This window comes from Lithobates pipiens, unplaced genomic scaffold (genome assembly GCF_037356315.1).
Source record: "Lithobates pipiens isolate NorthernLeopardFrog02 unplaced genomic scaffold, aLitPip1_a1.2 Scaffold_18, whole genome shotgun sequence".
In the NCBI taxonomy this organism is placed as follows: Eukaryota; Metazoa; Chordata; class Amphibia; order Anura; family Ranidae; genus Lithobates; species Lithobates pipiens.
In genome coordinates this window covers 366,144,431-366,388,223 of record NW_027507758.1, presented here as the reverse complement: position 1 = coordinate 366,388,223, position 243,793 = coordinate 366,144,431, and the positions used below count along the sequence as shown (strand labels likewise).

The following is a 243,793-nucleotide window of genomic DNA, read 5'->3' as shown; positions in this document are numbered from 1 at the left end:
TATGTATAGGAGAGAAGTGGGGAGAGTATGACACTGGGCACTATGTACAGGAGAGGAGGATGAAGTAATCTGGGAAGGAAAAATGTAAAGGTTTGTGGAAGGATGTTTAGGGACTGCATAGTGGTTAAGCGGGCCATACATGGATTGAAAATACACCAATTAAGCAGAGACCATCCATAGTCGATCTATGTATGGGCTAGCTGGTTTTACACAAGTCAACCTATTAACCGACTTGAGTACAACCAGCCTGTCAGGTTTTCCCCAAAAAAATCAGTGCTGCCAGCTATAGTTAGCAACACTAATCATTGTATTCACTGGCAGAACACAATAACACTGCGGGAGTGATTGCCCCATTCACAGGTCAGCGGGAGAGAGGGGGTGTGGGGACAGGCTGGGGAGAGAAACTAGTCAGTCCCTGGGTAGGCACTGGTTAGTATCAGAGCTAGATACACACAGGTTACATCAGCCACGATCGTTAAAGCGAGAGCAATAATTCTAGCACTAGACCTCCTCTGTAACTCTAAACATGTAACCTGTAAAAAAATGTAAAGCATCGCTTAGCACGATTTTTTGTTGTGTACTAACTTTAGTGTTTTTTTTATGAATGAAACAGTTTCTTTTCAAAAAAAGTTTGAAAAATTGCTGCACAAATATCGTGTAACATAAAAAGTTGCAAAGACCACCATTTTATTCCATAGGGCGTGTGCTAAAATAATATATAATGCTTGGGGGTTCTGAGTAATTTTCTAGCATTAAAAAAAATGATGATTTTTACATGTAGGAGAGAAGTCTCAGAATGGGCCTGGGTGGCAAGGGGTTAATTATCATAAATAATATACAAATAATTATTATAAGCACTGTGAGTTCATCCTCTCAGTCTGCTGCAGAGTGTTCCAGCTTGTATTTAAACTGGCCGCTCTGTATGTAGCTACTGACAGGCTGTGCAAGGAGCCCTGTATCTCCGGAACCAGAGATTATAGCGGCCCCATATTTTAACCAGTGCTGGAGTGGGTCTTTAGCTACCTACTCTCCAAATATGGGGTATCTGTGACTTCTGATTGCCGAGCTACAATCCTCCAAGTCAATTTTTTTTGTTTTGTTTTTTTGGGGCAAATGGGCCTATCTTGAGAAAGGGGCCTGGAGCTGCAGCTCCAATAGCCCCTATGTTAATCCAGCCCTGGGCAAAGGGGTCAGCTGTGGACGCTGGATACAGGGTGAGCTGTGGATGCAGGGTACAGGGGTGAGCTGTGGACACAGGGCACAGGGGTGAGCTGTGGACGCAGAGTACAGGGGTGAGCTGTGGACACAGGGAGCATTAGTGAGCTGTGGAAGCAGGGTGTATAGGCAAGCTGTGGATGCAGGGTACAGAGGTGTGCTTTGCTCTGCTCATTGTTATTAACAAGTTCTAGGAGCTTTCTGTATGTTGGTGGGTCCCAAGAATGTTTTTTCCCAGGGTCCAATCAATATTAAAGATGGCCCTGGGACCGTCAGTGAGCATTATGTGTGTCAGGGCAGTCTTTGAGCAGTATGTAGTGTCAAGGTAGTTCGTAAGTATTGATGCATTGATGTAATGTTCTCCTTTTATTTGTATAGATTATTTGTTTTTTGTTTTTTTATATAAGTAATTTTAGGTAGTGCTATATGTTGCAGCATATAATGTTTCTTTAGTATAATTTAGATATTTATACAGCAGCTTGGAGTGGAGACATTTTTATATTTGCTTTTTGTCACCAAGTCTATTCAAAAATTGGGGAATGGTCTTCATTATATGTAAATATGTAATATGTAGGGGAGATAAACCTTCACCTCCTGTCCTGCAGACAAGAAAAACTAATAGGAAATTTCTGAAAAGTGAGCATAAGGAATAGGGATGAGCTCAATATTTGGTCTGAACACATGTTTGGAGCAAAGTTTGGCAGTTTGGGTCTTTGTCTGAGGTTTAACTTTTTGATAGTTTGGTGGTAGCTGAGTGTCATATCTAGTAGCCATATTTCTACCACAACTATCTATGAGCTTTCTTCCTGTCAAAAGTTGTTAAGGAAGCAGGGGGTGCTACAACCCCATCCTTAGCAACCAGTGATATAACCAGGCCTCATTTATTTATTGACCAAGTATCCCTGACCATGTATACAAGGAGGTGGTGATAGAATTAGCATTATTGACAAAATAAGACCACATGGCATGGATCTGACCAGGAATGACAATGATCTCCATCACTGAATGACCCGATTGACAATGGATGAACATTGTGGGATATTTTTGGCAATTTTAAAACATTTTTAGTAATAATGGACGTATCAAGAAAGTATGTTGTCAATATTTTCTGTTTAGATTTTTTTTTTTGAATGATTAGGGATACTATGTACTGTTTACTCATCCAAATAGGTGGGGGATCTGGTGTCTGATGCTTATCTTAAAGTGGGGTTCTAAATTGTCCCTTGTACACAGACCCCCACAACCACCAGGTTGGGGATGTGGGAAAGAGGACCTTGTCCTCATCAACATGGGGACAAGGTGTTTTGCCAGGGAAGGTACTCCCATGTTGATGACATTAGCCTGGTATTCTTTGGGGGAGGTATGCGTGTCGGTTCTTCTGTAGTGCCCTATACGTACCATAAAGTTGGACAATGTGAACAATATATAAAAAACATAAATCAATAATGCACAAATCAATATATCTAAAAGCCCAACATAAATCAATAAAGATAAAGAATACAGTGAAAGTCTAAGGTGATTAATCAATACTTAGTGTGATTCCACCCTAATCGTGCTCAATAATCCAAAATGATTCTCTGAGTTGACTTCCCAGTGATTAACACTGCTCATGAACTTACCAGAGCTCCATGACACATATCTTTCTATAGGGGTCTAATAACGCTTATCGCCACAATCCTTCTATGTGTCACTGGTATATTGGATCCTTTACCAAGGTTCCTCATATGGAAAAATGTGAAGACCAAAGAACAATCATCATTGAGCAAGAAATGTATTAATATAGAAATCCCCTTAAAACTACCATGAATTAAACTCATATGTAATTGTGCCCTTTAGGCCCCTTTCACACTTGCGAACCATGTGTCTGTATTTCATCCATCTGTTTTTGGATGAAATACGGACATGCATGCATCCCTATGGGATAGTGCGTGCCAGCGGATGAACATCCGCTGACACCTGATATTGTCCGTCTCCGCTATGGTCCGATTCTGCAGACAGAGGAAAATCCTTTTTTTCTATCCGTCTGCAGAGCGGATCGGATGAACACGGACAGACGGTCCGTGTTCATCCGATCCCCCATAGAAGAGAGCGGAGATCTGACAGGGCGGTCCCCGCACAGTGTGCAGGGTCCACCCTATCATCTGCCAGTTCACTGGGGATAAATGGAGTGATCCCCGCTGAGCAAGCGGATGTTCACGGAGTGGACCATTATGGCTCTGTCCCGTGTGAAAGGGGCCTTATACTGGCACTTAGTATATCTAGCATCTGCTGAATGATTTGACGTCAGTACTGATCAATTTTCAAATATTTATACCATAGATTGTAGACTGTATAACTTTCATGCAGATTAAATAATATACACTGATTTGTGTTATTTTTGGCAAAGGAATGTAGCAGACTACATTTTGGCCTAAATGTATTAAGAAAGATTACTTGTTTGAAATTTTTTACAACAGAAACTAATAACATTTTCTTTTAAGATTTTCAGTAATTTTTACATAACAATAAATAAAAAGCAGAGTGGGGATTAAATACTACCATAAGTAAGTCCTATTTGTGTGAAAGAAATCATAAAAATTGGGTACAGTGTTGGATGACCGAGCAATTGCCAGTTAAATGTCAGGATTATAAAGGGGGTAAAACCTTCTGAAGGTTAAGTGGTTAAAATTTCTGCTCCCTGCCAACCTGACGTGTTTTTCCTTTGGTACGTGTTCCCCAGGGCACTGCCCTATGCTATTTGACAATCCCTTTCCTATTAGGACACAAAGTGGTGAAAAATTTCTTCAAAAGGGATACAGAAAAACAGAAAAACACAATTTTAGTAGGGTTGGAAAGGTTTACAATTGAGTCTTGTTATTACTATCTGTGTTGTCCTAGTCACAACTGCTACTTCCATTTCTTGCATAGACATCACAAGTACAGAAAGTGAGGGAAAAGCTTCCTAATGGAGTGACAGACAGAAATAAAAACCTGGCAGATATGTTAACTATTTCATCATCAGGGTTAAAACAAACCCTAAAGCCCAACCCCAATTGTGACATGTGTTAATATAACTGCACACATCATCACAACTACTTTGTGTATTCAGGTGAATTATACCTTGTTTTTTTTTCAAGACAGATTGGGCTTTTATTTGGTGGTAAATGTTAATGAACATATCCTGATTTTGTTTAATATCAAAAGAAAACTAGTCCAAAATACAAAAAAAATGTACCGCCACCAAAAAAAACCCTGCAAAATAAATTTTCCTATTCTTGATGATTGTGGGAATACCACATATGTGTATGTCATATGTTCTTTGTACTAGTAATAGGGCAAAGAAACAATAGTATGCATTTTGTTATTGTTTTTTGTTCTACCTAAACACACTGACACTAACATTCGCACTGACACTAAATATGAAACACATTTGTGTAGCACCCAGGGTTAAATACCCCTCCTGGATGCCGCATATATGTGTCATATAGGGGTTAAATCTTTTCCATTGTGTACAAAGCTAGGGAAAAAAAGATTGGCAGTTGTCAGATTGGCCTACAGTTAGGCTCTAAATTGTTAAATTGCTATCTGGTGAGCTGGACCAATCTTCAAAATAGTAGTTTCCAGCTTTAGTTTAGATGGGTACTATAGTGTGTTAAACTCCTCCTCTGCAAATAATAGATGAACAAGTAAAAAATAGGTTACGTCCATAAACCAACAAAGTAAAATGAAATCCTGAGAGGTTAAATTAATATTTTTTTATAAAAACTGTAAGGCATATAAATACGAAAAGCTACACCATCATCAATTTTGGTTCTAATCATTATCATATTAGAAGTTCAGGTGCATTGCATAACAGATGCTTTATTACATAGTTTGATACATTATTATACATTAGAGAATAAAAACAACTTAACAATCAAAGGCTATACAAGGCTGATACAAAAATATACTCTTCAGTCTTTCAACAGTATGCAAAGACAGGAACAGTGCATTATAGTATTGAGAAAAAACCCTAATCTTCAGATATTTTCAAGTTTGAAATCTAAATGGTTATTTTTCTAGTGCTGTAATATATTGTCAGGTCATCGTGTACAAACCATTTACATTTACACATAATATCAGCTTATTCCCATAAAACTACCCTTCATTATGGTACAATCTTGTGACAGATTTAGACCTTTTAGAGCATTTCTGTAAATGTGAGGGAGGTTGGTTGCTAATAGCTACCAATCAAGTTTCAATTAGGATTATATCATGTAGGTTTGAAAAGCAGAATCCATTTAGTTACCACTTCTCTGCATATTTAATCAAGGTAGAATAGGAGAATAGCTTATACTTGTAGTTTATCCTTTTTAGATTAGGGATTTCATCAATAACATAAAAACAATAGATAAGATCAGGCAGCATATTGTTCGTTTAGGGCAGAGTTATCATTTAATAAATAATTTTACATTTATTTAATACAGAAAACATTCAGCCTGTAATGATATAAGAATGCAATTACACAAAGATTTTATTACACTTTGTAATTATTAGACAGTCTGTTCTCTGGACATACCAGTTTTAGGTAACTGGTTAAAACATCAGCTTGAGTGTCAGCTTTCCCTGAGCTGTCTATTCATACAAGTTTAGGTTAGGTTTCATTTCAGGTCGCTTAATCTTGATCTAGGAAGAAGTAAAGAAAAAGAAATCAGAAATATGATATGTATTATATATTAATCAAATAAAAAATAAATTTTCTCTTGCCATATAGGGCATATTAGCTGGTTTGTTTTACTTCTGCTGCCTGAGCAGCATATATGCACATTTTAAACACTCCACCAATGCTCTGTACAGCTGCTGCGTCACAAGAAAATACCCGCTACTTCTACATAGTGGGAAGCTTTTGACTCAATATATGTGACAGTATTGATGGACCAATTACCAAGTACCAATTGTCAAATGGAGTGAGTTTACAGATCTGTGTGCAATATAATCTATGACTTGAATGACTCATTTGGGTTGATTTGCTAAAACTGAAGAGTGCACAACTTGGGCAGCTTCTAACTTCAACTTGTTTATTTAAGCTTTCAAAAAACACAAATTTATTGCACTGGGGCTAGTACAGAAATCCTACATACAGCAGCTAGCACAGTATTGTTGGAAAAAATAAAACAGTATTGTGTGGTAATGGTTCAGCGTGAACTTAATAAAGTCTGTGATAACGTAAAGAGTTCATAAGTAATCAAAGTGGTCTTCTATGCTGTATGACAATAGTGTATGGAAACCGTCACCAACACCCTATCACACTGACTCTTACCTTCAGGCAAAGACATATATGCATTAACTATTACCCAATGGCAATTAAAGATATCACCTCCACCAGGGCAAGATTTCACTAGCACTTATCAGCAGGTAATGGATGCCATACTATACCCCTGAATTGGCATCTATTACCTGCTGATCGATGCTAGCAAAATCTTGCCCTGGCGGAGGTGATATCTTTAAAGTGGAGGGTTGCCGATGTTGGCATTGGATGATGCTCAATGGCTAAGGTATACGTTTATCAAAAAGAGAAGAGCCAAGATCCTGATGATCACGGCTAATTAAGGATGAGCTGAACACGTTAAAGTCTATGGGTCACAAACATGAAAAATCAAAAGTGTTAATTTTAATTGCAAGTTATTGCCATAAAAAGTGTTTGGGGACCCGGGTCCTGCCCCAGGGGACATGTATAAATGCAAAAAAGTTTTAAAAACTGCATTTTTTTTCGGGAGCAGTGATTTTAATAATGCTTAAATTGAAACAATAAAAATTAAATATTCCTTTAAATATCATGCCTGGGGGGTGTCCTTAGTATGCCTGTAAGTGTTTAGAACAATACCACAGCAAAATGACAATTCTAAAGGAAAAAAAGTGGCTGTAATGAATTGTCGGGTCTCGGCAATACAGATAAAGCTCATTGTCCCCCCCCCCCCAGTCCATTACCAGGCCCTTTGGGTCTGGTATGAATATTAAGGGGAATCCCAAACCAAAAATGAAAAAAAGAATTGTGTGTGGGTCCCTCCAAAATCCATACCAGGCCCTTCAGGTCTGGTATGGAAATTAAGGAGAAACCTGTGCCAAATTTAAATGGTAGGGGTACAGTGTACCCTTTACCAATTCACATGGGTGTAGGCTGGGATCTGGGGGTCCCCTTGTTAAAGGGGGCTTCCAGATTCAGCTAAGACCCCACCCACAGACCCTCAAGACCATCAGGCAAGGGTTGTGGGGATGAGGCCCTTGTCTCCATTAACATGGGGGCAAGGTGCTTTGGGGGGCTACTCCAAAGCACCCTTTCCATATTGAGGGCATGTGGCCTGGTACGGTTCAGGAGGGGGGGTGCTCTCTCATCCCCCCTCTTTCCAGATCTGAAAGGCCTGTTATGGATTTTGGGGGGACCCCCACACAATTTTTTTTTAATTTTTGGTTCAGGGTTCATCTTAATATTCATACCAGACCCAAAGGGCCTGATAATGGACTGGAAGGGGAACCCATGCTGTTTTTGTCAGTGAGTTTTATCTATATTGCAGAGACCCAATCAATTCATTACAGCCACAAACACAGCATGTTTGCTGTTCAGCGAACATCAGATGTTCAAGTTAAACTTACGTTTGACTCAAACATTGGGCTCATCCCTATGGCTGATCGCTCAGGTGTGCCAGTTTATAAAGCTGAGATGAGGAGTGGAGAACATGTTCTTCACTTCTCATCACGGGACACACCCTTCTGTCATTTACTTTAACACAGATGACCAGTTTATGAAGGTGAAATCTGAAGATCTCATTGGCTATCTCTATAAAATATCTCCTCCCAGATTCTCCAGCTCAGAGGTGGAGAAAATGGGTGAGAAGCTGATGTGAGGAAGGAGGCTTCTTTCTTCCTAATATCAGCAATAGCAAGCTTAAAGATTGATATAAAAAATAACTATATATGTTTATGTGTGTATATATGTGTTTTTGCACAATTCTTGCCACAATTCCAAATTGCTGTAGAATTCTGTCAAAATGCGCAATGTGTTTTTGGGTGCCATTCTTTGTTAATGGCACCACAAATGCTGTTATCAGAAATGCATTTTGCCACATGTTTTGTCATGTGACAAATATACAACCAAATTGCCAAAATGTACATTGAAAAAATGCACAATGCTCCACGCCCCAAATATTTTTAAATTTGGCTTTTCGGGCTTTTTTGTGCACATTTTGGTACAGTTTTTGATGCACTTGTTGCTTTTTTCAACAAACATTTTAGCTTGTTGTTTGAAATGCATTTTAGCGCATTTTTATGTGCATTTTGGTGCTTTTTTTAAATGTATTTTGGCTCATTTTTTACTTACGTTTTGGTGTGCACTCCGTAAACACATGCAAAATGCATGATATGCTTGCGGTGCCATTAATTGTTAATTGGCACCCCAAAAGCGGCTAGCAAATGTGCTGTTTGCCAAAATATGCATAAAATGCAAATCAAAATGCACGTTAAAAAAGTGTCAAACTGCATGCTAAAAGAAGCGCCAAAGTGTGTGTTACAAGCCACACCAAAATGCGTGTTAAAATAACCTGTGCTAAAATGTACACTAAAGGACCAAAATGTGTGTTTAAAAAAGCGCCAAAATGCACAATAAAAAAAAACCCACGGCCAGATGCACGTTAAAAAAATATGGCCTGTTAAAAATCGACAAAATGCGCATAAATAATGCCAACATTTGCAATAAAAAAGGGCCATAACATACATTTAAAGAATGTGCCAAAATGTGTGTAAAAAAACTGAGTTAAAAAAAAGCGCCAGTGGTTAGTAGTTATTATTTTCATGTAATCACACGCTCTTTTTAACTTTGGTTTTACTTTTAAAACTCAGCTGCTCTGTAATCACACAGATGTATCAGAAGATCACAGGCAGCCCTCCTTCTTCTACTCAGATCTCAGGTGTTCAGGAAAGACTTCTCCTCTTATCTCCTTCTGAGAACAAATGTTATCCGCTTTATAAACAGGGTGCAAAAGGAGAAGATTTTTCTCTGAGAACTGAAATAAGATAAATTATCTGTTTGATAAACGTACACCTGTATGTCTTTGCCTGAGGGTAAGAGTCAGTGTGTTGGTGACAGTTTCCATACACTATTGTCATACAGCATAGAACACCACTTCAATTACCTATGAACTCTTTACTTTAATTAAGCATTGACAAAAAAACTTGAAAGCTAATTGGCTTCTATGCAGATCCACACCAGATTTTGCACTCTCTAGTTTTAGTAAATCAACCCCATAGTAGTTAAACAAGGTGGCTTTTCTGGCTTCCAGCAACCAAGTGAAATGTTGGGAGAATGAAGGAAAGATAAGTAAATAAATGAAGTCAAATCTTGAGATATTTTAAAAGATGTGAGGGCACCAAAATGTTGAAACATCTCAATCTATATGATCAAAATAGTTTTGGAATCTAATCAATTTTTTATTTGCTGGGTTATTAAATAATTGTAGGGCCTCTTGAGGGTTTGTCCCTATTGTATTTGTGCATTTGCCTGTAGTATAATTATACAGTATGCTTTGCTTCAAAAAGCAGTTCAGTCCAGAAATGATTAAATTCTATATAGCCTGCTGAGGTCACCACGCTGCATTGCAAAATGTTTTAATTGTAGAAATGAATGGAGTACACTTTACGAAGAAGACCTGGCTGGGTCTTGTTTGCAAAGGCTCTGTGGCAACTGGCAGAGTCAGACCATGCAGGTTTTACTAAATGGATGTATATCCCTTTCATGACTAAGCCTATTTCTGACATTTGGTGTTTACAAGTTACAATCTGTATTTTTTGCTAGAAAATTACTAAGGATCCCAAACATTATGTATATTTTTTTTGCAGAGAATCTAGAGAATAAAATGGAGATTGTTGCAATATTTTATTTCACATGGTATTTGTACGGCGGTCTTTTAAACACAACTTTTTTGCGAAAAATACACTTTCATGAATTTTAAAAAAACGAAACAGTAAAGTTAGCCCAAGTTTTTTTTATAATGTGAAAGATGATGTTACGCAGAGTATAGATACCAAACATGTAATGCTTTAAAATTGCGCACACTCTTGGAATGGCATCAAACTACGGTACCTAAAAATCTCCATAGGCGACGTTTAAAAAAAAATAAAAAGTTTACCAGGTTAGAATTACAGAGGAGGTCTAGTACTAGAATTATTGTTCTCGCTCTAACGATCGTGGTGATACCTCACATGTGTGATTTGAACACCATTTACATATGCGGGAGCATCTTCTGTGTTTGCGTTTTCTTTGCTGTGCTACCTCATAGTGACGGGGGCACTTTAAATTTTTGTTTTTGTTATTTAGTTCATTTTTATTTATTTTTTTACATTGTGTTTAAAAAAAAACACATCACAAACACAGTAATAGGTGGTGACAGGCACTTCAGAGTATTCAGTGATTCTGAATACTGTGTATTTTTTAAAAACCGGTGCCATTGAGTAAACCGGAAGTGACGTTGTGACGTCACTTATGTTTTTACAGGCAGAAGACTGGAACAAAGCCATTTCTGGCTTCGTGCCAGTCTGTCTATAGCCGACAGAAGTGGCGGATCATGGATCAGGTTACCAATAAGAGCGACAGAAGGCGGTGGGAGGGATGATGTCCCCTCCCGCTCCTCCGGGATAACAACTGAGCGGCTTTTAGTCACACCAGTTGTTATCCCTGGAAAGCCGAAGGCCCGCTGTAAAAAATGGTACTGCAGGCAGCTGCGGGCATTATCCCGGTATAACCGCCAAAATCAGAGGCCGCATATATGCGTATGCTTGGCGTGAAGGAGATATAGTAAGCACAAAACACAACATTATAGTGACTTTGATAATGAAAAAAGAAATCAGTACAAACATAATGATGAAGACTGGACTAGAAGTCAATAAATGTAAACTGTTACTAAACCCACAACAGTAAAATCAGTCTGTATATGCAGTAAAGCATGCCTGTTATACTCACTGTGGAACCTAAGGGGCTAATCTTGTGCATTGTTTAACCACTTGCCGCCCGCCCTATTACAAATTGATGGTGGCAAAGTGGTTTCATAATCCTGATCAGACGTCATATGACGTGATCAGGATTATGAGCCGCTGCGCGCCCCCGGGGGCGTGCATTGCGGCGATCGTTGTTGCGGGGTGTCAGTCTTACACCCGGCAACTACGATCTTGGTAAAGAGTCTCGGACGGAGACTCTTTACCACGTGATCAGCCGTGTCCAATCACGGCTGATCACAGTGTAAATAGGAAGAGCCGGTGATCGGCTTTTCCTCACTCGCGTCTGTCAGACGCGAGTAGAGGAGAGCCGATCTGCTGCTCCTCTGACAGGGGGGGTCTGTGCTGATCGATTATCAGCACAGCCCCCCCCCCCCCCCAGGATGCCCACACTGGACCACCAGGGACGCCACCAGACCACCAGGGATGCTAAGCAAAAGGTAATCCTCCCTAGACCACCAGGGATGCCAGTCAGCACAATGGATGCCAATCAGTGCCCATAATGGATGCCAATCAGTGCCCACAATGGGCATCACTGATTGGCATGCATTATTGTTTGGCACTGATTGGCATCCATTAGTACAGTATAACACCAACGCTGCCTATAAGTGCCCACCTGTGCCGCCTATCAGTGCCCACCTGTGCTGCCTATCAGTGCCCACCTGTGCCGCCTATCAGTGCCCACCTGTGCCGCCTATCAGTGCCCACCCATGCCCATCTATTCCGCCTATCCATGCCCATCTGTGCTGCCTATCCATGCCCATCTGTGCCGTCCATCCATGCCAATCCATGCCAGCTATCAGTGCCAATTTGTGCCACCTATCAGTGTCCACCCGTGTCGTCCATCCGTGTCGCCCATCCGTGTCGCCCATCAGTGCCGCCTGTCAGTGCCACCTATCAGTGTCTATCAATGCCACCTCATCAGTGCCACTTCACTGGTGCCACATCATTGGTGCCCATCAGTGCCGCCTTATCAGTGCCCATCAGTGTAGCCCCATCAGTGCCCATCAGTGAAGGAGAAAACGTACTTATTTACAAAGTTTTGAAACTGAAACAAAAAAAAAACTTTTTTTTTTTTACATTTTCGGTATTTTTTTATTTGTAGCGCAAAAAATAAAAACCGTAGGGGTGATCAAATACCACCAAAAGAAAGCTCTATTTGTGGGAAAAAAATGATAAAAATTTAATTTGGGTACAGTGTAGCATGACCGCGCAATTGTCATTCAAAGTGCGACAGCGCTGAAAGCTCAAAATTGGTCTGGGCAGGAAGATGTTTAAGTGCCTGGTATTGAAGTGGTTAACTTGGCTGTTTCATACTGTCTTCTCTGATCCTTCCCTTATTTTACTAACCCAAATCTATCTGCTGACAGTACAGAGCCTTAGGGGCACTCTGCACATGCTCAGTTTATTGTGTATGTCTAGAGAGTTTTTTTTGCCTTGGAAGGGTGCATATGATCAACACAGGGCCAATCAGCACTGTCCAGACAGAGCATCAGGGGTCCTGCAGTCTCATAGGACAGTCAGAGTAGAGTGAAAACTCCTCCTACAAACTTTAACCAGACACTGATAGGAGTCACAACACTAATACAGGCATACCCCACTTTTAAGTACGCAATGGGGTTTATTTACTAAGCTGGAAAAATCCGGCTCACTTCTACATAGAAACCAGCTTCCAGGTTTTGTGTACTGTGGGAGACCAGATATAATGAATGCAAGGTCCTGGGTTTAGTAATACTTTAAATAAAGTGATACATACCTCTGCTGTACTGTTTACTTTGTCTAAGTGTGGTTTCCAGGAAATCAAATCGGGTGATTTATCTGTGTTTAAAGATGGGATCTCCTTATCTCCCAGTCTTTGAAAAGCTAGAAGTTTAAAGGCAAAGAAATGTTACATTATTTTCTGAGCAATATATGTAGCTAGAAGCAAAACATGTTAAAATACAAATACATTGAATAATTAATAAAGATATACTCACATGGCAAGATTGGTGGTTTCCAGGTAAATCGTGTTTCGTACAACCTTAATGGAAAAAAATGCATATCATTCATATTATTGCTAGGACATGTATAAAGGCAGAAGGAATATAAATGCAATAATACTGTAACAATATAATGTAATATAGAAAACGCAGACTTTTACAGAGTATAAAAAAGGAAACAGTGATAAGGGAATACAAAGGTACATGCGGTTGGTTTGCTAAAGCAATATATAGAGCTGTGCAATCTTAAGGTGCCTCTTATTAGGGCCATCACATAGATACATTTAACCCTTTAGCATCTACAAAAACTAAAATATCTGGTTGGGTGGACTGACCCTTTAAATGCTATATTATAACAATTATTACATATGACATACACGGGCAGATTTGTTAAGTCTAATGTATGGAAATTACATGAAATAGATTTCCTATTAGAGTATTTAAATTATTATACACCTCCTGCATAATACTTGTCTCCTTACATGGGAATAACCAACACAGAGCATGGTTGGTGATTATTGTGTGCTTTTCACAACTACATATAACACAGTTTTATACTGCTAATTGTGGCAATAACCTTTTTTGTGAAACGTCATACATTGTATAATGCTTTCTTGAGCAATACTCCTTTTAATATTAGCAAAAACATGGCATCCAAGAACATATTAGTAGACACTAATAGATTTGTCACTTACTGGTCTGTATCGTCATTCCTGTTTTTCCTCTTTCTATAGAGGTAAATTCCCAACACTATGCCCATGATCAACAGGAAGAGGAACGCCAAAGTTCCAAATAATATTCCAAAGAATGCATTAAGGTTCATTGAGAGGTTTTCACATCGATCACCAGAAGTGACATAAATAGCGAACGGTTTACAACTGAAATAAAAAAGATAATACATTTTAAGTAACAGGACATAAACTGGCTGTTAAAGTGATACCAAAGTCTGTTTATTTTTTACAATTAAAAATAACAAACATGTTATACTTCCCTCCTCTGTGCAGTGGTTTTGCACAGAGCAGCCCGGATCCTCATCTTCTCGGGTCCCTCGCCTGCGCTACTGGCCCCTCCCTCCTGTCGAGTGCCCCCACAGCAAGCAGTTTGCTTTGGGGGCACCTGAGCCAAGCTGCTGCTCTGTGTGTTCATTCAGACAGAGAGCTGTAGCTCGGCCCTGTCCCCTTTATCTCCTCATTGGCTGGCTGACTTTGAATGACAGCAGCGGGAGCCAATGGCGCCCCACTGCTGTCTCAGCCAATGAGATGGGAGAGCTTCTCAGACAACTGAGACTCTCCTGCAACATTGCTGGAACAAGATAGGGCTCAGGTAAAGCTTAAAGTGGAAGTAAACTCCCCTATTGTTTTCAGCCAAGGAAGCTGCCATCTTTGCCTCTGTTTAATCTTCAACTGCTATGGTTATGCACATGTGATTCGTTATGACACCAGCCATTGGATGGTTTGATAGTTTGGCTGAGAGCACAACCAATGTCCAGTTAGTATTCCCGGCATGCCTTTTTTTTTTAACTGTTTAAATCGATGGGTTTCACTTTAAGGAGGCTGCTGCACACAGAAGTTTTTTTACACATGCATTCAATTTATTAAGATTAAAAAAAACTTTATGACTTTAAAGCTACTTTATTATAGTGATAATATTTAAATGCTAAAAATACAACCTCTTGTTAGGAAAATATAGACTGATTATACCAAATAATCGGTGAATAGTTTGTCTTTCTAATATGAACAAACAAAAATGAGTCCATGAGAAAAGAACCCAGGGTGGCAGTATTCTTTTCTATATGACTGCTTGTAAGTTTAATGTACTACTACTCCTACTGAATGTAGCATACATTCAAAAGTGTTAATGTAGTGCAGTAGCATTGGAATGGGAGTTTCCAAAGTGGGCGAAAGCTGCAGTTGTTTGCTGTCAACTTGCAGATACTCAATACAAGGCTCTATTAATTATTTTTAGCAGTCAGAACAAATATACTCACAGATTTTGATGCCCTTAGGGTAACAAATGTTTGTGCTATTAAGACTCTGTGACTTAAATAAACAAATAGAGTTGGGCCCCCGGTTCGGTTCCTGTCAGGACAAAGTTCAGACCCGAACCATGAACCTTATTTAAGTCTTTGGGGCTCGAACTTGAAAAATCAAAAGTCCCCATTTTTTCAGCTTTCATTAAAATTTTTAATGAAAATTGCGCGGTAATGCTACACTGTACTCAATTTTTAGCATTTTGTCCCACTAATAGAGCTTTCTTTTGATGGTATTTGATCACCTCTGCAGTTTTTTATTTTTTGCTAAACAAAAAAAAAAGTTTAGTAAAGGGGGCCCCCAGATCCCAGCCCCTATGTGAAAAAGTAGGGGTACATTGTACTCATTCACCAAAAAAAGTGTAAAAAAGAAATGAAAACACACACAGTTTTTTGGCCTGCTCTGCCATCTGACATTTAGGTGAGGGGTGGAGCCATCTGGTGATGTCACCTGGTGGCACCACCCCCTTGTGATGTCCCTGACCCGTGCATGCTGGGTTGGTGACCTCACAAGGGGGCAATGCCACCAGGTAATGTTGACAGGTGGCCCTGCTCCTTGCCTATTTAGGAACTGTCCGACAGCAGAGAACTCTGTCGGCGGGGAGCATTTGTCGCAAGTGGAGCCTTTTTTTCTGGTCCGGAGGTGCGGCTGACGTTGTGATTTGTCTACAACGGGGGACTTTTTTTTATTTTTAATACAGGAATTGTCAAAAACTGTGTGTTTTAATTTATTTGTTACACTTTTTTTGTGAATGGGTAGGGGTACAATATATCACTACTCATTCACATGGGGGGTGGAATCTTGGGGCCTCTTTGCTAGAGGGGGCTTCCAGATTCCAATAAGATCCCTACCCACAGACCCCCACAACCACCGCTCAAGAAGAGGCCCTTGTCCCCATAAACATACCCCAAGCACCACTCCCACATTGAGGGCATGTGGCCTGGTATGGTTCAAAAGGGGGGATGCTCGCTAGCCCCCCGTTCCTGGCTTTCCAGGCTGCATGCTTGTATAAGGGTCTGGTATAGATTTTGGGGGAACCCCACACTGCTTTTTTTGGCATAGGGTTTCCCTTAAAAACCCAAATGGCTTAGTAGGGATTGGGGGGAGTGGGCATTTTTTTGTTTCACATTTTTCTATTGCCGGCAATGCGTTTTTTTTTCATTCAGCTTGCAGCAGGGAAAGCCTGTTGACAGCTGATGATTCATTGTTAAAGACGTGGCAGCTGGCTCCTCAGCCCGGGCTTTAACAACTGGCAGCTATTCACTTTGCGCTCACTGGGCAATCCCGTTGAGCACGCTAAAAATTTGGTTGTTAGCCGAACACGCAAACAGATGATGTTCAGGCCGAATTTATGCTTGATCCGAGCTGCTCACTCAACACTATGGGAAAAGACATGTGCTATGTCAGGTAGGAATTATATTGCTGACTCTTGGGTATATGATGTGTGGATAAAACTGTTTGCAAGGTAGGAATTAAGGTGCTGGAGATTTATGGGTAAATGAGGTGTGGATAAAACTGTATGTGTAAGGTGGGGTTAATGGTGCTGGGGATTTTGGGGTATATGATGTATGGATAGGAAGATAAAACATCATAAGAGCATGTTTACTTACGTGCAGGTAGCGTTGCCTACAATCAGATTACAAGTTCCATCATTCATACAGTATGAATTACACTTAGAAATACATTGTAAAGTTGTAGGATCCAATATAAAGCCAGACACACATGTGAAATTCTGTGCCAGCTCACTTATGTTCACTAAGAAAAAAAGACAAGAATATACAATTATTATGATGGTTAAGCTGATTTGTGGTGCGTTCGTAACATACATTTAAAAAATAAAATCACAAAATTATTAACATTTATCTTGGATGAGTTGAATGTCAAAATATAATAAGTAAAACAACTAGAAAATTCACACAAAGTCAAGCTATTTAGAATAGTGCTGCATTTTGATAAAAAGGGGAATAAACCCTTGGTGAAGTGGATGGCTGTAATCAGGTGCATACAGACCTGCCTATAATTTTGGGTCAGTATTATAAGATGAACGATATTTTATGAGGCAGTGGTATGCTGAAAGGAGATTTTCACTAATTGGTGTGATGGTGATTTTATAGTAGGAATGATTTATGGGCTTTACGACACACTTAGGAGAGTTCAATAAAGCCCTTGGCACTGTTTTCTGGCAGTATAGATCCTTTAACCACTTCAGCCCCGGACCATTTTGCTGGTCAAAGACCAGATCACTTTTTGCGATTCGGCACTGCATCGCTTTAACTGACAATTGCCCAGTCATGCAACTGCAACGTGGCTCTCAAACAAAATTGCCGTCCTTTTTTTTCCCACAAATAGAGCTTTCTTTTGGTGGTATTTGATCACCTCTGCGGTTTTTATTTTTTGCGCTATAAACAAAAATAGAGCGACAATTTTGAAAAAAACACATTATTTTTTACTTTTTGTTATAATTAATATCCCCCAAAAGTATATAAAAAAACATTTTTTTCCCTCAGTTTAGGCCGATACATATTCTTCTACATATTTTTGGTAAAAAATCGCAATAAGCGATTATTGATTGGTTTGCGCAAAAGTTATAGCGTTTACAAAATAGGAGATAGCTTTATGGCATTTTTATTAATACTTTCTTTTTACTAGTAATGGTGGCGATCAGCAATTTTTATTGTGACTGCGACATTACGGCAGAGACATCGGACATTTTTGACACATTTTTGTGACCTTTGTCATATATACAGCAATCACTGCTATATAAATGCAGTGATTCCTGTGTAAATGACACTGGCAGTGAAGGAGTTAACCAGTGGCTGGCAGTGTAGGGGTTAAGTATTCCTAGGAGTGTGTTACTAACTGTGGGGGGCTGGGCTTTCATTTAGTGAACACTGATCTCTGCTCCAATCACATGGAGCAGAGATCAGCGTCACTAGTTGCTAGGCAGAACGGGGAAATGCTGTTTACAATGGCATTTCTCCGTTCAGCTGCCCCGTGAGAGGATCGCGGGTATGCGACCGGACTCACGGGGGTCCCGACTGGGCGGCATTATAGATTGGACATACCTGTATGTCAATATGCCTGCCCGTGCCATTCTGCCGACGTACATCGGCGTGCGCCGGTCAGGAACCGGTTAAAATGGCCCGCTCCAAATTCAAAAATCCCTGCTGCCCATTTCTGTAGCTTTACTGACACGTGTGGCAGAATCAATTAGTCCTTAATAGCTTTAATACTGCACCAAATTAAAAAATAATTGCCTCCACTTGATAATACTGAAGGTAAATAAGACCAACTCTAAGTTGGCGTACAGAGACAAGCACAGTGCCTGTCTGACTGTGTAGCAGGTTGTATGTTTGCTGTCGATAGCATCTCCCTCCCTAATTCTCACTGCTGTTAAGGACACTGTTAGCTTCACAGCCAACAGCCTCCTAACAACCACTGACACTGACAGTAAGATGAGCCTAATGGGAATTTACGGGCATTAGTTTTCCATCAGGTCTGCTGTCACCTTGTGATTGACAGCTGGCAGTGGGCAGATTCTGTAGCCAATAGCAGGCTGTCTACTGGCTATGGATCAACCCACTGCCTGCTGTCAATCACAAGGGGAGCAAACCTAATGTTGAACTAGTACCTGTCAATTCCCATCAGGCTATACTCACCCAGCTTTAAAACTTCTTGGTGCTGCGCTATCTGACAGCTGAAGCGCCAGGAAGAAGTTCAGTTGCGGTTTCAGTACTTTCCTGCATGCACTGCATGCTCCAGATTCATGTACCTGTTTACAGCAGGTACATGAATTTGTCACCTGCATTTACATTTCGTGCAGAAGCACATTATAAGTATCATTGATGTTTTTTTTTATCCCCCTGACTGTTTTACGGGAACTTTTTTGTTCAAGAGCACTGGATGTGTAGTGCTTAATCATTTTTTTTTTGTTTGTTTACATTTGTACATTATACCTTGTAAGTGAGCTACTTTTTTGAACATATTATTGGTATGATCTGTTTTTATTTACAAGCTTATCTTCAGTTAAATGTGCAGTGTTTTGATGTATTATATTTAACCTAAACAAGTGCTGCAATTAAAGAATAAATAAATGGACATCTAAACTATCTTCAAAGCAAATTAATTTAAATTGCCCAGTTTCCAGGTTTTATTACCAAAGCTTAACCTCCCTGGCGGTATGATTCAGTCTGGAATTAGGTGCTGAACGCGGTACAATTATTTTGCATGGAAATCTGGCTTTTATTTTGTAGTCCTGTAATTCTTAAGCCCCATACACACTATCAGATTTTCTGCTGACTTTTTCCTTCAGATTTACCAAAACCATATAATATGAGGTCAAACCTTAGGAGTTTCAATTTGTATGCAATCAGGCAGGCCCTTCTACTACATGGTTTTGGTAAATCTGAAGACAAAAATCAGCAGAAAATTTGATAGTGTGTATGGGGCTTTAGGAATAATGCTCTTAAATCTCTTCAAACCAGAGTCTAGCAGACATTCCGGGTATGATAAAGTTTATAATATAATAAAAAATAATAAACATTATTCAATAATGAAATCAAATCCTAAAACACTGAAAAAGGGACACTTTTTGGTTGCTATGGACAATCTCCAAATTCCAGGCAGAAAAAAATAGTATTTAAAAATATAAAAGTGCATGCAGGGCACTGCACAGACCACTAGGGACAAAGGGGGTGTGTATTTTTTAATACAGTACTGTAATCTGTAAGATTACAGTGCTGAGTGTGTTTTGTGTCTTTTTACTTTTTTGAATTTGCCACCGTTCTCCGCTCCCGTGCACCGTAACGTCGCAGGGAACGGAGCTCGGCGCATTCGGCACTGTGAATCGAGCGGAGGAAAGCTCGATCACACAGCGCGGCGGACATCGCTGGATCCAGGGGACAAGGTAAGTAAGTCTCCCTGTGTCCTCCCCTGCATCGAGCGAAGCGATCCCAAGTCTGGGTCGGGGTTACCGCTTCTATCAGTAAATTCCTAACCCGAGCCAGACTCGGGATTACCACTAGGGGGGTTAATTGAACAAGCCAAGGTTAGAAGCTCATTGGTTTCTATGCAGAAGTGAGCCTGATTTTGCACTTTCCAGCTTTAGTAAATAAACCCCATTGTGTACTTAAAGTGGGGTATGCCTTTATTTCTTATATAAATACATCAATGTAGTAATTCAATTAATCAGGGCATAAGATACGTAAAATATAACAGGCATTAGTACTTATTCAACTGTGTCAAAATGAATCCACCAGATACATTGTAAACCGTAAAGTCATGATATTTTAATAATTGCCTTCTTACTCAAACACTTTTTTGTATTGTAGTATATGATATAACTATCCAATTCAAATTCCCACAAAATAGAATTTGCAGTTTCTGAGTGTTGTGGATCTTTAACAAATAATTTTTTAAACAAAAAGTATTTTCCAGCTCAGGTATGACTCAAATGACTCTATATACTTATACACACTCTGTCCTTGGTTAATAGCACATATTCTATAAAGGGATATTTTTAGCAAATGAAAGGATACAGTAATGATTTGGTAAACAATAAAGGATGGTAAACACTTACCTATGTCACCACCTATAGTGTTAGTTATTATAAGTCCTGTTGAACGTGTATTACTTTGGCTACTGTTTTTAATATAATCCACCAATTTATCATTTAAGAATCCAATAACCGTGATATTTGCTATATATGTAAACCGTGCTGTGAATGTTGCAGTAAAACTATTACTATTATTCCTGAAAAGATGAGAAAAATACAAAAATAATAAAAATATAAACGTAATGAATAGAAATTAAATTCTAGCATTCACATTTAAATGTATATGTATAGAAACAGCCACACAGCAATTACTAGATTGTAGATAGTAGCAATATACTAGACATCTAATAATGAAGACACCAAATTACTTGAAGCTGCTGAACTGATTGAAACTGGTTAGCGCTTCTAGACACATTCCCAATGATAATGGTAGCTAAAAAAATGATTGCATTATAAGAAATGATAATTACATGTAGGAAAGGGATTTAAATGCAGTTCTCAGCAATGAGTTAAACCTCGTTCTAACAAATGATGAAACACCCAGGGGTGAACTCAGCTTAAGGCTGGCCATGCAAATGTTTTGTTCTGAAGACTTTTGTAATCTACTGTATAGCTTCCAATACAATTTGGTTGATTTAGTAACAGAGTAGAGACTGTTCACTTTGCAAAGTGATCTCAGTGCTTAAAATGGAAAGGAATGCACAAAATACAAAATTGTGAGCAGGCAGGCTCTTTATTGCTGACAAGACATGCAATTTCCCTTCTGCAATAAAATCAGCTTGCCTACCTTTTCACAATCCTCCCCAGAATGTAAACAGAGCTGCACATGCATTACATTTCCAGTGACATCATCCTACACCAGCCAATCAAGATGGCCCAAGATCAGTGCCAGAAAAAGCTGGGGAGAAGATGCCCTTGCCATTGTTGGACCATAGGTGAGTATCTGTGCCTTTAAAGTGAAGCAGTCTGTATTTTAATTAAATACTGTAAAGTGCACAGTCTACTCCTTTAGCAATTCAGCTACACAGAACTGAATGACAGTGTAAACTTACTGTATATAAAAATACTACTATTGGTAAAAATGATCATCCAACTTCAAAAATAATCATGCAGAGTATAAGGTAGTTACAGTCTACAAAACCTTTGCTGCTGTTTAAAGCACACAAAAAAAAAATCACAATTGTACTAGTCCCACAAATATCTAATTTATTAATTTAGACCATTCTTATCAACATTTTTAATTGATTTAATTTAAAGATTTAGAAAAATTTGCCTGTTTATGGTCAGATTTAGTTTTTTGTTTTCTGCAGTCGCACTTAGGATAATATCCTGCAGTTTTATTATTAGAAACAAGCAGCAAACCCATTTTGTGAAAGCTCCACGTTCCACTTCTGTACATGGTGAGAGTATATATGGCCCATGTCATGTTAACAGCATTCTGAGTGTATTGTATTGGCATCACTCTCACAACATATTTTTGCATTACTTAATTATACAACAGACCAATGAATATATTAGACCAGTCTCATGTAGCAAATATATGTATATATAATAAAATTGTGCTTTCAAAGTGATTCCTATGATACGCTTGTTGGTCATTTGAAGGTGTGTTGTGAGAATTCTGGTAATCCAATTCATACCCCATCCATTAACATCAAGTAATTTATATCTTACCAGTATCATTCTCAGATAGAGTTTCTATTTATTGCTTTATTATTACTTTTTATTATTATCTAAAAGTGTTGGATCGTTGATTGATTCAATGTTAATAGTCCTAGCAATAGGATTCAACAGCACATGCATTGTTATACTTTGAAGTACGCTGCATCAAAAAAAACCTGGATACATTTATCATATGTTGTATTTCTATTAAAACCAATGCTTATCTGTTGTTAAATTTTTAGTGATGATTTTGCCCAATAATGATCTTGTATTTCTCTATGACACTAGGGTGGATTTACTTAAATAGACTGTGCACTAATTTTCCCCAGAGCTTAAGGATAACTAAACTTTCATTTTTGTTTTGTTGCAAATAACAAACATGTCATACTTACCTCCTCTGTGCAGTTGGTTTTGCACAGAGTGGTCTGATCCTCCTCTTCTGGGGTCCTTCGGTGGTGCTCCTGGCTCCTCCTCTTCTCGAGTGCCCAGTTGGAGAAGTGCTTTCCCTCGGGGGGCACTCATGCGGGTGCGCTCCCGTGTCCTGCTGCTGCATCTATTGATACAGACAGCAGAATTCGCCCCCCCCCCAACTCCCACGTCAATGGATTTGATTGACAGCAGCAGGAGCCAATGGCTGCACTGCTATCAATCCATCCAATCAGGACCTGAGACACCAGCTGGAGCTGTGCTTGTTCTCTGTGCTGGAAAGACCGGGCTCAGGTGAGTAAAGGGTTGGGGTTCTGGGGGACTGCTGCACTATAGAAGGGTTTTCTCCTTAATGCATATAATGTATTAACCCCCCTGGCGGTATTCCCGAGTCTGGCTCGGGGTGGAATTTTTATACCAAAAGCGGTAACCCCGAGCCAGACTCGGGACCGCATTGCTGGATCCAGGAAGACGCTTACTTACCTTGTCCCTCGGATCCAGCGATGTCCCCCCGCTGTACGAGCGGCTCGCCCTCCGCTCGATTCATCACAGAGCTGATCTCTGTTCCCTGCGATCGGCGCCAAATTCAAAAAGTGAAACACACACATTACATACAGTATAATGTAATCTTACAGATTACATTGCTGTATGTAATTATTTCACATCCCCTTTGTCCCTAGTGGTCTGCTCAGTGTCCTGCATGCAATTTTATATTATAAAAACTGTTCTTTATGCCTGGAAACTGAAGATTGTCCATAGCAACCAAAACTGTCCCTTTACATCAAAAATTATTTTAGACCAGCTAGAAAACAGGGATAATAAATTTGAATCACTCGCAGAATTGAGCGATAGCGATTTGTGGGGAGATCCGTCATCAAATACTGAAAAGTAATGACAGCTACAATTCTGCAACTGAGCAAATTTCAGTGTTTTTGATTTGATTACATTATTGAATAATTTTTATTATTGTTATATTATTATTTGGTACAATTATTTATAATGATTTCTTATATTATAATTTATGATTTCATTTTTCAAACTTTATCATACCCGGGATGTCTGCTAGACTCTGGTTTGGACAGATTTAAGTGAGTTATTGCTAAGAATTACAGGGCTACAATATAAAACACCAAATTTTCATTCAAACTAATTGTACCGCTTTTAGCACCTAAAATCCGAAATAATCATACCGCCAGGGAGGTTAAGGTAAAAAACCATGACCTCCTTTAGTAAATATGGTAAAGCTTCATTTTGTAATGCATACCCAAACAGGTATAAGGAAAAAAACTGCACTTTTGCACATGATTGGATGGTGGAAATCAGGAGACCTTTACCACATTTACTAAGCTCTGGGGAAAATGAGTACAACTGCATTTGCAAAGTGTATAGTCTGTTTGCCTTTCATGAATTCACCCCTTTATGTTTACAGGGAATTTTAAGATTTTTAATCAGATAAATCAAAAGATAAATTAGATAGAAAGATAATTTAGACGTAGCTGTTCACTGCTGGCAGTTTTCATCTGACTTCTCAATAGAAATGGGAGAATGGGATCAAATTATATATTTTTTTACAGCATAGAAGTAAAGAATGGCATAAAACTGCATGGAACTTCTCATCCTATTGGCTCAATGAGGTTGATTTACTAAAGGCAAATAGACGGTGCACCCTGCAAGGGCACTTGTACTCATTTTCTTGGGGCTTAGAGAATGAGTTGAAGCTCATCATTTCCACCATCCAGTCATTTGCAAGCAAAAATGTTGTTTTTTCATTTTACTTGCACCTGATTGGATATCCTTTACAAAATGAAGCTTCCCCTTTACATTTAGAAAAATGAGTGCAACTGTGCTTGCAAAGTGCACAGTTTCTTTACCTTTAGTAAATCAACCTCAATGTAGCACATGTAAAATATTCAAGTACAATACTATATATCAGGGATATGCAATTAGCGGACCTCCAGCTGTTGCAAAACTACAAGTCCCATCATGCCTCTGCCTCTGGGTGTCATGCTTGTGTCTTGCTATGCCTCCTGGGACTTGTAGTTCTGCAACAGCTGGAGGTCCGCTAATTGCATATCCCTGCATATTAACCTGAGGAAAGGAAAGAATTTTTTTTTTTTTTTAAATGCAATTTTGTGTGTATTCTTTAAAAACGATAATCTTTAGTCCGAAACATAATAATTACATAAAATGACATGAAGAATATATGCACCAAACCTTACACATTCTCTTAAAGTGGTATTGAAGCCAAAACCAAAAATGTAATATATTATTGATATATTATATTTAATTTATATTTAATTTATATATTATATCATTAGATATTATTAGATTATATTAATTTATATATTATATTATATATATTATATCATTCGATATTATTAGAATGCATTCATTTTCTTTTTTGGGATCTTTTCTGGTGATCTGACCAGTAACACACCTGATATATAGGTATATAGAGTGCAGCATTGTATATAGATAGCATATAGATATATATAGATAGCAGCATTGTCAGTCTGGGGCAAGGGGATTGTTTTACTAGCAGATTTAGATACATTAACACATTGAAGCTGAACTCCAGCTAACACTTTCTAAACAGTTATAGCAACCGTTTTTTTTTCTTTTGGAATAAAGTTTTTACATTAATAAATAAAAGCTGATCATTGCAAGCAACAGTGTCAGCGGTAATTGATTTGTCTCATCCCTTTGACTGATACATTTGCAAGAGAGCTTGTTAAAACAGCAAACTTGCTGGAAACCTAAAAAAGAAAACAAATGCAGCCATCACATCTAAGCATTAGTAAGCTATGCTATAATAAATGTTTTCTTTTGGGTTTAATACGGCTTTAGATAATGTAACACGTGTATGACTAGTATCCTTAGCTAACTTGCTTTCTCTAAAACAACGAAAAGAGCCTGAGAAAGCATACAAGTATGAAAAAGTTCCTTTAATTGCACTTGTGTGTGTTTGAAGTAGTGAGCGCACCTACAGATGAGTAGGTGTCCTTTTAATGCCTGGAACATTGATATGTGAGCCATGAAACACTGGGGACTACTGTGAGATTAATAATCTGTTGTTATATAATTAAAATAATAGGCCTGTTTTCCTATTATACACAAAGTTATTATGTACCTGTGATCTGCAATTAAAACGTAAAACAAGGGGAACAAAAACATAAAAATACTTTTAAACAAAATAAAATAAGAAGCATAAGAGTTTGCACTTACATAGGGATTGTCATGGTACTGCTTGTATTATCAAACACAGAAACTGCATCAACTGGAGCATTTGTAAGAACTGTCTTAATCTGTATGGGAACATGAAGATGAGATAAGTGGTATTAGAATGTTTGATGAAGTGATAGAAACACTTAATTAAATCAAGCAGAAACTAAAGAGACATGCCATTAAGATGTACCTCTTCATCAATCCCATGATATTGTAGCATCATACACTTTTACAAGATCTTGTGTGTGAAAAAGCTTACAGCAGTAAGAACATGCTTATATATCCAACCTCCATGTTATGTCTTTAGATAGCTTTATATAAACCTGCTGCCAAGCTATGGGCATTCACGGGGATATATATTTACTATATGATTTACTAAAACTGGCGATTACAAAATCTGCTGCAGCTCTGTGTAGTATTCAATCAGTTTCTAGGCATTTATGTCAAAGATTAATTGAACAAGCTGAAGTTAGAAGCTGATTGGCTGCTATGCAGAGCTGCACCAGATTTTAGTAAATCAACCCCCTGAAACAGTTTCTACTTAAAGTTCACAGCTGAAGCAATTTACATCCGGTTAAAGTGATTGTAAAGGGTTGTTTTTTTGTTTATTTTTAAATAACAAACATATCATACTTACCTCCACTGTGCAGCTCGTTTTGCACAGAGTGGCCCCAAACATCCTCTTCTGGGGTCCCCCGACGACTCTCAAGGCTACTCCATCAGATAACCTAGGATAAGCACTCTCCCGAAGGGATTACCTTGCGAGCGCGCTCCGAGTCCAGAATTTGCATCCACAGACACGAATGCCGAACTCAGCCCTGGTGCCCATGTCATTGGATTTGATTGACAGCAGTGGAAGCCAATGGCTGCACTGCTATCCATCTATCCACTCAAGAGCCGGGACCCTGGGGAGAGAGGGACAGCATGTGCCCGCCGAGGAGATGAAGGGGCTCAGGTAAGTAAAACGGGGGACTGGGGGTAACTACCAGGTGTTTTTTCACCTTAATGCATAGGATGCATTAAGGTGAAAAAACACAAGGGTTTACAACTCCTTTAAGTGGGGTACACACTATAAGAAAATCAGGCGATCAGCTGAGAGAACAATTTGATATTACCTTATTGTTTGCAGCTACAGGACAGGGGGTATAGGACAGAGGAAGATTTGTTCTATTGTATTTCTATTTGGGTTTTCATAAGAAGTGACCAGAGAATTCAGAGTCAGTACAAAAGTACATCAAAATACATAAAGCGATGCACAGAAGAAATTGCAATGTCCACAAAAAATGCCTTTCTTGACAAAGTTAGGTGTAGAAAACAGACATTCTTCTTTGGATCATAACATAGTAAGAAAGCAAGAGAGACACAAGAGGTGGCAGAACAAGCCATTAAACATTGTGTGTCATATAGAAGGGTAGAGGTGGAACTAAGTCTGACCTCCACTTGTCTAGTGGCAATAGACAAGAGTGGCAACCAAATGGCAAAGGAAAATTGCTTTATGTCATACAAGTTGTAGACAAAATTTGGGAGTGTGATCAGAGAAGACAAGTGCACCGAAAGTAGATGGATCACAAAATGCCCGTAACATTATGAAATTGTTATAGGATATTCCTGGCTTTGGCTGTAGGATGTGACAGATAAATATTATAGCTTAAGAATCAACACAAGTCACAAGTTATACTAACTGCTTGTGCTGATTTTTATGTGTTTATTTTTAGCTAAACTTAGGCATAAAGGTGATACTATAGACTCCTATTTTTTTCCAAAAATAAAAAAGAGGTTTATACATATCTGCTCTGTGTAATAATATTGCAAAGAGCAATCCCCTTCCTCCTCTTCTGGAGTTTGGCGCTGTCTGCTCCTCATCTCCTGCATGTGCCCCCATAGCAAGCTGGGTCCTATGGGGGACAAATTCAGGTGCTCTCCCAAGCTGGGTTGTGTGTGTCCATGGACACCTCCACTCCTTTTTCACAGGATTTGACTGACAGCAGCGGGATCCTATGGCACCCACTGCTCTCAGTGTGTCCTGTGAGAAGAGAGACCAATGCTTTTGCAGACAAGCACAATGCTGGATTGAGAGAGGAATATTTTTCTGGGGGGGGGGGGGGCAGCAAGTGGAAGGTTTTTTGCCTTAATGCAGGTACTGCAATAGGGTAAAATACACCTTTTGACTTTAGAAATACTTTGCAGCTCTATTATAGTATAAGGTTTGATTAATAAAATTAAGCGATTTTATTATGAGGCATTACAGAACAACCTCCGTTTCTTAAAAGGCATGGTGTATCAGGGTGACTCCTGATCCTGAACCTTTACTGATCAACAAAATGACCAACCAGCATCACAGGAGAAATTTATTATAAGCTAAGCACATGCAATGCTTGTGGTGTCTTCTTACTATGCGAACGAACATAGCCAATCACTAAATATAATAGGAGGCTGAAAGGACTATTGGAAAACGAAAAATTATTTTAAAACTGTGGATTGGTGATTAAGTAAATATTATTATTCATAAAAATGCCAACAAGTAGCTCTTTCGTATCTCACTTCAACAAAAAACAATGTGTTTGTGCCCATTCTCTAAAGTGTACTATATCCTGAATTATACCATAGCAGAGTTGGGTAAGTTTGCATCGCATGTAAAGATCAGAGAGTTTTCTAGGCTTTTATAAAAGACAGCTCAGAAATAGCGCTAACTGTTAGACTGTCTCACTTCATACAGAGCTGTAGGGACTATGCACATGGAGAGCTGTATGTCCCTCCTCGGACTCTTTCAGTGTTCTAAACCAAGCTGTGTGTGTGTGTGTGTGTATATATATATATATATATATATATATATATATATATATATATATATATATATATATGTATATATATATATATATATATATATATATATATATATACACAGTATCTCACAAAAGTGAGTACACCCCTCATATTTTTGTAAATATTTTATTATATCTTTTCATGTGACAACACTGAACAAATGACCCTTTGCTACAATGTTATTGCTGTAATGTTATACAAGCTGTACAAGTAGTGAGTGTATAGCTTGTATAACAGTGTAAATTTGCTGTCCCCTCAAAATAACTCAACACACAGCCATTAATGTCTAAACCGCTGGCAACAAAAGTGAGTACACCCCTAAGGAAAAATATTCAAATTGGGCCCAATTAGCCAATTTCCCTTCCTGGTGTCATGTGACTCGTTAGTGTTACAAGGTCTCAGGTGTGAATGGGTAAAAGGTGTGTTAAATTTGGCATTATCGCTCTCACTCTCTCACACTGGTCACTGCAAGTTCAACGTGGCCCCTCGTAGCAAAGAACTCTGTAAGGATCTGAAAAAAAGAATTGTTGCTCTACATAAAGGTGACCTAGGCTATAAGAAGATTGCCAAGACCCTAAAACTGAGCTGTAGCACGGTGGCCAAGACCATACAGTGGTTTAAAAGGACAGTTTCCACTCAGAACAGGCCGCGCCATGATCGACCAAAGAAGTTGAGTGCACATGCTCAGCGTCATATCCAGAGGTTGTCTTTGGGAAATAGACGTATAAGTGCTGCCAGCATTGCTGCAGAGGTTGAAGGGGTGGGGGGGTCAGTTTGTCAGTGCTCAGACCATACGCCGCACACTGCATCCAATTGGTCTGCGTGGCTGTCGTCCCAGAAGGAAGCCTCTTCTAAAGATAATGCACAAGAAAGCACGCAAACAGTTTACTGAAGACTAGCAGACTAAAGACATGGATTACTGGAACCATGTCCTGTGGTCTGATGAGACCAAGATAAACTTATTTAGTTCAGATGGTGTCAAGCGTATGTGGCGGCAACCAGGGGAAGGGTACAAAGACGAGTGTGCCTTGCCTACAGTCAAGCGTGGTGGTGGCAGTGTCATGGTCTGGGGCTGCATGAGTGCTGCTGTCAATGGGGAGCTACAGTTCATTGAGGGAACCATGAATGCCAATATGTACTGTGATATACTGAAGCAGAACATGATCCCCTCCCTTTGGAGACTGGGCCGCAGGGCAATATTCCAACACAATAATGACCCCAAACACACCCCCAAGATGACCAATACCTTGCTAAAGAAGCTGAGGGTAAAGGTGATGGATTGGCCAAGCATGTCTCCAGACCTAAACCCTATTGAGCATCTGTGGGGCATCCTCAAACCAAAGGTGGAGGAGCGCAAGGTCTCTAACATCCACCAGCTTTGTGATGTTGTCATGGAGGAGTGGAAGAGGACTTCAGTGGCAACCTGTGAAGCTCTGGTGAACTCCAGGCCCCAAAGGGTTAAGGCAGTGCTGGAAAATAATGGTGGCCACACAAAATATTGACACCTTGGCCCAATTTGGACATTTTCACTTAGGGGTATACTCATTTTTGTTGCCATTGGTTTGGACATTAATGGCTGTGTGTTGAGTTATTTTGAGGGGACAGCAAATTTACACTGTTATACAAGTTGTACACTCACTACTTTACATTGTAGCAAAGTGTAATTTCTTCAGTGTTGTCACATGAAAAGATATAATAAAATATTTACAAAAATGTGAGTGGTGTACTCACTTTTGTGAGATACTGTATATATATATTTATGTATACTAAAAGTTATGTTATGCAGATGTTTTCGGTACTGCCTATTAGTTTAACTGTTGTTTGGAACATTCACAGAATTTATTTTTACCCTCATTAACCTATTAACCATACATAGGTAAATAGTTACATAGTTATTCAGGTTGAAGAAAGACACAAGTCTATCCAGTGCAACCACAAAAAAAAATAATAATAATAATAATATCATACAATCCCATATACCCAATTCTATACCCACAGTTCCCGATCCAGAGGAAGGCAAAAAAAAACAGCAGAGCATGACCCAATTTGCTAAAGCAGGGGGGAAAAATCCTTCCTGATCCCCTGAAAGGCAATCAGATTTTCCCCGGATCAACTTTACCTATAAAGGTTTAGTACCCAGTTATATTATGTACACTTAGGAAATAATCCAGACCATGCAATCAAGAATTTCATTTAGCAACTTTGTGCTTAATTATTTTTTACTACAATGTTTTTACTGAATGTTTTGCTGGTTTTCATCACGATCTATTTATATTTATTTTCATAGATGTGTTGTTATTATTACAAAATACTCATACCTTATTATAACCGTCTTCTTTCGAGAAGTTAACATTATTTGTAAAGGATACATACACAGATCTTTTTCTTGTATCTGTAAACAGGAAATCAGCAGTTAGATCATTAGCTTTACTTTGACAATAACAAAAATAACATGTAAGAATCTTTAAACTAAGGGACTAGTTGTGTATTTTGTAGGCCAGGTTCTAGTTTTTGAAAAGAATGCTAGAAAGCACATGAAAGAACTTTGCAGTTCTGCTGACCCCTACTTCTCAGAAGGTTTTCCTGGTTGTCATGCTGAGACACTTTTTATACAAGTATAGAAATAAAAAAATATATAATAATAAACAAAAGTCAACATATTTCTGACTCTTATTTACTTCATGCATGCTTCTAGCATGTAACCTAAATGTATTGAAGCAAAACACAGATAGGTAACTAGCACACTAGCAGAAGGAGGCCAGCAAAAGCAGCCTCTAACCAGCCCCTACGGTATTTCACGCCTGTTTTTAACCTGACCTCCAACCTGCACAGTGCTGCTTTACAGGAGCTTTGAGGTAAGTCTCTTTCCCAATACATAAGACGCCATCTCACTAGTATGTGAGATCTTCACAGGAACAGAGCTGTTCTCCTGGTTCAGACTTGCTTTGGACTATGATGAGGAGGACTTGCTATATAATGGAACAAAATTTTAAAGTTCTAAACTACGTTCAGATTACCCTACTGTGTGTATGGGGGTGGTATAGGCATTAGATGGTAAGTTTCTTTAGAGACAGAAATCAAAGAAATGGTACAATCCGTCCTGTTAACAACTACAGAAAAAGTGTCAGTGCTCAATAAATAAAACCTTTATGAGACCTGAGCAAAGCTGCCAAACATAGAAGCATTTAACAACACTCATCACCATTTTGATGTTTGCAGATATCATTATTATAATATTTTAAAGCCCAAGTCCAGCCAAAATGTTTTATTTCATTTTGAATTGAAAGGGAAAGGCATAGAGTGCCAGTCCGAATTTTAGCTGTCTGTATGCCTATAGAGGGAATTTTCCATCACTTCCTGTCAGAGCAAGGGTCACAAAGAGAAATAAAAACCTTACTAAATGTTCCACTCTTCCCTACTTTACCCAAACAAGAAAAAGGCTGGAGGTAGGCGCTACATTTTGCAGACTCGATCATTGATAGATGTCTGAACAAAAAAAACAAAATGACCCACCATATTTACTGAAAGCAACCACACCCTCTTTTCTAGTACAAGTGTCTCCGGGACAGGAAACAAAAAAATGTTTCCCTTGGGTGGTTACACAGAAATACAAACCTGACAAGTATCTAATAATTTTGTACCCTATCCAAACTGAATAAAAACTGGGCTGGAGTTACTGTAAGCTGTTAAGTCCAAGATTACAAATGTAAATCTAAGCCGTTTACCTGGATTCAGTTGTGCCGGGTATTTGTCCTTTGGTTCTGTGCATTTTTCACCAGTGTATGCATCAATGCACTGACATACAGGATTGCAGAATGGCAGGTTTCTTGTACATGTTCCACCATTGCTGCAATAATTGGATTCACATGCACTACAACACACGGTGCCATTCCCTGTAGATAAATAAACACAGCATTTTGGTTTAGTTTATTTTCATGCTAAACATACTGGAACTTATTAAGATGATATGGAGAAGCAGCATGATTCTACAGCTCTAGTGCAACAGGCCTGATGGGTAGCACTTCATAAACGTTGGGGCCACACCTATAAGATTTACATTTCAGTACAAGGTAAAACTGACATCTTAGTTGTGGGTGCATGTCTCTTTTCTTCTTAGAACAGAGACCCCCTTCGCCTGAGTATTTAACTCTGAGAGCTTGGAGCTATACTATTTACTATAGAAGTTTAGAATCTTCACTCAGTAAACTATACGAAGATTAACAGGCTCTGACCTGGCTGCCCGCGTGCTGGTTCTGATAATGGAGGAGCATTCATCTGACTGCAGATCACGTGACCAACAGGTGTGGCCTCTCTGAGCTGCAGAGGAAGGGAAGCTGAAGAATTTATACTCATTGAACGTGCGTGGGTGAGTAAATGGGCACTCCACTTAATCTCTGTAATATTTAGGCAACTTAAGCCATTTCCAATTGCAAAAATAGCCTAAGGGATCATGGCAACATACTGTATCACCAGACTTTTAAAGTCACAATGTCAACACATGGTTGTGTTCATCCATTTGGTTATTTTTCTTCAACCATAATAGAGAAACCAGTCTCTGGTGATTGTATATGGCTGGGTAGTCAGTCAATGGAAAGTAGACATGTTAAATACAATGCATGATGTCTTTGTTGCTGCTTTAGATGATTTGATCACTTTAGCACAAGTAATCTTTGATGGCAGAAATCCACTCCTTATAAAAAAAAGAGGGTGAAAAATACAAATCTTTCCATTCAAATGTTGAAAAATAAAGCAATCACCAGGCAAAAGATCAGCCATGAAATCAGGGAAAAGTTACCTGTTTTTAGTATTAACCCCTTCAAGCCGCCACCCCTTTATAAAAGAATCTAAAAGGCAAGCGGCGGAGATGGGCATTCCAATCATGTGACTGCTGTGATTGGTTGTCACATTGGTTACATGATCGCAGGCTCCCAATCACAAAAATGTATCAGGAACTTCCCACGACATTGTAGTTATTGTGCTGGGAGCGTGCAGTGAGCGCACAGCACAGAAAACCATTCCGTTTGGACACTTATATGCAGCCACTCAGCATTAAAGCCCACTTGCCCAGTGGCCGCATATATGCGTATGGCTGGTGGAAACAGGTTAATTTTTACATTTATTTCATTGAAATTAAAAAAAACCCTTTAAGGGTGCATTCACACTGGCACTTTGAACTGGTCCTGGGTATGGTTCAGCCCCTTTTTACCAGTTTGTTTGTGTAGTGTGAGTGCTCTGAACCACACCCAGGATTGGTTAAGTGTACCGTACCCAGGAACACTTGGAAGAGGTAGTCCTAGGCACGGTTCACTTGTGGTCTGGAAGGCTTACTGCAGTGTAAGTGCAAATCATGCCTGGCCACAGTTTTTGCATAAAAACTGTGTACAGAAGCAGGGATCATTGGTCTGGTTAGCAAGAGTGATGATGTAGTGTGTCTGGGACCAGCTGTCTAGTGTGAGATTAGACAAGTGGGGAGTAGGGAGGGGGAAAAAGTGAATGTGAGCATGGTTCACCTAAATCATTCCCAGGGTGAATGCATTCTAAGAGAATTGAAGAGGCAATTTAAAAACATAATTTTCCTACTTCCAGCTTTACTACCTTATTTTACCATTTTGGATCAAACTACGAGTTTTCACTAGAACTTTTGTACAGTGGATAAAATGTTATCCTAAAAAGATAACTTGGTATCTATACAGTATAATACAAGCAAGATTAATCCATCATTAAACATTCATACTTTATATTGTTTCCTGAACACAAGTTACTCACACCAACATAAGACCTGATTTATCTAAGTTACCTGTGAATCCAGCTTTGCAGGAGCAGCTGTAACTGCCAGGGGTGTTAGTACAGATGGCATTTGGTGAACAGGAACTGCTGCTCTGGCACTCATCAATATCAATGCATGTGGATCCATTGCCTTGTTAGACAAAAACATTTTCAATTAAAAACAAATACCATTTATTTGGTAAAAGGTTGTTTGTCTCCATGATAAAACACTGCTCAATCACATCTCTGCAGTGTACTTACATATAAAGGTTAGTGATAAAATGATTTTCTTTGTGTGTTTGCATTTTCAATATCTTTCTTTGAACTGAGAAAAGGTTTAATTGCAGTCCAGGGCCTGACAATAACCCTGATTTACTAAAGCATTGCATCACGTTCAATTGCACAATGAACGAGTGACTACCTTTCACTTTGAAAAGTACATTTTACCCAATCTTAGTAAATAAGGGGAAACTAAGTGAACATTTCCTTTGCACATGCACAATGATATACAAAGAAAATTAAACACACGCCTTTTACTTGTTTATGATTGGTTAATTGAAGTCAGCTCATTCACTAAGCAAAGTGAAAAACATCCGGAACATTCACTTAGATTAGTGAATGGGTTGACAGGCCTTTTTCTGACACTTGTTATTTACAGGTTTACATTAGTATTTTTGTGCTAGAAAATTTACTTTGAACCCCCATACATTATATAAAGTTTTTTTTTTAGCAGAAACCCTAGAGAATAAAATGGAGATCATTGCAATATTTTATGTCACACTGTATTTGCACAGCAGTGTTGCAAACGCAATTTTTGGAGAAAAATAAAATGTTTTCAATAATAAACTTTTATCAGATGCCGATTCGCCCGCTGCATAAAAAATAACAGGGTTGTGTCAGATAGCTGCTGCCATAAGCCTGATATTTAACATAAAAATAATGATGTATATATACAGTGGGCGGTCTGGAAGTGGTTCATTTTCCTTGCACATGTCTGGGTATTTTTGTGAAGTCAGTTTTCACTTTGCTTCCCCTTATATACTATTTTGCAAAATGAAAACTCACTTTGAAGGTGGACACATTATACTCTTTTAGTAACTTAATCTCAAGGAAAATACCACATTTTTGCCCTTAGATAAAGTTGGCAATCATAGGAAATTAACAAATTAGGAAAAATACAGTCAGAATTTCTGAAGACTGAATGAAAGCTTGTAACATTCGTCCAGAAAATTTCTTATAAATAAACCCCAATGTGTTTTCTGACCATTTACAGTGTGGGGCTTATTTACAAAAGGCAAATACACTTTACACTGCAAGGGCACTTAGAAGTGCAGTTGCTCTAAATCTAAGCGGTAGATATGAAATGAGGGGAAGCTCTTCTGATTTTATCATCCAACCATGTGAAAGCTAAAATGCTGTTTTTATTTTCCCCCGCATGTCCCCCTTGGATCTACAGCAACTTTACTTCCAAGTGCACGTTCAGTGCAAAGTGGATTTTCCTTTAGTTAATAACCCCCTATGTGTTTACATTGAAACATCAGACCTGTATGTTACTCAGCTAAGACTTTGCAGACATAGAAAGCAGAAGATCCCTTGCTATTTGAAGCAAATTATAATAAATATAACCTTATTGCATAGAAAAAAGCCTGTATATCTAGGAGTTTGGATGTACATGACCCATGATTTGTTTACCAACGTAATTTTATAGATTTGACAGTTTTATATGATATATTATTAAATCACATCATTAAATCATGCCATCTTATTGGCCTATCATATTATGATATTTAGAGAGAAATGTTTGTTAGCCTAAAAAAAAAAAAAAAAGATCCTTCTCCTTTAAAGCATGTTATACAGCACAGTGCTTGTGCTGTAAAATTTTGCAACCCATAACACCTGAAATACCTGGCTGCTGCTGCCTGGCTACACCCTCCCCCCCCCCCCGTAAACTGACCACGGTTTATCATGGCTGACACTGTGGACAGTTTACGTGCATCCATCATCCGCAGCTTTCCTGTCTTTCGTCTGTCCTATATCCCCCCCCCCCCCCCCCGCTTGTCAGCTCTGTGTCAGAGCCTGCCAACCCTCTCCCAACCCCCCCCTGCTGCTGTAATAACTTTGTAAAAATCATGCAATCCCCTAAATGTCATAATACTAAGTGTTCTGTATATGCACCTTATTAAAAAAAAAGCCGTCCTATACCTGATTTAATAGCGGTGCTCACGTGACCAGCCGGCTCTCTCATCTCCTACTCTCAACAAACATCAGCGGGGGAATCTCTGCCCCTTCCGCTGTACCTGTCAGAATCGGGAGAGAGGCGAGCCGGCTGGTCAAGTGAGCGCCGAGCGGTACTAATAAATAAGGTACAGAATGGCTTTTTTTGTATATATAAGGCACATGTATGCTTTTTACTAAGTGAGTTTACAACCACTTTCATGCATGCTAGGACACATAGAATGTAACTAATGGTAGTTGAAGATAGATTTATATTGTGCAAACTAGCTCTGATGAAGAGCATGCACCCAAGATCGGTTAAGTGTACCGTGTCCAGGACTACTTGGAGGAGGGGGTTCCAAGCACGGTTCATTTGTGGTCTGTAACTGTTTGCTACAGTGTATTTAGAACCCATGCCAGACCACATATCTCTCCATAAAATCTGTATACAGAAGCATGGATCACTGGTCTGGTTAGCAGGAGTGATGATATAAGTGTGTCCAGGACAACTTGTCTAGTGTGAGTATAGACAAGTGGAGGAGTAGGGATGGGGAACAAGTGAACTTGGTATGGTTCACCTAAACCATTCCCGGTGTGAGCGCATCCTAAGAGAAATTAAAAAGCAATTTAAAAACCTAATTTTCCTACTTCTAGCTTTTCCAGCTTCCCATCTACCTGACTTTAACCTTTTGAATCAAACTAAGAGTCTTTATATAGTTTTTTTTTTTTTTACAGTGGATAAAATTTAAAGTAAAATGATAAATAAGTATATAATACAAGCAAGATGAATCCATGATGAAACATTCATAATTGATATTGTTTTCTGAACACTGGTCATTCACACCAACATAAGACCTGATTTATCTAAGTTACCTGTGAATCCAGCTTTGCAGGAGCAGCTGTAACTGCCAGGGGTGTTAGTACAGGTGGCATTTGCTGAACAGGAATTGTTGCCCTGGCACTCATCAATATCCGTGCATGTGGATCCATTGCCTTGTTAGACAAAAACATTTACAATTAAAAACAAATACAGTTTATATGGTAAAAGTTTTTTTTCGTCCTGGGGGTGGGTGGGCGGAATTACACACTCATCAGTAATGTTATACTTTATGTACCTGTGTGAAGGAAAACATATACATTGTCTCCATGATAAAACATTGCTCAATTACACCTTTGCAGTGCACATCTACTGTATAAAAAGGTTAGTGACAAAATGCCTCTGTTTGTGTTTTTGCATTTTTAATGTCTTTAATTGAACCGGGGAATGTCTAAATTGTAGTCCAGCACCTGACAATGACCCGGATTTACTAAAACATTACATCATGTTTCATTTCAAAATTATTTTTCACTTTGAAAAGTAGATTTTATCCTACCTTAGTGAATAAGGTGAAATAAAGTGATAATGCCCTTGCACATGCCCAGTGATGCACAGGGAAAAAGTGAAAAAAATCTGTAAGATTCACTTAGATTAATAAATGGAGTGACATTCTTAATTTTCCTTGTTTGTGATTGGGGATTTTTGTGAAGTCAGTTTTCACTTTGCTCCCCCTCATGTATGAAAATTCACCTTGAAGGTGAACATGCTCTAGTCTTTTAGTAAATCCCAGTGTGCTTTTGACCAATTTCTGCAATGTCATGATTATTTACAGCACTGCTCATATTAAAAATGATTTCCTTGTTACCTAAATGTTTTAGTTCCAGCTTAAGCAGTGGCGTTGCTATGGGGGGGTGCAGGCTGTATCCAGGTGACACCCGCCAGAGGGGTGACACCAAGGCCAGGACAGGGGGGGGGGCGTGAAGAGATGAGTGCGGGCAGTGCCGGATAAACTGTGCCCCATGGCAGATGAACATTGGTACACAGCCACAGGTCACTGCTGAAGTCAGACCTTCGTACGCTGCACAGTGCCCTTGCAGAACTGTTGCGGGGTGCCGAGTGCTGGAACAATCCCTGCGCTCCTACACTCAGCACTAGTAGGCATCCATTACACTTCTCTGTCAGGAGGAATGAACTGCCCTCGACAAATCATTTTAATGATTGTGTAATGTTGCAGTGACTCTTTTCCATTGCACTGGACTGGTTAATGTCTTGGGAACTCTGGTGGGTTTTGTGATTGGGGGTTAATTAACTAACACTGCCATTAGCCAGTAATATGCAGCATGAAGGGGTTAATGTACTGACATTGGCCATTAATTCAGCACAAGGCATTAATAAACACTACCACTGATCTCTAATGCAGTAGTGGCCAGGGGCAGTGTTAATTAACCCATTCATGCTGCAATAGAAAGGTCTATTTAACACTGATACTGACCACTAATACAGCACAAGAGGGTTAATAAACACTGCCACTGGCCACCACTGCATTAGTGATCAATAGCAGTGTTAATTAACTCCTTGAGCTGAATTCGTGGCCAATGTCCGTGTTATTTAGATCCAGGGTTTTAAAATAGCATAATGCCACTGACCATCTATGCTGGGGATCATTGTAGAAACTGACACCAATGCTGGGAATCATTGTAGAAACTGGCACCAATGCTGGCGGTTATTATTGCGGAATCTGACACCAATGCTGTCATTGCAGAAACTGGCACCAATGCTGGGGATCATTGCAGAAACAGGCATCAATGCTGGCGGTTATTATTGCAGAAACTGACACCAATGTTGGCAGTTATTATTGCTGAAACTGGCAGTAATGCTGGGGATTGTTATTGCAGAAATTGGCACAGATCCTGGGGGGTTGTTATTTCCTGGGAAGTTCTATTTTTTTCATATCTTATTGTTATATAAATTGGCTAGTTGCTTTATAGTCGTTAATGGCACTGCTATTGCCGTTATATGCAGTGTTATTTGGAGAAAAAATTGGTGACACCATGTTTTATCACACCAGGTGACACCAAACCTAGTGAAGCCACTGAACTTTAGCAGCACTTAAATAATTGTGAAGAGAAATGGAAATATGCAGAAACAATGTCAGAAATCTTCACGGGGTCAATTTATACAAAAAATAAAACAACATCACTGGATAAATGACACAAACATTCGCCCAGTTGCATAGGTGTGGCTTCTATGAGCTGCAGAGGAAGGGAAGCTAAAGAATTTATACTCATTGAACGTGTGTGGGTGAGTAAATGGGCACTCCACTTCAATCTCACTTAATTTCTGTAATTTTTTAGGCAACTTAAACCACTTTCAATTGCAAACACAGCCTAAGGAATCATGGCAACATACTATCACACGTTAAAAGTCACAGTGTCAAAACAAGCTATTATAGAAGGTTGTGTTCATCCATTTGGTGATTTATTTTCAACCATAATAGAGAAACCAGTCCCTGGATGATATATTGTAGATGACTGGGTGGTCAGTCACTGGGAAGGGGACATTTGACCACTTTAGCACAAGGTTTAAATAATCTTTGTTGGCAGAAATCCACTCCTTATAAAAAAGAGGGTGGAAATAAAAAAATTTTCATTCAAATGTTGAAAAATAAAGCACCAGACTGAAGATCAGCCATGAAAAACAAATGAAGGTTGGGCATTCAGGGAAAAGTTACTTGTTTTTAGCATTAGCCCCTTCCAGCCGCCACCCCTTTAAAAAAGAATCTAAACGGCAGGCAGCAGGGGTCCAATGTGACTGCTGTGATTGGTTGTTACATTGGTCACATGATCGCAGGTTCCCAATCACAAAAATGCAGCAACTTCCCAGGACATTGTAGTTATAGTGCTGGGAGCGTGCAGTGAGCACACAGCACAGAAAGCCATTCCTTTTGGTCACTTATATGCAGCCACTCAAGATAAACCTCTTCAGCCCTGGAAGATTTTACACCCTTCCTGACCAGAGCACTTTTTGTGATTTGGCACTGTCTCAATTTAATTGACAATTGCCCGGCCGTTCAACATTGCAACAAAACAAAATTGATGTCCACAAATAGGGCTTTCTTTTGGTGGCATTTTATCGCCTCCGTGTTTTTTATTTTTTACACTATAAACAAAAAAAGAGTGACAAATTAGAAAATAAGCAATATTTTAAATTTTTTTCTATAATAAATATCCCCAATAAATATCTAAAAAAACATTTTTTTTCCTCAGTTTAGGCCAATATGTATTCTTCTACATATTTCTGGTAAAAACAAAACAAAAAAAAAAACGCAATTAGCATATATTGATTGGTTTGCACAATAGTTTTATGCCAGGGATATGCAATTAGCAGACCTCCAGCTGTTGCAAAACTACAAGTCCCATCATGCCTCTGCCTCTGGGTGTCACACTTGCGGCTGTTGAGTCTTGCTATGCCTCATGGGAATTGTAGTTCTGCAACAGCTGGAGGTCCGCTAATTGCATATCCTTGTTTTATGGCTTTCTTATTAATTTTTTTTTACTAGTAATGGTGGCGATCTGTGATTTTTATAAGGACTGCAGCATTATGTCGGACAGGTCAGTCAATTTTGACACATTTTTGGGACCACTGGCATTTTTACAGGGATCGATGCTATAAAATTGCATTGATTACTGTGAAAATGTCACTGGCAGTGAAGGGGTTAACCACTAGGGGACAGTGAAGGGGTTAAGTGTGTCCTAGTACATGTTCTAACTGAAGAGGGGAGGGGCTGTGCAGAGGAGATAACAGATCGTCTGGTCATACACTGTATGACCAGACGATCTGTCTGTTCTCCCCTCAGAGAGACGGTTCTCAGTTCTCAGTGTGCCCCGAGCGATCAAGGTCATGATGACCGCTGGGCTCTAGCATCGGCTCCGTGGGTGAACAGGGGGTGTGCCCCCTAGTGGGCATCTATGGTACCGACATACCATTCGCGCAGCCAAGCCATGTTGCCGCAGTATAAATGCAGCGGCTGGTCGGCATGCGGTTAAAGCCCACTTGCAGAATGTCCGCATATATGTGTAAGGCTGGTGGGAACAAGTACATTTTTCCATTTACTTCATAAAAATTTAAAAAACCCTTTAAGGGTGCATTCACACTGGCACTTTGAACTGGTCCCATGTATGGTTCAGCCCCTTTGGCCAGTTTGTTTGTGAAGTGTGAGTGCTCTGAACCACACCCAGGATCGGTTAAGTGTAGTGATGGACGAACTTCCGACGGGACGTTTCGCGAACGCGAAACGCGAACGGACACAAACGTTCGCGAAAACGACCGTTCGCCGCGGGCTCCATTGACTTCAATGGGAGGCGAATTTCGCAAACCTTTAGGTCGAATTTGCGGCCACGGGGTAATTATTAGGGGGTAGCACGTAGTCCCACCACCTGGACAATAGCATAATACATGTATGAGGTGAATTTGGGATCGATAACTACAAGCATTTTTTTTTTATTTGGGAAATTGTTCTGACAATTCAGGACTATGGAGCTAATGAAGGCAATGGAGGAGAGGGAAGGTCAGGGACCAGGGTAGGCAAACAAGAGGGTGCAGGAGATACAGAGCACTGACAGCAGCACCGTAATACAGAGCACTGACATCAGCACCGTGACATACAGCGCTGACAGCAGCTCCGTGACATACAGCGCTGACAGCAGCTCCGTGACATACAGCGCTGACAGCAGCTCCGTGACATACAGCGCTGACAGCAGCTCCGTGACATACAGCGCTGACAGCAGCTCCGTGACATACAGCGCTGACAGCAGCTCCGTGACATACAGCGCTGACAGCAGCACCGTGACATACAGCGCTGACAGCAGCTCCGTGACATACAGCGCTGACAGCAGCTCCGTGACATACAGCGCTGACAGCAGCTCCGTGACATACAGCGCTGACAGCAGCTCCGTGACATACAGCGCTGACAGCAGCTCCGTGACATACAGCGCTGACAGCAGCACCGTGACATACAGCGCTGACAGCAGCTCCGTGACATACAGCGCTGACAGCAGCTCCGTGACATACAGCGCTGACAGCAGCTCCGTGACATACAGCGCTGACAGCAGCTCCGTGACATACAGCGCTGACAGCAGCTCCGTGACATACAGCGCTGACAGCAGCTCCGTGACATACAGCGCTGACAGCAGCTCCGTGACATACAGCGCTGACAGCAGCTCCGTGACATACAGCGCTGACAGCAGCTCCGTGACATACAGCGCTGACAGCAGCTCCGTGACATACAGCGCTGACAGCAGCACCGTAAGCAGCCCCAGGAGGAAGTCAGCACAGCACAGGGATGGTGTGATCCCCTCATAATAAGAACCCCCAGGAGGAAGTCAGCACAGCACAGGGATGGTGGGAGCCCCTCATAATAAGAACACCCAGGAGGAAGTCAGCACAGCACAGGGATGGTGGGAACCCCTCATAATAAGCAGCCCCAGTAGAAATATGACACCGCTCAACCTCTTCAAAGAGGAGGGTAGGGGCATATAGTACGGTGTGCTTTTTTGGGTCAGGGAAGTGAGCCAAATGAATTAAGAAGGTCTGTGTGCTTGATTCCAAAAATTGTTTATAGACATATACATGGTCTACTGATCACATGTGTTGAATTCCTCCGAGATCCATGCCTCATTCATTTTTAGAAATGTGAGGTAGTTAACACTGTGGTGAGCTAGGCGAGTACGCTTATCGGTCACAATCCCCCCTGCTGCGCTGAACGTCCTTTCGGACAGGACACTGGATGAGGGGCAAGCCAACAGTTCGATTGCAAATTGGGCAAGCTCTGGCCAGAGGTCAAGCCTGCCCACCCAGTAGTCTAGGGGTTCATCACTCCTCAGAGCGTCCACATCGGCCGTTAACCCAATGTAGTCGGACACCTGACGGTCTAGGCGTTCCCTGATGCTGGATCCGGATGACACCTGTCGATGGGTCGGCTGAAAGAATGACCTCATATCCGAAGTCACCAACACATCTTCAAACCGGCCTCTTCTTGCAGGCGCTGTTGGATTGGTACCCGCAAATCCTTCTCTGGGAGTGGGAATTGCTCCTCTGCCAGCGCACGCAAAAGCAGAATGCAGCATTTCTCGAAGCAAGGCCTGGAAGTGCTGCATTCTGACAGCCCTCTGCGACGGCGGTAACATTTCCGCCATTTTGTGTTTGTACCGGGGGTCTAAGTACGTTGCCACCCAGTACTGGTCCTTGACCCTCATGCTTTTTATACGGGGGTCCCTATTAAAACACTGGAGCATGAAGGCCCCCATTTGCACTAAAGTGGAAGCGGTGTGGTGGCCTGGCTCCTGCTCATCATCCAGGATAATGTCGTCCTCTTCATTCTCCTCTCCCCATCCTCGCACAACAGGGATCCCAGAAAGGTTTAAAGCATGCTCTTCTTGCTCCTGCTCATCCGCCCCGGCACCATCCTCCTCTGACTCCTCATCAGACTCCTGTTGTTGACTTGTCTCAGATAGAGTAGCCCCCCCTGGGAATTCATCCAGCATTGCGACTTCCTCATCTTCCCGCTCCTGCTCCTCCACAGCCTGATCAATGACACGACGCAATGCACGCTCCAGAAAGAAGGCATAAGGTACCATGTCACTGATGGCGCCATGGCTGCGACTGACCAGTTTGGTGATCTCCTCAAATGGCCGCAGAAGTCTGCATGTGTCGCGCATGAGCAGCCACTGGCGCGGTGAAAAAAAACCCAGCTCCCCAGAACCGTTTCTTTCGCAGAGTTCATACAGGTAGACGTTAACTGCACGTTTCTGCTGGAGCAGCCTATCAAGCATATAGAAGGTTGAGTTCCATCGCGTCGGGCAATCGCAAATAAGACGTCTGACCGGCAGATGGTGTCGCCGCTGAATGTCAGCAAGGCGAGCCATGGCCGTGTAAGATCTTCTGAAATGGGCCGAGATTTTCCTTGCCTGCCGCAAGATGTCCTGGACCCCAGGGTATTTGACAAGGAATCGCTGCACGACCAAGTTTAAGACGTGTGCCATGCACGGCACGTGCGTGATTTTGCCCTGTTTCAATGCGCTAAGCAGATTGGCACCGTTGTCACACACCACTTTACCAACTGTCAAATTGAGCGGTGTTAGCCACTCATCTGCCTGTGAACGCAAAGCTGAAAGGAGTGCCGGGCCAGTGTGGCTCTTTGCTTCCAGGCACAACAGACGCAGCACGGCATGGCAACGTCTCACCTGGCATGTGGAATAGGTTCTGGGGAGCTTGGGCGGTGCAGTGGAAGAGACGCTAGCAGCGGAAAAGGAGGAGGCAGCTGAGGAGGAGAGGGAGGAGGATGGAGTAGGAGGAGGAGAAGAAGAGTCAGGCCTGCATGCAATCCGTGGCGGTAAAACCAAATCTACACGGGTGCCACGGGTTACATGCTTGACGGCCGTCAGAAGGTTCACCCAGTGGGCAGTAAAACTGATATACCTTCCCTGCCCGTGTTTGCTAGACCACGTGTCTGTGGTCAGATGTATCTTGGCACCGACACTGTGTGCCAGAGATACATTCACTTGCCGCTGAACATGGCCATATAGCTCTGGGATGCCCTTCTCTGAGAAATACTTCCTTCCTGGGACCTTCCATTGTGGTGTTCCAATGGCCACAAATTTGCGAAAGGCCTCCGAGTCCACCAGTTTATATGGCAGTAGTTGGCGGGCTATGAGTTCTGACAAGCCAGCCGCCAACCGTTGGGCAAGAGGGTTATCCGGCGTCATCATTTTTTTACGCTCAAACATTAGGCCCACGGAAGCCTGCCTTTTTGCAGAAAAATGTGAGCTTGGCGTGATGGAAGGTGGAGTGGAGGACAATTGTGAGGAGAGAGGAGAAGGAGAAGTAGAAGACGAGGCTGGACGGTGAGAGCCTGCAGTGTGGCTTTGTGTGTTCCGTTGCTCCCACTGGGCTCGGTGATGGCTGCTCATGTGCCTTCTTAAGGCGGTCGTCCCTAGGTGAGTATTGGGCTTACCGCGACTAACGCGTTGACTGCAAAGATTGCAGATGGCAACGCTATTGTCAGCAGCGGACACGTTAAAAAAAGCCCACACTGCGGAGCCATGTGCCGGTGTCCTGGGAGCGCCAGATGTGACCGTACATGGTCGATGACTCGCTCCTGATACATTTGCAGTCTGCTTTGTCCCTGCTGTGCAATGTAAGTCATTGCTGCTTCTCCTCCCTATCTGCTGGTCCATATCTCCCTCTGAACTCCCCTCCTCTTCCTCTCTTGTGGGCACCCACGTGACATCACTAGACACGTCATCATCAACGTCACCTTCCCCACCGCTATAAGTAGAGTAGGCAGCAACACCGGGGACCAACCTCCTCCTTGGGCTGATCTGGGTACTGGCGTCAGACTGCTGAGTAGCGCTTGTTGCTACCTCCTCTTCCTGATCCAATACCAAGAGTGGCTGCGCATCAGAAATGTCCTCTTGATATGGATCGGAAAATAATTCCAGTGACTCAAGCGGAAGGTATGTGGTGGTGGTGGTGGTGGTCGTGTTGTTGGTGGTAGTGTCTTTGGGGGTGCACATAGCAGAGAGTGAAGAAGAGGGTGCAGATCGAGAGGATGAGGAGGGTGCAGAAGAGTAAGGCTGAGCGAGCCACTCAACCAAGTCTGGTGCATCCTTTAAAGTAATTGAACGCACCTTCTGCAACTTCCCACTTTGGCTCAAGCCTGTTGCTCCTGCCCTACCCCTACCACCCCTGCGGAAGGGCCTGCCTCTTCCTCTGCATGTCATTTTTTAAATGACCCTGTGACAAAACTCTTAGTCCCTATACCGCTGAAGGACTGCTGCAGTATAGGTGAGCGGTCAGCAGTGGTGCACGTCAACCCTATCTATTGTGGACCTATAGCGGTCCTTACAGAACAGCAGACTGTACCGCACTCAAGCCTATGTACCGTAGCACCCTATACCAAGTTACCAGTCCTTATAAGAACTTTTGTGGACCAAGCAGGTTGTGTATTAGTGTTTAGCAGACTGTACGTCAGTCCCTATACCGCTGAAGGACTGCTGCAGTATAGGGCAGCGGTCAGCAGTGGTGCACGTCAACCCTATCTATTGTGGACCGATAGCGGTCCTTACAGAACAGCAGACTGTACCGCACTCAAGCCTATGTACCGTAGCACCCTATACCAAGTTACCAGTCCTTATAAGAACTTTTGTGGACCAAGCAGGTTGTGTATTAGTGTTTAGCAGACTGTACGTCAGTCCCTATACCGCTGAAGGACTGCTGCAGTATAGGGCAGCGGTCAGCAGTGGTGCACGTCAACCCTATCTATTGTGGACCGATAGCGGTCCTTACAGAACAGCAGACTGTACCGCACTCAAGCCTATGTACCGTAGCACCCTATACCAAGTTACCAGTCCTTATAAGAACTTTTGTGGAACAAGCAGGTTGTGTGTTAGTGATTAGCAGACTGTACGTCAGTCCCTATACCAATGAAGGACTGCTGCAGTATAGGGCAGCGGTCAGCAGTAGTGCACGGCAACCCTATGTATTGTGGACCGATAGCGGTCCTTACAGAACAGCAGACTGTACTGCACTCAGGCCTATGTACCGTAGCACCCTATACCAAGTTACCAGTCCTTATAAAAACTTTTGTGGACCAAGCAGGTTGTGTGTTAGTGTTTAGCAGACTGTGCGTCAGTCCCTATACCGCTGAAGGACTGCTGCAGTATAGGGCAGCGGTCAGCAGTAGTGCACGGCAACCCTATGTATTGTGGACCGATAGCGGTCCTTACAGAACAGCAGACTGTAACGCACTCAGGCCTATGTACCGTAGCACCCTATACCAAGTTACCAGTCCTTATAAGAACTTTTGTGGACCAAGCAGGTTGTGTGTTAGTGATTAGCAGACTGTACGTCAGTCCCTATACCAATGAAGGACTGCTGCAGTATAGGGCAGCGGTCAGCAGTAGTGCACGGCAACCCTATGTATTGTGGACTGATAGCGGTCCTTACAGAACAGCAGACTGTAACGCACTCAGGCCTATGTACCGTAGCACCCTATACCAAGTTACCAGTCCTTATAAAAACTTTTGTGGACCAAGCAGGTTGTGTGTTAGTGTTTAGCAGACTGTGCGTCAGTCCCTATACCGCTGAAGGACTGCTGCAGTATAGGGCAGCGGTCAGCAGTAGTGCACGGCAACCCTATGTATTGTGGACCGATAGCGGTCCTTACAGAACAGCAGACTGTAACGCACTCAGGCCTATGTACCGTAGCACCCTATACCAAGTTACCAGTCCTTATAAGAACTTTTGTGGACCAAGCAGGTTGTGTGTTAGTGATTAGCAGACTGTACGTCAGTCCCTATACCAATGAAGGACTGCTGCAGTATAGGGCAGCGGTCAGCAGTAGTGCACGGCAACCCTATGTATTGTGGACCGATAGCGGTCCTTACAGAACAGCAGACTGTAACGCACTCAGGCCTATGTACCGTAGCACCCTATACCAAGTTACCAGTCCTTATAAGAACTTTTGTGGAACAAGCAGGTTGTGTGTTAGTGATTAGCAGACTGTACGTCAGTCCCTATACCAATGAAGGACTGCTGCAGTATAGGGCAGCGGTCAGCAGTAGTGCACGGCAACCCTATGTATTGTGGACCGATAGCGGTCCTTACAGAACAGCAGACTGTAACGCACTCAGGCCTATGTACCGTAGCACCCTATACCAAGTTACCAGTCCTTATAAGAACTTTTGTGGACCAAGCAGGTTGTGTGTTAGTGATTAGCAGACTGTACGTCAGTCCCTATACCAATGAAGGACTGCTGCAGTATAGGGCAGCGGTCAGCAGTAGTGCACGGCAACCCTATGTATTGTGGACCGATAGCGGTCCTTACAGAACAGCAGACTGTAACGCACTCAGGCCTATGTACCGTAGCACCCTATACCAAGTTACCAGTCCTTATAAGAACTTTTGTGGAACAAGCAGGTTGTGTGTTAGTGATTAGCAGACTGTACGTCAGTCCCTATACCAATGAAGGACTGCTGCAGTATAGGGCAGCGGTCAGCAGTAGTGCACGGCAACCCTATGTATTGTGGACCGATAGCGGTCCTTACAGAACAGCAGACTGTAACGCACTCAGGCCTATGTACCGTAGCACCCTATACCAAGTTACCAGTCCTTATAAGAACTTTTGTGGACCAAGCAGGTTGTGTGTTAGTGATTAGCAGACTGTACGTCAGTCCCTATACCAATGAAGGACTGCTGCAGTATAGGGCAGCGGTCAGCAGTAGTGCACGGCAACCCTATGTATTGTGGACCGATAGCGGTCCTTACAGAACAGCAGACTGTACTGCACTCAGGCCTATGTACCGTAGCACCCTATACCAAGTTACCAGTCCTTATAAAAACTTTTGTGGACCAAGCAGGTTGTGTGTTAGTGTTTAGCAGACTGTGCGTCAGTCCCTATACCGCTGAAGGACTGCTGCAGTATAGGGCAGCGGTCAGCAGTAGTGCACGGCAACCCTATGTATTGTGGACCGATAGCGGTCCTTACAGAACAGCAGACTGTAACGCACTCAGGCCTATGTACCGTAGCACCCTATACCAAGTTACCAGTCCTTATAAGAACTTTTGTGGACCAAGCAGGTTGTGTGTTAGTGATTAGCAGACTGTACGTCAGTCCCTATACCAATGAAGGACTGCTGCAGTATAGGGCAGCGGTCAGCAGTAGTGCACGGCAACCCTATGTATTGTGGACCGATAGCGGTCCTTACAGAACAGCAGACTGTACCGCACCCAAGCCTATGTACCGTAGCACCCTAGACAGACCAAGTTACCAGTCCTGATAAAGAGCTTTGTGGAACAAGTGAGTTGTGAATGATTAGCAGACTGCAGCAGAAGGGCAGCAGTCAAGTATAATATTCTTTCTATATTTGGAAGAAAGAATATTATACGTGTACAAGCCTATTACCGTACCACTGATACCAGTCCTGAAAAGAACCTTTGTGGAACTAATAGTAACAGCAAGTCTTTAAAATTATCCTCACTGCCTGACACACTGCTTCCTGCCTGTCCCTATACAAATTGGCAAAAAAGAGTAGGCTGGAACGATTAGCTGGAACAGCTCTTTTGTGGACCTGATAGTAACAGCTAATGATGATGATGATGATGATGATGAAGAAAGACTAATCTGGCTGAGCTGTCCCTAAAATAGCAGCATACAGCGCTCTGTCCCTTTATCTAAACTGACAAAAGAAACTCAGGCTGCTGACCTAACACCTATACCAGTCCTGAAAAGAACTTTTGTGTACCAAATAGCTAGCGTTTTCTCTGTCCCTACTCCACACAGGATCCTTTCCCTACAGTGACAGAAGAAAGAATGTAAAATGGCCACCGGATCGGGTGTATTTATAGGTTAGGGGGAATGTCCAAGTGTCCATGAGCTGTCATGTCTCAATTGGTTGTCCTGTAACACATGATAAACGTGTCACGAAAGGTTAAAGTTCTTGTATACATTAAACACGTAAGTCCGCCGGGGCGAACGACGGAAAAAGGCGTTCGAACCCGCGGACGGCGAAAGTCGGAAATTCGCCGCGAAACGACCGCCGGGCGAACCGTTCGGCCATCACTAGTTAAGTGTACCGTGCCCAGGAACACTTGGAAGAGGTAGTCCTAGGCACGGTTCACTTGTGGCCTGGAAGGGTTTACTGCGGTGTAAGTGCAAATCATGCCAGACCACCGTTTTCTCCATAAAAACTGTGTACAGAAGCAGAGATCACTGGTCTGGTTAGCAAGAGTGATGATGTAGTGTGTCTGGGACCAGCTGTCTAGTGTGAGTGTAGACAAGTGGGGAGTACGGAGGGGGAACAAGTGAAAGTGAGCATGGTTCACCTAAACCATTCCCAGGGTGAGTGCATTCTAAGAGAATTAAAGAGACTATTTAAAAACATAATTTTCCTACTTCCAGCTTTACTACCTGATTTTACTGTTTTGGATCAAAACTACGAGTTTTCACTAGAATTTTTGTACAGTGGATAAAATGATATCCTAAAAAGATAACTTGGTATCTATACAGTATAATAGAAGCAAGATGAATCCATCATTAAACATTCATACTTTATATTGTTTCCTGAACACTGGTCACTCACACCAACATAAGACCTGATTTATCTAAGTTACCTGTGAATCCAGCTTTGCAGGAGCAGCTGTAACTGCCAAGGGTGTTAGTACAGTTGGCATTTGGTGAACAGGAACTGCTGCTCTGGCACTCATCAATATCATTGCATGTGAATCCATTGCCTTGTTAGACAAAAACATTTACAATTAAAAACAAATACAGTTTGTTCGGTAAACGTTGCTTTTTTTGGGGGGGGGGGAATACACACACATCAGTAATGTTACAATTTATGTACCCGTGTGAAGACAAATGTATACTTTGTCTCCATGATAAAACACTGCTCAATCACATCTTTGCACTTTTGCAGGGCACTTACATATAAAGGTTAATAATAAAATGATTTTCTTTGTGTGTTTGCATTTTCAATATCTTTCTTTGAACTGAGAAAAGGTTTAATTGCAGTCCAGGGCCTGACAATAACCCTGAGTGACTACCTTTCACTTTGAAAATTACATTTTACCCAATCATAGTAAATAAGTGGAAACAAAGTGAAAATTTCCATTGCACATGCACAATGATATACAAAGAAAATAAAAAACACATGCCTTTTACTTGTTTATGATTGGTTAATTGAAGTCAGCTCATTCACTAAGCAAAGTGAAGAACATCAGGAACATTCACTTAGATTAGTGAATGGGTTGACAGGCCTTTTTCTGACACTTGTTATTTACAGGTTTACATTAGTATTTTGTTGCTGAAAATTTTACTTTGAACCCCCAAACATTATATATAGTTTTTTTTTAGCAGAGACCCTAGAGAATAAAATGGAGATCATTGTAATATTTTATGTCACACTGTATTTGTGCAGCGGTCTTACAAATGCAATTTTTGGGGAAAAATACACTTCTTTGAATAACAAACCTTTATCAGATGCCACTGTACAAAAAATACCAGGGTTATGGCAGATAGCTGCTGCCATAAGCCTGATATTTAACATAAAAATAATGATGTATATATACAGTGGGCGGTCTGGAAGTGGTTCATTTTCCTTGCACGTGTCTGGGTATTTTTGTGAAGTCAGTTTTCACTTTGCTTCCCCTTATATACTACTTTGCAAAATGAAAACTCACTTTGAAGGTGGACACATTTTACTCTTTTAGTAAATCAATCCCAGTGTGCCTTTGACCAATTTCTCCACTATGTCATGATTATTGACAGCACTGCTCACATAAAAAAAAAAATCCTTGTTACCCAAATAATTTTTTTTTCCTGGTTCCAGCTTAAGCAGCACTTACATAGTTGGAAATACATTGGAACAAAAACCTCAGAAATCTCCATGTTGGTCTATTTATACAAAAAATAAAAAATCACTAGATAAATGATACAAGCATGTGCCTATTTGTCATGAATTCTGACCGTATATTGCTTAATGCAGTGATTTCCTATGCAACCTCTAGTGGCCACAATGCAGTATTTTCCTGATTGAAGTATTTCAGAGAAAATACCACATTTATGCTATTAGATAAAGTTGGCAATCATAGGAAATTAACAAATTAGGCAAAATACAGTCAGAATTTCTGAAGACTGAGTGAACACTTGTAACATTCGTCCAGAAAATTTCTTATAAATAAACCCCTTTGTGTTTTCTGACCATTTACAGTGTGGGGGTTATTTACAAAAGGCAAATACACTTTGCACTGCAAGTGCACTTAGAAGTGCAGTTGCTCTAAATCTAAGCGGTAGATATGAAATGAGGGGAAGCTCTTCTGATTTTATCATCCAATCATGTGAAAGCTAAAATGCTGTTTTTATTTTCCCCGCATGTCCCCCTTGGATCTATAGCGACTTTACTTCCAAGTGCACTTTCAGTGCAAAGTGGATTTTCTTTTAGTTAATAACCCCCTATGTGTTTACATTGAAACATCAGACCTGTATGTTACTCAGCTAAGACTTTGCAGACATAGAAAGCAGAAGACCCCTTGCTATTTGAAGCAAATTATAATAAACATAACCTTATTGTATAGAAAAAAGCCTAGGACTCCTTCAATCTCACTTAATGTCTGTGATTTTTTAGGCAACTTAAACCACTTTCAATTGCAAAAACAGCCTAAGGGATCATGGCAACATACTACCACACTTTTTTGTCACATTGTCAACACAAGTTATTATAGGAGGTTGCGTTCATCCATTTGGTGATTTATTTTCAACCATAATAGAGAAACCAGTCCCTGGATGATATATTGTAGATGGTTGGGTGGTCAGTCACTGGGAAGGGGACATTTGACCACTTTAGCACAAGGTTTAAATAATCTTTGTTGGTAGAAATCCACTCCTTATAAAAAAAAGAGGGTGAAAAATAAAAAATTTTCATTCAAATGTTGAAAAAAAAGCAATCACCAGGCTAAAGATCAGCCGTAAAATCAAAACAAATGAAGGTTGGGCATTCAGGGAAAAGTTACCTGTTTTTAGTATTAACCCCTTCCAGCCCTTTATAAAAGAATCTAAAAGGCAGGTGGCAGAGGTGGGCATTCCAATCATGGGACTGCTGTGATTGGTTGTCACATTGGTGACATGATCTCAGGAAATCACAAAAATGCATCAGGAGCTTCCCACGACATTGTAGTTATTGTGCTGGGAGCGAGCAGTGAGCGCACAGCACAGAAAACCATTCAGTTTGGACACTTATATGCAGCCACTCAGCATTAAAGCCCACTTACCCCAGTGGCCGCATATATGCGTATGGCTGGTGGGAACAGATACATTTTTCCATTTATTTCATGAAAATTTTAAAAAACCTTTTAAGGGCATTCACACTGGCACTTTGAACTGGTCCCGGGTATGGTTTAGTCCCTTGGGCCAGTTTGTTTGTGTAGTGTGACTTCTCTGAACCACACCCAGGATTGGTTAAGTGTATCATGCCAGGAACACTGGGAAGAGGTAGTCCTAGGCACGGTTCACTTGTGGTCTGGAAGGGTTACTGCAGTGTAAGTGCAAATCATGCCAGGCCACCGTTTTTCCATAAAAACTGTGTACAGAAGCAAAAATCACTGGTCTGGTTAGCAAGAGTGATGATGTAGTGTGTCTGGGACCAGCTGTCTAGTGTGAGTGTAGACAAGTGGGGAGTAGGGAGGGGGAACAAGTGAATGTGAGCATGGTTCACCTAAATCATTCCCAGGGTGAATGCATTCTAAGAGAATTAAAGAGACTATTTAAAAACATAATTTTCCTACTTCCAGCTTTACTACCTGATTTTACTGTTTTGGATCAAATCTACGAGTTTTCACTAGAATTTTTGTACAGTGGATAAAATGATATCCTAAAAAGATAACTTGGTATCTATACAGTATAATACAAGTAAGATGAATCCATCATTAAACATTCATACTTTATATTGTTTTCTGAACACTGGTCATTCACACCAACATAAGACCTAATTTATCTAAGTTACCTGTGAATCCAACTTTGCAGGAGCAGCTGTAACTGCCAGGTGTGTTAGTACAGTTGGCATTTGGTGAACAGGTATTGCTGCTCTGGCACTCATCAATATCCGTGCATGTGAATCCATTGCCTGTTAGACAAAAACGTTTACAATTAAAAACAAATACCGTTTATTCGGTAAACATTTTATTTTATTTTTTTGGGGTGGGGGGGGGGGGGGGGAAATTATACATAGATCAGTAATGTTACAATTTATGTACCCATGTGAAGAAAAATGTATACTTTGTCTCCATGATAAAACACTGCTCAATCAGATCTTTGCAGGGCACTTACATATAAAAAGTTAGTGTCAAAATGATTTTCTTTGTGTGTTTGCATTTTCAATATCTTTCTTTGAACTGAGAAAAGGTTTAACTGCAGTGCAGGGCCTGACAATAACCCTGATTTACTAAAGCATTGCATCACGTTCAATTGCACAATGAAAATAACATTTTACCCAATCTTAGTAAATAAGGGGAAAAATAATTCCTTTGCACATGCACAATGATATACAAAGAAAATAAAAAACACATGCCTTTTACTTGTTTATGATTGGTTAATTGAAGTCAGCTCATTCACTAAGCAAAGTGAAGAACATCAGGAACATTCACTTAGATTAGTGAATGGGTTGACAGGCCTTTTTCTGACACTTGTTATTTACAGGTTTACATTAGTATTTTTTTGCTAGAAAATTTACTTTGAACGCCCAAGCATTATATATATAGTTTTTTTTAGCAGAGACCTTAGAGAATAAAATGGAGATCGTTGCAATATTTTATGTCACACTGTATTTGCGCAGCGGTCTTGCAAACGCAATTTTTGAAGAAAAATACACTTTTTTGAATAACAAACTTTTATCAGACGCTGATTCGCCCGCTGAATAAAAAATACCAGGGTTGTGTCAGATAGACATGTGCAGAGTAAAATAATTCGTTTTGGAATTTCGTTTTCGTCAGTTCGAATTTCGTTTATTACGTTACTCCCGAAATTCGTTGCCCCCCTCTGACGCAAGAGAAAACCCGGGGTTCCCTGTGACGTATGGATGACCCCACCCCCCCTCTGATGCAAGAGAAAACCCGGGGTTCCCTGTGACGTATGGATGACCCCGCCCCCCTCTGATGTAACGGAAACCTGCCTGTGTTACATCAGAGGGGGCAGGGTCACCCATACGTCACAGGGAACCCCGGGTTTCCCCTTGCGTCAGAGGGGGGCAGGGTCAGTTGACGGGTGGCCCCGCCCTCCGTATATAAGAAACGTCAGGCCGCCGGAATGCCTGCAGTGTCTCCTCCGCGGAGACAGAAGAAGGATGGATTTGCTGCGCTGGATGAGATGAGCCATCGCTGGAGAGATGACCGTCCGTCGCTGGATAGCAAGAGTGGATTACCACCGCTGGAATCTTTTTTTTATTTTTTTTATTTTTAATAAAGGAATTTTTCAAAAGTGTGTTTGTCTTATTTAACTATATTTTACACTTTCTTTGTGAAATGGTAGGGGTACTTTTGTACCCCCTTACCATTTCAAACAGCGGGGGCGGGATCTGGGGGTCCCCTTAAAGGGGGCTTCCAGATTCTGATAAGCCCCCCGCCCGCAGACCTGCACAACCACTGGCCACGGTTGTGGGGATGAGGCCCTTGTCCTCATCAACATGGGGACAAGGTGCTTTGAGGGGTCACAGACCCCCAAAGCATCCTCCCGATGTTGAGGGCATGTGGCCTGGTACAGTTCAGGAGGGAGAGGGGGCCGCTCTCTCGTCCCCCCCCTCTTTTCCTGCGGCCTGCCAGGTTGCGTGCTCGGATAAAGGGTCTGGTATGAATTTTTAGGGGGACCCCAACGTCAATTTTTTCTTAAATTTGAGGCAGGGTTCCCCTTAATATCCATACCAGACCTGAAGGGCCTGGCAATTGAATTTGGGGGACCCCCACGCTTTTTTTTTTAATTTATTTTTTATTTTTTTATCAATGACTTTCAATGAGTGTTCTCTGTATTATGGAGCCGACAATTCATAATAGCTGCGAGTGATTTTAAAGGACTTTTTTTCCTGCATAAATGACACTTTGTGCAGGGACAGTTCTAAGCACCAGAAACATGAGCCCCTTCACAGGCATACTATAGACAACCCCCCCCCCCCCCCTACGAAATTTAAAGGAATATTACACTTTTATTGTTTCACTTTAATCATTATTAAAATCACTGCTCCCGAAAAAACGTCCGTTTTTAAAACTTTTTTTGCATTGATACATGTCCCCTGGGGCAGGACCCGGGTCCCCAAACACTTTTTAGGACAGTAACTTGCAGAATCTTTTCTCTCTGTCAAATCTTTTTTCTCTGTCGAATATTTTCTCTATATAATCTTGGACTAATAGAAGTAAGGTTAGGCACATTCGACCACAGGTTCTATAGACAGATTGTTATTGTCAGAGTCACGTCGAATCTCCTATTCTATATCGAACTGTTGTAACAAGGAAAACGAAAATAAAGCATTTATTTATGTCGGATCTTTCATTTTTCGGATTTTGTGCTTTCGTTATCGTTTGTCAAAACGAAAACGAAAATAGCTGAAATTCGGACGAAAATGCATTCGGACGAAAACGAATGCACATGTCTAGTGTCAGATAGCTGCTGCCATAAGCCTGATATTTAACATAAAAATAATGATGTATATATACAGTGGGCGGTCGGGAAGTGGTTCATTTTCCTTGCACATGTCTGGGTATTTTTGTGAAGTCAGTTTTCACTTTGCTTCCCCTTATATACTACTTTGCAAAATGAAAACTCACTTTGAAGGTGGACCCATTATAATCTTTTAGTAACTTAATCTCAGGGAAAATACCACATTTTTGCCCTTAGATAAAGTTGGCAATCATAGGAAATTAACAAATTAGGAAAAATACAGTCAGAATTTCTGAAGACTGAGTGAAAGCTTGTAACATTCGTCCAGAAAATTTCTTATAAATAAACCCCAATGTATTTTCTGACCATTTACAGTGTGGGGGTTATTTACAAAAGGCAAATACACTTTGCTCTGCAAGGGCACTTAGAAGTGCAGTTGCTCTAAATCTAAGCGGTAGATATGAAATGAGCGGAAGCTCTTCTGATTTTATCATCCAATCATGTGAAAGCTAAAAATGCTGTTTTTATTTTCCCCCGCATGTCCCCCTCGGATCTACAGCAACTTTACTTCCAAGTGCACTTTCAGTGCAAAGTGGATTTTCCTTTAGTAAATAACCCCCTATGTGTTTACTTTGAAACATCAGACCTGTATGTTACTCAGCTAAGACTTTGCAGACATAGAAAGCAGAAGATCCCTTGCTATTTGAAGCAAATTATAATAAACATAACCTTATTGCATAGAAAAAAAGCCTGTATATCTAGGAGTGTGGATGTACATGACCCATGATTTGTTTACCAACGTAATTTTATAGATTTGACAGTTTTATATGATATATTATTAAATCACATCATTAAATCATGTCATCTTATTGGCCTATCATATTATGATATTTAGAGAGGAATGTTTGTCAGCCTAAAAAAAAAAAAAAAAAAAAAAAGATCCTTCTCCTTTAAAGCATGTTATACAGCACAGTGCTTGTGCTGTAAAATTTTGCAACCCATAACACCTGGCTGATGCTTCCTGGCTACACCCTCCCCCCCTGTAAACTGACCACGGTTTATCATGGCTGACACTGTGAACAGTTTACGTGCATCCATCATCCGCAGCTTTCCTGTCTCTCGTCTGTCCTATATCCCCCCCCCACTTGTCAGCTCTGTGTCAGAGCCTGCCATCCCCCCCCCCCCCCCCCCCCGCTGCTGTAATAACTTAGTAAAAATCATGCAATCCCCTAAATGTCATAATACTAAGTGTTCTGTATATTCACCTTATTTAAAAAAAGCCGTCCTATACCTGATTTAATAGCCGCGCTCACGTGACCAGCCGGCTCTCTCATCTCCTACTCCCAACAAACATCAGCGGGGGAATCTCTGCCCCTTCCCCTGTACCTGTCAGAATCGGAAGAGAGGCGAGCCGGCTGGTCAAGTGAGCGCCGAGCGGTACTAATAAATAAGGTATAGAATGGCTTTTTTTTTTTATATAAGGCACATGTACAGGACACTTGGTATTATGAAAGCCAGGGAATTGCATGCATTTTACTAAGTGAGTTTACAACCACTTTCATGCATGCTAGGACACATAGAATGTAACTAACGGCAGTTGAAGATAGATTTATAGTGAGCAAACTAGCTCTGATGAAGAGCATGCACCCAAGATCGGTTAAGTATACCGTGCCCAGCACTACTTGGAGGAGGGGGTTCCAGGCAGAGTTCATTTGTGGTCTGTAACTGTTTGCTACAGTGTATGTAGAACCCATGCCAGACCACATAACTCTTCATAAAATCTGTATACAGAAGCATGGATCACTGGTCTGGATAGCAGGAGTGATGATATAAGTGTGTCCAGGACAACTTGTCTAGTGTGAGTGTAGACAAGTGGAGGAGTAGGGATGGGGAACAAGTGAACTTGGTATGGTTCACCTAAACCATTCCCGGTGTGAGCGCATCCTAAGAGAATTTAAGAGGCAATTTAAAAACATAATTTTCCTACTTCCAACTTTTCCAGCTTCCCATCTACCTGACTTTAACCTTTTGAATCAAACTAAGAGTCTTTATGTAGAATATTTTTTACAGTGGATAACATTTGATGTAAAACGATAAATAAGTATATAATACAAACAAGATGAATCCATAATGAAACATTCATAATTGATATTGTTTTCTGAACACTGGTCATTCACACCAACATAAGACCTAATTTATCTAAGTTACCTGTGAATCCAGCTTTGCAGGAGCAGCTGTAACTGCCAAGGGTGTTAGTACAGTTGGCATTTGCTGAACAGGAATTGTTGCCCTGGCACTCATCAATATCCGTGCATGTGGATCCATTGCCTTGTTAGACAAAAACATTTACAATTAAAAACAAATACAGTTTATTTGGTAAAAGTTTTTTTTTGTCTTGGGGGTGGGTGGGCGGAATTACACACTCATCAGTAATGTTATACTTTATGTACCTGTGTGAAGGAAAACATATACTTTGTCTCCATGATAAAACATTGCTCAATTACACCTTTGCAGTGCACATCTACTGTATAAAAAGGTTAGTGACAAAATGCCTCTGTTTGTATTTTTGCATTTTTAATGTCTTTAATTGAACTGGGGAATGTCTAAATTGTAGTCCAGCACCTGACAATGACCCGGATTTACTAAAACATTACATCATGTTTCATTTCAAAAGGGGGGGACGTGAAGAGATGAGTGCGGGCAGTGCCAGATAAACTGTGCCCCATGGTAGATGAACATTGGTACACAGCCACAGGTCACTGCTGAAGTCAGGCCTTCTGACCCTGCACAGTGCCCTTGCAGAGCTGCAGCGGGGTGCCGAGTGCGCTCCTACACTCAGCACTAGTAGGCATCCATTACACTTCTCTGTCAGGAGGAATAATCTGCCCCAACAGATCATTTATAGTCACAGCCTCTGGCATGATGTCATTCAGAGGCCGGGACAGGAAAAGAGAGAGGAACCGCGAGGGAGTGTGCATGTTGGTCAGATTAGGTAAGTAAATGACAGACAGAAGAGAACATATGTTACTTAACAGTGTAACGTTGCAGTGACTCTTTTCCGGTGCACTGGACTGCTTAATGTCTTGGGAACTCTGGTGGGTTTTGTGATTGGGGGTTAATTAACTAACACTGCCATTAGCCAGTAATAAGCAGCATGAAGGGGTTAATGTACTGACATCGGCCACTAATTCAGCATAAGGCATTAATAAACACTTCCACTGATCTCTAATGCAGTAGTGGCCAGGGGCAGTGTTAATTAACCCATTCATGCTGCAATACAAAGGGCTATTTAACACTGACACTGACCACTAATACAGCACAAGAGGGTTAATAAACACTGCCACTCGCCGCTACTGCATATTAGTGATCAATAGCAGTGTTAATTAACCCCTTGAGCTGAATTAGTGGCCAATGTCAGTGTTATTTAGATCCTTCATGTTGCAGAGTTTTAAAATAGCATAATGCCACTGACCATCTATACTGGGGATCATTGTAGAAACTGACACCAATGCTGGCAATTATTATTGCGGAATCTGACACCAATGCTGTCATTGCAGAAACTGGCACCAATGCTGGGGATCATTGCAGAAACAGGCATCAATGCTGGCGGTTATTATTGCGGAAACTGACACCAATGTTGGCAGTTATTATTGCTGAAACTGGCAGTAATGCTGGGGATTGTTATTGTAGAAATGGGCACAGATCCTGGGGGGTTGTTATTTCCTGGGAAGTTCTATTTTTTTCATATCATATTGTTATATAAATTGGCTAGTTGCTTTATAGTTGTTAATGGCACTGCTATTGCAGTTATATGCAGTGTTATTTGGAGAAAAAATTGGTGACACCATGTTTTATCACACCAGGTGACACCAAACCTAGTGACGCCAATGAACTTAAGAAGCACTTAAATAATTGTGAAGAGAAATGGAAATATGCAGGAACAATGTCAGAAATCTTCAGGGGGTCAATTTATAAAAAAATAAAATAACATGACTGGATAAATGACACAAGCATTCGCCCAGTTGCACAGGTGTGGCTTCTATGAGCTGCACAGGAAGGGAAGCTAAAGAATTTATACTCATTGAACGTGTGTGGGTGAGTAAATGGGCACTCCACTTTAATCTCACTTAATTTTTGTAATTTTTTAGGCAACTTAAACCACTTTCAATTGCAAACACAGCCTAAGTCAAATTGTCAACACAAGCTGTTATAGAAGGTTGTGTTCATCCATTTGGTGATTTATTTTCAACCATAATAGAGAAACCAGTCCCTGGATGATATATTGTAGATGGCTGGGTGGTCAGTCACTGGGAAGGGGACATTTGACCACTTTAGCACAAGTTTTAAATAATCTTTGTTGGCAGAAATCCACTCCTTATAAAAAAGAGGGTGAAAACTAAACATTTTTTCATTCAAATGTTGAAAGATAAAGCAATCACCAGGCTGAAGATCAGCCATGAAAAACAAATGAAGGTTGGGCATTCAGGGAAAAGTTACTTGTTTTTAGTATTAACCCCTTCCCTTAAAGCCCACTTGCAGAATGTCCGCATATATGTATAAGGCTGGTGGGAACAAGTTCATTTTTCCATTTATTTCATAAAAATTTTAAAAAATCCTTTAAGGGTGCATTCACACTGGCGCTTTGAACTGGTCCCGCGTATGGTTCAACCGCTTGGGCCAGTTTGTGTAGTGTAGTGTGAGTGCTCTGAACCACACCCAGGATTGGTTAAGTGTACCGTGCCAGGAACACTTGGAAGAGGTAGTCCTAGGCACGGTTCACTTGTGGTCTGGATGGGTTACTGCAGTGTAAGTGCAAATCATGCCAGGCCACCGTGTCTCCATAAAAACTGTGTACAGAAGCAGAGATCACTGGTCTGGTTAGCAAGAGTGATGATGTAGTGTGTCTGGGACCAGCTGTCTAGTGTGAGTGTAGACAAGTGGGGAGTAGGGAGGGGGAACAAGTGAATGTGAGCATGGTTCACCTAAACCATTCCCAGGGTGAGTGCATTCTAAGAGAATTAAAGAGACTATTTAAAAACATAATTTTCCTACTTCCAGCTTTACTACCTGATTTTACCGTTTTGGATCAAACTATGAGTTTTCACTAGAATTTTTGTACAGTGGATAAAATGATATCCTAAAAAGATAACTTGGTATCTTTACAGTATAATACAAGCAAGATAAATACTTCACTAAACATTCATACTTTATATTGTTTCCTGAACACTGGTCACTCACACCAACATAAGACCTGATTTATCTAAGTTACCTGTGAATCCAGCTTTGCAGGAGCAGCTGTAACTGCCAGGTGTGTTAGTACAGTTGGCATTTGGTGAACAGGTATTGCTGCTTTGGCACTCATCAATATCAATGCATGTGAATCCATTGCCTTGTTAGACAAAAACATTTACAATTAAAAACAAATACAGTTTATTCAGTAAACGTTGCTTTTTTTTGGGGGGGGGGGGGGGGGGATAACACACGCATCAGTAATGTTACAATTTATGTACCCGTGTGAAGAAAAATGTATACTTTGTCTCCATGATAAAACACTGCTCAATCACATCTTTGCACTTTTGCAGGGCACTTACATATAAAGGTTAATAATAAAATGATTTTCTTTGTGTGTTTGCATTTTCAATATCTTTCTTTGAACTGAGAAAAGGTTTAATTGCAGTGCAGGGCCTGACAATAACCCTCATTTACTAAAGCATTGCATCACGTTCAATTGCATAATGAACGAGTGACTACCTTTCACTTTGAACATTACATTTTACCCAATCTTAGTAAATAAGTGGAAACAAAGTGAAAATTTCCATTGCACATGCACGATGATATACAAAGAAAATAAAAAACACATGCCTTTTACTTGTTTATGATTGGTTAACTGAAGTCAGCTCATTCACTAAGCAAAGTGAAGAACATCAGGAACATTCACTTAGATTAGTGAATGGGTTGACAGGCCTTTTTCTGACACTTTTTATTTACAGGTTTACATTAGTATTGTTGCTAAAAAATTTACTTTGAACCCCCAAACATTATATATAGTTTTTTTTAGCAGAGACCCTAGAGAATAAAATGGAGATCATTGTAATATTTTATGTCACACTGTATTTGTGCAGCGGTCTTACAAATGCAATTTTTGGGAAAAAATACACTTCTTTGAATAACAAACCTTTATCAGATGCCACTGTACAAAAAATACCAGGGTTATGGCAGATAGCTGCTGCCATAAGCCTGATATTTAACAAAAAATAATGATGTATATATACAGTGGGCTGTCTGGAAGTGGTTCATTTTCCTTGCACGTGTCTGGGTATTTTTGTGAAGTCAGTTTTCACTTTGCTTCCCCGTATATACTACTTTGCAAAATGAAAACTCACTTTGAAGGTGGACACATTCTACTCTTTTAGTAAATCAATCCCAGTGTGCCTTTGACCAATTTCTCCACTATGTCATGATTATTGACAGCACTGCTCACATAAAAAAAAAAAATCCTTGTTACCTAAATTATTTTTTTTCCTGGTTCCAGCTTAAGCAGCACTTACATAGTTGGAAATACATTGGAACAAAAACCTCAGAAATCTCCATGTTGGTCTATTTATACAAAAAATAAAAAATCACTAGATAAATGATACAAGCATGTGCCTATTTGCCATGAATTCTGACCGTATATTGCTTAATGCAGTGATTTCCTATGCAACCTCTAGTGGCCACAATGCAGTATTATCCTGATTGAAGTATTTCAGAGAAAATACCACATTTATGCCATTAGATAAAGTTGGCAATCATAGGAAATTAACAAACTAGGCAAAATACAGTCAGAATTTCTGAAGACTTAGTGAAAGCTTGTAACATTCGTCCAGAAAATTCCTTATAAATAAACCCCAATGTGTTTTCTGACCATTTACAGTGTGTGTTTACATTGAAACATCACACCCGTATGTTACTCAGCTAGACAATTTGCAAACATTGAAAGCAGAAGACCCCTTGCTATTTGAAGCAAATTATAATAAACATAATCTTATTGTATAGAAAAAATCCTGTATATCTAGGAGTTTGGATGTATATGATTCATGATTTGTTTACCAACACAATTTTATAGATTTGACAGTTTTATACAGGATATTACTAAATCACGTCATTAAATCATTTCATCTTATTGGCCTGTCATATTATGGTATTTAGAGAGGAATGTTTGTTAACCTAAAAAACAAAACAAAAGGATCCTTCTCCATTAAAGCATGTTATACAGCACAGTGCTTGTGCTGTGTAATTTTGTCCCCCATAACACCTGAAATACATGGTTGATCCTGCCTGGGTATACCCTCCCCCCCGTAACCTGACCATGGTTTATCATGGCTGCTGAGCCCTGACACCATAGTCAGTTTACGTGCATCCATCATCCGCAGCTCTCCTGTCTCTCATCTGTCCTATACCCCCCCCCCCCCCGCTTGTCAGTTCTGTGTCAGGGCCCGCCGCCCCCCCCTCCTGCTGCTGTAATAACTTAGCAAAAATCATGCAATCCCCTAAATTTCATAATACTAAGTGTTCTGTATATGCACCTTATTAAAAAAAATGCCATCCTATACCTGATTTAATGTCAGCGCTCAGCGCTCACGTGACCAGCTGGCTCTCTCCTCTCCTACTCCCAACAAACATCAGCGGGGGAATCTCTGCCCCTTCTGATGCACCTGTCAGATCGGAAGAGAGGTGAGGTGGCTGGTCACGTGAGCACCGAGCGGCACTAATAAATAAGGTATAGAATGGCTTTTTTTTAATATAAGGCACATGTACAGGACACTTGGTATTATGAAAGACAGGGAATTGCATGCTTTTTACTAAGTGAGTTTACAACCACTTTCATGCATGCTAGGACACATAGAATGTAACTAATGGTAGTTGAAGATAGATTTATATTGTGCGAACTAGCTGTGATGAAGAGCATGCACCCAAGATTGGTTAAGTGTACCGTGTCCAGGACTACTTAGAGGAGGGGGTTCCAGGCATTTGTGGTCTGTAACTGTTTGCTACAGTGTATGTAGAACCCATGCCAGACCACATAACTCTCCATAAAATCTGTATACAGAAGAATGGATCACTGGTCTGGATAGCAGGAGTGATGATATAAGTGTGTCCAGGACAACTTGTCTAGTGTGAGTGTAGACAAGTGGAGGAGTAGGGACGGGGAACAAGTGAACTTGGTATGGTTCACCTAAACCATTCCCGGTGTGAGCGCATCCTAAGAGAATTTAAGAGGCAATTTAAAAACATAATTTTCCTATTTCCAGCTTTTCCAGCTTCCCATCTACCTGACTTTAACCTTTTGAATCAAACTAAGAGTCTTTATGTAGAATATTTTTTACAGTGGATAACATTTGATGTAAAACGATAAATAAGTATATAATACAAGCAAGATGAATCCATAATGAAACATTCATAATTGATATTGTTTTCTGAACACTGGTCACTCACACCAACATAAGACCTGATTTATCTAAGTTACCTGTGAATCCAGCTTTGCAGGAGCAGCTGTAACTGCCAAGGGTGTTAGTACAGTTGGCATTTGCTGAACAGGAATTGTTGCCCTGGCACTCATCAATATCCGTGCATGTGGATCCATTGCCTTGTTAGACAAAAAAATGTATAATTAAAAACAAATACAGTTTATTTGGTAAAAGTTTTTTTTGCCCTGGGGGAGGGTGGGCGGAATTACACACTCATCAGTAATGTTATACTTTATGTACCTGTGTGAAGGAAAACATATACTTTGTCTCCATGATAAAACATTGCTCAATTACACCTTTGCAGTGCACATCTACTGTATAAAAAGGTTAGTGACAAAATGCCTCTGTTTGTATTTTTGCATCTTTAATGTCTTTATTTGATCTGGGGAATGTCTAATTTGTAGTCCAGCAGCTGACAATGACCCGGATTTACTAAAACATTACATCATGTTTCATTTCAAAATTATTTTTCACTTTAAAAAGTAGATTTTATCCTACCTTAGTGAATAAGGTGAAATAAAGTGATAATGTCCTTTGCACATGCCCAGTGATGCACAGGGGAAACAAAAAAAACAGACTTTTTACTTGTTCGTGATTGGTTTATAGAAGCCAGATCATTCACTGTGCTAACTGAAAAAAATCTGTAAGATTCACTTAGATTAATAAATGGAGTGACATTCTTAATTTTCCTTGTTTGTGATTGGGGATTTTTGTGAAGTCAGTTTTCACTTTGCTCCCCCTCACGTATGTAAATTCACCTTGAAGGTGAACATGCTCTAGTCTTTTAGTAAATCCCAGTGTGCCTTTGACCAATTTCTCCACTATGTCATGATTATTTACAGCACTGCTCATATTATAAATGATTTCCTTGTTACCTATTTTTTTTTCCATAGTTCCAGCTTAAGCAGTGGCGTTGCTATGGGGGGGGGGGGGGGGTGCAGGCTGTATCCAGGTGACACCCGCCAGAGGGGTGACACCAAGGCCAGGACAAGGGGGGGCGTGAAGAGATGAGTGTGGGCAGTGCCGGATGGTAGATGAACATTGGTACACAGCCACAGGTCACTGCTGAAGTCAGACCTTCTGACCCTGCACAGTGCCCTTGCAGAGCTGTTGCGTGGTGCCAAGTGCTGGAACAATCCCTGCACTCCTACACTCAGCACTAGTAGGCATCCATTAAACTTCTCTGTCAGGAGGAATAAACTGCCCCCAACAGATTATTTCTAGTCTCCGCCTCTGGCATGATGTCATTCAGAGGCCGGGACAGGAAAAGAGAGAGGAACCGCGAGGGAGTGTGCATGTTGGTCAGATTAGGTAAGTAAATGACAGACAGAAGAGAACATATGTTACTTAACAGTGTAATGTTGCAGTGACTCTTTTCCAGTGCACTGGACTGGTTAATGTCTTGGGAACTCTGGTGGGTTTTGTGATTGGGGGTTAATTATCTAACACTGCCATTAGCCAGTAATATGCAGCATGAAGGGGTTAATGTATTGACATTGGCCACTAATTCAGCACAAGGCATTAATAAACACTACCACTGATCTCTAATGCAGTAGTGGCCAGGGGCAGTGTTAATTAACCCATTCATGCTGCAATAGAAAGGGCTATTTAACACTGACACTGACCACTAATACAGCACAAGAGGGTTAATAAACACTGCCACTGGCCACCACTAGTGATGGACGAACTTCCGACGGGACGTTTCGCGAACGCGAAATGCGAACGGACCCAAACGTTCGCGAAACCGAACGTTCGCCGCGGGCCCCATTGACTTCAATGGGAGGCGAACTTTGCAAACCTTCATGTCGAATTTGCGGCCACGTGGTAATTATTAGGGGGTAAAACGTAGTCCCACCATCTGGACAATGACATAATACATGTATGAGGTGAATTTGGGATCGATAACTACAAGCATTTTTATTTTATTTGGGAAATTGTTCTAACAATTCAGGACTATGGAGCTAATGAAGGCAATGGAGGAGAGGGAAGGTCAGGGACCAGGGTAGGCAAAGAAGAGGGTGCAGGAGATGATCACCAGCAGCGTGACATACCGGAATGACACATGCACCGTGATAGAGGCATCTGACAGCAGCACCGTAATACAGAGCACTGACAGCAGCACCGTGACATACAGCGCTGACAGCAGCACCGTGACATACAGCGCTGACAGCAGCACCGTGACATACAGCGCTGACAGCAGCACCGTGACATACAGCGCTGACAGCAGCACCGTGACATACAGCGCTGACAGCAGCACCGTGACATACAGCGCTGACAGCAGCACCGTGACATACAGCGCTGACAGCAGCACCGTGACATACAGCGCTGACAGCAGCACCGTAAGCAGCCCCAGGAGGAAGTCAGCACAGCACAGGGATGGTGTGATCCCCTCATAATAAGAACCCCCAGGAGGAAGTCAGCACAGCACAGGGATAGTGTGATCCCTTCATAATAAGAACCCCCAGGAGGAAGTCAGCACAGCACAGGGATATCATAAGCAGCCCCAGTAGAAATATGACACCGCTCAACCTCTTCAAAGAGGAGGGTAGGGGCATATAGTACGGTGTGCTTTTTTGGGTCAAGGAAGTGAGCCAAATGAATTAAGAAGGTCTGTGTGCTTGATTAAAAAAATAGTTTATAGACATATACATGGTCTACTGGTCACATGTGTTGAATTCCTCCGAGATCCATGCCTCATTCATTTTTAGAAATGTGAGGTAGTTAACACTGTGGTGAGCTAGGCGAGTACGCTTATCGGTCACAATCCCCCCTGCTGCGCTGAACGTCCTTTCGGACAGGACACTGGATGAGGGGCAAGCCAACAGTTCGATTGCAAATTGGGCAAGCTCTGGCCAGAGGTCAAGCCTGCCCACCCAGTAGTCTAGGGGTTCATCACTCCTCAGAGCGTCCACATCGGCCGTTAACCCAATGTAGTCGGACACCTGACGGTCTAGGCGTTCCCTGATGCTGGATCCGGATGACACCTGTCGATGGGTCGGCTGAAAGAATGACCTCATATCCGAAGTCACCAACACATCTTCAAACCGGCCTCTTCTTGCAGGCGCTGTTGGATTGGTACCCGCAAATCCTTCTCTGGGAGTGGGAATTGCTCCTCTGCCAGCGCACGCAAAAGCAGAATGCAGCATTTCTCGAAGCAAGGCCTGGAAGTGCTGCATTCTGACAGCCCTCTGCGACGGCGGTAACATTTCCGCCATTTTGTGTTTGTACCGGGGGTCTAAGTACGTTGCCACCCAGTACTGGTCCTTGACCCTCATGCTTTTTATACGGGGGTCCCTATTAAAACACTGGAGCATGAAGGCCCCCATTTGCACTAAAGTGGAAGCGGTGTGGTGGCCTGGCTCCTGCTCATCATCCAGGATAATGTCGTCCTCTTCATTCTCCTCTCCCCATCCTCGCACAACAGGGATCCCAGAAAGGTTTAAAGCATGCTCTTCTTGCTCCTGCTCATCCGCCCCGGCACCATCCTCCTCTGACTCCTCATCAGACTCCTGTTGTTGACTTGTCTCAGATAGAGTAGCCCCCCCTGGGAATTCATCCAGCATTGCGACTTCCTCATCTTCCCGCTCCTGCTCCTCCACAGCCTGATCAATGACACGACGCAATGCACGCTCCAGAAAGAAGGCATAAGGTACCATGTCACTGATGGCGCCATGGCTGCGACTGACCAGTTTGGTGATCTCCTCAAATGGCCGCAGAAGTCTGCATGTGTCGCGCATGAGCAGCCACTGGCGCGGTGAAAAAAAACCCAGCTCCCCAGAACCGTTTCTTTCGCAGAGTTCATACAGGTAGACGTTAACTGCACGTTTCTGCTGGAGCAGCCTATCAAGCATATAGAAGGTTGAGTTCCATCGCGTCGGGCAATCGCAAATAAGACGTCTGACCGGCAGATGGTGTCGCCGCTGAATGTCAGCAAGGCGAGCCATGGCCGTGTAAGATCTTCTGAAATGGGCCGAGATTTTCCTTGCCTGCCGCAAGATGTCCTGGACCCCAGGGTATTTGACAAGGAATCGCTGCACGACCAAGTTTAAGACGTGTGCCATGCACGGCACGTGCGTGATTTTGCCCTGTTTCAATGCGCTAAGCAGATTGGCACCGTTGTCACACACCACTTTACCAACTGTCAAATTGAGCGGTGTTAGCCACTCATCTGCCTGTGAACGCAAAGCTGAAAGGAGTGCCGGGCCAGTGTGGCTCTTTGCTTCCAGGCACAACAGACGCAGCACGGCATGGCAACGTCTCACCTGGCATGTGGAATAGGTTCTGGGGAGCTTGGGCGGTGCAGTGGAAGAGACGCTAGCAGCGGAAAAGGAGGAGGCAGCTGAGGAGGAGAGGGAGGAGGATGGAGTAGGAGGAGGAGAAGAAGAGTCAGGCCTGCATGCAATCCGTGGCGGTAAAACCAAATCTACACGGGTGCCACGGGTTACATGCTTGACGGCCGTCAGAAGGTTCACCCAGTGGGCAGTAAAACTGATATACCTTCCCTGCCCGTGTTTGCTAGACCACGTGTCTGTGGTCAGATGTATCTTGGCACCGACACTGTGTGCCAGAGATACATTCACTTGCCGCTGAACATGGCCATATAGCTCTGGGATGCCCTTCTCTGAGAAATACTTCCTTCCTGGGACCTTCCATTGTGGTGTTCCAATGGCCACAAATTTGCGAAAGGCCTCCGAGTCCACCAGTTTATATGGCAGTAGTTGGCGGGCTATGAGTTCTGACAAGCCAGCCGCCAACCGTTGGGCAAGAGGGTTATCCGGCGTCATCATTTTTTTACGCTCAAACATTAGGCCCACGGAAGCCTGCCTTTTTGCAGAAAAATGTGAGCTTGGCGTGATGGAAGGTGGAGTGGAGGACAATTGTGAGGAGAGAGGAGAAGGAGAAGTAGAAGACGAGGCTGGACGGTGAGAGCCTGCAGTGTGGCTTTGTGTGTTCCGTTGCTCCCACTGGGCTCGGTGATGGCTGCTCATGTGCCTTCTTAAGGCGGTCGTCCCTAGGTGAGTATTGGGCTTACCGCGACTAACGCGTTGACTGCAAAGATTGCAGATGGCAACGCTATTGTCAGCAGCGGACACGTTAAAAAAAGCCCACACTGCGGAGCCATGTGCCGGTGTCCTGGGAGCGCCAGATGTGACCGTACATGGTCGATGACTCGCTCCTGATACATTTGCAGTCTGCTTTGTCCCTGCTGTGCAATGTAAGTCATTGCTGCTTCTCCTCCCTATCTGCTGGTCCATATCTCCCTCTGAACTCCCCTCCTCTTCCTCTCTTGTGGGCACCCACGTGACATCACTAGACACGTCATCATCAACGTCACCTTCCCCACCGCTATAAGTAGAGATCTCGGAGTAGGCAGCAACACCTGGGGACCAACCTCCTCCTTGGGCTGATCTGGGTACTGGCGTCAGACTGCTGAGTAGCGCTTGTTGCTACCTCCTCTTCCTGATCCAATACCAAGAGTGGCTGCGCATCAGAAATGTCCTCTTGATATGGATCGGAAAATAATTCCAGTGACTCAAGCGGAAGGTATGTGGTGGTGGTGGTGGTGGTCGTGTTGTTGGTGGTAGTGTCTTTGGGGGTGCACATAGCAGAGAGTGAAGAAGAGGGTGCAGATCGAGAGGATGAGGAGGGTGCAGAAGAGTAAGGCTGAGCGAGCCACTCAACCAAGTCTGGTGCATCCTTTAAAGTAATTGAACGCACCTTCTGCAACTTCCCACTTTGGCTCAAGCCTGTTGCTCCTGCCCTACCCCTACCACCCCTGCGGAAGGGCCTGCCTCTTCCGCTGCCTGTCATTTTTTAAATGACCCTGTGACAAAACTCTTAGTCCCTATACCGATGAAGGACTGCTGCAGTATAGGGCAGCGGTCAGCAGTGGTGCACGTCAACCCTATCTATTGTGGACCGATAGCGGTCCTTACAGAACAGCAGACTGTACCGCACTCAAGCCTATGTACCGTAGCACCCTATACCAAGTTACCAGTCCTTATAAGAACTTTTGTGGACCAAGCAGGTTGTGTATTAGTGATTAGCAGACTGTACGTCAGTCCCTATACCGCTGAAGGACTGCTGCAGTATAGGTGAGCGGTCAGCAGTGGTGCACGTCAACCCTATCTATTGTGGACCGATAGCGGTCCTTACAGAACAGCAGACTGTACCGCACTCAAGCCTATGTACCGTAGCACCCTATACCAAGTTACCAGTCCTTATAAGAACTTTTGTGGACCAAGCAGGTTGTGTATTAGTGTTTAGCAGACTGTATGTCAGTCCCTATACCGCTGAAGGACTGCTGCAGTATAGGGCAGCGGTCAGCAGTGGTGCACGTCAACCCTATCTATTGTGGACCGATAGCGGTCCTTACAGAACAGCAGACTGTACCGCACTCAAGCCTATGTACCGTAGCACCCTATACCAAGTTACCAGTCCTTATAAGAACTTTTGTGGACCAAGCAGGTTGTGTATTAGTGTTTAGCAGACTGTACGTCAGTCCCTATACCGCTGAAGGACTGCTGCAGTATAGGGCAGCGGTCAGCAGTGGTGCACGTCAACCCTATCTATTGTGGACCGATAGCGGTCCTTACAGAACAGCAGACTGTACCGCACTCAAGCCTATGTACCGTAGCACCCTATACCAAGTTACCAGTCCTTATAAGAACTTTTGTGGAACAAGCAGGTTGTGTGTTAGTGATTAGCAGACTGTACGTCAGTCCCTATACCGCTGAAGGACTGCTGCAGTATAGGGCAGCGGTCAGCAGTGGTGCACGTCAACCCTATCTATTGTGGACCGATAGCGGTCCTTACAGAACAGCAGACTGTACCGCACTCAAGCCTATGTACCGTAGCACCCTATACCAAGTTACCAGTCCTTATAAGAACTTTTGTGGACCAAGCAGGTTGTGTATTAGTGTTTAGCAGACTGTACGTCAGTCCCTATACCGCTGAAGGACTGCTGCAGTATAGGGCAGCGGTCAGCAGTGGTGCACGTCAACCCTATCTATTGTGGACCGATAGCGGTCCTTACAGAACAGCAGACTGTACCGCACTCAAGCCTATGTACCGTAGCACCCTATACCAAGTTACCAGTCCTTATAAGAACTTTTGTGGAACAAGCAGGTTGTGTGTTAGTGATTAGCAGACTGTACGTCAGTCCCTATACCGCTGAAGGACTGCTGCAGTATAGGGCAGCGGTCAGCAGTGGTGCACGTCAACCCTATCTATTGTGGACCGATAGCGGTCCTTACAGAACAGCAGACTGTACCGCACTCAAGCCTATGTACCGTAGCACCCTATACCAAGTTACCAGTCCTTATAAGAACTTTTGTGGACCAAGCAGGTTGTGTATTAGTGTTTAGCAGACTGTATGTCAGTCCCTATACCGCTGAAGGACTGCTGCAGTATAGGGCAGCGGTCAGCAGTGGTGCACGTCAACCCTATCTATTGTGGACCAATAGCGGTCCTTACAGAACAGCAGACTGTACCGCACTCAAGCCTATGTACCGTAGCACCCTATACCAAGTTACCAGTCCTTATAAGAACTTTTGTGGACCAAGCAGGTTGTGTATTAGTGTTTAGCAGACTGTACGTCAGTCCCTATACCGCTGAAGGACTGCTGCAGTATAGGGCAGCGGTCAGCAGTGGTGCACGTCAACCCTATCTATTGTGGACCGATAGCGGTCCTTACAGAACAGCAGACTGTACCGCACTCAAGCCTATGTACCGTAGCACCCTATACCAAGTTACCAGTCCTTATAAGAACTTTTGTGGAACAAGCAGGTTGTGTGTTAGTGATTAGCAGACTGTACGTCAGTCCCTATACCGCTGAAGGACTGCTGCAGTATAGGGCAGCGGTCAGCAGTGGTGCACGTCAACCCTATCTATTGTGGACCGATAGCGGTCCTTACAGAACAGCAGACTGTACCGCACTCAAGCCTATGTACCGTAGCACCCTATACCAAGTTACCAGTCCTTATAAGAACTTTTGTGGACCAAGCAGGTTGTGTATTAGTGTTTAGCAGACTGTACGTCAGTCCCTATACCGCTGAAGGACTGCTGCAGTATAGGGCAGCGGTCAGCAGTGGTGCACGTCAACCCTATCTATTGTGGACCGATAGCGGTCCTTACAGAACAGCAGACTGTACCGCACTCAAGCCTATGTACCGTATCACCCTATACCAAGTTACCAGTCCTTATAAGAACTTTTGTGGAACAAGCAGGTTGTGTGTTAGTGATTAGCAGACTGTACGTCAGTCCCTATACCGCTGAAGGACTGCTGCAGTATAGGGCAGCGGTCAGCAGTGGTGCACGTCAACCCTATCTATTGTGGACCGATAGCGGTCCTTACAGAACAGCAGACTGTACCGCACTCAAGCCTATGTACCGTAGCACCCTATACCAAGTTACCAGTCCTTATAAGAACTTTTGTGGACCAAGCAGGTTGTGTATTAGTGTTTAGCAGACTGTATGTCAGTCCCTATACCGCTGAAGGACTGCTGCAGTATAGGGCAGCGGTCAGCAGTGGTGCACGTCAACCCTATCTATTGTGGACCAATAGCGGTCCTTACAGAACAGCAGACTGTACCGCACTCAAGCCTATGTACCGTAGCACCCTATACCAAGTTACCAGTCCTTATAAGAACTTTTGTGGACCAAGCAGGTTGTGTATTAGTGTTTAGCAGACTTTACGTCAGTCCCTATACCGCTGAAGGACTGCTGCAGTATAGGGCAGCGGTCAGCAGTGGTGCACGTCAACCCTATCTATTGTGGACCGATAGCGGTCCTTACAGAACAGCAGACTGTACCGCACTCAAGCCTATGTACCGTAGCACCCTATACCAAGTTACCAGTCCTTATAAGAACTTTTGTGGAACAAGCAGGTTGTGTGTTAGTGATTAGCAGACTGTACGTCAGTCCCTATACCGCTGAAGGACTGCTGCAGTATAGGGCAGCGGTCAGCAGTGGTGCACGTCAACCCTATCTATTGTGGACCGATAGCGGTCCTTACAGAACAGCAGACTGTACCGCACTCAAGCCTATGTACCGTAGCACCCTATACCAAGTTACCAGTCCTTATAAGAACTTTTGTGGACCAAGCAGGTTGTGTATTAGTGTTTAGCAGACTGTACGTCAGTCCCTATACCGCTGAAGGACTGCTGCAGTATAGGGCAGCGGTCAGCAGTGGTGCACGTCAACCCTATCTATTGTGGACCGATAGCGGTCCTTACAGAACAGCAGACTGTACCGCACTCAAGCCTATGTACCGTAGCACCCTATACCAAGTTACCAGTCCTTATAAGAACTTTTGTGGAACAAGTGAGTTGTGAATGTTTAGCAGACTGCAGCAGAAGGGCAGCAGTCAAGTATAATATCCTTTCTATATTTGGAAGAAAGAATATTATACATGTACAAGCCTATTACTGTACCACTGATACCAGTCCTGAAAAGAACCTTTGTGGAACTAATAATAACAGCAAGTCTTTAAAATTACCCTCACTGCCTGACAACACTGCTTCCTTCCTGTCCCTATACAAATTGGCAAAAAAAGAGAACGATTAGTGGTTACTGGAACAGCTCTTTTGTGGACCTTGATAGTAACAGCTAATGATGATGATGATGATGATGATGATGAAAGACTAATCTGGCTGTCCCTGTAGCATACACCGTCCTTTCCCTTTCTCTAAACTAACAAAAGACACTCAGGCTGCTGCAAGAATCAGCAGCACAGCAAACCTATCAACACCTAACACCTATACCAGTCCTGAAAAGAACTTTTGTGTACCAAATAGCTAGTGGTTTATCTCTCCCTACTCCACACAGGAACCTGTCCCTATCGTAACAGAAGAAAGAATGTAAAATGGCCACCGGATCGGGTGTATTTATAGGTTAGGGGGAATGTACAAGTGTCCATGTGCTGTCATGTCTCAATTGGCTGTCCTGTATCACATGATAAACGTGTCACCAAAGGTTAAAGTTCTTGTATACATTAAACACGTAAGTCCGCCGCGGCGAACGACGGAAAAAGGCGTTCGAACGTGCGGACCGCGAATGTCGGAAATTCGCCGCGAAACGACCGCCGGGCGAACCGTTCGGCCATCACTAGCCACCACTGCATTAGTGATCAATAGCACTGTTAATTAACCCCTTGAGCTGAATTAGTGGCCATTGTCGGTGTTATTTAGATCCTTCATGTTGCAGGGTTTTAAAATAGCATAATGCCACTGACCATCTATGCTGGGGATCATTGTAGAAACTGACACCAATGCTGGCGGTTATTATTGCGGAATCTGACACCAATGCTGTCATTGCAGAAACTGGCACCAATGCTGGGGATCATTGCAGAAACAGGCATCAATGCTGGCGGTTATTATTGCGGAAACTGACACCAATGTTGGCAGTTATTATTGCTGAAACTGGCAGTAATGCTGGGGATTGTTATTGTAGAAATTGGCACAGATCCTGGGGGGTTGTTATTTCCTGGGAAGTTCTATTTTTTTCATATCTTATTGTTATATAAATTGGCTAGTTGCTTTATAGTTGTTAATGGCACTGCTATTGCCGTTATATGCAGTGTTATTTGGAGAAAAAATTGGTGACACCATGTTTTATCACACCAGGTGACACCAAACCTAGTGACGCCACTGAACTTAAGCAGCACTTAAATAATTGTGAAGAGAAATGGAAATATGCAGGAACAATGTCAGAAATCTTCACTGGATCAGTTTATAAATTAAATAACATCACTGGATAAATGACACAAACATTCGCCCAGTTGCACAGGTGTGGCTTCTATGAGCTGCAGAGGAAGGGAAGCTAAAGAATTTATACTCATTGAACGTGTGTGGGTGAGTAAATGGGCACTCCACTTCAATCTCACTTAATTTCTGTAATTTTTTAGGCAACTTAAACCACTTTCAATTGCAAACACAGCCTAAGGGATCATGACAACATACTACCACACGTTTAAAGTCACAGTGTAAACACAAGCTGTTATAGAAGGTTGTGTTCATCCATTTGGTGATTTATTTTCAACCATAATAGAGAAACCAGTCCCTGGATGATATATTGTAGATGACTGGGTGGTCAGTCACTGGGAAGGGGACATTTGACCACTTTAGCACAAGGTTTAAATAATCTTTGTTGGCAGAAATCCACTCCTTATAAAAAAGAGGGTGAAAATAAACATTTTTTCATTCAAATGTTGAAAAATAAAGCAATCACCAGGCTGAAGATCAGCCATGAAAAACAAATGAAGGTTGGGCATTCAGAGAAAAGTTACTTGTTTTTAGTATTAATCCCTCCCAGCCGCCACCCTTTTATAAAAGAATCTAAACGGCAGGCAGCAGGGGTCCAATGTGACTGCTGTGATTGGTTGTTACATTGGTCACATGATCGCAGGTTCCCAATCACAAAAATGCATCAGCAACTTCCCAGGACATTGTAGTTATAGTGCTGGGAGCGTGCAGTGAGCACAGAGCACAGAAAGCCATTCCTTTTGGTCACTTATATGCAGCCACTCAAGATAAACCTCTTCAGCCCCGGAAGATTTTACCCCCTTCCTGACCAGAGCACTTTTTGTGATTTGGCACTGTCTCAATTTAACAGACAATTGCCCGGCCATTCAACATTGCAACAAAACAAAACTGATGTTCTTTTTTTCCCACAAATAGGGCTTTCTTTTGGTGGCATTTTATTGCCTCCGTGTTTTTTATTTTTTACACTATAAACAAAAAAAGAGCGACAAATTTGAATATAAGCAATATTTTTAACTTTTTCTATAATAAATATCCCCAAAAAATATCTAAAAAAGCTTTTTTTTTCCTCAGTTTAGGCCAATACGTATTCTTCTACATATTTTTGGTAAAAAATAAAAATAAAAAATCGCAATTAGCGTATATTGAATGGTTTGCACAATAGTTTTATGGCTTTCTTATTAATTTTTTTTTTTACTAGTAATGGTGGCGATCTGTGACTGCAGCATCATGTCGGACATGTCAGACAATTTTGACACATTTTTGGGACCACTGGCATTTTTACAGGGATCGATGCTATACAATTGCATTGATTACTGTGAAAATGTCACTGGCAGTGAAGGGGTTAACCACTAGGGTGCAGTGAAGGGATTAAGTGTGTCCTAGTACATGTTCTAACTGAAGAGGGGAGGAGCTGTGCAGAGGAGATAGCAGATCATCTGTTCATACTCTGTATGACCAGACGATCTGTCTGTTCTCCCCTCAGAGAGCCGGTTCTCAGTTCTCAGTGTGCCCCGAGCAATCGTGGGACCCGGCGGCCGGGCTCTAGCTTGGGCTCCGTGGGTGAACAGGGGGTGTGCCCCCTAGTGGGCATCTATGGTACCGACATACCATGACGGCAATTCGCGCAGCCAAGCCATGTTGCCGCAGTATAAATGCAGCGGCTGGTCGGCATGCGGTTAAAGCCCACTTGCAGAATGTCCACATATATGTGTAAGGCTGGTGGGAACAAGTTAATTTTTCCATTTATTTCATAAAAATTGAAAAAAATACTTTAAGGGTGCATTCACACTGGCACTTTGAACTGGTCCTGGGTATGGTTCAGCCCCTTTGGCCAGTTTGTTTGTGTAGTGTGAGTGCTCTGAACCACACCCAGGATCGGTTAAGTGTACCGTGCCCAGGAACACTTGGAAGAGGTAGTCCTAGGCACGGTTCCCTTGTGGTCTGGAAGGCTTACTGCAGTGTAAGTGCAAATCATGCCAGGCCACAGTTTTCTCCATAAAAACTGTGTACAGAAGCAGAGATCACTGGTCTGGTTAGCAAGAGTGATGATGTAGTGTGTCTGGGACCAGCTGTCTAGTGTGAGTGTAGACAAGTGGGGAGTACGGAGGGGGAACAAGTGAATGTGAGCATGGTTCACCTAAACCATTCCCAGGGTGAGTGCATTCTAAGAGAATTAAAGAGACTATTTAAAAACATAATTTTCCTACTTCCAGCTTTACTACCTGATTTTACCGTTTTGGATCAAACTACGAGTTTTCACTAGAATTTTTGTACAGTGGATAAAATGCTATCCTAAAAAGATAACTTGGTATCTATACAGTATAATACAAGTAAGATGAATCCATCATTAAACATTCATACTTTATATTGTTTCCTGAACACAAGTTATTCACACCAAAATTAAGACCTGATTTATCTAAGTTACCTGTGAATCCAACTTTGCAGGAGCAGCTGTAACTGCCAGGTGTGTTAGTACAGTTGGCATTTGCTGAACAGGAATTGTTGCCCTGGCACTCATCAATATCAATGCATGTGAATCCATCGCCTTGTTAGACAAAAACATTTACAATTAAAAACAAATACAGTTTATTTGGTAAAAGTTTTTTTTGTCCTGGGGGAGGGTGGGTGGAATTACACACTCATCAGTAATGTTATACTTTATGTACCTGTGTGAAGGAAAACATATACTTTGTCTCCATGATAAAACATTTCTCAATTACACCTTTGCAGTGCACATCTACTGTATAAAAATTTTAGTGACAAAATGCCTGTTTGTGTTTTTAATGTTTTTAACCTCCCTGGCAGTATGATTATGTCAGATTGTAGGTGCTGAAAGCGGTACAATTATTGTGCATGGAAATTTGGCGTTTTAAATTGTAGGCCTGTAATTCTTAGGAATAGCTCACTTAAATCTGTCCAAACCAGAGTCTTGCAGACATCCCGGGTATGATAAAGTTTGAAAAACAAAATCATAAATACAAATATAATAAATAACTATAAATAATTGTACAAAATAATAACATAATAATAATAAAAATTATTCAATAATGTAATCAAATCAAAAACACTGAAATTTGTTCAGTTGCAGAATTGTCACTGTCATTACTTTTCAGTATTTTATGACGAATCCCCCCACAAATCTATATCGCTCAATTCTGCAAGTGATTCCAATTTATTATCGCTGTTTTCTAGCTGGTCTAAAACCTCTTTTGATGTAAAGGGACGGTTTTGGTTGCTATGGACAATCTCCAGTTTCCAGGCATAAAGAACAGTTTTTATAATATAAAACTGCATGCAGGGCACTGGGCAGACCACTAGGGACAAAGGGGATGTGAAATAATTACATACAGCAATGTAATCTGTAAGATTACATTATACTGTATGTAATGTGTGTGTTTTACTTTTTGAATTTGGCGCAGTTCTCCATCCCCGTTAGTCGCAACGCTCACAGGGAACGGAGCTCGGCTCCATGACAGATCGAGCGGAGGACGAGCCGCTCACAGTGCGGGGAGACATCGCTGGATCCAGGGGACAAGGTAAGCACACTCATCATGGATCCAGCGATGCGATCCCGAGTCTGGCTTGGGGTTTACCGCTAATGGTACTAAATTTTCACCCGGAGCCAGACTCGGGAATACCACCAGGGGAGTTAATTGAACTGGGGAATGTCTAAAGTGGAGTCCAGCACCTGACAATGACCCGGATTTACTAAAACATTACATAATGTTCCATTTCAAAATTATTTTTCACTTTGAAAAGTAGATTTTGTCCTACCTTAGTGAATTAGGTGAAATAAAGTGATAATGTCCTTTGCAAATGCCCAGTGATGCACAGGGAAAATAAAAAAAACAGGCTTTTTACTTGTTCGTGATTGGTTTATTGAAGCCAGATCGTTCACTACGCTAAGTGAAAAAAATCTGTAAGATTCACTTAGATTAATAAATGGAGTGATGAACTTTAATTTTCCTGGTTTTTGAATAGGTATTTTTATGAAGTCAGTTTTCACTTTGCTTCCCCTCATTTACGAAAATTCACCTTGAAGGTGAACATGCTCTTGTCTTTTAGTAAACCCCAGTGTGCCTTTGACCAATTTCTTGACTTATTTACAGCACTGCTCATATTAAAAATGATTTCCTTGTTACCCAAATGTTTTTTTTCATAGTTCCAGCTTAAGCAGTGGCGTTGCTATGGGGGCGGGGGCAGGGGGTGCAGGCTGTATCCAGGGGAAACCCGCCTGAGGGGTGACACCAAGGCCAGGACAAGCGGGGATGTGAAGAGATGAGTGCGGGCAGTGCCAGATAAACTGTGCCCCATGGTAGATGAACATTGATACACAGCCATAGATCACTGCTGAAGTCAGAACTTCTGACCCTGCACAGTGCCCTTGCAGAGCTGTTGCATGGTGCCGAGTGCTGGAACAATCCCTGCGCTCCTACACTCAGCACTAGTAGACATCCATTACACTTCTCTGTCAGGAGGAATAAACTGCCCCTGACAGATCATTTCTAGTCCCCGCCTCTTTCATGATGTCATTCAGAGGTCGGGACAGGAAGAGAGAGAGGCACCGCAAGGGAGCATGCATGTTGCTCCGATTAGGTAAGTAAATGACAGACAGAAGAGAACATATGTTACTTAACAGTGTACTGTTGCAGTGACTCTTTTCCAGTGCACTGGACTGGTTAATGTCTTGGGAACTCTGGTGGGTTTTGTGATTGGGGGTTAATTAACTAACACTGCCATTAGCCAGTAATATGCAGCAAGAAGGGGTTAATGTACTGACATTGGCCACTAATTCAGCACAAGGCATTAATAAACACTACCACTGATCTCTAATGCAGTAGTGGCCAGGGGCAGTGTTAATTAACCCATTCATGCTGCAATACAAGGGGCTATTTAACACTTTCACTGACCACCGGTACTGCACAAGAGGGTTAATAAACACTGCCACTCGCCACTACTGCATATTAGTGATCAATAGCAGTGTTAATTAACCCCTTGAGCTGAATTAGCGGCCAATGTCAGTGTTAATTAGCTCCTTAATGCTGCAGGGTTTTAAAATATCATAATGCCACTGACCATCTATGCTGGGGATCATTGTAGAAACTGACACCAATGCTGGGGATCATTGTAGAAACTGGCACCAATGCTGGCAGTTATTATTGTGGAAACTGAAACTAATGCTGGCAATTATTTAAGCTGAAACAGTCACCAATGCGGGGGATCATTGCAGAAACGGGAACCAATGCTGGAGCTTATTATTGCAAAAACTGACACCAATGCTGACAGTTATTATTGCTGGAACTGGCAGTAATGCTGGGGATCGTTATTGCAGAAATTGGCACAGATCCTGGGGGGTTGTTATTTCCTGGGAAGTTCTATTTTTTTCATATCATATTGTTATATAAATTGGCTAGTTGCTTTATAGTTGTAAATGGCACTGCTATTGCCGTTATATGCAGTGTTATTTGAAGGAAGGAAATGGTGACACCATGTTTTACCACACCAGGTGACACCAAACCTAGTGACGCCACTGAACTTAAGCAGCACTTAATTGTGAAGAGAAATTTAAATACCCAGGAACAATGTCAGAAATCTTCACAGGGTCAACTTATATAAAACAAAACAAAAAACTTCACTTGATAAATGACATAAAATAAATAAAATAATAATAAAATAAATGGGCACTCCACTTCAATCTCACTAAATTTCTGTATTTTTTTAGGCAACTTAAACCACTTTCAATTGCAAAAACAGCCTAAGGGATCATGGCAACATACTACCACACTTTTAAAGTCACAGTGTAAACACAAGCTGTTATAGAAGGTTGTGTTCATCCATTTGGTGATTTATTTTCAACCATAATAGAGAAACCAGTCCCTGGATGATATATTGTAGATGGCTGGGTGGTCAGTCACTGGGAAGGGGACATTTGACCATTTTAGCACAAGGTTTAAATAATCTTTGTTGGCATAATTCCACTCCTTATAAAAAAGAGGGTGAAAAAAATGTAATTCAAATGTTGAAAAAAAAGCAATCACCAGGCTATAGATGAGCCGTGAAATCAAAACAAATGAAGGTTGGGCATTCAGGCAAAAGTTACCTGTTTTTAGTATTAACCCCTTCCAGCCGCCACCCCTTTATAAAAGAATCTAAAAGGCAGGTGGCAGAGGTGGGCATTCCAATCATGGGACTGCTGTGATTGGTTGTCACATTGGTCACATGATCTCAGGCAATCACAAAAATGCATCAGGAACTTCCCACGACATTGTAGTTATTGTGCTGGGAGCGTGCAGTGAGCGCACAGCACAGAAAACCATTCAATTTGGACACTTATATGCAGCCACTCAGCATTAAAGCCCACTTGCCCAGTGGCCGCATATATGCATATGGCTGGTGGGAACAGGTTCATTTTTCCATTTATTTCATTAAAATTTCAAAAACCCTTTGAGGGTGCATTCACACTGGCACTTTGAACTGGTCCCATGTATGGTTCAGCCCCTTTGGCCAGTTTGTTTGTGTAGTGTGAGTGCTCTGAACCACACCCAGGATTGGTTAAGTGTACCGTGCCCAGGAACACTTGGAAGAGGTAGTCCTAGACACGGTTCACTTGTGGTCTGGAACGCTTACTGCAGTGTAAGTGCAAATCATGCCAGACCACAGTTTTCTCCATAAAAACTGTGTACAGAAGCAGAGATCACTGGTCTGGTTAGCAAGAGTGATGATGTAGTGTGTCTGGGACCAGCTGTCTAGTGTGAGTGTAGACAAGTGGGGAGTACGGAGGGGGAACAAGTGAATGTGAGCATGGTTCACCTAAATCATTCCCAGGGTGAGTGCATTCTAAGAGAATTGAAGAGGCAATTTAAAAACATAATTTTCCTACTTCCAGCTTTACTACCTGATTTTACCATTTTGGATCAAACTACGAGTTTTCACTAGAATTTTTGTACAGTGGATAAAATGATATCCTAAAAAGATAACTTGGTATCTATACAGTATAATACAAGCAAGATGAATCCATCATTAAACATTCATACTTGATATTGTTTCCTGAACACTGGTCATTCACACCAACATAAGACCTGATTTATCTAAGTTACCTGTGAATCCAACTTTGCAGGAGCAGCTGTAACTGCCAGGTGTGTTAGTACAGTTGGCATTTGGTGAACAGGAACTGCTGCCCTGGCACTCATCAATATCATTGCATGTGAATCCATTGCCTTGTTAGACAAAAACATTTACAATTAAAAACAAATACAGTTTGTTCGGTAAACGTTGCTTTTTTTTTGGGGGGGGGGGATAGCACAAGCGTCAGTAATGTTACAATTTATGTACCCGTGTGAAGAAGAATGTATACTTTGTCTCCATGATAAAACACTGCTCAATTACATCTCTGCAGGGCACTTACATATAAAGGTTAGTAATAAAATTATTTTCTTTGTGTGTTCGCATTTTCAATATCTTTCTTTGAACTGAGAAAAGGTTTAATTGCAGTCCAGGGCCTGACAATAACCCTGATTTAATAAAGCATTGCATCACGTTCAATTGCACAATGAACGAGTGACTACCTTTCAATTAGAAAATTACATTTTACCCAATCATAGTAAATAAGGGGAAAAAAATTCCTTTGTACATGCACAATGATATACAAAGAAAATAAAAAACACATGACTTTTACTTGTTTATGATTGGTTAATTGAAGTCAGCTCATTCACTAAGCAAAGTGAAGAACATCAGGAACATTCACTTAGATTAGTGAATGGGTTGACAGGCCTTTTTCTGACACTTGTTATTTACAGGTTTACATTAGTATTTTTTTGCTAGAAAATTTACTTTGAACCTCCAAACATTATATATCGTTTTTTTTTTTTTTTTTTAGCAGAGACCTTAGAGAATAAAATGGAGATCATTGCAATCTTTTTTTGTCATACTGCATTTGCGCAGCGGTTTTGCAAACGCAATTTTTGGAGAAAATACACGGTTTTGAATAATAAACTTTTATCAGACGCCGATTCGCCCACAGAATAAAAAATACCAGGGTTGTGTCAGATAGCTGCTGCCATAAGCCCGATATTTAACATAAAAATAATGATGTATATATACAGTGGGCGGTCGGGAAGTGGTTCATTTTCCTTGCACATGTCTGGGTATTTTTGTGAAGCTTTTTCACTTTGCTTCCCCTTATATACTACTTTGCAAAATGAAAACTCACTTTGAAGGTGGACACATTATACTCTTTTAGTAACTTAATCTCACGGAAAATACCACATTTTTGCCCTTAGATAAAGTTGGCAATCATAGGAAATTAACAAATTAGGCAATATACAGTCAGAATTTCTGAAGACTGAGTGAAAGCTTGTAAAATTCGTCCAGAAAATTTCTTATAAATAAACCCCAATGTGTTTTCTGACCGTTTACAGTGTGGGTGTTATTTACAAAAGGCAAATGCACTTTGCACTGCAAGGGCACTTGGAAGTTCAGTCGCTCTAAATCTAAGGGGTAGATATGAAATAAGGGGAAGCTCTGCTGATTTTATTATCTAATCATGTTCAAGCTAAAATGCTGTTTTTATTTTCCTCCGCATGCCCCCCTTGGATCTACAGCAACTTTACTTCCAAGTGCACTTTCAGTGCAAAGTGGATTTTCCTTTAGTAAATAACCCCCTATGTGTTTACATTGAAACATCATAACTGGATGTTACTCAGCTAAAGACTTTGCAGACATAGAAAGCAGAAGATCCCTTGCTATTTGAAGCAAATTATAATAAACATAACCTTATTGCATAAAAAAAAGCCTGTATATCTAGGAGTTTGGATGTACATGACCCATGATTTGTTTACCAACGTAATTTTATAGATTTGACAATTTTATAGGAGATATTATTAAATGACGTCATTAAATCATGCCTATCATATTATGATACTTAGAGAGGAATGTTTGTTAGCCTAAAAAAAAAAAAAAAAAAAAAAAGGATCATTCTCCTTTAAAGCATGTTATACAGCACAGTGCTTGTGCTGTAAAATTTTGCCCCCCATAACACCTGAAATACCTGGCTGATGCTGCCTGGCTACACCCTTCCCCCCTGTAAACTGACCACGGTTTATCATGGCTGACACTGTGGACAGTTTACGTGCATCATCCGCAGCTTTCCTGTCTCTCGTCTGTCCTATATCCCCCCCCCCCCTCCCTGCTTGTCAGCTCTGTGTCAGAGCCTGCCACCCCTCTCACCCGCACCCCCCCCACCCCCCCGCTGCTGTAATAACTTAGTAAAAATCATGCAATCCCCTAAATTTCCTGATACTAAGTGTTCTGTATATTCACCTTATTTAAAAAAAGCCGTCCTATACCTGATTTAATAGCAGCGCTCATTTGACCGGTTGGCTCTCTCATCTCCTACTCCCAACAAACATCAGCGGGGGAATCTCTGCCCCTTCCGCTGTACCTGTCAGAATCGGGAGAGAGGCGAGCCGGCTGGTCAAGTGAGCGCCGAGCAGTACTAATAAATAAGGTACAGAATGGCTTTTTTTATATAAGGCACATGTACAGGACACTTGGTATTATGAAAGCCAGGGAATTGCATGCTTTTTACTAAGTGAGTTTACAACCACTTTCATGCATGCTAGGACACATAGAATGTAACTAACGGCAGTTGAAGATAGATTTATAGTGAGCAAACTAGCTCTGATGAAGAGCATGCACCCAAGATCGGTTAAGTGTACCGTGTCCAGGACTACTTGGAGGAGGGGGTTCCAAGCACGGTTCATTTGTGGTCTGTAACTGTTTGCTACAGTGTATGTAGAACCCATGCCAGACCACATAACTCTTCATAAAATCTGTATACAGAAGCATGGATCACTGGTCTGGATAGCAGGAGTGATGATATAAGTGTGTCCAGGACAACTTGTCTAGTGTGAGTGTAGACAAGTGGAGGAGTAGGGACGGGGAACAAGTGAACTTGGTATGGTTCACCTAAACCATTCCCGGTGTGAGCGCATCCTAAGAGAATTTAAGAGGCAATTTAAAAACATAATTTTCCTACTTCCAGCTTTTCCAGCTTCCCATCTACCTGACTTTAACCTTTTGAATCAAACTAAGAGTCTTTATGTAGAATATTTTTTACAGTGGATAACATTTGATGTAAAACAATAAATAAGTATATAATACAAGCAAGATGAATCCATAATGAAACATTCATAATTGATATTGTTTTCTGAACACTGGTCACTCACACCAACATAAGACCTGATTTATCTAAGTTACCTGTGAATCCAGCTTTGCAGGAGCAGCTGTAACTGCCAAGGGTGTTAGTACAGTTGGCATTTGCTGAACAGGAATTGTTGCCCTGGCACTCATCAATATCAATGCATGTGGATCCATTGCCTTGTAAGACAAAAACATTTACAATTAAAAACAAATACAGTTTATTTGGTAAAAGTTTTTTTTTGCCCTGGGGTGGTTTTGCGGAATTACACACTCACCAGTAATGTTATACTTTATGTACCTGTGTGAAGGAAAACATATACTTTGTCTCCTTGATAAAACATTGCTCAATTACACCTTTGCAGTGCACATCTACTGTATAAAAAGGTTAGTGACAAAATGCCTCTGTTTGTGTTTTTGCATGTGGGAGTGTGAAGAGATGAGTGTGGGCAGTGCCAGATAAACTGTGCCCCATGGCAGATGAACATTGGTACACAGCCACAGATTACTGCTGAAGTCAGACCTTCTGACCCTGCATAGTGCCCTTGTAGAGCTGCAGCGGGGTGCCGAGTGCTGGAACAATCCCTGCGCTCCTACACTCAGCACTAGTAGGCATCCATTACACTTCTCTGTCAGGAGGAATAAACTGCCCCAACAGATCATTTCTAGTCCCCGCCTCTGGCATGATGTCATTCAGATGCCGGGACAGGAAGTGAGAGAGGCACCGCGAGGGAGCGTGCATGTTGGTCAGATTAAGTAAGTAAATGACAGACAGAGGAGAACATATGTTACTTAACAGTGTAACGTTGCAGTGACTCTTTTCCAGTGCACTGGACTGGTTAATGTCTTGGGAACTCTGGTGGGTTTTGTGATTGGGGGTTAATTAACTAACACTGCCATTAGCCAGTAATATGCAGCATGAAGGGGTTAATGTACTGACATTGGCCACTAATTCAGCACAAGACATTAATAAACACTACCACTGATCTCTAATGCAGTAGTGGCCAGAGGCACTGTTAATTAACCCATTCATGCTGCAATACAAGGGGCTATTTAACACTGACACTGACCACTAATACAGCACAAGAGGGTTAATAAACACTGCCACCACTGCATTAGTGATCAATAGCAGTGTTAATTAACCCCTTGAGCTGAATTAGTGGCCAATGTCAGTGTTATTTAGCTCCTTGATGCTGCAGAGTTTTAAAATATCATAATGCTATTGGCCACCTATGCTGGGGATCATTGTAGAAACTGACACCAATGCTGGCAATTATTATTGTGGAAACTGACACCAATGCGGGGGATCATTGCAGAAACTGGCACCAATGCTGGTGGTTATTTCTGCGGAAACTGACACCAATGCTGGCAGTTATTATTGCTGAAACTGGCAGTAATGCTGGGGATTGTTATAGCTGAAAAGACACCATGTTCTACCGCACCAGGTGACATCACTGAAATGAAAGTAGCATTTACATAATTGTGAAGAGAAATGGAAATGCACAGGAACAATGTCAAAAATCTTCATGGGGTCAATTTATAATAAAAAAAAACAACATCACTGGATAAATGACACAAACATTTGCCCAGTTGTCGTGCATTCTGTCCATATCTTGTTTAAAGAGGAACTGCAGGCTGCTCTCATAATTTGTAATAAAAACATCTTTGCCATTCTGAAGCTTCCCTCCAATCACTTTGCATATTATTTTATATATGCCGCGATTCTGTACTTGCCAAATATGTTGCAGAAATCTCCCTCCACTAAATCTGGCTGCATCAATTTTAGCTGGAGCTGCTGCCTGTTCACTTCCTGGATTTACACAGACACACAGAGGCACACCTCCAGCTCTGCAGCCCTGCAGCTCTCATTGACCCTCTTATGACTTATTCCCCCTCCCTTCCTGGCAAACTCTCACAATAGAGAGGGAGAGAGAGAGAGAGAGAGAGAAAGAGCTGTGCATGTCATAAGCCTAGTCTTTTTACCAGACAAGACAGAAGTAGTGGACTGTATAAGGTATTTACTGGGTGAAAAAAAGGGACTATCCAAAGTTAAAACAAGGGCAGAGGACTTAATGGATGGAAAGTTGAAAAAAAAATCACTGATGGTCCGCTTTAATGCAGTAATTTCCTATGCAACCTCTGGTGGCCATACTGCAGTATTTTCCTGATTGAGGTATTTCAGTATATGTCTAAGTGTTTGGGTGCATATGACACACGATTGGTTTACCAATGTTATTTTTTTAGATTTGACAGTTTTATATCGGAAATTACTAAATGGTGTCATTATGTAATGATGCCTATCAAATTATGGTATCTAGAGGGGAGTGGTTTAAGGCATGCTAGGAGCGATAGAAGGTAACTAACGGTAGTTAAATATAGGTTTATTGTGAGCAACTTGACTCTGATGACGAGCATGCAACCAGGATCGGTTAAGTGTGCCATGCCCAGGACTACTACAGTAAGAGGTGGTCCCAGGCACAGTTCATTTGTGGTCTGGAACTGTTTGCTGCAGTGTAAGTGCAAACCATGCCAGACCAAATTCCTCTCCATAAAAACTATATACAGAAGCATGGATCACTGGTCTGGTTAGCAGGAGTGATGATGTAAGTGTGTCCAGGACAACTTGTCTAGTGTGAGGTTAGACAAGTGGGGGAGACAAGTGAACTCGGGAATGGTTCACCTATGCCAGTCCCGGTGTGAGGACATCCTAAGAGAATTATATTAAGAGCCAATTTAAAAACATACGTTTCCTACTTCCAGCTTTTCCTTTACCTGATTTTAACCTTTTGGATCAAACACTAAGTCTTTCAGTAGAATTTGTGAACAGTGGATACAGTTTCATGTAAAAAGATAAATCAGTATATAATACATTTGGTCATTAAAAATTCGTACTTTACATTCTTTTCTTACACTAGTGATTCATACCAACATAAGACCTGAATTATGTAAGTTACCTGTGAATCCATCTTTGCAGGAGCAGCTGTAACTGCCAAGTGTGTTAGCACAGGTGGCATTTGGTGAACAGGAATTGTTGCTCTGGCACTCATTAATATCATTGCATGTGAATCCATCGCCTTGTCAGACAAAAACATTTCCAATTAAAACAAATACAGTTGTTTTTTTGGGGGGGGGGGGGGGGGGATTACACACACATCATTAATGTTACAATTTATGTACTGTGTGAAGCAAAATGTATACTTTGTAAAGGAGTTGCAAAGACAATTATTATTATTTTTTTTTTTTTTAAATAACAAACATGTTATACTTACCTCCACTGTGCAGCTCGTTTTGCACAGAGTGGCCCTGAACCTGGTCTTCTGGGGTCCCTCGACGGCTGTCTCAGCTCCTCCCCATAAGAACTAACCACTTTCATGCAAGCTCTCTCGTATGGTGGTTAGTTCTTGCGGGCATGCTTCCATGATACTGTATCGCTCAGCTCCGGTGCACTGCGTCATTGGATGTGATTGCTAATGGCTGCACTGCTTTCAATCCATCCACTCTAACCAATCAACAGCCAGGCTGAGTGGCGAAGAGGACATCAGGGGTGAGCGAAGTAGGTGAAGGGGCTCAGGTAAGTAAAACAGGGGGGCTGGATAAATGACACAAGCATTCGCCCAGTTGTCATGCACTCTGACCATATCTTACTTAATGCAATAATTCCATATGCAACCCCTAGTGGCCATAATGCAGTATTTTTCCTGACTGAGGTAGTTCAGGCAAAATACCAAATATTTTCCATTAGATGAAGCTGGCAATCACAAGAAATTAACATATTAGGCAAAACACAGTCAGAATTTCTGAAGACTGAGTGAAAGCTTGTAACCCCTCGCTACTTAAAGCAAATTATAATAAATAAATATAACCATCCATATTGCACAAAAATGCCTGTATATCTAGGAGTTTGGGTATAAATGACTCATGATATCAGGAAAGGGTTTGCCCGTTGGTGGCACTGTCAGTCTTTGAGTCTCAGATTGCAGTGCCAGTGTCCATCAGCAGGTGTCTTCCAACACTTTGGATCTGTAGTGGAGGGATTCTCCTGTTGGTGGCACTGTTGGATCCTTTGGCTGTAATACCAGTGTCCACCAGTGGGTGTTTCCCGGGAACTGGAGCAGACAGCACCTCCTGTGTTCAGGTGTCACTTGAGGCTAATTACAGTCATTAATATAAATACCCGGCTAATGATTGCTCTCATCGCCCTGGTATCTTCCTTGTGCCCTGATCCATACCTGCGACCTGTGAACTTGATTATGCAACCTGTAACCTGTGTACCCAATCCTGTTACCCTGTGCATCTTATCCTGATCCTGTCCCTCCTGTTACCTTGCATTCCTGCCCTGTAGCCTGATCCCTTTTCACCTTCCCCCATCTGCTGATTCCCTGTGTATGACCCCGGCCTGCCTTACGTTTGTGCTTCTGGAACTGCCTTTGTTGATCTCCTGTGAATTACCCTGGCTCCGCTACATTTAAGATCATGGTACTTCCCTTATATTGTATATAGTTATTGTTTGTGAGTCACTGTTGGTTGGTTGTTCACTGTTTATAATGGAGGTATTTATATATTGTTATCACTTATCCTTAAATAAACGTAATTATTCCTTACATGCGTTTTGGTTCTCTCTGTGCAATCCACACAGTCTGGTCATACCAATTCAGGACACCAATGTAATTTTATAGATTAACAGTTTTAAATTAGATATTACTAAATGATGTTATTAAATCATGTCATCTTATATTGGATTTGCTGAAGATCATGCACCCCTGAAATGCATAACCCATGAAATAACTTTGAGGCTGTGCCCAGGTTTGCAATTTAGGTTAGGATTGTCATACAGTCATGCCTGGTGTTCAGAAACACATTTGTTTCTATAATATGCAAGCAATTTATCTGTGAGTGAATTACTTTTATGCAATAAAGTTATATTGAGGAATTTGCACTACGATGGGGTGTCCATGTTTGTTTTAGTATTCACCAAGTAATTCCCAACACTGGAGGGTGCTGCAAGGCTGTGGATCCCATTCCATATTCACTTGCTTTGTTGTTAGTGATACTCCCTTTTTGGACATTATTAATTGTCCACTATTTCTATCCTTTTTATACCTGAGCACAGATGTTATTTTGATTGTTTTTTTGAATTAGTGCATATTTAGGTCTGAAGGTGGAGGAATTGGGGCTGATTTGAGGTTTGATGGTTCAGGGGTAAGGGCTTATCTGAGGCCTGATGGTGCAGGAATTGATGTTGATCTGAGGTCTGAAAGAGTAGAAATTGGGACTGATCAGAGGTATAGGGCATGCTATTGTGTAATGACACAGGAGTTGCCCAATGCTTGTAAGTTGACACGTAATGTGGAAAAGGTTGCTGACTCCTAAAATAATTATGCTATACAGGTGTAGCGTGGAGGAGACCTTGATCTTGCCAAAAATTACCTTTCACAAACAATTATCCTTATATAGGGATTGGAGAACCAGGTGGCCAACAAATAGTAGCAGAAACTTTATGGTGTCTACCATACAGTACTTTAGGTATTTTAGGTATTTTACAAATAGTTCAAATTTAGGAAAATGTAAAGCAGGAAACAGAAGCAAGCACTGGCAGGTTGCTGTTAGCAATACAAAGGGGAACTGAGACACCGTTAACCACTTGTTTACTGGGCACTTAAACCCCCCTCCTGTCCAGGCCAATTTTCAGTTTTCAGCACTGACGCACTTTGAATGACAATTGCGCAACCATACAACACTGTACCCAAATGCAATTTTTATAATATTTTTCCCCACAAATAGAGTCTTCTTTTGGTGGTATTTGATCACCTATGCAGTTTTTATTTTTTGTAAAAAGAAAATGAAATACAAAGAAATTTAATTTATTTTTTATATTTTTTTATATTTTGTTATAAAATTTTGCAAACAGGTAATTTTTCTCCTTCATTGATGTACGCTGATCAGGCTGCACTGATGAGCACTGATGGGCACCAATGGGCGGCACTGATGGGCACTGATAGGGTAGCACTGGTGGGCACTGATAGGCGGCACTGATGAGTGGAACTGAAGGGCATTGATAGGTGGTATTGGTGGGCACTGAGAAGTGGCACTAATAGGTGGCACTTATAGGTGGCACTGAAAGCTGGCAGTGATGGGCACTGATGGGTGGCAGTGATGGGCACTGATGGGTGGCAGTGAAGGGCACTGATATGTTAAACTGAAAGGCAGCACTGCTAGGTGGCACTGATAAGGCACTAGTTGGCACCACTGGTGGGCATTGATAGGTGGCACTTGTGGGCATTGATAGGTGGCACTCATGGGCATTGATAGGTGGCAGTGGTGGGCACTGTGGGCAATGGCAGGTGGCACTTGCAGGCACAGAGGAGGAGGCAGATGTGCCTCCTTCCTCTTTGGGACCGATGTCCCTTGAGCATAAGCCGGTGATCAGCTTTTTTTTTCTCCTCATGCTGTCAGAGAGAGGAGAAAAAAAGGCGATTACCGAGCTTTTTTTTACACACATGATCACCTATCATTGGCTGACTGCTGATCACGTGGTAAGGGACTGGGATCGGCCCCTTACTTGGATGGGTGATCACCTGAGTCTCGGTGACTCTGATCACAGCGTGCGCCGCGTGCGCCCTGCAGGGGGTGCGGAGTGCGCGCAAAGGGGAGGACGGCCTCCCAGAAATCCAGGTCTGCGCTGTGTCTGTCATTCGGTTATAGCGCAGACCTCAAGTGGTTAAAGGAGCTCAGGTGAACTATATGAGTACAAATCTAAGTATTTAGAAAGAAAATATATATTACAAACCCACTGACATTTTAGGTCTAAATGAGATCATTAAGAGTAATTCCCCTAGATAACTGCTGTTGCCATTAGAGCCAGTACATTGGTATCACATTTATTTAAAGGAATTGATACTCACCAATAAATCCTTCTCTGCATGTGCAGGTATAATTTCCAATGGTATTGGTACAATTAGCATATTGATCACATTTATTAGTATTAGTGGAACATTCATCAATATCTATAAAAAAAAATAAAAAAATAGTATTTGCGATGCTGTATTACAACAACTTAAAGTATAACTAAAGCCAAAACCTTTTTTTTTTCGTTTTGGATGGATTGCACAGGGGTAGAACACCTACTATGCTGTCTGTGCGCCCATTAAAGAGTTTCACCCTCTCATCATGTCCTGTTTACCTTTATCATTAAAAGTGAAAGTAAAAGATAATCGCAAATTTTGGATTGCCCCCAGAAAATGAATAGATGGGAAATCTTCCAATAGGGACACTAGTTCTGTTGACCTAGGGGTCCCCTAAGAATTCCTTTCATTTTCAGGGATTTCCTCTCACTTCCTGTTTGGCTATGGGACAGTACGTGAAGGGAAATCTCTGCAATGGGACACAAATCGCAAAAAAAAAAAATCTGACACCCTCCCTTGCTCTACCAAAAATAAAAATAAAAGTTTTTCCTATAGTTTTACATTAATAGAACCTTTCACTCTAATGTTCAAAATACCTTCATGAAGAGGCCTATATTTAATAGTATGCACCTTTCTCTTCAGACCCTTAAATATTATTTGTTGGTCATTGCAGGTATCAAAGCGGGGTTCAGCCTGGTGTGTTAGCGAGCAGAGATCACATAGAGCATAGAGCATAGTGAATGAGAAAGGTGTAAGAATAGTCCAAACAGTGTACAATTAGGCCTGGCGGATAGGCATAACCGACCGGATCAACTTTCACAACTGTAACAGCGAGGCGTTAGCTTAAAGTGATGTTGACAGTTTCTGCAACAAGGAGCGGAAAGCTGAGAGGATTCCTAAAACTGAGGAAGATCATAGTCCCTGCACTGTGCCTACTCCTTTGGAACATTTCCGTACTGCTGAACACTCTGCTTGAAAGACAGAGAACCTGTCCCTACACCAACCACCCTCAAACTGTGCCCCAAACCTATAAGCCAGTATTTTAATAGACACTGCCTTGACCACGATGGCTGCTGAGGTCACAAGGGGCACCAGCATCCAATCAGACAGCTGCTCCCGCTGGTCACCACAGGAAATCATAGAGGAATCAAGTTTCTCTTGACTTCCTTCCCCTTCTGAATTGCCACTTCGGTCAAGAGCCGCCTACAGTGGAGAGTAAAGACTGCAAATGCCAACAGGTAGTTTTCTAACATCCAAAGCTGGTATGAAACTCACAAGAAAAATCACAAGGAAGTTTATCACCAACAGTTTATTCATTTATATGGCAAAGATGTTGACTGGATTACTTGGTCATTTTTACAATCACAAACTGTTTCAAAATGGTTAACTTGTTAGAGAATTGCCTGTTTGGAAGATTGAGGGCTTGATTGGCACTCATGAAGCTAGAAAACCTTATCAAATGTTTGGATAGGCAGGTTTATCGGGCATTAACTGTTGCTAATTATGTGTGATAAACACTTCTAAACATTTAAGGTAAGCTATATTTAAAATATATACAAAAAGAAAAAATATTCTAGCTGTAGACGATATGCATACTATACTGAAAGAAGACAAATATACAAGATGTACCTGTACAATGGAGCCCATCCCCAGAGAAGCCAGGTGGACATGGTCCACAGCCAGTTGTATTATCACATGTCACATTGGGGTAGCAGCCTTGAATACACGGATTAGGTGGGATCTGGCAGAATTCTCCTGTATAGTTGTTTGCGCAAATACATCCAGCAATCTGTTAATTAGAAGAACATATTCAGTAGGTTAGCAAATAGTGCCTAATAACATTACAATGAATTATATTTTGCTCTTGTACATTCACATATACATATAGTACATGAATAAACTGGTATTTCTGTTAAACATCCTGTGGGAATTAATTTTCCATATAAGCACATTAGAGAGGTGTCTGGAGAGGTATTTTGCAAAGGTATCTTTGTAACTTATTCCTGTTTTCAGTTTGCTCTGTCTGTTTAGTGTTTTTGTTTTTTCTGCTTATTATTTTGTTGTTCTAAGTTTTTTTTTTCTTAAACATCAATTTACCTTGTAATGACATCCCGTTAGCTAACTAAAGGTACATTTAAATGCTGTCCCTATAAAGAAAAAGATGAATTCTTACCTTTCCGATTGCCCACTCCCCTGTAGAAAATTGCCCAGCTAAAGTCTCCTGAAGAACACTTTTGGTTTTGAGAGTGTCCAAGTGTCCTCAGCTGAGCTCCTCGGTTCTTCCCACCAATATCTGTCTCACTATAGAACACTAAGCCCAGCAGATGAACAGGAAATCAATATAACTGTAAGTATTGGTTTTTATAAAAGCAGAGTTTTCTCAGAGTTTTAGCTGCTGGAAAGGTAAGTAAGTATTCACTTTCTTCTTCATAGGGGCATCATTTACTTTCACTTTTATCTTTGGTGAATGGATTGCTTTTCAGATACTGGATAGAACAATTGGGCTTAAAAAATTACTTAGAACATTATATATATTTTTTTTTTAGCAGAGGCCCTAGAGAATAAAATGGCGGTCGTTGCAATTTTTTATTTCACACAGTATGTGCACAGCGTTTTTTCAAACAAAATCTTTTGGGAAAAAATACACTTGAGTGAATTCTAAAAAACAAAACAAAAAAAAACACAATATATAACCCAATTTGTAAAATATGAAAGATGATGTTAAACCGAGTAAATAGATCCCCAACATGTCACGTGTTTAAAATTGTGCACGCTTGTGCAGAGGCGGCTCTCTAATTAGGCAAATTAGGCGATCGCCTATGGCCCCGCACACACAGGGGCCTCGCGGGCTGCCTAATTTGCCTGTAATCAAACGCTGATATCAAGATCTCATCTCAGACCGTCCCGGTCCAATGGCAGCAAGTGCTCGGAGTGAGACAGGAGAGGCCTCTAGGTGGCGCAGCAGCTGGATGACATCACCCGGCTCCAAGGCATGCGGGCGGCATGTCCATGGGACCCGCAGCTGAGCTGCTCCTTCAGTCTGCACTGCTCCCCCGACCTCTCCTCCGCACCTGCCTCCTATTTGGTTCAGCAGTGGGGGGGGGGGTGTCGCTGAAGCTATCCAGCTGAGCTGCCCCATGATTGTGAAGAGAAAAGAGCTCTTATGCTACCTGGCTGACTGGAGAGAAGGTGAGAGGAGGTGAATGTCCGTGCAGCCTCCCTGTGTGCCTGAATAGGAGGAGTGGTGGGGAGACTGAACATAATGGAATTGATCTTTCCATTTTCCTCCTGCAGCCGCTGAATGTCTGCAGGAGGGAGAGGAGGAGGAGAAGTGATCATTAAGTGACTTCAGGAGTATTTGTAAAATCAATTCCACTATGTGCAGTCTCCCCATCGCTCCTCCTATCTAACTTTTCTGTATCCCGCTGTCTCCACCCCCTTTGTGTTCTCCCAGGCTCCGCCCCTCCTGCTCTCCAGCTCCACCGTGTTCTCCTGGGCTCCGCCCCTCCTGCTTTCCAGCATCTCAGTGTGCTCCCTGTCTCCGCCCCTCCTTCTCTCCAGCCCCTCTTTGTGCTCCCTGGCCCCGCCCCTCCTGCTCTCCAGCATCTCTGTGTGCTCCCTGGCTTCGCCCCTCCTGCTCTACAGCCCCGCCTTGTGCTCCCTGGCTCTGCCCTCCTGTTCTTCAGCATCTCCGTGTGCTCCCTGACCCCGCCCCTCCTGCTCTCCAGCCCCTCCTTGTCCTCCATGGCTCCGCCCCCATTTCACCAGAACCCCATGGTCTCCACTCCAATTCTTTCTGCTGCCCCTCTCCAGCCCCCACCCCTCCTATGCTCTCCACCTTTCCCAATTGTCTCTTGCCCCCAGCACTCTCCTGCTTCCATCCCTCAGCACTCTCTGGCCCCCACCCCCCTGCAATCTTCTGCCCCCACCCCCTTGCACTCTCCGACCCCCACCCCCCTGCAATCTTCTGCCAGCACCCTCCGGCCCCTACCCCCCTGCACTCTCTGCAGCCCACCCCCTGCACTTTCCGCCCCCCACCCCCACCCCCCTGCAATCTCCTGCCCCCACCCCCTGCACTCTCCACCCTCCACCCCCTGCACTCTCCTGCCCCCAGCTACAGCACACTTCGCCCCCACCCCCCTGCACTCTCTGCCCCCCAGCCCCCACCTACCAGCACTCTCTGCCCCCACCCCCTGCACTCTCCGCCCCCCCACCCCCTGCACTCTCCTGATCCCACCTACTAGCACTCTCTGCCCCCCTGCCCCCAGCTACCAGCACTCTCCGCCCCCCACCCCCCTGCACTCTCTGCCCCCCACACCCCAGCCCCCGCCCCCCCCATCCCCCTGCACTCTCTTCCCCCCACCCCCTGCACTCTCCTGCTCCCACCTACCAGCACTCTCTGTCCCCCAACCCCCCTGCACTCTCCTGCCCCCCAGCTACCAGCACTCTCCACACCCCCCACCCCCTGCACTCTCCTGCTCCCACCCCCTTGCACTCTCAGCCCCCCAACCCCCCTGCACTTTCTCTCTCTTCCTCCCCCCTCTCTCTCCCTCCCCCCTCTATCTCTCTTTCTCTCTCTCCCTCTCTCGCTCACAATCTGGGTCCCAGATGTTGTATTGGCTGCATATGTCTGATGGGTGAGGAGAGTGCCCTGGAAGTGGTGTTGAACTGTGAGCTACATCTGTGCATCTTTTTGCAGCCATTTTTATTGCTCGGATTTTTTTCTCCATTATGGGCGTGAGTGGGACCTCATATGTAAGTTTCGCCTAAGGCCTCACAAAGCCTAGAGCCGCCTCTGCGCTTGTGGAACGGCACCAAACTGTGGTACTTAAAAATCTCCATAGGCGACACTTTAAAAATGTTTACAGGTTACCAGTTTAGAGTTACAGTTAGAGTACTAGTGCTAGAAATATTACTATAAATTTTGCAGCAATACATTACATGGGTGGTGCGAACACTGTTTACATGTGTGGGCATGACCTATTTATGTGTTCACCACTGCTTACAAGTATGATTACAAGTATGGGGGCACAGGAGGTGCTTTAAAAAAAAAATGTTTTATAAATTATTTTATTACACTTTATTATTTTTAAACTGCCACTTTACTTTTATTTTTTTGATCACTTTTATTGCTGTAACAAAAAATGTAAGCATGTCTTCTGACAACAATTAAGCAGGACCCCACAACTCTCCTCTACTATGGAAAGCATCAGATCAACAAACAAAAACATTGATCTAATGCTTTCCTAAAGAAAAAAAAATTGCCTTGTTTACATTGGCCTTGAACCAGAAGTGACATCATGTTCCTCCAGGCCTCCTAGGTCATAGATATGAGCAGAGGCCATCTTTAATCTTCTCATCTCTATGGCCAGCTGATACCACCACCGGATTGGTTCCCTGCCTTTCCAATGAACCAGGTACGCCCGAGAACCAATGGAAAGTGGCAAGAGGGAGGGCAACCCCTCCTGCTGCTTCTAATTGTGATTCTGCTTAGATCACTTTTAACAGAAAGAGTAGTGGCTGCAGAAATTTTTAATACTGGGGTTGTCATCTAGATGCCTAGCTTTTTGTCAGACCAAAAGCCCAAAATGCCTTACCTTTACATTATTATGGGATTGACAAATGCTAAATGATCTGTGGTCAAACACTTTCAAGCACAGATTATATACAGACTCAGTTTATGAATCTGACAATATTTGGTATTATATAACATAAAAAAACTGTACAGGGGTCAGTAACTGATATATAATGGTCTTTTGCATCCCATTTTTAGCATTTTGGTATTTTTGAAAGCTATTTAACCTTCAAAACTAGAACTATCCATGTATATGATAATAATATGACTTACAGCAAGAGAGCCACTGTTGATTTTCGTTGCCAAGGTGTAATTACACTGAGATGGAAGATTACAGTTACAGACCACAAAGCTGAGTTGGAGGGCAGATGACAGATTTTGTGAGTCAGTGGCTACAAGGTTGAATGTAAATCCTGCTGTACTTGTCGGTTTCCATGTCAGAGATCCGGTTGCTGTTAAAAACATGTAACATTATTAATCTTTGCATAATACTAAAAGAATGGAGAAATATCTGGGGGGCCCAGTAGAAGACAGACTGAGCAATAGCATGCAATGTCAAGCTACAGCTAGCAAAGGCAGCAGAATATTAGCATGCATAGAAAAGGGGATATACTAAAGAGATAAAACTATAATCCTGACACTTTCTAAAACTCTGGTTAGGCCACATCTGGAGTATTCAGTCCAGTCCTGGTCACTAGTCCTCAGGAAGACTCTTGGATGTGCATCTTTAAGAACACAACTTACAGGGATATGGAAAATGATTATCGACTTTCATACACCTACACAGGTTGAACTGGATGGACTATTGTCTTTATTCAACCTTTCCCACAATGTAACATGTTTTGATAAATAGTAGTGACATAAAAAATGTATTTTGTAAAATGATGCTTCTCATCTTTTATAGGCTTTTTGTTCAAAGAATAAAATGTTTGTTAAGGACAATCTTCTGTTGTTAACTCACTAACTTGCCTTTTCAAAAGAAGAGTAGCTGATATATATGTAACTACCCCCTTCCGCATATATACTGTGGCATGTTGGCTCGGTGTATCCATACATCGGTTTGTGCATGTGGTACTGTGGGCGCATCACCTGCAATCGTGTGAAAGAGAGCCAGAACGGGGATCTGTCAATGTAAACCAACAGATTCCCATTCTGACAGGGGAGGAGAGAGAGAGAGAGATCAGCTGTTCCTAGTGATCAGGAACAGTGATCTCTCTCTTTTAACAGGCAGCCCATCCCCATACAGTTAGAAACACCTTCCAGTGAACACAGTTAACCCCTCGATCGCCCCCTAGTGTTAACCCCTTCCATGCCCGTGCCATTTATACAGTGATCAGTGCATTTTTATAGCACTGATCACTGTATTGGTGTCACTGGTCCCCAAAAAGTGTCACTTAGGGTCAGATTTGTCCGCTGCAATGTCGCAGTCCCACTAAAAATCGCAGATCCTCACCATTACCAGTAAAAACAATAAAAAATGTAAAATGTACTTAGATCTTACCCTTATTTTATAACTTTTGCACAAACCAATCAATGTACGCTTATTGCGATTTGGATGTAGCAGAATATAAATTGGTCTAAACTGATGAGTACATTTGTTCTTTTATATATTTTTTGGGGGATATGTATTATAGCAGAAAGTAAAAAATATTGTTTTTTTTTCAAAATTGACGCTTTTTTTTGTTTAGAGCACAATCAAAAGAAAGCTCTATTTGTTGGAAAAAAAATAGGAAAATTTAATTTGTTTGGGTACAATGTCGTACAATTGTCAATTAAAGCGACACAGTCCCGAATCGCAAAAAATGGCCTAGTCGGGAAGGGGGTAAAACCTTCCGGGGCTGAAGTGGTTAAATATGCGCAATTACTCACATGACAAAGAGATGTCCACAGTTGTGTTAGGATCGCCTGAAAAAGTCACACCCGTCCCATTGGAAGTATAATTTACTGTAATACTGGTTCTCATGAAGGTGAGAATGGTTGTATCGCCAATGATATAAGGAGGTACGGCATCTGAAACAGAGAAATATAATATGCATTACTGAAAACCACAACAATGGAAACACTGAGGACTTACTGGAAAGTTGGGCGTAATGTTAATATATTCCTTGCTTTTGATGAAATACACAAGCAAGTTTGGGGAATAACCATATATACTGTGATGTAAAAGTAATGAAATCACATACTTGTTATAATAAAGATACTTACTTAATGTTTTATTATCTGCCTGTAAGGTGACAGATACACTTAATGTTGCTAAGCCCACGTCTGTTTTGTTGGTGCTCATAGCATCAAAGATACATTCTGTGTTGTTGTTGCATAAAGCTTGTAACACTCCATACTGTGTTGAATTTTGAGCTATCAAATCACTGAAGAAAAGTGGAATAAATACGCTTCTTCCAGATGCTTGTGGATTTGTAAACAAGTTATTCTCTTTGGCCTCCCCTATATGATGGGAAAAAAAAGAACAGAATATTAAGAATTACAAGGGTTCAGGGTAGAGGGTAGAATCAGGTTTGCCTAATTCTAAGTGTATACTGTATATATATATATATATATATATATATATATATATACATATATATATACACACACACACACACACACACATACAGTATCTCACAAAAGTGGTGTGGTGTGTTCTCGTTTTGGGGCTGAAGCAGAGTGCCCTTTGTGGGTGGTCTTATTTGGATTCACCGTGCACCTCCACCCTCTGGACTCATCTGAATGGTGTATGGCAGCATATGGCATTCCATGTTTTTTTTTTTTAGGATGCATTACCAAGGATTTTTTACTCAAACCACATGGCCAGTGTATATTTATACTGCTGTTTGAATATTTCTCTCTTACTGTATACCCAATACTGGCTGAATTTTTATATTTCTTTTTGTCAATTATAGAAATTAAATGCTTATTCCAGAATCACATTTCCCTGAAGAAGAGGATCAATGTTATAAACTTGACATGCTTTGGGTATTCTCTGTTGTATAGATTACCCAGTCTTTTGTATGTGATGCTCTATGTATCCACCTTTGTAATTGCATCCAATTTGATTTTATTATCATGTTTTTTCAACTTGCTTTTTAACTTTTCGAATAAAATGTAATATTTTTTCAATACAGTTTGATTTTTGAGGAGCCCCTGCCCCCTAAAGTCCCATCAGAGGAAACTTTTTTACTAGCTTCTTTGATTCAGGGATGTGGGCAGCACCTCCTATCCTATACAAATTAGCACAATTTATTGGAAGAGTGGAAGAGATAGGATATGCAGTCCTCGCAGTAACACAGAAGTAGGCAGGTATGTCAAGTTACAATGTATATGTATCGAACCGCATATTGCACTCTGTACGTCAAAGCATATTAATCTATGTATTTTTTCTATTGAAAACTAATAAAAACAATTGAAAAGGAAGAGTGGAAGAGGACTTCAGTGGCAACCTGTGAAGCTCTGGTGAACTCCATGCCGAAAAATAATGGTGGCACCACAAAATATTGACCCTTTGGCCCAATGTGGACATTTTTACTTAGGGGTATATTTACAAAAATGTGAGGGGTGTATGTATGTGTGTGTATGTATATATATATATATATATATATATATATATACACAGTATACACTATATTACCAAAAGTATTTGGGCGCCTGCCTTTACACGCTAATGAACTTCTCTTTGCAGTTCTTCAACTCTTCTGGGAAGGCTGTCCAAAAGTGTGTCTATTGGAATGTTTGACCATTCTTCCAGAAGTGCATTTGTGAGGTCAGGCACTGATGCTGGATGAGAAGACCTGGCTTGCAGTCTCTGCTCTAATTCATCTGAAAGGTGTTCTATCGGGTTGAGGTCAGAACTCTGTGAAGGCCAGTAGAGTTCCCCCACCCCAAACTCTCTCACCCATGTCTTTATTGACCTTGCTTTGTGCACTGGTCCAAATCATTTGGGGGAGGAGGGATTATGGTGTGAGGTTGTTTTTAAGGGGTTGGGGTTGGCCCTTTAATTCCAGTGAATGGAACTCTTAAGGCGTCAGCATACCAAGACATTTTGGACAATTTCATGCTTCCAACTTTGTGGGAACAGTTTGGGCATGACCCCTTCCTGTTCCAACATGACTGTGTACCAGTGCACAAACAAGGTCCATAAAGACATAGATGAGCCAGTTTGAGGTTGGGAGAACTTGACTGTCCTGTCCTTCTGGAAGACATTCCGATGGACACACTCCTAAACTTTGTGGACAACCTTCCCAGAAGAGCTGAAGCTGTTATAGCTGCAAAGGGTGGGCCAACTCAATATTGAACCCTACGGACTAAGACTGGGATGTCATTAAAGTTCATGTATGTGTAAAGGCAGGCATCGTAATATAGTGTAATATATAGATAGATAGATATATATCCTATTCTTTTATGAAAGAAATGTGATGAATAAAAATCACCAAACTGTGTATATAATAAGGCTCCTGATGTCCCAATGCCACCAAGATTTGTTTAAATGGATTCTTAAAGCCAAGCTTATGATGTTATGAGATAATGTCAAACAAAGCACTCACATAGCAATCCATAATTATAGATATCTTGTTCCGAACTGTTTGAGGGGATGGTTGTGCCATTTGGTCTTGTGAAATCATCACTCTGGTTATTATTCCAGGTACCTATGAAATATTATGTTAGTAAACAAGAATTAATAATGCACAAGAAATGTATAACGTAGGGTATAATGGGAACCTGTGAGTGCTGGGTCCACGGCATAATCAGCACTCTCCGTATAAGATAGATACATACCTAGCAATCCTTTCGTTTTACCAAGAAACTCATTTGGAAGACTGGAGACAGCACTAAACATCCCAGAATACTGAGACACTGACACAGACAGAATCCCTTCAAAGGTTGCAGTGATGGAGTCATTTTTAAGTAAAAAGACGGTTGGGTTGGTGTCATTAATCTCAGCATCCATGTCTACAAATCAGAAAAACATACACAGATTGTTACATTTATGTAGCACACAACAGGGTTAAGTCACAAAAGGCATTAAATATTGATGGTATTATAAGCTGTACACATTATTTTCTCAGCTGTACTATCAGAGTTTTTTTATTTTATTTACTAAAACTTTTGTGTATTGACAGACAGATTTGCTGCATGCATGGTAAACTATTGATTGGGTTATTACTTCTCAGAATACATCTATCTTCTGACTAGCATGAACTAGAACATCTGTTGAGTGTTTTGTGTTGAGGGTAAATAATATTTTGGAAGATAAAATATTGCATCATCACAACAAATTAAGGCTTTTAGTGCTTAAATAGCAATTTCCTAAAAAAAAAAAAAAAAAAAACTCATTAAAGAAGTATGAGGTCTTCTCACAAACTGGTATATCCATTTACCCAGGTACAACCATCCAGGTGACATAGGATTGAATTATCTGATGGGTGTAAAGCTGAACCAATAAGTAGACAAACATTTGGCTACTATGCAGTGAGGCAAGGGTGTTGGGGTCACAGCACTATAAATCCTTTGGTAGGTAAAAAAAAAAAGCTTCATATATCACTTACTGTGTTTGAACTATTTTACCTTCCAAAACTTTTTTTTTACAAATCTGACTAACCTCTGAAATCATAATGGTATAATTGTTTATAGCTCTCATGTAAACTTTATGGACTGTAAAATGAACTGTCACCTTTTCCACTGTATCAAGGGGTATTTATGTACCTACCTCCTGAGTAAGTGAATGACACATTATGCCCATTCATAAGGGTAGATATATTGCCATTACTTTGAAGATACCATTCTACCTGTAAAAAAGAGCAGAGAAAGAAATTATATTACATTTTAGATAGTTCTGATGTATTAGTCCGGCATTTGTCCTTTACAGCAAGATGCCATTTTATCCATGCACCCTACAAGATGTCTCTCACAGCTAGTTTTGACCAAACTTTTTAAAGAGAAACCCAGATCAACCACTACAGGATTAGCAGATAGTAGTATTGTAGAACTTTCCCTGCTGTAAGACCTTTTACTATACAATACATAAATGTATACAGTGCAGTCCCTGTGACCATATCCGGTATATACAAAAGGAAAAAGAGACTTTCAAGTATGTCACATAGATAGGAAACTATGGTCAATTCAAGCAGCTTTATTTGAAAAACACACAAAATACTAAAATTATTAGGCAATAAGTGGAACCAACACCAAATATAAAAAGGTTAAAAAGAGACAAAGTTGTCTAACTAGTGATCAAGCAGCTGCACGCACACCCATACACATCATCATACACTTCCCAATCTCAGAGTTAGAGTCCATGGATATTGATAACAATGGATTCAGCAAATTAAAGTAATTGGAGGCTATACAGCCATATTAGATCCAGCTGTGCTTAATGTGTCCAACGGACCAGGATTGGGTCAGCAAAGTGTGTTGGTTGAAGGCAGGTAATGAAAGACAGTGTAGATTGCCCAGTGTCCAATTAGGTATTGGTGCAATACCGTATGATGCATTGTAGCAGTCTCTGTCAAAGAGACACTGATGGGCACCCGTGTCAGATGAGGTCAGGGCTGGTAGCCGAGCAATGGGGCTCTATGAGCACTGCATCTGCCCTGTTCTGTGTGCGTGCCCACTTCAAGCAGAAGTGCAGAATCATGTATATATGTGATTCTGCACAGGGGAGCCACCCTGTAACAGTAAAACTGCTATGGGGTAGTCTTTAAGCGGTTAAACCAAATGGTTTGCATGTATTCCTTATTTATTTATGATAGGCAAAGCTCTAACACTTTTGTACCAAAGTTAATTGTCTCTTTTTGCCTCCTGCACATTCCTATTGGACAGTAAGGCAACACAGTGATGGGCTTATAAGAATAGTTGGGGGTCAGCAGATAGCGGCTAAGTCCCATAGCTTTGGACTGTCAAAACACACCAGTATTTGGAGTATTTGGCCATAATTACAAGGTTTTCAAGGTCACTGCAGATATGTGCATACATTTTTAAATTAGTTTGATCTTCTGACAGTCTCTTTAACCATTTGAACGTATTCAGTACAGATGCACAAGACACGCATGAAGTCCAAAGAGTAACACAGCTTATTTAAGCAATTACTAAAACACACAAATAATAAAGCATATAAAGATGTAATTTATATAGAGGCTGATTTGCTAAAAGAGATGAGAATCTTCCTACAATAAAATTGTGTAAATATTCACTTCAATTATCCAGACATTAAATAAGTAAACAGGAACTTGCAGTTGGAAAATTGAAGTGAATATTTACATAAAGATTCACAACTCTTTTAATAAATCAGCGTTAATGTACTTGTATATGCTTTTTTAGCATCATTCAGTTCAGAGTGCAAATAGAAACCTAATACATATAATTCATTTTTATTAATTTTTTTTGTTGGAAAAGTTCCTACACCTTTACACTTTCAACACAGTATTATTAGTATTGTTTTTTGTTTTTTTTTTGTTCTTGATTTTCTGCTTTACAACATCATTAAGCCATGTCTAATATTTATTTATTTAAGCTGAAATGTGACAATTGTCATTTTAATGGAACTTACTGAAACCCTGCCATTACTGGAGGTGTACTGTACAGCAAATGCTGCAAAGTTGGTAGCCTGTGCAGTGCCAGTCTGCACTGTACGTCCTTGTAGAATGAAGTTGATATTTTCAGCTGATGCATTAACAAGTGTGAAATCGCCAAGTCCATTGAAAGTGTAGCTGAGACCATCCAGGGTTGTGATATGAGGATCGCCAAACATCCATCCTGTAAAAGGTAAAATAGCTAGTGTGTACGTCTGGAAACATTTTAGTTTTGAGAAAAATAAAGCCTTTACTATAATGTAGACTTATATTTGTTTTTTATTGATTGTAGAATAAAGGAACAGTAAATAGTTTACCAGGGACTAAAGGCCTGTAATTACGGCAGTTGATTGGGATTCTCTTCTGCATGTACATAGAGCAAAACTGGGGATCATCCACTCCATTGCAGCATGTGTCAAAGGCATTCAGTTCAGGGTCTAAGGAAAAAAGTGTGCTAAACATGAAAACTGACTTTCCAAGGACTTTAGAATCTTTAAACCTTTTAAACATATGCAAAACATTTTGCACTTGCTGCTCAGTTTGGAGAGCTATATGTACACCTATAGATCTACAAAATCAGACAAAATTATTGACACTCAGCTAGTTTTAATGGGGGGGGGGGGGGGCGTTGGGTAGTGGATATTTTATCTATACTTTACAACTCAAAATAAAGAATGAATAAAAGAGCTGAGTGTCAATGATTTAGGCTAGTCTTGTGGATTTATATGTAAAGTGAAGTAGCAACTAGACAACAAGTGAGAAATTTAATAGGTTGGTATTCTGCCCATTTAAATATAAATTAACTCACATATGCTTTAATTGGTTAATTGTCTCAGGGCACATGTATACATTGTCAGCCATAATTGCCTATTACAGATACTAGTCTGCTTCCTGCTAAACTGATAATCATAGTTCATCCAATAGACATTTTCATACAATGGACAGTGAATGAAAGCGGACCTTGCACTAACAAACAAGGCCCATTTAACCTCATGGTTCCTCCTTCATGAGGAATTACTGCATTAAAGGAAACAAATAAACTGTGGGATAAAAGTAAATATACTCACTGTACCCCCAGCTTCTGCACTGCAGGGGGTGCCCTCATACTCTTTCCTGTAAGATCCCTGAAAATGCTGAGTAATCCACATTTAGCAAGAAAAGGCTCCAGTATGGTGAAAAAGCAAGATTGCAAAATACAAAATTATTTTGCGTAGCCATGATTTCACCACTGTTTTTATTGCTGTCTTAGACCCCATCGTGGAGATTTTCCCACGTTCCTTGATACTATTATCAGTAGAACAGAAAGTGAAAGAAAATGTCTGCTAATAAAAAAGTTTTTATTCTAGCTTTGTCCCCAGAGAAGAGATAATGCTTTTTATTTTCTGTTTTGGTGATAATGTGAAGAGAAATATCCCTGATGGGGAAAAAGCAATAAAAACACTGACAGGCGTTTTAACCCTTCCCAACTCTACCAAAAATTATTGCATAGAGTTAAACTTTAAATTAATACCTCAAAAAGAGTATTCAGCAAAAACTTGAGTATTTTCTTTAACGATCTGTAAATAATCACTGTTTCTATGCTTGGCATAAATTCTAGAGTCTATGGAATTGATTTACTAAAAGAATGTTTCAAACTTTACGGAAAAAGTAAAAGAACCCCAGTATTTTCTTTTTCTTTTTCAAATATTTTATTGAATATAATGCAATAAAAAGAGTCATACAATAGATTTATAGTTAAGTAGAATGTATGAAGTGTGAAATGAGGCTTCTCAGTATATTAACAGGAGGTGAATACTATAATAACAGTCATGTAATTTGGGATATATTAGTTTAACACATTTTAGCTAAAGATAAACATGTATAAAGTTTAATAACTGGATTAGATACATAGTAAAAATTGTAGTTTCAAAGTTTAGGGTTGGAGGAGATTTGGTATAATATAGAGTAAAAGAAAGGTTGTTAAACCCCAGTATTTTCACTTACCAGGTTTTAAAGATGCAGAGATCCAAGCTCTTTCTTGAAACCCTTCTAGGAGCTGATTCTGCTGGTAGTACACACACCTTATACCAGCATTCAATCGATTGGGAGATGTGCTGCGGAGCAAACTGATTGTGTTGCTCCCACCTATAAGTCCCAAATACAAGATAACTACATTAGAAATACTCAAAAAGTAGTCATAGGGCCTAAATTACAATGCTGAAGGCCTGCAGCTAAAAATTATATTTGACATAAACAGACAAACTTCTTTCAGTAAAGAGTACAAGGCGCATAGTGCAAATCTTTAAGCTCAGCAACTAGTCTGACTTTAGCAAGGGAATTATGTTTGGTCGCTATAGGTTACAGTACTTACGAATTAAAATGCTGGTCTTTTATTGAATTAGGCCAAAATGGGTCAGTGCTTATAATGTAACAACACAGTGTCAGGAATCCGTCCGTTCCGTACGATCGACTTTCCGTACGCGCACACGCATTCGTGCCGCGGGTCGTCGTGGGCACGAGCGTCTTCCAACGCGCGCGGGTGCACGTCGATCGTATGTGCGCGCGGTACACGCACGCACGGACGAGCGTTAGCTCGATTGGCGCCAGTGGCCCTTTTTAAAGGCGCAGTTGCAGTGGTTCTGTGCTGTCTCGTCTGCAGCTAGTGCCTGAGAATACCTGTTTACCTACCTGCTACCCATCTGATATCTGACCCGGCTCCGTCTGACCTTGCTGACCTCTCCTGCTCCGACCCCGGCTTGTTTGACTCTTCTTGAACTGATTACCTGTTGCCGAACCTTGCTTGTACCTGATACCTCTGCTGTCTCCTGCCTGTTCCTGTATCTGCTACCTTACCTCCGGAGGATCCATCCATCCTGATCCAGTGGCCTGCAGCCTTCTGCTTCTCCGCTACAGAGAGTTCCTGCTTCAGAGGATCCTCATCTCCTGACACCTGCTGCTGCACCTGGCTGGACTCTCCTACCCCACTGTGCTCCGGTCTCTCTGTTCCCATTCCAGTGAGACCAGAACCAGAGCCGTAAGAGAGGTCCCCTTCCACTAAGTCAGACTCAATACCCGAAGTTCTTAACAGTACGAGACAGCCATGTCTGAGTCTGCGGAAGGGGCCTCCGCCATGAAGGAGATTTGCTCTCACCTTGCGGCTCTCACCCAGGCCGTGAAGTCCCTGCAGGATGGCTACACCAGATTGGAGGAGCGGGTCCAGCATCTCTCCATTTCAGGGTCTCCAGACACCACACCTCAGCCTCCTCCTGCCCAGCCTGCAGCTCATTCGACTGTCATGATGCTCCCACCTGAGCCTAGGGTTCCCATTCCGGAAAGGTTTTCTGGGGATCGCTCCAAGTTCCGGGCTTTTCGCAACGCCTGCCAGCTTTACTTTGCCCTCCAGCCCAGGACTTTTTCGCTGGAGGCGACTAAGGTGGGTTTCGTCATTTCTCTCTTGCAAGAAGAACCTCAGTCTTGGGCCCACCATCTCCTGGAGAATGACAGCCCCCTTACACAGACTCTCTCCACCTTTTTCGAAGGGATGGCACAGCTTTACGATGACCCCCAACGGGCTGCCACCGCAGAATCTGCATTAACTGCGCTCCAGCAAGGCCGTAGGACGGCCGAGGACTATGTCTCGGACTTTAGACGCTGGAGCGCAGATACCCAGTGGAATGAGTCGGCCCTTAGACACCAATTCCGCATGGGCCTGTCTGAAGGTCTCAAGGACGAGTTGGCTCGCGTTGGCGCTCCCGACGCCTTAGAGGACTTGATTGCTCTGGCCATTCAGATAGACCGCAGACTTCGCGAGCGTAGGGCCGAACGCTCCTCCCAACCACTGAGACCTGCCTGGATGACGGCCAGGACCCCATCTTCCACACCCTTCTTCTCTCCTCTCCCTCAAAGAGGACCTGCCAGCGTGCCTCCTGCTCCTGAGGAACCCATGCAGCTTGGACTTCTCCGACCTTCCCTGTCACCTGAAGAGCGAGCCCGCCGCCGTCAGATGAACTTATGCCTATACTGTGGCGGCTCCGGACATTATGTGGCCAACTGTCCGGTGAAGTCACGTAAGTGCCTTTCTTCAGTGTCTCGCAGTACCTGTATTTCTCCCTCCAACTCTCTCCATGTCGCCCTTCTGCTCTCGTTTCAGCTTTCGGGAAGAACGATCCACGTCAACGCCATCCTTGACTCCGGAGCCTGCGGTTGCTTCATTGATTCCGCCTTCACCGACCTACACTCCATTCCACTTAAGCAAAAGACCCATGGACTCGCTATCTTCTTGGCTGATGGTTCCCAGATTAAGTCCGGCCGAGTCACCCAGGAGACCCTTCCACTACCTACCTCCACCTTTTGCCAACACACGGAACTACTGATCCTTGATGTAATTTCATCCCCACTTTTTCCTGTGATTCTGGGCATCCCATGGCTGCAGGCCCACAATCCTTCCATTAACTGGACTTCGGGGGAGGTGAAGTTCCTCTCCTCTTACTGCCTGGACCACTGCTTTTCAGGGGCTTCTGAACAATCCGGAACTCTTCTCAGCCTAGACCCAGATCTGGACTTATGTCAATCCGTCCCCGAGCCTTACCATGAGTTTCTGGACGTTTTCAGTAAGCGGGGGGCTGATTCCTTACCCCCGCATCGCCCCTATGACTGTCCCATTGAGCTCCTCCCTGGGGCAGAGATCCCGTTTGGACGAGTCTATCCGTTGTCCGAGAAAGAACAGGAGGCTCTGAAGACATACATCTCTGAGAACCTCCAAAAGGGGTTCATCCGGCACTCTACATCTCCTGCCGGGGCTGGAATATTTTTTGTTTCTAAGAAGGACCAGACCCTTCGACCCTGTGTGGACTACCGGGAACTGAACAGGGTCACAATTAAAAATCGCTACCCTCTACCCCTGATTCCAGAACTCTTCCAAAAGCTAAGGTCGGCCACCATCTTCACTAAGCTAGACTTGAGGGGAGCCTATAATTTGGTCCGCATTCGAGCAGGTGACGAATGGAAGACTGCATTCCGAACTCGTTTTGGGCACTACGAGTATCTGGTGATGCCTTTCGGGTTATGTAACGCCCCAGCTACCTTTCAGCACTTAATTAATGACGTCTTCCGGGACTTCTTGGATATCTTCGTCATCGTATACCTCGATGACATCCTGATCTTCTCTGGGTCCCTGGAGCAGCACCGGGGACACGTTGGCAGAGTATTGCTTCTGCTCCGACAACATGGCCTCTACGCTAAAGCCGAAAAGTGTAAATTCGAACAACAGGAGATCCAATTCCTCGGCCTTGAAATCTCTCCAGCGGGCATCAGGATGGACCCGCAGAAGGTCGCTGCTGTCCTCGATTGGCCAGCCCCCTCTGACAAGAAAGGCATCCAACGCTTTGTGGGCTTTGCCAACTTTTATAGAAAATTCATCAGGGGCTTCTCAGCCATTATCTCGCCCATCACCCAGCTCACCAAACTGAATACGCGCTTCCATTGGGGCCCTGAAGCCCAGGCCGCCTTCAAAAGACTTAAGGACCTGTTCACCTCTGCTCCTATCCTTAGCCACCCGGATCCATCTAGACCTTATATTCTGGAGGTAGACGCCTCCGAGATAGCAGTAGGGGCAGTGGTCTCCCAACGCTTAGGTAAAGACGACCTGATGCACCCCGTGGGGTTCTTTTCCCGAAAACTCTCTCCAGCGGAGAAGAATTATGATGTGGGCGACCGGGAGTTACTTGCCATCAAGTCTGCTTTGGAGGAGTGGAGATACTTACTCGAGGGGGCGGTACACCCCGTACTCATCTACACGGACCACAAGAACCTCGAGTACCTCCGTACCGCAAAACGCTTAAAACCTCGGCAGGCCCGCTGGGCCCTCTTTTTCTCCCGGTTCTGTTTCCACATAACCTATCGCCCTGGATCAAGAAACGTCAAACCTGATGCCCTTTCCCGTATGTTTGACAGCCCCAAGGACATCACACCCCCGGATACCATCCTCCCTGCCAACACCTTCCTACTCATTCAGCCAGATCTAGTGTCTCTGCTAAGGAGTGCTTCCTCCACATCTTCCTGTCCCCCGGGACTCTCACTAGCATCCAGAGAAGGTTTGTTTTGGAAGGATAACCTGATCTTCGTCCCCGAAGATGTGAGAATTAAGGTTCTGGGCCTCCTTCATGACCACCCACTTGCTGGGCACTTTGGTGTCCGTAAAACTTTTGAACTGGTACAGCGCTCCTTCTGGTGGCCAGGAATGAGGGAGTTTTGCAAGCAGTATGTAAGTTCCTGCCCCGTATGCAATCGGAATAAAGTTCCCAGAATTCGGGCTTGGGGGCTGCTTAAACCTCTTCCCGCACCCGACCGCCCTTGGCGGATGATCACTATGGATTTTATTGTGGAACTTCCCCCGTCTGAGAACTGCACTGCCATCTTTGTAGTTTGTGACCGTCTGACCAAGATGGCACACTTCTTACCCTTAAGGGGAACCCCCTCCGCGACCGAGACTGCCCATGTCTTTATTAAAGAAATAGTCAGGCTCCACGGGGTGCCCACCAATATCGTGTCCGATAGAGGGGTTCAGTTCACCTCCCGTTTCTGGCGAGCCCTTTGTGAGTCTTTAAAGATCGATTTGGCCCTGTCCTCTGCCTACCACCCACAGACCAATGGGCAGACGGAGCGCACCAATCAGACCCTCGAGCAGTATATTAGGTGCTTCTCTTCTTTTGTCCAAGACAATTGGGTTTCCCTGTTACCACTGGCGGAATTCGCCTACAACAATGCCAGCCATGCCACCACCGGGCAGTCCCCGTTCTTTGCCAATTACGGTTTTAACTTGTCTTTTCTCCCCGATGTTCTTACAGAATCTCATGTGCCAGCAGTACAGGATACGGTATCCTTTCTCCAGCAGAATAATCGGACCCTGCAGGAGGTCATAACCAAGGCTCAGGCTGACATCAAGAAGAGTTTTGACCGTGGAAGAAGGGGTGAATTGATCCTTCAAGTCGGGGACCAGGTATGGCTGTCTTCTTCTAATTTAAAACTAGCATGTCCCTCCAGGAAATTGGCACCCAAGTTTCTGGGCCCGTTTCCCGTTAAGAGGAGGATTAACGAGGTGTCTTATGAGTTGTCCCTGCCTGATTCCATGCGAATACACCCAGTTTTTCATGTAGCTCTTCTCAAGCCTGCTGTACCTGATCCCTTCCCTGGTAGAGAAACAAGGCCACCTGATCCCGTGCTGATTGATGGCAGCGAGGAATTTGAAGTGGAGGCCATTCTGGATTTCAGAAAACGACGGGGACAAGGTCAGTTTTTAATTAAATGGAAGGGCTACGGCCCGGAGGATAATTCTTGGGAACCTGCTTCCAATATACATGCCGATAGACTGATCCGAGCCTTCTTTGCTACACACCCGGAGAAAAGAGCCACTTGGGGCACCCGGAGGTTGCCCCTTGTGGGGGGGCAATGTCAGGAATCCGTCCGTTCCGTACGATCGACTTTCCGTACGCGCACACGCATTCGTGCCGCGGGTCGTCGTGGGCACGAGCGTCTTCCAACGCGCGCGGGTGCACGTCGATCGTATGTGCGCGCGGTACACGCACGCACGGACGAGCGTTAGCTCGATTGGCGCCAGTGGCCCTTTTTAAAGGCGCAGTTGCAGTGGTTCTGTGCTGTCTCGTCTGCAGCTAGTGCCTGAGAATACCTGTTTACCTACCTGCTACCCATCTGATATCTGACCCGGCTCCGTCTGACCTTGCTGACCTCTCCTGCTCCGACCCCGGCTTGTTTGACTCTTCTTGGACTGATTACCTGTTGCCGAACCTTGCTTGTACCTGATACCTCTGCTGTCTCCTGCCTGTTCCTGTATCTGCTACCTTACCTCCGGAGGATCCATCCATCCTGATCCAGTGGCCTGCAGCCTTCTGCTTCTCCGCTACAGAGAGTTCCTGCTTCAGAGGATCCTCATCTCCTGACACCTGCTGCTGCACCTGGCTGGACTCTCCTACCCCACTGTGCTCCGGTCTCTCTGTTCCCATTCCAGTGAGACCAGAACCAGAGCCGTAAGAGAGGTCCCCTTCCACTAAGTCAGACTCAATACCCGAAGTTCTTAACACACAGTCTTAGTTTTAGATACACTTTAAGTATGATTTATACATTCCTAAGGCCTTAAACTTGTAATAGAATAATGGATAATTAGAAGCAAAGGGAAAAACAAATAAATACAAATAAATAAGGAGCATAAAACAAAAATGGGGAATTGAAAGGCAAATCAATTGAAAGAAAAGAGAAGAAAATAGGAAATTACAAGGAACAACAAAGGGAAGAAAAGGGAAAGAAAATAAATATGGAGAATGGGGAATGGAAAGTGCAAAAAAAAAATGTAGGAAGAAGGGGTAAAGAGGAGAACAATGAAGTAATTGAAAGGAGAAAGTATAGCAATGGAAAAAAAGGAGAAGAGAAGAAAGATGGGGAATGAAAAGTGTAAGAGCTAGGAAGAAAGGGGAAAGTGAAGAACAATGAGGAATGAAAAGGAGAAGGGACAGCAATGGAAAGAAAAGAAGGAGGGAGAATGGGGCAGGTGTGGAAAGGAATGGCAGGAAAGGGCAAAGGGCAGAACAATGGGGAATAAGAAGGCCAATTAAGTGGAAAAGTGAACCAAAATCGAAGATAGGAAGAGAAGTAGAAAGTAAAGAGATGTGAATGTACAGAAGAATGGACAGGAAAGATGGGAAATGAAAGCAAAAAGTGAGGAAAGTAGCTTTTTTTGCCCCAAAAAAAAGAAAAGAAAATCTAAATTACTCCAAAGTGATACTTCCTTACTTCCGGGTGTCATCATAACTAGTAAGAGTTAATGGTCCCATTATTAACTACTATATTAATCCCATGATTAATGTGAACATATATATTTAATCCTATGTGTTCAACCAACATTTATATATGCTGCATTTCCAATTACAAATGTAAATAATAATTCTAATGAAAGTGTATAGTTGCCCAAAGTAATAATCACATCCAATTTAATTTGATAACTTTGGTACTAAAAATACATTGTGCATGCTTTCTGTACCTGCTTTTGTTCTTCTGAACCGGAAATCAGAGATCCCTTGTCTGTATAAGCAAGGACAAGAGAGCAAGCCTGAATTCCATGATGAAGGCGATGGCTCAGCATTGTACCAGTTCAGGCAATTCATACGACTGTTATCCAGATGTGTACTGTTCAGCGAATATAATTTGAGACCTTGCAAATCTGCAATTAGAGATAGAAAATTTTTATACTGAAGAAAAACAGACATGTAATGCTTATAAATATAACAAATAGGCATTAGTAGATCATTAATTGTTGCATTGGACAGATGAACATTTACTGAAAGCAAGTCCCCAGTATAAAATCCTTGTCATGGAACTGAATAAGGAAATGCTGGTATATACGATGGGGTTGCATGATGGAGTTGCAATATCCTTGCACCAGGCACCAGTCTTTAGTATCTTACAGATGTAGCAGGCATATTTTTGGGGAAAAGAAGAGACATACCAACATAACTGTGCCTTCTAGCATTTTATTTTCAGTTCTGTTTTAACTAAGCTTAAACTCAAAAGTAAGGAATATGTTTTATAAAATAAAAAACTTTGCAGCACAACTTTCTTTTTCTATTTTTAAATCACTAGTTGCATATCGATACCTATAAGCTTTATATGATTAGATATATTTTGTATATTATGACAAAATGGTGTTTATTATGACAATTTGTCATTTGAATTACATCATATGTATATATAAGTCAGTAGTATTGATTTACTTTAAGATTAGAGAATTTTTGGTTAGGAAACTGAAACTATATTTACTTTGGATATCAATGTCATATACAATGAAATACAAAAACAGAACTTTTGCCTTGCACATATGATTCAGTACACCTTTACTTATTTTGTGTGACAGGCAAGTTAGTGGGAACACATATATCTAAATGACCGATCAAGCCAGCTTTGAAGAAAATGAAACAGCCAGGTCCATTGACCTCATTTTTTTACAATGTAGATAAGCAAAATAACCAATCCAAGTCAAGCCTGTGATTGAACAATGAAGAAGCAGCAACACTTTGAAGATACAGTGATCTTCTATTTTGTAAGCATGCTGCTCTTGTTAGGTAAATATACTGTATGTCAGCACTGGGCAGTGCAGTAGAGCCCGATTTGCATGCATCGCTGCCCATTTATCGTCTATTCTCGGTGCAGGCAATTAAAAAAGGCCTTTATTAATAATATGTAACCAGATTAAATTGGAGTTATCCAAAATTAAACTTACAAAAACATTTCCTAAGGGGGCCATGACTTGCAGACAAACATATTTTAAATGGTTCCTACCTGAATTGCTATTTATAAAGTTGCTCTTGAAAAATGAATCCCCATTGCCACTAGAAAAAGATAAGGAAAAATTATTATCAAGTTCAGTTTTGTTAGCTATCTCTGTAAAACGGATAATATGTATAATCAAATCCGTTTTGTTTGCATGTAGAGTTTATAGGTATATATAGTCTACTATATGCATTAATTAGAAGTCATATTTTCTCATTACATACTCAAGCCCTGATTCTTGGTGAATGAGACTAAGTCAAATACAAAGTTCCCTCAAGCTGTTCATTTCCATAGCTCTGTATTTAATACAACAACAACAAAAATTTTAAGAATTTAAAAATGTAACCATTGCCTAAATTAATTTAAGTCTGACACTGCAATAATTACTCAAAATATGAACTAACTACATATATCCTACAATGTACCTTTAAGTAATTTCTAGAAATTCAGAACTTATTTTTAACTTAGAAGCATTTAGCATCATGATTTGTAGTTTCAAAGTAGCAGCAATCAAACCTTACCTACAATAGCCCATCAATGGTTTTGGGAAGCATGTAGTTAGATCCCAGTTCATGCCACCATCTTTATATAACATCAGCACATAGGAGACAAATCCATCCGTAGTCAGTACAGCCTGGTATGTGCTAGTCTATAAGTGTACAATATGACAGAATGTCACTTTCAGAACTAAAGCCATTGCTATTATGCTGTAAGATGTATTATTTGCAATTTACCTTGACATCATTTTCAGTTGCTGGATAAGCAGAAGCATTCTCCCAAGTAATCTTCAATGTCCACTGAGCAGTGTATGATGTTTTTGTATAATTCTTAATAAAGCCTTCAACTCTTTCAACTACAGAGTTATTTCTGGAATCATATTCCTGTTATTTAGAAAATATGTGTGGGTTACTATTCAAATACTATCAATCTTTCTTGCACAATATCCTCATCCTTTTTACATTTTCTACAGCTGTAGAAGTATTTATTGAATTTTATGGTAACAAAGGACACATTGTATATGTACCGTAATTAAGGCTTAAACATTTATTCAAAGAATAAAAGCATTAATGAAATCTAGTAAGACTCACTTTGTAATAGGTAGTTCCCACATTTTTGGAAAAATCTGCATCATTCCAAAACACAGCTATTGATGCAGAGGTGCAACCTGTACTGAATCCATTGACTGGTGGATTTGGGTAAGAGACAATATTATTTCTGGATGATGGAAAGATGATTTGCCCATTGTCTGTGTACTAAAGAGAAAATAAACCAATATAATTGTTGTTGTTCTAAAGTAATATATACACATTGAAATTATAATCAAACTAAGCAATAAGAACTCACATAAAGGAAATTCCTTATTTGGTTTCCAAAGGGGAATCCCATCAATGGCTGGAACAAGGGGGAGGTAAAATCTGTCCTTCTTGATACATAGGCAATATCCCCAGCACGTGTTCCATAATCAAAAAGGTCTACACCTGTAACAATACAATACGTTACAATGCGAAAGCATATTAATATTCATAAGTATGTTAACTGTGTTGAAAATATGTAATAAAAGAGACAGATGTAGGTGTACATCTTACATTGCATATATCTTAATTTGTATAGTTTGTATGTTAAAGCTGAAGTTTATTCTGCTTATTAACATACTAATGATATTTTCATTCCTTTTTTTTGGTTTCATAGATATTTTCATTACATACCTAATTCTAGTAGTGTCAGCACTGGATTTCTGTGCTTCTATATGCAGCATAGGCAGATCCTGGCTGGTGGAAAGCGTCAACAGAAGGCTGTACATTCTAGGGATGTGCCTGGATTCAGTTCATGGGGGGCTCAAACTAAGCTGAGGTTCTGAGCATAAGACAATGGGAACTGGATCTTGAACATCAGTTCCAGCCATTTTCAAGATTTATAGGCAAGGGATTGTCAAACAAATGGCATGAGGGACCGAACATTGCCATGAGGGACATGTACTAATGGACATGGCCACATTTGATCAGTAATGTCAGCCCCTACCTCTTCCCCTTTATCAACATACACATTTAAGCTGGGAATCCCCAGATGACAGTTGGATAGGTCAGATGAGGTTGCTAGGAAGTCAGTGGCCACTGGCTCCCTAAAAAACAGCCTAAGTGGGTAGTTATAACATTTAGCAGCAGTAGCAAAAGCACTGCTAAATGTAACTAGGAGTTTGGCTCAGGAGGCATGTGAACAGAACATTAAGTTCACTGTTCCCCAAACACAAAACAGGCAAAATTCAGACCAGAATTCTAGTTCAGTCCAAATCTGAAGCTCATCCCTAATAGCTGTGTGAAAACATCATAGTACCCTGCCAATTTAAAGTTTCTCCAGCCTTGATGCAAGCAACGATCTGGCTCTTGGGAGAAGTTCTGTAAATATGAAAATGCCTTGGTGAGTGAAAGCCAATCTTGAGGAGTGGGAATTCCTAGGCAGACTGCATTTGCATGTAGACCACCCTGTGTAACACATATATATGGTACTGAGACTCTCTGATTGAAAGAACAGAATTTCAATGAATAAAAGGGAATATTGACAGTAAGGTGGGGCAGGAAAGGACTAGATGATGCTAAAAGGTATGGTAGAGTAAGCCATTTCAGTACATGACAGAAGCCTGTACAACTGTGCAAGACTGAAGGTAAGGCCAGAGTTCAGGTATAAATAGTAAAGTTTACATGCAAAGTGTATATTATCAAAACATATATAGTCTCTTCATCAATGTTTACTTTCTGCTAGCATTGCTTTTACCTGCAGGTGCACTTCCACTCGTGGTAGACACAGTAGTTGTGGCTGCTGATCTTGCTGTAGTTGTAGTAGTAGATGATGTTGTTTGAGTTGATCTAGCAGTAGTAGCAGTAATAGTTGTAGCTTTTGTTGATCCAGTTGTATAGCTCACAGATGTGCTGTTAGTAGACACTGGTGTAACTGATGTGTCTGTGGTCTGGTTTATATGTGTGTTTGAACTTGGACTTTGAACAGCTGAAGTGGTGGTTGTAGTCTGGTTTGTAGGCACTGTTGTGCCCTGGACTGTTACATTTACTACAGATGTAACTGAAGTTGTATTTGTTTCAAGTACTAAAGTGGTAACTTTGGTCTGTGTTGTTGGCAGTATTGTGGTGCTTTGGGTCAGGACAGTTAAATTGGTATAAGGGGTGGCAAGACTAATGTTTGTGACTGGTGCTGTAATGGTGGGTGTTGTCTGGTTAGTAGGAATGTTTGGACTTGTTACATTTACACTAGATGTAACTAAAGTATTATTTGCTTCAGGTACTGGTGTGGTAACTCTGGTCTGGTTTGTTGTTAGCATTGTTGTACTTTGGCTCTGAACAGTTGAATTGACATCAGGGGTGCTTATATGTGTGACTGGAGCTTGAGTGGAGATCACAGTCTGGTTTGCAGGTCCTTTTGGACTTGTTATGTTTACACTAGATGTGACTAAAGTAATATTTACTTCAGGTACTGGGGTGGTAACTGTGGTCTGGTTTGTTGGTAGCATTGTTGTACTTTGGCTCTGAACAGTTGAATTGACACCAGGGGTGCTTATATGTGTGCCTGGAGCTTGAGTGGAGATCACAGTTTGGTTTGTAGGTCCTTTTGGACTTGTAATGTTTACACTAGATGTGACTAAAGTAGTATTTACTTCAGGTACTGGGGTGGTAACTGTGGTCTGGTTTGTTGGTAGCATTATTGTGCTTTGGCTCTGACCAGTTGAATTGACATCAGGGGTGCTTATATGTGTGACTGGAGCTTCAGTGGTGATCACAGTCTGGTTTGTAGGTGCTGTTAGACTTGTTCCCTGACTTGTTACATTTACATTAGGGGTGACGAAAGTTGTGTTTGTCTCAGGCACTGGAGTCATTGTTGTGGTCTGGTTTACAGGCGGTGTTGGGCTTGGGCTTTGAATAGTTTCATTTACACCAGTTGTGACACTGCTGGCATTAGTGACAGGAACTAGGGTGGTGACAGAGGACTCATTTCCTGAAGGTGTGCCTGTATATTCCGCTGTTGTATTGTTAGGTTGAGGAGTAGTTGGAGCTCCAGTTGTCATATTTATGGCTACAAAAATGAAAAATGTTATTGTCATGATATGCCTCTTAAGTTTCTTAGGACCATAAATACAAAGACTATAAAAGAAAAAAAAAGCGTAAAAAACGATGCACTTATTAGTAATGCATTAGAGATGATAAATGCCCGAACATAGATTTTACTGACATACAGTTAGAAGGAAAACTCTAATTTAGTATACAGGTCATAACTGTTACACTAGCTATTTGCTATTATTTACAAAACAGAAGCAGTTAAAGGTCTCTATTAATGCCTGATACAGTTCTTGCTGTATATATGGTTAACCCGGAGCATAGTGTTTTCATTACAAAACTGAAGTACTACTTTAAACTAAATTCCACTTTGATTCCAACTTGGTCCGTATTAGAAATACTAAGTTCTCAAAGGATGTGCAGGAAGGAAGAAAAACTTTGCATTTCTAGGTAGAAATTATACTTTTGAAAAACTTCTTTAACACCAATGAACTCATTCATTATAAATGTCTTAAGGGTTCTGTGTAGCAAGTGGACTATTGCACTTACACCGAAAGTGTCCAAGATATGTAATATCCTAGGATAAGCCAATTTACAACTGGACTGTCATAAATAAATACACAGGAAGAACCTATCCATTTACTACAAAATGATCTAGCAATCAAGTTTAAAACCAGTATGAACTGTTCTCAGGGGTGTTGCCAGGTGGGAAAAAGACCAGGGGCTTCAGCCCAGAGTTAAAAGGGGGGTGGGGGGTGGTAGTGAGGTGGGGTGGTCAGGGGTGGGCTCGGGGAGGGTGATAGCCTCACTTGCTTAACATTAATCTACCTGACACATACACTGACCTATCTGACATACACTGACCTATCTGACACATACACTCACCTACCTGACACATACACTGACACATACAATGACCTATCTGACATAAACTGACCTATCTGACAAATACACTGACCTACCTGACATATACACTGACCTACCTGACATATACACTGACCTAGCTGACACATATACACTGACCTATCTGACACATACACTGACCTACCTGACATATACACTGACCTACCTGACATATACACTGACCTATCTGACACATACACTGATCTACCTGACATACACTGACCTATCTGACAGACACTGACCTATCTGACACATACACTGATCTACCTGACATACACTGACCTATCTGACAGACACTGACCTATCTGACACATACACTGACCTATCTGACACATACACTGACCCGCCTGACACATACACTGTCCCGCCTGACACATACACTGACCTGTCTGACACATACAATGACCTAATTGACATATACACTGACCTACCTGACATATACACTGACCTACCTAACATACATGACTGACCTGACTGACATACATGACTGACCTACCTGACATACATGACTTACCTGACTGACATGCATGACTGACATACATGACTGACCTACCTGACATACATAACTGACATGGCTGACATGACTTACCTACCTGACATACATGACTGACATACTTGACTGATCTATCTAACATACACAGATTGTTGCTGCTCAATGCTCAGCCTTACCTGTTGTGCCAGAGTACACTCATCCCAGGCCTCGGCATTCACCACCACACAGACAGCTCTGCAGGCACCAGGCATCCAGAGCCAGGATAGAAGAGCCGCCCCCCAATTTACACAGAGCGAGCAGCTCGGCTGGGATTTCCCAGTGCTCAGCACAGCCGTAGTGTCATTCCCACCTGGACCCGGCAGCGCCTATGATGGAGTCTCAGCATTGGACGAGTGTGTGTGACATCCATCATAGGAGCTGGGTCTCGGAGGCAGGACTTTTTGTACTTCACTCAGCTGTGCTGGCTAGAGATCATTTCCTGTTGCCGCGGCTAGGGGCTAATAATGCATTTAGAGATTTCGAGACCCAGGACTTTTTGGGGGCACACTCGGTGCTCCAGCCCACCCGAAACCCCCCCCGATGCCACTGACTGTGCCATACTGTTTTGGCTAAGAAAATATAAATATATGAAACCTGAATTAAATGGAAGCCCACATGGTTAATATAAATGCTTCTATGTTCGGAAAAAAACAAAACACTGGAAAAAGCCAAAGAGTTGGCCAATTGCTGTTACTTTTCTATTTATCTATTCTGTCAAATAGCATTTATTGTGAAAAGAACAGATACGGGCATTTGGCTTACCAGTACACTGTAGATAGCCGTCACCTTCATATCCTGGCATACAATGGCAGGTGTAGTTTCCTGGTAAGTTAGTGCAATTGGCGTTCACAGCACATGGAGAAGTAGCATTGGCGCACTCATCAATATCTAAAAATGGATACAGTATACAGATATCATACACTGCTCTTCTGTTTACCTTTATTACCTTAAACACTTGCATGCCCGTATGTTTGTATGCATGGAGGCAGATTATGTTTTCTACATTACTATGATTTTTTTTTTTACCAAGGTTGTCAAAGTATTTCAGCTTAGGGGTGCTTAGTAAAACAAAAATGAGTTATAGGAACAGTCAGTTTCTAATTTACAGTGTATACACTTCTATGAAACAACTCCAAACATCCCTTTTCAAAATGAGAGTTCCTACTAACAGACAATGGAGATAAATGAAAACACAAATGCCATTACCATCGCATTTAGAGCTATTGAGTGCATTCACTTTGTAGCCATCCTTGCAGCTGCAAATGTGTCCCCCAAGAAAGCTGGTGCAGTTGTGTTCACATTGTGATGTGTTTAGAAGGCATTCATCTAAAACTAAATTAGAAAAAAATATAGTATGGTAAAATAAAGTATATTAACATATGTAACTTTGGACGCACACTAAAGAATGAACAAAAATCACAAGAAGATAGCTTTTCTTTCTTAAGTAACAGAAGAAGAAACATATTTTCTTTATTTATGTGATAAATTATGCTAAAGGCATTTGTAAGAAGAGTGATGATGTTGCTCCATCTATATAGAGATGACCTAAATTGTATTATCAGTCTTGCAGTTATGCAGCATATGTATTTAATACTTATTAATGCACTTAATACTTATTAATATTTATAGCTTAAATGGTTACAAATATTAGGTATAGTGCTGAAACAACAGTATGCAAATATACAAGAAGCCCATTACTATCAAATCTGATGAGATATTTGAGCCAATATTGCACATGATCAGGGCTGGCATCAGGGGGGTACAACCAACACTCTTGTAAGGGGCCCCAGAGTCTAGAATGGCCCGGCTGTCTGGCAGGGATGAGAGAAGGCAGGGAGGGGTGTATGAAAGCTCAGTGGCTGTACTGGCTTTCAGAATGTGTACGAGTCAGCAGCTGCTGCTGTGTCACTGACATCGGGCTCTTTGCTGCCACCTTTGGTCATTTCCAGCATGTGCACTTCTAGTGTGTTTTGCACAAGAGCTGGGACCAGGAACAGCACCTCCCAAGTAAAGACTAATGTACAACTGAATAGGAATGAGGGTGGGGTGGTGTACATGTGTGTGTGCCTATGTGCATGTGTACATGTGTGTCTGTGTACATATGTGTGTGTATGCATGTGTGTGTCTGTGTACATGTGTGTGTGTGTGTCTTTACATATGTGTGTGTGCCTGTGTGCATGTGTACATGTGTGTGTCTATGTACATATATATGTGTGTGTGTCTGTGTACATATGTGTGTGTGCCTATGTGAGGGGGTGAGGGGGTACAGATGTGAGGGGGGTTGAGAGGGTACTGATGTGAGGGGGGCTGAGAGGGTACAGATGTGAGGGGGGCTGAGAGCACACAGGTGTTAGGGGGGCTGAGAGTGTACAGGTGTTAGGGGGGCTGAGAGTGTACAGGTGTTAGGGGGGCTGAGAGAATACAGGTGTTAGGGGGGCTGAGAGCATATGAGTGTTAGGGGGGCTGAGAGTGTACAGGTGTTAGGGGGACTGAGAGCGTACAGGTGTTAAGGGGGCTGAGAGCACATGGGTGTTAGGGGGGCTAAGAGCATACAGATGGGAGGAGGGCTGAGAGGGTATATGTGTGAGGGGAGCTGAGAGCATGCAGGTGTTAGGGAGGCTGAGAGAATACAGGTGTTAGGGGGGCTGAAAGCGTACAGGTGCTGGTTTGGGATGTCTCTTTTGGGCAAAATATGAATATGAAAGCACCAATGGCTTATAATATACTGTTCATTTACATATATAATGTTGTTAATGTTTATAATAAAAGGTGTGTGCACGGAAGGACTTGATGAGATGGCTAGTGGGCGGTTCGGTGCGACGGCCAGGGGGCATGTTGCGGTCAGGCCTGGGGGGGGTTCAAGCCTAAAGCTTTCTAAGGGACCCCACAATTTATGATGGCTGCCCTACACATGATTATATCATGATCACTATATTGATTGTTTCATAATGGAAATGTAAGGTTTCCTGAAAGTTGCCAACTTTTCACACGCAAAGTAAACAAATCCTGTGGCTAATTTTGCGTGTTTAAAACAAAGATTAAATCAGATTACCCAATGTACCTTGCATAATGTAAATATATCACAGAGCCCTGGCTTAGCCATGAAAATATGTAACTTCCATAATTCATAGAAAGTATCACCAGTATCAGCACAGATTAGAGGTGGTCACAATCCAATAACCAACAGAACTTTGGATCTAGATAGAAGTTTCTTGACAGACGTTTTTCCATTTTACCTGTGCAGATAACACCATTCCCTGTGTAGTTTGCCATACATTCACACAAGAAAGATCCAGCCACATTGGTGCAGATGGCATGCTCAGAACAGTTGTTAAGTGCAGAAGAACGACATTCATCAATATCTGTCAAAACATCACATATTTTATAATATAATATGCAGCATACAGTAACTAATAATGTAATTAAACCATATTTATCAGATTATTATTATTATTTTTATTATTATTATTATATAGGATTGACATAGCACCACCAATATAAAAGGGAGACAGTACAGTTAAAATACAATAAAATACAAGAGGGAGAGAGGAAGGCCCTTAAGAAGGCCCTGCTCATAAGAGTTTAAAATCTAAGAGTGTGGGGCAAGTGGTTCAAAAGGTTATAACTGTGGGGGATGAGGCGATGGAAGTAATAATAGTTAGAGGCGCGATGGGCTTCCCTGAAGAGATGAGTTTTCAGGAATCGCCTAAAGGCAGCCAGAGTAGGAGATAGCCAGACAAACAGAGGTAGAGAGTTCCAGAGGATGAGAGAGGCTCTTGGGAAGACCTGGAGACCAGCTTGGGAGGATGAGACAGGGGAGTTTGAGAGCAGGAGGTCTTGAGAGGAGCATAGAGGACGGTTTGGGTGATATTTGAAGAAAAGATTGGTGATGAGATGTGAATGGCTTTGTTTGTTGTAGTTAGTATTTTGAATTCAATTCGCTGGGCAAAAAACGGAAGCCAGTGTAGGTATTGGCAGAGAAGGGTAGCAGACACTGAGCGGTTGGTAAGGTAAATTAGTCTAGCAGCAGAATTCAGGATAGACTGCAGAGGAGATAACTTATGGAGAGGCAGGCCTATGAGAAGGGAGTTGCAATTGTCAAGGCGAGAGATAACAAGGGAGTGAATGAGTAGCTTGATGGTTTCATTAGTTAAAAATGGGCGAATTTTGGAGATGTTACGAAGGTGAAGTCTACAAGCTTTTGACAATGATTGGATCAGATGTATTAATATATGTACTGTAGTCTGAGCATTTGAGCATTAATCTTTACAGCAAGCACATTTATATAACGATTTAACTATATTATTTAGCTAAAAAACTGCTTTCACAAAATTATCTTTGCATCCTTCAAAATGTAGTCCAACCTTTTCCAGAAATGCAGATTAAACAGGTTCTACTTACAGTTAGTACCAATGAATTTACATTATTACCCTCCTAATTTACTACAGTGTTCATACATACTTTACATTATCCCATTACCATATTTATTGGTGTATAACACGCACTTTTTTCCCCTTAAAATCAGGGGAAAATCATGGGTGCGTGTTATACACCGATCCCCGCTGATTGTGAGGAAAGGAGTGAGCGGAGCCAAGATACACAAAGCTGAGTGTACTTCGGCTAGACTCGGCTCCTCTCGCAATCAGTGGAGGTGGGAGGGACTGCGAGAGGAGCCGAGTCTAGCAAGCGCCACCGACATACAGAAAGCAGGGTGTACCTCAGCTAGACTCGGCTCCTCTAGCAGTCCCACCCCTGACTGTGAGCAGAGCCGAGTCTAGCCGAAGTACACTCGGCTTTCTGTATGTCGGCTGCGCTCGCTCCTCTCCTCTCGCAATCAGTGGAGATGGGCGGGACTGTGAGCAGAGCCAAGTTTAGCCGAAGTACACTTGGCTTTGCGTACCTCGGCTCCGCTCGCTTCTCTCCGCTCAGTCAGCAGAGATCAGCACCAATTTTAAATCAGGGAAATGCTGCAAAGAGACTAGCAAGGCTGCAGATGGACACTGGGCAGGGCTGCAGGTGGACACTGGGCAAGGTTGCAGATGGACACTGGGCAAGGCTGCAGATGGACACTGATAAGGCTGCATTGATGGGCATTTAAATGTAAATTTTTTTCCATAAACTTCCCTCCTAAACTTGGGGTGCGCGTTATACACTGGCGCGTGTTTTACGCAGATAAATACCGTAGTTCTGTTTTTTGCAACTACACAGAACATTTTATATAAAACAATTTGTTCATGGTATTATTTAGGCATCTGAGGGTATACTTTATTATTTATGCTTTATTGCACCCCGTGGTGTTTGACTGTGGCACCTATTTTTAACAGAAATTTGGAGCTTTGCAGTGTCCCACTTACATAGAGGGTGAGTAATCTAAATGCTACATGCCCCATTTCTTTGGAAAACCCTATAATATCTTAATATCTGTATATTCTGCACAGCATGTTCACCATGAGTGGAATTTCTACTACACAACTGGTATCTCTGTTGCTATTTTCAGGATAACGTTAGGATAATAGTCAGTTTCTACCAATGATATTTGACTCAGATACGACTTTGTGACATCTTTATTAACAGTAATTATACATACCTGTGCAGGTCTCATTGACTGATTGGTAACCTTGCTGACAACTGCAATTATAGCTCCCTTCTGTGTTTATACAACTTCTTCCTGCACCTTTACAATATTCAGGTGAGGCGCATTCATCAACATCTTCAACACAAAATAAACTGTATATTAACCTTTGAACGGCAGTCAATAAACTACAACAGCTACTAAAGATTATATTAAGGGGAGGGGGGGAGTATTTTAGTTTTGGCCACCATTCTTTTTTTTTCCCCTTTCATGCCTCTAGGTAATTAAAAAACAAAATTAAAGAAAATGTTCATTGGTTAGTAGGGACAACAGAGACAAGCAGAGTTAATTTTAGCTTGTTCATCATAAAATATAGGAGCATATAGCCTTTATACAGTTGCAGTCCTTAACTGGTGAGACACTATTTTGCTATTTCTTGCTTTGAATCCTTCTAATGAAGTCCTTTCTCTTATTTTATTATCTAGAAAAGTACTTCTCCATTTCAGCTGTAATTTTTTTTTTATTATAAGTAGCTTCCTCAAATTCACAATTTGGTCATTCCCAAGCTCACCTGCCTATACAGTAGTTCGCTATTTAATGAGAGAGTTCTTTGTGGCCACTGAAGCATATCTAGTGAATAGTGGGATGGTAGGTGAGGCTCAGGTAAGACAGACCAGGCTCAGAATCTGAAAACAAAGAAGTCAAGCTTATTGTAACAGAGTTAGGCCTCTTTCACATGGCCGATCCGTTCAGGTCCACCTGTCAGTTTTTCAAGCGGACCTGAACAGATGCTCCATAGAGGTCTATGGAGTGTCGGATGTCAGCGGTCACATGTCCACTGACATCCAAACCGCTCCGATCCGAAAAAGTGTGACGGAGGAAAAACCTACTTTTCCATCCGTCATCGGATCGGGTGATAACGGACTCTGTGGTCTGTCGTCATCCGATCTCCCAGAGGGGAGAGTGAAACTCTGACAGGTCCGTCCCTGCGCAGTGAGCAGAGATGCACCTGTCCTCTGCCTGCTCAGCGGGGATCAATGGAGCGATCCCCGCTGAGCAAGCGGATATCCACGGGGTTGATCATCACTGATCCGCCCCGTGTGAAAGGACCCTAAGAGTGCACAGACACAATCTTAAATCTTTTGTCTCCATGTGCAAAAAAATAAATAAAGGATATGCAGTGGGATAATATCCTTATTAATACAAGGATACTAGTGCAATAACATCAATAATCCGTAATAATAATTGAATACAACAAAGAAAAAAAATTGTGTAACATGCAAGTTCAGTGTGAAAAACATTTTTTATTTTTTTATTTTTTTGCATTGGTAGCAAGTATCCAAAAAAACTTTGACCTAAAAAATCTTCAAATCCACAAATATTAAAGTGCATATGTGCAATAATATTCCATAAAGTGATTCTAGTGATGAAAAAATCCTGGTTGATACGAGGGTGACTTCACACACATGCTCCCCACCCCCATGCAATTGCGGTCACACAGAGTAATTGCACTCATTTCAAGCTGTGTGACCGCACAACTAAGTTTGATTCACATAAACTTTTGAGCCACTCCTGGGCTCTGAGTACAGATATATTCAGCAGGATCCCATAGTACACAGCTTGAGGTGAGCGCAATTGCACAGGGGGGAGCATGTGTGTAAAGTCACCCTCATATCTAGCAGGGTTTTTTCATCACAAGAATCACTTTATGCACATATGCTGCATATTCTTTGTTATTTTTTTTATAAGGTTTTACATAACATGGGGATTGTGATGGATGCATAGGAGCTGTGAATTGACACTTTTTACTCTTTCTTGTATTTACCACACCTGATGTTATTTGTAGCTAGGGGTATTTTAGAGTAGCTTGCAGGATTCTAATACATTTATTTCAGGTAAACATAGTCCAAGGCTTTAAAAATAAAAAGGAAAATTTTTGAACTTTATGTTTGCTACTGGGATTTGGAAAAAGTTGATAGGTGAATATCCAAAACCATCTAAACAATACGTACCTTTACAAGTTCCATTCACCAAGGTAAATCCATCATTGCAGTTGCAATCATAGCTGCCAACGGTATTGTTACAGGAGGCATGTGCTCCACAAATAGAAGCATTTGTTTGGCATTCATTAATATCTGAAAAATGATATAGAATTTAAGATTTCATGCAAATAGAAATATAACTGGAGATGACAAAAAAGGTGTTTATAAGAGGACAACCAGGCCAGTAGTAAGGCAATAAATGAAAACTACAACAATGGTTGTAAGCAATTATGATTGCTGCTTTGAAAACCTACATCATCTTGTGTATGGGGCTGTTAAAAAAAAGCCTGTTATGTTCCATTAGTAGTAATGGGAAGGTCCAAGTTTGAAGACTTACCTAAACATACCACTCCATCACCAGTGAATCTTGTCCTACAGATGCATTTATAGGATCCTACAGTGTTCACACAGTCTGCCCAACTGCAGTTGTTTGTTCCAAGAGCGCATTCATCAATATCTGTGCAGTTTTCTCCACCAAAACCGACATTACACGTACAGACGAAAGAGCCAATAGTATTATTACAGTTTGAATTTAGGGGACAGATCGTGGAATTTGCCAAACATTCATTTATATCTGTAACATATAAACACATAAAAAGAGTTTTCATTCGTAATACTTCTTAGACTATATCCTTTTCCACATTCTCCTCTGAACCAAACCCCCCAAACTCCCAAGGGCAAAAATCCTTGCTGGACATACTGTGTAGCAAAAAACACATGGTCATCCAAAATGTTTACAATAAGCTCCTTACACCTTTTTCTTTTTTCTTTTTTTTACCATTTTAGTCTTCTAAACACACTTAAATGTGGTCATAAAATCAAATTTTACCATAAACAAGAGAATTTTGGGGGCAAAAAAAATAAATACACTGAAAAGCCATCCAATCCTTTTTGCTCATAGCTTGTCTCAGACTTTAGACTAAATCTTACCAGAGCAATTGGCTCCATCAAATCCTGGCAAACAGTTACATTGATAGGATCCATTAGTGTTAATACATAGAGATTGTTCGGGACACACAGTCGTATTCATGGCACACTCGTTGATATCTGCAAAGATTGCAATCATGTAATTTTTTCCAACTGAAGAAAATGACTAGTCAAACATTATATATGTTTATCTATACATCTCTGCTCTGCTTTTGAGTAATTATTGTAATGTTCACAATAATGGGGTCTTTTTATGAATTGTTCAAGGTTCACACAACATTCACCCTGCATTTATGCATTTATCAAATTTAATCTAGAAAACTGTTTAAATCTTGGCTGAAAACTCTGTGAGTTTTTGGTGAAAACATTTATTAATAGACCCCCAAGTGTTTTAGAGTAATGGTCACATTTTAGATGCTTTATTAAATTACACACACAGGAGGATTCTACCTCTAGTGGTTATCTATATTTCCCTGCAGTCATTCAGACCTTTCTAACCAGAATCTGATATAATCTAGGCTACACAGAGACTTGAAATAGTTGAGCCAGTTGCATCGAAATGGTAAATATACAATGAGAAAGATGAACAGTGCAGCCTGTGTGTATAATGAGCAAATATGAATGCCCTTATGTATACACATTGCAATCCAAATATAGAAACCAGGTAGTTTTTAAATATACTGTACTAACATACATTGACAGCAAAACATTTAAGCTGATCTTTTTTAAATGTATGTAAAAAAACATTAAAAAATCTACTCCCCTGTCTGTAATGGTATCTATAGTTCATAAAATAGCTGTGTAGAGCCCTAAACCAGGTTCTTATGCAAACTTTTGGGAAGGAGGTTTACACACTAAGACTAGATTTCTTTAGATTTGAAATGTATTTATTTGCAGGAGAGCATGTTAATTATCTAACATTTCCATGAGTTTATCAATGCAAGTTGTTGGTTATATAGGACAGGGGAACTGTTATACTTACCTACACACAGCCAAGTTGGATCACCTTCATAACCAGGCAAACACGCACAGGAGTAGTTTCCAGGTACATTTGTACAGTTGGCATTTATACTACATGGAGATGTGACGTTGGCACATTCATCAATGTCTGAAAGGAAGAGCGCAAAGCTTATTTTTTCTAAGATATTCTTTTAACCAAGGTAATATCTTATCTCTATAGTATTCAAATAATCTGACTTTACATGAATTAATGCCAATAAAGTGTCACCTTCTTCTGATGTAACAGTATTTATTATGAAGCATGGTTTTATAATTATAGACTCACCATCACACAAGGAGCTGTTCAGTGAGTTTACTTTATAACCTTCCTCACAACTACAGTTGTATCCATCCACATTATTGTTACAGATTTGCTGACAAGTTGAAATATTTAGAAAACATTCATTAATGGCTGCAAAAAAAAAAAACAGAAATATTTAAGATTAGTTCTTTAACATTTATGATGTCAGCTTCTTGGACAATTGACCCTCTCCTTATAAAAAATCTGCTAATGCACAGAGATTCTTTTTTTTTTATATATTCTTTATTTACGGATTTCAGGTAATACAGAAACAGACTGAACAAAAACAGGTTACTCAACTTTCCTTAATACTGATCAAAACATTTAGTACAATGTACGGGTCAATTATAAAAGTACTGTGTTATAGCGTTATGAGCAGTGAATACATTAGGTCAATGACTCCAACTCTCTTTCCGGGCTGACCGCCCAGTGATCTACTAGCATCTAAGTCAATCCCCGAGGTGGTTCCTTTCCAGGCTGTCCCGGAAAGATCCCCTCCAATGGCAGACCATACCACTTATACAAAAAAGCCTGTGCGGCACAACTCCAAGAGTTGACATTCCTCGGTAAGGAAGATGAGGAAATATCGTGACAAAGCCCTGACAATCACTAACATTTTTGCTAAACTGAGGGGTAGAGGGAAAGGGGGAGGGGGAGGGGTGGAAGAGGGGAAAAGTAGGGCCAGAAGGCAGAAGAGGAACAAAAAGGGTATAGTGGACCAGCGTGGTCTAAAAGGGGTAAGGCAAAGATGAGAGACTCCAGTGGATCCCGCGAGCCGGGCCCTTCCCTCTCCTCCCACCCTAGGACTCACAGATAAGTCTTATATTCATCAGAAAACCTAAAAAGATTCCAAGGCTTCGTGTTCCTCCTCCCTATCCCCCATGGACGGCGTAAGCTGCTCCATACGATAAATGTCGCAAATCCTAGCAAACCATTGTGTTACTGCCGGTGCGGACTGTTGCTTCCACATACTAGGTATGCATGCCCTGGCCACATTCAGAAGGTGTTTTAGTAGTGATTTACGGTCAACCGTGTGCACAGAGATTCTAAAAGACTTCCTAAAGACCTATTCATTGCAGCACAGGCCCAAAGGAGGAGTTTCTGGCTGAAGAGATGTCCATAGGAGAAGGCTTCATAACTGTTATTATGGCCAACTGGGAAAAGGTTATCTTAAGACTAGGAGGGAAGAAGAGCCTACAAATTAAGTGTAATATCACTGAATCATTTTACTTGACTGTTAAAACCTATTTCTAAGCTTACAATAAGAACCGGAAAGATTTTCCCCCCTTAATGAACAGGCCATTTTTTGTGATACAGCACTGAGTCAATTTAACTGACAATTGCGCGGTTGTGTGACTCTGTACCCAAACAAAATGTATGTCCTTTTTTCCAACAAATAGAGCTTTCTTTAACCAGTATGAACAACAGATCTGTCTCCTCACTCCTGACAGAATGGAGATCTGTCTATTTACATTGACAGATCTCCATTCTGTCTCTCTCAGGAGAGATCGCAGGTGCCCGATGGACATCAAGGCCACCGGCACACGCATCGGCTCGATCATTGCACTGTGGATGCACGCACGCCCACTAGTGTTCTTAAAGCAGCTGAAGTACAGCTATGGCGATTGCCCAGGGGAGTCAACTGGTGGCTGGTCCTTAAATGGTTAAACACAATAACATTGTATTAAAAATCTTAATGTTATTTGTTTGTTTGACTACAATAAATGAAAGTAGTACCGAGCCAGGGAAATATTGTGTGTGTTACGTCCTCTTTTAGTCAATGAGAATAGGAGAATCGCTCTAGCACTTGCCCAGCAAGCAAATTCTCAGTTTTAGAAATACAACGTAAACTTGGCCACAGAATGTCACAAAATGTAGAGATTAGTTTCCTTACCTGTACAGGTTATTCCATCTCCTGATAAATTAGGAGGACATGGTCCACACGTAAATCCTGTTTCTGGAGCTTTTTTGTCTCTACAGGTGTTGTTATCAAAACATTGGTTCTGTTCACAAGCATTGAAATCCTCCTCACAGTACAGCCCTGTCCATGCAGCAGAACAATTACATCCTGCAACCTGCAAAAAAAAAAAATATATATTTGTGACTTAAAACATATCCTGTATACATACAACAGTGCTTTGAACATTGCCCATTGTAGCTGATATTACATCTTTTTTTTTTTTTTTTCTTACATTGAAAAAATAATGTTTTTACTGCTTACCATGAATGTTGTGGTTTCATTCCCCAAACTTAATTGGCTGTCATACAGACAACTGCCATTGTTGGTACAATTGCAGAGAACCATCGTCAGGACAACTGAAGTAGCGGTTTTGGAATTATTAGCTATTACAGAAACATTAACGGGAGATGAACTGGTGGGAAGCCATACAAGCATTCCATTCTCTGCGTGACAGAAAGGACACATAATTAGTGAGGCATCAGAAGGTGAATTGCTAGTCATGAAATCAAAACAATCTTGGTACTAGAAATCAATGTATTCACCTGTTATATTGATATCAGAGGAGTCTGTCTGCAGGGAAAAGATTACTGTGTCATTGTTGTTATCGGTGGCTGTATAGAACACTGTCACAGATTCAAAGAGTTTGGTCTGAAGAGTGGTTGGTCCGGTCACATTCGGTGGAAAACTATCTGCAATGGAAAACATTGTTTAGGCAAAAATCTTACCTGTATTTAGGGGGTAACATGTTGCCAAGCATCCCAAGCCTCATCCCACCCAACTGAGTTATTTATTCACAGAGATATGTGAAAGAATAAGCTTTCACAGTGGCATACAGACTTGTCATTTCAAAGGACTACAAGTGTAGTATTCAGCACAATTGTAGTCCATTATATCTTCCTCCAACTTTCTAACTCAAAGTCCGTACAGAGGCATGAGCAGAAAGCTGGAGGAAGAGTCTGCAGGAACCTGACACCGCACCCGTGATTCATTGATCGTGAGTGCAATTCTTTGCAGGCTCCTGTGCGTAAAAATAATAAATTACACTTTTTCAAGCAAAAATATGTGCATTTATTATTTTTTCCTTAATGATGAACTTAGCTTTTAATTTTTAGCTTTATTAAATTGGTCTGTGTATGTATGCATGTGAGATAGAGAGTTTAAGCTCTATGGGGGCAGGGACTGCTTTGCATTTACAATATGTAAAGTGATGTATAAATTGATGTTGCTGTATAAATGTCTGCAATAAATTAACTAAATATTTAAAGTCATTATTCACAATTTTTTGAGTGGAAATTTTCATGTCCTTCACTAAATCAGCTAATGTGTTTCATTACATGGTGCTAAGTTCAGTTTGTGTATGTCTGATTTACACTGGACTATATACAGTATATATATATATATATATATATATATATATATATATATATATATATATATATATATATATATATATATGTATGTATGTATGTATGTGTGTATATATATATATATATATATATATATATATATATATATATATATATATATATATATATATATATATATATATATATATATAGTGCAGTGAAAGAGGCACTCACAGGTCTCAGATTTATATATACATTACATTTATTAGTATATATGATTAAAATTTCAGTTAATTTCAGGTATGAAACCATTCATAAACAATTAGGGGATACCAGCCAAAGTGTACAAGAGTACCCAAGAGCTATCATCTGCAAGTTTCAGCACTTTCTGCTAGATATGAAAGCTGGCCTGCCGCCACTTCCCACAGCATTCCATCCATTTGCCCATCTCTATAACGAGTAGGCCTAACTGGGCAATTGGAAAGTAGTGTAGGTAAGAGAAAGTGTACCAAGATTCAACAGTTTTAGGAAGTATTACAACTTTTTTTAGATCAGAGTTCCCATCGTGTATGGGTAGTGTGACACTCCTTAGGACATCTGAAGGTAGGTGTCTTAACTTTATGCATGTTGTTAGGTAGTTTTTTTAATGGGAGGTGTACTTTAAAGCATTTGTGAACACCCTAATATAAAGCCCATTAAATTAGAGCAAATAATTGGGGGAGGGGGAATGGCTATGATGTGGACATCAGTGGGTGGTCCACCAGGCTCACCCAGTACAGTGGTAATCCTGTCAGATTCTGAGAACCACCAGGGTATTGGATTGCCGGGCAATCCACCACGAGGTGCATGCAGCACATTGGATACCAAACGTTGTGTTCCAGGAGTCAGGAGACAGGAGCCGAGAGCGTGTGCCATGCCGATAACCGAGCAGGAGCCCAATGCCTCTAGGATTGGCTATGGAGATGGGGGGGCAATTATTGCCTCCACTATGGAAAGTTAACCCTCAATGGTTGTTTTTAATGCTGGAGGGGAACCCAATAGAATCATCCCTATTAGAATTCTTTAAAAAAAATAAGGGCACTACTTCTCCGTTAGTGGCTTGGGATGCTATGAAGGCTTATTTAAGAGGTATGATGATTAAATAAATCTCTAGCTCATCAAAAAAATGGGAGGAGGAAGTAATGCAGATTGTGAATCAGGCAGAGTAAGGTTTTATCAGCGCTATAGGAGTCCAAGATGCCGGAAGCAACGAGTCAAATTAAGTAGTTTTTAGATGAACTTTGTATCACTAAACTTAAATCAACAGAAAGAGAATTTTTAGATAGCAGTATCTCAGACTCATAATAATAAAGCCCCAGGGCCAATATGGACTGCCTATGGAAATTTATAAAAAATATGGACAGATACTACTACTGGAAGTATTAAATTAGACCTTTAGAACACAAAGACTTCCAGATTCAATGCAAGAAACAACAATAATAGTGATTCCAAGACAGGGTAAAGATCCATTAATGCCAGAATCTTATCTCTTCTAACGTCAGAAGTGAAGATCTTAGCAAGGGTGCTTGCAAATAGGTTATCTAGATACATTTATACTATAAATTCATGGTGATCAAATAGGCTTTATTCCTTCAAGAGCAGCATCAACAAATATTCCTAGACTTTTTTTTAAATATGCAATTACCTATGGATAAGGTAGGCTCAAAAGCAATACTGTTTGGATGCACAGAAAGATTTTGATATGGTGAAGTGGGAGCATTTATGGGCTGTACTAGCTACCTTTGGTATAGGTCTAGGCTTCTTAACATGGTTGGAAATGCTGTATATTGAATCTAAAGCAAGGTTAAGAATTAATAACACATTATCCTTATCCTTTTCACTGTCGAGAGGAACAAGACAAGGCTGAGCCCTGTCTCAACTATTGTTTGCCATGGCTATAGAGCCTTTGGCTCTTACTATTAGACAATCAGCTGGAATTAGTGGATTTTGCTAAGCAGGTAGAAAGGACAAAATGACCCTATATGCCTTTATTTTCTTAGGGGATACCTCAAATTCATTAAAATAACTTATGAGCCTCATTTCTGCATTTTGTCTAATCTCTCTAATCTAATTTGGGCTTTCAAACAAATTGGGAGAAATCGATATTGCTTCCACTAGATGATCTAAAAGCACCATTGCCAGATATAGCTTCACAAATTTAAATTAAGCATACAGTGAAATATTTGGGTCTAGAGGTATTCCAAAATGTTAAGGAGTATATTAATTTGAAATTAAACCATTATTAATTAAATTGTGGATAAATGTCAGAGTTGGTTTAAGCTTCCATTGGCAGTGATTGGCAGAGCCAATTTTATTAAAATAATATGGACCCTGCAACTGCTTTATATACTCCATAATTCTCCCATATAGATTACATAATTTTTGTTTAAGAGGATAGATTCTCTCTTTTGAGAACTCATCTGGCGGAAAAAACAGCGCTGCATTAAACTGACTACATTAATGCTAGCCAAAGACGCAGAGGGGGCATGCTATCCCCAATGCAAAAAGTTATTTTTTAGCATCACAACTACAGCATTTTGCTAGATGGTCAGAAATAACAGACTCTGACCGTTTACAGGGTCTGTTATTATCCGTATTTGAAGGAGAATCAATAATATCTTTACTGGAAATGAGAAATCAACTACGTGATAAAAGCTTCTTAACGGGTAAATTATATGATAAAACATGTCAGGAAATGAAAAATATTACAAGAATTAAGGGTTATACGCTATATACTCTGTTATGGAATAACTCCAGTTATGGGGAATTAAATAAATTGGAAGGGTTTGATTTATGGAAGACTAAAGAGTTGAGGTATATAGCCCAATTATTTCATAATGTTGTGCTAAAAACCTTTACCCAATTAAGTAAGGAATATGAAATCCCAAATCAAAGATTTTTATTTTCATTGTCCAGCTTAGACATGCTATACAGGCGCAGGCCTGCTCTCTAGAAATGATACTTAATAAATCTACAATAATTTCACTGCTTTCTAAGGGGGAGGCAAAGAAAGGGTTAATATTGCAACTATATGGTGTGCTTATAATAAGCTCCAGGAAATGGTGGATATACCAGCAAGAACCCAATGGGAACAAGATTTGGGGATGTATCGGATGACCAATGGGAGTCTGCACTGTGTACAGTGCCCAGGGTCTCCATATTTTCTACACAAAAATGTACCCAACTTTTCATACTGCATAGGACTTATCATACACCAGAGAAGTTATTTAAATGGAATCGTAGAGATACCCCTTTATGTCCTAGTGTATTTGGGGTCCGGCCAACCTAATACAAATGTTATGGAGATGCCCTAAACTCCATAGATTTTGGCAGGGGGTTGTGTCTACTATTAATGGTAATTTTGGGATGGAGCTGCCATTGGAACCAGGTATATGTCTTCTGTTCTGAGTATGATAGAAGTAACTAGGATCCCTGAAAACACTCTTACATCAATAGTGAGGAGTGTTTCTGGCTCAAAAGCTTATAGCACGAAAATGGATGTCATCATATTCACCAACTCTAGCTGAATGGAAAATACAAATAAAGGAAACTACACTTAAAGAGGAATGTATATTTTTACATAGAGGTTGCCCAGGGAAATTTAAGAAAGTGTGGAAGAGGTGGCCTGAAATCCGGGACTGAAAGATGGATCGGGAGTAGATGGATAGACAATAATGATAATAATAGGAGATTATAGAGGAAGGGGCTTTGGGTCTGGGGTTTTTTTTTTTCATTTTTTTTATTGGCATAGTTTGTATCATTCTGAAATTGATGTTGTAACTACAATATTTACATGGGATGCTTGTGTGTTTTGTATTGTTTGAATATAAAATGATTAAAAGAAGTTCTGATTTAAAAAAGAAAACAAATTTGAGCAAATATTTGTAATCACATTTCATTTGGTAAAAAATATTTATTTACCCTTTGCTAAGTTTTATTCTGCAGTCGCTTGCCTGCATAGCCTCATTCAGTTTCCTCTTCCCCATAGTGGGGTGTGTGATTGTTTAACCAGTGGATGGGCGGGTGGATGGACAGACAGAGAATGATATCACACAGAGCAGGGAAGTATGTGTGTGCGTGGTGTTTCAGAACTGTGTTCCTTTTGCAATCCATGCTCTTACAGGCAACAGTTGCATAAAACAGGCTGGGACCAGCTAATGGTTCTCAGCTACTGTCACAGCCTTATTGCAGTTGTAGTGGGGGCGCAGTGATTAAACTGAACATGGGATACAGGCACACCATGCATGTATCTGCTTCTGTGCTTGGCAAAAGAAAAGTATGGGGCAGGCGGGATTATTAGGTACATCTACATGAAAACATCTACTTGGAAACACCAACACATAAATAAAAATGTAATTTTGAGTAACATACACTTTAAAATAACAACACAAAGGTAAGTGCTGGCCTTTATAAAGGGTTTTGCAGTTTCAAGTCGAGAATATCCTCACATCTATGCATTGTATATAATTATTGGCACTGGCTGCTGAAGGCTGCAGATGTGTTTAAATATAATATAATGTAAATCATTTCTACACAAATCATTTCAATCTTCAGCCAATCATACTACTGTCATTTCTTAGCAATAAGAGTACAGTTTTGCAATGTAAAATTATTGCAATGTATATAGTTTACCTGGACATTTTTTTTCTTTCTTAATTTTCACCTTACAGTCTTAATGCCAACAGAAACATTGTTTTAAAATACTTTTCCTTTCCAAGTTTGCCTATTTTGTTTCATTTGCCTCAATTAGTTAGTTAAAAACAAATTCATAATTTGATAGATATGATCATGTCTTACTCATTGTGCTGCTCTGTTCTTGGGCAGAAGCCACACTGTCCAGCGTACTTTCTCCCACCTCAAAACTTTTAGTACTCAGAATGTCAAAAATACATTCTTCATTTCCTTTGCATGTTTCATTTGCTCGGGTGATAAATGCACGGTCACTAGTCAGTAGCAACTGATCGTAAAACAGTGGCACAAAGCTGTTATTATTGTAGGTGTACCAGGATTCTCCTTCTGTCGTATTGTAATTAAAAATACTGCTTAAGGGAGTTGTTTTCCCTGCAAAGAAAAAACATATACATTTATAGATTTATACAAAGCAAAGGTATCTATAAGGTTTTATTTTGCATTGCACTAAAATTTTATAAATTGACACCAGTGTGGTATGTCTGGGCTGAATATCAGGTGTAAAGCTTCTGGCATAGTTTAGTTGTTAAAAAAGAACCCTAAATAACACTAGGTGATAATAGACATACATATAACAAATCTATATATGCAATGTAATGCATTTGCATGCACTGACTCTTATTACAGAGAGTTATTGAAAGTTTGTAAGTAGAAGAACGAGTCTGCGCAGTTTACTTGACAAGGAAGCAATACAGTGTTTACCAATGATTTTAAATATGCTTTACTACAGTCAAAAGCACAGTCTAGTATGAATGATCTCTTATGCCACGTACACACGACCAGACTTTCCGGCAGACTAGGTCCAACGGTCTTCCCGACGGACTTTCGGCGGAGTTCCAATGGACTTTCCGAATGAATGGACTTGGCTACACACAAGCACACCAAAGTCCGATGGATTTGAACGTGATGACGTACGGTCAAACTAGAATAAGGAAGTTCATAGCCAGTAGCCAATAACTGCCCTAACGTCGGTTTTCGTCCATCGGACTAGCATACAGACGAATGGATTTTTCGACAGGATTCAAGTCCGTCGGAAAGATTTGAAACATGTTTTAAATCTAAAGTCTGTCTGATTTTTAGACAGCAAAGGTCCAATGAAACCCACACACAATTGAGTTATCTGGCTGATTCGTTCCGTTGGACATTGCTGTCGAAAAGTCCAGTCATGTGTGCGTGGCATTATAGCCTAAAGTTGACAATATAATTTGCCTACCTATAAAAACATGACATTTTAATTAAATCAGGCAGATCTTTGTACTACATAAGTGTCTGTGAATCTAAACGTATGGGTGCAAACAGATTGTAACTAGGGATGGGTGAATGGTTCAGCCCCAGCATCAGTTTGGGAAGAACATTTGCCTTTAATTTCTATTTTAAACTGTATATATATATATATATATATATATATATATATATATATATATATATATATATATATATATATATATATATATATAGTTTATATGTATATATATTAAATAGTTTTAATAGGTGATTGTTTACAATCACTAAACATCTGAATTTAGAAGCTGATAGGCTACCATCCACAGCTGCACTAGATTTTGCACTCTCCAGCTCTAGTAAATCAACTCCATTGTATTACTGATAAGAGCGGCGTTATTTTTTGTCTTTTATATCTGTCTAGTTCTACGTTTTTTTTTTTCCACCAAACAGTATGTAAATGTATTGAACAGATACTTACATGTCATTCCAATTTCAAAAATAAGGGATTCATTGGGGAGCTTTATACCATCAAATTTCAGTTTTGTTCCATTAGAAGCCATCAGATCATCAGTTTTATCATCATTAAACACACCTAAAACGACATATCACCATTTAGTTTTTACTTTCACTGCTGGACCTGCTATTATGATTAATCAGTCTCCATAAAGGAAGAGGTGTACATTTTTATTTTGCAGTCAGCATTATAAAACATAACTCACCCAAAAGGCCATCTGTCTTGTTCTTGTAAGTAACGTCTAGCATTGTGGTAAAGCTCAAAGCTCCCACCTTAGCAGACACTGTGACTGAGATCCCACCATCAAAGGTAGCCATTATTTCATTTTTATCTGTCTTCTCCAGGGTCAATGTACCCAACTGCGTAGCATTATCTTTAAAAAAAAAGCAAATCATTGAAAATTAAACTATATCCACGTGACACAGCTAAAAAGATCACGTAATATATGTATAAGTTAATGGTTAATTAATTCAGTTTATTTTAAATTACTTTAAAGAGACTTACAGAAAGTGATTACAGATTACAGAAATCAAACCCATTAACATACTTTAGAACCATGTGACTAATAAATGTATATAAATCCTGTAGGTTTGGTTCAAGCAGGGTTCAAATGTGAACCCTATTGACGTCAATGGAGCCAAATCTGTCAAATCAAAAGTGCTCATTTTCTGGGCTAATAGGCAAAGAGTTGTAAGTTGGGGCAAGTTGGTGGTGTACACTGCCTTGGGGATCAATGAAAAAAAAACAAAAAACATTTGGATGGGAGCAATGATTTTTTTTTAAGTACTGACATTTATAGAGGAAAAATATGTTTTAAGTTGCTGCAAATGACAGCTCCCCGAGCTGTTATGAGCGATATACGGGAAGAGGCAGAGATAGTGGTGACATAGTTGTCATATGCTATTTCCCAAATTTGGCCTTGTGGCTACATGTAAGCAATGGTGTAACCCCTACAATCCCTGTCCATGTGCTTATGTGGCTGGGTATTTGCAGCCATGTAAGTAATTGAGTAGGTTGATGTCAGTGGTTGATAAGGATCCAGCACCCATTGCTTCCTTAGCAACCATTGAGAGCTAGAAGCTGTCTTGTGCATCCATGCAGAATGTCCTAAACTTACGTTGGGTCCAAACACTGAGCTCATTCCTATATTAACACACTATTTATTAATAAAAACTGAAGCTGTGTTACCTGGTAAGGTAAATGCGGTACCGTTAATCTTCACAATGGTTGTATTTTTGTCCTGCAGTAACCACTCCACCTAAAACAAATAACCAAAAACCATCAGTTATGCATTTTTTTTAGCTTTGGGCAGCACAAAAAGACTTGCACCATGTGGATTGTATGTTATTTCTGTTACCATATACAAGTACTATAAAGCAATGAAAAGTCTCCTATACCTGATACGTTAATCTTACCGTTGTTTGATTTTGAATCATTGCAGCCAGTCCAACAAAGTTAGTTGCTTGTGTGTCATTGCCAGCCAAGGCTGTGCGTCCTTGGAGTGTGAATATAAGTGTATTGTTCTCATTTCTAACATTGGCCAAGGTAAACTCCCCCAGTCCATTAAAAGTATATTGTACATCATCCAGTGTGTTGATGTGAGGGTCTCCAAACAGGAATCCTGAAAAAAATGAATAAATAGATAAACTCACAATATTAAGGGGTCTGTTTTAAAAGCATAAAAAGCTATTTTGTCAAATCTCCTAGTTTTTGCTCTTTTGAGTTTTGCGCTATTTACAAAGCCTTGTTTAGCAATATTCCACACTATTCTATTTTTACGTGTTTATAAATAAGGTAAAAAGGTGACATTAAACCCTGCAAATAAATACTTGATGCAGCGTTATACAACACTGCCTAGTGACAGGTTCACTTTAAAATATAAATATGCAGTTTGTTGTAATTCTCTACTCTAATTCTCTGTAACTCTACTACTACTCTACTAATGTGCTTAGGAGTGTTTTATTAATAGCTTACCAAATCTTGGTGGAACATATCCAGCACAGAAATCATAAGGTCTTCTTTGTCGGTATAAGGAACAGAGGTATGAAGAACCAGAGTATAAGCAACAGTTATTATAAGGATTCACTTCCTGTTCTGCAAGCACAAAAAGAAAACATGTAAAAAAATATAATACACCAATAGGAAAATCAGTCTATGCCAATTGTATGGATTTAGGTTAGTGTAAGATATATAAAAAAAATAGCACGTTATTTGAGAATTTAGAAAATCAGACGTAAAAGCACCTTCATTGAGTCCTACAAATGTTTATCTCAACCACTGCAAAAAGTAAAGTCTAGGTTAGGAGCAGGCAGCCCCCGGCATGTAGTGCCACAAGCGGCACACAAAGCCTTTGCTGGCATGCGACTCCCTCTCCATCAGCAGAGAAGCGTTAGTGAGACAGCTTCTGCCGCCCTAATGCATTCCAATCTCAGACTTTCCCACACTGCACCTGCACTGAGGGGAAGATACTGCACCCCCACACATTGTAAAAGATGGGAAACATTGTTTGGTTCTCTAACTTTTCTGTAGCAGCGATCGCCAGCTTTTATGATAGGGAAGAGATTGGGTGCAGTTCTGCTAGGGGGACGGTCCCTGTATCCAGGAGGAGGAGGACTGTAATTCCGTTACTGCTAAAGCCAATTACAGGCCTGCTAGCCCTGCCTCACCTACCATTTGGAGGAAGATGACTCACTTAGTTGCCACTGTAAAACACGGAAAGAACGGATTTCACTATGATTGAGAAAACCACAATCAGGTGACAATTTGTGGAACTACTGTTGATCTTGTGGAAACTTTGTTGAAATATATATTATATATATATATATATATATATATATATATATATATATATATATATATATATATATACAGAATATATACAGTACAGTATATATACAGTATATATAATTATGTGTGTGCGTATATGTGTCAGTTACTTCTGACCCCTCAGCTCTGCATCATTTCTTGACTTGAGCTCATCATTGTGCATGTAACGCATATCATGCTGTAGATGAGAAGATGGTACAGAGGTGGGGCATATGAGCAGGGGAGTTTCAGAGGTGGGACAGAAGAGCAGGAGGGTACAGTGGTGGGGCAGATGTACAGGGGGGTACAGTGGAGAAAGAGATGAGAAGGGGGTTCAGCGATGGGACAGAAGAGCAGGGGGTTCCGTGCTGGGCCAGATGAGAAGGGGTTACAGTGGTGGGACAGATGAGCAGGGGGTTTCAGCAAGGCCAGTGCTAGACTATTTTGCACCCAAGGCAAGGCCAGCTACTTGCGCCCCCCCAAAATAAAAAACAAACAAACACATTTTAGCACCAGAATTCCTGGTGAAGGGATGAGTCAGGTGGACAGGAGAGGGGGTGCAGCCAGGTGGGGGGAGGATGGAGCCTGGTGTACAGGAGAGGGGGATACAGCCAGGTGGAGAAAGGATGGAGCCAGGTAGAGAGGAGAGGGAGGTGAAGTCAGGTGGGGGAAGGATGGAGCCAGGTGGACAAGAGAGGGGGTGCAGCTGGGTGGGCAGAAGATGGGAGTGCAGCCAGGTGGAGGGATGGAGCCAGGTGGACAAGGAAGGAGGTGCAGCCAGGTAGAGGGAGGGAGCCAGGTGGACAGTAGAGGGAGTGCAGCCAGGTGGGGTTGAGGATGCAGCCAGGTGGACAGGAAAGGAGGGTATAGCCAGGTGGTGGGAGGATAGAGCCAGGTGGACAGAAGAGGGGGTGCAGCCAGGTGAAGGGATGGAGCCAGGTGGACAGTAGAGAGAGTACAGCCAGGTGGGGGGAGGATAGAGCCAGGTGGACAGAAGAAGGGGTGCAGCCAGGTGGAGGGAAGATGGAGCCAGATGGACAGGAGAGGGGGGTACAGCCAGGTGGAGGGATGGAGCCAGGTGGACATACTAGGAGGGTGCAGCCAGGCGGAAAGGAGAGGTAGTTCAGCCAGGTGCAGGGATGAAGTTAGATGGACAGAAGAGGGGGTTCAGCCAGGTGGAGGGAGGATGGAGCAAGGTGGAGAGGAGAGGGAGGTGCAGCCAGGTGGGGGAAAGATGGAGCCAGGCAGACAGGAGAAGGAGGTGCAGCCAGGTGGAGGGATGGAGCCAGGTGAACAGGAGATGGGAGTGCAACCAGTTTGACAAGGAAGGTGGTGCAGCCAGGTGGAGGGATTGAGCCAGGTGGACAGGAGAGGGGGTGCAGCCAGGTGGAGGGGTCACACACCAGTAAGAAGGTTTGGTCCTCCTATGGAAGCCTTCATCCCTAGCACTTCCCCCACCACCTGACAAGTTCTTACCTTGGGCAACTGGCACTTCTTTCCAGCTCCCTCCACATGTCAGGCAACAGGCAGCAGTTTGTGTCATTAGTCCCAAGATCAGGAGATGTCTGTAGGATCAAGGGTCTCCTACAGGTTGTGAGTCACTGCTAACACACAGGAGTCCTCCTCCAACTCCTCCCCATCAGATCAGCTGATCACTCGTTTCCACCCCTGGTCTCTGGCAGCCAGCTGTGGAGAGGCTGGGTGGGACGGGTTTCAGGAGCAGCTTTGCTTTGGGCTCCTCCAGGACAAGTGGCCCAGCGGTCTCAGCCCAGCATGTGTCCTATGGCCAGTCCGGGATCCATCCCGGCTGTCTCTGTCCACAATGCCGCCGACCTGCTCTTTCAGTGGTTGTACATCGCCCAGGGAGGGAGGGAGGCGGGTAGAGAGCTGACACAGCTGCTGGACATTGGCATGGTCACTCCGGGGGAGGGAGAATCTGCCTGCTCCTTCTTCTTCTCCCTGCCCAGCAACTCTGCATCAGCAGCCAGCCAGATGAGCTGCGGAAGCTGCCTCCTGCTACACTCCACACCAAATAGCAAGGAGGAACCGATCCTCTGGAGATCACGAACCGGCTGTGGCTGCTCACCTAGGCAGCAGTGCGCCCTAGGAGGCTGCCTAGTTTGCCTAGCAGGAGCGCCGGCCCCGGATTTCAGTGTTGGGGCAGATGAGAAGGGGGTTCAGAGGTGGGACAGATGAGCAGGGGGTTACAGAGGTGGGGCAGATGTGCAGTGGGGTACAGTGGTGAGGCAGAGGAGAAAGAAGTTACATTGGTGGGACAGATGAGCAGGGGGTACAGTGGTGAAACAGATTTGCATGGGGTACAGGGATCTGAGGTGCGAGGGTGCAGGAATTGGGGCTGATCTGAGGAGTGACAGTGCAGGATGTTAATTTGTCACTATTATCCAAGTAATTTACAGCATTTACTTTATAAAAAATCCTTTTTGTGATTGAGAGTGTGATGTTGAAATTTTTTTGTTATGAAATAGGTATGCTCAGTTTCTTTGAAAACATTTTTTGGCACATTGTGCTAAAAAGGTTGCCCACTCCTGGTCTAGGTAATGCATAATGTAGAAAAGAGTCATTTGTTAAGTACTTTTTTTTGTTTTTCTTTGTGATACTACAGTAGTTACAGTACCTTGGTATTGCTGTCTGATCATTTGCATCTGTGACAGGTAGTAGCTATAATACCAACTGTAGTAATAGTATGGGTTATACCACCGAAGCCAGCTGTTCTCATATGTCCAGGGAGTTGGTAAATATCTCTCTTTCTCCCCATAGGTCAAACTACCCCAGTAACTGTAGTAGCACCTTGTTCCTCCTCCAAACCAAGTTGGAAATGCAGTCTGAAAAGTGTAGGACTGACTATACCAATCTGAAAGGGGGAAACAACAAGTAGTGAATACCATAGGTACCACATTTATGTATTCATGTCTGAATAATAACATCACATATATCAGATAGACATTTGAAATAATTAAAGTTGACATAACAACAGCACCGTCTGAAAGTGTATGATTTGGAAATAATTCAGCTTGATACTACAAGTGTTTCTGAATAAAAAAAAACTTGGAGCTAAAAATCAGTGTGAACATTGGAGTTGGTCTGTGTATTATTTTCTGTACTAAAGCACTCTCTAAAATTGAACCCATTTTTCACCTGAAAACTTACCCCTAACACTCACCCTTGCAGCAAGTCATTAACACTTTATCTCAACTCCTCTGCAACCCTAAATGATAACATTATTAACACCTAGAGTGAGCTCTTAATACATAATTCTCCCTCAAAACATAACCCCTAAAAAAGAACACTGAAAGCATATCTATGGTCAAAATGTAAAATCCTATATTCATTTTCCACATTGTATTTCTATTATTTGTAGTCTACTCCTACAAATGTGAACAATCTTGAAGTCTGAAAACGATTCCCACACATTTACTTCCATGAACTCTGTGAAATGTATTCACTATACCCCGTAAGTAGGCACTGCCTGTGCCTACTTCTCAGCTACAGAGGTGCTCAGAGTAGGAATTTAAGGAAGCAGAAACAGTATAAGGATCACGGGCAGCAAAGTACCATGGGATATGTAGTCTTTAGAATTTGAAATTAAGCAGCAGAGAAGAATCTTTAAAGCATGCAGGGAATCCAGGAAGTTGTGGAAAGAGATGGCCTGCAGACAGGCAGCAATCACACCATGAAAGGATATTTTTCAAGTAAATTTATAACTATTAATTCAATTGTTAAAAATAACTCGTCTGTTTGTATTGTTAGTACAATGCTGATGTTAAATAAATGAAAAGGTATGCTATAACTAAAGTTTTAGTTGAACTTTCCCGCAATCCTAACATCTAATCCAACCCCTGTACTGAGCATATTTTCCTTATCCAGCTTCAGGAACCCAAGCACTGCTGATAACCAGTAGTCCCGCACATAGAAAACACGAAGCAGAGAAGAACCTGTGCTGACGTTATGTGATTTAATTTGTTTCTGCAGACAAATACATTCTGTGTAACATGCAAACAGTGCATGTCACATCATGAGCTTGGCCCATGACTGGGGGGTAGTGAGCCGATTTCAGAGCACTGTAATACCATATACAATAATGTTCTGATCAACATCTGGGCTGATGGCTAACTGGTTCTAACTACTTAAAACTGTTTGAGAAAAAGAAATTCCATGTTCAGTAAAGATTTTGGAAAGTTATAATGGAAAGCTGGTATCCCACTACACTAATGTATTCTCTATAGTGCAAAATGTAACAAATTATAAGGAGGTCCAGATGTGAAAAAGTGACACCTTTACTACAAATATATTGTAAACATCTGATGGGGAGGAGCACAGATGTAAATGACTGTGTCCAGCATAAAGTATCTAAATTTTATACCTATACCTCCCAACTTTCTGAGATGAGAATGAGGGACACCTATAAGAAAAATAATGCAGGCATAGGACACACCCCTTGTCATGCCCCCTTAAAGGAGAATTGTACAAAAAAACAGAGAGAGAGATGTACCGGACCACTGCTGTGAGTCGTGACCGCACTAAGTGTGAACCCAGCCTTAAACCTCAGTCATGGTGTGGAGCTGGATTTTAACAATCCTCCCCAAATCAAATTGAAAAGTGTTAGTTAACCATAGGTGCGCACAGCCTATTGCATTAGGGTGTGCACCCCAAAGCTCAAACACATATGTGTATGCATGTGTATATCTACTAACAGTGTCAGTAGAGCAATGGATGGTGTCAGTAGGGCAGAGATCGGTGTCAGTATGGGAGTGGACGGTGTCAATCATTTTAATTTTTATTATTTTATTTTATATTATTTTTGACAATTTAGTTTTTTTATTATTTCTTTTTAGGAGACCTGTTAGGGGGCTTTGTTGAAATATCAGGGATCTAAACAGGGGGGATTTTCCCCACATGGGGTGATTAGTGTGTGCGCACGCCTATGCAGTTAACTATTATTAACCTAAAGAACATTCCCTAATAACCTGGCATGTCTTACATGCAATTTGTTTATATGAGCAAAATATATTGGTTCATGCAATGGTTGATTGGATTTTTTTTCATCCTGAAATTAACCCCCTCCCTTCCACCATAATTGTTACATGGATTATTTTACAGCTTTTATGATCATTAGACGTTATGGAAGTAATATTTATTGAGGCAATAAAAGTTTATAGAGTGAGGTTATTTTTTTCCATGAACATGTTAAATCAAACAGAAGAGCAAAGTACAGGGGAAGTGCAATATGAGAAATACGAAGGACATAAATAAACGCAGGCTGAGAGACTTATGTGATGTCTCTGGCATAGGTCTCTCAGATCTAGGGTTTTCTGCTCTGACATAAATGTGCTCTGCACTCATTTCTAATATGATGGTGAAAAATAGACATAGACACAAAAAGACTGACCTGAGTATTTCTGAGGAATGCCATAGTACGGTAGAATATTTGCCTGTCTGTAGGAAGAATCAAATACGGCCTGCCAGTATGTACATGGGCATGGGCGTGAATAATACATCCAGTAAGGGAATTCATAAGAGTTAATGTCATTATAGTACCAGTTTAAACATTGCTTTCTGTAATTTGCTGTGTATCCTGAGTTATATTCCAGCCGATATGCCCAATAACCTTTTTTATCTGCAAAAAAACACAATTAAAACTTGCATTTATGTGAGATTATACAGTGTGTAGAATGCCTTAATTACCTAACTGTTTTGTAAGAGATACTTTATCAGTAAAATGTTTCAGGTGAAATATCAATGCACTTACTTGTGTTTTGTCCTATGTACTGATCTGGAGTGTACCTTTTCTGGATACTAACACCATAATTTGTTTGTGGGTCATTGTATGCTGGGAAATTGGCAGCAGCACTGTAATATGAAGATTCTCCGCTACAAATAAAACACAGTCATAGAAAACACAGTAAATATATAACATCGGTTACAGTTTTAAAGAGTAAAGGATCACTAAACGCAATAATAAAAATGCAATATTTTGCAGCTTATAGTCCTTAGATGTGATGGCTGAATTTGAACATTTTCAGCACATACAGAAAATCTTGATATTGCCATAAATGCCATGTCCATGTCACTTCGTGTAAGCTGCACCAAAGAATATCTACCTTCCTAGCTTTCTTCAATAATCTACCAATTGCCCTACCCCCCATTACATGGCGATACAAACATACAGTTATTTTTGAAGTCCAGATCAGGAGAGTGGACTAGGATGACAACCATTGCTCACTCCACAGAATCAGTAGAGGAGTATGTGTTGCCACCCAGGGACAGAAAGTGTGCTATTTGCAGGATTTTCAGGTGAAAAATAAAGCAAATGAAGCTTGGAAAAAGAAAATCAATGTAGCCACCACTATTGTTGGGTAAAAAGCTCTGCACCAAACAACAAACTTGATTGAAGTCTATGGGAATTGAACATGACAAATCAAAAGTGCCCATTTTTAAGGCTTATACGCACGTAATTGGCCATCAAAGGGGTATGATGGTTCAGGTACTGCCCTGGGAGACATGTATCAATGCAAACATGTTGATGGGGACAAGGATCTCTTCCCCTCAACCCTGGGCTGTGGTTGTGGAGAGCTGTGGGAGGGGGGCTTATTAGAATCTAGAAGCCCCCTTTAACATGCATGGCTGGCTTGCCATTTGACCGTTCTTATATAGGTAAGGGCGGAGCCACCTGGCAACATCACTAGGCGGCACTGCCCCTTGTGATGTTACTGAACGAACATGCACTGGTTGGTGATGTCACAAGAGGGGCGGTGCCACCAGGTCACATCACCAGGTGGCCCCGCCATTACCTTTATAAGAACTGGCAAAAGGCAAGCCCCCACAACCACAGCCCAGGGTAATGGCGAAGAGACACTTGTCCCAATCAACATTCACATTTTGGTGAGAGGTTTCCCTTAAAATCTATACCAGACCCAAAGTGCCTGGTATGGATTGGGGGGGTCCCCCACACTGTTGTTGTTTTTTTTAAATATATTAATGCAGAATGACGGCCGGGCGGTGGTTCAGTTATCCTGACTGAGTGTCATATGACGTCCTTCTGGATAACAGCCACCCATGGGAGCGCACATCACGGCGATCGGGGGTGCGGTGTGTCAGGCTGACACACCACTGCAACGAACTCGGTAAAGCGCCACCCATCAGTGCCGCATACAAGTGCCACCTATCAGTGCCCATCAGTGCCACCCATCAGTGCCCATCATCAGTGCCCATCAGTGCCATCTCATTGGTGCCACCTCATCTGTGTCCATCAGTCCTGCCTTATCAGTGCCCATCAGTGCAGCCATATCAGTGCCCATCATTGAAGGAGAAAACTTACTTATTTACAAAAAAATTTACAGAAACAAAGAAAAACTTGTTTTTTTCAAAATGATCAGACTTTTTTATTTGTTGCGCAAAAAATAAAAAATTGCAGAGGTGATCATATACCACCAAAAGAAAGCTCTATTTGTGGGAACAAAATGATAAAAAATATGTTTGGGTACAGTCTTGTATGACGGCGCAATTGTCATTCAAATTGCGACAGTGCTGAAAGATGAAAATTGGCCTGGGCAGGAAGGTGTCTAAGTGCCTGGTATTGAAGTGGTTAAGGATGCCACGGACGGTTTCCTGGCTCCTCTCCTTAACAAGCAGCTTTTACCTGAAAGTTTTGCCCAATCAGGGCAAAGAATGCACTGTGCAGCGCATTCCCGGAAGGGGCAAACAGCCAATGTTTGACCCAAACTCATGCTCGGGCTGAACCATTCGCCAAACACCAGCCACCACACCAAGGACTAGTAAGCTGCAACATGTTTAATTTATGGCTTGGGGTTTAGATACACGTGCAAGCTTTGCTGCTCATAAAAACTTTACAATCATGCTGTAAACAAAGAAGAAAAAAGCTATTGCAATGTGTAGACAACGTTTTACAATCTATCTTCTATTATAGTTATTTCAATACAATTCAAACTGTCATGGTTAGTGTCATAAAAAATGTGCATGGATTATGTAAACTAAATGACATGATTTATATACTGGGCAATTAAATTTAATTTTATCCAGTCAATCATATGCCTCCTATTTGAAAACTAGAGGGTAGGAAAGCTGAGCAAGATTTAAAGAGTCAGCAAAAATGTACATTATTTAAAATGTGAAACTAAGGCACGTAGATCTTGTAAATTCTAATAAAATTTTCAATCTAAACTCCTCATTTGTAGGGTGTCACATGGACAGTGAATGTGTGTGGCAGAAAGGATGTTTCTTTGGAATCCATTTTGAATCACTGAAAAATACAATGATGTGACCAATCTGACTGAGTCTCGCGTAGGTAAAATTTACCAAACCTTAAATACCATAATTGTTACTGAACTCTGAATTTTGCAATAAAGAATCCAGGTTATTTAATTTTAAGTGGAACTAAACCTACCAATTCACCTGCCTCCCAAAACAGTTATATTCAAGGCATGCCATAAGTACCGGCTCCCACAAAGGCGACATGTCAGATGACTTATCCGCCTGACAAATCACGCTCCATGCATTGCAATGGAACCGTTCTAATAGGAGCAACTCAAGTCGCTCCGACTTAGAAAAAGGTTCCTGTATTACTTTGGGGCAACTTCAGAGCGGCTTGCATTGACTTCTATACAGAAGTCTTTTTTGCAAGCCATGCTGAATTCGTGCTGTACAGGGCGGCTTCAGAGTCAGACGACTTTGAAGCCTCCCCTGTGTGAACCAGCACTAAATGATAACTATCACAGTTGCTGTCAACCAAAACGCCAAGCCATCAAACTGCTGGTGTCATAACTGATCACATATAAAGCCTAATGGCAACTGCAAATCAAAAAGTGGCAAATATGACAGCTTTCTTGGCTATAAAGGATAAGAGGGTTTTTTTACACTTTTAGTATGTTGAATGTACAAAATGATAAGAATTTTGCTACTGAACACGAACATGTATTGACATATAGATGTGTTCCTAGGACCATAACCAGTTCTTTACCTTACTTTGAAGATAAAACATTAATAAAGTCTTTGACATTTCCATACTCAGTTGTTAGACATATTTACTTAAAGAGGGAATTACCTAAAGTAGCCCATCTTGGGTAAGTAATTTGAAGGAATTGATAAATAATTCCAGTTCATTCCTCCATCTGCAAAATACATCAAGCAGAACGAGTAGATACCATCTGTGACAAGTACAGCTTGATAGGTGCTTGACTGAAAAGGAACACATGAAAGCAAATCATGAAAACAGGCCATGGGTGCAGCATAGTCTATATCACAAACTAAGGGGACAATAGGGTGACTGAAATGTTATGCTAGCCAAACAAACCTGAAACCTTCTACCTGCTACAACCTCCAAAAGTGTGCATTAGAGAGGAAGTAAAGTCGAATCATTATTTGTTTAGCTATATGAGTAAAATAGATCAACCTTCACATTACATACATTACATAGTCAGGTTCTGCATTCTGTTCACAATTGTTGCACTTTACAGGTGTATCGGGGGAAGAGGGTTTAGTTTAAAAGGCCGTTATGAAAAGAGGATGTCACTTTAATATTTCAGAGCTTTTGAATTATATATATATATATATATATATATATATATATATATATATATATAATGATGATATATATTTAATGATGTACATGTGTATAAATAACATATTGGTGCACCTGCACTCTGGTAACAGATATCAACGAAAGAGAACTATGAATAAAAAGAAAGCTCTGCAGACACACAGTTAGTAAATTGAAGTAGTTCATTAACCATACTGTCATTGAGTCATTCAGAAGTCACTGCTCCAAGCCTCTATCTCAGCATCTCAGCTGTTTTTATGGCATATGTTTAATGGTAAAAACTGATCAAAACAAGTAAAGTCAATCAGTGTGTGACTTTTCTAGATCACTAGCCCTGTCAACCCTCAGTTGCGTCTCAGTAAGTGACTGTGAACAAGTAGGAAATATATCTTTATAGCATTTGTGTGAGGAGATCTGGAGGCAGCTGTCCTGAAGTGAGAGGGAAAGACAATCCTTCCCATTGCTGCATCACAGAACTACACAGGGTAAAGTGCATTCAAATCAGATGGTGCTTAGCTAAAATTAATGCCAGGCGTTACTTGGAGGCTAGGGACAAACAACTAACTTCTCTCATACAATAATGGACAAGTGCATACTTAAAATGCACTGAGCAAGGGATCAGAAAATGGAAGTTCAAAGCCGATGAGAACATGAGAGGCAGAATAGCTTTGTTGTAATGTAACTGGTAGAAAGAATGCTGACTGTTACTTCTTCAAACAGAAAGCAATCTTGCAAATTTAAATTGGAAATAAACTGAAGATTAAAGGATGAAAAATGTACCTTTAGTCTGGAATTTCTCCTGCGCACAAGGGTGCCTAGGCATGCCTATGCCCATGACCTCATAACAGTATATCTGTAGTGTGAGATGAAGGCAAAGTGCCTTCTGGATGCTAGTCTCAGATTTGTAGTACGGTATGGTGACACCAATACTGTGCTGTTTTTTTGTCTGCTGAAGGCTGTGACATGAGGAAACAGTACCTTGATGGGGCAGCAGTCAGCAGAAAATTCAAACAAGAAAAACACAACACACCAAATCATTAGTTTTGCTGGGTATATACCTAGCCTTGATCCAGATGTTTAAACTCAGGCATTTAAACATTAAATACCTCAGCAAAACAATGACTGGTGGAGAATTTGAAGCTAGTTTATAGTGTACATCACTCCTTTATTATCTCGCAGACGGGGTCCTCCAGGTGGATCGATGTCCTCTTCCAGTGCTTCCTGTCTCCTGAGTGGGGCCATCTGCAAGAGGCTCTTCTCCTAGTGGATACAACCCCCGCCCTGCTGCCAGTCTTACTGCGCTTACGCTGAGGCAGATACTGAGCACAATTAGCAGAGACAGCGCTGGCAGAGGAGCCCCTTCGCTGACCCCCCCGGCCAAATTGGAAGTGACAGGCCAGACCTCCGGATGACCCAGATCTTCTTTCTAGGGCAGAAGCTTCTCTTACTCCAGTCTTCCAAATCCACTGGAGGAGAAGCCTCGATGAGGATGGAAGCAGCAGCAGTTGTAGTGGTGGCGGTGGCAGGGTGGCAGGGTCAGCTGCAGAGATACAAATTGCTATACTGGGGACTAGTCCTTTGCCCTCTGAATGCCTGCTTTTGGACACAGCTTCCAGAGTTCAATTCTTCTTTAAGTGAAAACCCCTCCAAAGCTTTCATTAAAGCGTTAGTTCACCTTTACCAAAACCTGCCTATGCAGGTAAGGGGCGTCTGTAGATAAAATCAAACTGTACCTGCTAAAGCCTGACTGGAGTACTCCCAGGACCTTGCTAGGATGTTGCTAAGAACAGCTTAGTCATTACTGCTCTCCTCCACCACCACAGGAGTGACCTTTCTCTGCTTCTTCAAATACACTTGTATTCTCTTTTTCTCTATTTATACAGCATCTCTGAGCTCAGCTTTTGAGAGCTCACTTCTGTGATGGTAAATGGTAAAGGTGTACACTTATAAGGTCTCTCTTAGCCATGTCCTAATAACATTCAGGGAGTATTCCAGTTAGATATAAATGTATTTATTTTATTGGGATGTTATGTGATAGACCAAGACAAAGTGGCACATAATTGTGAAGTGAAAGGAAAATGATAAATGGTTTTCAAAATATTTTACAAATAAGTATTTGAAAAGTGTGGCATGTATCTATTTTATACTCTGATACCCCTAACTAAAATCTAGTGGAACCAATTGCCTTTAGAAGTCACCTAAAGAGTCCATCTGTGTCTAATTTAATCTCAGGATGAATACAGCTTTTCTGTGAAGACCTCAGAGGTTTGGTAAGAGGAAAATAATGAACAAACATCATCATGAAGGCCAAGGAACACACCAGACAGGTCAGGAACAAAGTTGTGAAGAAGTTTAAAGCAGGGTTAGGTTATAAAAAAATATTCCAAGCTTTCAACCTCTCACAGAGCACTGTTCAATCCATCATTTGAAAATGGAAAGAGTATGGCACAACTGCAAACCTATCAAGACATGGCCGTCCAGTAAACTGACAGGCCAGGCAAGGAGAGCATTAACCCTTTCATGCCTAAGCCTATTTTTGACATTTGTTGCTTACAAGTTATTTCAAACCCACAAACATTATATATATATATATATATATATATATATATATATATATATATATATATATATCCCTAGAGTATAAACTGGCGATTGTTAAAAATGTTTTACGTAACACAGTAATTGCGCTGCGGTTTTTCAAATGCAGTTTTTTTGTATTTTTTTTTGGAAGAAAGACACTTTCATGAATTGAAAAACAAAACCGTAATGTTAGCCCAATTTTTTTGTATAATGTGAAAGATGATGTTAAGTATATAGATACCCAACATGTCATGCTTTGAAATTGCGCACACTTGTGGAATGGTGACCAACTACAGTACTTAAAAATCTCCATAGGCGATGTTTTAAAAATTTCTACAGGTTACCAGTTTATAGTTACAGAGGAGGTCCTGTGCTAGAATTATTATATACCAAAATTAGCGTTTTGGAACACAATTTTTTTTTTTAAATCAGCGCCATTGGCAACTAAGTAAACCGGAAGTAATGTCACTAGGGTTACTAGATGGGATTCCTGAGCGAAGCCAATTCTGGCTCCATTTGGGTCTTCGGTCAGCCGGCGGAGATGTCGGCTGGTTGCTCTGGCCTCTGGCCTTCCGGTGGGACGGGAGAGCCTGGGAGAACCACGGAAGATGGCAGGAGGGGGGGGATGTTCCCTCCCACTCCTTTAGGATAACAGCCGAGTGGCTTTTAGCCACATCAGTTGTTATCACTAGAAAGCTTGTAATGGTACTGAAAATGGTACTGGGGTGATGCCTGCAGCTGCAGGCATCACGCCGGTATAACCACTTCAAACCAAGAATGCATATTTGTGCACGGTCGGCGTGAAGGTGTTGATTAGAGAAGCAGCCAAAAGGCCCATGGTAACTCTGGAGGAGCTGCAGAGATCCACAGCTCAGGAGGGAGAATCTGTCCACAGGACAACTATTAGTCGTGCACTCCACAAATCTGGCCTTTATGGAAGAGTGGCCAGAAGAAAGCAATTGTTGAAAGAAAGCAATAAGAAGCAATAAGAAGTCCCGTTTGCAGTTTGCAAAAAGCCATGTGGGGGACACAGCAAACATGTGGAAGAAGGTGCTCTGGTCAGATGAGACCAAAATTGAACTTTTTGGCCTAAAAGCAAAGTGCTATGTGTGGCTTAAAACTAACACTGCAATTCACCCCAAAACACACCATCCCCATCGTGAAACATGGTGGTGGCAGCATCATGTTGTGCGGATGCTTTTCTTCAGCAGGGACAGGGAAGCTGGTCAGAGGTGATGGGAAGATGGATGAGGTCAAATACAGGGAATCTTAGAAGAAAACCTGTTAGAGTCTTCAAAAGACTGAGGCAGAGGTTCACCTTCCAGCAGGTCAATGACCCTAAACATACAGCCAGAGCTACAATGGAATGGTTTAGATCAAAGCATATGTATGTGTTAGAATGGCCCAGTCAAAGTCCAGACCTAAATCCAATTGAGAATCTGTGGCAAGACTTGAAAATTGCTGTTCAGATGCTCTCCATCCAATCTGACAGAGATTGAGCTATTTTGCAAAGGTAAATGGGCAAAAATGTCACTCTCTAGATGTGCAAAGCTGGTAGAGACATACTCGAAAAGACTTTTGTGAAGACTTATGTGAAACTTTTCACATATTTATTTGTACAAAATTTGGAAAACCATTTATCGTTTTCCTTCACCTTCACAATTATGTGTTGGTCTATCACATACAATCTCCATAAAATATATTTAAGTTTTTGGTTGTAACATGACAAAATGGAGAAAAAAGCAAGGGGTATGAATAATTTTTCAATGCATTGTATATAGCCTACACCTATAGCAAGGGAAATATTCAACGTTAATCAAAGCTGCACAGTTTGTGTTTGATCTACAGACATATCTGCAAAGACATTTTTTGGTGAACTTACCCTTTAAGCAGAGGTTAGTTATTAATGAAATAAACCTGCACCATTAGACCACTAATACATCTCTGTCAGCTTTAAAGTGAACCATAAACACTTAATATGATAAATATATAAAACTGTAACATTGCATCCTCAGTTACAACATCTACCCTGTTACATTGTCATAAAATATGTCCTATAGTGAATGAATGTTCTATTAGTAAAAATATATAAAACTGTCTGCATACATTTGGATTTTATGTGTTTGTTAAGTCCAAATGATAAATTACTGCCAGATCCTCTATTAGAGCCTGGCATACCACACTATGTAAGTCAATTCAAAAAATGAGAGTTTTAAATACCTATTTAGAGCTATCTTCAGGCTGGTCACATGACTTCAGGCTGCTTTACATCTCTGATACATGGCTTCTGCAGGAGGGGTCTAGATCTCCCTTTGATGTCAGCTGGGGAGATGACATGGCCTCCTGCAGATCCCTGTCTCAGAGCTGTAAAGTGGCTGATTGAAGATAGTTTTAAATAGGTGTTTACAACGCTCATTTTTAGAAATTACTTACGTAGTGGGGTTTGCCAGGCTCTAATAGAAGGGTTGGCAGTGATCATTGTAGGTTTTTTTTTTTTTTTTAATAATAGTGGTAGGGGGGGCAGAGACAGAGAGGGATCTGACAGGCAAGGAGAAGGGAGTGAGGGGGAGAGAGGAGAGCAGAGAGGACAGCTGCATATGATTGAGGGGCACACCCTGACCATGGTGGTCAGGTCTCAGCAGCCCTGATTTTCGTGGTCAATACAGAGAAAGGATTGAGGAAGTGGCAGGTTCAGGGAGATTTTTTTTTACAGTTTAGAGGGGGCAAATTAGACAGCACAAGCACTCTATTGTTTAATCTGCTTTAAGGGACCAGGATCTATTTTTTTTTTGGGGGGGGGGGTTAACAAACACTTTAACTATAATCAGTCAGATCCATAGAATGTATCAACAGTCAAGGGCCTGGCTAAACAATATCTTTAGATTATCCAAGGAGAAAGACCCTCGTGATATAAAGTTACTGGCAAATGTTTTTGCATCAACGTATAAAATCTGAAACAAATCTGTGGTCATTATAACACATATTAATGACATGCAAGCATTTCAGTACAATTATACCTGTGTAGAACTGAAGAAATATGCAGGATACGGTAAAACTTGAAACCAAGTTATCTTTAATGCCCAGAGAGCCTTAAAACTTGAAAAACTCGGGGAGAAATTCAATTGTATTTGCGATTCCAATTTTGTTTTAAAATCTGTATTTTGGTTTGGATTGGACTGGAAGTCATAAATCTGGAAAAAAAATATGTTTGTTATAAACATTTTCTCAGTGCTTACTGCCAAAACATTCAACCACTTAGATGCACCAATTCGATGACCCAATCAGAGGCACAGAACATTATTATTAACATTATGGGGAGTGAGGGTGAATGATATTTAAATAATTGATCACTGAAAACAGCAATTAGAAAAACAGATGTTTACTAATTAAGTATCATAGAATCATTATACTAAAACTATCATCTCTAGATTCATGCTATATTATATATACAAGCACACAAAAGTGAATACACCCCTCACATTTTTGTAAATATTTAATTAGAACTTTTCATGTGACAACACTGAAGAAATTGCATTTTGCTATAATGAGTGTACAACTTGTACAACAGTGTAAATTTGCTGTCCCCTCAAAATAACTCAACACACAGCCATTAATGTCTAAACCGCTCACAACAAAAGTGAGTACACCCCTAAGTGAAAATGTCCAAATTGGGCTCAATTAGCCATTTTTCCTCCTCAAGTGACTTATTAGTGTTACAAGATCTCAGGTGTGAATGGGAAGCAGGTGGGTTAAATTTGATGTTATCGCTCTCACTCTTTCATACTGGTCACTGGAAGGTCAACATGGTTCCTCATGGCAAAGAACTCTGAGGATCTGAAAAAATAATTTTTGCTCTACATAAAGATGGCCTAGGCTATAAGAAGATTGTCAAGATCCTGAAACTGAGCTTCAGCACGGTGGCCAAGAGCATACAGTGGTTTAACAGGACAGGTTCCACTCAGAACAGGCCTCGCCATGGTCGACCAAAGAAGTTGAGTGCATGTGCTCAGCGACATATCCAGAGGCTGTCTTTGGGAAATAGATGTATGGGTGCTGCCAGCATTGCTGCAAAGGGTTAAGGGGTGGGGGGGGGGTCAGCCTGTCAGTGCTCAGACCACACGCTGCACCCTGCACCAAATTGGTCTGCATGGCTGTTCTCCCAGAAGGAAACCTCTTCTAAAAATGATGCACAAGAAAGCCCTCAAACAGTTGAAGATAAGCAGACTAAGGACATGGATTACTGGAACCATGTCCTGTGATCTGATTAGACCAAGATAAACTTATTTGGTTCAGATGGTGTCAAGCGTGTGTGGTGGCAACCAGGTGAGGAGTACAAAGACAAGTGTGCTTTGCCTACAGTCAAGCATTGTGGTGGGAGTGTCATGGTCTGGGGCTGCATGAGTGCTGCTGGCACTGGGGAGCTGCAGTTCATTGAGGGAACCATGATTGCCAATATGTACTGTGACATATGGAAGCAGAGTATGATCTCCTCCCTTCAGGGACTGTGCCGCAGGGCAGTATTCCAACACGATAACAGCTCCAAACACTCCTCGAAGACCACCACTGCCTTGCTAAAGAAGCTAAGGGTAAAGGTGATTGACTGACCAAGCATGTCTCCAAACCTAATCCCTATTAAGCATCTGTGGGGCATCCTTAATCATAAGGTGGAGGAGCACAAGGTCTCTAACATCCACCAGCTCCATGATGTCATCATGGAGAAGTGGAAGAGGACTCCAGTGGCAACCTGTGAAGTTCTGGTGAACTCCATGACTAAGAGGGTTAAGGCAGTGCTGAAAAATAATGGTGGCCACACAAAATATTGACACTTTGGGCCCAATTTAGACATTTTCACTTAGGGGTGTACTTGCTTTTGTTGCCATTGGTTTAGACATTAATGTGGGTTGAGTTATTTTGAGGGGACAGCAAATGTACACTGTTATACAAGCTGTACACTCACTACTAGGAAAACTGGCATTCAAATAGGCAACATTCTTTTTAATGTATCAGGCTGTAATACATTTTTATATACTATCTTAAGTATCTTAAAATATTGATTTGTCTTACCTGGTAGTACAAATCCCCCATACGGGAGAAGTCAGCATCTGCCCAGAAAACAGCAATCATGGGTGGCGTGGAATAGTCATTGTTGTAGAAATTGCTTAATGGGTAAGGCATTGTGTAAATGGGGTCATACGAATTCCGACGAAATATGATAACACCATTGTCTGTGAACTGTGCAAAAGAAAAAAAAATCATATTGATCAGTTTAGGGAGAAGAAGATCTATAAATGGATAGTACAAAAGGATTGATGATGAGTTAGTATTTCAAATATTGCACAATTATTTGCAGCCAAGCATTTTTTGAATGGGTTACAAGATGGAATTGAGTCTCCAGTTTTTCTTCATCCATGGTACAATATTAATCACAAAGTTAATGCAGAATTCCAAAACACTGTGAAGAGAATCTTCATTTTAAAATTGGGTGAACAATTACTTGAGTTATCTAATCATATAATCGGATATTCAAAATGAACAGGATTTTGTTTTTGACATAATTAAAGCAAATACTTGCAGTTTTTTGAGTGAAAATTTTCAACTTCTTTGGTACATAAACATGATATAACATATCTCTAATACAGACAGCAATAAAAGTACTTTTATTAGTAGAATGGAACAAAGTTATTGTTGCTGCCTGTGTCCTGTTGACAAAGTTTCCTTAGGCCGCGTACACACGCGCGGACTGTTCGCCCAACCTTGTTCGGCAAACAGTTTGTCAAACAGTCCGCTCAAAATTTGCATGAGCGGACTTGCCCACACACGAGCGGACTGTTTGACGAACAAGGTTGGGCAAACAGTTCGCTCAACTTTTGAAATGAACGGACTCGCCCACGTAAGGCGGAGGCAAATCCGCCCATTTCGAGCGCGTGTACAGGTAGGCGGGGCCCGCGAAGGAGACGTCGCGGGCTCCGCCGCCTGGAATGGGCTTAAAGGGGAACCCCAACGCCGAAAAAAATCGGCGTGGGGGTTCCCCCCAAGTCCACACCAGACCCTTGTCCGAGCACGCTACCCGGCCGGCCAGGAAAGGGGGGCGAGCGAGCGCGCCCCCCCTCCTGAGCCGTACCAGGCCGCGTGCCCTCAACATGGGGGGGTGCCTTGGGGAAGGGGGGGCCGCGCGGCCCCCCCACCCCAAAGCACCTTGTCCCCATGTTGATGAGGACAAGGGCCTCTTCCCGACAACCCTGGCCGTTGGTTGTCGGGGTCTGCGGGCGGGGGGCTTATCGGAATCCGGGAGCCCCCTTTAAGAAGGGGGCCCCCGGATACCGGCCCCCCACCCTATGTGAATGAGTATGGGGTACAATGTACCCCTACCCATTCACCTGTGAAATAAAGTACAAATAAAAACACAACACAGGGGGAAAAAATATTTTATTGCACAGCCGGGGGTCTTCCGTCTTCGGGGGTCTTCTCGCCGGACTCCTCCGCTATGTGTGTGTAGCTCTTTTGCCAGCGGAGGAGTCCGGCTTTCTTCCTCCCCGCCGCCGGCCTCTTCTCCCGACTTCGGGGGTCTTGTCCCCCTCTTCGGTTCTTCTGCCGGGCCACCGCGCCTGGTCCGGTGGCCCGGTCTTCTGTCGCCGTCTTCCGTTCTTCTGTCGCCGCCTTCGGTTCTTCTGCCGGGCCACCGCGCCTTCTTGTAGCTCTTTTACAGGCGGTGGCCCGGTCTTCTGTCGCCGTCGCCGCCTTCCGTTCGTGTTCTTCTTCTTGTTCTTCTTGTTCTTCTCCAGGCGATGTTGACACGTCGCTCTCTCCGGCCGGAATGCCAGAGCCGCCCTGCGCTGTGACTTATATAGTGACAATGGGGCGGGGTCACATGGTATATGTCACATGGGTTGATGTCACATGGTGACCCCGCCCCCTTACGATGTCATAGTCCCCATGTGACATCAACCCATGTGACCAACCCATGTGACATATACCATGTGACCCCGCCCCATTGTCACTATATAAGTGACCGCACAGCGCGTCCCCGGCATTCCGGCCGGAGAGCTCGTCGAGTCAACATCTCCAGGAGAAGAACAAGAAGAACAAGAAGAAGAACACGAACGGAAGGCGGCGACGGCGACAGAAGACCGGGCCACCGCCTGTAAAAGAGCTACAAGAAGGCGCGGTGGCCCGGCAGAAGAACCGAAGGCGGCGACAGAAGAACGGAAGACGGCGACAGAAGACCGGGCCACCGGACCAGGCGCGGTGGCCCGGCAGAAGAACCGAAGAGGGGGACAAGACCCCCGAAGTCGGGAGAAGAGGCCGGCGGCGGGGAGGAAGAAAGCCGGACTCCTCCGCTGGCAAAAGAGCTACACACACATAGCGGAGGAGTCCGGCGAGAAGACCCCCGAAGACGGAAGACCCCCGGCTGTGCAATAAAATATTTTTTCCCCCTGTGTTGTGTTTTTATTTGTACTTTATTTCACAGGTGAATGGGTAGGGGTACATTGTACCCCATACTCATTCACATAGGGTGGGGGGCCGGTATCCGGGGGCCCCCTTCTTAAAGGGGGCTCCCGGATTCCGATAAGCCCCCCGCCCGCAGACCCCGACAACCAACGGCCAGGGTTGTCGGGAAGAGGCCCTTGTCCTCATCAACATGGGGACAAGGTGCTTTGGGGTGGGGGGGCCGCGCGGCCCCCCCCTTCCCCAAGGCACCCCCCATGTTGAGGGCACGCGGCCTGGTACGGCTCAGGAGGGGGGGCGCGCTCGCTCGCCCCCCTTTCCTGGCCGGCCGGGTAGCGTGCTCGGACAAGGGTCTGGTGTGGACTTGGGGGGAACCCCCACGCCGATTTTTTTCGGCGTTGGGGTTCCCCTTTAAGCCCATTCCAGGCGGCGGAGCCCGCGACGTCTCCTTCGCGGGCCCCGCCTACCTGTACACGCGCTCGAAATGGGCGGACTTTCCGAGCGGGAACAGTCCGCTCATTTCGAAAGTACAGCGGACAAGCCCACACACGGGCGGACTGTTCGCTCAAACACAGTTTCAGCGGACAGTTTTTCGGAATTTCCGAAAGACTTTGTCCGTCCAACTGTCCGCTGAAACTGTCCGCTGAAAGCCCACACACGAGCGGACTGTCCGCCCAAACACTGTTCAGCGGACAAGGTTGGGCGAACAGTCCGCCCGTGTGTACGCGGCCTTACTTACTGTTTTGTTACCATGATAGGAAGTGAACGGAAATCTTCGCAACAGGGACACGGAAACAATAAAATCCTGATAAAGATTCTAACCCTTTCTTACTCTGTCCGACACAAAAAAATTGTTGTAGTTCTACTCTACATTTAAATGTATAATATTGTTAAACACCAATAAAGGTATTGTAGCTATTTATTTGTTTATACTATAATGTCATGTATGTTATGAAAATCAGTCAGTTAATGCATTTTTCCCTTTGTTTTAAATGAAAAAATAATAGACTATTATTCAAAAATGTATCACAGCATTTGCATACTGAAAGAGGAATTAAACTCCTGTCTTATTTATTTTTTGACCTAGGCCAGAATTATGTGTACCTGGTCCTGCAGCCTCCTGGAATACTTACATCACATCTCCCAGGAGGCTGCAGGCTCACCACACAGAGAGGTTATGGGTGGGATAATCCTGAGGACGGGCAGGAGGTAAGGCAGGAACATTATCAAAATTGAAAAAAGTTGAGGATGGCAGATCCTCGCGGTAATCTTCTATAGAGACACCAGGGTTAAAGGAAAAATAAATACTTTATTGAACACATTGTAGCAAAAAGTAGCATTAAAGCGGAGGTCCACCCTAAAATGGACCTTCCGCTCATCGGATTCCTCCCCCCCTCCGGCGCCACAGTTGGCACCTTTCAGGGGGGAGGGGGGTGCAGTTACCTGGATAATCCAGGTAACTGCACCCACTTCCGGGCTAGCTCTCTGCGGAAAGGGGCATACATTACGCCCCTTTCCGCAAGTGCCCACCCCCTTCCGCAAGTGCCCCGCTGCCTGCTGGGAAACACACAGATCCCAGAGGCAGCGGGGACCGTCCTCATTGCGCAGCGCGGCTCGCGCATGCGCAGTAGGGAACCGGGAAATGAAGCCCAAAGGCTCCATTTCCTGATTCCCATACCCAAGATGGCGGCGGCAGCACTCGAGTGTCGATCTAGAGATCGGCTTCGGGTGCCGACATCGCGGGCGCGCTGGACAGGTAAGTGTCACTATTTTAAAAGTCAGCAGCTGCAGTATTTGTAGCTGCTGACTTAAAAAAAAAAAAAAACGCTTTAATATAAAAATACCACACTACCACCAGTGCAATAGATAAAATAGGCAACGTTGTCAATGTGGATAAATGGAGCTGCTAGCAGCACACCTCAATCATGCATGTCTTTAATTCACACCACCAGGATATGGGGGGAAAAAGGGTTGAATGTCAATGGAGCTGAACGGTGTAACGGTGTAAAGCACAGATTGCACAATGAAGATTGCAAATAGGTAATCACTGCTGAAAAGCCGTGTATAGGTTATTGTTCATGGATCTGTCATTAAATGGTCACCCCAAGGACAGGAAGTGCCTGTAATTCAAGGTGGGTGTCACAGAAAGTTGAAGCCTGGATGGATCACTGCTGCAGGATCAGCAATGTAATTGTGCAATGAAAAGGCTGGAACTGCACTCAGGTAGACTACATAAACAATGAAATCCTCCCCAGAGAGGCTCAACCACCTCATCAAAATCATCATGGATCATCAAAATTGGCTTCCTACACTCGGAAGAGGCAGCCAGTTGAAGAGGACCAAGATGGTGGAAACGGGACCCGCTGTGTGGCATCCGAATGGCAGATTGCAGCAGGTGCATATGTGCTTTAAAGAATATTACAGCACTACAGGTAAGTGGGGAAAAAACATGGGGGGGGGGGGGGAGTTGACTTCTACTTTACCTATTGTCTAGAATTTTGTGACCCTCTTGTACATGATTTGAAGACTCAGAAAACAATCTCTGACATTCAAAAACATTGAGCCAAACTTACAATCAATTCTTCACCATCTTTCTCACTTCAATGGAAGATTTCTTGGATCTGATCACATGTACCATTTTAGTTAGTCCAATGCTACTGTATGTCTGAGCAGCAAGAAACTCACAAAATAACGTACAAGCTAATGGCAAATGTGTCTTGCACATTCCTGATGATTTCTTTTCTGTGTTCCTTTGCCTTCCAGATTCTGATTTCTACTGATAATTATAAGCTGAATATTTACCATATCCAGCATTGGTTTCAATTATTTCACTCTGCTTCCTTACATATAGTTACATAGTAGATGAGGTTGAAAAAAGACACAAGTCCATCAAGTCCACCCTGTGTGTGTGAATATATGTCCGTATTACATAGTATATCCCTGTATGTTGCGGTAGTTTAGGTGCTTATCTAATAGTTTTTTGAAACTATCGATGCTCCCCGCTGATTCCGCCGCCTGTGGAAGGGAATTCCACATCCTTGCCGCTCTTACACCCTCTACGTAGTTTAAGGTTAATCCTCTTTTCTTCTAATTTTAATTAGTGGTAATGAATGTTAAACTCCCTTACGTAAAAAAGTTTTATCCCTATTGTGGGGTCACCAGTACAGTATTTCTAAATTGAAATCATATCCCCTCTCAAGCGTCTCTTCTCCAGAGAGAATAATTTTAGTGCTCGCAACCTTTCTTCATAACGAATATCCTACAGGCCCTTTATTAGCTTTGTTTTCCTTCTTTCTACTCACTCCTTTTCCAGTAGATCCTTCCTGAGGACTGGTACCCAGAACTTGACAGCATACTCCAGGTGCGGCTGGACCAGAGTCTTGTAGAACTTGAGCATTATTATTTTATCTCTGGAGTTAATCCCCTTTTTAATGTATGCCAATATTCTGTTTGCTTTGTTAGCAGCAGCTTGGCATTGCATGTCATTGCTAAGTCTATCATCTACAGGACCCCCAGGTCCTTTTCCATCCTAGATTCCCCCAGAGGTTCTCCCCGCAGTGTATAGACTGCATTCATATTTTTTCCACCCAAAAGCATTATTTTACATTTTTCTACATTAACCACTTCAGCCCTGGAAGATTTGGCTGCTCAATGACCAGTCCATTTTTTGCGTTTTGGCACTGCGTCGCTTTAACTAACAATTGCACGGTCATGCGATGCTGTACATCACATGAACACTGGTTGTATCTCACACACATCCACCCATGAACATGCAGTGTAGATGTAGATGTACTAGATATAGGAGGCCTCATGTATGGTCAGAGACATTACCAAAGAGCTGCTCAATATTTTCTACGTATATAATGCTACAGATTGTCGGAGACTGTGGACTTGTAGCAGGAGATGGTCAGAGATGGGTACATTTTATATGAGACCGCTAAAAGTCATTGCCTGTACAGCATCTTTATAAATGCTCCCATGTTTGTTCTTCCTACAAAACCCTTAGCAATCACAGCCGATATCTTTAATTTTGCCAGAATTGTAAGCCTGTCCCTGAAGTTATAACTGTAGTTATAAATGTATGACTTACATATAATGAGCTGTAAAAAGAGCCACCAAAAGGAAATCCCATTTGGACGTTGATTATAGGAGAGGCAAAATCCTTGTAGCGCTGGGTTATTCTGGACCCATCAGAATATTCAAACAGTCTGTTCTCTAAAAGTAAATTAATAGAAATCAGACATTTATTTTGGTTACAAATGATACATACTATGTAAAAATCGTGTTCTACTTTCCCCTATCGGCATTGTCCACATGGAACTGTAACATCTGCATAAACTAAGGAGATACTCAGACTAGAACATATCCTTCCTTTCACAGTGGATATGTGGTCACAGTCATGAGATATATATATATATATATATATATATATATATATATATATATATATATGATATCATGACAGTACTATTTGCACATATTCAGATGGTAAAAATAATTAAATTATGTTTGCAGCCCTGGCTTGGGTTGAGTGAAATTTTGGTTATTTTGGTTTAGCTCAGCTAATAGAGGTAGAATAATGTGCAAAATCATCTGAAAATGAAAGTCATTGGTAGGGTCTAAAGCTCCAGGTAATGGATCTGTCTATTTAGGAAGAAGGGAGCAACTCTAAGCTATTGGAAAATATAACAAAGAGAAAATGAAATGAGATGCATTAGAATATAAGAATAATAATACTTCTCTATGCTCTAAAGATCTGAACAATTCAAAATAAACGTTTAGCTTTACCTCTGCAGGTAAATCCATCCCCAATGTAACCAGACTGGCATCTACAATTATATGATCCAATTGTATTAGTACAGCTTGCATAAGGACTGCATCGGCTTTGCCCATTTGTACATTCATTTACATCTGAAACATAAAAGTGTTTATAGGCTCAATCATTTTGTTTCTTCATTGATAGCATTTGCTTTATGATAACAATAGTCACAATAATAATAACACTAATAATAGGAATATTATTACCATCGCTACAATTCTTCCCCTGCCAGTTAGATGGACAAAAGCACATGAAATCATTTATCAGACTACGGCAGATGCCACCATTCTTGCATGTAGTGCTGGTGCAGAAATTAATACCTGAAATGATAAAATAAAAAAGGACAAAAAATGCCAAATATGTGTTTAATGTATTTGTTTACTGGCAGCAATATAAAGTCAGATTCATTCTTTACCACCCAAATAAGTTCAACACAAATTTGGATATTGTATTACTTACTTAATTCACAGAACCTGCCAGTGAAACCTGGAGCACAGGTACAGGAGAAAGCATTGATGAGATCATTGCATGTGGCACCATTCACACAGGGATTGCTTAGACACTCATTAATATCTGTGGGTGTAAAAACAAATATTAGTGAAGTGTACAATAACTATAGCTAACATAAATAAAGAAATTGCAGAGATGAAGTCTTAAATGCAATGCTGACTGAAAGGATTAAATTGGCTCACTTACTAGTTTGACAGTTGACCCCAGTGAATCCAGGAATACAGGAACATACATAGCTTCCTATAGTGTTGGAACAAGTTCCATAACTGCCACATGGGTTAGAAAGGCACTCATTGATATCTAAGATGAATTAAATAAGATATATATGATTTTAAAATTGCTGGCAATAAAGCAAAAAGTTAATCAAATCAGAATTACGATATTCATAAATAATACAGTTGATGTAATAAAGGAGTTCAAAATTTTACTTTGCAAAGTGCATGTTCACTTCGTAAAATATAGTTAATAAGTTGAAGTGGAGTTCACATAAATCATGCAAACATGTGCAAGTAAAAATCCTGTTATTTCTTTTTATATTGGTAGCATATGATTGGATATTTTGAACGAACTACTCCGTTAAGTTACTTATGTTTTCCCAAAGACGTAACAAAAAACATTTTACTTTGCTTTGTTTTTGCATGGGCAAAGGTAAGGATCACTTCATGATTAGAGACAAGTTCTTCATTTGATACTTACCAGTAGTGCATAATGGTCCAGTCCACCCAGACATGCAATTGCAGGTGTAGGAGCCCAGGGTGTTATTGCAAGTGCCATGTGAGCTGCAGGGTTTGTTTCTGACACATTCATTAATATCTGATGGAACAAGCAAAATAATTTAGCTGAGGATACAATGGTAGCACTTATCTAGATCGGTAAATTTAGTCTCCGTTCACATCTTGGCGTTCCAAAACGCAGACAGGATGGCGATTCGGATTAGTGGCAAATCGAGGAACGCCAATGCGATACTCATCACTTCCAATGGCACCCTGATCGTGTAACAATTTTGCTGCGATTCGACACTTCACTGGTGTATGTTCTTTTATTGATTTGTTTTGTATTCACAATTTGGGAGGCGGTTATTAAATATTAGTTTCACAAGTGGCTTTGAAACAGGGATCAGAGAGGTTGCAGTTACTATGAGTTTTAGATATACGGGGTTTCAGTGGGTCCCCCAACAACAAAGCAAATCACATTATCACTGTCTCTTTCCCCTTTGGCTTTCTGCTTGATTGCCTTTCATTAGCAGCAGCACTTGTGTACAGTACTATGATTTCTGTACTAAAAGAAGTGAGCATCATTTACTTGTATAATTTTTACAAGATCAGCAACCTTCAACACACCAAACATTCATTTTGGTAATGTTTATGAAAATAAAGACTTTTTTCTTTGTCTGTCCTATTGAACTTAAATCAAGCACAGAATTCCCTTGACCTAAATTGTTTACTTTAAGAAAATTATTGCAATGGAAATAGAAACTTATAATAGAATTTGCTAATGATCATCAATGCCAGTGGTTCTAAAACTTCAGTCCTCAAGTACCATGTTTTGGGAACTTCCTTTTAATAAAATAGCTCTTATCAATACGATCTCATTGATATTGATTTAGAGCAGCTATGCAAAGTAAAGGCAAACCTGAAAACATGGCCCATTGGGGGTAGGATTGAGGTTAAGGACCACTGATCTATGCTGATATTTAGGGGTAAATATATAAAGCATTATTTAAACATTAACTGCAGGTGAACTTTCCTGGTGCATTTGCTTTACATGACAGCGATTGCTTTACTACTAGTGAATGGTTGATGAAAGTCACATTCACTGCTGTATAAATATGCCCCTTAGTGACATGCCAAATGGAAATGTCTCCCAGTCCTTCTAAGGCTTCAGTACAATTTGAGATACATGCATAGATACATACATACTTAGATGCAAAAGTTGAACCCACTATGTAACACCACCACCTTAATAGTAACAAGCAGACAGTGATGCTATTTTTTTTCCTTTGAATGCCCTCAAAATCCTCCTAATTAAAAGAATTTGTAATCCCTTGACGTATGTTGGAACTATCTGACAAATGCTAATAATTGAAAAAAGACTGCATCTAATATCAAATGAAAACTTTTACTGTGACTTACCTGTGTTACACGTGGATCCCTCCCATCCAGCATTACACAGGCATATGTAGTTATACAGACCATTTTGACACTGACCATGCACACAGGGTGAGCTCTTACAATAATTATTCACTGCAAAAAACAAAACAAAAAAAAGAACACATATCATATACAGTAACTATAAATATTAATAGAGAAGTTCATAAGTATGATAAGCAAGCAGAAATGATGTTTATAAAATGTATCCTAGGGCATGTGTTTTATATTTGTTTGGTTATACTAAGCAGCCTTTTTGCTTTATTCAATATTTGCATCTCCGAACATTTCTGAACGCTCACTTTTTTTTTCCTTTAATGGCAGGATCTGACTATCTGGTTAAAATATTTAAAATGCATTGCTGTGATAAAATTGTGAAAAGTGTACATGGTGGTCTCCCCAGAGAATATTATGTTGATATCCGTTCCCAGCATGGCCCCCACTTTGCTCCCTCTTGCCCCATATTAGCTATATCCCAGGTAAGGATGAGCCAAACACCCCCCCAGTTCAGTTCACACCAGAACTTGCGAACAGGTAAAAAATTTGGATGAACACCGTTAAAGTCTATGGAACACGAACATAAAAAATCAAAAGTGCACATTTTAAAGGCTTAAATTCAAGTTATTGCCTTAAAAAGTTTTGGGGACCCGGGTCCTGCCCCAGGTGACATGTATCAATGCAAAAAAAGTTTTAAAAACAGCTGTTTTTTCAGGAGCAGTGATTTTAATAATGATTAACGTGAAACAATAAACATGAAATATTCCTTTAAATATTGTGCCTGGGGGGTGTCTATAGTAAGCCTGTAAAGTTGCAAATTTTTACCATGTTTAGAACAGTACCACAGCAAAATAACATTTCTAAAGGAAAAAAGTCATTTAAAACTGCTCGCAGCTGTAATGAAGTGTCAGGTCTCAGCAATATAGATAAAACTCATTGAAATAAACAGCATGGGTCCCCCCTCAGTCCATTACCAGGCCCTTTGAGTCTGTTACAAATATTAAGGGGAACCTCAAACCAAAATGTAAAAAATAATTGCGTGGGGGTCCCCATAAAATCCATACCAAGCCCTTTAGGTTTAACTCTGCACCAACATTTTTAAAAAATTGCGTGGGGTCCCCCAAAATCCATACTCACAGAGCAAGAATGGACACACACACAGAGCCAGGTCGGAAGCAAGCTCACATGAGTTCCCCCATAGCAAGTGTCTTGATGGGAGAAGAGGAGGATTGGGGCTGCTCTGTACAGGTAAGTAGGACATGTTTTTTATCTTTTAAAAAGATCTAATGTTTACAATCACTTTAAGCTTCAAGTGTCATGAAAAGATAAGTAAAAACAACAACTTCATATTAGCTTATCAGTAACATTTTTGCCAGCCCCATAGGCTCTTGATTGTCTTGATCCTTTCTGGAAAATTCCTTGCCACATCCTGTATACACATAGGTGTTGATTTACGAAAAGAGTAGAGAATTTCCGCTTTGCAAAGTAAATGTTCTTGCAGCAAAGAAAGAAAGCAACCACACTCTAAAATATCCCAAGCACAAGTAGATTTACTCCCAATCATGAGTATGGACCGTGAGCTGTCTTTAACAGCTCAATCCCTGTGCTGGGAGCGTGCAACAAGCACTCTCTCAGAACATAAATCTCTGCAGTCCATGAACACATATGTGTGGCATGTGGGTGTTAAAGTCTGCCCTCTTTACTGCTTCTCATATGCGTTACATGAGCGGCAAGAGGTTAAGATGCACAACAGGCACCCCTGCGAGTCTCCATCCTTTCTAATGCATTTCACTCCCCACCACATTCCAGAACGGGATTAATCAGATTATAGATAAATTAAGAACAAATCTATCCCTGCTTGGAATGTTTTGAAATGCGGCCACTTTATATTCTGTATGTGTCCAACACAGGAACAACCTCCTTTGCAGAAGTGCACCCGACGAAGAAAAGTAGCAGGTGGGAAATCAGTTTTCACACTTGTCTGTTTTCATACAGACAAACTCCTGCATTTGGCTGCAAGAAAGTGAATTATAGTAGAAATCTAATATCCTATATGTCTGGTTCACATGTATCTGCTGCATCTGTATGTGAAAGGACAATGAAAACTGCCCTAAGAGCAATGTAAATCTAGCCTAAATGTTCACTTAGGTTAGCAGTGAAGCTTTGTTTAATTTGGTAACACTAATACAAGCAAGGAAAAATCCAGTTTTTTTTTTATTAACCTTGCACATGATTGAGTATTCAAAGTGAACACTGCTACACTTTCTTTGCTAAGCTAAGTGACCATTTACCATTTACTCTTTTAGCAAACTAACCCCATTTGGTACATATAAACATCCATTGTTATCCATTCAACATTTTCTCTGTTCTTCTTTTTCAATTTTGTACTGTATTTTTCTTTATTTCAATAACACCTTAATGTGAAAAAATAAACATCCACTAAAACAACTTGGAAAATGATGTATTTAAAAGGTAACTCCACTTTTGTGGGAAAAAATATTGCCAATAAAAAAAAAAAACACAAGCCTTATTGTAATATAAAATTCTTACAATTACCTTTGTTTTTCAAGCTGCAGCTCTGTAATTTTCTGTAAAATGCAAGTTATAATGGCAGCCTGGAGGCATTCACCCCAGAAATGTGATTCCCTGCTTGTTTTATTATCTTATTGATTTTCCCTGAAGTCTACACTAAGATACACATTTGATTTTGGGCACCCTCGTATCCTCTACAACAAGCATTTTTCAATTCTGGTGACATACTCCCAAAGGGTTAATCATTTCTAAAAGGATTCAGACCCTGACACTTTTTTTCATTACAATCCTACAAGTAGTTGATTGATAATTTTAACGTCACTCCCATTCACATGGACACACTTACTTTCCACATGGACACAGCAAACAACGCTATTTCTTCAGAATAATAAAAGATAGAACACCGCCAAAAAGTTTGTTAAAATCCCTGCTACAATTTGTTTATCGCTTTTGTTGCTTTCTGTCTGTACAACATTCCTTTCTGTATTTATTGTTTTTTGATCATTTCAAATAAAAACAATTGGATTTTTCTTAACAAAAGTGGAGTTACTCTTTAAGTACCATCAAAATACCATTGATAGCAATCTTAACAAATTCATGACTTTTAGTGAAAAAAAAAAAAAAAAGTAAAAAGTAATTCTTACGGATGCACTTATTTGTGTTGCTTGTGTTTTTAGAGTACCCATCTTGACAGGAGCATGAGTATGAACCAATTGTGTTGGAGCAGATCTGGTCACATGGCTGTTGGCTACATTCATTGATATCTGTAAGACATGATTGTTTTGGCTTGAATATTATAATAATAATGGCCAGTCACTCGTATACATTTACTACATACAGGCAAACCATTCTGCACAAATCCTCTACAGGCCAGACTGGCCTTATTTGACTTGAAAAAAGAGGTGGACATTTGTTTCAGCCATCTCTATACAGTGGTTATTCTTAATCCATGACACAATTTAAAACAATCTATCTATTTTTAATAAATAAATAAAAATAAAAACACAGATATAAAATATAGCAAGGAGTAAAATAAAACAAAAAACAATAATTACTATTGCCATAAGTAATGATAAAACTATGCTTTGCCTGCCTGTACTATATAGCCATGAATAATAAAAAAAAAAAGAACACATATCCCATGAAAAATGGAGTAATATGTTTATGTTATATAACTTACCAATGCACATCCTACCAGACTGTGATGAGTCTGGTGTAAAGCCACTGTTACAACGGCACACAGGGTTTGTAGTTCCAGGATCGATGTAGCATTGACCGTTGGTACATAGCAGGTTGCAAGCAATAATTGCTATTTGAAAGAAGCATTAGAAAACATTAGGAAATTTTACTAGATAGTGTGTAACAAAATAAAAATTTTCTGCGTAGGTTGAAAGACTTTCAGAAAATGTAGTTTATTTCCATCGGCTGCAAATCTAAATATTTTCTACTGTCTTATGGAATAAGCCATTTTAGCCATGAATAAATCTAATTGAGGCAAAAAATTAATTCTAGAATTACTAACTGGAAGCCACAGGATGAGGCACTCCTGACCCTACGATAGGCCATTCACCCTACTTGCATTGTGCTTTGTTGTTCTGTGTGGCTCAATGCAGCCCCAATTAAAGGACAAGGCAAACTGTCTTGAGTCCAAATGTCCTACTTCACACCAATAGGCTGTGTTAATGTAGGTTGCTCGAAAACGGAACATGCTGTGTGTACATTACAATGTGCTGCTAAGTGTCTTTATGTGGAAAAAAAAAAAAAACATATTTGGTTTTTGCTGTGAAAAAAAAAGAAAAACGTGAATGCAATGTGCTAAAAAATGTATTCAACACACAACAACTTAAGAGCATTTGATGTGCATAAAGTGCACTAACTGCGATGCAAGGTGTGTGAATAGGTCTTAAAGAGAACCTGTTACCCTATTTAATTGCTTAAAAAAGAATGCACTGCCTAAAAGCAGATTCTACTAGTTGCCTGTTTTACCTTTGCTACTCAGAAAACTCCATCTTCTTTGAAATTAGTGCTGTGTTCTCTTATGCTGCTTACACACAGAATTTTGGCCAGCAAAAGACCCATGAGAGCTTTTCATCAGAAAATGCGACTGTGTGTATGCTCCATCGGAATTTAGCTGGCCGAATTCCCGGCGGCAACAATTTGAGAGCATGTTCTCAATTTTCCAGACGGAAAAACTTTCTATCGGAAATTCTGATTGTGTGTGCACGGCATTAGGCCCCTTTCACACATACAAGCCCCGTTTGTCTGTTTTGCCTCCATTCGTTGACAGATGAAAAACGGACATCAAAGCATTCTAATGGGAAAACAGATGACAATGAGTGATCATCTATTTTCATCCGTTTACATCGGTTTTCATTGCTTCTGTCAACATCTGTTTTTTTTGAATGGATGAAAGCCCTATTTATCATCCAACAAAAAAATCGATTGGACGAAAAATGGATGTCAGTTTTTAATCTGTTTTTTCATTGGATGTTAGGGGCAACCAGTCACTGGGGTGGTTGTGGCAGAAAAAGGCAGGAGTGCAGTATAGCAGTATACAAAGGCAGTCTGCACTGTCCCCTCCCCACCCTGTGGCTGGCTAATGAAGGAGCAATGGAGCAGATTAATATTATTATACAGGATATATATAGCGTCAACCGTTTGTGCAGAGCTTTACCACATGAGAGCAGACAGTACAGTTGCAATACAATTAAAAAAACAGAAGGATTGATGGACTTATCTCTCTCTCTATTTCTATCTCTCTATCTCCCTCTCTCTCTTTCTCTCACTCTGCTCTCTCCTCCTATGAGCCTTTCTCTAGTTAACACATGAGCACTATAGCACAACTGATTGGTTCCCTATGCTGCTTCTCCCTCTCTCTGTCTAAACTTTCAGAAAGCTGATACCAAATAATATCCAAGTACTTACACTATTTGTAATAAATGCATTTAATATGGTATTATTAAATCAGAATTACATTATTGTGTGCCTTTATATCAGCCTGGAATAAAAAATAAAAAAATACTGTATGTCTCAAGTCATATTAAAATGCAACATACTCACCTTGTGTTGTTATGGCCAGAGTTGTGGAATTTATCCAGGGTGATGTAGACATTAAAGACAAAGAAGCTGTAGATATACTTGTGTATTTAGTGCCTAAAGTAGAAAGTGGTCCATTGGAGGTTGTCATGGGTTTGTATGTTGTCACAGTAGTATTTATAATCCCCACAGAGGTTACTGTAGTTGTGTATCTAGGGGTTGTAGTATTAGTGGTTAATATAGTTGAAGTGGGTTTAATAGTACTGGTAGAGGATGTAGTGGTTAATATAGTTGAAGTAGGTTTAATGGTAGTGGTAGTGGGCGTAGTGGTTGCTTCTGTGGTGCGTGTGGAGATTATAGTACTGGTAGTTTGAGTTGTTGTAGAACTGACAACCTGTGGAGTGGTCTGTTTAGTTGTACTAAAGGTTTCAGAGGTTGCTGTCTTTTCTGTTGTAGATTGAGCTGAACTCGGCACAGAAGTGGTAGTGGTAATGATGCCAGTTGTTCTTGTCTGAGATTGTGTGATAATAGCTGCTGTAGTGCTGTTTTCAGTGGTGATAACTTCAGGCTGAGTAGTAGGATTTATAATTCCCACAGAGGTTACTGTAGTTGTGGGTCTAGGGGTTGTAGTACTAGTGGATAATATGGTTGAAGTAGGGTTAATGGTAGTGGATGTAGCGGTTGCTTCTGTGGTGTGTGTGGAGATTATAGTGGTAGGAATATATGTAGTGGTGATCTGAGTTGTTGTAGAACTGACAACCTGTGGCGTGGTCTGATCAGTTGAACTAAAGATTTCAGGGGTTTTCGTGTTTTCAGTTGTAGATTGAGCTGAACTTGACTCAGACGTGCTACTGGTAATGATGCCAGTTGTTCTTGTCTGAGGTTGTGTGCTGGTGAGAGTAACAACTGCAGAAGGTGTTTCAGGTGTGCTGGTTTCAAGCTCAGATTTAGTTGTTTGTTCTTCAGAAGTACTGGTTTGAGAAGCAAGACTTGTCACTGCAAATGCAGGAATAGTAGTAGTTAGCTGAGGTCCAGCGCTAACACTAGTCTCCCCTGTAATAATAGTCTCTGTAGTTCTGTTTCCAGTGGTGATAACTTCAGGCTGAGTAGTAGGATTTATCATGCTAGTGGTTTGCTCAACAGTGCTTTGTAATGTTGTTACAAGTATTTCTGCTGTTGTTTTTACCTCACTACTACTGATGTTGATGTCAGCATTTGTGGTGGCTGATCTAGGCCTTTCTTCAGTAGTACTGAGTTCATGTGGTATGCTGGTTGTTATAAAAGGCATTCTTTCTTCTGTTGTCTTTTGTTCTAGTTCAGATGTGGCAGTGATGCTGCCAGAGGTTATACTCCTTGTGGTATTTTGTTCTAGCGGCATATTTGTGACTTGACCATTTGATGTAGGATTAACAGTTCTCCCAGAATCTGAACTTATTTCAAATGCAGCGGTGCTAGTTATCGCAGACGTAGAACTTTCTCTTGTAGAGCTTCTTGCAGTATTTGTTGTGCTTATCTCAGGAATGAAACTGGAGGTGGTGCCATCGGTAGGTCCATTGTCAGTTGGGCTTATATCTAGTATTGTGCTAGAAATTATATTAGGGGTACTTCTTTCTCCAGTTGTGTTTGGTTCAGGATTAATAGATGTACTTTGATCAACTGCATTAGTAGTGATGGAATCAAATGTGCTTTCTTCAGTGGTCTGGGATGTCTCAGCAGTTGATGTGTCTATAGGTGTTTTTGTTGTACCTGCAGATGTATCTAGTTCAGTTGCCATACTGGAAGTTATCTCAGTTAAGTCACCAGATGTTGATGGTTTATCTACTGTGCTGGAAGACTTGTCAGCTGTATCAGCAGATGTAGTTGGTTCATTGACTGAGCTGGAACTTTCTCTTGTAGAGCTTTTTTCTGATATGGCACTGCTAGTGACATCCCTTGTAGACATTTCTGTAGATGTGCCTAGGTCTACAGGTAAAGTAGTGATAATATCAGGACTGCTTCTTACATTATTAGTTGTGCTTGTCTCAGGAATGTAACTGGAGGTGGTGCCATCGGTAGGTCCATTGTCAGTTGGGCTTATATCTAGTATTGTGCTAGAAATTATATCAGGGGTACTTCTTTCTCCAGTTGTGTTTGGGTCAGGATTAATAGATGTACTTTGATCAACTGCATTAGTAGTGATGGAATCAATTGTGCTTTCTTCAGTGGTCTGGGATGTCTCAGCAGTTGATGTGTCTATAGGTGTTTTTGTTGTACCTGCAGATGTAGCTAGTTCAGTTGCCATACTGGAAGTTATCTCAGTTAAGTCACCAGATGTTGATGGTTTCTCTACTGTGCTGGATGACTTGTCAGCTGTATCAGCAGATGTAGTTGGTTCATTGACTGAGCTGGAACTTTCTCTTGTAGAGCTTGTTTCTGATATGGCACCGCTAGTGACATCCATTGTAGATAGTTCTGTAGATGTGCCTAGCTCTACAGGTAAAGTAGTGATAACATCCGGACTGCTGCTTACAGTATTTGTTGTGCTTATCTCGGGAATTAAATTGGAGGTGGTGCCATCGGTAGGTCCATTGTCAGTTGGGCTTATATCTAGTATTGTGCTAGAAATCATATCAGGGGTACTTCTTTCTCCAGTTGTGTTTGGTTCAGGATTAATAGATGTACTTTGATCAACTGCATTAGTAGTGATGGAATCAAATGTGCTTTCTTCAGTGGTCTGGGATGTCTCAGCAGTTGATGTGTCTATAGGTGTTTTTGTTGTACCTGCAGATGTAGCTAGTTCAGTTGCCATACTGGAAGTTATCTCAGTTAAGTCACCAGATGTTGATGGTTTCTCTACTGTGCTGGAAGACTTGTCAGCTGTATCAGCAGATGCAGTTGGTTCATTGACTGAGCTTGAACTTTCTCTTGTAGAGGTTTTTTCTGATATGTCACTGCTAGTGACATCCCTTGTAGACACTTCTGTAGATGTGCCTAGGTCTACAGGTAAAGTAGTGATAACATCAGGACTGCTTCTTACAGTATCTATTGTGCTTATCTCAGGAATGAAACTGGAGGTGGTGCCATCGGTAGGTCCATTGTCAGTTGGGCTTATATCTAGTATTGTGCTAGAAATTATATTAGGGGTACTTCTTTCTCCAGTTGTGTTTGGTTCAGGATTAATAGATGTACTTTGATCAACTGCATTAGTAGTGATGGAATCAAATGTGCTTTCTTCAGTGGTCTGGGATGTCTCAGCAGTTGATGTGTCTATAGGTGTTTTTGTTGTACCTGCAGATGTATCTAGTTCAGTTGCCATACTGGAAGTTATCTCAGTAAAGTCACCAGATGTTGATGGTTTCTCTACTGTGCTGGAAGACTTGTCAGCTGCATCAGCAGATGTAGTTGGTTCATTGACTGAGCTGGAACTTTCTCTTGTAGAGCTTGTTTCTGATATGGCACTGCTAGTGACATCCATTGTAGACAGTTCTGTAGATGTGCCTAGCTCTACAGGTAAAGTAGTGATAACATCCGGACTGCTGCTTACAGTATTTGTTGTGCTTATCTCGGGAATTAAATTGGAGGTGGTGCCATCGGTAGGTCCATTGTCAGTTGGGCTTATATCTAGTATTGTGCTAGAAATCATATCAGGGGTACTTCTTTCTCCAGTTGTGTTTGGTTCAGGATTAATAGATGTACTTTGATCAACTGCATTAGTAGTGATGGAATCAAATGTGCTTTCTTCAGTGGTCTGGGATGTCTCAGCAGTTGATGTGTCTATAGGTGTTTTTGTTGTACCTGCAGATGTAGCTAGTTCAGTTGCCATACTGGAAGTTATCTCAGTTAAGTCACCAGATGTTGATGGTTTCTCTACTGTGCTGGAAGACTTGTCAGCTGTATCAGCAGATGCAGTTGGTTCATTGACTGAGCTTGAACTTTCTCTTGTAGAGGTTTTTTCTGATATGTCACTGCTAGTGACATCCCTTGTAGACACTTCTGTAGATGTGCCTAGGTCTACAGGTAAAGTAGTGATAACATCAGGACTGCTTCTTACAGTATCTATTGTGCTTATCTCAGGAATGAAACTGGAGGTGGTGCCATCGGTAGGTCCATTGTCAGTTGGGCTTATATCTAGTATTGTGCTAGAAATTATATCAGGGGTACTTATTTCTCCAGTTGTGTTTGGTTCAGGATTAATAGATGTACTTTGATCAACTGCATTAGAAGTGATGGAATCAAATGTGCTTTCTTCAGTGGTCTGGGATGTCTCAGCAGTTGATGTGTCTATGGGTGTTTTTGTTGTACCTGCAGATGTAGCTAGTTCAGTTGCCATACTGGAAGTTATCTCAGTTAAGTCACCAGATGTTGATGGTTGCTCTACTGTGCTGGGCGACTGGTCAGCTGTATCAGCAGATGTAGTTGGTTCATTGACTGAGCTGGAAGTAACAGATGTGTAGTAATTTGTGGCAGTTAAGTCAGGCGTGTCACTGGTTGTGGTTGATACTCCTGCAGTGAGGGTGGATATGTCAGATTTGTCACCGGTTGTATTTGGCTCCTCTACTGTGTTGCTACTTACATCAGGTGTGTCACTAGTTGTAGAAGCTACTTTTTCTATGCTGGTAGTTATGTCAATTGTTTCGCCAGTTATAGCTGGCCCTTCCGTTCTGGTACTTACATCTGTGGTATCATCAGTTGTGAATGATTCTTTAGCTGTAGTTAAGTTGGATGTTTCCCACATTGTCAAAGCCTCTGATGTGCTAGTACCAGACGTGCCATAGATTGTAAGTGGTACTTCTGTTGCACTGGTAGTTGCTGTCGTTGGTTCTTCTGCTGTGCTGGTAATTATGTCAGGTCCACCGCTTGTGGTCAACTTTTCTGGGCTGGTACTTGTATCAAACATGTCACTACTAGTTGAGACTTCTTTATCAGCTGCATTAGTAATTGTGATAACTGTAGTTGTTTCATTATCTGTACTTCCAGCAGTTGGACTTTCACTACTGATATTATCACTGGTTGATGTAACATCTGTTATGGCAGTCTCTGAATCTACTGTAGAGGAATCTGTTGGATTAGAATCTGTAGTATCTGTTTGTGCAGCAGTAGGATCTAAAAAAAAAAAATGAGGATAAATTAATATTTATACTTTCAGTATTTTGATACTGTCAATATCATTACTGGTCAAGGTATCTTCAGATGTAGATTTTGAATAAATGGATGCCATGGTGGTTCTGTTGGTGGATTCTGCTAGTGAGAATAAGAAAACAGTGACATCATTAGAATGATTTATAAACTGGATCTGATTATGTAATCTTCATTTTTGCCTCTGGATTTGATTTAGATTTGCAACCCTTCTATCTGTTAAAACATTAAATATTTAACTAAATGACAAAAATTTTTTATACTGTTGAGTAAATACTGCATATACTGTATATATTTTTGGGGAACCCGGCTGTGAAGCCCTAAGCTGTCACAGCTGGATTCCCATGGTAGAGATGCCGGGGAGATTGGACACAGGATGAAAACACCGGAGCTGAGCACAGCGCTGGATCATGGGGCTGGTGAGTGGCTGTTAATTAAAAGTCAGCAGCTACAGTTTTTGTAGCTGCTGACTCTTCATTTTTACATAGGACGGACGGGAGCTCCTCTTGGATGAAATTAGCTCCAGTGTTTTAAAGGGTTACCAGCACATTATTTAATTATAACCTATGCTTAACTGAATTGTCATGCTCACCCAGAAGATGTCACTATAGTTTGTGCTGTGCACATACTTACAGCAGAAATACTGTATCTAGTTTATGTTTATAAGGGCTTCAATGGCACATAGAAGAAATAGACACCGTGAAGAGGATCAGCTGAAGACCATACATTTTATGACAAAATTTGGCTTCTGAACATCGAACTTACAGTGGTGTGAAAAAGTGTTTGCCCCCTTCCTCATTTCCTGTTCCTTTGCATGTTTTTCACACTTAAGTGTTTCGGAACATCAAACCAATTTAAACAATAGTCAAGGACAACACAAGTAAACACAAAATGCAATTTGTAAATGAAGGTGTTTATTATTAAAGGTGAAAAAAAATCCAAACCATCATGGCCCTGTGTGAAAAAGTGATTGCCCCCTAAACCTAATAACTGGTTGGGCCACCCTTAGCTGCAACAACTGCAACCAAGCGTTTGCGATAACGTGCAATGAGGCTTTTACAGCGTCCTGGAGGAATTTTGGCCGACTCATCTTTGCAGAATTGTCCTAATTCAGTTACATTAGAGGGTTTTCGAGCATGAACGGCCTTTTTAAGGTCATACCACAACATCTCAATAGGATTCAGGTCAGGACTTTGGCTAGGCCACTCCAAAGTCTTCATTTTGTTTTTCTTCAGCCATTCGGTGGTGGACTTGCTGGTGTGTTTAGGATCATTGTCCTGCTGCAGAACCCAAGTTCGTTTCAGCTTGAGTACACGAACAGATGGTCGGACATTCTCCTTCAGGATCTCTTGGTAAACAGCAGAATTCATAGTTCCTTTTATCACGGCAAGTCTTCCAGGTCCTGAAGCAGCAAAACAGCCCCAGACCATCACACTACCACCACCATATTTTACTGTTGGTATAATGTTCTTTTTATGAAATGCAGTGTTCCTTCTACGCCAGATATACTTGGACACACACCTTCCAAAGAGTTCCACTTTTGTCTTATCGGTCCACAGAATGTTGTCCCAAAAGTCTTGGGGATCATGAAGATGTGTTGTGGAGAAATTGCGACGAGCTTTGATGTTCTTTTTGCTCAGCAGTGGTTTTCTCCTTGGAACTCTGCCATGCAGGCCATTTTTGCCCAGTCTTTTCCTGATGGTGGAGGCATGAACGCTGACCTTAACTGAGGCAAGTGAGGCCTGCAGTTCCTTGGACGTTGTTGTGGGGTCTTTTGTGACCTCTTGGATGAGTCGTCGCTGCGCTCTTGGGGTAATTTTGGGCGGCCGGCCACTCCTGGGAAGGTTCACCACTGTTCCATGTCTTCGCCATTTGTGGATAATGGCTCTCACTGTGGTTCGCTGGATTCCCAAAGCTTTGGAAATGGCTTTATAACCCTTTCCAGACTGATAGATCTCAATTACTTTCTTTCTCAATTGTTCCTGATTTTCTTTGGGTCTCGGCATGATGTGTAGCTTTTAAGGATCTTCTGGTGGACCTTACTGTGTCAAGCAGCTCCTATTTAAGTGATGCCTTGATTGTGAACAGGTGTGGCAATAATCAGGCCTGGGTGTGGCTAGAGAAATTGAACTCAGGTGTGGACAACCACAGTTATAGTATGTTTTAACAAGGGGGGCAATCACTTTTTCACACAGGGCCATGATGGTTTGGATTTTTTTTCACCTTTAATAATAAACACCTTCATTTACAAATTGCATTTTGTGTTTACTTGTGTTGTCCTTGACTATTGTTTAAATTGGTTTAATGTTCCGAAACACTTAAGTGTGACAAACATGCAAAGGAACAGGAAATGAGGAAGGGGGCAAACACTTTTTCACACCACTGTATATGTGCTGCAATGGTCCTGTTAATTTGCCTGGTCAGATTTAGCAGCAACAGTATATGTCAGTTAACTTGACAACGTTAACTCTTGTATCTGAATAATTTGGTATATAATGCTTTTATTTGGTAAACCAATTTAATAAAAAGAGCTGACAAGTGGACAGACACATAAAAAAAGTAGTTTTTAAAACTTGCTAATAAGTTTATTAATTAAACAAGTTTAGTATTTTTAAATACTTTTTATGGAATTACAGTACAGTGTTAAGCAGTAATGTAAGCCTCCAGCCTGCATTATACCATAACTGACAATGATCATGTGATTGGGAAGCACTTTTAATGATTTCTGATAGTTAGTGGGGATATGAGCTGTCAACAACAGCTGACAGCCATACACAGTTTTGGCTGCTAACTGTCAAAGGGGATATAGATGAACATTCTCTCAGAATGGGGCATCATGTAGGGGACAGTGGGTTGGAGATAGGTAAATTTTTTCATTTATTAGTCATGTATTAGTCATTTTTTTCATCTATTACTTCACTGTACTGTATACAGTATATAAACAATGAGTGCAGAACAAGCCAAAACGTCTCAACCATGCATAATTGCCACGTATTTTTTAATAAATATACACAGTTCCTATAAGTGATCACAAAAATAAAGACCCCACACTACAAAATACATATAGTGAATAATATCGGATGATGAATAGATAAGTCAATAAATCTTTTATACAGATCATATCAATCATGTAAAAGTCCACCAATATTATGTGCAAAATGTTATGATGAAGCGTCATAGCACTTCATCATAACATTTTGCATAACATATTAGCCCTGTGAGGCCAAAACCTCTCTGTTTTCTTCATGCTTTTCATTTCCATCTATGCTTTTATTGCAACCATTTTCAACTTGAATACATTTTTCACTTTAACTGCTTCCCGACCGCCTCACGCATACTGCGGCAAAAGGGCACGTACAAGCAGATTAACATACCTGTACGTTGTCCTTTAAGAGCCCGCTGGGAGCTGCGTGACTGCGATCACAGGTCTCATGGACATACCCGCGATCGTCTCGTGGGGAAGAACGGGGAGATGCTAATGTAAACAAACAAACATCTCCCCATTCTGCCTAGTGACACTGTCACTGATCATCTCTCCCTGTAATCGGGAGCGCTGATCAATGACATGTCACACACAGCCCCTCCCCCCCCACAGTTAGAATCACTCCCTAGGACAGACTTAACCCCTACAGCGCCACCTAGTGGTTAACCCGCTTCGCTGCCAGTGACATTTTTACAGTAATCAATGCAGTTTTTTAGCATTGATCTCTGTATTAATACCAATGTGTCCACCTTAATGTCGAAGTCATGATAAATATCACTGATCGCCATCATTACTAGAAAAAAAAAAAAATTATCAATAAAAATGCCGTAAAACTATCCCCTATTTTGTAGACGCTATAACTTTTGCGCAAACCATCAATAATCGCTTTTACCAAAAACATGTAGAAGAATGCATATCGGTCTAAACTGAGGAAAACAAATGTCTTTTTAAATATTTTTTGGGGATATTTATTATAGCAAAAAGTAAAAAATAATGCGTTTTTTTTCAAATTTGACGCTTTTTTTGTTTATAGCGTGAAAAATAAAAACCACAGAGGTGATCAAATACCACCAAAAGAAAGCTCTATTTGTGGGAAAAAAGGGACATTAATTTTGTTTGGGAGCCAAGTCGCTCGTTCGTGCAATTGTCAGTTAAATCGACGCAGTGCTCTGGTCAGCAAGGGGGTAAATTCTTCCCTATGCGTTACGTCATACCACGTGACTTCTTCATGGGGTCCCCATGAAGATTCCCATGAAGAAGTCACGTGGTATGACGTAACGCGTAGGGAGTGGCCGTAGGACGCACCGGAAGTACAGTAGGACTGGCGGAAGACGCCACGCCACCATTTTAACTTCTCTTGCTGTGTGGTTTTTATTCTTTATAATGTGAGAGTCCGATTTTATCACTTTACCAATAAATTGATTACTTTATTTTTAATATACTACACTATTGGAGTCTCCTCTGTCTCTCTCTTCCCCCTCCTCCTCTTTTTTTGAGCTATCCATCACGAATCATCACGTTTGGGTCATCATTACATTATATGAGTTATCATGGCCCTCTAGTGGCTGGATATAGAAATGGTCTTCTATCTGGTACAGTAAAAGGATCCTTCTGATGACTGAATATGAGGAATGAAGTGAGATATTTGCAGAATTTGTGATGAGCCTGAATTTCCTTTTTTAAGGTGAGAGTTGTGTGAGCCCTGGGATTGTTTATCACCGTTTGTCCATCCATTTCTCATTGTTGGTGTTTACGAATATATGGACTATTTCGTTACACTATTGAAATTTTTTACACGTTTTTTTGCACTTAGCAATTTCAGGACTTATTATTTTGGTATATTTTGCGCAGGACTTTATTTTGTATATCACTGTATTTGGTAGTTTGTGTTCACTATCTCGTCTTGCTGCATTTTTGCATTTTTTTTGCACGTGCACTTTCTTATTATATTTTATTGTTTATTTGGTCTTATTGATTTATTTTTAGAGGTATTTATATACCCTATTTTTTCTTCCACGTAGTAGCGCGAAGGTCCTTTCTTTTTTGTATTTTCACCTTTAAAATACACCTTTAAAAACGGATTGCAGAAAACATACATGAGACCAACTATATACACCTCTGGTATATACAACTCCAACCTTCAACTTCAGTACATTACTTGCTTGCAGACTATCTCTCCTCAACACCTCCAACACATCACTTGCTTGCACTTCCCGGACCAGCTAGCACTGATTTGTAGCCTAGGCCTGACACTGACTCAGCCAGGCCTAAGGTAAATTTTTCCTTTGCAGACAGAGACTGCAGGTGCCTTTAGTGTAGATAAAATGGTAGATAGTCCCAGTGCTAGCTGTCCATGTGGCTACTGCTCCCAGTACCACCTCTTTAGGCCCTGCAGCTGCCTCTCTTCACTGCCCGTGCCACCACAGTCCACTCCCTTGGCTCTGCACCCATCTCAAACTGCACTCTCCCAGTCCTCTCAGACATGCCTCCCCAGTCCTCTCCCAACTATGTGTCACTCACCAGCCCTCTTGGCTGCGACCTGTTTTTCCTCTCCTGGACATTGCCTGGCACTGCTCTCCTGCTGTCCTCTCTTTCTCCCGTACCACCTGTCCAGGACACCTCTGTGTGTCATGAGAAGGGTCCTGTCCGCACTTAAGCCCAGACCCAAGGTTACCACCCCCCAGACTGGGGAACTCCACCCCCAGCTGTGCTGACCCTGGGTATTTAAGGAGACCTGCTCCTTGCCCATCCAGATTGGCCAAGGCTCCTCAGAACACTCCAAGCAGCTCCACCTCCCCTCTCCACCTCTCTGTCCAGACAATACCAGAACATTCTGGAAAGAAGTGGGAGGTCTTGGTGATGCTGCCTGTGAGTCACCCAGCTCTACTCTGAATAACTCCCAACTCAGGTCAAAACACGCAAAGCCTTGACTCGCAGTCTCCACTCTAATTCATCTCAAAGGTGTTCTATCAGGTTGAGATCAGGACAGTGTTGCAGGCCAGTCAAGGTTCTCCACCTCAAACTTGCTCATCCACAATATAGTGCCAAACGTATTGGTCCATTCCACCAAATTATTTGGTGGAGGGGGGATTATGATGTGGGGTTGTTTTTTAGGGGTTGGCCCATTAGTTCTAGTGAAGGGGACCCTTAAGGTGGCAGCATACCAAGACATTTTGGACAGTTTCATGCTCCCAACTTTGTGGGAACAGTTTGAGTATGGCCTCTTCCTGTTCCAACATTACTGTGCACCAGTACACAAAGCAAAGCAGAAAAGACATGGATGAGTGAGTTTTGGGGTGAAGGAACTTGAATGGCCTGCACAGAGTCCTGACCTAAATCTGATACAACACCTTTGGGATGAATTACAGCGGAGACTGCAAGCCAGCTCTTCTCCTCCAACATCAGTGCCTGACCTCACAAACACACTTCTGGAAGAATGATCAAACATTCCCATAGAAACACTCCCAAACATTGTGGACAACCTTCCAAGAAAAGATGAACCTGTTATAGCTGCAAAGGGTGGACCAACTCAATATTGAACATTATGGACTAAGACTGGGATGCCATTAAAGTTCATGTGCATGTAAAGGCAGGCGCCCAAATACATATGACAATATAGTGCATATGCGTGTATAGTCACAAAAAAAGTCCTTAAAAATCTGGTGAAATGACCGGAGAAAATACTGTATGTTGCAGGGACTGCACTGATTTAGTGAGTTGGCATGTTGCTACGGTTTAAACCATTTAACCTCTTTGTTAAACTGACAGGGGTTCTAATTCAATTCCACTGTATCAATTCCACTGGATATCACATGAGATAAAATACCAGATGGTTTCATGAGATAAATACCACTTATTTCGAGGAAATGCTGCATGTCTTATTTTAGTAGTGTTTTCTGTGAATGGCAAAAAAACTTTTTGAAAAACGCTATGAGATATTTTACTGCAAATTTTAAAGAGGAAAATACTGCTTTGTGGATGAAGCCCATTGTCGTTTATTCAAATGTTAAATGATAATTTTAATATGGTAGTGAGTTTGACCCTTACTGATCATAGAATTTCTAGAAATTTTTCTAGGAAAAATTATAACAATGATGACTTATTATATTAATATTATTATTATCTCCCAAAGAAATGGTAACTTCTGATTTTCTAGCCTAGTAGCTATTCATTTTCATGAAATAATTTTCATAAAATTTATTTTTTATTTTTTAAATAATCTCTTTTGCGTGAGCAGAATGACTCCCGTGATTATTTTGTCACCCAACGTGTTGAAAAGAAATAACTGTGCTCATGACCGCTGAACTAGATTTTACAGATATTCTTGTTTGCCTTTCTCATAAATCAGTGTCCTTCAAGATATACTGGTTTGAGGTGTATTTGTTCCCATTGTGGGTGTCCTAACCACCGAAGAAGGTTAAATAAACTTGACTCCTCATCCTTGAATAGAGATGTAGTCAACTACAAGAAAGGAATTATCTCATAATAAGTCACACTAAATCCTAATATATATATTTATATAAACACTACTGCTATTATACTAGAATTATGAGTTTCAAACCTTCAAACTCAGTTCTGTTATCCACCTCCAGGCTCCAGTTAAAGCTTTTGATGCTGTTTTAGATTAAAATGCATGAATTCTATTAAAATTTATGCAAAGACAACTTTTTTTTTTCTTGGGGGGGGGGTGTTTGGGGTTTAAACAGGGTAGGTTACTGTCCAAGTAAATGCTTAAGTAAGAACCAAAGTGACTGTATGCTCTATTAGAAGGTTTTCATTAGAATAGTTCTATCCCTTGGGAAGATTTCCCATAATTTCCTGTCCTTGTGACAATGGTCACCAAAGCTGAGATGGTGACTCCTCCCAATAGAGACACCTACCTCCCAACACTATCTGAAATACACTTTAAGTTTGCCCTATGGTTCCCAGTTGTACATAAAATATATGGAATGAATAATGGGATCCTGTTTAATTTAGAAAATATGTTGTGTTTGGAGAGCATTGATTCCGAGCATGCGGGTTTGTACTTTGGACTTTTGTGTGACGGAGTTGTGTACACACAATACGAAAATCTGACAACAGACCGTTGTTCGCTGAAAATTTATTAGCCTGCCATCCAACATTTGTTGGTGGAAAGTTGGACAAAAATTGTCTGATGGAGTGTACTTAGGCTTGATTCACATCTATGCATTTTTAGTGCTTTTTGCATTTTGCAGATTTGCACTACAGTCCATTTAACATGGTTTTCTATGGAACACGTCCTGTAGTGCAAATCTGCAAAATGCAAAAAGCACTAAAACTGCCTAGGTGTGAATCCAGCCTAAGGCTTGATTCACACTAACGCGTTTTTTGATGCATTTTGCATTTTGCAGAAATGCATGGAAATTTTTTAACATGGGTTCCTATGGAACATGTTCACATCAATGCATTTCTGTGCTTCTGCGTTTTTGGAAAAGGTTGGGGACTTTTTTTTATGCAAAATGCAGCGTTTTGCATGTAATAGAAGTCAATGGAATTGCATCAAAAACGCAAGTACCGCCTTTTTACCGCGTTTTTACTGCGATTTTGCCGCAATTTGCGTTTTGTTTTCTTTTTTTTTCACTGTATACATCTGGTTGCTAAGTAACCACAGTGTAAAAAAAAAAAAAGCAAAACACAGCAAAATCGCGGCAAAATTGCAGTAAAAACGTGTGTCCAAAAACGCGACAAGCGCCGCGAAAAGCACAGCAAAAACGCTCAAAAGCAACATGCGTAGATGTGAATCCAAACCTAAGGCTGGGTTCACACTGCTGCGGTGACGAGATCGGATGTGATTCGCACTGCACTGCAGTGCAAATCACATCAGATCTCTGTGCGATGCGAGTTCAGCCATACAGATAGTATGGCCGAATTAGCATCGCATCCAGCCCAAACTCCCACAGGACCCTTTTTTTGGTCCGCAGCAGAATCGGATTGCATGGGTGTTCACACCATGCGATCCAATTCCTGTCCAAGTTTGCAGATCGCACTGCGATATGCAAACTGATCTGGGGGTGTCATTAACTTTTCACTGACATTCCCAGCAGTTCGCATAGGGCAGTGTGAACTGCTGCTGGGAGGCATGCGATGAGGGAACCCGCAGCGGATTCGCAGAACCAAACTATGTTTAATACCCTATAGTTTCCACTGTACACCACATGCTATACCTTGTTTAAACAGCAAAGCTAACTAATGACTAAGAGATTAAAGTCAACCTATAAAAATAGCCTGAATTCATTTCCTACATCTGGCACAAGTATACAGTATTTTCTGTATGTTCTTTCTTTATCTGTTTCTCACTTGGAGATTTCTTTCCCTAATTAGCTTTAAGTTGGTGTTAAATGGAATGATTTCATTGGAATGATAAAATTTTACAAAAATTACAAGATCCCAATCACGGACGCCCCCCCCCTTCTTTCTCTTTGCTCCCATCCCCCAAGAAACCCTCCCTAAACTCCTACCACAAAAGCAGTATAGCCTGCCACGACGCATGAACCATCACAGCTCGCACTCCCTCCATCCAATTTTTCACCCTGTATCCTGGAACCACCCCGCTACGTACCCCTAAGTTAAGAAAACGGCAAGGCTCACAATTCCCAGCAGACTTCACTCCATGCACTGTGGGTAACTAACCCCAATTTACACTTCAACTCCACCACTGTCAAAAGAAAAAAACAATGGGGCACATTAAAAATTCAGGAAAGCAATCACACCCACCCAACGTCTAATGGTTAATTATACACTCCACACTATGTTTAATGGTTACCTCTTCATTTTTTTTACCCCTTTTTAGTTCCCCCAATAATTTCTGAAGCTACAAAGCCCGCAATGTTCGATAAGCCAAGGTCCCAAGGGATTCATATAATTTCTGTACTGTTATGTTATACAACAACTATACTTTGCCTTATTATACTGGTTGAATGTCTCATCAACATGACTAATGTATTGTAATGCTCCAATATACTTCAATAATCTTTGTTGGAAAAAAAAAAAGAAAAAAAAATTACAAAAATGTATGACAATTTTATCAGAATGATTGTTCACAAACAAAATAAAACTTTTTTTTTTTACCATTTTATGTCAGGGTAATGTGTCATTGTTTCAGTCCATTTACATTCTGAACAGTAGCACTTTCATTTTCATTTAAATTATTGCACTGTAATTTACCTTTTTTTTAAATTCATTATAATGGCATTTTCTGATAACTATCATGCAAGCGAATGATTTTGTAACAAGTGGTGAAACTTTTTTGACCAGTCTCTCATTTCTGTTGGTTATAAGAAATCATTTTGTTAATTTCCTTAATGTTCATCAAACTTTTGTAATATTTTTGCAGGATCTTCTGAAATTCTGGTACATACGTGACCAGTCTAATCCTAAAGTACACTGTTTCTGCTCAGAAGGTATGTGTGACTATATACAGGGTGATTATTGAGCAGATTCAGGTTCAGTCTGTAGACCCAGGCAGGTTGAAAAAGAAACTGTCAGCTCCTGGGAAATTCCCCCACCAGAATACTCCAATCAGCGCTCTCCACCATTGGCTGAGAGCTGGCTTTCCTGCATGCTCATCTGACAGAAGCCGGCCAAACAGGCTGAATGTAGAATAATTCAATTTTTTTTAACCGGCCGATGTCCACCGACATTCGAACCTCGTATACAGGGCTTTAAGCTAAGTAAAAGGTGAACACAACTCTCATCTGCACTAGGTGTCCTCAGAGATATCAAGGAGTATACACCATCCTAGACAATGCGAGATGAGCTCTGGGATCTAGTGTGTCACCCAATGGTGACATCTGTGCAAGGGTAGTACTTTACCCTTTCCTTTGCTATCAATGTCCCTGCAAAATAATGAGCATTTCTTTTAGTATAAAGTGCTTGTTAACATCCTTTGCGACATCAGATACAACCTGATTAAAGCCAGAGATGTTGCAAGATGGATTGCTATATACTTTCCATGAAAAGCCCTATGGATTGGGTACTTGTTCCATTTTAAAACTATTCCAAAGTGTAAAATAAGCTTAATGCACTGTTAGAACATAAAATGAAACATGTAATTGTCCCTGCATTGTGAAATCATTTTAGTAGAGTCACCCATGGCAGTCTACACAACACTTGTGTTATTCCAACAATCAATTAAAGCCAGCAATATAAAAAAAAAAATTCACAATATTATTGCATATATTATTTCATGAATAGACTCCCTGCAGAGGGGGTTATGGCCAGCTCAGTGGATTGCTTTAAGAAAGGCCTGGACTATTTCCTAAGTGTACATAATATAACGGGGTACTAACATTTATAGGTAAAGTTGATCCGGGGAAAATCCGATTGCCTCTCGGGGGATCAGGAAGGAATTTTTTCCCCTGCTATAGCAAATTGGATCATGCTCTGCTGGGGTTTTTTGCCTTCCTCTGGATCAACTGTGGGTATAGAATTGGGTATATGGGCTGGTATGATAATTATATATATATATATATATTTTTTTTTTTGTGGTTGAACTGGATGGACGTGTGTCTTTTTTCAACCTGACTAACTATGTAACTATGTAACTATCTGCTTGCTTAGTTAAGCTGTTATCACAGACAGACTTCAGTGACACAACTCAGTTGTGCACTGTTTATTTAAACTGTATTCACTGATAGACTTCGGAGACACAATAGAAGTTTTACTGTCTTGCCCTGGGCTAAGTCTGTGTAAAAGCCAGAAGAGCTGGTCCGTTAGCTTAGTACCATGAAAATGCTATGGTAGCTAAACACCTGTTAAGAATGTAGATGTGTGCATTGTAGACAGTACAAAGGTTCATGCATCACCTAATGGGATAGTGGTAAAAAAATGACTAGTAATAAGGACTAGATTTGGCTGCTTTACTCATTACACTGTTGACTCTAGAGGTAAGCCTGGTACACACTGACAGATTATTTTTTTTTCATTCAACTCAGCAGTCTGGACAAAAAAATATGAGTAGCTTGCGAGGAGCTCTCTGTACTATATATGCATATTAGTACAGCGACCTCCCCACTGAGCTATTGTGTTCTGCCCCCCGCCAGAACACACCGGTCTGCGCTTACAGCCAGTGGCCAATACCAGCTGATATTCAGCACGTGTGCACTAGGCTGTAATTGATATGTATAATAAAAGCCTTAGAGACCACAAAACAAATCCAGAGGTAATGATGTATGATTTACTAACTACAGAATGTTGCATTGGAATACACAATATCGTACAAAGAAAGGAAAAAGGAAAAAAAAAAAACAGGATCATCTTTTCTTGCACGTAACTGCATTCAACTTCCTCTGTTATGTGAACAGTCTCCCCAGTCCTTCAGTAAATCAGCCACAAGGCTGGATTACTAAAGAACCTACATAGGGACTAATATTTAGCCTAGCCCTTGTTCACTTTGAAACATTGAGCATATTTCAATCTCTAACCACGCAATGGTGGTTATTTCCGAAAGGCAAATCCACTTTGCACTGAAAGTGCACTTGGAAGTGCAGTCACTATAAGTGCAGTCACTATAAATCAAGCTCTGCTGATTTTATCATCCAATCATGTGCAAGCTAAAATGCTGTTTTTTATTTTCCTTGGATGTCCCCCTCGGATCTACAGCCACTGCACTTCCAAGTGCACTTTCAGTGCAAAGTGGATTTTCCTTTAGTAAATAACCCCCAAGGCACTTTTTGAAAAAAAAAACAACAAAAAAAAAACAATCTAGCCAAACTTAGCTGACAATTATAAAAACTTTTACATTCTAAATGTATGTATGCACATTCCTCTGTCTTGCACCACAACATAAATATGAATGCATAGGTAACTTACTCATTCCTGTTTTAAGTTGGACCTAGCAGTACCTTTGAATATTAGGATTCTGCTTGCACATCCAATCTTCCCCTGATGCTTATTATAAGCTTACACCCAAAATACAGCAGAGCAGCGAGGTGTCAGCTAACATCTGCATCAGTTGAAACCAACAGCAAATCAGCAAAAAACGGTCAGCTCTTTGGATTTTCCAGGTTCTGTCTTATGATTGAATCATGACAGGACTGCTGCAAAAGTTGTTTTCACTACTTGAGAAGCAAGGTTATAGCAGAACTTCAGCATAAACATGTTTTTAATAGCTTTGGAAAGAACAGAGAAGAGCGAGAACCTCTGCCAGGTTTTTATTGCTGTGTTCTAGTTGGGGAGTTTTCTGCTACCTTCTGTTTAGGGAATACTGGTCACTAAAAAGAAATTGAGTCAATAAACCTAGAGGGGACAGACAGTAAACAAAACAGAGGCTCTCAACCTTCCTTGCTCTATTCAAAACTATTTTGGACTAAAAAAACTAAAAAATTAATTGAATGAAAAAAATGAAAACATTTTTAAAGATAGTATAATTGCAAGCTGCTGACATTATTCAAAATGTTACTATTATCATTTACCGCATTAATAATTAGTAATTTTGTGTTAAAAAACAATTCACACAAAGATAAATGTGATAAATGTTCTTACCACTCAAAGCCAAGATACAGCAGATAACATAAATCCACAGAATTTGTTTGCCCATTTTTTCTTTGTAGTTCTCTTGCTTCCTTATCAGAACATCATTCTAAAATAGAGTCCTTGACTTCTCGAGAACAGGTGTCAGTCTGCTACTGTCTCTCCCACACTGATTCTCCTTACTTTGTATGAAGGGAGGAGACACAGGTACTTCTCATTGTCCATCCCATTTTTACAGCCTCCAAACACCTTGCTTGCTAGCCAGCACATTTTCCATTAACTCACCCATTGCTGTGACAAATTATACTAATATGAAAACAATTATAGAGAAATTGGACTTAATATATATATATATAAACATGTGTTTCATCTTGATATGCCTTAAAACATACTAAATGAAATGCAGTGCCATTATACAATTAATCTATTTTTATTATAATTATTCAAAAGCTTAATGAACACATTGATCTCCCAGGGTCCCAAAACCCCCTACATGGCTTATATATCTAAGAACTACTTATTGGATTGAAAATCAAATTATCCTCACATCTTCAAGCTGATATCTGCAGAGGGTTGGGGCAATTTATGAACATCTCTCAGATTATACATCTGTTTCTTTAGGAGATAAATAGAAGTTGATAGATCTACAAAATCTTAATGATATATTCAGAAAACTGCATACATTAGGCAATAATATGCACAACTAGTTTATAATGTCTAAATTTACAATTTGATTCATACACTCCACCACCTAGGCACCAAGTCCATTATCATCCCATAATTGGGGGGAAGGGTGGGTGCATGGAGCATAAGAGTATCTAGAGCAGCCATTCTCAACCAGGGTTCCGTGGAACCCTGGGGTTCCTCCAGAGGTTGCTAGGGGTTCCTTTAGCTGTGGCTGAAGAATCACCTTTTTGATGGTGCCTACAGAGTTCAAGGTTCAGCATCACTTAGCAAAGCCAGCAACATGGCACAAAATATATTTTTAGCTGTCTTTAAGGGTGGCATTCTGAGCACCATTTTAAGAGGAACATTCTTCCTATTGACCACCAGTATTAGAAAGGAGTTCATCAAGACTTGAAAATCCTTTTTAGGGTTCCTCTAGGGTTAAAAGATTGAGAAAGCCTGATCTAGAGGGTCAATACCCTTTATAAATATATTGTACGTTACATCTATGTATAAGGCAGATCATACAAAGCCCTCATATTGTATAAGTCCAAGGATGTAACATCAATATCTCTCTCAGTATTTATTAATAGCAAAACCAAAGTGGCACAACGGATCTATAATCAAAGAACTATAGTACTGTATAACTCTTTCAGAAAGTGAGCCAGTATAAATAAATTATAGATATAGACCTTGTATGATGGATATTAGATAGTTAGGTAAACTCTTGCCTTATGTGTGCAGTTTTCTGATAATATTGTTAATTTGTAGACCTATAACCTCTGATTTATCTCCCGAAGAAGAAAAAATATAATCCAAAAAATGCATTGAGATATTGACATACAGTAGAAAATGTGAAGGCAATAAAACTTTCAACCCAATATGCAATTCTTAAATTATATACATATGTGAATAAATGTAGGTTTGTTGGTAAATTTTTCCATAATTTTTGCTAATAAATCTTTTTCAGCATTACTATAAAGCTATCTAATAAAATGGATTAAATTATATTATTATGGTTTATTTTCAGTTTATTTTTTCCACTTCAAACACTGATTTACTGGAAATGGAAAGAATGTTCTTACTTGTCAGCTACAACGCCTCACTGCTTTTTTCATGTAACAGGTCTGAAAAAAATTGTAATTTCAATATTTTCAATGAAATAGAGAAGCCTCTTCATCCCTTAGCAGTGTTTGGGGTAAACCTCGTAAACCCTTATATCATCCCGCATATTATTATTATCATCCTTTATTTAGAAAGTGCTGTGCATGAAATAATGAAAGGTTGCAAGTTAAGATGGGTACATATGGATCGAAATTTGGCTGGTTCGGCAGGGACTGGCTGAATTTTGATCTGTGCATGGCCCTATCTTTTCGTTCTGTCGAATGATCATGCTGGAAAACTTTCATCAATTGGTGGTTTTAGCTGATGATCAATGTATTCTGATAGCATATGTACCCAGCTTTACAGCCTCCAGACAAAACAGGTACAGAAAAAAATAGGACCCTACCAGTACAAGCTTACAATGCAAGAAGTGAGCAAATAATAGATACAATAATCATTAATTGCGGTTGGCTTCCAGTAAATTCTGCTTTTGTTTTTCAAGACATCATTCCTGGTAATGGATTTAAAGTGATTGTAAAGTCAAAAGTTTTTTTTTATCTTAATGTATTCTATGCATTACAATAAAAAGGATTCCCTGTGCAGCAGCCTCCCCCAGCACCCCTGATACTAACCTGAGCCCCATCTCAATCCAGCGATGTCTACAAGTAAATCAGTCATTGGGGACTCTGCCTCCTGATTGGATGAGACACAGCAGTGGTGACATTGTCTCCCACTGCTATCAATAAAACTCAGTTAGCCAATCAGGAGAAAATGGGGGCAGGCCGACCTGCAGCTCCGTGTCTGAATGGATAGACAGAGCTGCAGCTTAGCTTGGGTGCTCCCATAGCAAGCTACTTTCTGTGGGGGCACATGACAGGAGGGGGTGGTGGGGAAGGAGCTCCAGCCAGGGACACAAGAAGAGGAGGATCTCGGCTGCTCTGTGCAAAATCCCTGCACAGAGTAGGTAACTACACCATGTTATTTTAATAGAACAAAACAAGTCTTTACAATCACTTTAATTTGAGGATCTTTACATATAAGAATACTGTGAAAAAAATAGCACACCTGTTCCCCATTCAGAAAGATTGGTAGTTTTGCTTTTAATTTGATCATGGAATACTTATTATTACTATTGTTGTTGTTCTTATTCGTTTCCATATGTTTTTACATTGGAGACATGCAATAATTAGAATAAAGAACTTAAAAAACAAGTTTTATACAATCCTCTTCTACAAACATGCATTCTACTATGCTATAAGGAAAATGCTTTAACAGAAACCTTGTCACTGTGCAAGTAAAGCTTTTTGATTCCCCCATTATCTGATGACACACTGCTACTTCAGAGATAAAGGATCACCATACTCAGGGTTATTTTTCATAAAATTTAACCTGGATTTTAAACTTTCACATTATTAGTATGGTGTATGAAATATAATGAAATATAAAAACATAAAATTTGTGATCATTTTATATGACTTAGGGCTCATGCACACTGCAGCTCAAAGAAACTCAAGATAACGGCTCCTACGGGCTTTTGAGCTTTTTTGAGCTATTATTTTTTTCTGCCTGGAAAATGCACACTATGGCTTTTTTTGGAGCTTACATGCAGAAAACCTCCCCACCAAACTCACACTTTTGAGAAGAGCTTTTGAGCTGAAAATATGCCTAAGAAGCTTGAAAACACACATGCACAAAAAAAAAGAATAGGAAAATGAGCTAAGGGTTTGTGAAAAAAAAAAAACTTTTATGTTAAAGAAGCTCAAATAAGCTCAATAAAAATGTGCAAAAGAGCCCAAAAAAGTACACATTTCTTCAAGCTGATATAAAAGCTCATAAATGTAAAAGCAGCTTTTTTTGAGCTGCAGTGTGCATGAGCCCTTATTGATCTAAAAAGAGATACATGTATCTTAACAGTGTCCCCTTTCGATACATTTATTATATTTACTATTGTTTCCACTGATGAATAAATTCTTCATTTTCTTCCAGAGTTGCAAGCACAGCTAGAATTATGGTAATTTAATGTTTCCCACTTTACCAAAGCATTAAGTAAAGACAAGACTAGGGATGAGCTTCGTGTTCGAGTCGAACGTACGTTCGACTCGAACGTACGTTCGACTCGAACATTGGCTGTTCGGCCGTTCGGCGAATTCCGAACGTTTGGGCCGTTCGCGTCAAAATTCGAGTGACGCGCGCGCGGACCACAATGCACTGCGGTGGCGCAGTGCATTGCTGCCCCATGATTGGCCAAGCATGCACTGTGACCCCGCATGCTTGGCCAATCGCAGCGCCGGCAGCGAGGAGAGCCATGATTGGCCACAGGCATCCTGCCTGTGGCCAATCATAGATCAGGCTGTGTAGTGCACGCCCCACACTATATAAGGCCGCCTTTGAGGCGGCTTCGTGTAGTGTGTTACTTAGCATCTGAAGCAGTGGGTGTTCTGTGTATATTCAACACAGTACACACCAATCGTTTTTGGCTGATTTCCTATCTTGCTGCTGTGTAGTGGTTGTTGTCTGTGCCCTGACTGCAGTATACACCACTATATTCACCTCACCTATATAGCTAGTGATCTAGCTTTAACCACTTAACAACTGCCCATTGCCGATTAACGGCTTCAGGGCGGTTGTTTAACTCTGAGAGGCCGTTAATTAACGGCCTCCCAGAATTCTGCTCTCGCGTGCCCCGAGGTGTGCGCACTCGAGAGCATCCGTGACCGCCGGGTCGCATCACGGATCACGGTAAACGGCCGCTCATAGCGGCCGTTTACCACGTGATTGCTCCGTCAAATGACGGAGTGATCACTTGGAAACAAACCGGCGTCATGTTATGACGCCTGTTCCTCCCTCCCCTCTCTGTACCGATCGGTACAGCGGAGGGGAAAGAGATCGGTGTCAGCAGCGATGTGGGCTGCATCTGCAGTGCCCACATCGCTGCTCACCGAATTTAACCCCTCAATTCCCTGCCAATACTCTGCAATACCAGTGCATACTCTGCAGTACCCTGCCATTACTCTGCAGTACCCCGCCATTACTCTGCAGTGCAGTACCCTGCCATTACTCTGCAGTGCAGTACCCTGCCATTACTCTGCAGTACCCCCCATTACTCTGCAGTAACCCCCATTACTCTGCAGTACCCCCCAATACTCTGCAGTACCCGCCATTACTCTGCAGTACCCGCCATTACTCTGCAGTACCCCCAATACTCTGCAGTACCCTGCCATTACTCTGCAGTGCAGTACCCTGCCATTACTCTGCAGTACCCCCAATACTCTGCAGTACCCTGCCATTACTCTGCAGTACCCCCAATACTCTGCAGTACCCTGCCATTACTCTGCAGTGCAGTACCCTGCCATTACTCTGCAGTACCCCCAATACTCTGCAGTACCCTGCCATTACTCTGCAGTACCCCCAATACTCTGCAGTACCCAGCCATTACTCTGCAGTGCAGTACCCTGCCATTACTCTGCAGTACCCCCAATACTCTGCAGTACCCTGCCATTACTCTGTAGTACCCCCCAATACTCTGCAGTACCCTGCTATTACTCTGTAGTACCCCGCCAATACTCTGTAATACCCTGCCATAAATTGCCATACCCAGCCATACTCAGAGATACCCAGCCATACTCGGTGATACCCTGAAATACCCAGCCATAGACACCCCCCACCCCTCACCGCCCTCCGGTGCTTCTACCAACTCGCCAGTACGATCAAAGCCAGAATCTTTTTTTTATTTTTTATTTCAGGCTTCCCAGCCTAGAGGTGAGATGTGGGGTCATATTGACCCCCCAGATTTCACTGTAAAGAGGACCTGTCACCCCATATTCCTATTACAAGGGATGTTTACATTTCTTGTAATAGGAATAAAAGTGATCAAAAATATATTTTTTGGGGAAAAAAATGTCAAACTAACATAAATAAAGTAAAATGAACAATAAAAAAATAAAATTAAAATTAAAGCGCCCATGTCCCCATGTGCTCGCATGTGCCACACATGTGAGGTATCGCCGAGAATGTTAGAGCGAGAGCAATAATTCTAGTCCTAGACCTCCTCTGCAACTCAAAACATGAAACCAGTAAAAAAAAAATTAAAGCGTCGCCTATGGGGATTTTTTAAGTAGCGACGTTTGGCGCCATTCCACGGGCATGTGCAATTTTGAAGAGTGACATGTTTGATATCTATTTACTCAGCATAACTTCATCTTTCACTTTATGCAAACATTGGGCTAACAAGTGGTTAATAATAGAGCTTGCAGTCAGTAGTGTTAGGAGATAGTGCGTGCTGTCTGCGTGCTGTCTGCGTGCTCTGTACCCAGTACATACCGCTATAATATAGGGCAGGCCCCTACTTTTAAACATCCAACTTACAAACATCTCCTACTTGCAAACGCAAGGAGACAGCAGCAAGTGAGATGAAAAAAGATGGACGACAAAACAAATTATACAGGGGTGATAACCCTTCCCTATGTTTTCCAAAAAGCTTAAAGATTTTTTGACTGGAGCTACACTTTAAAAATGTACCGGTTGAAAATGACAAACAGATTCAACTTAACACAACAAACCTACACAGTCCCTGTCTTGTTTGCACCGCCTGTATACTGCTGTTCTGAGTATATAGGGCCTGGGGGCCACACGCATTTCCTTTTTTTAATATGGGTACGGGGTTCCCCTTAATATGCGTACAAGACCCAAATAGGCTGGTAATGGGCAGGGAGGGCTACCCATGCCATGTTTCTCAATGATTTTCAACCATATTGCAGGAACCAGATATAACATTAAAACCGCAAGCAGTTTTAAATGATGTTATTTCCGTTTAATGTCATTTTGTGCAGGGACTGTTCTAAACACGGGAAACACGTGGCACTTCACAGGCATACTACAGACACCCCCCAGGCACCATATTTAAAGGAATATTTCACTTTTTTTTTTCACTTTAATCGTCATTAAAATCAGTGCTCCCGCCAAAACGGCAGTTTTTAAAACTTTTTTTTGCAGTGACCCATGTCCCCTGAGGCAGGTCCCCAAACCCTTTTTAGGACACTATCTTGCATATTAGCCTTTAAAATTAGCACTTTCCAATTCGAACGTTCGAGTCCCATAGACTTCAATGGGGTTCTAACGTTCGTACCGAACGCGGGGGTCGTTTGCAAGTTCTGGTGCGAACCGAACCGGGGGGTGTTCGGCTCATCCCTAGACAAGACCATGTATCTGTTATTTTTTTTAATTCTGTCAAGGTTTGTATAAATGTATTTTTGTAGAGAGACTGATTCCTAGAAGAATAATGTTATTTTTTAACACCAGTCATTTTGGGCACACCTGCAGGGTTAAAATTATAAAAATAAAAATAAAAAATAAAAAACATTTCAAAAAGAAAGAAATGAAGTTTGCTAATCGTTGCTTCTACTAGTTAACTGGCTACCATGCTTATCCTGTGGCTTCAATAGTTTGAGTCACTGACCTGGAACAAGGGTGAAGATCATGAATTCTAATGCCGCGTACACACGGGCGGACTGTATGGCGTACTTAGTTCGTCATACAATCCGACGGACAGTCCGTCGTACTTTCGACTGAACGGACTTGACCACACACGGATACCCAAACAGTCCGTCGAAAGCTTGCGCGATGACGTGTACAGCACATACGACGGGACTAGAAATAGGAAGTCCAATACACAGCAAAGCACCCTTCCGCCGTGTAAATCCTTTCTGGGCATGCGCCATTCTTAGTCCGTCGAACTAGCCTACTGACGAGCGGATTGTCCGCTGAAACCAAAGTACGACGGACAGAATTTCGAAAAATCCGAAATACTTAGTACGCCAGACTGCACGCTGAAAAAGTCCGCTGAAGCCCACACACGAGCGGACTGTCCGCTGAAATGTGTTTCGACGGACTAAGTACGCCCTACAGTACGCCCGTGTGTACGCGGCATAATATTACTTTGATCTTTCTTTTCTGCATACTCATTTTGAAAACACAATATTATAACAAACTATTCAAGTTTGTAAATTATTAGCTACTGTTCACTTAATAAATATGTAGAAATAATATGTAAAACACACATTGCATAAAGATAAAATCATCATTGTTTTATGAATGTTAACACGGGAAGAACCCCTGGTATGAGTATATTTTAAATGTGCAGCTCTTAACTCATTTGCATTGGATCATATGTAACTTAATGTAATTTTGGAACACATCTTGTGCCAAGCATGAGTTAAAATTGACACAATCGCAGTAAGAATAAAACGTCGTGGTTTACTTGCATTGGTTTCATTCCTTTCTTGTAATCAGAGCTTCATTGAGTCATGCAGCACGCAGCAACTATTATTTTATTGTGAATAAATAATATTATATTATATCTATTAAACTAGATGTACAAACTTCTCTAATTACAGCTGTCTTTGAAATAAGCCAATGAAAATAATTTCATAGCACTAACTGATGCAGCAAGTGTTTTTCTCAGTTCATCATCATGTAGAGAAAATACACATCGAAGGTAGGATTACAATTGGAATTTCTATCAGGAAACATGACTCCATAATTTGGATTTGTAATGCTGGAGACTAGTGTGCATAGCAGGGGATTCTGGTGGTGTTATGTTGTCAGTGGGGTTTCCAAGAGATGAAGCATGCAAGCAACAACTTGTCAATGGCCATGGTAAACTGACTTATTAGTTTTGGGTGGAGTTAGCTTATAAACCCTATGTACCGTCTGTCACTGTATTCTGATGAACAGCAAATATACCACTATAATATCATGACTTTTTTTATGTCTGACAATATCAAATAAATAAAAGTTAAAAGAAAAGTATGATCAAACCTTTTTTGGCCTTATATCTCTTTTGAGTCACTTATCTGAGCACTAGTAAGTCCACTCTTGTGACCCATAATCAGCCCGCTGTCAGCTGACATCGCAGAGCAGCTTCGGGCTCTGGAAGGATCCCAAACACATTGTAAGGAGTCACCCAGGTGACTGACCGGACTGGCAGCTGGCTCAGCCTCTCAGCACATGGCTGAGAGGCAAAGCCAATGCTCCCACCCCTCCACAGCCCAGCACTTCAGTGAGTGCTGGAGTGGCAGAACAGAAAGCAGGTGATTGACAGTCCCCACTCTCTGTTCAGTGAAGAGCAAAAATTCAACAAACAGCAGTCATGTGATCGCTCAGTTCTCAGGCTTATTGCCAATGGGGGACAGCTGCAGCATCACACTGGTGAGTATAGAGGGGGTTTTTTTTCACAACCCCAAACTATTTCTTTAATGCTCTTAAGCACAAGTGTGTGCCTCATGTCCAAGTTGATCATTCTGGTCTCTATTACAGTGTTTCACTATCATATAGAGAGGCACTTAAACAATACACCAGGCCATCAATATTTAAAATTCTAAAGTGCATAAGCAGAGGTCAAAACTGTTTTTCACAGGTCACAAGAACTACAACCACCTAAATAAGATTACTATTAGACTGTACATGTAAAGGTGATACATTTTATCAGTAATAGTTCCATAGGTGTGCACAGGGGGGTGCCAGGTGTACCTGTGCTCACCCTAATCACCTTGGGCAGCATCAATTTTGCTGCTCAAGCTCCCGTGCCCCCCTCCCACCTACCCTGCAGCACTGCCGCCTTCCCTTCTTTCCTCCGGATGCTGCAAGAGATGTGTCAGGCTGGAGAGGGGAGGAATGGGCTGGTAGCCCCTTCATTTTCTGAATGAGTACAGTGAGGGATTGGTATTGAGGTCTACTGTGTCCATTCATAACTGAAGCATAGTAAACTGTGTTTGTGAAGGAACAGGGAGCTGCTTAGCACAGAACTGTTTAGACGCCTGATATTTCATCAAAAAATATTATATAAAAAAAAATTTTTTTTTTTTAAAATAATATTAAAAATAAGAAACTGCTGACACCGTCCACTGCCCTATGTATTCCATGCTGAAATTTCAGTAAAAGCTGTATAACCACACAAAGTCTGGTCTGAAGTTACTCAAGGGGTGCATGTGGGGCACATTGCTCTAAGGAACCTGGATCTGAAGTTAGTATATTGGGGGCTACCAGTCATTGGTGTGGAATTAAGATGAGCATGTATGAGGTCCATGCTATGTGCTTTGTGGAATCCCATTCTGTTACTGGGAGTGAGGTAACAGAGGTACAGTACACCTACTAGGACAACGTCATTTGTGACCAAACACGTAGGCAGGAGCGACGTGCTGACTTCACCACATTCATGCCAGTCCCGGACCACGGGCTGCATTGAGAGCCAGTTGGCTTGTTTGTTTTATGCGGTTTTATTCTCATATTGATGAAAATGAAACATCTATTTTTACATACAATAAACCCTAATATTTTACACTATGGATGTTAATTTATTTTTTGAAAACCCTCTGATTGATTCCTTGTGGGCGGTGTAGGCTTGAAACAGCATAATCCCCCTGGATGATCAAGGCCCTGGCTGGGTCTAGAGCCACAAGTGTTTCAGACCTCCTGTAATAAGAGGTCTCAGGAGCTGGTAAGCAGCCATTTTATCAGGTGGAGGGTTCTTTTTTCTACTATTACAGCCTTCTATGGTGAAGTTATTCACAGCTTAAGATTTGTAGGAAAATGACATCAACCTACAAACTTGTTTTTCACAATCCTATATAGATTTTTCATTATTTTATTACCTAATTCTTTTATTTAGTGCAGTTTTGGTTTGGTTTATGTGTTATGTTTTGTGTATTTCACATTTAAATTGCTGCTTTGCACGGTCACATTCATTTATGATTATTATTTATTAGATGATTTTTGATAGTGCTGTATTACCCTTTACTCATTTGTGTGGTTATAAAGCTTTTACTGAAAGTTCAGCGTGGAATACATAACATGGAAAAGCATCCTTTCCCTAACTAACTCTAACAGCAGTAAAGTCGTTATAGGTGAAGTCCATAACTGGTATGACTGTTTTTTGTAATAAAATAAACCATAATACACTACCATACATTGTAGAATGCTGTAACAAAGGTTTGTTGCCTTGGTACATTGAGGCGGTAATTTAAAATTGGTACTAAAACACCCATTGTGGCCCTGTGGTAAATATAGTTCTACCAAACTAACTGGACCAAGTCTAAGTCTCCGTAGGCTTCTGGAAAACAATAGAACTTAATTGCACAGCCTACCTTTTGAAACACTCATCACATTATACAGACTAGTCCTCGAGGCGTTAAGGGAAAACATATTTCCCAGTACTTGTTGGCTGAAGGACTACTACTACATTTGTAGTGGTTTTTCTGTAGAGCTCAGTGTCAGTCCTTGGTGGAAGGGAGACAGCAGCTCTGGATCACCTATACAAAATATGGTCCAACTCCTTACAGAATCTACACACTATGATAAAACTACTAGAAACACAACAATGAGAAGGTGTTAAAAAAGAGACACATTTAGAAGACAATCTCTTTTTACAAGGAATAGCATGCACACATGCATAAATTCATAGAAGGTTTCCCTGTTGTGACTTTTATAACAGCAATAGGTTATTCAGGGAAACCTTCAATCTGATCAAATGTATTTTTTAATACTCTATTGGCTGGGGGAAAGGGGGGGAGCTCTAAAGACCTCTGATTTTCCTGACCATGTCAAAGTTAACATAAAATGAAACATTGTCTATAATTAGAGTTTTCCAACCCCCAGCTGTATATACGGTAGTTTAGAGATTACTGGAGAATTTCTTCAGATAGCTGATTGGGCTTTTCCATGCACGATGCTGCTGTTGGGAAAGCCAGGTAAACACATAAGAAGTGACTCCTTGAATTAATACTAGCAGATGTTTTCCCCTGTTTAGATATACAATTTTACTTATTCTCTGTTTTATCATTTTCTCCACTTAAGTTTCTGCATTTTCTTTGCAGCTTCTATTTGCTATTCTTAACTATTTTTTTTTTAAGCTGCACATACTAATTTAGGTTTTTCCCAGAGGTTCTTCTTTTATTTTGGGTCATGTGAAAAGCTTGTCTTTCTGCTTGATTAAATGCAACTGGGAAATTTGTTGAACCTGTCAGGGGAGCGATACCATTCCCAGACAATAGAACCATTACTGAACACAGCTTGACAGATTTCCAGCCCAGCAAGTTAGGCAAGTGCCTTTGGGTGGTATTCTCTGAGAAGAGACTCCTGCTCTATAGACTCCCTACCCTTTTCTGTCTCCTCCTGCATTTTTACTGCTACAAAATTGTCCACCACAATGCATTTGGAAAAGGCTTAAAGCATTGGACTGTCTGTAATTGCAGGTTCCTGGATCTGCTTGTTCATTTGATAATATGTACAATGCAATATAGAATTCAGGTTGGCATAATTATAATGTGATAGCATCAGGTCGTCTCCTTGAACTTGTCATAAAACAGGTTGGGCGAGGTTTTTGATGTTTTCTTTCTTTTTTATGTCCTATGCTGTTTTCGCATTGATGTCACTGATAACAGCAAAATACTATCCACTCCGCATCATTTCACAGTAATTTATTTCTAAACTTAAAAGTGCCTATACACTGACCCAACTATTCACTATATGGGCAAAGGGATATTTGATGGTAAGTCCAGTAATTTGACTTATTTTTCTATTTTGCATGTGGCACAACATATGGACTTTGATAGTACAGCTGGTAAGATTATCAGTGTACCAAACCACACACACCCACAGGCACATACACTCAAACAAATTGCAAAAACTTAGACTGACAATGAGGCTGCTTTGTCTTTACCTGTATAATAGTTGTGTGAGTCTTGCTATACTATGAACACAATAATGTCACCTAGAATCTCTGGCCCTGTGTTGACATTAGGGCAGCGCTAGTGATCTATCATTTAGCAACAGGAATGTGGTGGGTTGACATTGTTGGGTCATCGTGATTGACAAGGATTTTTTTTTTTAAACAAACACAGGTTTATTAATCAATTGAAAAGATACAGAAAACAGTAGATACATACACATGGCTTATGTAGAGTATAAACACCATCGGGGGTTCACCCCTAATACATTAAGGAAATACACTGTGAGGGGCAGATTATCATTACAGTGTCATCATCCCACCTCCCCTGGCAGAAGCCCGCCACCACCCCCTCCAAGGCACATGCCTAGAGCCTCAAGCTGTACCCATGCTAAACTATACAGGTTTCCAAGGCATCTACCCACCTATGCCACACCTTGTTGTATTTGGCAGGGCAACCGCGGTGCCTATACACTAATTTTATGTATGGCAATTTACTGTTGATTTCTATGATCCAATCTCGGACTATAGGAGGAGCCAGGCGCATCCAATTTTTCACTATCAGTTTCCTTGCAATAAACAACGTTGAATGTAGAAATGTTGTCAGATATGTGTCCAGAGTAATGTCCGGAAACATCCCCAGCACACACACTTTCGGGTCCAGTTGGAGGGGTGATCCCACGTGGTTATGTAGGAAATTGATTATTTGTGCCCAATATGATTGAATCTCAGGGCATGCCCACATTAAGTGGTAGAATGTTCCAGTGGGACTGGGGCACATGACCGGGCCGGAATTTCGCCAGCCTGGCAGGGGTAAGATACGATTTGTGGATTATATACAATTGCGTAAGACGGTCAGGCAATTTCAATGATACCTGCTTAATATTTTCAAGCATCTCGTCCCAATCCGACCCCTCCAACGGACCCAAATCCTCCTCTGACCCTGGCTCTCTCAGAGATCTGCATCACCGCCCTAGACCTTAGTAGATTATTCATATTGGAGATCAATTGAGCCGAGTTGTCACCCATCAGCAACTCAACCATGGACAATGTCTGGGCTTTCGGGAGGCCTTCAGCAAACTGGGATCTAAGTGCATGTCGTAGCTGTAAGTATCGGAAATGCATATAGTGGGGCAGGTCAAACTCCGCCTGTAACGAAGAAAAATCACGTATGCTGAGTGGGGATATGACTTGGTGTAGAAAAATAATACCCCTAGAGGCCCATAGTTCAACCCCAGGGATATCCAGTAGCTCCTGCAACACGGGGTTGCACCACAGGGGGGTATGTGAATGGTGAAAGTCTGCGCCGACAACTCCCATCGCTAACTTCCAAATCTTTCTGTGGTATGATAACAATTGAGTTTGGGCGTCTCCTGCCCTCCCTCCCTGAAAAAGCATCTGTATAGGAGTATGAGTATGGAGACCCTCCCCTCTACCCACCAGCGTCTGATATCTTTCCCCATCCGATCTGTGCAGGTAGTAAAAATGTGAAAGTTGTGCCGCCACATAGTAAGCACGGAAGTCCGGGAGGACTGCCCCCCCTGAATTCTTAAGGGTATTCCAAGCCAGCTTATGTCTAGATGAGCCTCAAATAAACGGCCTCAAATAAACGGGGCAGAACCTGCGATTTGGACCAGTTTATTCTTAAGCCCGAGTGGTTGCCAAACTCCCCCAACACCTCCAGGGCAGTCCGCAGCGACGGCCCCTCATCCTCCAGGTACAAAAGTGTGTCGTCCGCATACATACTCACTGATTCCACCAGGGTGCCACTGCGAAGGCCGACCACTCCTGGATGTTGCCGGAGCCTGGCTGCCAGGGGTTCCGCCGCAAGGGCATACAAAATAGGAGAAAGCGGGCATCCCTGGTGAGTACCTCGCCCAATGGGGAAAGGGTCTGACACCCAGCCGTTTACTGCGACCCTAGCCATCGGCCGATAATAGAGTAATGTGACCCATTTTACAAAGTTAGGGCCAAAGCCGAAGCGCCCCAGACATTCCCAGAGGTAATTCCACTCGATGGAGTCGAAGGCCTTGGCCGCATCCAAGGACACCACTGCCCTCGACCCCACAGAGTCATGCCCCACCTGAATGTTCATATATAAACGACGAACGTTCATAGCCGTGTTTTCCCCCGGCATAAAACCCGTTTGGTCGGGGTGGATAAGGGACAATATTATCTTGTTAAGTCTGGTGGCCAAAATTTTTGCTAGGATTTTAATATCGGTCTGAAGTAGGGAAATGGGGCGGTAAGATTCAGGGAGGTGGGGGTTATTACCCGGCTTGGGCAACACTATAATGGTGGCCTGACGCAGAGTCTCGGGAAGAGCTTCTGATTCAAATATATAGTTATATAACTTCAATAGTTCCGGTACCATTATGCTAGAGTATTGAGCGTAGAAGTCTAACGGAATGCCGTCCTGTCCAGGGGCCTTAGCTGAAGCCAAAGATGCTATCGCCAAGGTGACCTCATCCGTAGTCAATGGGGCTTCAAGGTCCACAACTTGTTCCATTGACAGTCGAGGGAGAGAAATCCCCTCCAGGTAAGTCTCGGTCTCCATCCTCGGCATATTCACCTGGGAGGCGTAAAACTCCCGAAACATCTCTGCCACCACCGGCGGATCAGACACCTCCACTCCCCGTCGGTCAGTCAAGTAGACCACCACCGGAGGCCTGGAGTCCTGTTGCGCCAGATAGGCTAAGAGCTTCCCCGCGTGTTCCCTTTGCTCGAACACCCGCTGTCTAGTGAAAAAGAGCTTATGTTTGGCTTGTTCGTACTGGAGATGCTCAAGTGCGCGTGTGTGATGCCTAAGTAGCTGTGCCTTGGTCGGAGTGGGGTTAGTGCTAAAGTCAGCAGTCGCCGCCTCCAGTGCCTCAGCAGCCTGTGCCATCAGAGTCTGAGACGATTTCTTTAACCTGTTAATCCGCCTCGAGAGAGTGGAGCGGACATGCAGTTTGAAGGCCTCCCAAACATTATCCATCCGGGCCGTGTCGCGGTTGGTTTAAAAAAAGAACTGCCATTCCTTCTCTATGTCCTCGCATTCGCCCAGTGCTGACAGCCAAAAGGGGTGCAATCTCCATGGCCTCAGACCCGCCTGTCGTGCCAGCTCAAATGTAGCCCAGCAGGGGGCGTGGTCCAAGAGCGATCGGGCACAGTATCCTGCGTCCAGCAATCTGGGCAGAAGACCCCTTGAAATCATAAAGTAGTCTATGCGGGACATAGAGGAGTGGGTCGCCGAGAAGCACGAATATTCCCGCTTCTCTGGATACCTATGTCGCCATGGGTCAATGAGAGAGAACTCTCTAAAAGTGCGGCCCAGTCTAGTCTCACCATGGATTTGGCCACCCCTATCTAGGCGCGTCCTGTCTGTTCCCTGGTCCAGAACCATGTTAAAATCCCCAAGCCATATTGCGGGGGTTGTGGGGTGCTGGGCCATGTATGAGAGCCCCTCAGTAATAATCTTAGAGTTATATGGCGGGGGTACATAAAAAGCCAACACAAGATATTGAACCCCATATAGAACACAATGTAAAAACAAGTATCTGCCCTGGGGATCCGTCCGTATTGAGATCAGCTCAAAGTGGGTAGTTTTAGCTACTAGAATGGAGACCCCACGGGAATATGGTGTATCGGTGGCATGATAAGCCCAGCCTATCCAGGGGCACTTCAGTGCCAACTGCAGTTGTCCGGTGATACGAGTTTCCACCAGAACTATAATATCCGCCCTATAAGATTTGAGGCAGCTAAATACCGCTGTGCGTTTTAATTTGTCACGGAGCCCCCGGACATTCCAGGACAGTCATTTCAACTCACCTATGGGTGAAACTTTTTAGGTGTATTCAAAGGAGGAAGGCGGACGATCCCCAGAGCATTGACTCTCCCAGACCAGTAAAGGTTGCATATCATATAATAAAACGATCGTAGTGTGAATGGCATGTGAACATTTCTTGTGCCATAGTGCATAGTTAAGACCATAGTACATACATAAAACCTGTAACCATAACTAGAACATAAACATCCCAACCCCCCCCCCCTCCCAGCTCTCAGCCACCCCAACCTTGCCGGAGCATACATCCCTGAACGATCCCTAACTTGGCTTAAACCACAGCAAGCCATAGGGGCGAAGATTCGCTGGGTGTGTTCCCAGCGATGGAGTGTAAAACATACACACCGTGTACTGGTGCTTTAACCCGCAACAGTACATGTAAGTGAACTCAACTCTCAGCACCGTAGTTATGAAGTGCCCACTCCTGTACACCGTCATGGAGACACATAGCATAGACTGTCAGTTTGAATAACACGGCCTAGGCGCCGTGAGCCTCAGGAGAATTCTGCCACTTGTAAAGTCCCGTCTCCCGACTGCGTACACCGACATATCAATTACCTAGTGCTATACAAAAAACGTACTCCCTCCAAGAAAATCACGGCCATGAGGCAAGAGGAAAGGGGGAAAGCAGAGCAGGAGAGAATGAGAGGGGGTGGAGGGGAGGGGGGGAAACCTAAGAGGCCACCGTAGGAGTATTGTTAAACCTGGAGCCCGATATAGTTCCTGGATACATAAATGAGTCACTCGCCGTGGCACTCACATGCCTAGCAGCAGTCCGCAAAGTAGGGAGCTGGTAAAAAAAGGGGGGGGATAAGGGCTAGCAGCAAAAACAAAAGGAAAAAAAGGGGAGGGGGGGAGAAAACCCCACAAGGGGGAGAGAATATCCATGCCTGAAAGGGGACAACGGGGGGAAACATACGCCCCCTTACATCCACATAAAAAACTGGGGAAACGGATTCATGCACCGAGGCATACAATCGACGTAGCAATGGTAGTAGGTCCTGGCCCACGGTTCCCTGTCAGCTGGGGCAGCAAGGTTCTGACAGAGCATGTCTCAGGTAGCTTACTCACAAGCCCGCGATGTGTTTAGTCCCATGACGGCCGATTCTGGTCCAGCCAGGCCGCCGCCGGGTCTTCGAAAAAATGGGCACGGTCCTCCCCTGCAACGTGGAGTCTAGCCGGGAAACACATTGCGTACTTTATGTGGTGGGCCCTGAAGCGCCTCTTGATTTCCACAAAGCGGGAGTGCTGCTTCTGGACCTCCGCTGAGAAGTCCGGAAAAACCGAGACTTGGCCATTCTGGAAGGGGATATTCCCCCTCTCCCAGGTGAGTCGCAGGATGGTGTCCCTATCCCGGTAATTTCGAATTTTGGCAATATATGTACGCGGCGGGGCTCCTGCAGGCGGTGGACGCGCCGGCATCCTATGGGCGGATATGAGGCAGAGAAGGCCTCCCTGCTGTACGATTTGATTAGGAGGTTTTCCAAAAACGTAGCCGGGTCTGCGCCTTCCGAGCCCTCCGGGAGGCCGACAAACCGGAGGTTGGACCTTCGGGCTCTGTTTTCCAAATCGTCCTGCTTCTGGGCCATCTGTTGCAGCCTCCTCTGGATATCCTCTTGCGCATGCTGCATCGGGAACAGGACATCTTCAGCCTGACTGATCCTGGTCTCCGTCTCCTTCACCCTGTCCCTTAACTTAGACAGGTCCTGGCGGATCAGGGAGATGTCTACCTTGACCTCTTCGATCTTGCAAGTAAGGACGGATTGACAAGAGGAGATCGCCTCCAGAACTTTTGCTGTGTCCGGTGCAGCAGGCTCTGCTTGTGAAGTGGCCGGGCCGCCATGTTGGTCCTCGTGGTCCCGCTCCTGCCTCCGGTATTTATCGAGTGCTGCAGCCGCTGCGGTGCTTCTTTTTGGCGGAGACATGTCCACAAACTCGCCGGGCACCTTCGGGCACGGTAATATATTACGTAGTGGCCGGTGGGCACTCAGGATATATGCCGAGGATAACGGTTAGAACGGAGCTCAGCTCACATGTGTCTCACTCCATCGCCGGCCAGGCCACGCCCCGTGATTGACAAGGATTTACATCACTAGATGTCATGATTGACAATGAATTTATATTGTTGGACATGTGTTTTATCCTGGATTTACATCAGGGGGTGCTTTGGGGGGTCTATTGTATGATTTGTAATTGCTGTTAAGGGCTTTTTCGAAAGTATTGGTGGGTTTATTTATATTTTACTATTTCTGGGAATGAGTGATAAGGGGTACTAATGTAATATGGGGTACTCATTCCCCTAGATGGAAGTGGAAATCTGGTGGCCCCCTTATTCTAAGGGGGCTTAAATACTGATTACCCTAAACCATTTTTGGTGAACAGACAGGGGGAAGAGGTCCTTATCCCTTTTCATCCTAACATTTGGACAAGTGGTGCATTTCAAGTATGGGGAGGAGTGGCTGGCAAAGCCTCCTCCTCTTGCAAGATACCCCACCAATGTTGAAAGGCATGTGCTTGGTATGGTAGAGAATGGGGGGGTTGCACACACTTAGCCCTTCCGGCAACGTTTTGGCTGGTTCCGTCTGTGTTTCGGCTGGTTCCGTCAGCAATCGGCTGGTTCCGTCGGCGGTCGGCTCTTCCCCGCAGTTTGGCTCCTCCCGGCAGTTCCCGGTTCCTCTCGGCCATCCTCGGCTCCGTGCTGAGGATCGGGCTTGTTGCCTCTACACGAAGGTAGTGTAGGGGCGTGGGGGGGTGGGGGATGGTGGTGCGAGCCAGAGTAGCGGCATCTGGTTCGTAGTGGCCATAGGGGGCATGTGGGGGGGGGGGCGGATTGGATAAAAAAAAAAAGAGGAAAATATATATTTAAATGTTTAAAAAAAAAAAAAGGAAAAAAGAGGAGGACATATATAATCAAATGTTTAAAAAAAAAAAAAAAAACGCAAATTATTGGATACGTACATACTTGTGGGGGGGGGGGAGTTTGGGCAGGGGGCTGTTTCTGGTCAAACATGTTTTGGTAGGGAGGGGGTCGCTGGGTAGGGGTTGGGGGGGGGGGTTATGTTCATGTTTGTATCTGATGTTGGTTTTGTCCTGAGTGGGGGGGTCCTAGTTACAGGGGCATGGGAAGCTGCAGGCGCTTCGCTGGGTGCTGTTTTCTCGATTCGCTTGGTCAGGAGGGAGGGGGGGGTCAGGTTCTTGAGCAGCCTATGTTTGTGGTTTTGTTCCGTATAACTTGTAATTTCTCTGCAGGTGGGATTCATATGTCCGTCAGTTCTCGTTGCTGGGGCGCCTGGTCAAGTTTTCCTTGTTTCCTGTTAATCTATTTTTTCCCCCCATTGCAGTAAGTGTCGGGGGGGTGGGTCACCACGTTCGGGGTATGAGTGTTTTGTCACGTCAGGGGCACGCAGGTTGCTGGGTTTCAGATTCTCGGGGGAAGGGGGGGGTGGGATGAGGTTTCCCGGTCAGTTTACTCAGGCCAAGGGTTGGTTGGGGGTGGGTTGTCACGCCACTTCAGGGTCACCCACCATGTCTGTGGGTGTCATACAGTGGTTTGAGATGTTCATTTTTATTTGTCTTGAGCAGTGGTAAGTCTCCTCAGCTGTTTAGTCACATCAGGGCACGTTCATGTATTGGCAGGTAGGTTTCGTTCATTACCTGACACGTTTTCAGGTTCATAGGTTGGGTCACATAGTTTCATCTGTTTTACGTTTCATGCTCGTTTTTTTAAAGTCTGTCATGGTTTCAGTCCCGTTCGTATTTCATTGTAGGGCAGGCATCAGGGGCCAGTCGCAAGCCTTGTTCTGTCTGGGTTGGAGGTTCTCGAAGGTAAGTCAGGTTTCTGGGTTGTCGTTCTCTTGGTTTCTCGTTTCCTTGTTTGGTGGGTTATTCACCACTACGCCGTGTTTCTATCTCATGGTTAGGTTTAGCGGGTTGAGAGGTTTGTTTTTAAATTGGCTTGGGCAGGTGGCAAGTATCCTCACCCGTTATTTTAAAAGGAGGACTTTCCTCTCACGGTGGGACTGTTGTCTTTCATTGGGGTAGTTGCTTTAGTTTTAGGGGACCTGTCACGTTTTCAGGTTCAGGAGGCCTATTCGTTTTTAATTGGCCTACGGTTCGTAGGTTTTTCGGCCTCCAGCAAGTTAGGGGGTTCAGGTCTTTGGGAGTCGCGTTTAGGGGGGGTTCTTGGGCTCAGATGGTGGTCGGTGGAGGGATCAATAGGTGGTTGTTGTTTTTCATGCTTGTTCATTTAGGATATGTTTTTGTTCATTTAGGATATGTCGCAGGCTGCAGATATCGGTGATTTTGCTTCCATTACCTCTTACCTCCAGGGGTTCGGATCAGGGCAGCTCGCCTTCAATGAGGACCTGGACTGTCCCGAGATTGATGGTGGAATTGCGTCTTAGGGGATCTCTTTCTCCGCTTCAGCCCGCAAGGCGGAACTTTTTATACTGTTATTTCCTACCTCTTCATTTTCTGGCATGGAGCAGGCCACCCTGCGTATAGTGTCATCTTCCCTTTCTCAGATCCTGGCTACCCTTAGCTCATTGGTGGGTTCTTTTCAGGAATTACGGGCCAGGGTGGAGGTGCTGGAGTCCAATCCTAGTCCGACCCCTGTGGATCTGGCAGCTACTGGGGTTGCGGCAGGAGCTGAGGTCCCCGTGGTGTCAGGGCCATCATAGGTGGCTGCAGGTACTAGTTCTGATGTCCCTTTGGTCACACCGGCCCACTTTATCCCGGGGAATCTCAGGAGGGATATTTTGGAGGGCAAGGATGTCAATCTGGCTTCCTTGTTGATTGCTGCACATGATGTTGCTGACAATAAGTCTTATGCTTGCGGCGATGTGTCAGTTATCATCAAGTCCAAGGACCACAGGTTGAACTGCAAGCTCTCTATCCCTGAGTTTGTGCTGGCTTTCAGTATGTTCAGGGATATTGTTTGCTCGATGAGTCCCCAAAGGAGGGAGGAGTTGGATCATTACTTGCATACGGTGGTAGAGTTGGGTCACAAATTTGGGGGAATGGCTTTTTATGATTATCACTGTTCATTTTGCGCTAAAGCTGCGGCCATGTTTTCTCAGCATCGGGTGGTCACTAACTGTAGTAGTGTAGACACTGAGCTCTTTTGCCTTCATTTTGCCGGTTTGAGGTCTCCTGTCTGCACCACTTGCCAGTCATCATCTCACATGGCTTTCTGGTGCCCCAACACTGAGTTCCCTGTTCTCCCGGGCACTTCCAGGGGTTTACCCAGTGTTCTGCCAGCTCTGGCTCAGACTGCCACTGTTGACAAGCTGGGTCGGCCTGTTCAGTACCTGCGCAGATTTGTACTGCAGTCCGAGCTGGACAAGGGGTTCATTATTGGTCCCTTTCTGGTTTCTCCATTTCAGCATTGGAGGGTCAATTCTTTGGGGTTGGTCAAGGGGAAGTTTTCTAATAAATAAATATGTTTAATTTATGATTTGTCTGCCCCTCATTGCTCCACGGTGCCTAGTTTAAATTCTTTAATACCATCAGAGGAATTCTCTTTGAAATATGCTTTAGTAGATCAGGCTATCCAGTGGATCATCAAGGTGGGGAGGGGCGCCTAGCTGTCCAAAGCGGATATTGCGGACGCATTCAAACTCCTTTCGATCATGCCGTCGCTCTGGCAGTGGCATGGGGTGAAGTGGAGGGGGCTGTACTATTTCGCCACCAAGCTCACCTTTGGTTCTAAAAGCAGTCCTTGGTTGTTTGATGCGTTCGCGCAGGCACTGGTGTGGATTCTCATTCATGTGGAGGGTTGTCACGAGGTCACCCACTACCTTGATGATTTCCTCCTCATTGAGAGTCCTGGGCCAGCTCCTGTAGATCTGAGGAAGTTGTGCTCTGTTTTCATGGCTCTTAATGTCCCGCTGGCTGTCAAGAAGTTAGAAGGCCCGGCTACGGCATTAACCTTTTTAGGGATCTTGTTGGTCTCCAAGGCCTTGCAGGCCAGCCTCCCGGCAGACAAGCTTGTCAGGATTAGAGAATGTATTCATACCTTCTCGATTTCGCAGTCTTGTTCCAGGGTGGAGTTGTTATCGTTATTGGGCATGTTGAACTTTGCAATGAGAATTATTCCGCAGGGAAGAACTTTCATTTCAAGGTTGTTAGCGTTATTGCTGTCAGCCCCGGATTCGGACTCCCGTATCAAGCTGGATACTGCCGCGCTTGCGGACCTGCGCATGTGGGATCATTTCCTCCGGCATTGTAACGGGATTGCCATGTTCATTCCGGCGGCATCCTTTTCCTCTCCTCAGGTGGGGTCGGATGCGGCTGCCACGGTGGGTTATGCTGCCATTTTTGGCACCCATTGGTTGGCCGAGCCATGGCCGGAGGAAATTTTGGCCATCCCAGGGTTCACAGATTCTTCTGCCTTGTTTGAGATATTCCCCATAGTGGCAGCGGCCCAGGTGTGGGGTGGGCCTTGGACGGGGCAGACGGTGGTTTTCTCCACAGACAATCTGGCGGCCGTGGAGATTATCAACAAAGGCAGGTCCAGGCCTTTGATCATTATGTCCTTTGTGTGCAGGTTAATTTGGTTGTCCTTACAGTATCATTTCCATATTCATTGAGAATTCATCAGTGGGGTGGAGAATGTTGCGGCAAATGCATTATCACGGCTCAACTTTCCCCTATTTTTCCAACAGGTCACAGATGCAGACGTTTACGCCACACCATCCCCGCAGGCGGCACTTCTGAGGTTGGATTGAATTCCCATTTGCTGGACGCTGCAACTTTGATCAATGTGTCATTATCTTCTAACACCAGGAAGGCGTATGCCTCGGCCTGGAATACTTTCCAGATTTTCCGGTCTCGATTCCCATCTTTCGATGGGTATGATGTACGTTTTCTGCTGGCATTTGTGGCTTACTGCCACTCCCAGTTGAGGTTGTCACATGGCACCATCAAGACTTATTTAGCAGGGGTTCAGCACCACCTGTCCCTGCAGGATCCAAATAGATCATCCATCTTTTCTGCCCATGCTGTTAAGGTCATTCTGAGGGGTATCCTGAGGAGTAGCCCCCCTTCTTCGGTCAGGAGATTAATGGTCACGGGGCCCATTTTCCGGGGCATGTCAGAGCTTCTTGACGGGGCTGCCTTTTGGGAAGTTCCTCAGTTTGGTCCTTAAAGCTGCCATCTATTTGGCATTTTTTTGGGTTCCTTAGGCCGGGTGAGTTAACCCGTACTGGCCCGGGTTCACGGGTACTCACCGTAGGTCTTTTGGTTAGGCATCCGGACCATTACAGGTTGCATTTGTCTGAGTGTAAAACTCAGCAGTTTGGGGCTGGAACGGATGTGAGGTATTTCAGTACCGGCAGTGCTTGGTGCCCTGTGGCAGTCTTGGATCAACTCGGGGCGTTGGTTGCAGGCAAGCCGAGGGATAGTCCGTTGCTACCCTTTCCTCACGCTCCCCTCACCATGGCACAGTTCCCCGAGCATTGCTGGATGTTTATGGTCTAATCTAGGTTTGAACCCGGCAGATCTTTCAGGTCATTCATTCAGGATAGGGGCGGCTTCCACGGCCTCTCGTCAGGGGATTCTGGCCCATGTAATTAAGAAATTGGGGAGGTGGAACTCTGCATGTTTCACTAGATACATCCCGGATCCGCATGTTGAGATGGCTTAGGCTTTCAGACATTTGACTGACTGATGTTATGTTACGGTTAATAAACTTGTTTGCTAAGCTACCCTATTGTCTTCTTTTTTGCCCCCTTTAGGTATACTGACCACCTGACCTTTTGGCACACCCCAGGTCTTTTCCTTGTGTTCTTTCATATCATTCTCCTGTGATCTCATTGAGACTCCTAGTACAAATAAGAAGTCCGCCCGTAGGCGGGCCTGAGTTTGTAGGAGGATTCGGGGGTATTTAAACCCACCCTCCTCCTCCTTGCTCCTGTCGGCTTGTTTGGTGTTTCCCACCCTCCCATCCCCCTTTTATTCTTATTTTTCCTTTCCATTTCATATTTGGGTATGCCCCCTTTAGGTATACTGACCACGTGACCTTTTGGCACACCCCAGGTCTTTTCCCTTATGTTCTTTCATATCATTCTCTCGTGATCTCTCGTTGAGACTTCTAGTACAAACTCTATTTAAAGGATTTGTGTGTTTTTAATTTTGCCCTTTAAGTCACATGAAAAGATCCTCTTCCATCTGAAAGGTATTTTTTTTTCATTTAAAAACATGTTGGCAGTGGTATATGTTCCCCATGGCAGTACCGAGTTCCCCATACTCTTTTTTCTATAATAGATGAGTAGCCTTGAAAATGGCCAGAAAAAATGAGCTTTGCCTCCAATATACTTCAATGGGGTTTGGTGCTAAGTTCAGTATTTGTGTTCTTCCCACCAGGTTCGCCTATCCTTGCTTGAACCATACCCACCCAGGTACACTCATGCTCATTCCTTCTCGATTTTTTATCTTTAAAATTACTTTAGGCTTTTTAAAATTGTATTTATTTAGTTTAATTTGTACCTACAGTTCTTATTTCAGTGTTATAGCTGCATTGCACATTTTGGCCATTACTTGAAGCTGAAATAATGAAAACAGTAAAACTAAAGATAAAACTTTTTTTTTACGTTTTGGATAGAGTAGGGGGGGGGGGGGGTTAGCACACCTGTCAGTTTTTATTGTTGTCTGTGTCTCCGTTAAGGGGATTTACCCTATCTGTTTGTCCTATTTACCATTATCATTGAGGGTGGAAGTAAAAAAAATCCTACATTTTGGTTTGTCCCCAGAAAAGTATTAGAGGGGAAATCTTCCAATGGGGACACAAGTGCATCGCTTACTAGAACATTATGAAAGACTTACCTTGAAACGAAGCCCTCCAGTGGCACGCTGTCACCGCTGAGAGGGTTTCGATCTTCCATCTTCCTTCCATGTTCAGTGGCTGCGGCCACTTGAATGGCTGAGCCGGGATGACGTCACTCCTGCACACAAGCGTGGGAGTCACAGATGTGGCATGGAGCTGGGAAGGAACAGCACGGGCATATCGTTTCTTTAAAACGCATGTGCCAGTAACATTGCCAGATGCTGCGTACTAGAATACCTCCTAAACGGTGCACATACGTTTAGGAGATATTCTTTTAACCTGAATGTAAATTTATTATAAGCATACCTTTAGGTAAAAATAAAAAAGGAGAGTTTACTTCCACTTTAACCATTTAACAACCAGCCCATAGCCGAATGACGGCTACAGGGCGGTTGCTTAACTCTGACACGCCATCATATGACGTCCTCCCAGAATTCTGCTCTTGCGCGCCCCCTGGGGCACGCACTCGAGAGCGTCCGTGACCACCCGTTTACATCACGGAGGTTTACCACATGATCGCTCCATCAAGTGATGGAGCGATCACTTATAAACAAACCGGCGTCATGTTATGACGCTGGTTCCTCCCTCCCCTCTCTGTACCGATCGGTACAGTGAGAGGGGAGAGATCGGTGTCAGCAATGCTGTGGGCTGTATCAGAAGTGCCCACAGTGCTGCTCACCAACAATTAACTCCCCAATTCCCTGCCAATACTCTGCAATACTCTGCAATGCCCTGCCAATACTCTGTAATACCCTGCCAATACTCTGCAATACCCAGCAATGCTCTGCCAATACTCTGTAATGCCCTGCCAATACTCTGCAATACTCAGCAATGCTCTGCCAATACTCTGCAATGCTCTGCCAATACTCTGCAATACTCTACAATACCCTGCCAATACTCTGCAATGCCCTGCCAATACGCTGCAATACTCTGCAATGCCCTGCCAATACTCTGCAATGCCCTGTTAATACTCTGCAATACTCTGCAATACCCTGCCAATAATCTGCAATGCCCTGCCAATACTCTGCAATACCCTGCCAATACTCTGCAATACCCAGCAATAATCTGCAATACACAGCAATACTCTGCAATAGCAGGCTGCAATACTCTGCCAATACTCTGCCATAAATTGCCATACCCAGCCATACTCGGTGATACCCAGCCATACTCGGTGATACCCTGCAATACCCAGCTGTAGCTCTGCAATACCAAGCCATACTCGGCCATGCTCAGCCATACTCTGATGCCTTGCAATACCCAGCCATATTTGATGATACCTTGCAATACTCGGTGATACCCAGCCATGCTCGGCCATGCTCAGCCATACTCGGTGATACCCTGCAATACTTGGTGATACCCAGCCATGCCCTTGGCCATGCTTGGCCATGCTTGGCTGTACTCAGCCTCTGTATGTTGCCAGGCTGTGGAAGTCTCACACATGTGGTATCGCCATACTCAGGAGGAGTAGTATCTATTTTGGGGTGTCATTTTTGCTATGTACATGCTATGTGTTAGAAATATTGTATAAATGGACAACTTTGTGTTAAAAAAAATGCATTTGAACCACTTCCCGCCCGCCGGCCGTCATATGACATCCTTGACTTGGTGCAGGGATATCTGAATGATGCCTGGGCATCATTCAGATATCAGCCTTTTCAGCCAGCGATTTCCTACACCATAAGAATGATCATAGTGGCTGTTCCACTGCTTGATCGTTCTTACAGGAGGCGAGAGGGGACGCCCCCCCCCCCCTCCCGCCGCCCTCCGGTGCTTCTACCGACTCGCCAATACAATCAAAGCCAGAATCGTTTTTTTTTTATTTCAGGCTTCCCAGCCTAGAGGTGAGATGTGGGGTCTTATCTCACTGTAAAGAGGACCTGTCATGCCATATTCCTATTACAAGGGATGTTTACATTCCTTGTAATAGGAATAAAAGTGATCAAAAAAATTATTTTTGGGGAAAAAAATGTCAAATTAAAATAAATAAAGTTAAATGAACAATAAAAAAAAAATTAAAGCGCCCCTGTCCCCATGTGCTCGCATGCAGAAGCGAACGCATACGTAAGTCCCACCCACATATGAAATCGGTGTTCAAACCACACATGCGAGATATTGCTGCGAACGTTAGAGTGAGAGCAATAATTTTGGCTCTAGACCTCCTCTGTAACTCAAAACATGTAACCAGTAAAAAAATTTAAAGCATCGCCTATGGGGATTTTTAAGTAGCGAAGTTTGGCCCCATTCTGTGCAATTTTGAAGGGTGACATGTTAACGTAACTTCATCTTTCACATTATGCAAAAACATTGGGCTAACTTTACTGTTTTGTTTTTTTTAAAGCACAAAACAGTTTTTTTCTCAAAAAAACGCGTTCTAAAAATTGCTGCGCAAATACTGTGCAAGATAAAAAGTTGCAACGACCACCATTGTGTTCTCTAGGGTCTTTGCTAAAAAAAATATATAATGTTTTGGGGTTCTATGTAATTTTCTAGCAAATAAATGATGATTTTTACATGTAGGAGAGAAATGTCAGAATTGGCCTGGGTGCCCCAGAACGCCTGATGGCCACGCTGTGTAAAAGTCTCACACATGGGGTATCGCCATACTTGGGAGTAATAGCAGAATGTGTTTTGGGGTGTAATTTGTGGTATGCATGTGCTGTGTGTGGGAAATAACCTGATAATATGACAATTTTGTGGGAAAAAAAATCTTGATTTTGCAAAGAATTGTGGGAAGAAATGAAAACTTCAAAAAACTCATCATGCCTCTTACTAAATACCTTGGAATGTCTTCTTTTCAAAAAGGGGTCATTTGGGGTTATAAAGGGGTTACTTGTACTTTTCTGGCATGTTAGAGGCTCAAGAAATTAGATAGGCTGTCAGTACTTCAGGTGTGATAAATTTTCAGATATTGGCACCATAACTTGTGGACTCTATAACTTTCACAAAGACCAAATAATATCCACCAATTTGTACTTATTACACTACTACAAAGATATGTAGTAGTATAAATTTTGGCCACAATTTATGAAGAAAAATTACTAATCTGCTAAATTTTATAACAGAAACAAAGAAAAAAAAACTAATCTGCTAAATGTTATAACAGAAACAAAGAAAAATTCTTTTTTTTTTACAGAATTTTCGGTCTTTTTTCTTTTATAGCACAAAAAATAAAAAACCCAGCGGTGATTAAATACCACCAAAAGAAAGCTCTATTTGTGTGAAAAAAATTTCAAATGGGTACAGTGTTGCATGACTGAGTAATTGTCATTCAAAATGTGAGAGCACTGAAAGCTGAAAATTGGTCTGGTTATTAAGGGTGTTTAAGTGCCCAGTGGTCAAGTGGTTAAGGTACAACTAAAGGCAAAACTTTTTTTTAAAGTTTTGGACAGAGTGGAGAGGGATTAATGCCCCTGTCAGTTTTTATCGCCTCTGTTAGGGAGATTACCCCTCTCTATTTGTCCTGTTTAGCATTATCATTGAAAGTGAAAAAAGAAAAAAAAAGGGAAAAAGAAAAATCTATTTTTGAGTTGTCCCCAGAAAAGTAATAGATGTGAAATCTTCCAATGGGGACACTAGCACTGGTGAACTGGGAGTCACCAAAAAATTCCTTTAATTTGCAGAGTTAATTTATCGTCTCACTTTCTGTTTGGCTATGGGCAGGAAGTGAAGGGAAATCTCCGCAATGGGACAAAGGATGGCGAAATAAAAATCTGACAGGGGTTATAATCCTCTCTTACTCTATCCAAAATGAAAAAAAATATTTTGCCCATACTTCTACTTTAATACCGACTTAAGCAAACACAAATGTGCAGTTTCTACAGAAGCATAAAAACAATGTAATGTGAAAACCTACCTACACACTCCACACCAAATCGCAGACTGTGACAATCCACGTCAATGCAAAATTATTATTATTATACAGGATTTATATAGCGCCAACAGTTTGCGCATTACTTTACAACATGAGGGCAGACATTACAGTTACAATACAACTCAATACAGGAGGAATCAGAGGGCCCTGCTCGTTAGAGCTTACAGTACAATCTAGAAGGGATGGTCAGGCGATACAAAAGGTAATAACTATGGGGAACGATCTGATGGAGAAACTAAATGTACAGTTGTTAGGCGGGTGCTGTTGACATTAAACCTTGAGCTGAATAAGGGTACTTGCTCATAGAGATATGTTATATGCTTGTTATATAGTTAGTATAATTTCCTGGCACTTTCCCACACTCGTGGAACCGCATGTGCAGCGTACCACCTGTCATGTAAGTAAATGGCTGTATGTGGCCATTCTCTTGTAAACATATATGCTGCTTTGCATCAACGTTGTCCCACGTGTGTGAATCCAATTCATTTCTGATTGCAATAGTGCTTTCTTAACCACTTCAGCCATGGAAGGTTTTACCCCCTTAATGATCAGGCCATATTTTGCGATACAGCACTGCGTTACTTTAACTAACAATTGTCATTCCTGCAACGTTGTACTCAACATTCATGTCCCTATTTTTCCCACAAATAGAGATTTCTTTTGTTGGCATTTTATCCCCTCTGCGTTTTTTGTTTTGTTGCGCTATAAACAAACCAAAAAAAATCAATTTTGAAAAAAGAAAATACATTTTTTTATTTTCCGCTAAAAAACACATCCAATAAAAAATTTTTAAAAATCTAAATTCTTCATCAATTTAGGCCAACATGTATTCCGCTACATATTTTTGGTAAAAAAAAAATCCCAATAAGAGTATATTGATTGGTTTGCTACACGTTATCGCATCTACAAATTATGGGATATTTTTATGCCTTTTTTTATTTTTTACTAGTAATGAAAGCAATGACATTATTAAAGTGATCAGTGCTAAAAATATGCACTGTTACTGTACTAATGACAATGGCAGTTAAGGGGTGATCAAGGGGTTAAGTGTGTCCCTAGAGGGTGCTTGCTAACTGTGTGGGTTTTTTCTGACTGGATTAAGCCAGAGATCCATCTTCCTGCTTAGCAGTAACACAAGATCTCTATCTTCTTCCCTGTCAGATCGGCGATCCGCCTTGTTTACCAATTGCAGATGGCTGTTCTGCCTAGCTCGGGAACGATCACAGGTGGCCGGAGCACATCGGGTCCACCGGATCCGCTGATTGACTCCCCCTTTGTCCAGTCAGCATGCACGTGTGCCTCCAGTGTCTATTGCACGATATGTCATACAGGTACAGTACGTCATTTCATAGAGCCAGGCTGCGGTAGGCTGCCTGGAAAAGATTAAAGGGTAATTCCACTTTTGTGGGGGAAAAAAATAGCAAATAAAGAAAATATAATATAGCGTATACAATTGCGATACAAATCATATTGTAATTGAATGTTATTAAAAAATACTTTTCCTTTTCAAGCTGTAATTTTCTGAAAGTGCAATGCAATATGGCTACCTGGAGTTGTTCTGTACACAGAATGTGTAAAGAAAACTGATTTCCCCAGAAGTTTACACTAAAATACAAGTCAGATTTCAGGCATCCCCTAAAAGGATGCCGACCCTGTAATTTTACTCATTGGACCCCTGCAGGTGCCACAGCTAGTTGATAATTATAAAAACCATGCCCATTAAGCCGTGTACACACGGGCGGACTGTATGGCCTACTTAGTCCATCATACAATCCGACGGACAGTCCGTCATACTTTCGAATGAACAGACTTGACCACACACGGATGCACAAACAGTCCGTCGAAAACTTGCGCGATGACGTGTACAGCACGTACGACGGGACTAGAAATAGGAAGTCCAATACACAGCAATGCAACCTTTCGCCGTGTAAATCCTTTCTGAGCATGCGCCATTCTTAGTCCGTCGAACTAGCCTACTGACGAGAGGATTGTCTGCTGAAACCAAAGTATGACGGACAGAATTTCGAAAATTCCGAAATACTTAGTACGCCAGACTGCACGCTGAAAAAAACCAGTGAAGCCCACACACGAGCAGACTGTCCGCTGAAATGTGTTTCGACGGACTAAGTAGGCCATACAGTCCGCCCGTGTGTACGCGGCCTTAGGCTCACTCAGAACAGGGGCACAGAGAAATGCACATGGATTTCTTCAGAATAACAAAAGGTAGGAATCTGCAACAAAATGTGTTATAATCCTTGCAATGTACATATATGCAATGTACATATATCAGTGGAGTTATGCGTTAAGCATCTGTATTTATAAGGTATAACAGGCACAGGAAAATTCCCCGAAATTATGCTGGGCATATAAAATGGCTGTGCATGAACCCTAAAAGGACCACCACAACCTCTACTGTGCTCTATGAGAGGCATACATAATACAAGTATGTATTGACATGTTTTCTGACAATGTCTGCTCATCTCCATGAGGGAGGTGTGCTGTAGTCCTGCAGGGAGAACTCCTGCAGGACTGGCAACACAGCTTGGTTTTTAATGATGCAGAGGCAGCTTTTTTAGCATGATTAAGGCCTGGTTCACACCTATGCAATTTTTTGTATGTTTTTAGTTTGGCAGAAACACACTACAGTCCATTTAACCCTTTTAGTGACCATAATATACTGTCTATTTTTTTGTTTTAAGTTCGTACACTTCAGTTGCTGCCACAAAGTTAGATCCATTTGTTGATAAGAACTAATATTTTGACTCAAACCAAAAAAAACCCTGTCATTTTAATTTCTTAATCAGATGATACAAGCAATTAAAAACATGGGATACCCCTTGGTCGTCAAAGGGTTAACATGGTTTCCTTTTATGGAAAGGGCCATTCGGAATATGCAAACTGCAATCTGCACAAGTGTGAATCAGGCTTTAAGGAAGAAGGAACTCACTGGATTTCTGACAGATCAACAGATTTTTATTTTGTACTTGCAGTATTTTTAAAGAAAAGTGAAACGTGGGCATTTTTTTTCAAGCCATGTACATAGTATACATAGTATACTTTGGAATGGATAGGCAAACCTCTGGCTATATAGGGCTCCCCCAAGAAACCCACCATTATTGAGTATCTATGACTATCAGAAACAGAACATCTTTGTAAGAATGCGCACTGATCTTCCCATTTCTGCAGGGAAAAGAGAAGTATTGATTGTGGGGTTTATTTGCCAAGGGAGCAGAGAATGTAACTTTGCAATTGAAATGTTTATTCAGCTTAATGAATAGGTTGAAATTGTGTTGACTTTAAATACCCTATCATGAGCAAGGCAAATTAAGAACATAGGATGGTTTGCTCATGATTGGATGACTGTAGTGAACACAGTATTACTTTAGCCACTCAGCTAAATGAACATTCGCTACTCTTTCATGTAATAATTCCCAGTGACTCACTACATATACCAATTTGAAGAGTCACTAAGATCAAAATAGACAAGAGCATAGTATTTCATATGTAAAAAATAAATGTTTCCTTTTCCATATTTGCTTGTCACTTTTAATACAAATCAAGACCTAGGAATAAAATAATCATATAGATATTAATGTGAGAGAGATCACATAGTCCATTTTCTTCTTTAACAAGTACCTCTAGAGCAGGGGTCTCAAACTGGTGGCCCTCCAGCTGTTGTGAAACACGTCCCATGAGGCATTGCAAGATTGACAGTTACAAGCATGACTCCCGCAGGCAGAGGCATGATGGAACTTGTAGTTTTGCAACAGTTGGAGGGTCGCCAGTTTGAGACCCTTGCTCTAGAGGGACCTGGAACAGCGTTTCTGCAGGTAACCCTATAAACAATTTGAATCTCATCTGGTTCCTGCTAAACCGGACAAAATTCAAATCATGTATGGGGCGGCTGAATGTACCAAGTGGATTGATTGATCAACTTAAGTACAACCAGCCTTCCGGATTTTACTTGCGATTATCACTAGCGGCTGGTAGCAATAATCACTGTCTTTCTTCTTCTCGATGGGGGAATCAAGGTCATTTCTTTCCTGCCACCCATGGTAGGAAAGAAATTTGCACCGCGTATGTCCTTATTTTATTTCCACAGATAAACTATACCTTACTGTTTAATATGTTGGCTTAGGTAACTAAAATCAAATTTTCTGTTTGCAGAGGTAAACAATAAGTTCATAAATTAGGGGAATCTTCTCAATTAAGCAAGTCACCATTTAAGTCCCCATTCACATTGCCGCGATTTGACATGAAAAATTACATGCCAAATCCCAGCCTATTTCTGGCAATGGCACTGTCCCATTCAGTGCAACACTGTGCACTGTGCATGAACTCGCACAGATGTTTTTCAAATCGCCCCTGAACTCGCACTGAAAAGTGGGTTTGAAATTGTGTGAATTCAGCTGAACTCGCACAATTTCAAACAAATGTTCAGTGTGAATGAAGCCTTACTTTATATATATATATATATATATATATATATATATATATATATATATATATATATATATATATATATATATGATCTTAATATGGCATAATTTGCCAAATTTGTATATATATATTTTTTTTATTATTTGATTGTAGATTACAGAAGTTTTATGTAAGTAGACTGTTATGATATATATATATATATATATATATATATATATATATATATATATATATATATATATATACCCAGATAGTGAGAAAAAGAGTAACGGAGAGACAGAGAGAGAGAGAGAGAATTGTACGTAGTTTTCTGGAGTTTCCCATTTCCATTGAAGGAATGTTTGTCATATTTGTGTACTAAATATAGGGACTGCAGTGAAGCAGATACAATCTATTATCTTTTTGAGAGCATTCAGCCCGTGTCTACTAACTTGTTGGGTGACAATAACCCTTCTGTATTCAACAAGGAAGAGAAGTTTTGTTGTTTTAGCATCAGTTTAGCCATCAGTAAAATTCTTCTGAAGTGTCTTAGTGATGCACTTACCAGAATTCATGAGCAAGTTCATTGCACACAATGGAATGCGGAATGAAGGCTCTAGGTGGGGTAGAAGACCACAATGCCAACTGGAAAATCTTGCTTTTCTTATTTTTTTGCATTGTTTAGTGTTCTGATTTTATCAGTTCAGATAGTCTTGTGTAAGCAATGCTGACATCATAAACATATGAAAGATGGGTTAAAGGTTTTTGTTGACTCCCAAAGTTTGTTTTATTAACTGCAAGTTAGAATGCTCATTTTTTGATATTCACATAATTTATTTAAATTTTTTATTCTGATATATCTTACAGCACATTTCTCAAAAACAAATTAGATAAGATGATAAAAAGAAACTCAAGAAGTTTTGTGGTTCACTCTCTTTTTTATTGCCTTTCAGGCTGGGTTCACATTGCAGCGGTTACGAGAACCGGTTGTGATTCGCACCGCACTGCAGTGCAAATCACATCCGATCTCTGTGCGATGCGAGTTCAGCCATACAGATAGTATGGCTGAATTCGCATCGCACCCGCCCCAAACTCGCACAGGACCCTTTTTTTGGTCCACAGCAGAATCGTATCGCAAGGGGGTTTCACACCATGCGATCCGATTCCTGTCCGAGTTTGCAGATCGCACTGCGATATGCGAACTGATCTGGGGCTGTCATTAACATTTCCCTGACACTCCCAGCAGTTCGCATAGGGCAGTGTGAACTGCCCACGGAAGGCATTCGATGCGGGAACCCGCCGTGGATTTGCGGCGTTCCCGCATCGCTGCAATGTGAACCCAGCCTTAAGTGCAATGAATTGAGAAGTTCAACTAAGGATTTTCTCATAGTTTTTTGCAAATTTTGCAGATTTACAAAAAAATAAAAAAAAGTATTCATAGTAGGCACAAGCAATGAGAAAATGTTTCTTAGGGTGAGCATAGACAGGCAATCTTTCTGGAAAAGGCTGTTTGCTATAACACTCTAGACATGGTACACTCCACAGAACAATCAGCACCCACTCACAGGGAAATTATCCGGTACATTGAAGGTGATACTGAAAACATCCATCTGGACAATGAGTGCATTATTTCCCTTTAACACAGTAGAAAGAACCAAATAATCCCAAGTGGTACTCAGATCAGAAGCACTTCTTGTGATTATTAAGCTATCCTTAACCAGACAATTCTATGCATAAGCAAAAACCAAAAGGAAAATGAAAACTACATCTCTGTCTGAGATTGTTTCAATTAAAAATCCAAGAATGTAAGCTTTCTATAAAGTAACTGACCAGTCCAGTATTTGACCTGTCGATCTTGTCTTGAAATTCCAAACAATGTTACGTATACCCTCTGAAAGCTAAACAATCTCACTAAGCCCCATGCATTGGGGGTTAAAGTGGTTATAAAGGCTATTTTGTTTTTTGTAATAGCAAACATGTTTTAGAGCGGCCATTAACCTCCTCTTCGCATGTCCCCTGTCGGCACTCTTGGCTCCTTCTTTACCATGTCTGCCACCGTAGCAAGCAGCTTGCTATGGGGCAGATGTGCAGGCTTGCTCCTAAGCATGTCTCTCCTGCAATAAAAAAATTGTCTGTTTTTTGCTTTTTCACAGTTTTTTGCTTTTTTGCTTGTTCCACTTTAAAGCTGAATTCATTTTTAAGCAGTTGCAGTAACAGTTTTTCTTCCTTTCGAGATGAAGTATTTGCATAAATGTTGTATTGTATTGTATGTGTGACTATTGTAAAAACCCCTGCCAGTGGTTTGTCTCAGCCCTCTAACTATGACCACTTTTGCTGGAAAGCTTGGTGGCACTGATACACACTGATAGATGGTGCTGATGAGGAGGCACTGACAAGCATCACTGGTGGGCACTAAAAGGCATCACTGATGGGCACTGATTGGCATCACTGATGGGCACTGGTGGGCATCACTGGTGACCACTGGTGGGCATCGCTGTTAGAGCTGCACTTATAATAATTGCACTGATTATCCCCCCTGCCAGATCCCCCCTGTCAGGAAAGCCACTTATCAGCTCTTCTCCACTCACGCACTGTCAGCGGCTGTGATTGGACACAGCAGATCACATGGTAAAGAACCTATAGACTCTTTACCATGACGGGAGATGCGGTGCATCAGAGCATCACACTGCACCACCGATAACCGTGTTGCATGCCCACAAGCGGCTTGTTCCGAAGGACGACATATGATGTTCAGTCAGAACAATTTTGAGATAGGCTGGGCGGGAAGTGGTTAACCTAATAAAGAATGGAACCCTTTACAGAAGCCAGAGTTAAATGTGTTAAAGTGGAACTGAATTTGTACCTTAAATTGATGTAAAGAGTGTAGAACTTGTTTATATATTTTCTTTGAGTACAACATTGTTCAAAAACTGATCACACCAAGGTAACCATTGATTGTTATATAGTTACATAGTTAATCTGATTGCAAAAAAATGCAAGTCCATCCCGTTTAACCCATAGGGAAAAAACACATGTTGGAGGGGCTTAGGGACCCATGTGGAGATAAGTGGAACTGCACCTGTTAATGCCTCAACTTCAAGCTGGTAGCTGCGGTCATGTGACAGTCAACATTAAGGCAGGTCTCCCAGGCTTAGAAGTGAGTTGCAATGACACTGTTAACTCCTTGCTCTCTGTGCTGATGGATCCACTCCACTGATGACATTTTGAACACTTCAGACACTCTTATGTGTAGAGGAGACCACTTCCCAAGTGTGTAGCATTTTGAAGTTGGTACTGCTGAGCTTCACCAGTCCAGCAGTTCGTGTAACTTCTCCCCCAGTGACACATTCCATGGTTGCTCTGGGATGCAGGAACACTCTCTCCCTCTCTCTAAAACCTTCATGCTTGCTCTCTTCTTCAGGGGGCACACTACACACTGTCTTTGTTGACTCCAGGCTGGGTCACTAGGCACTCTGTGCTGCAGGTCTGGTCTCAAATAGTGGGGAACCAACCGCTAATGAAGATGCCAAGCATTTAACCTCCTCTACTACCAGAGTAAGCATTACCTTTGCTATCTACTCATCTCTTGGATGATTGGCTGTCTTGCATGTTACACAAAAACTGTAGTCCTTAGCAACAACACATTAACTTCCATTGGACAGTACTCTATTAGACCTATATGTTGCATCTTCCTTTAGCTCAGTCCCCTTCAAATCCTATTCTTTAGATATGCTGTGCATGCACCCCTTTGAGAGACTTCAGACCAGGCAATTAACAATTAACAGAGGTGTTCTAATGCCCATAAGGTAATCATACCAGAATAACAGCAGAAAGTCCATAGTCTTTTAGAGGCAAAAGTCCATTAAGACAAATAATCCACAAGTCCATAGAGTCCCAATGTTCCCAGCCCATAATGGTACCCCTGACTGCCCCCCCCCCCTTCCAAGATGGGGGGCACAGACTGACAGAGTTACAGCCTTATTCTTGGCAGTATTTTCCCCTGGGCATTTCAGTGAGCTCTTTTTATGTGGCTCTCTGGAAAATGGGTGGGATAATCTAGCCAACCAATTCCTCACATCTACTACATTTCTACAGTCTAGCAATTTGCACCTGGCTGACTCAGTAAACTTTAGATGTGCATGATGAAAAAATGTGTTTTGTTTCATTTCGTTTAGATTCATTAACCACATGCCGACCTGCGTATCTGTACGTCCCTTTGAAATTCCCACCTAATGGGTGTGCGCGCTGCTGGGAGCTTGCCTGCTGGTCCTGCAAACTTGATTTTCGCCAGTGGCCTGTGATTGCAGTGAGGAGAGGCAGAACAGGGAGATGCCTATGTAAACAAGGCATTTTCCTGTTCTGCCTAGCAACATGACAGGGATCTACTGCTCCCTGTCATCGGGAGCAGTGATCTCTATCATGTCCCAGTGAGCCCATCCCCCCTACAGTTAGAACACACTAAACCCTTTGATCGTGCCTAGTGTTTAACTACTTCCCTGCCATTTATATAGTAATCAGTGGCTCTGATCGCTGTATAAATGTCAATGGTCCCAAAATAGTGTTAGAAGTGTCCCATCTGTCTGCTGCAATGTCGCAGTCATGATAAAAATCACAGATCGCCGCCATTACTAGTAAAAAATTTAATTGGTAAAAAAATGTCATAAATCTATCCCCTATTTTGTAGACGCTATAACTTTTGCGCAAACCAATCAATTTACACTATTTTTTTTACCAAAAATATGTAGAAGAATACATATTAGCCTAAACTGTGGAAGAAATTCATTTTTTTGGTATTTTTTTGGGGATATTTATTATAGCAAAAAGTAAAAAATATTGCTTTTTTTTTTCAAAATTGTCGCTCTTTTTTTGTTTACAGCGCAAAAAATAAAAACTGCAGAGGTGATCAAATACCACCAGAAGAAAGATTTATTTGTGGGATAAAAAGGATGTCAATTTTGTTTGGGTACAATGACGCACAACTGCGCAATTGTCAGCTAAAGCGACGAAGTGCCGAATCGCAAAAAATGATCTGGTCGGGTGGTTAATCTAGTTATTTAGTTTCATTAAATTTGGTTAATTCATTCAAGTCATATTAGGAATTTGTTTAATGCCTTTTTTGAATTTTATTCAAGCTTACTTGAAACATATACTGTGTGTATATATATATATATATATATATATATATATATATATATATTCAGCGCCTAGAGGCGATTCAGTTCGCATTGTGCGCTATACAAGTATTTCATTCATTCATTCATATATATATATATATATATATATATATATTGCGATTTGAATGTGGCAAAGTGAACAAACAAAAGAAAAATCTTCATGAAATGATTACGATGACTCCTTAAATCCCCTTTGGCTTAACTAAAACAGCGTTATTTCAAAATGGTACTCTAATAACACACACCGCCTTTGATTTCAGAAACATGTTTACAGTTTGAATTTGACTGGAATTTGATATAAAATGCAATTAGAATTTCAATTTGAATTTTGAAAATTCAGACAAATTTAATGTCGTTATTCGAAGCATTCGGTAAACTTTATACTGTAATTTGAGTATTCAGTTATATGCGAATGTCCGAATAATGAAAAATGTGTGCGAACATTTATTCGGAACAAAACGGACTGCACATGTCTAACTTACAGACATGAGCACAGATGAGGAGAAACAGCAAAGCTTGAGACTGATAACATGCAGCACAGCATTGGGCCTCAATGTTGTATATACCTTCTACCAAGCAGGCAAACAAAAATGCATGATAAGCTAACCTTTTCACGCATTTCCAAAAAAGAACAAAATACACAAAGACAATATTATGCCTACCCCAGTCTGCTGTGTAGATTTCTAAAGGCTTACTATACGTGAGCTCATTATTAAAATCTATTCAACAGGCTAGCACAGGTATAATTCTGAGAAAAAAAGCAAAGTGGGAGCCCTGGAATATAAGATTGCGATCTGAGATGTGCATTTTTTTTAATAACCCTAGACCATGGGATTGGCCATTACTAAAATTAAACTTTTATATAGGAAAGTGGGGTGAATGGCGCTACCTTAATTGTACTTATAAATAAAGTTTCATTAGAAAAAGCTCCCTCCAGTGACAGCTCTCCCCAGAGTCCTCTCAACCATTAATAAAGAACAGAAAAGGTTGAGGGGAGGGGGAAAGGGGGAGGAATGGGAGTATTCAATCACTGATGGATCCCCCAAGATTCAAAGGGCGTACATCAAGATCCCCTACTTAAAAATGTATTAGAAGGTACCAAAATAAATGTGTTAGTGTGCTACAAGAGTGCACAAACTTAAACGACAAACACCTAGGTGCAGACAACAGCTTATATAATAATATATGCTAAACCTATAATGTCCAAATTCCAAGAACCATATATGAAATATGCACAGTAAGAGTAGGCTAATAGGTCAACCATAGGTTATCCACTTATAATGGCAGAATTAAGTCCCTATGTTAAACACATAATGCACATAACAGATACCATGCTATGCATATATGCTAATCGTGTTCAATTGAGCATGTGAGCATAACACACTGCCAAAGTTACTCCATAGACAGTAAATAATAAAGTGAAGTAATAATGTTATGTATATAAGAGATAAGGATGAGCCGGACACCCCCCCCCCTCCCTGGTTCGGTTCGCACCAGAACCTGCGAACAGACCTAAACTTCGTGTGAACTTTAGAACCCTATTAAAGTCTATGGGACTCGAACGTTCAAAATCTAAAGTGTTAATTTTAAAGGCTAATATGCAAATTACTGTCCTAAAAAGTGTTTGGGGACCTGGGTCCTGCCCCAGGGGGACATGGATCAATGCAAATAAAAGTTTTAAAAACAGCAGTTTTTTTGGGAACAGTGATTTTAATAATGATTAAAGTGAAACAATAAAAGTGTAATATTCCTTTAAATTTCGTACCTGGGGGGTGTCTATAGTATGCCTGTGAAGGGGTGCATGTTTCCCATGCTTTGAACTGTCCCTGCACAAAGTGTCATTTCTGCAGGAGAAAAAAAAGTAATTTAAAATCACTCACAGCTATAATGAATTGTCGGCTACCGTAATACAGAGATTATAGAGAATACAATTTTTTTTTTTTTTTAATAAAGGAATTTTTCAAAAGTGTGTTTGTCTTATTTAACAATTTTTACACGTTCTTTATGAAATGGTAGGGGTACTTTTGTACCACCTTACCATTTCAAATAGGGGGGGCAGGATCTGGGGGTCCCCTTGTTAAAAGGGGCTTCCAGATTCTGATAAGCCCCCTGCCCGCAGACCCCCACAACCACCGGCCAGGGTTGTGGGGATGAGGCCCTTGTCCCCATCAACATGAGGACATAGTGCTTTGGGGGGACTCTCTTGTCCCCCCTCTTTTTCTGCAGCCTGCCAGGTTGCATGCTTGGATAAAGGGTCTGGTATGGATTTTTAGGGGGACCCCATGTCAATTTTTTTTTAATTTGACGCGGGGTTCCCCTTAATATCCATACCAGACCTGACGGGCCTGGTAATTGAATTTGGGGGAACCCCGCGCTTTTTTTTTATCAATGACTTTCAATGAGTGTTCTCTGTAAAATTAAAATTAACACTTTAAATTTCTCCCATAGACTTGTACAGGGATTTCTGCGGCTTTTCGAATTTGCCACAAACACCCTAAATTGTTCACTGTTCGCCGAACAGGCAATGTTCGAGTCGAACATGAGTTTGACTAGAACTCAAAGCTCATCCCTAATAAGAGAGAACCAAATATCCATATATCAATTATATCCAAATAAGTACAAAAAAGCTATAGTAAAGTGCAAAAAACGTGCAAAAGAGTGCAAACCAATGCAAAAAAGTTTTTTCAAAAATTGTATGTATATATATATATATGAAGTTCAGAAAAAATAAATAAAAAGTGACTTTTAGTGGTTGAGAAGAAATTCCAGTGACTTGCGTGCTCCACCTCACGGGTCCCTACTCACCAGATCCTCGCACCCCTACAGGTCGGCTCCTTCCCCTTCTCTCTGCACTCCGTATACTCTAAGGGGTCCTTGCAGTCACGGGGGTCTCCCCTTTAAATTTGTCTGCTTGTATATATTTATAAAGGTATGCTCTGATGAGTCCCCAAAAAAGACAAAAAGCAGCTCCCATATTGTAGTGGTTTTTAACTTGCAAAATTCATTTATTAAAAATCCATAAAAAACATAATCAGAAAACTAAAAAATAAAAATATATTAAAAAAACTCTATCAGGTAGCAATTACGTCCATCCAGTGAAGTTGATTACCAACTATATTCAGGGTAATAAACCACTTTGCTATGTCAAATCACAAAGAAAGTCCATACAGGTTGACTTTTGCAGGGAAAGCGCTTGATCTGTGGAAGAGCGGCGTGCGCTCTAGCTGCGCTGCATGATCAGTGTCCGGAAGTGACGTAGTGTGTGTGGCTCTGTCCGTAAAATTAAACTTTTGGTTCCACTTTAAGTATCCCTTGATGTTTGTACATTTAACTGTACCTATTTTCAAACAATCCCTTATGTTTTGAAATGACTGAAGTGCTTATTCATATCTGTTTACATAGTTACATGCATAGTTACGTCAATAAGGTTGAAAAAAAATCAAGTTTAGCTTGTAGCTCTTATCTTGCTGCCAAGAAGAGTTCCACATATTCATAAAAATCTAATTGAATTAGTAAAGCAGAGCTCCAGTCATGTTTGTGTTTATTAAAAGTCAGCAGGTACAAAAACTGTCCCAAGATCCAGCAATGTGCTCACCCGAGCCGTCTCTTCTCTCCCTCCTCCCTGCCTGGCACCGGCATATCAACTGTGGGCAACCGGTTGTGACAGTTTGCGGCTTCACAGCCGGGTGCCCACGGCACTTGCATGAGTCTTACTGAACCTCCTGAGCCCTCGGAACTGTGATGTGTCCCAGAAGACTGCAGAGAGGGAGGGGGAGAGGAGAACTAGGCAATTCCCCCAAAAAAATGATATGCCAAAAGAGACAGGGGAGGAGTGTTGAAAGCAAAACTTGCCCTTTTGGGTGGGGTTTCGCTTTAAATGTGAAACATTTCCTGGTAGACATTTTCTGCTACTATGTTCTGAAAACTCTATAGTAAACAAATGATAAATGATACATTCTATCTCTGTCCTTAATTATTAGTCTAAAGGAAAGGTGGATGCAGTAGCATTTCAGGATGATGGGAACGCTTCCCTTTGACTGTGTCATATGACTGAAGCCAAGGAGGAGCCTCCCTCTGTTATGAACCATAGCTATCAGATAAAAGAAGCAACATTGTAGAGCTAATACCTTAGGCACTGCAGCACCATACAAAAAAAGTCTGGAAGACGCAACACCCCCTTCCTCCTTACATCTGCACCCACTGTGGACTGCCTGGCCTGCATCCCCCAAAGTACACCACTGATTCTACCCACAAACACACCATCAGGTGATATCCCAAGGGACAGGCCGTGACAGGAGGCAGAATTGTGTCCATCATGTGAACACCAAGTCTTCCGAAACGTTATTGGTTTTATATTCCCTATTAAACGTTACTACACTAAGGCGCTGTCCTTTCTTCTATTTTCTACATATTCCAGTCTATTTCCCAGTGGATATTAAAGGGAGCTGCAACCCCTAGATTATGTGAACTATCAACATAGACTGCTTTCTAATCCATGAAGTGTAGGTAGGATCTGCACTGGCTGTTTTTATTGTGGTTTTTGCTAACTGATTCTACCCACCCTATCCAAAACTAAAGTAGAATTTTGGCTGAACATACACTTCAAAATGTATACATAAAGAAAACATTTTTATTTTGGATAGACTAGGAAAGCACTAGACGTGCAATTTGTTTAGTTTTGGACGTAATATGGCCTATTCATTCACTGGGAAGCATCCGAAATGAACAAAAAACTCTTTTGACGACTGCATACGGAAACAAATCGTCAGAAAGAACAAAAATCAGAAAGAATGAAAACCCGAAAGAATGAAAATCTGAAAAAACTAAAATCCGAAAAAATTTAAATCCAAAAGAACGAAAATCAATTCAACCTACCAGTTTTTTCGGATTTTCTATTGTAATTAATTTATTAACTATTATTATAGTTTTTATTAAAATTATTTATTATTTATTATTATAAACTATTAAATATACCGTATATACTCGAGTATAGGCCGACCCGAATATAAGCCGAGGCCCCCAATTTACCCCCAAAAAAACTGGCAAACTTATTGACTCGTGTATAAGCCGAGGGTGAGACATGCCTGTCCATCCCTGTGTGTGTGTCCGTCCATCCCTGTGTGTCCGTCCATCCCTGTGTGTCCGTCCATCCCTGTGTGTCCGTCCATCCCTGTGTGTCCGTCCATCCATCCCTGTGTGTGTGTGTGTGTCCATCCATCCATCCATCCCTGTGTGTGTGTGTCTCCATCCATCCATCCATCCATCCCTGTGTGTGTGTGTCTCCATCCATCCACCCATCCCTGTGTGTGTGTGTCTCCATCCATCCACCCATCCCTGTGTGTGTGTGTGTGTGTGTGTGTGTGTGTGTGTGTGTGTGTATATGTGTATGTGTATGTGTGTGTGTGTGTGTGTGTGTGTGTGTGTGTGTGTGTGTGTGTGTGTGTGTGTGTGTGTGTCCAGCCTACCTTTGTCCCGAGCCTCCGTCCCGTGCCTTGCCTCCTTGCCTCCGTTCCGTCCCGTGCCGTGCCGTGCCTTGCCGTCGTGTCGTGCCTTGCCTTGCCTCCGTCCCGTCCCGTCCCGTGCCGTGCCGTGCCGTGCCTTGCCTTGCCTTGCCTTGCTTCCGTCCCGTGCCCTCTTCGGCGGCCATTGTAAAATTCAAAAGCCGCGCCTCCTCCTTCGCCTGTGATAGGCGGAACACTGAATTTCCCAGCAGCCTGTGTTCCGCCTATCACTGCCTTCGTATCATCCTCGTCCGTAGTACGAGGATGATACGATGTCCGTGATAGGCGGAACACAGGCTGCTGGGAAATTCAGTGTTCCGCTATCACAGGCGAAGGGGGAGCCGGAGGCGCGGCTTTTGAATAGAATGGCCGCTGTCTGTCTGCTCGACACGCTGATCGAGCGGGCAGACAGCGATGACTCGAGTATAAGCCGAGGGGGGCACTTTCAGCCTCAAAAAAGAGGCTGAAAATCTCGGCTTATACTCGAGTATATACGGTAGGTAAAATAGCTGAAGTCGATAATTATTCTATTCAGGTCTCTGCGCCATAGCATCTAATTTGGGATAGATTAGATTTACATTTTTATTGGAATTTAATTTCAAATTTGGCTAATGTAACTGTTAGTGAACATAACAAATACGAATACATCAGAAGTTACAAATGATGCAAAGTAATGAATGCGGAATCTAAACAAATGGAAAGTAATGAATACGAATGCATCTGAAGTTACGAATTATCTAATGTAATGAATGCTACATCAAAAGGATTGGAACAGAATGAATACGAATGCATAAGGCCGCGTACACACGTGGGGACTGTTCGCCCAACTTTGTCCATCAAACAGTTTCGGCAAACAGTCCGCTCAAAATTAGCATGGACGGACATGGCCACACACGACGGACGAACAGTTTGCTGAAACCGTGCGCGATGACGTGAACGGCACGTACGACGGGACGAAAAATACGACGTCCTATACACTGCATTATAACTTTCGGCGTGTAAATCCTTTCTGAGCATGCGCGGAACTTAGTTTGACAAACAAGCCTACACACGAGCGGACTGTTCGCTGAAACAAGGTTTCAGCGGACAGTTTTTCGGAAATTCCGAAAAACCTTGTTCGTCAAACTGTCCGCTGAAACTGTCCGCTGAAAGCCCACACACGAGCGGACTGTCCGCCCAAACACTGTTCAGCGGACAAAGTTGGGCGAACAGTCCGCCCGTGTGTACGCGGCCTTAGAAGTTACGAATGATCCGAAGTAACAAATGCTGATCACAACGAATGATCAAATAAATTAAAAAAATAAATGAATGAAATGAAAACTAAACAAATTTTTCAGCAGTGCACATGTCTAGAAAGGACTAAAACTTCTGCAAGTTTATTTTTGCTGTCTATCTTAAATTGGGGAAATGTAGCTCCATTTCCTGTCCCAGAGACAAAACACAAAGTTCAGGGAAATCTTTAAATGTGAGATTCCTTTGCTTTCTTGTACAAAGAAACAGGTGAATGTCCCCAATGAGGACAAGGACTCTATGTAAATCAATAAAAAGAAAAAAATATATATATCTAACTCTATTAATTAAATGCTAGTATAATGTAACTTATTAGTCCTTAGGTATGGTGGCTTCCTCCTTTAAATTTTTTTCCTTTATTTTCACCTGATAATCCTGCAAAAACCAAACCTTCCAGTCCCTGCATGGCTATACTCACTCCTCTTCTCTCTCTCTTCTTGAAAGGAGCCAGTGGCGGAATTACCAGGGTCACAAAGGTTGCACTTGTGACTAGCCCTGGAGTGGCCCAGGGCCGGAGCCATCATAGACATCTGTGTTGAATGCCCAGTGCCAGGACAAGTTCCGGCACTAAGCTTGCCTATTAAGGCGTGCTAGTGTGGGCACCTGGAACACATTACGTGCATATCTTGTGGGGTGCCCAGGGTGCCCGGGTCCCACATGTGTCGATAGCACCCTCTGTGGCAGCAGGCATCTGTCCCCGCCGACTGCCTATACATCTCACAGAAAAGCTTGCAGACGCTGCCTCCTCCTCATCTGCTCTGATCTTCTCATGTACACAGACAGGAGGAGAATGAGCCGGGGATAAGAGATGTTGTGCTACAAACAAGTGGCCACTGCCCCCACCTATAACTGGTCTATTTCAGCAAGGAGCACTAGAAGAGCGACGCATGTCACACAAAACAAAGAGATTTTCAAGCTCAAACTTACCAACCAGACAGCGACCGACCAAATTGACCTGACATTACGCTTATCACCCGAGGTCTGTGTTTAGTTAAAGGATGGTTGGAGAAGGAGAAGGGGACACGGTAACTGGGGGGAGGCATAAGAAAGATATACACCCGGAGGAGTGATAGGGGGGTGGTAAGAGGATATGCGCTGGTGTGTGCTTTGGAAGGGCAGAGGACTTGGCGGGGTCGAATTTGAAATCCCGCCGCCTCACCTTCTAGCACAAGTTGTCACCCATCCCAAAGCACCCCCAGCACATATCCTCTTACCCCCTGGCCCCCAAATCAAAAAGATGCCTGCGTGCCACAAAAGGGGCAAATGGTGGTCTCTTGGACCTCTGGGATCCCATAAAGGATTCCTGGCAAGTGCCTTAGGTGCCCAGTCTGGTGATCCCTTGTCAGGCAAGTTCCTGGAGCCAAGTGCCAGAAAATGTTTTGGCACTGGGCTTCGAGACTTACGGGGCATAGAGGTTTTGTTCAAATTCAGGAAGGTCCCTCCAAAATCGTGACAGCTGGAAGATATGGATTTGTACTAGAAGGGGGCAGAGGATATGCGTGTCTGACCCTCCCCCCACCCTACTGTCTAGCACAAAGACCCCCCCAGTACATATCCCCCCCAAATCAAAGAGATGCAGCCTGCCACAGAGGGGGCATTTGCAGCATCTGGGACCCCGGGCACCCTGAAAGAGATGCAGGACAATTGCCCTGGGTGCCTAAACGAATGTATACCTGCCAGTCAAGATAGTGGAACCAAGTGCCAGAACCTTTTCTGACACTGGCCTCCAAAACTCAGCTCAGATTTACAGGACACCAGGATTTTGTTCAAATCTTGGAAATATCCCTACAAAACTGGTAAAGTTAGGAGATGTAAATTTGTACTAGAAGGGGGGAAGAGGATTTATGCTTGGGGGTAAGAGTTTGTCCTGAGAGGGGGTTTTGGATGGGAGGATTTGTGATAGAACTATGTAGAGGATTTTTGCTAGTGGGGGATATTTGGGCTGTGCAGGGGGTGCGAGCGGCTGGCTCAGGCTCTCAGTGGCATTCTGAGAAGCTGAGCCAGTTGCCAGTCATGCATCTGGGTGGATCCTGACATTAACCGCTTGAGATCCGTGCTATAGCCGAATGACGGCTACAGCGCAGACCTTCTTTGCCGGGACTACGTCTATTGACGTCGTCCCGTGCAGGAGCGGCCTGCATCCTCTGGGACTTCCTCGGAGGAGTCCGGCGAGAGGACCCCCGAAGACGGAAGACCCCCGGAGCTGTGCAATAAACTATTTTATCTTGTGTGTTGTGTTTTTTTTTACTTTATTTTACAGGTAAATGGGTAGGGGTACATTGTACCCCATACTCATTCACATAGGGTGGGGGGCCGGTATCCGGGGGCCCCCTTATTAAAGGGGGCACCCGGATTCCGATAAGCCCCCCGCCCGCAGACCCCGACAACCAACGCCCAGGGTTGTCCATACCAGGTGGCGGGGCCAGCGACGTCTCCTTCGCGGGCCCCACCTACCTGGAGACGCGCTCAAAATGAGCAGACTTTTCTCCGCGTGTGTGGGCGAGTCCGTTCATTTCAAAAGTACGGCGGATAGTCCGG

At 41.7% G+C, this 243,793-nt stretch overlaps 1 protein-coding gene across 10 annotated transcripts; it reads right to left on the bottom strand.

Moving 5' to 3' along the window:
* Positions 1-4,934: 4,934 nt before the first annotated feature.
* On the bottom strand, positions 4,935-196,044 carry LOC143988215 (uncharacterized). Of its 10 annotated transcripts, XM_077487602.1 has the most exons (73): positions 195,876-196,044; positions 177,299-182,356; positions 175,419-175,547; positions 174,883-175,002; positions 171,695-171,805; positions 170,259-170,375; positions 169,749-169,862; positions 169,512-169,625; positions 169,259-169,372; positions 169,022-169,144; positions 168,324-168,448; positions 161,852-162,019; positions 159,805-159,978; positions 153,713-153,846; positions 150,401-150,522; positions 150,041-150,268; positions 147,269-147,505; positions 143,803-143,922; positions 143,244-143,449; positions 143,017-143,086; positions 142,034-142,201; positions 141,793-141,906; positions 140,199-140,462; positions 134,559-134,705; positions 134,278-134,459; positions 133,951-134,131; positions 132,042-132,167; positions 131,739-131,864; positions 130,760-130,876; positions 130,167-130,403; positions 129,800-129,922; positions 127,803-127,925; positions 125,452-125,577; positions 123,422-123,547; positions 122,978-123,103; positions 119,492-120,799; positions 118,067-118,200; positions 117,811-117,975; positions 117,457-117,603; positions 117,244-117,371; positions 116,732-116,781; positions 115,437-115,616; positions 108,392-108,532; positions 106,726-106,845; positions 106,387-106,592; positions 104,548-104,626; positions 103,617-103,790; positions 103,385-103,486; positions 101,055-101,291; positions 100,719-100,859; positions 99,123-99,301; positions 94,904-95,063; positions 93,275-93,376; positions 89,327-89,446; positions 86,433-86,552; positions 83,273-83,392; positions 78,601-78,720; positions 65,412-65,531; positions 62,175-62,294; positions 59,114-59,233; positions 54,267-54,386; positions 50,881-51,000; positions 37,767-37,886; positions 34,711-34,830; positions 32,639-32,806; positions 31,232-31,305; positions 26,091-26,170; positions 20,802-20,974; positions 16,834-16,978; positions 13,889-14,071; positions 13,191-13,234; positions 12,971-13,077; positions 4,935-5,859 (listed from the first exon to the last, which is right to left on the bottom strand). In XM_077487602.1, exons 1-73 carry the CDS (start codon positions 195,928-195,930, stop codon positions 5,809-5,811), a joined length of 16,023 nt encoding a protein of 5,340 aa, XP_077343728.1. In that variant the 5' UTR covers positions 195,931-196,044; the 3' UTR covers positions 4,935-5,808. The 10 variants fall into 10 exon arrangements, with proteins under 10 accessions (XP_077343728.1, XP_077343733.1, XP_077343734.1 ...); XM_077487607.1 differs by lacking the exon at positions 50,881-51,000; XM_077487608.1 differs by lacking the exon at positions 54,267-54,386.
* Between the last annotated feature and the right edge of the window lie 47,749 nt (positions 196,045-243,793).

Excerpts from the sequence above, each read along its gene's own strand:
- LOC143988215 (XM_077487602.1), bottom strand. The coding sequence starts at position 195,930 with ATGGGCAAACAAATTCTGTGGATTTATGTTATCTGCTGTATCTTGGCT. Across the intron at positions 169,863-170,258 it reads TGGACCATTATGCACTACTG|ATATCAATGAGTGCCTTTCT; the intron begins GTAAGTATCAAA and ends AATTCATCTTAG. Across the intron at positions 169,626-169,748 it reads TGGGGTCAACTGTCAAACTA|ATATTAATGAGTGTCTAAGC; the intron begins GTAAGTGAGCCA and ends TTACACCCACAG.